General features: G+C 40.9%; 22 protein-coding genes, 4 long non-coding RNA genes, 1 other non-coding gene and 1 pseudogene across 47 annotated transcripts; 12 read left to right on the forward strand and 16 right to left on the reverse strand.

Moving 5' to 3' along the window:
- Positions 1-4,664: 4,664 nt before the first annotated feature.
- LOC115681272 (early nodulin-like protein 18) lies at positions 4,665-6,411 on the forward strand. 2 transcript variants are annotated; one of them, XM_056317291.1, is made up of 3 exons: positions 4,665-5,049; positions 5,150-5,443; positions 5,588-6,411. In XM_056317291.1, exons 1-3 carry the CDS (start codon positions 4,680-4,682, stop codon positions 6,199-6,201), a joined length of 1,278 nt encoding a protein of 425 aa, XP_056173266.1. In that variant the 5' UTR covers positions 4,665-4,679; the 3' UTR covers positions 6,202-6,411. The 2 variants fall into 2 exon arrangements, with proteins under 2 accessions (XP_056173266.1, XP_030461022.1); XM_030605162.2 differs by having other exon boundaries at positions 5,150-6,411.
- Positions 6,412-11,202: 4,791 nt separating this feature from the next.
- LOC115681303 (uncharacterized) lies at positions 11,203-16,546 on the reverse strand. Its single transcript, XM_030605216.2, has 12 exons — positions 16,188-16,546; positions 15,471-15,535; positions 14,905-15,003; positions 13,855-13,987; positions 13,431-13,490; positions 13,280-13,339; positions 13,032-13,154; positions 12,831-12,902; positions 12,146-12,283; positions 11,767-11,922; positions 11,426-11,530; positions 11,203-11,337 (listed from the first exon to the last, which is right to left on the reverse strand). Exons 1-12 carry the CDS (start codon positions 16,410-16,412, stop codon positions 11,302-11,304), a joined length of 1,272 nt encoding a protein of 423 aa, XP_030461076.1. The 5' UTR covers positions 16,413-16,546; the 3' UTR covers positions 11,203-11,301.
- An 844-nt stretch (positions 16,547-17,390) lies between these two features.
- Positions 17,391-25,133, reverse strand: LOC115681275 (uncharacterized). Of its 2 annotated transcripts, none has more exons than XM_030605170.2 (9): positions 23,506-25,133; positions 21,847-22,590; positions 20,689-21,183; positions 19,778-19,869; positions 19,578-19,665; positions 19,353-19,467; positions 19,142-19,268; positions 18,856-19,030; positions 17,391-18,384 (listed from the first exon to the last, which is right to left on the reverse strand). In XM_030605170.2, the coding sequence occupies exons 1-9, from the start codon at positions 25,018-25,020 to the stop codon at positions 17,668-17,670; spliced, it is 4,068 nt and encodes a 1,355-aa protein (XP_030461030.1). In that variant the 5' UTR covers positions 25,021-25,133; the 3' UTR covers positions 17,391-17,667. The 2 variants fall into 2 exon arrangements, with proteins under 2 accessions (XP_030461030.1, XP_056173501.1); XM_056317526.1 differs by having other exon boundaries at positions 19,778-19,866; positions 20,686-21,183.
- Positions 25,134-28,669: 3,536 nt separating this feature from the next.
- On the forward strand, positions 28,670-35,000 carry LOC115681197 (probable bifunctional methylthioribulose-1-phosphate dehydratase/enolase-phosphatase E1). 4 transcript variants are annotated; one of them, XM_030605056.2, is made up of 9 exons: positions 28,670-29,114; positions 29,588-29,724; positions 30,355-30,534; positions 30,769-30,924; positions 32,424-32,573; positions 32,656-32,757; positions 33,528-33,637; positions 33,730-33,848; positions 34,804-35,000. In XM_030605056.2, exons 1-9 carry the CDS (start codon positions 28,886-28,888, stop codon positions 34,893-34,895), a joined length of 1,275 nt encoding a protein of 424 aa, XP_030460916.1. In that variant the 5' UTR covers positions 28,670-28,885; the 3' UTR covers positions 34,896-35,000. The 4 variants fall into 4 exon arrangements, with proteins under 4 accessions (XP_030460916.1, XP_056173349.1, XP_030460919.1 ...); XM_056317374.1 differs by having other exon boundaries at positions 30,361-30,534; XM_030605059.2 differs by having other exon boundaries at positions 30,442-30,534.
- LOC130139747 (uncharacterized) lies at positions 33,741-34,810 on the reverse strand. The gene is made up of 2 exons (XR_008817844.1): positions 34,573-34,810; positions 33,741-33,972 (listed from the first exon to the last, which is right to left on the reverse strand). It is a non-coding gene; the product is annotated as an uncharacterized LOC130139747 (long non-coding RNA).
- Positions 35,001-35,288: 288 nt separating the features above from the next.
- On the reverse strand, positions 35,289-37,654 carry LOC115681198 (VQ motif-containing protein 4). The gene has a single exon (XM_030605064.2). The coding sequence runs from the start codon at positions 37,586-37,588 to the stop codon at positions 36,854-36,856; it is 735 nt and encodes a 244-aa protein (XP_030460924.1). The 5' UTR covers positions 37,589-37,654; the 3' UTR covers positions 35,289-36,853.
- Positions 37,655-49,851: 12,197 nt separating this feature from the next.
- LOC130139683 (protein GRIM REAPER) lies at positions 49,852-50,313 on the forward strand. The gene has a single exon (XM_056317209.1). It carries the CDS (start codon positions 49,852-49,854, stop codon positions 50,311-50,313), a length of 462 nt encoding a protein of 153 aa, XP_056173184.1.
- A 3,001-nt stretch (positions 50,314-53,314) lies between these two features.
- LOC115681313 (U2 spliceosomal RNA) lies at positions 53,315-53,512 on the reverse strand. Its single transcript, XR_004005779.1, has one exon. It is a non-coding gene; the product is annotated as a U2 spliceosomal RNA (small nuclear RNA).
- Positions 53,513-54,494: 982 nt separating this feature from the next.
- Positions 54,495-59,336, reverse strand: LOC115681304 (uncharacterized). Its single transcript, XM_030605217.2, has 10 exons — positions 59,119-59,336; positions 57,573-57,682; positions 57,300-57,431; positions 57,076-57,149; positions 56,881-56,986; positions 56,435-56,503; positions 55,925-55,989; positions 55,720-55,818; positions 54,924-55,023; positions 54,495-54,833 (listed from the first exon to the last, which is right to left on the reverse strand). The coding sequence occupies exons 1-10, from the start codon at positions 59,312-59,314 to the stop codon at positions 54,771-54,773; spliced, it is 1,014 nt and encodes a 337-aa protein (XP_030461077.1). The 5' UTR covers positions 59,315-59,336; the 3' UTR covers positions 54,495-54,770.
- Positions 59,337-60,993: 1,657 nt separating this feature from the next.
- Positions 60,994-66,861, reverse strand: LOC115681151 (proton pump-interactor 1-like). Its single transcript, XM_030604997.2, has 8 exons — positions 66,639-66,861; positions 65,470-65,870; positions 63,953-64,141; positions 63,658-63,837; positions 63,352-63,546; positions 62,417-62,515; positions 61,800-62,333; positions 60,994-61,556 (listed from the first exon to the last, which is right to left on the reverse strand). Exons 2-8 carry the CDS (start codon positions 65,842-65,844, stop codon positions 61,257-61,259), a joined length of 1,872 nt encoding a protein of 623 aa, XP_030460857.1. The 5' UTR covers positions 65,845-65,870; positions 66,639-66,861; the 3' UTR covers positions 60,994-61,256.
- Positions 66,862-77,844: 10,983 nt separating this feature from the next.
- LOC115681300 (beta-glucuronosyltransferase GlcAT14A) lies at positions 77,845-81,481 on the forward strand. Its single transcript, XM_030605213.2, is given in 7 exon segments — positions 77,845-78,027; positions 78,763-78,827; positions 78,903-79,076; positions 79,078-79,543; positions 79,646-79,721; positions 79,841-79,956; positions 80,623-81,481. Coding segments are annotated over 5 exon segments (1,239 nt in total). The 5' UTR covers positions 77,845-78,027; positions 78,763-78,827; positions 78,903-78,995; the 3' UTR covers positions 81,123-81,481.
- A 520-nt stretch (positions 81,482-82,001) lies between these two features.
- On the reverse strand, positions 82,002-88,527 carry LOC115681299 (probable serine/threonine-protein kinase At1g54610). Its single transcript, XM_030605208.2, has 9 exons — positions 88,128-88,527; positions 87,070-87,989; positions 86,611-86,895; positions 86,094-86,411; positions 85,499-85,726; positions 85,110-85,210; positions 84,126-84,240; positions 82,715-83,191; positions 82,002-82,458 (listed from the first exon to the last, which is right to left on the reverse strand). The coding sequence occupies exons 2-9, from the start codon at positions 87,481-87,483 to the stop codon at positions 82,252-82,254; spliced, it is 2,145 nt and encodes a 714-aa protein (XP_030461068.1). The 5' UTR covers positions 87,484-87,989; positions 88,128-88,527; the 3' UTR covers positions 82,002-82,251.
- Positions 88,528-95,829: 7,302 nt separating this feature from the next.
- On the forward strand, positions 95,830-102,315 carry LOC115681257 (probable hexosyltransferase MUCI70). 2 transcript variants are annotated; one of them, XM_030605136.2, is made up of 9 exons: positions 95,830-96,327; positions 96,790-97,137; positions 97,319-97,532; positions 97,670-97,779; positions 97,865-98,064; positions 98,449-98,552; positions 100,743-100,930; positions 101,045-101,244; positions 101,915-102,315. In XM_030605136.2, exons 1-9 carry the CDS (start codon positions 96,072-96,074, stop codon positions 102,122-102,124), a joined length of 1,830 nt encoding a protein of 609 aa, XP_030460996.1. In that variant the 5' UTR covers positions 95,830-96,071; the 3' UTR covers positions 102,125-102,315. The 2 variants fall into 2 exon arrangements, with proteins under 2 accessions (XP_030460996.1, XP_030460997.1); XM_030605137.2 differs by lacking the exon at positions 96,790-97,137.
- A 327-nt stretch (positions 102,316-102,642) lies between these two features.
- LOC115681235 (uncharacterized) lies at positions 102,643-104,809 on the forward strand. Of its 4 annotated transcripts, XM_056316873.1 has the most exons (3): positions 102,643-102,837; positions 103,012-103,225; positions 103,541-104,809. In XM_056316873.1, the coding sequence occupies exon 3, from the start codon at positions 103,748-103,750 to the stop codon at positions 104,156-104,158; it is 411 nt and encodes a 136-aa protein (XP_056172848.1). In that variant the 5' UTR covers positions 102,643-102,837; positions 103,012-103,225; positions 103,541-103,747; the 3' UTR covers positions 104,159-104,809. The 4 variants fall into 4 exon arrangements, with proteins under 4 accessions (XP_056172848.1, XP_030460965.1, XP_030460964.1 ...); XM_030605105.2 differs by lacking the exon at positions 102,643-102,837 and having other exon boundaries at positions 102,862-103,225; XM_030605104.2 differs by lacking the exons at positions 102,643-102,837; positions 103,012-103,225 and adding an exon at positions 103,232-103,392.
- A 2,422-nt stretch (positions 104,810-107,231) lies between these two features.
- Positions 107,232-108,589, reverse strand: LOC115681236 (uncharacterized). The gene is made up of 3 exons (XR_004005771.2): positions 108,431-108,589; positions 108,102-108,149; positions 107,232-107,526 (listed from the first exon to the last, which is right to left on the reverse strand). It is a non-coding gene; the product is annotated as an uncharacterized LOC115681236 (long non-coding RNA).
- Positions 108,590-114,482: 5,893 nt separating this feature from the next.
- Positions 114,483-121,305, forward strand: LOC115664295 (uncharacterized). Its single transcript, XM_030586243.2, has 8 exons — positions 114,483-114,686; positions 114,861-114,960; positions 116,440-116,577; positions 117,171-118,271; positions 118,357-118,420; positions 118,801-118,940; positions 119,023-119,337; positions 120,752-121,305. Exons 1-8 carry the CDS (start codon positions 114,643-114,645, stop codon positions 121,058-121,060), a joined length of 2,211 nt encoding a protein of 736 aa, XP_030442103.1. The 5' UTR covers positions 114,483-114,642; the 3' UTR covers positions 121,061-121,305.
- Positions 121,306-123,034: 1,729 nt separating this feature from the next.
- On the forward strand, positions 123,035-125,896 carry LOC115664296 (uncharacterized). The gene has a single exon (XM_030586244.2). It carries the CDS (start codon positions 123,035-123,037, stop codon positions 125,894-125,896), a length of 2,862 nt encoding a protein of 953 aa, XP_030442104.1.
- Positions 125,897-126,690: 794 nt separating this feature from the next.
- On the forward strand, positions 126,691-134,680 carry LOC115664972 (uncharacterized). 2 transcript variants are annotated; one of them, XM_056317260.1, is made up of 13 exons: positions 126,692-127,219; positions 127,651-127,763; positions 127,937-127,993; positions 128,188-128,283; positions 128,390-128,460; positions 129,504-129,546; positions 129,913-129,993; positions 130,086-130,145; positions 131,220-131,270; positions 131,441-131,538; positions 131,648-131,696; positions 132,790-132,834; positions 133,623-134,680. In XM_056317260.1, the coding sequence occupies exons 1-13, from the start codon at positions 126,820-126,822 to the stop codon at positions 134,169-134,171; spliced, it is 1,713 nt and encodes a 570-aa protein (XP_056173235.1). In that variant the 5' UTR covers positions 126,692-126,819; the 3' UTR covers positions 134,172-134,680. The 2 variants fall into 2 exon arrangements, with proteins under 2 accessions (XP_056173236.1, XP_056173235.1); XM_056317261.1 differs by lacking the exon at positions 131,220-131,270 and having other exon boundaries at positions 126,691-127,219.
- An 11,714-nt stretch (positions 134,681-146,394) lies between these two features.
- Positions 146,395-177,117, forward strand: LOC115687676 (uncharacterized; annotated as a pseudogene).
- On the forward strand, positions 151,480-158,892 carry LOC130139633 (protein FAR1-RELATED SEQUENCE 5-like). 3 transcript variants are annotated; one of them, XM_056317024.1, is made up of 9 exons: positions 151,480-152,799; positions 153,596-153,658; positions 154,773-154,844; positions 154,937-157,040; positions 157,135-157,265; positions 157,335-157,394; positions 157,487-157,543; positions 157,635-157,679; positions 157,779-158,892. In XM_056317024.1, the coding sequence occupies exons 3-9, from the start codon at positions 154,830-154,832 to the stop codon at positions 157,866-157,868; spliced, it is 2,502 nt and encodes an 833-aa protein (XP_056172999.1). In that variant the 5' UTR covers positions 151,480-152,799; positions 153,596-153,658; positions 154,773-154,829; the 3' UTR covers positions 157,869-158,892. The 3 variants fall into 3 exon arrangements, 2 of the variants coding, with proteins under 2 accessions (XP_056172999.1, XP_056172998.1); XM_056317023.1 differs by having other exon boundaries at positions 157,135-157,394; XR_008817730.1 differs by lacking the exons at positions 154,773-154,844; positions 154,937-157,040; positions 157,135-157,265; ... (2 more) ...; positions 157,635-157,679; positions 157,779-158,892 and adding an exon at positions 153,803-154,000.
- Positions 161,561-162,505, reverse strand: LOC130139634 (uncharacterized). Its single transcript, XR_008817734.1, has 2 exons — positions 161,970-162,505; positions 161,561-161,897 (listed from the first exon to the last, which is right to left on the reverse strand). It is a non-coding gene; the product is annotated as an uncharacterized LOC130139634 (long non-coding RNA).
- Positions 162,682-164,726, reverse strand: LOC115687628 (uncharacterized). 2 transcript variants are annotated; one of them, XR_008817733.1, is made up of 5 exons: positions 164,187-164,726; positions 163,344-163,409; positions 163,118-163,213; positions 162,938-163,021; positions 162,682-162,854 (listed from the first exon to the last, which is right to left on the reverse strand). It is a non-coding gene; the product is annotated as an uncharacterized LOC115687628 (long non-coding RNA). The 2 variants fall into 2 exon arrangements; XR_008817732.1 differs by lacking the exon at positions 164,187-164,726 and adding an exon at positions 163,520-163,711.
- LOC115687627 (disease resistance protein RFL1-like) lies at positions 169,846-171,928 on the forward strand. Its single transcript, XM_056317025.1, has one exon. The coding sequence runs from the start codon at positions 170,669-170,671 to the stop codon at positions 171,587-171,589; it is 921 nt and encodes a 306-aa protein (XP_056173000.1). The 5' UTR covers positions 169,846-170,668; the 3' UTR covers positions 171,590-171,928.
- Positions 177,118-177,282: 165 nt separating the features above from the next.
- On the reverse strand, positions 177,283-181,641 carry LOC115687713 (3-deoxy-manno-octulosonate cytidylyltransferase, mitochondrial). Its single transcript, XM_030613352.2, has 8 exons — positions 181,266-181,641; positions 179,845-179,890; positions 179,018-179,104; positions 178,816-178,940; positions 178,465-178,604; positions 178,280-178,331; positions 178,082-178,192; positions 177,283-177,646 (listed from the first exon to the last, which is right to left on the reverse strand). Exons 1-8 carry the CDS (start codon positions 181,524-181,526, stop codon positions 177,554-177,556), a joined length of 915 nt encoding a protein of 304 aa, XP_030469212.1. The 5' UTR covers positions 181,527-181,641; the 3' UTR covers positions 177,283-177,553.
- An 862-nt stretch (positions 181,642-182,503) lies between these two features.
- On the reverse strand, positions 182,504-186,956 carry LOC115687675 (disease resistance protein RFL1-like). The gene is made up of 2 exons (XM_030613308.2): positions 185,829-186,956; positions 182,504-183,465 (listed from the first exon to the last, which is right to left on the reverse strand). The coding sequence occupies exon 2, from the start codon at positions 183,456-183,458 to the stop codon at positions 182,553-182,555; it is 906 nt and encodes a 301-aa protein (XP_030469168.1). The 5' UTR covers positions 183,459-183,465; positions 185,829-186,956; the 3' UTR covers positions 182,504-182,552.
- Positions 186,957-197,327: 10,371 nt separating this feature from the next.
- Positions 197,328-200,293, reverse strand: LOC115687646 (uncharacterized). Of its 3 annotated transcripts, none has more exons than XM_056316981.1 (3): positions 200,171-200,293; positions 198,973-199,067; positions 197,328-198,264 (listed from the first exon to the last, which is right to left on the reverse strand). In XM_056316981.1, the coding sequence occupies exons 2-3, from the start codon at positions 199,059-199,061 to the stop codon at positions 197,382-197,384; spliced, it is 972 nt and encodes a 323-aa protein (XP_056172956.1). In that variant the 5' UTR covers positions 199,062-199,067; positions 200,171-200,293; the 3' UTR covers positions 197,328-197,381. The 3 variants fall into 3 exon arrangements, with proteins under 3 accessions (XP_056172956.1, XP_030469135.1, XP_056172957.1); XM_030613275.2 differs by having other exon boundaries at positions 198,952-199,067; XM_056316982.1 differs by lacking the exon at positions 198,973-199,067 and having other exon boundaries at positions 200,171-200,261.
- Positions 200,294-204,287: 3,994 nt separating this feature from the next.
- On the reverse strand, positions 204,288-211,914 carry LOC115687648 (uncharacterized). 6 transcript variants are annotated; one of them, XR_008817880.1, is made up of 4 exons: positions 211,677-211,914; positions 209,386-209,502; positions 208,306-208,467; positions 206,768-207,502 (listed from the first exon to the last, which is right to left on the reverse strand). XR_008817880.1 is itself a non-coding variant. In XM_030613279.2 (2 exons), exons 1-2 carry the CDS (start codon positions 211,703-211,705, stop codon positions 204,586-204,588), a joined length of 636 nt encoding a protein of 211 aa, XP_030469139.1. In that variant the 5' UTR covers positions 211,706-211,755; the 3' UTR covers positions 204,288-204,585. The 6 variants fall into 6 exon arrangements, 4 of the variants coding, with proteins under 4 accessions (XP_030469139.1, XP_030469138.1, XP_056173487.1 ...); XR_008817881.1 differs by lacking the exons at positions 206,768-207,502; positions 208,306-208,467 and adding an exon at positions 208,806-209,283 and having other exon boundaries at positions 211,677-211,829; XM_030613279.2 differs by lacking the exons at positions 206,768-207,502; positions 208,306-208,467; positions 209,386-209,502 and adding an exon at positions 204,288-205,192 and having other exon boundaries at positions 211,677-211,755.
- A 4,569-nt stretch (positions 211,915-216,483) lies between these two features.
- Positions 216,484-217,794, reverse strand: LOC115687647 (disease resistance protein RFL1-like). The gene has a single exon (XM_030613276.2). It carries the CDS (start codon positions 217,792-217,794, stop codon positions 216,829-216,831), a length of 966 nt encoding a protein of 321 aa, XP_030469136.2. The 3' UTR covers positions 216,484-216,828.
- Positions 217,795-230,347: the final 12,553 nt, after the last annotated feature.

Here is a 230,347-nt window from a genome sequence, read left to right on the forward strand (position 1 = left end):
AATTTAGTCATAAACTTTTCAATTTTGCCAATTTAATCATAAACTTTTGCGCAGAATTTCACTATAATCCTTCCAATCAATATTTACCAAAAAGCAGTTTAGGCATCGCCTGCCATCCTAGATGGCACACCACCATGTCAACGATTTCCAGCAAAAACTAGCCGGAAGAATTACAATGGAATCTCACGTAAAGTTTTAAAATTAAATTGGCAAAATTGAAAAGTTTAAAAATGATTATATAATTTCCCCTTAAGCAATCTCACGTAAACTTTTTAGAATTAAATTGGTAATATTGAAAAGTTTAAAAGTGGTTAGATAATTTCCCCTTATGCCATACCAATGATGCCATGTTCTTGGTAATTTACCCCAAATTTACCCCAAATTCCACATTATGGTGGTCTTAGTGATGTCTGAAATGATGTCAAATGGACCATACCTCCCACCAACTCCTCTCATTTTGGTTGTCCATTTACTGGGAAAAAGATAGGTCCAATTCCCAGTCCCTGTCTGCCACGAGAGACTTTTAGTCCGCCACGCATTGACAAACATTCTTATTCATCCACAGACCGTGCTGTCTCTCGGTTATAATAAGTTATTCCAAATTTAGGTTGGTTGTAGGTAATTTATAGATCCAAAAGATAATTCATGACCGGTGAGATGATTTTTATTTATAGATAGTTACGAACTTAAAGGTAATTTACAAAGCCGAAACTTACTTTACGGACATAGAATATAATTAACGAGCATCGTTTTGCACCTACGATGCGATAAGGTATGTTATTGCGATTTAGATTTTAGTAGCAATGGGCTATGAGTGAGTATAATCCGAGAATTAACAATCTTTCGGATTACTGATTACAAGGAAAATTACTAGTTTAAACGTGGATTACTTCGTCTTAAGAGATGTTACAACTTCGAACGTACATCATTCAATTTGAGGAACGTTGCTAGAAGCAATTTACCAGCCTAAGAAAGATTCTAATTCGTTAAGTTCTCCTATTGTTAAAATTAACACAAATATAAGCCAAATTAGATGGTTTGAAATTTCTTAACCTCGCAAGTGAATCCTTTTGCATTTCATAAACTTGAGAATGTCCTCACTGGTACTTATCCTGTAATATTGTAATTTACTATTTTGTGTGCGTGTTGATTTGATTCCGAAAGGGTCTGAATCACATGGACATTGTCATACGTATAGTGTGTGTGTTAGTAGATGCATGGTTAAAATAATATTTAGGGTTCGTTCTTTTCGCGGAAAACATTTTTTGGTGTTCGATTCGCTTAGGAAGATGAGTCAACGGAAAATATTTTCCTGGTCAACTGGAAAATCTATGCTTAAATTCAGAAAAATGATTTTCTCTTTGAACAAGTCGGAAAACATTTTTCGAACTATGACTAAATATTGGCGCTTGGACCCGTTTGAACATGGGAACCACAACACTAGTTCCCGAGTCTCCAACGCCCGGGCCGGGTCCATCTAGGCTAGGCCTAGGTCCCTCGAGGTCGGGACCATGTCTCTGACGCCCAGGCACCGGTCCATCAAGGCCGAACTTGGTTCATTGAGGCTGGGCTCGGGACCTTGATGCTCAGGCCCGGGCCCCCAGCGCCCATGCTCGGGTCCATCGAGGTTGGGCCCGAACCTCTGGTGCCCGTGCCCTATGCCCTAACACCCAAGCTTGTGTCCATAAAGGCCGAGCTCAGATCCCCAATGCTCGAGCTCTAGTCTCCAGCACTCAGGCCCGAGTCCACAAAAGCCATGCGCAAGTCCTCAATGCTCGGGCTCGGGTCCTTGATTAATGAAATGTTTGTTCTTATGGAAATATTTTTTAAAATTTTAAAATTTAAATTATTTTTATTTTTTTAAAAATCGAATTTTAGTTCTTTTTTTCTTTTTTCTTTTCTTTGTTTTTCTTTTTGCTTCTTCCTTGGCAGGTCACCAGCTACAGCGACGGCTAGCGATCGGCCATAGATGAGTCTCAAGCTTGCCGGATCTGGCGAGGTAGAGCTCTCTCGAGGCTGGCGAGCTCGAGATTCGTCAGAATTGGGCGAGTCGAGCTCGCCGGCCTTGGGCGTGCTCAACCTCACCAGATCTGGCGAGGTAGATTGCATGTGGCCAGTCGCCCGTGAAGTCCGGCGACCGGCCACATGCGATCTACCTCGCCAACCGTCGCGGGCGACCGGTAGAGATAGAAAGAAAAAGAAAAAAATAAAAATAAAAATAAAAATAAAAAAATAATTAAAAAATTGGAATGTTTTGATAATTTTTTTCTCCAAAAAATCAAATTAGATTTTCCATGCCAAACAGCGGAAAATATTTTCTAGCTCATTTTCAAGTTTCGACCAAACAATGAAAAATATTGTATGTCATATTGTTCGCGAAACGAATGAAGCCTTAGGGTGTGTTTGTTTCACGGAAAATGTAACGTTTTTAGAAAATGTTTTTCGGAAAATCATTTTCCAGGAAAATAGTTAGTTTTCCTTTGTTTGGTGATATGTGATCGAAAATATTTTCTGGTGTTTGGATCTTATTTGGAAAATGATTTCAATCCTATGATTTTATTTCAGGTAAAAAAAATTTCGAATTTTTAAATATTTTATTTTTAAAAATAAAAAAGAAGAAAAGAAAGAAAAGAATAAAATATTAAAAAAGTAAAGGGAAGCAATTCCGGAAAGTGTTTTCACCTTCTTAGATTGGGGAATTCACTTTCCAAATTTTACACATGAATGTTTTCCTTGACTGGAAAGTATTTTCGGTTGACTAATCATTTTTTGTGAACCAAACGGGTGAAAGTCTAAAAAACGGATTCTCGAAAAATACTTTCCCTGCAACAAACGTACCCTTAGAAGGTAAGGTACTTTTGCGAATCAACTTAGAAAGGTGTGTGTTTTAGTAAAAATGGGAATGGGAAGCCCCCCACCCGTCGAAGATTCGCTAAAAGTCAATGGCCAACGATAAAGTTCACCCATTTTTGACAAGCGACACAATAATTTTGCGATGGAAACGATCTAAAACTCTGTTTGTTTCGCCAAAAATCAATAATTTAAAAAATATTTTTCTAATTTTAATCGTCGTTATCACTTATAAAAATGACTCAATGAAGAATACTACTATTATTATTAACGACTCATTCCTCAAAATTTTTGTTGATAATGAGAATATTTTCCATTACCTCTTTTCTTAAGAGATATTAATGATTGAAAATAGGAAAAGATTTTCCTAACCATCGATTTTTCATGGGAATAAACGGAGTATAAATTTGGTTTCGTTAGATTCAACTGTCCGTACCATTATCCTTGTAAGTTGCAAGGTCTCATAATCATTGATGAAGCCCGGCCCATCATCTCTCGACCATAAAAAGGAAGCCCATTCCATGTCCGTACACATGCGGGCTGGGCTTGGGTTCGCCTATGCTTGACCCGTTCGTGGACATTGTTCAAATGAACGCTTCATTTCCATCTTTTACTAGCCTTTTCGGGCCACATTTACATGGTACCAAAGTAAAAGAAAATCGACACTTGCCTTTTCACACACTACCTACCGGATTGCATGGATATCACACAAGATCTTGTAGATTCTAAAGAGAATACTGTGAGTGACTGTACGGGATGGTGACCAATTGACCATTTGAGAATAGGGCTTCCGAGCCCTCATCTGTTTTGGTTTATATGTTCTATTGATGCACCCCATATTCGATAGTCTGCATGACGCATTACCTTGTCTGAACACTCTCATCTCAGCGGTCGCTGCACGTCCTCATCATATTGGGTAATGGGTATCCTCCATCCGAGGACCACACGACCATTGGAGGGGTTCCTATCGCGACACCAATCTATATAAGTGCTCAATCCATCCCAAGTAGGTTAAGCCCCGAAAGGAGAGCTCTGAACGGCCACATAAGGCGGCGATCATTAAGGAGCTGCTCACTTAATAGAGCATTCCGATCCGATACGAGATTTCAGAACACGATACTTCGCCGATAAATGAAGTCACGAGCTAGCCTCTCGTTCGATGCAGAGGCTTGCGGTGAGCTTGTGTATCGTGGCATGAACTCTCTACATGCTTTTCACATGAAGATGGTCGATCCAAGCATATCATATCGTGTCGAAGAAACAGGGGCAAAAAAAAAATGAAATTATTGGAAAAACTACTGGATTTTATTTTTTTTTCTCGGGCATGTATATTTCACTGAATTCAGAGAGGCACGCGCTCGTAATTGCATGCAAGGGGGGACCCCAAGTTTTCTCCGGGGACGTGCGGTGCCCTTGTCTCCCGTGTCGGACTCGAGCGTTCCTTTTTTCTGTTTTTTCCCACTTCGACGACACGATGACAACACGTCTTTAGTTTTCTGCCGACCGGCCCAAGGATGGATATGGGGCCTCAACATGATTTCTCACTCCTCACATTTATGATTTATTCGACCGTTTCAACGATTACTTCCTCCCAAGATCAACTTCAACAAATTCTAGCTAATTATAGCCTGAAAAATGAAGGCTCGACTTTTCCACCGAAATAGACGAGTAAAATTCTCTATAATGTCATTCTTTTCTTTTGTCTCCCTCGAGCTTCGTTCTCGGGTGAAAGTGAAAACTTCGGATGAACAGAGCTGAGGAGGACGTAACTTTCCGCCACGTGGGTACTGTCATCTGAGGCAGGGGACATTAAACGAACGACGGCGTTAATGGCTGTACGAAGGCAAGCATCCACCTCGACCCCACGAAATTTGCTTCTCGGGCACCGCAACGGTAATATCTCTCCGAGCATTTATATGAAGTCATCCTCGCACGGTTCTCATCTACTTTTCGAGCTCGGATTTGCACCGTCCCTCTTCTTCTCCTTCTCCACCACCGTCTCAATGAATCTCCTTCCCGAATCTCTCGCCTCTTTCTCTGTCGCCTGCATCCTCATCATCGTCTGCTCCCTGTCGTCTCTGGTTCAAGTCCAAGCTCGCCAGTTCCGCGTCGGAGGCAGAGATGGCTGGGTGGTTCATCCCGCGGAGGATTACAACCAGTGGGCTGGTCGGCACCGGTTCTTGACCAACGACACCCTCCGTAAGTCTTCGGCTCGATCAGTCTCGACGAATGAAGGTGAATCGCGTCTTATGTTTATGTTCTTTGCCTTGTGTTTTTTTTTTTTTTTGGTATGTCTCAGTTTTCAAGTACAAGAAAGGAGGGGACTCGGTGCTGCTAGTGAGCAAAGACGGCTACGACAAGTGCGACACCCACAACCCCATCAAGAAATGGGACGACGGCGACACCGTCTTCCAGTTCGACCGGTCCGGTCCTTTCTACTTCATCAGCGGCCAAGACGGCAACTGTCAGAACGGCCAGAAGCTGGTCGTCGTCGTCCTCGCCTTCAAGCCTCGCCCTCTTCCTGTTCCCCCGCCTAAAGCTCTCCCTCCTCAGAGCTCTTCGCCGACTCCGTCGACGGCTCCCGGGGCGGCAGCTCCGGGTTCGAAACCGCCAGGGTCGAGTGCTCCGGCGACGTCTCCGGCATCGTCAACTTCGCCAGCTACAACTCCAACACATGCGCCGGCGATGGGACCGTCGTCTCTGTCGCCGTCTACGACCGCCGCTCCAGGTTCGGAACCGCCAGGGTCGAGTGCTCCGGCGACATCTCCGGCATCTTCAACATCGCCAGCTACAACTCCAACACATGCGCCAGCAATGGGACCGTCGTCTCTGTCGCCGTCTCCGACCGCCGCTCCAGGTTCGGAACCGCCAGGGTCGAGTGCTCCAGCGACATCTCCGGCATCTTCAACATCGCCAGCTACAACTCCATCACATGCTCCGGCAATGGGACCGTCGTCTCTGTCGCCGTCTCCGACAGCCGCTCCAGGTTCGGAACCGCCAGGGTCGAGTACTCCGGCGACATCTCCGTCCCCGTCCACATCGCCAGCTACAACTCCAGCACATGCGCCGGCCATGGGACCGTCATCTATGTCGCCGTCATCTGCGCCAACGGCAACAGCTCCAGCATCAGGACCAACCGCGCCCGGGGCGCCGGGAGCGTCGCCGCCGGCGCCGACCACCACTTCGCCAACTCCAGGAGGGTCAGCTCAGCCGTCTCCACCACCAGGGACGCCAACCGGTGCCCCAGCGAACGTGACCTCGCCTCCGCCGGGCCCGTCAGCTGCACATGTGGTGAATCCTCTCAGCATGTGGTCATTGGCATTCTTGATGACGGTTCTAGGGCAAATTTGACGGAGACTAAGGCACGAAGTACAGTGCAGTATTTAGATATAAATATATAACTTTAGACATTAAAAAGAAAGAAACCTGGGACGGAATTTGATCGTGTTTACGTTGGTTTTTGTTTTGAGCAGATGTTGGATTCATTTGTTCGAGGGTATCTTTATTAAAATTTTTCATAGGTTTGTTAATAGGAAATAAAGGAGCTGTTGTCATTGATCATATGCGGGACCATGCATTTCCTTTCTTATCGTTTTACTCGTTCTTTCTAATTTTATATATTTTTAAAGATAAAGATTGATAGAAATGTTCTCCATAAGCGGTCTTATAACAAAATACGTCAATTATGCATGAGACTGCGTATAGTAATTTATCATTGGTAAATTGCAGGAGGTTTACTTCGGCCAAAAAAGAGAAATAAAACGTTTTATCAAATTTTATGCTAATTTTTTATTTAAAAGTTTATTCTGCTATTGAATTGACAAAAGCACAACTTTCATTAACTTTGAATATTCTCATATATATTATGTCTATATATATATATAAATCACTTCTATTTAGGAGTTAGCTAAGTTGATTGTCGGCCTATAGATAGTGGGACGACAAATCTACCATGTGTTTTCTTTCGTGTCTAGTTGTTTTCCCTTTGCTTAGTTCAACAACAATTCATTAATGCCTCCAAGGAGGTTGGCTGCGTTGGTAAGGGTGCAGGACTTGGGATCACAGGTCTCAAGTTTGTGGCCCCTCTGTCGCGTAGTCTTATCATATTCTTGACTTATATGGAGGCTAGTTTGTGGGGTCAGATTAGCTCTTCTCCGATTGGTGCCTGGCCGGTCGGACCCTTGTAGTGCGGCCAGTGCTCCGCATTATCAAAAAAAAAAAAAATGACTGCAAGCGCATTGTGTAGGGGCCGCCTTTTAAAAGTTGCTTTAAAGAAACACCAACCCGTCCTAAAAAAAAAGAAGAAGTAAAAAACAGAAATGCCTTAATCATGGAAAAAGTGCTGCTTAAATTCATAGCTTCGTAAAATAAATAGGTAAAAAATTCATAGCTTATGTCCCAACTATCAGTAAAATAAAACCTAACAGAGCATGCAGGGAAGGACCGAAGAGGCTGGTGCGGGTTAGGATTAACTCAGGTATTTTTCCATTCACGGTATATAATTAAACTATTGAATCTTCATTTCAATTAGACCTAGTGCATTGCAATTTTCACAGGCAAATTCTTGGATGAACTTTTGATGGGATGGGCATGCCACGAAATCTCTACTCAACACGTCTTTACCACGGGAGTCCCCCCTGTCAATGTTCTGCCTGAAAATTGACGGAGTTTCAAAGAGTGCATCAATTACAAGACAAATCGAAAATTTTATACATCTGATGATTAAAATCAAAGTTCAGAAATCTAATTGCATAATCTATTAAACTTCAATGGTTGTGGATGAAATTTATCCGTTAAACTTATTTTTTTGTTTGATTTTTGTTTATTGTAGTTTGCAAGTCTCATTCTTTGGAACTTTCATGTAAAATCAACATATCCTTCACTAAATTAAGATTTTTCGGCAAACCCCTTCGACTCGTTCTCTTCAACTAAAAAATCCACGTTCCTCACTAAAAGCATATAATTGTAAGCTTTACAGTCTCTCTTTCTCTCTCTCTAATATATTATATATATATATATATATATGTGTGCGCGCGCGCGCGCTCGAGACAAGCGATTTGTGCCAAAAATCAAACGAAATGAGTGTACTGTTACACGTTTTTTGAGTAAACTTGGTTTGTGGTCTGTTTGACCGGGTCTCCAAAATATACCAAAAAATATATATAAAAAAAAGGGGAGTAGTAAACTTTCTTTGGAAATTTGGCCCTTTGAAAGTGTCAAGTCTAGCCATTCACATCCACAATCAGATCACAAGAATGAAGTCTGTCGGTGAGCCTAATTGGCCCTTCCAGGATGTCCTGATGACTGGGACCATGTCCTAATCAATGTCCAATTGCACCAATTTGACAATTCTCATCTTGTGCTCCTGATCCTTGTCCTTGAATGGCCACATGCAATGAAGGGTCCTAAATTTGAGTTCACACATCAAATTGAAGACAACATGAAAAGGAGTTGACGCATGGCAAAAGAGGGTAAGAAGAAAAGACTCGAGATGGTTTTTGCTAAACCTAGAAAAGATGGGGCTTGGAAGGAGATAGCCTCTACCCCAACGTATCGGTCTTTCATTTGAAATTTCTCTTTTTGCTCAGCTACATTGCACCATTGATTGACGATATCGTTGTCTTCCTTCAAAACATCATCATTATTTCTGTGAGCGAGAATTATGCGATATATCCAAACTAATTTCACGGATATACGGCAATCGCCGACCTATGTATATTTTAATTTAATATATATGATATATATAGTATCATTTCTCGGATCCTATGATATGTACTAAGGATTTCCGTTCGATATGTCAGAATCAATAAAAGCCTACCATCATGATTCATTCCATGTGGCATAATCATAGTCATCGCTTGTTGCCCTGTGCAAATCAAGAACGCTTTGTGTTGCTTTGGCGTCATTATCGACATGGTCAATCATCTGCTTTTTTTTTTTTTTGAGCTAAAGGTCTATCATCTGCTTGACTAGTCCAATTCGAGAAGTGATTGAAGTTAGGGTTTCCATTCACATGAGAGCCACGTGTGTGGACATTATACACCCATCAGATCAGATAAGACATTGACATGATTGCTTCGCTACGACTTGCCAGTTGCACCACCTCTCGTGTAGTAGGGGAAAAGGAGTCACTTTGACAACGATAAGTAATTGACGATTTCTATGGGAATCTGTAATGGGTGTTTTTTGCCTTGATGTTCACGTCGTTTCTTATGGCCGAGTGATTTTCAAATTCCAATTTATTGTGGAGAAATTTTGTTGTGGGTTCCCACTTAATTTCATTAATTTATTTTTTTCTAGATAGTTTTGGCTCAGGATTAATACCGCGAAAAATATTAATTTTTTAATCATCAAAAACCTCACACTGATACACCTATGACAAATTTACTTCAAATTAATTTTTTGACCAACAAAAACACCAAACTAGTACATCTGTGAAAAATTTACCATCCGTTAGTTTTCGTTAAATTTTACCGTCAAATTACAGAATTGGATGACATGTGGCAGTTACCGGATGTACCAATTTGGGATTTTACTATCCGTTTATCACAGATGTACCAGTTTTTAGTTTTTCGTAGTATTAATCCAATTTAACGGAAACTAATGAAGAGTAAAGTTATCATAAATGTACCAGTTTCGAGTTTTTGGTGGTCAAAAAATTAGTTTGGGATAATTTCGTCACAGATGTACTAATTTAGGATTTTTGGTGATAAAAAAATTAATTCGAAAGAAATTTATCATGAATATATTAATTTTGGATTTTTCATGGCATCCCTTTGGCTTACTATGTTCTGTGGATTTTGTTGGCTCCATCAATTGGGTCCGTAAATTCTGCTGAATTTCCTTATCCTCCTTTGCTTTCATGTGAACAGCGGACGGGGTCGGTCGAGGCGGGATGGGGCACCCAAATTCAATGCTACCTGTCGGCAAGGAGATATGAGGTTGATGCGTTTTGTGTCTTTTCTTTCTTTAAAGTTGAGGATACTGTTAATTATTATCATCATTCTTCAATAGTAAAATATATAAAATATATCTTCACGTTGATCAGAAACATGTCATCAGTCGACATATGTCCAAAGCTGATAGATGTTCAAGCGGGCCAGAATGTGTGGGACGATTATTTTGTTCAATTTTTTTTTTCTTTCTTTTGCCTGGAAAAACCAAGTCAGAGTCTCTGGAGGAACATGTGTTAGCTTATTGTCACGGTTCGGAAGTTTCCGATGCAGGAAGGACATGGATGATCCAAGGAGAAAAGGGACCCTCAAATCTTCTAAGTATTTTTGGATTGTTTTTATATATACTAAAAAATTCCCTTATGTACATAAATTGTGGAATATCCATAGTTAGATCGAAGGGGCAATCTACAACAGTAGCGAATAGGGTATCATCCCCTCATTTTTATCATCTCACCGGTTATATGATATCCAAAGCTTTTTCTCTAGGGCTTCTCTCTACGATTTTTGTGAGTATGAGTGAATAAGGCTAACTTGAGAAGAAATTCTGAAGGGAAACGCTAGATTAACCATCCTGTGACATTTTTCTGTTTTGTTATAACTCGTGTTGATTTTTTTGAAGTATAACAATTAATCAATCCACCTAAAAGTTGGTGTTAAAAATTTGAGGGCTCCAGTCATCTTAAACAGCTAAAAATGTTAAGAAGCCATGTAATAATTGCTTTGGGATCAACCGAAATTTAGGTATTACCACGTGGAAGTCAACCATGAAAACAAAACGCTCGGGCGATTCAGTTCGATAACCCCGTTCTTAAGCTCACTTTTGAACAACACAATTAGAAACCATCCGATGGCTCTTTGGTCATGGAGGCGGAGTCCACGGCATATAGTATATCCGTAGATGGAGAAGGAATGATGAATTCGGAGGCGAGCCGTAGAGCACTGGCCCAAGCTTGAGCAAGAGGTTCACCGACTAATGGCACCATCACCTTGATTTCAAGAGAAGATGGTAGTTCATGTGATCCAAGTCCTGAAGGCACATTATGGTGCAACTCTTCGGTGAGAGAAATATGCGACATTCTCGCTGACTTTCGCCCTTAAGAGAAGAATAATCCGGAGTTCGGATAAAATGGGACGTATGAAAACTGTCGATCTCTTTTTCATCTCTCTTAGTGACATGCACCGAACCCATCCTAAAAGAGAATCGAACACTAATCAGAATTCAGACTAGTGTTTGATTAGCAAGTTCCAAGGCTGCGACTTAGAATGCCATTACATTGAGCATATTCAACTGTCATCCATTCTAACTTGTGACTCTGCACGCGATTAGCAAACAGAAAAAAAAAAGAGAGAGAAGGAAAGAATGAGCGAAGCTGCAAGAAAACCATGCAGAAGTTGCAAAAAGGAAAATTGCTTTTGTAGAAGACCATCAGTCCAACCAAAGCTGCCCATCAAGAATTAAATATCCAGAATTGTTAAATAGCTGAAACAGTGTCCTTCAAAAGAACCACCATCTCCGTTGTCGTGGCTTTCTCTGCAACAAATATTCGAACGCAAGTCAAGTAAGACAGTGCACACTCTAAACATGTTGAGAGAGAGAGAGAGAGGGAGGGAGAGAGAACCTTCTGATCCTGCGCTTTTGATTGTAATATGATAGGACGAGATAGGACACCATTATCAATGTCTTGAATGTAAGGGCGCACCTTCTCCTCCAACATCTCATTCAGCTGCATATCAAAATACATCATTCTGTGTGGATCCAATGGATGGCGTGGTGGTAAGAGTACAGCATGTAAATTTTTTATCAAATGAGGATAAAGCATTCACTAAAGGTGTAACTCCGGAATCGATGAGCTTGTGGCAAATCCAATTTGAGAAATTAATAACATCTTCCCGTCAGCTTAAACTCATGAAGTCACTAAATAGTCAAAAGACCCAGAAATAATTGTCAGAGTCAACAAACCTTTTCCTGTCGCCATTTATTTTGCCATTGTGCATCCAAGATTCTATCAGCAATCTCTCTTTGGGCATTAAGAAGTACGGTCATCTCATAAAGTTTATCGGGATTTTTCAGATCCTCTTCATTCCAAGAAGATGAATTGAGTGGAAGTTCTAGCTCCTGCCATTATCTGAAATTAGTTCTACCATCAAAGCAAACAAATTTACACCACACAGAAGTTAATTAATAGAAGGGATATTAGATCAGTTAATTTATACTAACAAGAAGAGGGATGCAATCCAACAAAGAGCAATACACAAGATGGAAGAAGTACGCAATTTAACAAATACGGAAATTTCTGCAAATTCATGACAATATCCACTATAAAATATAAGATACTCACACCCCAATTTTGAGGCCTTGGAGGAGGATCGAGTTTCATCACTTCTGCTTCCAAAGCCTTCTTGGCTTTGTAGTAAGGAATATTTTTCACGACAACAGGATCATCCCGTGCACGAACTGGATCTATAGAAATTAAAGCCTGCAATAACACAGAACATCTTGATTTCAGTAAAATACATCCTACAATGTCAGTCCTCCAAACTTTTACAAGTTTATGTTAATCATCACCATTTACCAAGATGGTACTCATAAATGAGAGATAGAAGAACTACAAGATGTATAAAATATTGATTATGATTCTCACCAAGTGGTTTTGGGGTTTTGCATATATTGACTTCTCCAACAAATTATTTACAAATCACTTTCTCTTGGAACAAACAAAGGAATGTTCTACAATTAAAGGGAACCCCATATTCTTCTTGGTATACTCTATCGTCAGACAAAAGGTTTTGGTGCTCTATAACACACCTTTTGACAATCGCAAGTCACAGTTTGACACTAAAGCCAAATACAGCAGCAGCTAAAGCAAACAACTAGCCAACAACCACATTGTTAGAATCCGACTAAATCCAACCAGGTGATCATTAGCATCATGAAGAAAAGTACAATTATGAACTATCAAGTGTAATCAGTTTTGAGCTGAAGAAAAGTTTGTCATATGTAATGTGGTCCTCATTTCATCTTACCTCCTGCATATGCTCCCAGCCAGGTTTACGATTAGCAATCGCATCTCGAATTTGATCATATCTCATGGACTCCTAAACCAAAAGAACAAGCAGTTCGTTAATGGTTATATTAATTCATAGTCCTCAAATAGCCTCAGATGGCAATAGGTTATTAGATTTTAGAACAAGGAATAACTTAAGCAAATCAAACAGAATAAGAACCTTGTATTGCCACCATATTTTCTGTTTGACTTCATCATCATATTCAAATCCACCAACAATTTGAGGGAAGGTAATCAACCAGAATGCAGCAATGCTCGGGTCTTTCATACTGTGGACTATGTGCTGCAGAGAAGGAGGTAAGATTGAGAAAGGGAACTCACAACAGAAAATCTTGTGCCATGAGATGGATATCACTAAATGAGAGTGAAGAATCTGAAAGGGGAAAAAGACAGTAAGTATATACTAGCCTCATAGGGATAGTCCATTTTTCTCATGACATTATAGGCTATCCATGGAGGCTCCATAATCTACAAAAACAAAAGATTGTGAATGTAAGCACTACATAACAAATTCCTCTGAAGATTTGCGACAGAATAACAGATTTATAATGCAACTCACATCATCTGCAGAAATTCTGACTTGTAGTTTGTGCTTGCATTCTGGACAGCCCATGACTCCCTGCAACATGTGGAAACAAAGAAATGATGCTTTGACAGACTGGTTTCAGTTAATATGTTTGCAAGGCTGACATATAAAGCATACTCCACCCTTTCCTTACTAGCACTCTATCTGAAAGGAAAATTTGAGGCATGGTGCAGATTCCTTCAAATTTAAGACCTATATAGCTCACGAAACTTGGTTCTTTTATTGAGAATGATGTCCTTTTGATTGTAGAATATCATACCCAGAGGTAAGTACATCTAGATATAGGAGACAGTTAACCTCATATCGACATAAAAATCTCATATCTAAATAAAAATGACTGCTCGTGAAAAATCAAGAGTTCTTTGCTTTAACCATAAGTAGTAGGTAAATGACCCACCGTTCCATCGCAAGTTGGGCAATCTTTAGATGGCAAAGGTGAATGAAGATCAACAGATGAAGGAAGGTGAACGAGTTCAGCACGATTATCAACAATGGCGTCAGCTATGCATTCAGCTGTTGCTTTCTCTCCACTGCATGAAAGTTCATGTTTATGGTTATAAGGGGAAGGAAGAAAGATATTGAACATCCAAAGTGCCAGATCAATAATTATGACCACCCAATGTTCAAAAAAGGAATTTTGATTATACTAGGACCAACATGCTCATTCAGTTGGCACACAGAGAAATGAAAAAAGATACGCTCGCAAAAGTACTTTTTTAACAGGAAAATTGAAATCATATACCTTTGTGCCAGCAATAACCAGACAAGCAAAACTAAGACCATGCAAGTTGAACAAGAAAACATCTAATCACATAATAGAGACATCATCAGCACACAAATATTCTTGATATTTAAGGAACAGTGAAATAATTTTTTTATTTTCTTCATGGTATGTGATCCCTACCAAACTTCATTATATTGAAGAGTGGCACTACCATCTTCTAAGCACAAATTTGCAAGTTCTAAGCCTGACCAATAGATCCCAGGGCAGTTAGATGCAGCATATTTTCTGGAGATAACTAAATACTCTCTCCATATATTTCCGGTCTCAGAAGATAGGTAAATTTTAGAAATGGTCCTCAGTTGAAGCAAAAAAACATAAATATTAAGTGCACACTCTAACATGATACAAGAACTTGTTGTCATGATGCCCACATCAGGCAGGCAAAATATCATACAAAATGCCACTACGAGACTTTCAGTAATAAACTTTAATGCAAAAGAAAAATGGGCAGGAATGCAACCAAATTCCTCAAAAAATTATTGCAGATCAAACAAAAAAAAGTGTAACGCATGGTCATGAGAGGTTGGTATTTTCCACTCAATTTGACAACCTTTTAACCATCAATAACGGCATCATCATTTCACTGTAATGAAAGGGAATGCAGTCAATTGTAAAGAGACATAATGGTAACCACTTATAGAGTGACATTAAGCCCACATGTACCTCTTCAAGCTGTAGTTATTCACTTGATAGTGCACTTTTCCTGATCCTTTGCACATGGTACACCTCAGTGCCTGCCATCCATTACAGGTTTTGCAATTCCTGCATGTATCAGAAATCCAGTCCAGGAGCAGCAATTGCAGTTAGCTACCAAAGAAGACAACACTGTAGGAAGTATCCAAAATAATAATTTAAGATATGAGTAGAAGAAGCCACTTCATATAGCAGATTAGTCGATTGGCACTTGCATGGAAAGTACCAAGAGAGGTAGAAAAAATTCGTCCATGTTTACAACTCATAAGAGATATATCACGTGCTTTCCATGCCAAACATCTCTTCATCCTCAAACAATGTTTAATTCCTAAACCGAGCAAAGGTGGAGCTCAGTCTGCTTTTTGAAAACCTGGATCAGAATATCTTAGGGGCAAGCCACCACCGGGAAAAATTTTGATTTAATTTCAACTAATATTAACTCAGGGAGTAAACGAGAGTCTCCAGAACACAGTATGATATGAAAATAAGAGAGAATGTAAAATCAAGAAAGGCAGCCACAAGAAATAAGAAAGCACCTCTGACATATCACCTTCTTTCCAAGCTCCAACGCGATATCATACGTCCCAAGAGTGGCGACAGCCTGCTCGTGTATAAACAGCAGCATCGACATGTAAGGTTCAAATGGTGCACGTTAAAGTCTCATGCAGGCAAGCAAGCGATTGATCACATTGCTGACTAGTTCAATTACTAAGAAAGCATTGCGTCCAACACATATGATCCTGCCGTACAGCATGGAAACCGAAAAAGCAGACATAATTGTGCATAGCCCCATTTCCAACACACACAATGCAAAAATAATAACCAGCCTCCACGCAAGACCAAGGTGAGAATCATTACGTAGCATGAAGCATAAAGAGCTCTGATGGACAAACATTAGAACAACCCATTAAGCAAAAGACAATTCAGGCAGCAAACTCAAATACCCCTCCTGTTCTATCGGTAAATGCCGACGCACATTGCCAACCTACTTCACAAGTGTTCAACCTTTACAGGAATCCAATACGAGTTCAGCAGGAGGAGAAAACAACAAGAAAAACAAGCGAAATTCCCGAAATTTGTTTTGTCTATACTGTCATTTAATCACCTACGACGTAACTAACGCTCCAGACCTCAGAAGAACTTAAAAGCCGGCCTCTCGAGACAATTAATCAAACTATATAGAGAGAACTCAAACCAGACAACATCATCTATCAAGTTCGATTACCGAAGGTGGGGGGGGAGGAGAAACTCACGAAGATGGAGGCGTAGGAGAGCTTGGAGATGAACTCGGGGACGCCGAAGCCGCGGGGAGCGGAGCCGGCGATGTCGAAGGCGAGGGTGAAAGGGGAGAGGACGACCTTGATGGGGAGCTCGGCGATGTCGATCAGCTGCTGGCCGTAGCGGGCGGCGAAGGCCTTGTACTGACCGTCCGCGAACTGCTTCACGCTCTTGATCAGCCGGTCCGTTCCTCTCGACATTGGAGGAGAAGAAGAAGAGATAACACAAGGAATTGAGAGTGAGAGGTCTGAACTGGTGATACCGGTGGCGAGTCGTGCGAGGAGAAGAAGGAAGAAGATAAACAAGTGTTATCCTCGATCCTCAATTGCTTGTAAACCTCCGGTCTTGCAACCAAAAACCCCGAACGGATATCATCAGTAGTCTCCCGAAAAAACAAGACAAAAAAATTTATGATAAATTTAACCCAAATTATTTTTTGGGTCACTAAAATTTTAACTCCAAATTAATTTTGGAGTCATGATATATTTGCGATAAATTTACCTAAAATTAATATGAATTTTCGCGTGCACTTACCATGTAGTACCGACGTATTGTGGTGGCTAAGTTAATAATTAGAGTTTATATTTCGTGGATCAGCATTGTATTATCGGACGTGAAAAATAGTTATAGAAAAAAAGATTTTGAAAAGAGAAATGGCAAAGTTATAGATAAATGCACAATCCGGCATAACTTAAGGTGCAAATATGTGATTTTAAAGTGTATCACTAAGAAGTAGCATTATTAGGCTTATAAGTCAGGTAGGCCTCGCCCTTCCAAGTCAATACTATGTGCCAATCGTTTATTGAATTCAACGTTTTTATAAAGTGATATGGGGGAAATGGGGGATTGGTGATACTTTATGACAAATAGGTCACACCGATGTCGTCGATCTAGTTGCTAAATAGTTTTAGTGTTGTGGATTTGGTTGTCAATTGAATCCGCAATGGTTGAACCAAGTAAAGGAGAGAGAAGGGAGAGCCATTCGAGCCAAAATTTGATGTATTCTCCGCGTGCGACTTCTTTGCCGATGTAACACTAATCGACCATTAGGCACTCAACCTGACAGCAAGAGAGGGGGTCGGAACGAGACTTGAGTTCGAGTTTTGGTCTATCAAATATAGACCTACGAAGTTGAATTACCAAACCAACTCGAATGCTTACAAAAGCACGGCATCGAACGCCATAAAATAATCGACTTGACCCAAATAAAGTGTAAGACAAACTGTACATTGAAGTCAAAGTTCACGGCCGATTCTATAAACATTCCCAAAATGTGTAAAGTGGTGCTGTAAAATTGAAAGTATGCATAGTACACCCTATGCTTAATCCAATACGACACCACGAATGTATTGACGCATTACAAACTTGCTCATGGTACAGACTGCACATCTAGACAATTTACAATGGCTTTCATTTTCAGGTAAAGCAGAACAGCACATGATTCATTCGCGGGCTCTAACCTTCGTCATCAGAACCAAAGGGTTGCCTTCTCAAAGATTCCAGTACTTCTCGGGGACGATTGCTTGGAGCGCCCCTACTGCGTGTCGCTCCATTGCAAGACCTGACCTTGGGCACTTTGAGAGAACTCAGAGGTGGCGTGGAAGTCCCTCTGTTTACTTCCCTGAGCACAGACCGCGCTGTGGCCTCGGCTGCGGCGTCTGCCAGAGCCGAAGCCACTCTAGAATTGCTCTGCAACTCGTTAGAGGACTTGTTCTGGCGTGACATTCCCCTGGGAGCGTTGGAAGCCTGAGGCGTATGATTATTCCCTGATTTTTCCATTACAGCAACGGCCTCTGCAGCTTCTGATCTGGCCGTTGCAGATTCATGTTTCTGCATGTCATACAAGAGCTCTCTTTGGAGCTGCTTATCGGCAACCAATATGTCGTCTATCTCATTCTTGTAGTCCTTGAGGAGGAGACGGAGGCAATCCATGAGGGAACCCGTGAGGGGGCTGTTCTTGCTCTCTAGTAGTCTCTTCAGCTCTATGAAAATGGGAATGGTGTTTTGTATGAGGCTCTTTCTTACTGCTTGACTTATCACCCGTCCCTTAGCAGCCGCAGCCGATGTTCCACCAGAACCATTGCTTTCTTCATCCATTTCGGGAGACTCTAATGTGGAATTCCGGCTTGTCGGGAGGCGGATCTCCTTGCAAGCAAGAATCTGAAAAGCATCCTGTTCCCTCAGTTGAGGGCGCATAAATCCACGTAAAGATGATGAGTTTATGCAGGTCATAAGAAGCATTATGATATTCATTGAGGATAAGCTTACGGGGCCAAATACTACTGTTCTATTAAACCAAAAGAACAGTGATTGGTGAAGATATCTTCGACAACTGCTAAGTGCCAGTTCAATCACAATGCTTTGAATCACACAGTACATGAAGTTCAGCAAGCATTTCACAGAGAGACCACATTTTCCCTTCCATGGTAAAGCAAAGGGACAGTTTCTGTGTTATTTTGGGCTTATGGAGATAACATTTGCAATGTTTAATTCCAAACAGGGAACATATATTCGTTTTTTTTTTTCCTGCATCTATCTACTAAGATAAGGAGAAATACTTCCGTGTGTATTACAGTCCATATCACTTTTCTACAGCTATCCATGCAAAACTGTTGACCAATATTAATGTGCATTGCTTAGTACCTGTAGAACTGACTGTCCAGTAGCATCTTCGATATTGAGCATACCATCAGATGCCGCTGCAAGTATCTCTGCACAAATCTTGGCAAATGTGGCCAACAAGTGCTCGGGGGCCATTTGTTTCAGCAAACAAGTGTAAATGCGCATTCTCTTGGACCTTGAAATTTCATCGATGCCCCTGGAAATTTTAAGCCTCATGAACAATCTCTTTTGGTACCACGTTATATTTTCTCTTTGAATGAGATCTCAATTCCAGTAAACATTCTTAATTGAGATATGTAATCCATACCTTATGGAAAATAGCCGGCTCTCAGACTGCGAACTCTGTGAACTACAATGTCCACCGTGTGCACGGCAATCATTCAGAACAAAAATTGCTTCCACAAAACTGTTATAAGCTAAAAGTGGTGCTTTGACTGCAAAGAGAGAAGAACATATATTTAAAAGGACAGGATTGATAAGCAGCTCTTTGAAGATCAACCTTTATAACTGTAAACTACCTCTTAGAATATTTCCAAAGAGAAAATCAGCAAGTTCTCTGATCTTTTCAGATTCATCCACCAGAGACAAAAGAAATCGAAGAAAGAGCACTCCCCTCCATTTCACATAGTCCCTCTGAAGTAATTTATGCCAACCAATCAATGGAAGAGTATATCTTCATCTACAAGCAAAGCTTTTGTCTAAAAATGACATCATAAACAGTGATACCAGAAGCAAAACTAGACCTGGAGCAATCTTGACAGAAGTATGAAAGTCTGCCTCCTGACAAGTTCGCACGGATCACCCAGACACCTTGTGATCTTTGCTATGTGACTGTATAGAGATAAAGCTTTAGTAATGTGAACAGTTTTCCAAGTTTCAAGTGAATCCTTATCACTTCCGCATATGTGGGACAAATATCACAACTAGTACAATTAGCACTCACCAATCAATTAAAGCAGTGTAACGAACGCAAAAATCCGCCATCATCACAACAAGATTGTTCCTAAGAGCGGCAGAATCACTTTTCTCAAGCTCCTGCAGCATTAGGAAATGGTTAACACAATAAACAAGAAAAAAAAATCGGTAAAGCCAACTCGCAAATAAGATCTTTTAGGGACAAACTTGAACACCACAAAACATGATCAGGAACACAATATGTCAACTAAAAAGCAGATCTCCGGGTTCAAGGGGAAAGCCGGGAAGCATATCAAGCAAAGGTTTCACATATTCATTTAAAATTTCAAGAAAAAATTCAATCTTTTTGATCGTTTATTTAATCTCTAATCCTCAAATCATCTAAAGCCAAGTCTTAACATGCATCAAATTGGTATTTCCCTAACCAGTAGCTTCTATAAATTTCAATATCTTGCGATAAATGTCTTGCAGACATGAACTAACTTTCAGCTGGGAGATTTGGTCCAGTTCAAACAATACTAGTAGAAAATATATAACGCCAAAACTTTCCTCAAACTTTTTTATATTGTCAGAAACCCATTTAATTAAAAGACAATAACAAAAGCAGCAGCACAAAAAAAAATTCGCAGTTTGGCCTTTCAATCTCTAAAGGAAAGTAATCTAAATGGGTATATTCAAGGCAATCTAAACAAAATCTCCACATATAAGCACTTTTTTATCTTGAAGTGACGCTTAAATGGGCATCATAGCAAAGTGCAACCATACCAAACTGCACCTTTTAGAATAAAAGCTACTTCATGACATTAGGAAACTAATGTACTAAAAGGAGCAAAAATTTCGGAGTAAAATGCATCCAACTTGTTCCTTTCTAAACCAGAACATGATATCCCAAAAGTCCAATAAAATGTAAGCCGATTTTTAGTAAGGAACACATACTACCTGCACAAACAGGGGTATATAACGCTTTGCAATTTTCCCATCTACAAGGCAAATCTTTCCCATTGTTAACCACCCCTGTATATACAATGATCCAGCTATCTGCTTCAGAGAAACTTGAGGAGCCAGTAACAACTTTGATTTTGGATGGCGATCTCCAGAAGTAATGATCTTGTGCAATAATGGGATCACTTGGCTCAAGTCTGCTGAAGGACAAACAATAACTAAAGAACCAACTGTATAAGCTGCAATTGTTGCTTGTGACAGTAATTCGGATGTCGTCATAGATCTTCTACCTCTTCTATTCCCACTTCTCGGAGGTGTGAAGAAGCTGCCTTCTTCATTTGCTTGTGTGTTCTCAGAAAGGAACTTTTCTATAACTTGGGTGGCTTTAGAGAGAAGTTGTCTTACCCATCTTAGAATAAGTGCGTCAGCCTCTCCTACACTTAAAGCCTTCTGCTTGCACACCGTTCTAAGAACATTTACATGAGCATTGACCTGCAACCAGACAGTCCCATTAATATCATATGTGCATTCGTTAGTGAATATGAGTAATATTTCAGATAAATGTGCCTTCCCATTCATGAATTCATTAGGCAAGCTCCACGCTTGGTTTTGAAAGATTTTCATTGCAAAACATGACTCATGCCACGTTAATGATGGCTGTTGGAAAATGTGGTCTCAAGAGGAGACATTCTTTTTAATCCCATGTGCCATTGGAAACAATGATTAGAGAACAATTGGAAGTTACTTAAGGTAAATGGATTAGTATCGAGGCGGAAGACCTTGAAATTGATGTCTTGTGTAAGATGAAAAACATCGGTAACTAAAGACAGCCATCAAATCAAGAGAAACCTGTTCAATTTATCTTATTTTAAATGCAAAACGAGCCTCACGGATGAGACCACATTAGTTCCGTTACTTGAAGTTCCACAACATATGATTGACTCGTTAAGTGCATCGCTGAGATGTACGAGTTCTTCATAACAGATTTACCGCATTTCCACATCGCTGAGATTTACGAGTTCTTCATTCACTGGTCATATGAAACAGATTTACCCACAGTCCCCTTTCTTAGGCCACATGGTAGAGAAAACAACCAGCATGCAGAAAATCAAAGAGTGATTGACCTGAAATGATTGATGATGAAAGATTATTTACCTCTGTTGGGTGCATATTAAATCCTTCAATTCGTTTCAGTAAATTATGAGCCAAGTCTGCAGCAGGGTCCGAAGGCAGCTCAAGAGAAATATTAGACATTGTTTGCAAGAGGAAAACACGATCACCAGCCCAAGTGACAGAGTAGGGTTCCACGTCATCATTGTCTTCATGCCAATCTCCTTGGGTAAGTGGAGTCTTTATCTCACATCCCAATCTAGTTTTGTCGAGGAGTTGCCAGTGATGATGGAGGAATTCCCAGTCAACAGCATTCGGAAGGAATGCTGACACCTCTGATAGAAGAAACCACGCACCTTGTGGAGCTGTCCACTTTTCAATTGGCAGCGACTGACTTAACCATAGAGACTCTGACGCTCTAATCATATTCTGAAGAGCTGTAGCTACTACAGGCCTAAGCCGATTTTTCTTGCCAAGACTTTTGCAGATCTTCTTTATCCAAGGCACTACTTCACCGTTGCAAATCTCTCGCAAAAGAGCCAATGCTCCATCTGGAAATAGTAAGTCAATCTGCCTTTCAAAATCCCTTTCCTTGTCGTGCAACTTATATGGAGCAGAGTAATTATGAGAAGAACCAGCTGATCCTGCTCTTGATATCTTTTCTAAAACCAGTTCTAGGAACAAGTTCTCACATTCCTCCTGGATGCTTGATTCATTGTCACTTATTAAGCGAGGGACAGAATGCAACCACTCAGTTGCTACAATTCCATCTGGAAATTTCCTGAAGGCCTAGAGAGCAACGGAAGAGATTCACGTAAGATCATGTGCTGCAACAGAAACTCGGGAGCCGATGATGTGTTTAAAATCAAAATGCTAAGAGACAAATAACATTTTAAGCTTGTTAATTGCGAAAGCATGAGGTCCTATGAAAAATGCTATACTAAATTTACAGTTTAATTGTCATATAACAGAAATATGCATATTTGATTCTCCATTCTTATATAATGTCCTTCATCGAATTATTCACAGCAACTCAATCTAATAAAGATCCATAATTGGGGAACTAAGAGTAGTCGTGGAGGACTTTAGAGATTATTGCATGAGGCAGACATGCAATCATACTAATCATGTGTCAGCTACTTGATCTTGCACTGAAAGATATAACGTTAGAAATTATTAGATTCTGACAAAGTATTACACCCGCATCGATAGAGATAGACAAAAGAATGTAAAAGCATTGACCACCAAAAAGACACAGTAAGACGGAAAGTACAATCAAATGACCAGACCAACTAGCCACAATACAAAAATGTTAACGTTAATGGTCCATTTCATCCTTCTCCCCTGCAAACAAAAAAGTAACTCGTTGCTTCATTGATCTCTTGCAGGAATACTTCAAGTAAATGGTCTCATGCTCACCAGCTAGGAATGTAAAAGGAAATTTGTCAAACCAGCTTAAGGCTTTTCATCAGACTAATGGTGATATCTCACATTCAAGAAGTTTTGTGTATGTCAATAGTGAGCTTATGCATCAGAAATTGACCGGGATTCCTAAAGACCATGGTAAATTGGGAGAAATGGAAATCAAGAATATCAAACCGCCTAAACCACGTGTATTCACCAGTCAATATAATAAGCCCAAAATAAATTGCTCAAAAATGAATTTATGACAAAAAATCACAAGGTAAGGCCACACAATCTGACCTCAGAGAGGGCTGATACTGCTGCTTTCCTTATACTGACAAGCGGATCAGAACAAGCCATACCCATTGTCTTTACCAAAACTCCATCAATAGAACCACTGAAAAAAGATGTCAACTTGGTGAGCAGATGAAGTGCAGCCTTCCTGACTGCTGCCTTCTCATCCAGACACCGAATCTTCAAAAGATTATTTATAGTGGCCTCTGTTTTCTGACCAACTCCTTCTCCAATCCCCAGTACTTCCTTCAGAATCTTGCAACTCCTATCATCATGTGCAAAAGACCCTACCAATTGAACTAGATTTGATAAAGCGCGTGCTCTAATAGCAGCGTTCGAATCGGAACAGCGCTTAATCAAGGCTTGCAAACATCTCAACCCCCACGAATCATTCACTTCATTCGCTCGAACACCAAGTGTATCCTTCAATAACATCACAATTGGGAGAATAAGATCAACAGCCAAGAGCCTGAAACTACTTTTACCTTCTGTCATCTTCACCACATATTCCACAAAGCTGACCTGATCACCATGTTCCAGAGCTCTAAATATCTCCATTATTGAGTCCACTGCCGAGGCACGAAACTCGGACTTCTCTGGGGCCTTCTGGACCAGATATTTCGGCAAATTTACCACAGCTTTCCTTAGGCCTTCCCACTCTTTCCCCGCTTCTACCATACAATTAGTCACAAAACTCAAAGCAAACGTCCTCACTTCTGATTTAGCTAACAAGATCAATGGAGACAAAGATTTCAAAATCTCTGCAGCAGAATTAGCCTGTTCTCCATGCTCAGGCCTCAACGCTGCCCTTAAGAGCTGCGAACACAAGTTAGTCAGCTTGCAATATACACTCGAGTTGCAGAAAGAGTCAGGCACCATTGTTGGAAGTTCAGCTACTGTGTGTACTAAAGACTTCAAACTATCTGGAAATCTATCCAAATGAATCAAATCCATCACCAAAACCAGCTTCTCCAACACATCGAAGAAAAGCCTCACGTCAATCTCAGTCTCCTCAACATCATCATTACCAGCGTGGCTCAAATTCCTAGATGCCGGGCCACGCCTCCCTCCTTTCCTCTTCGGCTTAGCCGGAGCTCTCGCGCCACTCCCAGAATCTTTCTCGGGAATCCCCTGCCGAGACTTGACGGACTTCCGAACGGATTGCAGAAGAGAGACAAATGCCATCGGAGCGAAGAGGCTCAAGACGGGAGCATTCGGCGACAGAAGCAGAGACAGATAAACGTCCGACGCTAGGAGAGAGAGGCGAGGGGTGCTACCTGAGCCCATGGTCGAACCGATGCGCCGCGCGAGGGAAGACAGAGGGAGGTTCCTCGAGGCGAGGTCCTCGAAGAACCGGTCGAGGAGCTCCGGATCGTCCGCGCCGACGAGGCGGTGCAGGTCCGAGAGCGTCGATTCGGACAGCGGCGGTGGCTGCTGGAGGAGGAGGGAGGAGGAGGTGGTGGTCGGAGGTACGTGGGGCTCTTCCAGGTCGGTGATGATTCGCGATAGGGTTTCTTCCATGGCGGTGGTCGGAGCTCAGAGGATCGCCGCTCGCGACGTTGGGGTCGTCTTCGAAACTTCCAACTTTCCCGCTCTCGGCGAGTCTGTGACGGTGTTCTCTCTCAGTGGGAGCTCGCGGCGACTGCTTGATTTCAAAAGTCGATTTTTTTTTCTTGAATTCTTTAAAATCTTGGGATAACGACACAAATAGTCCCTGAACTTTGACTTAACGTGCAATTTAATCTCTGAACTTTTAATTTGTTCAATATAGTCCATAAACTTTAACATAATGTTCAATTTGGTCCTTGAACTTTTAATTTGTTCAATGTGGTCCCTGAACTTTTAATATGTGTTCAATTTAGTCCCTGAACTATATGAAAATATTCAATATAGTCCCTGCACTTGAATTAATGGAAGGACTATATTGAACACTTTCAAATAGTTCAAGGACTAAATTGAACACATATTAAAAGTTCATGGACCACATTGAACAAATCAAAAGTTTAGGGACCAAATTGAATATTAGGTTAAAGTTCAGGGACTACATTGAACAAATTAAAAGTTCAGGGATCAAATTGCACATTGGGTCAAAGTTTAGGGACTATTTGTATCATTTTCCCTAAAATCTTTACCTCCGGACCGGTTTAAAAACCGGCGTGGATTTCATTTCGTGAGTCAACCGGTTCGCCAGTTGAACTGCCGGGTTGGAAATTTACGGAAAAATTTTATGATGTAGGCTTCGATTTGTGTCCCGAAAACAAATGTTTTTGCAAACATTTTGCTTAAAATGATCGTTTGTCTTGCATACAAAAATGAACAAAAAAATAATAATGTTATCATCCACGAAAATATCGAAATATAAATTGTTATCAATAATGAAAAAAAATTTCATTGATTAATTATTTCGACCAATACAAGTGATTTTAGGTAAGTGTTTTTTGAATCATCCATTTTCTACAAAAAAGAAGGAACATAATTGTTGAGTAGCACGTTTACGTTAAAAGGAATGCTTAATGCAACCGATGTAGAAGAGGTTAGGGGGTAATTTAAATGGATGAGAGACCTCGGACTATGGTCTCATCCGAGTCCAAGAACCGGCTAGTCCGGTTCGACTTTAAGTTGAGTCCATTATCCACTAGTATATAGTGCTAATTGACGAATGTTTCTATAATAGTTGTTAAAAATTCTCCCATAAGATAGTAGAAATTAATAACTATTGGGTTTGAATTAGATTTCAAATCCATCTAAACTGGGCCATTTTTTGTTCCATTCCAAATCACGTGGAGTTGTGTTGGAAAAAATCTCACATCAACGAATTAACGTGGTGTAAAGTTGTTAATATATCATAATTAATTCATAAGTTATTGATTTAAGCTTTTAAGTGAGAATGAATTCAACTAGATATGTCGAGAGGTTTGAATTTGGGTTTTCTCTTGGCAATATTTGCAAGTGAAGGGATCGGACTTGTGCTGAATATAATGACAGGCTCGGACTTTGGCTCTTTTTTGGCTTCCCTAGATAAAGGCACTGGGTTCTGCCGTGCGCTCCCAACACCTCTAACCATCTCTTTCTCTCCCCCTTCCCATGGCCGTCGCGACCTTAAACTAAGGTAGTGATGCCATCGACGACTCAATTCATGGTCATCATGGCCGATGGCAACTTCGACAAGGTCATCCGTAGCATCCATCCACGACCTTAATTTGAGGTTGCAATGCCATGAAGGTTGAGGTGTGCACAGATGTGGTTCCTCACTAGCTATTGATCCTTCCTTAATGGCAGGGGCAAGTGGCTTGAGGGCCACTACAATAGGTGGCGGTGCGGAAATATTATGGTGGCTAAGTTAAGAATTAGAGTTAAAATTTCGTGGATTAGCATTGTATAGATGCACAATCCGGCAGAACTTAAGGTGTAAATATGTGATTTTAAAGTGATAAAGTTGTGAAAATTGAGAAACGCTCCCAATATTTTCCATGAATTTATTACATGAAATGAATACTATATTTCAATGAATGCTTTGAAATACACCATTAATACACCTCCAATGCACACCATTCAATGGATGCTTTGCCCCAATGGTCGACCGTTGTGGACAACATTGTTTGACCAAATATATTAATCGACTCACACCAACAATAGATCTCTATTTCATGATTCATAGGCTGTGTTAGATTTGCCTAAGGAACCATTCAATCTAATCAATCCTTCTTCACTCCTACCTCCATAAAGCCCATACGCTGTCGTTTATCACCTTCCCTCCCATCCCTTTTCATCGCTCCCATTTTGGTCGCATGTTCGTATTGGGGACCATCACAATCCCCATCCATTGCATTCGTGGCAGAACAAAACCCATATATAATTCTTTTGGTCCTCAATTATTACAAAGGGTGATGTCATATAATTCATTCGATTCAACCACAAAAACATGGATGGACGACATATACAATTGAAAATGATCGTTTGTATCGCTTAAAAAAATTAGTCAATGAAAAAAAATTTCATTAAATTTTGTGTTTTCCAAATTATTCTTTTTTTGTGAAAAAAACAAGGCCTAAGTGAAGTATTTGTGTCACTAAGGCTCCGTTTGTTTGTGGAAAATATTTTGCTCATTTTTCGACATTTGGTTTGCTAAGGAAAACGAGTCAACGGAAAATCTATATTTAAATTCAGGAAAATGATTTTCTCTTATAAAAATTCGGAAGTCATTTTCCAAAATATGACTAAATATCAACGCTTCACCTAAAATCTCTACGCTTGGGCATGAAAATCCTAATGCTGGTTCTCGGCCCTCGGGACTAGGTCTCTGGCGCTCAAGCCCAGGTCCGTCGATGTAGGGCCATGACCCTAGTGTCAGTGCCCAGATCCTAGCGCCCGTGCCTAGCTCCACTGAGGCCAAGCTCGGGATATAGGTGCCCGTACCCCGGATCGCCTACGCCCGCACCGGGTTCATCGAGGCTGAGCCTAAAGCCTTGATGCCCATGCTCGATGCCCCAACACCCGGCCCCAGGACCATAAAGGCCAAGAGTGAGATCTTGGTACTTGAGCTCGAATCCCCAACACTCGAGCTCGAGTTCACAAAAGCCATGCCTAGGTCCACAAAGGCCATGCTTGGATCCATCAAGGCTTGGCCCGAGACTCGGGCATCCGTGCCCCGATCCCCAACGCCCTAGTCAGGGTCCATCGAGGCCAAACCAAAGACTCTAATGCTCGTACCCGATTCCTTAGCTGCCTATACGCAAATTACTAAGTTTCGAACGGTCTGTCTCTAGAAATATTATATTTTCCACAAAATTAACAAAATAAGAAGCAACATTATTAGGCTTATGGGTCAAGTAGTCCTCGTCCTTCCAAGTCAATATTACGTGTCAATCAATTACAAAATTCAACGTTTATTATAAAATTATCTTTATCATTACAATTTTACAATTTACATTGCTGTCAATGATTGTTATTGGTGTTCGTGCCTTTATAATTTCTTGTCATTTACTTTGTTCTCCAAAATCAACGTAGACCCATATCCATCCGTCCCTACTTTTTAAAGGTATTTCGTCGGCTTTTCAATGAAATTATTATATGTTTTGCCTTTTTCCCACGGAAATCTCCATTTTTCCGAGTGGATAAATGAACCGGTTTTCGATAAAAAAAAATAAAAAATGAACCGGTCCACTTGGCCCAACCAAACCGGGCACGTTGGCTCGGCTTCATCTTCCTCGCCGCTCTTCCTCCGCCCCGACTTCGAGCTTCAGTCGCAACACAAGCGTACGGCAATGGCGTACTGCAACTATCGATGAAAGCACCACCGAACGAGCGAAGCATCCTCGGTTTCATCCTAACACTCGCTCTCCTCCTCCTCTCTCTCTCTCTCTCTCTCTCTCTCTAGAGAACGGCAATGGCGAGTTCACCGGTGGTGGCGCTGAACGGAGCGATGGCCGGACGAGCGTCTCGGGGGTACCTGGAGAGTAAAGCACCGACGAAGACCAGGATTCTGACGTCGGAGCTCTGCCGCCGATTCTGCACCCTTGGATGGGCGTCGAGCAGCGGCGGAAGCATCGCCGTTGAGGTTCGCCGCGACTCCATTCCGAGGTCGAACCGCCTCATTGCCATGGGACGTCGTTCTGGTATTTTTCCCTAATCTGCTCGTTCAGATTACTTCCCCCCTAGTATTTTGCTCCATACCCGCTTGTAGTTGTCTCACTTTCGGAGCTGATTACGTTTGGCGACTGATGATTGTCGTTGAAGTGGAGAGCGTAGTCGTTTGTAGTGCGAATTTTATTTTGTATACCCAAATGTGACAGGAGGATTGACGTCGATGGAAGCTTGAAGCAAGTGAATAGAATGCGTCTAAGTGAAGGAACGGTTACAATCCTGGACGTATAAAGAAGGAATACCGACGAAGGATGTATCGAAATCAAGTCCTTTGGTTTGGATACATGTTATTCGTTGTTAATATTTGGAGTGCTTGCTGTAACTATGGAAGCTTAATTTGGTCTCTATGCGTGTTTTGATTCTGCTTGTATGCTTACAATGAGTGAGATATGGTTTTATGCATTCTTAATTTTACTGTTTGTTTTGCGTGTCTGTATTTCCTTAGGTGTTCGGAAGGAGAGAATAATGCCGGAGTACATGTATGGATTGCCTGCTAATGGATCGATCCCGCCTTTGCCGTCTCCTAAGCCGTACTCTAGTAAACCTCCCAGGTGTATGAGTTGCCTTCCTTTTTCCACGAAGGTAGTTATCGCGTAAAATTTCTGAGACCAAGACATGGACATTACGGCCATTCTTATCATTATTTGGAGCTGAGAATTTGTTCTTTCACATCTCAAGGTCATTATCCTCACTTATGAGAAACTAGGAATGCTTCGGGACTTTTGTCAAATCAGCGCTCAACCATCATCTCACAGATGTTTACCGGCATATGAAACATCTTAGTTTCCTCTTGAAATGTTAATCCACCTCTAAGCATTGACGAGAGCGAAGAACTTTCTCAATTTCTTGTTTTGATGTGTAATGAAAGAAGGCCTTTTGTTATTTTCTCTTAGCGTTTAGCCGGGATCCAATGATCAATTCTAACGCTTCCATGCTATACAATCACTGTACTGTCTGCAGGAATAGAATACTTGTCTGCTTTTCCTATCCTGCCTGCTAAATTAGTTCTGCTACCTCTCTTTTCTGTTGTTTGTTTGTACATATCTTTGCAGTGATGTCACACATGAAATGAATGCAAAATATTGATTTATTGGTGAGCATGGGAGAAGATTTTATGTATACCTCCGGTTGTCGTGTTCTCTCATCCATTAACTTGCCCATAAAGCTTGTGAAACTTTTTGTTACTTCAATTCCGTAGCTAATATCTTTCAGGCCCAGGGGTACCTTTTCCTCTTTAATGATGCTCTTGAACTTCAACATCTGGGCCCAAATAATTTGACTCCAAACCCTGGTCTACAGCAGACTGGCAAAGGAGTCGCAAATTATGCAAATATAAGCACATACGTGAAGGCTGGGGCTCTTTATTCAGATAACCCCACTGATCCATTGCCAGTATGTCTTCCTTCTCTTTTATTAATTTGTTGGATTTTGCATCAAGTTGTAACTTCTTTCAGTGAAGATAATAATCATTTCTTTCTCTGATTTGGAAAATTGCATCGCTCGCCATATATCCTCGTACACCTATTATTCCTTGATTGGCATGACTTTGTATGAATTTTTGTTTCTGCAAATATTCCTTGATTGGGAAAATTGTAGAAATATTTTTAACAGCTCTTTTGCTTGCAGCGCTGCGTTGTTCTAGACATTGAGGGGACCACCACGCCAATATCGTTTGTCACTGATGTTCTCTTCCCATATGCTCGGGATAATGTTGGGAGACATTTGTCTGCGACATTTGAAACTCCAGAGACTCGCGATGACATTAAGTTACTTCGTTCCCAGGTAAGATGCTCATTTCACAATTTTTGGTTTGCTTACATTACTTGTCTGCAAGATGGTTTCAACTTTTAGTTGCTGCTTTACCTTTTCTGCTGCTGAGGGGAATTTTCTCTCACATTTTGAAATGATGAATCCTGTGGATCATTCAGCAGTGGATAGTTTCTCATACCATTCTCAGTGGTCTAGATGATGGGGGACAACTTTAAACAACGGTTGGTAAAAGCACTAGAGCAATGTAGATTGGCATGAATGGTTTAGATATTGAATATTGTTTGAGTTGCTTTGGCAATTGGGCTTTTCTCCCAGTTTCTACGACAATCTTTTAGGATATTCTTCTCTTGGATTATATGTGCTTCTGTAAACCTTGTTTATATCTTGCTTCTATCCCCCATTAGGATGGGTAATGCAATTTGCCTCTGGCTATCTTACTGTGGCCTCAGTGCCCGTGGAAGCACCTTGATCCTTGTCTCAAATTGCGCAGAGGAGAATAAACATTCATCAACTGACAGTAAAGAGCAGAGAGAAAAGAAAGGAAAGAAAAGGAAATACTCTCTGTGCTGAAAAGTGGACATTTAGGAACTGTTTATAAACTCGAGTGTGCAACTGTTTGTTCTAAAAGTTAAACTGTTATAGAATGGCTCGGCACATATTTTATTGTTTAACCCCTCATGCGAAGATCGGTAGGATAACAAATAGTTGAAGCATTCAAAGTCGATACGTGTGGGTTCATAAAATATTGAAATCCAAGCATGCAAAGAAGGACAATTCCTGAATGGGTGAAAGGAAGGTGTGAGAGTCGAACTCAAGTCTCTGGCTTTGACTCGTGTTAAAGTTGATTGTGCAACTTTTGTTATACAAGTCTGAAACAGTTAGAGACTGGCGTGATATACACTTTACATCTGAATAGGTACAATGAACAATAGCGTGAAGGTTGCTTCTTCTCAATGGTCAGAGGCATCTGTGTTTAGATGTCATGGAGATCAGAAGCCTGTGCTCCTCTCATCTTAGATAATGAATGACTATGCCTACAATGAGTTAATTATGGTACTTTCACAGAGGGTATCCTTTCACGTCGTATAAAGATAAACAGAAAAAGGCCACTTGAAGTTTTGAATACATAACAATTGATGATGTTACTATGCAAATGTCAATTAACCACTCTAACAGCAATTTGGCAAGCATGTCTGTTTCGACTTTTGCTTCATGCAAAGTCAGACTTAAGTGGAGCTCAAATAATTACCATATTATTTGGCTGGTAAAATCATAGGGGTTGACAAGCTTGTGGTAGAAGTACAGAAGTGGAACCTGAGAGTGCAAGTAGAAGATTACTCACCATTGTGAAATGATCTTATGCCATGGGCCTTCCTCTGGAATAACCAATTAATAATTGTAATCCAAAGTATTTTTAAAATCAAGAGAGGAACTCTGTTTTGCTGTTGAATAGTCCATTGGAGCCTCAATATTTCTCTCTTTATTCCCAGATTCTTTTGTTTACCTTGTAGGTTGAAGATGATTTAAAACAAGGTGTTCAAGGTGCTGTGCCCATCCCAGCTGATGAGGCAGGGAACGAACAGGTCATGGCAGCTTTAGTTGCTAATGTGGAAGCTATGATAAAAGCTGATCGCAAGATCACTGCCTTAAAGCAATTGCAAGTAGGAATGACAAACTTCTAGACGTGTGCTAAAGTGGAGGCAAGCCTAACTGGCCCTACATAGCTAACACTTTTCCATGCAGGGTCATATTTGGCAGACAGGCTTTGAGAACAATGAATTGGAGGGAGTGGTTTTCGAGGACGTACCAAAGGCTCTCATGAATTGGCACAGTTTGGGCATAAAGGTTTCTTTTTGGTTAACAAGTCAAATCTCTGTTTCCGTCTCTTTCTCGCAAAGCCCTTCTAAGAAAGAAAGTCAGGGCTATTCCGTAGAAAATGCTCATGTGTTTTATTCGTCTTACTTTCATGGACACGCTTAGTTTACAGGATGGCATTTAAAATACAATAAGCGAAGAAAATAGAACATGTTAATTTTTAGTGTGGCTATGTTTCTTAAGTCAAATGGATAAAGTTACTTCAGATCTGTAGATTGTATCAATGTCGTCATTAATGTTAGGAAGGGCTTTTGCTTTATGTTCCCATGACATCACTTTGTTGGAGGACTCTACCATATAGTTTCATCTGCAAGCAGTTAAATATGAACTTATTTTCTGATTTATATGTTTAACTGTGAGGCGAGGGTGTCGAAGAAGTAATTCTGTTATAGATGCTATAGCCCGTCTATAGCCAGTGAGGTCCCGGGTACGACCTGTTGCATACATAAAACAGAAGCAAATTGGTAGTACTTTTTGAAATTTCAGATGACTTAAGCAATGTCATACAAAGTAATTAGCAGTTCTAATTTGATGTTTGAAAAATTATCAAGCTTCTCTCTCTCTCCCTGACACACACACACACACACGAACCACAACACCCCCCAACACACACACACACACACACACACACACACACACACACACACACACACACACACACACACACACACACACACACACACACACACAGAGTTGTCAGCTTGTGAGCTTTATTAGGTATGTTATTTATTGTGCAACAGGTTTATATATATTCCAGTGGTAGCAGGTTGGCACAAAGGCTTATATTTGGCAAAACAAATTATGGTGATTTAAGAAAGTACTTGTGTGGATTTTTTGACACCAATGTTGGGTAATCTTGTAGCTTGACCATTACTCTCTTTAACAGCTTTCAAGTATACTATATATAAATCGGACTCTCTCTCTCTCTCTCTCTCTGTGCAGGAATAAGAAGGAAACACAAAGTTACATTGAGATCTCAGAGTCATTGGGAGTTAATAAGCCTTCGGATGTATTATTTCTTACGGATGTCTATCAAGAAGCTGTTGCTGCCAAGGATGCAGGTAATTAGCTGCATTTAGTGTCACCCTTTCTTGCAATTTCTGACAACACCATTTGCATTTGCCTCCGATTGTCATCTTTTCTCTTTAGTGCTTGGAATCAATCCTTGATCTTTTCATGAAGGCTCTGTTTGGAAAAAGGAGGAAAATGAGAGGACTGAAAGTGGGTGTGTAAAATTGGAGAAATTTTGAAATTATTATGAGAAGAATACTGGGGGAAATTTTCTCTCCCTCCTTGATTTCCAAACATTGCATAAGAGTTTCTAAGATGTCCGAAAGGTGAACATAGTCAAGGAAATTAAATTAATCCTTCATCTTCTGCTTTTTAATCACTAGAACAGACTTGAGCAATCAACTGGGTAGTATGATTAGTCTTTTGAAACCTTGTGATGGCATGCGATTTCCGAATTAAAGTACGAGTCCCAGTTGAACACACCTGAAGAAACTGTTGCTTACCTTTAGGAGGAACAAGAAAGAACGTCTCCTTCAAAGTGACTTTTGCTCCTTACAACCTTTTTTTGTGGAAGATCTAGCTTTGAACTTTTAGGTTGTGAAAAAGATCTTACTCTCTATTCTTGTTTACAATCACTCAAGTACATGTTACCTTCTCCTTTTGAGGCTTCAATTGGTTTTCACCGTCAAATGTCATATAATTTTGAAAAACTGAGGTATACACAGTTGCACTTCTAAAACCTATCAACCTGTTTGTGGAGATTTAGAGCATAACCTGGCAAACCTTTTACATTCTCACGGCATTCTGGTCCATGATTAGCTGTACGTGCAGTCTGGTTTCCTTTACGCACTCACTTTATTGTCCGCCCAAAAATGCTCTGGCACTTTGCTTTGATATCTTTGCATTGGTTATGGGTTTATTTAATCGCTATGACGAAATCTTTCCTGTTGCTGTTGGCATGTTCTTTCTCAATTGGTACTCCATCGACTGTAAATGCTGCTATAGGTTTGGAGGTGCTGATCTCAGTCCGACCAGGAAATGGACCTCTTCCAGAAAATCATGGTTTCAAGACCGTAAGTTCATTCTTGGAAATCTGATAGCACAAGAGGAGTTGTAACTATATCACATGTTTCAAGAATTACTGGCGATTGTCAGTGCAAATATCCAAATAGATGATTAATTATTTTTCTTTGCTGGTGTCATTTTGTTTATCAGCATGTATAGGAGGCCGTTTTTTCAACAGAGAAAAAAAAAAAAAATATATATATATATATATATATATATATATATATATATATATATATATATATGTGTGTGTGTGTGTGTGTGTGTGTGTGTGTGTGTGTGTATAGACACGCACACGCGGCACACACTATTAGTGCTGTGGAAGATTTGCTCTAATTATGTAGTTGTTCACAAACATGGACAGGTCCCTTGAGAAGATGCTCATAACCTCCAAAATTACGCAAAATGAAGCAAACATGGACAAATAGCAAAAGAAGAATTTTAGCTATGTGGAAATACAAAACGAAACTAATCAATGGAAACCTAACAGAGACTGATTAAAAGTGATTAACTTGAAGAACTGGTCCCTACTTGCATTAGCCACATCTCTTGGAAAGAAAACAACGTCAGGTCCAAACTCCTTCCATTATATACAGTCTCAGAATTCATTTCAGCAGTACAGATGTGGAAGGTCACATACATACATACACATGTCATCATCGGTTTACTGGGAAAACAGGAGCGACGCCTCTCGCGAACAATAGATTCATGTCCTAGAGAATGGGGCAGCGAGGACGCTTGGTGCTCGCCAAACACAATCCATTTGCCTTTTGATCTATGCCCCGTGATGAGATCCCAGCATCTCTGTCTATGCAAGACTTGCTGTCCCGTGAAGAGTGTTGACGCCTTCCTCGCATTAATTCGGCCTGTCTGTTGCTGAATTTGCAACGGATTTTTCCTTCTGCACAGTGGCTCTTGACTGCTCCTATGAAATGCCCCATGTGTTGACACTTAGAAAGTGGGCCAAGTCCTGTCCACGAACCTTCCCAGCGAAGCCTTCACTGTACTGAACTGGGAAGCTGACCCGACCCATCATCGATCAGCCTCTGGACCACCGAATCCGATGCATACATACTCACTCCTTCACTCACGGTTCCAGAGATGACATTATCACCTTATCATGATTCATCATGTTTGAATTGAATTTTCAAACATGTCTCCAGACAAAAACCACTTTATCCGGTTGACTTTCTCTCTGACACGCAGTAAAAGCTGGAAAAGAGAGAGCACGGCCAATTTCTTTTCTTTTCCGTGCTTTTTACTTGGAATCTGCTGATCAGAGAGAGAGAGGGAGAGAGTAAATACTAAATGGGGAGTCTCTGTAGATCTCACCGGTCACCCCCCAACGATGCTTTTTTGGTTCATCAAAGTACCGTGTTCGCCTGACAACTCACACATTCTTCCAAACATTTTTAACGTCAACTTGACATATGCTTGGTGCCATTCAAGCACCAGTCACATTCTTTCTATCAAAGACTCCACTGACTTCCGTGTTCTGTGAAAAAAGACTCTGCAAAGAGAGAATTTCTTACCTCAGAGAGAGAGAGAGAGAGAGAGAGAGAGAGAGATGGCTGGATGTTGTATTTGTTGTAGGTGTTATTTGTGCTACTCTGAAAGAAGTGGATCTAGCAGATAAAACTCAAGTGTGCAAATTAAGCAAAAAGATGAAGAAGTAGGGGAACATCAGACAACAGAAATTTGAGGGTGTCTATGAATAGTGAAAGAGAGACTTCCTTTTTTGCCATTTTTTGCTGGGGAACTTGACTTGGTTTTGGAGTCAGGGCTAATGAAGTTGAAGCGAAAGATATTAACTCTCAGTAAATAAAGATCCTCTCTCTCTCTCTCTTTTTTTCCTGAATAGCTTATAGAAGAGTGATCATCAAATTGGACCTACAATTGGAGCATGACCTCCTCAACTCAACCGCATGCGACTGAAAATCACGTTAGGACGTATAATACACAAAGAGACCCCTCCCTCTCCCTCCCCTCTTCACGAGGAGGCGCCGGAGACGCGCGGCGAGGTCACCGGGAACAGCGGCAAGAGCTGCGGCTCGGCGTCCCTCGGCGTGTTCATCGGCGACGGATGCAAGTAGAAGCCCTTCTCGGCTATGGCCCTCTCCTCCTCGGAAGAATTCCCTAGAGAAGGCGAGGACTTGTTGAAAGGGTCTTCATTGAGTGGAGTCACCGGGCTGAGCGCGAGCCGAGGGAAGTCGAGCATGCTCGGCGACAAGATCTCTGGCTTCCTCGGAGAGAACCCGGAATTCGGAGCAAAGCCCGGGATCAGGGTGTTGATCATGAGGCTGTTCTTGAGGCTGTTCCTCCTCTCATAGAGCTTGAACCCTTGTCTCTTGGGAGGAATTGCACTCTTGGAATTACAAGGCGGGAGTGATGGCGGGTCTTGAGGAGAAGTGCTTGCGCTCGGCTGCTTTGAGGCTTGCTTGTTCACGGTCTCGGATGAGCCGGTGAGCATTTGGACCACTTGCTTGAAGTTGGTGGTGTCCGCTTGGACAAAGGTGGTTGGGTAAGGGTTGGTCTCAGATCTGGTGATGGTCTTCGGGGTGAGCGGATGGGGCGTCGTGGGAACCTCCGCCGCAGCGCCTCCATTGCTGCTCATTTGGTGATCACTGCTGGCGCAGTTCTTGTTGCCATTGATGATGCAGCTCGAGGAGGAGCTCATAGGCGGGTGTGGGCTTTCTCTCTCCTGTTGCTTAATGGCAGCCTCCATTGATGATGGGGGGTAGACACAGAGAGAGAGAGAGAGAGAGGGAGGGAGGGAGGGACTGGAGTGGAAGAGAGAATTTAAGTTTGGGTGGAGAAGAAGAGGTGGGATGTTGAAAAACAAGGGCTTTCTTTTGTTTTTGTTGAATGATGATGAGGTGAGGAGAGAGAGAGCGAGAGAGAGAGAGAGAGAGAGAGAGAGAGAGAGAGAGAGTTGCTTATTTGCATTGTTTTGTTCTGTCCTGCCACTTTCCATCCCAAGACTTTTTTTTCTCTTAAATTATGCAAGAATACCAAAACAAATTCATCAGTTAAATAATGTTAACCGACAGATTCCTATCGAACGCTTAAAAAAAGTCCTAATAGCATCACATCGCTCGGTAAATCAATTTAGGTTACGAACCTTAATAATATCTTTCGGCATTCGATAATTTTTTCACTCTCGCGTCTCTCTCTCTCTCTTGAATTTCTTGTGGGTGTGGGGTAGGGATTGATGGGGAAGTGTGATAATGAAGGATGGTGTTTTGGGGATTGAAAAGATGAGAGAGCATTGGTTGTGTTAGGAATTTAGGCTCAAGAGCATATGCGCCCTCCATTATAGAAAAACAAAGGCCTCTTTTCCCTCCTCCTCCTCCTCCTCCTCCGGCTTTGGCCATTTGAATAAAAGACGATACACATATATTTATTATTATTATTATTATATTATTATTATTATTATTCAGTGGGAAAAGCAATCATTAAAAAAAGAGGAACTTATTCTAATGTTGGGTTTGATTGGGGAGCCATTGACCCGATTACCCAAGATCCTAATGGACTCCTGTGCGTACGATGGGATTGGTGATGGGATGATGATGATGATGGCAACGTTTGATCAGAGCTGCACCGTCGATCCTGTCTCCCCTTGGGCGCGTGTGCCCCAGGTCCTCAATCATTTGGCAGCATCGCCCGTTGTTCTTAAGGGCGACTTCTTTGACAAGATTTTCCATCAAAAAACGAACTAGGATTCAACCCAAAAATAAAAAAAGTAAAATTGGTCACTGTAGTTCTTATAAAAGAAAGGTAAGTGGGTTGCAAAAATATTGGCCAATGGGCTAGGTAAAAAGTGTTGCCGCTTTTCATTGGCATGAATCGATCTGTGCACTTATGAAAGGAGAAATCATCAAGTAGATGACAGTTTGGTAGCTCATGAATTAGTCAAGGTATGCTTGATCAAAGCTGACTTAAGGAAGGGTTTTGACTCCTCAAATTGGGATTTCCTCTTGAAAAGTCTCCGATCTATTGGGTTCCTGCTTGTTTCATCAAATTGGGTCAAGCTTTGCATCACTATGCCTAGCTTTCCTGGTCAATATTAATGGATCCTTGGAGGTTTTATTCCCTTGGTGCTTGGGAGTGTGTGGCAATAGGTGATCCTTTGTCTCCCTATCCTCTTGTGATCGCAATGGATGTGTTGTCCGGGATGTTGAATACAGCTGCTCAGGCCGGAATAATTAAGGGTTGTCCTTACTGTTCTAAGATTCAACTCAATCATCTATACATACAAGACTGAAATTTTGAGAGGGGTTATCTACCTGTTAGGTATTCAGGTGTTTCCCTCATCTCCGGGAGGTTAATAGACAAAGATTTTCGTTTTTTTTTTGGTCGAATAACAGACAAATATTACAAGCCACTAGACGATCGAATTACTGCTTGATTTAATTGTTGGACAGTTCAAACGCTCACTTATGCCAGTAGATTGCACTTAATCCGGTTTGTTGATTATATATGGCCTTGATAATTTATGGTGTCATGTCTTCATTCTTCCAAACAATATCATTAAAGTGGTAGAGATAAAAATGCATATCTTTCTTTTGGAAAGACAATATAGATGCCGCAAATGGACTTGTGGAACATTGCTTGCATCTTGAAGTGTGTTTCGAATCTCTAATTTACTCGCGATTACGCGACAACCAAAACTTTAGGAGTCTCTAATTGCTTATCATTGCAATTCATTGATGCCCGGTTGAGAGGTGCAAATAGTTTGCAACCCAAGTAGCCTATATTCTATGCAAAACCTAAGACCATCCATCCTTTCCTTAATCTCCAGCACTAAAGAGACTACTTTGTCCGTGTAGAGTTAATAACAATAACAAGAATCTTAAAAGCGATGTGTTCACATTAATTAAACCCCCATCCAGCCAAACAACAATATGATGCTAAAGAACTTGTCCAAGAATAAAGAATAAAGCTTACGATTATTGTACCCCCATCACCGAATATTATAATTTCAACGGTGTCATTTCATCGTCTTTTAATTTGAGAGAATTTTTTTATGAAAAATCATGTCGCCATACGCATAGAGGTTGAACTAGCGGCGGTAGCATCGACATTTTAGCAACTTTCATGTTGAATATATGCTTTTTTCAGAGCGTTATTCTATATCCACGATCGGGTCGTCAATTCCAATTATATCGTAATTTTTTTTCTGCAAACGGGAGAAAAAAGAGAAGAAAAGGGAAAAAAATAGAATAAAGTTCTCTTCCAAAATAAAATAAATAAATAAAGGAAGGAAGGAGATAGAGGAAAAGAGAGAATAAAATGAGGAAATATGCGGGGGACCAAGTACCCATCGAACGCCATTGCTGCTCCAAAAGCTTCATAAGCGCAATGATTGATGTTCTCTGCATTTCGGAAGTGCTGCAAACTCGCCTGCAAAACACTCATACGAATCACCAAATCGAATTACGCGATTGCAGAGACCAAACTGATGTGAAGCAAAAGGGGATAGACATAATGCGAGGGAGAAAAATTAAGTCGTTGATGACATTTGATTATGGGGGGATCATCCGGAGTGAAAGGGACACGAGAGAATGAAGAGGAAGGAAAAAATGAGAGAGAGATTTGATTATATGGGGGGGTCTTGTCGGGTCTAAATAGCCATCAATGACCACATGACACACATTGTAGCATTGCCCTCCTTCCCATGTTAGATGTTACTGCATGAAAACGATGAGTTGGTCCTTCATCACTCGCCCTTTAGACTTTAATGCCTTCTTGGTCCAAAGGCTCATCGATGTCTCTCTTCTGTCTTCCTTTTCCCTTTTTCTTTTTTGACTTTTTCCTTTCTTCGTTCCTTTCCTTTTTTCCCTTCAAACCCCATTTTTGATGCACTGAGTTTTCTTCGCTCGCCACATCCCTCCTCTTACCCGCTTTCTGGATAATATATGCCATGCACAACGATAGACCTAGCCAATCTTTTTATGTGTCGAAGGGACGGGAAGGCGAAACCCGACGAGCCATTAGGTCCGGTGATGGTGAATGTTTATGCATTTACGAATGAGAAAGTTGGTTTACATTGAACGTTTTGTCCTTCATCCTCTTGCCTAGGGAAAAATCTTTGGAAATAATCGGAAGCTCCGATTTATATTCTTTCATTGGCAGCTGTAATTTTTAATAAAAGAATGCAGTTCATAAATCTTTGTATAGAACACAAGATGACATCGTTGATCTCTTGCCATTATTGACTAGACAGCTGCGGACGCCCCAAAGTTCTATTTCCCTTCATCATCAAAACGGTCAAAGCTAAATCAACTAGCTAATTTGTCGTTCGCATTATGCTTATGCAGGGTAGTGCTAAAGAAGTGCAGTCGCCTAACTTTGAATTTAGACGACAAAATACGTTGCATAGGTAGTAGACGACTATCTTGCCATGATTGATTAGTATGCACACCTCGAGTTTAACCCTAATTTATGAACGGCGACTTGTGTGGCAATTGAGTCACGACAAGACAGGAGATAATGATAAGATATTCAACTTTGTTAGACTTTGAGATTGAGAAGGTGGAGAGAAATTTCCTTCTTCGTCATGAATGTTGAAACATAAGGAAAAATGGAAAAGCAAATAAAGAAAAGAAAACTCGTGGTCGTCACAAGCATTGTGTCTTTGGCCGGCTTGACCGAGCATGTGAATTTAGGTTAATTCTTGTTGCGTGAATGGTTGGCCACCGATGTGTTTCGAGGATGATTCCTTACTTCGCAACTTATGCATTGCTAACTCGGTACTTTGTAGGGTCCGCGTTCCAATCTCGAATTATTTAAACGCAATAACCGCGTCAAGTACTAGTTTTACCCATGACTTCGCTACTCGGATCATTTAATTGAAATTCGTCAATCCAGAAAAAAAAAAATATTACCCAATCTCCAATTCCAACGGTTAATGATGCGCAAAAGTACGATGATATTGGGCTGCACGACTCTTTTGTGCGGATCATTATTACCCATACCTCTCTTGGACATTGTATTGCGAAAATGTCATAGGGATTTATAGTTTATGAGGCGCCGAGAGCATTGCCAAGTACATGCATGCATCTGTCTCTCGAGGGTATAAATCCTCTTAATTTAAAAAGGTGATTAATGGTATGAACATTATTAACTTAAGCTAGTTTTCCTCACAGTTTAATTGAGTTGCTTGTTTTACATACGTGGTGGATGCAAGTAACTCAAGTAGGCTAATTATTATTAAGGACATATACTTCTTGATTGGAAGATAAGTACAGAAAGGATAGAGGAGTCTTTCTAAATTAGAGTTATATCAAATCATCTCTGCTGTGAAAACGACGTGGTTTATCTAGAGAAAAGATCACACCAACTACATCATAATAATAAATATTATCATTATTTGACCAAAAAAAATTATTATCATTATTAGTAATTTGTGTGTGGAAATCAAAGCATTTTCATGTTGGTGGGTTTGAAGAGACGTCCATCAGCAGGTGATTTTTTTTCTAGATGAGTGAATGCTTTGGTTGGACTTTGAGAACTAATCCGGTTGGGGAGTGAGAACAAGAAGGACCTTGACTAAACTTGCGTAAACCTATCATCCACCCTCATTTAATTTACGATGCATGCAGTGAAGGATTTATAGCAGTCAAAGCTGCATGGCCCTACCCTAGAGACTTTCTTGAACTCAGATAAGATGATATGTACATGAGAGTCAAATGGTCCGGAATAAACAACATGAATTTGTTGAATTTAGTGTCGCCTGGAATTGTTGAATTTGGAGCTTTTTTTTCGTGATATGCGTACGCAACATATTGAAAATCTCGATAATTTTGATTGAATATGCTCAACAAATGTCCATTGTTAAGAAAGCCTGCCCCGAAAATAGCCTGAAGGTCCAGAAATATAAGAAACATAACCATTGATTAATGGGTACGGCAGTACCTCCCTCAATATGGCTTTGTCACATGTCGTTTTTGAGTATCGATCCTCCCGTTTGCCAGGTATGTTAGTTTATATTTGCCTCATCATTTTTTTGATCGATCCTCCCGTTTGCCAGGCATGTTAGTTTATATTTGCCTCATCATTTTTTTGACGTGGAACCCATCATTTGCTTTTGTTTATCTCCTAATAACTAGCTACAGAACCCTAACCCTATTGCCCAATGACCAGCAGCATGTAGACATTAAAGTAAAGTTGGTAGTGAGTAGAGGGCAGGTATCAAGTAAAATTTATTAATAACATAGACTAAAAATTTGTTTTGTTTGACCGACTGCTGGTAGGAGGCTGTTACTTTCAGAAAATGACAACAGTTTTACGTACCTAATTCGAGCTACTTCATCTGCAGATTTATCTGTACAGACAGGGATATAGCAGCAAATTCTTAGTCAATGGATACTACACCTAAAGGCGCACTTCAAGGTAGTGATATGTCGTCAGCTTGTATGTTTTACGTCAAGAGAAACTATAACTAAATTCGTGTGGAGATTGGAATAAAAAAAAGAAGTTCAGTGGTTACAAACATGTATCGACATAGATATTCAAGCGAGCCGTAGATCAATTACGCTTGTTTATGAGAGTTCCAGATGCCCGGTTAAGATAGAGTAGAGAAGTATTTACTTATGAACCAGGACATAAAAACTTTAGGTCAAGCTTTTTTATTAGTATATCCAGATGAGCACGCTAGAGCTACGACCATAATCAAAGGGGAAATGAACCGGCACTGGGAGTTCCCACCTACTCATGGCGCAGCAAAAGTTGAAAAAATATCTTTGAATGCTTCAAGAAGATGTGCCAATTCATTTTCTTTAAAAAAAGAACCCAATTAAGTTGACTAGAGGTCCCTGGGATTGAGGGACATTGACCTCGAGTACGAAGAGCTGATAATAAGATAACATGAACGGGACCACTCGCAAGCTACAACCATGTTCCAAGGTTCATGTATAGTGTGTCCAGATATATTGCTGACATACTACAGCTGTCCTGCTTTATATCTTATTGTCTTCCTTTTTGTTTTTTGCATATAATAAAGTCCATAAGGTCATATGATAGTATTTTCCTGAGTAACATCTAAGGGAATATCATGTGATTCTGATTAGGGTTTCTCTTTTCTTTCTTTTTTTACTCTAGTGGTTAATTAGAACCTCTTCACCTTTTTACATACCATTTCTCCCACTTTCCAGACATGAATATCTCGAGTTAATGACCCTTTTTCTTTGTTTACTGTTTCTCTTTCTTTGAAAAGGAAGATTGGGAAACAAGTCAAGACGATTTGACGGTGTTTATTGAGTTCCTTGAATCAGAAGAAAAGAGAAATTCTCTCTCAAGCAAAGAAAGCCATGCAAATAATGCGGGCGACTAGAGATGAGTGCAGTCGTGGGAAAGAAATTCATCTCCTTTGTAAAAGCGTTGTGTTCAAACGAAGTTCATGATTTCAACGTGATTTGGTCGTGTTGAAAATGAAGGTACTCATATGACACGAGTCTATAATTGACATGAACATCGTGCTCATTTGGACTGAAGAAAATAATTTGATTTGAATTTGCCGCATCTCGTTTAGTTGGTAAGCGTTTTTTTCTTTCTCTCTTCTGTAGAGAGACAGTCATCTCCGAGACATTTCCAATGAAGGGGAGAGGTCAAACATTTGAAGTACCTCGGGTTTCACGATCGAGGGGGGGAAAAGTGACCTCCATGAGAGGGAGAAGAATTATAGATGTGGCTCATTATCTCTACCGATGTCTCAACAAATCTCAATTGTTGATATGCCATTAAAAACTTTTGCAATTACCTCGATTCATATGGGTAAATATATCATTGAAAATTTTCAAAATTATCCTTATTCGTATGGATTAATGGTGGGGCTGAATGGGGCATCGAAAGGAGACACAAACGGGCACTGAACCTTTGTCTTACTTAGGAGGGGAGAGTTATCTATTTCATCCCCAAATATCAAGAAGAATAAAGAGAGAAATGGCTTCTCGGAGTAAAAGGGGCTAAGCCCAACTCGGCCCAATATCACATTTGTGTAAACAAGAAGAGGCTAGAAATGGGCCAGGCCTCCCAATTCTCAAGGGCCATCTTGGTTACTTGTAATTGTAGCGACTCGACTCGAAATTATATCCAGTTTATGGTTGAAATACTCGGGTCTTGTAAATTGACTTTAATAAACGTAATTTTAAATTTGCCTATAGCATAATCAATTGTGTTTTGAGGGGGTCCAATTTCTTCTAATTCACTAGAATGACCAATTAAAAGGACCCCGACTAGGAGGATCAATGCAATCTCTGAAGTCCCATGTCAAGCTCACACGGATGGGTTAAGTGACTTGTAATCGTGATTCCGCGATTCATGAGGTGGGTGTTCTCGAAACTGGCGTGCTGGACTCTTTCAGCTCTCGGCTATTTTCCATGCTCGAGCTGCCTCACTTACTACAGCCTCGTGAAAATTACCGGTCGTTTTCGTTTTAAGGTATGTAATTTCACCTCGTGGATTCCTAGAATTTCCGACACGATGCGAAATTTTCCCCGAAGGATAATAGCTCCAAGTCATTTTCTCAAACTTCTATTTATTTTCAGTTGGAAAAATGACACAAATGGTTCTTAAAATTTGGCCCAATGTGCAATGTGGTTCCCGAACTTTAGCTCAATGTGCAATATCGTCTATGAACTTTTAATTTGTTCAATGTGGTCCTTGAACTTTTGGTACATGTTCAAACTAGTCACTGAATTATATGAAATGTTTGATGTTGTCCATGAACTTATATTAATGGAAGGATAACGTTGGATATTTTCATATAGTTGTCCACGAACTTAGATTAATGGAAGGATAACGTTGGATATTTTTATATAGTTAACGAATTAGTTTGAACATTTACCAAAAGTTCAGTAGCCACATTGAACAAATTAAATATCCAAGGATAATATTGCATATTGGGTTAAAGTTCATGGACCGCGTTACATATTGAGCCAAAATTCATGGACCATTCGTGTTACTATCTTTTTTATTTAGTTTTATCACCTTTACTAAGATTAGGCAGCGTTAAACTGCCGGACTCAATCGAGCTGAACAACACTTCATCACAACCCTCTTCACTCAATGAGCATTGGATCTTGCATCGCTTCATTAACTTCCCCGGAGCTCTTGGACAAGTGATGTATTTCATCAAGGCTCGACTCCTAATGCACGTCTTTGTCTGGCGAGTGTCCCTCGCCTCTCTCCTCGCATCCCCCAAAGCAATTTCACGTGTAACCCAAGCAACCTTCGCTTTGTCCTTTTATTGCATGGCTGCCCTGAAGTTAAGCGAGCGCTCTTTTGACGACCTGACCGCAGAGAAACATCGTCGGTGTTCCTAGGAAAATTGGCCATCACTCTAGGGCGATTCCAGGACATGCGGAACACTAGGAATTACGCCTAAGTTTACAAGTCATGCAGCAAAAAGCCTGGTTTTCCTCGGACCCAATTTATATTACACCTAAGTTTGCAAGTCATGCACGTTGCTCGACTGATTTTAATTATCTTTGGTTTTTTATCCGCTAATGTCCCGTCCTTTTCTTGCAACACACAAAATGTCCGAACACTAAGCAAGATCGTGCAAGTCGATCGGTCGCTAAGACATGCAGATATTGATCCATTGTGCACATCTCTTAGATAAAGTTGAAGACTAGTATATATGTTCATGTGGGAAAATTACCAAAAAAGTCAAGAAACGTATTGCATTTGTGCTAATTCAGTATTAATATTTCAAATGTGCCAGTTTAGTCTCACAACTTTTGACGATTTGCCAATTTTGGCCGAAAGTCACTGACATTGCAGTTAAGTCAATGTCGGCCGTCTTACACAACACGGTCAATGCCGATGTGGAATTTTTTTCAAAAAAAATATTTATGAATTTTTTATATTATTTTTTCTGTTCTTTTCTTTTCTTTTCTTTTCCTAACCCTAGGCTGGTGAGCTCGCTGTTGATCCTCACCAACCACAGGCGAGGGCGTCGACCCTAGCCCAAATCCAGGCGAGGGCTACGATGCCCTTGCCGGCCAACGGGCGAGGGCTGCGGCCCTTGCCTAGATCCAAGCTAGGGCTGCAACGCCCTCCCCCAGACTAGGCGAGAGTCGTTGGCCCTCGCTAGCCCAGGGTTAGAAAAAAAAAAGGAAAGAAAAAAGAAAAAGAAACAATACATAAATTTTTTTTAAAAATCGTCTACGTCAGAATTTTCCAACCAAAATTGGTCGGAATGACCAAATTGGCAAATCATTAAAATGTCTAGGACTAAATTGACAAATTGTCAAAAATTTTACGACTAAATTGGCATAATTGAAAGGTTTAAGACTAAATCGGCAAATCATCAAAATGTTTACGACTAAATTAGTCAAATTAAAATGTTTAGAATTGAATTAACACAAATACGATAGGTTTAGAATTTTTTTGGTAATTTTTCCATGTTCACGTCTGTATGCATAATCTCTTAGAAGAAAAGGTGATTGTTTTGTTCGAGAGTACAGTGTTGGCTTTTAACTTGAGAAATTCAAAACTTAATGTTATTAATTACTTCCTCTAAAATCTAAATGCTTATTTAAATTTTTAATCAACTGATATGTGAGTCTAAATACTTATATGTGAGTCTACTTGTGAACATTCACATGCATCTAGATTCCAAAAATGTAAAAATCACTCCAAACAAATTAAAAAAAAGACAATGCAAAGCTACTTTCCCAATATGGTAATACATCGTGAATTAGTAGTTAGCGTCAATGGTAACTGTTCTGGGGGCCGCATGCGCCAAATGAGCTGGACAGAACCTGGAGAGACCCCCCTTATATGAAATCCATATAAATCCTGTAGTCAAACGCCGTGGGATACTTAAACAGTAAACTAAGCATTCATGACCAGTTAATTCCTTACACTTTCTTTTGCATTTTTTAAGACTCGGGTTCTAGAATATCAAGAAACTTCAATTTGCTCTTGAAATTCGCAAGCTTTAATTCTATTTCTGACTTTATTGTCTCAATCATGTGGTATCAAAGCATGCACATGAAGAGTACACGCATGCAAAATGTTAGGACCTGGCAGAAATTAATGACTTCCTCAAAGACCTAAGCACTTGTTTCTCCTCTTTCTTTCTTATATTTTTATACCATACTAATTCCATTTCTCATAAATCTGAACTAAACCCTTTCTTCGTCACAATAAAACCAAACTAAACATAAGTTGTAAAGACCAAAAAATAAAAAATAAAAGAATGTGATTTGGAACCACAATGTTCGACATTTTTAGCAGAAAAACTTCGTCTTCCAGATTTTGTACAGTACCTTGATAAACCAAGGCTAGAAATTTTCAAAAACAAAGAACAAATCGGATGGATCCAAAGCCAGTTGGGTCTTTTGACTTTGCTCTTTTTGTGTGAACCGACAAAATTAGGGCATTCATGGCACATGTAGTGAATGAATGATACAGCATTGCTTACACGAAACCAAGAAGCAAGGATAGAATATTTACATATATAATATAGTTATTGAGCCAACACGGTTAACGCAGGATGGGAAAACTAATGAAATTAAGACCTCGGATCTGAGTCAACTCGCTTAATTCTATCAAGATCTGCGCGGTCCAAAAGTTGTTAATCCATTTTTTCAAAACCTTGGATCCACCGTAGCGGCTCGGACCCATGTGGATTCAGTCGATGCTTCTTGGGGTTATTTGATCCTATGCATCATATAATATATACGTATATGTCGAATTATGCCCAAGAAAAATGTACAATGGAAAAGAAAAGGGCAGTTGGCGAGTTCAACACATTTGCCGCCGGGAAAGGAGATCCCCCACACGTGTCGCTGGCTACCGCCGCTTCGAGGTCTGAGCAAGAAAACTAGTGCTAACCTAGTGGGGTGTAATTAAAGTATAAGCTCTTGATTTGGTCTTATTCATTCTTCCCCTGCGCACGTAAATCAAAGTGAAAACACACAGCAATCGTACGAAAGAGTAAAGAATCACTGGAAAATTCTTGATTTGGAATAAAGATCTGTCTGACTCTTTTGGCCCTCCCTTGTATGTTTGTGGTGAATTGTGAAAGTGTGTCATGTCTAACATCAATAGGTAGGTGAGATTCAAATATAGGAATAGGAAAAAGTAGATCAGAAAGTGTGATAGATTTTTCATGTCGACCTAAATGGAATTCTGTAGTCTGGTCAAAAGCATGTTTTCCAACACCGTTGTAGAAGTAGGGAATACGTGAAGAATTACTTTTTTCTGCAAAAGGCATTTCGTTTTGTTTGCGCGCCTGATCCTAACACCACTCGTATATTTGAACAGATGCACTTATTTTCTTTTGGACCTTTTGTGAACGGTATCCGTTCTTTGGTGTGATGAAAGGCCAATTCATGTTTGCTGTATTGGCTTACTTTCAACCCATATTAAAGGTCTAAAGAAAGTGTTTTTTGACATGTTCATATTGAAGTTTTTTCCAACCCATATGGGGGAGAGGAGGCATTGGGAATTCATGCATAGTTCATCTCATACATTTTGCAGAATTCTGTAAGGGACTAATGTTTGCTACATGTCCGCGTAAATATTACTTGATGTGAAGTGTTATCAAATGTAAATACGATAGATTCTGCACAGCACTTGTCATTGACATTCCAGCAATAAACTCACCAGCAAAAGTTCACGAATAGTTGTTTCCTTTGACAGAAGGCGAGACAATCTTTACCTCTGGATTTTACTTGGCATCTACAGGTCGTGGGGGTGTTGATTTGGTACATTTAATTGCCGCATAATTCATGCAAATTGTCAGGCGTACATGAATATAATAAGTAATATGCCGAGAATCTAGAGCTCAAGCCAATAAATCTTCTCTAAACTTAGTTCAACTTAACTAGATCTCGATTAATTAATTGAAAAAGAAATGTTGATCTCATTCCCTGCTCATGCATCCCCTAATATTTTATGAGGGAAGCTCACAGTTTAAAGCATCCGTGAACTCCCTTAGCTCGCACTCTTGTAGGGCACAGAAGCGAGAGAGAAATGGCTTCAGTTCTCATCAACCTCGCCACCATACTCTCTCTAACTCTCCCTCTACTCCTCATCTTCTCCCAACCTCATGCCGCGCTCTGGACTGACGCCACTGAGGACGAGGACAGCTTCTACGTGCTCGACGAGCCGCTGCCCAACCTCCGCTCCAGAAGCCGGTTCTTGGCAAGCGTCATCAAGAAGGGCACGCATTGCGATCCCGTCAATGACAACGTCTGCAACGGGATCTCGGCGAACAACGGGACGAGCCTCCTGTATTGCTGCAAGACCCATTGCCGCAACGTTCTAGGGGACCGGAACAACTGTGGCGCCTGCGGCCAGAAGTGCAAGCTCGGAGAGCTGTGCTGCACCGGGACGTGCATTAACATCGCGTACAGCGCGGACAACTGCGGCAAGTGCGACAACAAGTGCTCGCCAGGGCTGAAATGCCAATATGGGACGTGCGGCTACGCTTAACCAGGCCCTAGCTTCGACCGACAGGGACGTGATGGAGGTCGAGGTTTCGGAGATACTTGAGCATGGAAAGTGTAGGCTTAGGTATGAATGAGAGGGTTGATTAAGTACTTAGTCTGCATTTGTAAGAAGGTTCAGAGTTTGAGGTGTTTCCATATACATTGTCAATTCCATTACTTTCACCACCAGAGAAAATCAAGAAGCTTTACATTGTAATAATAATGCTGAGATATGTTTCCTAAAGGTACGTACATCTTGTGTGCCAGTGTGGTGCTCAGATTTTCCAGTTTCATTCGTGCTCTCTCTCTCTCTCTCTCTCTCTCTCTCTCTCTCTCTCTCTCTCTCTCTCTCTCTCTCTCTCTCTCTCTCTCTCTCTCTCACACACACACACACACACACACACACATATCTTGACCAGTTACGATTGCAAGTGAGAGGTGTTAGTCGCTTACATGTTATATCAAGAGAATAGGAAATTGACATTTAGGAAGAACCCGACATTTAGGGAGAATCCGACATTTAATTTTTCTGTAATTTTATGTTGGAGGAATCACTCTACAAACATGATATGTTGCTTCAAGGATATGTTACGTAAATAACACATTGCGCGTGTAACATGCCTAGTACTTATCTTCCAGATATATATTACATACAAAATTAAGGATTTTATATGTTTCTTCTCTGCGTGTGCAAAACTGAATTTTTAGTACACATAAAAGGTTGCATAACAATACAACAATGGAGCAAGTAAGTCTGAGTAAAATCTAGCTCGGGGCTCGTCCAAAGTGTTGGGCCTTACCACCTTGAGATTTACCCAGTGGCGGGTGAGTTCCCATGTTTTCCAGCTCGAGAACAGATGTCATGGGTTCGAATCTTGTCCTGACGAATTCAAATTTTAGTGGAAGCTATGACGGTGGATTATTGTGCTAGTTTCCTTTCAAATAATTGGTTAATTATGATCATATCTTCATATCATTAGAAAAAAAAAAAAAAAAGGTACTAAGGCCCTGATAAGGTTTCGAGACCCTTGAATGTTTAGGCCGCGAATGACAACTTTTCTATTTCAGAAATCAATTTCTTGCTAGAAATAGATTTTTCTATTTATGTTCCTGGACGAGTTTCTGAGAAAAAAACACGTTTGATAATGACACAAAATTTCTGTTTCTGAAACAAAAATTTGTTTGATAACGGTACAAAATTTTTCTCTCCCGAGTGACCGGCGAGCAGACGGATGGCGGCTGCAGACGGCGGGCGGTGGATGGTGGCAGCGAACAGCGGGGGGAGGCGACGGCGGACGGCAACGCGGCCAGTGCAGAGGACGGTGTCGGGCAGCGACAGGAGGCGGGCAATTGCCGACAGTGGGAGGGGTGCGGCGGCGGGAGGAGGGCGGACGTTGGCAACGAATGGCGGGCTGCGGACGATGGGGGGAGGCAGCGGCGGACGGCAATGCGGCCAGTGCGGAGGACGGTGGTTGGAGGCGGCCGGTGTCAAGCAATAGCAGGAAGCGGGGGACGACCGGCTGCGGGATGGGGGCGACAGAAGGCGGCCGGCCGAGGGCAGGAGATGGTGGCCGACGGACGGCGGGCGGCGGCGGGAGGATGGCAGAGGCGGGAGGCAAGCGCCGGCAGGAGGAGTGCAATGGCTAGAGGAGGGGGGCTAGCGGCGGGAGACGGTGGCCGAGGGACGACGGACGGTGGCCCACAGTGGGAGGCGGCGGGAGGAGGGCGGCTGGCGGTGAGAGACGGTGGCCGACGGACGGCGAGCGGCGGCCCACAGTGGGTGGCAGCGGGAGGAGGGCGGGCGGTCGATGGCAGGAGACAGCTGCCATCAAATGGCTACCCACGGCGGCCAGCGGCGGGAGACGGCGAACGGCGGGAGGTAGCGGCAGCAAGTGGGCGGCGATGGGCGGTGGGCGGGTGGCCGGATTGTAGTGAGGGCGAGCGATGAAAAGAATTTCTCATTTATGTTTCAAACCTATTTTTAAAATCAAAATTTATTCCAGAAATTAAAAAATGAAATTGCGTTACCAAACGGATTGATGTTCTAAACTTACTTCTGGAACAGAAAAATAAAAACAAAATGGTTAAAGGGCTTAGCTTGCCAAAACAGGGGCTCCACTTACTAAGGGTGGCGCGAAGTTAAAAGTTGTGGATTTTCATATGAACAACCAAATAGCTGAGTCCTTAAATGAATTACAGTAATCAGATCGAATTTCCACGTCATATTTTGGGACGCAAAATGTTTCATTGAAGTACTATTTTGAGTATCGTTCTTGCCACGACACCATGCAAGGGAGAGACATACTGATCGGAAAAAAATTGCAGATCCTAGGAAATGTTAAACGACTGCAACACCAATCGATGCAAAGGAGTAAAATTGATACGATAAACTTTTTTAATGATTATGTTGTTGCTGCTGAAATTACATACTGCGTTTCAGACTAAAAAAAAAAAGTACATACTGCCTTTGTGCTACGAGCTCCTTAACAACACGTTCAAAACCCAATTTGTGTGGCCGGTGGGTTTTACTAGGCTCTCTCAGAAAAGATGCACCCCTAAAACCGCAGGACAAATCCTTGCTCATTTGAAACGCGAAGAATGCTCTTACACAAAAAGACGAAATCACAAGAGAATCGGTCCAGCAGAAAGGTGGCGAAATCTGAACCGAACCGAACCGCGCCTGCGCTGGCCGTGATCTCACAGCTTTGTGCTCGCCGCGGCCACACGCTCGCGGCACTAGTAGAGAGCTCCAACACATCTCGCTTGCGACCGTACGGATACGATGATGGTGGAGGTCAAACATGGTGCTGGACGGAAAGGTGGCGCATTTCAGTTCCGGACGTCCAAATTCCGCTAACAAAAAGGCCTTACATAATTCTGGAATCCAATCGGAAGAGACCAATATCGGTACCGGGCCTCCTTCACCCTGCAGCCTCAAGTTGGGTCCAAATTGGATCCGGGCCTTTCCCCACTCACTAGCAATAAAACCTTTTGGACTTAAATTGGTGGGGTGCGCCGGGCCGAGGCAGTAGTGCAACGCCAAGGCGACGCGCGAGAGGCCCCAGCAGTAAGCTGCTGTAGCGGGCCAATCCCCCAAGAAAAATTAATTTAATATCGTGTGGACCTATTGCCCACGTATCAGATATTAAACTGATAAGAACAGATACTACACTTGATCTTAGCCAAAAGGCCGAGAAAGGTATGCTTCGTTCCGGCTTCATCCCTCGCACCTTAAAGTGACGTCCTGCTCGTCTCCCTGTTCTCGCTGCCAATGTGGGACTCATCAGAACTCTCTACTGCCCATTCACTCTCCCTGTCTCTCGTACCTCTTCACCTGCAAGTGAGGGATTCATGGGCGTTTTTTATTGTTTGTGCAGCGTTCCTTCTCACTATAGTTCAGGAGCAGAACAAAAATTTGAGAAGAAAACTTCAGACGCGGGAAAGAAATGAAGGAGATGATGCTAGTTACGTGAATCCCGCTCTGGGATTTGCATTAATCAAGCAGAGTGTGTTGCTCCTCCTGATTTATGTTCCTTTGCATCAACCCCAATTGTCTTAACTGAGAGTGAGAGCCTTGTACTTTTAAGTAGCGTTCTATATTTGCATTTTCTCACGCATTTTCAACAGTTAGAACTCTTGATAAGCAATGAAAAAACCATTGGGTTAACTAAGTATATACACTGGGAATCCACTTAAACTATTGAAGCCTCTGAGTCGGTCCCCCAACATGCGCTAGATACATGCAATCGTGACTCGAAAAATTGCTAACGCGGAATGTACATCATGCGTACACATTCGCAATCTTATTGCTGGTTTGGGGGCCTAATTCTCAGCAACCTTCACATTTTCACAGCTCGTGTGTGCTAGGCATACCCCTGGCCAGACGAACTGAGTATCGAACCTATTTTTCGACCAGTTTCAGCTGATTCAACCCTGTACTGACTTAGAAATCCGGTTCGATTGTCCATATGGCTTTGAAAATATTGCTTGGGACATGGTAACTACTAGGCTTGTTAGCCTAGTGACTCTCAAAAACCTGACATGTACGTGAAACTGATAAGCCCTAGAGATTATGTCGGCACATATCAAAAGATACTATCAGACAAAATGATGGAAAGGAAATTTAGGTATGCCATAAGCTCCTACCGAAGAGCAACAATTGCCTCTGAATATACGAAAAGCATCTGAATTGAATTGGAAAAGTTCTCCATCGAAAATAGTCATCGCCACCAATGAAACTTTTCCAAATGTCTAACATATACCATCAACCAATGTTACTCCATCAACACTCAACAGATACCCGAAACTCGAAATCTCAGGTGTACTCGATGGATGATTTTTTTAATCCTCTGCGAGAACAGTTTCAACTCCCAAGCAAGGATGATGTAAAGATATGAGAAAAAGGATCCACTTTTCTGAAAGACAACTTGCCGACAATGATAACGTCGATGTTGTTGAAGTTTACAGGTATCGAATGAGCTCCACTGCAAATTTACCTTTTCTTGTTGTGATGATTTCCCCTATCTGCACAAGAAAAATTTAGAAGACCAAAATGTCTCGTGAAGGACTATAATAGGATTCGCTGAACTAGCATATGTCGTTTACTTTACATACCTTTAATCTCCCTTGACCACTAACAGAGACAATATCCCCACTCTTGAGTGTAGTTCCGTTTTTTGTTACGGTTGTCCAATTAACACGCACATCACCATTACTGCATAGAACAAAAGCGTTACTGCATCCTACCGCTGGCCAATTAGATAAAAGCAATCCTCATCTCTATCAGACAGTATAAAAACTAGCCATCTCTTGGCTGCAAACGTCACGTAGGCAACTAGATAACCAAAACAAAGCTAAGTTTGTGACTGGTTACACTGTATCTTTAAACCAGCCATGTAACTTCCTACGTACTGATGAAATCAAATGATTTAATCCACATAGCTTTTAACATTCTACAGTTCATCTTCAAACCAATTTCAAATAGGTGAAGCAACAGAGTTAGCTGAACCTAATGCAATATCAGCTGCAATGTGAAGGCAAGAAATTTCCCCCAAATTTGTTCCTTCGAGGGGTGCATGAGCATGTGCTTGCATGTCTGCACGCGTGTGCGTGAGAGAGAGACAGAGACAGAGAGAGAGAAGGGGGGTCTTTAAAAGCCAGAGAAAATAAACAGAATGCAAGACGCATTGGCCACTTAGAAACGCTCAATTCTGTGGTATGACTCTTGCGAGGAAAAAATAAAGCAGAAAGGTTAAATTGCAATTTCAGTCTCTGAATAATGATGAAAGAATTGGCAGTCCGCCTAATAGCAATGTAAACATCAGGCTCCTATCTGTGCTCAGTAGCACAGCATCATGTCCAGTGCAGGCCTGGACAGTGCAGTATGAGAGAATGGATCTGAAAGTTATACCTGATTAAAGTAGCTAGCTTTGACCGAGACATCTTAAATCCTGCACTAGCCAGAGCATCAACCCTTAACGATGCTTCCACAGATCTGAATGACTTGGTCCTGCAAACAAACATTCAGGCTATGAGCAGCTCTGCAAGTACGACATCCACAAGCATGCAAAACAGCAAGCAGTGTGTGCACAGACACACAGACAGAGAGAATCAACCTTGGGGATTCATATTCAAGGGCGAGCAGTGGTATCCTTGTGCAAGAGACTGGAACATTACCAACCTGCAAGAAGTTAGTATGAGTAATGTCTCTATCCACTGGATCGGTTGGAATGTTCATGGTGTATATAACATATTTATGCAATTCATATATCTCAAGAATCTCAACTCCACAGTGCTGCCCATTGGATGAAATCATCTTTCAGTTACTTTTGATATGGTGTAAATTAATCCTGATTACAGTTATTTTAAAGCAATTTGCCTTGGAACAACCAGAAAAGGAAATAAGAGTCGATGGATGTCTATTTTCAGTAACTCATCAGAGGAATCTCGCAAAAGAGCAGGATGATACCCGGTTGTATCAGCCAAAGTAAAAGGCACGAAAATTATCAAGTTGATACTCATCATAATTCAGATATAGCATGAATGTCAAGATGTTGAAGTTATGCCAGAGGAGAAAAGGTAAAATGGCAATGGAAACTGCTTTGTGTGTAAAAAGTCTTTGCTACCTTATCCAGAGTTGCCATGATAAAGTCCACAAGTTCAGGAACAATGAGGATTTGAGCCCCTCTTTCTCCCTTCAATCACCAATTTTAGCAAAGGATGAATACATTGCATGAAAAGAAGATGCAAATTTAATAAGATCTTCTTCCAGTAGAGAGGCTACAAGATAATCCACATCTGAGACACCTTGGATACAATAATAAATCATCTATCTTCAAGACAGCAAATGAAGAACCAATGGTGATGACAATGGTATATTCATAGGAAGTCGTTGGCAGCAATGGGAAAACTACTAACCAAACTTCCACACATATAAGAAAGCACAGTGTAGAGGTAGAGACAGCCTGATGTATTTAAACAGGTTCCATGTACTTCCGCGATGGAAACACCAATATGTTCAAATAGTATATACCAGAATTAATGGTTTCCTTGTTTATAAAGCCTCATTTACCCGCAAGAGAATATCTCCAAGTTTTTCCCTCGCAATTCCTGTCCCAAGAATTGCACCAAGGACGTCTCCATGAGAACACGAGTCAAATGAAAAATTCCCTGTGATACTGGAGAAGTATTCATCCAGAAATGACAAACACTTTAAAATCAGATAAAGGTGAAAATAGGGAGCAATATACTTGCATGCACTTCCTACCTTACTGCTGCAACTATATCGGGTTCACTGGACAAAGTCTCAATATGCCCGATGGAAATCCTGCATCGCTCAGCCTGGGTGCCTTGTAAAGTATACAAAGTTATTGGGTCACAGAGTCCATGAAGGAAAGATGCAGAATCGAGCTCACAGACGGAGAGTAAATCAATTTTTAGATATAGACCTTTAAGAAAAACACAAGCTATACACATATTAAAGTGATTAACCTGTGGATATCCTCCTTGAGATACGGCTTTGATGTCAGCAAGCTTTTCCAAGAGAAGCATAGACTCATTCTGCACTGGAGGGGTGAGAAAATCGGTGTGCAAAACTATATTTCTTGATGATGCCCTTTTTGCCTACATGAAGGACATTTCAGAACCTTTTTTGCAATGAAGTTCGTTCTTGACAATAAAAATCAAAGATCTTAACATTACTAAAGTAGGGAGGAAGATGAAGAGAAGGAACGCATATTAAATTGAATCATTTCTGAGAAGTACCATTTCAAGAATGTGCTTCACTTCTTCGATGACATTCTTGTCCCTCAGTCCTTTAAGTAAATCATCCTCGTTTCTCTTTACAGCTTGTGCCAGGTGACACATTTGTGAAGCTTTAATGCAATAATATAAAGCTTGGTCAAATAGTATAGAAAGCAGTAGATTGCCATCAGGGCATTGCAAAAGCAAAATATTAAGGGCACGCATGGAATGACTTCTATTTTTTTGTTTTTTGCTTAATCTAAATTCTTTTGGTTGTACCGAAATTAAAAAAAAATATCTTGCAGCTTACGCACTTTGACTTTTCTTTAAATCCGAAATTTCTAAAAAATTTCACAATACTCGAATGCTGGCACGTAAATTTACATATAATTTTTTTTATAATATTCTGAAATTTGAATAATATTTAAAAATTTAGCGGGAAGGCAAAAACGAACGGTATTTCTTGCTTTTGCTTAACTGCAAACAAACGTGCCCAAAAAAAAAATAATGACAATGAGAAATAAGAGTCGCAATTGATGCACTAAAACTTTATTGTTGTCATTATTGCCAAAAGGATAGCATCCATGACTGATCAAATGCCTACATACTCAAAAGGGACATCTGTTGGCTTTTGTCCCGAATTGCCATTGCAAGAAAGAAAACCCAAATACCTTTTCCCTAGTTATGGTGATGGTTTGTCAGTAAAATTCCTCTAAGGGGATCGGATAAAAAGCTCAAATTGCTGCAGGTAGGTGCAGCCACCCAATAGCAGTACCATCAAGGAAACCTCAAAGAAAAAGTTTTCTAAACATGAAGTGGCAAACGCAAATCTTTATATCTACACTGTAATTAGCAAACGAAAACCATTTAATCCAACCAGCAGCAAAGGATAGTAACATCAAGCTATATCCTTTTAACTTCTTTCTTCTGTAGATGCCTCTACACTCTAAAGTACCCGTTGCTAGATTGTTTCTTTTTCAACATGTTAATGGTATTCAAGAAACTTCCTCGAAAGCAATGGCAAGCCAATATTAACCAACCAAGCAAGTGAGCTTCAATTTCAGGCGGTGTCAAAGGAGCCCAAGCATCAAGAGTAGAGACCATATTCAGTATCCCACACACAACCTTCGCCATTCATTCTTTCATTGCAAACAAAAAAACAACGCAAACATGTCGCACAACTACTCCGACCGCTCATTTAACTTCTTTCACTAGGGTGGGCATACACATTTAACACAACTTCAAGTGTTCTTCTCATCAAACAATTCCCCTGCACCATTTAGATTAACCAGAATCATCAACCAAAATCAAGAAACCAACAGAGCCCTCCCTGCGGCAAAATCCCACGTTTCTTTGGATAATTAACAACACCCTCTACCGTTGCCACCAGTAAATTCACTCCCGCAGCTTCGGTCAAAGTTTTAATTCACAACTATCATCTCGACACCCACAAAGCACTCGGGTAATTTCGTTGCCCGTTTCCTCAAAAAATCGCATCTTTCACAGACATTCGCTCGCAAGATAGGCCAAAAAACGTGTGGAGAAGCAGAGCCAGAGCCAGAGGTACCTGAATGGCCATGAGGCGAAAGGAGAGGTGAGAAGCGGCGACGGGTCGGAGGGTAAGAGAGGCGACGGAAACAGGTTGCGCGAGGTTGAGGACGAGGGTGAGAATGCGACAAGGCTTGGATTGCTCTTCGCGCAATCCACTGCGCTTTGCCGCTGGTGAGAGCCATGACTTCCAACGAGTTTGAAGAATCCGACATTTTGTTCTGCTCCTGCTTTTTAGCCTTTCCATACCGGAAAAAACACAAATAAAGGAAAATAAAAAAAAATATTTGCTTAGCCTGTTGGCCTTATCTCAAGTATTTCATCTTAATACAAGAAGATTATTACATGATTCGGGTCGAATATCTTTTATAGGGAAAATAACGTAAATGGCCCTTGAACTTATACCCGATATATACAATGTGGTTCATCAACTTTTAATTTGTTAGTGTCGTTCATGAACTATAGCCCAATGTGCAACGTGATTCTTGAACTTTTAAATTGTTCAATGTGATCTGTGAACTTTTAATTTGTTCAATGTGATCCATGAACTATAGCCCAATGTGAAATGTGATCTCTGAGCTTTTAAATTGTTCAATGTGATCCCTGAACTTTTTATACATATTCAATTAGTACTATATGAAAATATTCGGTATTGGCTCTAAACTTGAACATGAACATCTTCATATATTTTAGAAACTAAATTGAACACGTAACAAAAGTTTAAAGGCCACATTGAACAAATTAAAAGTTCAAGGATAATATTACACGGTGAAGTAAAGTTCAAGAATCACGTTAAATAAATTGTGTATCTTAATGCATCCACATGCTATATGAGATTAGTTTCTCTTTTCCCGAAATACTAATCTCATGTGACGAGTAAATAAAGATTAAAATATTAATTAAAAGAGAATATAAAGAAATGTGTGGAGGAAGGACACGTCATTTATATTTATTTTCTTCGGACAGAAGGAGACATCAATGACTAAGATTTCTGTTTTTCGGTTCATGATTCTTACTATTCACTATCATTCGCAAATTTCCAGAAATATTTGCTCGGTAAGAACGGCATTGATGTAAATATTGCATATTTAAGGGGGGGGAAATCACAATCACAATGGCAATATTGTATACGATTAGGGGTAAAATCTCCTCTTCTTGTTGATGGGAAATATATGCGCCAGCTTAACAAAATGTGACGTCGGGCACTGATGTATCGATCACCTTCTTGACACTCGGTTTCGAGTTGTCCATAGCTTTCTCAGGTCTTCGACCTGTCAATCCGGATTAAAAATGGCCGCGCCACATCATTGTGCATGCATAGCATGACCGGACGAGTGTTCGTGGAGGACGATCCGTGCATGCGGTATGTGCTTCGCGCTTGGGAGGTACTCCTAGCAAGCGGCTAGGTGCAAATTGCACAGGCAAGCGACGATTCGACTTGAATGAACCGAGACGTCATGCAAAACTAAAGTGCTTCTGAGCCTAGATAGGATGATAGAAGGAGCATGATACATTGCACAAGCAATACTGGGAAAAAAACGTGTTTGGTGCGTTATATCAACCAGAAATGTGAAACTCCAGACAACTTCTCAAGTTTAGATGCTGATGGTAAATCTGAGGCTGAGAGTCCGACATAAGAGTTTTAGGCCAAAATGATCCAGTTCCGATCCAGAACGAGGTATACTGTCGTGGAAACATCCATTATCCGTTTAAGCATTTCGACCGTGCTTAGCCGGACGAGCGCTAGTTGACATACATCACCCAATGATTAGTAGTACTGTAGAAGGATGAGTAGTACTGCATACTTACCTATTTCACCTTTCAGGGATGAGCAATCAAAGTATCAATCGCCAAGCCCCCACACACACATCCCGCAGAAAGAGAACTCATAAAATTTGAGAGCAAGAGTACTGTATTAAGAGAAAAATTCCAGAATATCCGAACAGTCAAAATTCGAACAACTATAACCCGCAAATCTACTCTGCCCGCTATCTAGAGGTCCTATCCCAAACTGAGTTTCTAAAAGCATTATGAGTTTCAAGTCCCATTCCTTGTTGGGACTGAAAGAACTAAGTTACCTGAAAGTTAAAGCTTCTATAGGCAAAACTACCCGTTTGCTAGGCCTCATCGTCCAGCGGTTCTACCTCCTCTTCTTCCTCAGGGAAGAGAGTAATATGCATAAGCTAGGGCCACCAGAGCTCCCAAAACAGCAGCAGGAACAGCCCACATCCAGTAGGCCTGTGTCCTCCTACGCCTGAGGATGGCCTTTGGAACTGATTCGACTCCTTTCGTTCGAGTTTTCACCCTGTAGGTACTTTTCTTTTGAACCTTCTCCTTTGCAGGGGCCGGAGCCTCAGGAGCTTTCCCAACCTTCTCCACTTCGGCAGCCTCCTCAGTCAGTTCCTCCTCATCAGGATTCCATGCCATCACTTTCTTCTTTTCCTTCTTTTCACGATCCTGAAGAAATAATTTTTCACAATAAAAAAAGAGCTCGTCAGTTTCGAAGCTAGTACGAAAGTCTGTAAAGAACTGGGAAATTTATTAGGCATCCAAAGATAACATGTTAAGCTTCAACATTCTGCTGCGAAATGGGAAAAGGTAGTTTTCTCGTGTCAAACTTTCCCGTAATGTGTAAAAACTATATTAAGGGATTTAATGAAAGTGGCCATTTCTAGTAAAAAGGAAATATCAGATGATTACCTTGAGCTTCTTCTCAGCCTCCTTTTGAGCTTTAATTGCCGCTTTCACTGCATTTTTCTCTGCCAGCTTTTTCTTCCTTTCTAGAGCCTGCTTCTGCTTTTCGATTTGATCCTGCCTCTTCATCTCCTTCAGCTTCTCTTTGTCGACTTCAGTAACTTTCGGAGCCTCCTGCTCCGGTTTTACCAAAACAAAGTCCTCAGTGTCCTCTTTGAACTTTGAGACCTTAAGTTCCAGTGTGGCAGCTGAATCACCCGCTATCTTAACAGCTTCTTTCTGGTTATTCTTGGCGGCAGCGACATTGTCTTGCGGAGGTGGTTTGGAATCTTCTTTTGGATGTTTCACTTCAGTTTTCATAATTTTCTCTTTTTTGGATACCTTTGTTGATTCCTCGGCGACTGCTAGTGGCTTCTCATTGGGATTCCTAATTCTTCCGTCTCTGCCCAACTGTCGGGCATCCAATGATGGCAATACTCTTTTGAGGTAATCGTCTCTGAAACTCTTGCTGTCGTTCCAGAGGGAGAAAAACTTCTCAACCTGATAAGGAAGCGAAGGGTTAAAGCTAAGAATGACCGCATGACATGCAATCTATATTCATTTAAGAATTAAGGATCACAAACCTCATTCAACGACAGCTCCTCCAGAGCACTAATATCCTTCTTTGCAGCAAGGTCTCTTGCAATGTTCAAAATCGCACGATTTTGGTAAAAGGGGGCATTCTGAAACAGAATGGAAAGTAAAATGTTACGACCGTCGTCTACAGGAGAAAGTGTCGTATCTCTCAACTTAATGCTCCTTTAATGAAACATATGTCGCAGTCCATTTCCTTTAAGCAGCAGGAAAAATTACCAGGTCAGTTTCTCAAACTACCATGAAAGATCAAAATTACACTCAATCTATAAAAACTCGGGAGCTTATCGAGTTTGTGGTTGGAAACATGTAAGTAGCAATTTACTATCGACCCAACTAGTTAACTTTCACTTGTTCATGTATCCTGGCTGATGCGGGACACAAAAAAGTGAGCTGGAATTAGATACGTAGTTTTGAAGGAAAGTTGTTTTTTGGAGTTGTGGCTATATTAAGGAACAGCAAAAATCATGTTAGAATTTCAGAAATGAATGGGTTCATAGAAGAGGTCTCGATGAATGAATTTATGATTTGGTTAAAAAATCGTCAAAGAAAGAGTGTATATTTGTTCAGGCATCAAATATGAAGTAGCTAGGCATTAATTCTAAGCGCAAAATGACAGTGCAGCATCCAAAAGCTTGAATTTTAAATGCTAGAAAGTTATTTAGTATCATCTAAAGAATATAGTTGATACCACCATACACAGAATTTTCTAGCAAACTATTTCTAAGTATGCTGATCGAAGACCACGAAACCTGCTAAATAAAATAAAAAAAAAACCTAGTAAATAACATTCTTCCGCCCAAGACTGACCACACATTAGCTTTATTCACAGACAGATGACTCGAAAACTAAGCTCCAAAGTTGGCAATCCATGTAGAAGCAATCAAAGAAAGGCCTGTGCTATGTGCGTATCTAAAAAACATACCGCCTCATCACGCCGTTTCCTCAGCTCCTGCAGGTTTTCATATGCTTTGTCCCTCTTCTGAATGGTAAGTGACAAATCATCTTGCAAAGACCTTATATCATTCTCTATACCCTCCAATTCTTCCCTGAGATTCTTAATTTTTCCCTTAACTGCCTGCTGATCCTTCCTCACTCCATCCAAGCCAACTCCCATAAGCTACAATAAAATAATGTTACTATGATTATATAATTTCATTATTACCTTCGTGTATCAAATTATAAAGAACAAGGGTGTGTCAAGCTGGTTTTGAAAGTGCACACTTCTTACTTTAACCTGGTCCTGAATCTCTTCTCGCTGACCATATTTACCCTGCACATCAGCCCTCAGAGCAGCATTTGCAATAACCTTCTCCCGTGTGCCCTCAAGCTGTTTTATGTCCCGTAGAAGTTGCTTCTCTTCTGCCAATGGGATGCTCTCGTGCTGTATGCGGTAGTTCAAGTTCCGGATCTGCAAGAACCAGTAGCAACCAATAAATTGTAAATTAAAATGAAAGGCTAATATGGTATTTAAATAAATAAGGACGATATAGAAGGTGGTCTATATGCTTAAACTACCAACTTACGAGCTCATTAAGTTCTTCTTCTGATGAGCACATGCCACTTCCACAACCAGCATGGTTCCCATTGCGTAGCTTGCCTAGAGCATCGTGCAATGGTTCCATTTCCTTCCTCTTTTCTTCAGCAATCATGTTAAACTGCTTGTTCTCACCGCCCAAAGCTTTCAGCTGAGTGATTATGTCTGCTCGCTCCGACTGCATATGAAGAAAACATTGACAATCGAAAAATGCTACCAAATTGATTGCACTAAGTGTGATGGTGGAGAGGAGTGGGGCGGGTTGGGGGACCAAGGGGGTGACAGAACTTCGCATTTTCTGCGTATTTTGATGTTTGGCATCAAAAGCCCAGTCAAAAATCAATTAACCATAAGGAGAAACCGCTCCCCTGAAATTTATGAGCTTGTGCAATTTCTGGGTGAAAATAGATCTGAACGATGCCAATATATTGATGAATTTGTGAAATACAGGTGTACAACTTATTATGATTCACTCTTACCATTCTGTTTTAGTAAAAGTCAAGCTTAAGAGTTTTGCACGAAAATTTGTAAGAATCATCCCCTGAAACCAAGAAGGGGTACGCTAAAGCCTGAACCATCTAAACAAGCTTTTAATGCCTTATCGAGCTAAATCGACCAAATGGCCCTTTCATGGTGGTCAAAGCAACAGTCACCATATAAAAGATTAATCTATTTTTCCCTAAGCAGACTAATCTAGCCGGAAGGTATGCTTAACCAAACTAAAGTTTTGAAGCAACCAGTAAAGTTGACGTGCACTACATTTGGCATAAGACTGATTTCAACTGCAAGGCATCTTTGATTCAAGAACTCTCCTACATAAGGCATTAAAGCAACGATTTTGCTTCGTAACATGAATGTCACCCACCGCCAGAGCAAGCCTTTTCGAGCAAGCGGTACAATACACAATTGGTTAGTAATTATGTGCTAGCAATGCTTATTTAAATTACTCAACATTCATGGTCAAAGTTTATTATGAATAAGCAGCTTTTGCAGCGTGACATAACCTTTTTTCTCAAATGACAAACAATGAAAAATGTTTACATCCGAATTTAACCCGCACGTACCCTTCGGCAGGTCACATTCTAATATGCTTAATGTTAAGGCAACAATAAATGCATGAAGTCTGTTCAGTTCTCAACTAACGTACTCAACCCTAGCAAAGTAAACCATCAATGACTGTCGTTTTCTTAGAAGTGTAATTCGGGCGTGTTTTGTCCTCGAAACTCTGGTGGCCTCAAAAGCGATCGAAATTCTCTTCTAATCGTAATGGATTGGATCTCCTACATTCATGCTAACCAACAGGAACGACCCCTACCAATAGATTGTCATTGGCCTTTCATATCCAGGCCCTAGATAAGAAGAACAACAAGCCGTCAAGGCCTCAACCCAGAGGTTTGACTATCTTGCTACCATAATCGCAACGACATGAAGTATCCTAAACAAGGAAAGGAAACCATTCTAGTTCAAATGACTGGTACTTAAAAAGCCGTAAGCTTTTAAACTTACCCTCTTTGCTCTCAGTTTGTCGGTGATCTGGAACCTGGCTTGATTCATCCGTTGAATCTCCCTATCAGCCAGGTCAATTTTGACTTTCATCTGGGGATCACCGTGCGACCTGCACTTAGCAATATAAAAGCAGTGAATCTTATTCGGTGCCGGCCATTCATCAGCAGCATCCTTGGGGAAGGTGGCATCGGAAACTTTATTTGCTTCGCTGTTTGCCGATCCATCTCCATGAGAACCGAACTTAATGTCCACCTTAGGGATCAATCCATGTTCCAGCTTCCCATTCTCGTTCTTACACGGCAAAGACCTCTCCGCCTCAGCTAAAGCCTCCGCAGGTGGCGGTACCATCTCAAATCCATTGACTTCGATAGCCATGTTTGCTACTGCAGCAATTAAAAATCCTGTGTGCAGAGCAAAAGACAGAAATCAAATAAACAGTCATCAAGCCACTTCCAACCACATAATTCTGTTACCATTCTTTCTCTTTTCATTTCGGGGTTAGCCATCTCAAGTCCACAAGAATGTCAGATATGAAAATTCATTTCGGCAGCCATTATTCTTAAGATTAAAAACCTAAGTAAAAAAAAAACGAATAGTAGACCCAGATCTTTTGATCAAAAACACCCAAGAAATGAATCTCCTAAGCAATTCCCAACAGCGCTGGATCGGGTACCGGCTCCGAGGATCATTCGCAAGAACAACGCCTAAAGATACCAAAATTTAAGCACGATCAAGGGAAGAAACAAAGCGCAAAACGAGCTCCATTAAAATGTATGCGATATATCTCTGCATGTCGATATCCGAACCCAAAGAGAAAAAGAACAAAGAATCTGGGCCAGCTTCATCTTCTATCAAGACAAGCGCTCGCAAAACCATGATCGAGAAAAAGCAAGAAATGAAACAGGCGCATCACGTCGTTCTGAATTACCAAATCAAACATGCATGCAAGATCAAACGACAGATCAGACACTAGAACGACGGAAAAACCATGACAGAAGCATGACAAAAAAGAAAACAAGATCAAAAGGCGATCACCTCCGCTTTGGCAGATTCAAGATTGACGCCACTGAACACCCCAGGAAAAAAAAAGAAAAAAAGGCAGCACCGGACAAACGGCAAACACGATCGTAGCAACGCTATCTGAAACGGGTCGAAGCAAAGACGATTACCAGGGGACGCAGAAGAATCCTCAGGGACACCGGAGCAGCGACCAAAAAACTGGCGTTTCGTCGACAGAGAATTCTAGAGAACTGCAAAGGGTCAGATCTCGGTCATCTTCTCGCTATCTAGCAACGGGCCTCCGAATCAATGAGCCTGCCGTTGCCTCCTAAATTCAGGAGAGAGAGAGAGAGAAGGGGAGAGATGGTTTCGGTTCTCTTAAATTTTTCTGGGTGCAGTACGAAAGAACACTTTGGGACTTGGGAGGACTACCGTCTTTATAGGCAGTGGCGGATCAGGGGCATTTTCGGAAACTGAAATTGACCCGTTTTTTTTTGCATGCAAGGACATGGATTCTTCGTTCTTCTTCTCTCCACCCCCACCGTTGAAACCAATTTTACTTTTTTCCGAACCCCCCACGTCGGAAGCATTCCAAATGACGTCACGTACCCTTTGGAACTCTTTGTAAGAAAAATCCTTGATCATATTACAAGTCAATCAAGCACTTCAAAAGAAGAAAGTAAAAGGAAGAGACATCAGAGCCATTGATCCAGCAGTATGAGCTCATACTGTCGCCTTCGTAGCTGAACCGATGAAATTCTACAAAAAGATGTTTCTGTTTTTACGGACGCTCGTACGAAATACAGGGCCACCTGACTTTCTAAGCAAAGAAAATGATCGGTGATATTTTAGTTAGTTTCCGTCACTAGCTTCATTGTTGTACGGAATCATCCACTCAGCACGGAATAATCATTAAAGTCGCGTGATTTTTGCTGTCGGTATTGATTATGAATCCTTTTTTGTCCTCGGACTAGGATCCAATCTGTCTAGTGACGTCACCAATCAATCGCACCGCCATTTATTGAATCAATATCGATGAATTCATTGATTATCTTGGTAACGTAGAATGAATGCAACAAAGTCACGTCTAATTTGACCCTCACATAAATTCAAATAAAAAGCCCGTGGAATCAACGAGTCTTGAATCTCCCCATTGATATGACCGAATTCTAAGACTCTTCGAAAAAGTTCACTCCATTCATTCCGGCGAACAATTCGAAAGTGCTTTTGTGGTGCTCGAAATGACCAACATGACATTCTTTGGGTCACAATCTTTCAATATTGGCCCCGGACTTGATTGCATATTTCAAACATATTTAGGATTCAATTGCATAAGCCAAAACAGTGTAGGATTTAACTGCAATTTGTGTATAGATTTAAGGCTTATGATGTACTTTCCCCCAATAAAGTTTGACCGGATTACATAGAATCATAAATAGCCTAAGTTACCAAATTAACGGGATACGAGAATCCAGTATAAACAGCATGTAATAAAAATGAATACTTATGATTAATGACTCGATCCGAACCATTTGCAATGCGAATTTATTACAAATCGCCCAAAAGTTAAAAAAACAATAAATTACTTTAATAAAAAGGTCTCGCGTGGTGTGAATTTGCATTCGACAGTTTTCAAGTAAGAAATCTCGCGTCATTAACTACATGGAAAAATGGTCAAAAACGGATAATGCAAGTTTTAGAGAGAAGAGACGGGCGTGGGGCCCACGCTCTGAGGATTTGCAAATTTCTTTTTTTAATATTTTTTTTTGTTAGGTCAAATGTTTCTGGGTTTTGTCCTCTTTTGACTTTCGATGCGGAGTTTCGGGCGTAATCTGGTCGGACGTGGAAGGTGAATCTTGTGTCCGTGGGTGAATCTACGGGTCGCCCTTGGTCTAATTACCATAATGCCCTCGGAGATCGTGCTAATTTCCCTAGAAGACCCCATGCTTTGGCTTCTTTCCTTTTTTGAACCCCGGGGAGGGGGGCGAAAATGGAAATAAAAATCTGGGCAATGTCCCAATCAACTTCCTTTTCAAGCAAAACTTGCCCCTTCTGTACGCAAATGGTAATATGCATTTGCATTTTTACCATTTGGCAACCTCTTCGACTCGACTCGACAAGCGAATTCTTGGAAAGTTTTCTATTAAGGGACGAGGCAAAGATTGCGAGTAATTCATAAATCGAAAGCATTTATTTTTCAAAAATGGTACATACTCTTGGGGAAGAAAACTCGGGTACAGATTAGTTAGCAAATTAGATGCTTTAATCATTTGATGTAAATGATATCCTGGCACTGAAAAGGTTGCCGGACGTTTGCTTTCCTTTGTTGATGGGTGGTTGGATAGGATCAAACCTTTATTAGGAGTAATGGTGTAACTCTAGGGCTTTGCCCTTATTTCTTACCAAAAATAATAATAATAGCTATTCATTCGATTCCGAATATTAGAAATTATAGTAAGTACAAGATTCGTCTAAAGTTTCTCACGAAATACGCGAATAAATACACTCTTTTTATATCCATGCTATTATATAAAGTAAGGGGCACCTATTACTTTGAAGGAGTATAATTATTTTTTCTTCTCCTAAATATCCTCGATTGCTCGTTCACAAAATATTATATACTTGGACAGATGTGTCAATTAATAATTTCATCCATCTCCCCATAAATTTCAATGTTTATATTTTTAATTTATTCTATCGTAAAATAACTTTCTCACAAAAATTTACTTTTCAAAAATTAATATAAAACTCTCTCGCTTTATAATTATTTAAATTTATTCCCTAAACTAATTCGATTTTTTTTAAAAACTTTCTCTCTCTCCACCCAAATGTATGCTCTCTTTTTTCCTCACACGAACACAAGTCTGGTCTCTTTCTAATGTAATAGATAATAAGGGTGTGTTTGTTTCAGGGAAAGTGTTTTCCAGGAATCCGTTTCCTGGACTTTCACTTGTTTGGTTCGCCAAACATGATTAGTCAATCGAAAACACTTTCCGGTCAGGGAAAATATTCATATATAAAATTAGAAAAGTTAATTCCCTAATCTAAAAAGGTGAAAACACTTTCCGAAATTGCTTCCCTTTACTTTTTTAATATTTTATTCTTTTCTTTCTTTTCTTTTCTTTTCTTTTCTTTTTTATTTTTTATTTTAAAAAAATATTTAAAAATTCGATTTTTTTTCCTAAGATAAAATCATGGGATTGAAATCATTTTCCAAATGAGATCCAAACACCAGAAAATGTTCTCGATCACATATCATCAAACAAAGGAAAATTAACAATTTTCCAGAAAACATTTTCCAAAAACGTTACATTTTCCGTGAAACAAACGCACACTAAGTATTTCAATTGCGTAGTTATCGTAAATTCTAGTTATAAATATGAATTACATGATTATTATATTAGTTGAATCGTGCTGACAAATGTTGGCGGGAAGGGACCCCGGCCACCTAATTTTTTGAAATTATGCTTAGGCCCCGATTTTGCAAAAAAAAATGCAAATTCATCCCTTTCGACATGCATTGTTAGGAACTTTTTTCACAAAAACTTCCCATTTAAGAGCAATATCTTCCGATATTGGTGCCTCGATTGCAAAATACGAGGAATGATGAGTAATTAAATTCCAACAGAAGAAATAATTTGATTCCGATATAAACGGGATGATTGAATACAACTGTTAGATTTGTTCCTATTTCGACAATATCATACGTACGCTATATTGACTTATTATAAGAGATTCTTGGTCTGATGTGCTAGTGGTCTTGAAAAGCCACAAGCTATAGTAATATAGGGCAAAAACGAAAAACAAAGGGATTGTATTGTTTAAAAGATTATTATAGACATCAAAGTTAGGAAGAGTACCATCGAATAATGTCGGGGATCTGGAGGACTGTTCGATTCATCGAAACATTCAAGATTTCCACATGAAATGGTAAATCGGGTCGATCCATCTCGTTGCCAAATCGACAATTCGTATCGCAGAAAAGGTGCAAGTATGAAAAGCTAATGTTGGACCCAAGAACGTAGCCAGATGGACCATGTTGTTCCTGAGCTTAAGAGGTCTTCCTCAAAAGGCCCAAAATCTCATGCCTCGCTCCACATTCGATCCACACAAAATCAGAATACCACTGGCAAAAAGGTAATGTCCATTCTCAAAGTTGTCTGATCCAGACCATAAACAGCACTTCATCGTGGTCCAATCTTGTGACCAGATGAGAGCAAATCTCAGGCCAAGTTCCTTCCTCGTACACCCAACCTTATCGAGCTCTCGCATCTGCGCATGAACGCACTCGACTTAACAGGACCCTGAGAATTTTCACTATCCATAACTAAAGCTGAAAATCAACTGCAATCCGATTAGGTACTGGATCTCTTTTGATTAGCTGAAAAGCTCACGTACAAAAACCCAATTAGGTACTAAATCTCCTCTCGTCATTCAATTAAGCCTTCTTAACTAGATGCGAAAGCTCAATCGTGTTTTTTCGCCATACACTTGACTCATCAAACTCTCAACACGTTTACATAATCGACTTTACGCACTCGACTTGTTGAACCCAACAATTCTTAACTTTCTATGTATAGCTAAGGGTCCCGTTGTTTGAAAGAAAACAGTTTCTAGGAAATTGTTTGGACGAGGGAAACTAATAATCGATCTATGGAAAACGTTTTCAATGGACTGAGAACAACAACCTTAAATTGGGGAAAATAACTTTCCTTTCTAGTAAGAAGGAAATCACTTTCCATAAACTACCAAACAAATGAAAATTAATTATTTTCTTTAGATACGATTTTAATGAAAAATATTTTTCCTTATCATGAAGTTTTCTGTAAAATAAAGTTGAAAATCAACTGTAACAATAACAATCTTCTTTTCTCAAAATAGGGAACTTGCTTATTCATACGAAGTCCATTGATGATCCATATACTAGTCTCCCGAAATTAGAAGTCCGGCATATCAACCTTCAAACCACAAACGCTACATTCAATCGCATGATCGACGAATCGATCCAAATGGCAACCGATCCATTGAGGAAAAGAGGTAAAATCTTGAAATTAAGTGGTTGAGAAACAGTGCACATAAGATGAGACTGGACAACCGCATCATAATGGGAGGAATAATTAGGAGGTGAAGATTGCACCAAACCTCTGAATCATTAATGCATCGGCGATGGACGTTGGAAGATGGGTGCAGGTAGATTTATGTGAGACCCCTTAAATCCACAGGACCCACGGGACACGTTCGTCTTGATTGAAAAAGGAAAGAAAGAGACAGGCTTACATTCGCATGACCGCAATAGCATCGAAAGGAGAAGCTGCTAACACATAGAATTGCCGCAAAAAGGGTTAAGGGATTGCAGTCCATGCCCATTCTTTGTGCTATCTGTCTTGAATTAAAAAAAAAGTGGTGCGCCATCTCCTTTGGCGAGCTGAAGTTCCAAGCAAATGAGATGATAAACCTTGAGCTCTATCTCCACATAATCTAGGCCACGAGGCATGTTGTGAATAGGTGGAGATTGAATTTTAATCTAAATTTCCACAAAACGGGCAAGAAGGGTATACGATGTGAAGCAATCTACCCAGGTTAACCCGATAAGGCAGATTATTGGCCTCTGTCCTCCATAACGTCATCTTGTGTTGCTCATGAATTTTAACTTTCCAAATTTTGTTCCAAATCTCATAATTGTTACCATCTTTCGTATGCGACTTGATGAGCTTGTAGGTGGATTTAACTATTAATATGCCATCGTTAGCTAGTTGCCAAATTGGTCTACCAACCCAAATGGAGATTGGAACATGATTTCAAAGAATGAGTTGGATTGATATTGGGCAAAACATCTTATTTAGACTATTTATATGCTAAGTTTTTGTCCCCGGGATAAAGAAGCTCTCTTTGATTAACGAGTACTTTTAAAGCACATGTTAAATATATTCAATATCGAATAAATGCCGATTCTCAAAGTATAGATTACACAAAATGGAAATAACAGTATATGGAAAATTGCACACTTGCTTTATACGGTTCCTTAATAAGTGCCCAAAAGTAAATATTTTTTTTGAAGTATACTTTAGTCGTTTATTTATGAAGTGAGTGGTTTTAGGAATAAATCGGGTGAATATAGCAGCCGCCTATATTAATTTTTTTTTTCGTTAGTCGTCCTGTCAAATCTAGTTGGACGAAAAGGATGACATGAAAGTCACGTTCAAACCCACGACCAATGTATTCCCTGAGCTCATTGATGACGTGCAATAGTGATATAAAAACCAAAAATTTAAAGAAAAACAAATGTTGGAGAGAAAATATTGGGGAGGCTAGACGGTGGAGGCCACCTTTCGTCAACCCGCACGCGGTGGCAAGGGGTTGACTTTTGATAAATTCTGAGGTGTCGCGGCCTTCCCTCAATTTGCAACCGAGCTGCATACCATACCTAGGTTTGGCGAGGGTCGCTTCTTTCCATTTTTGTGAATGGCTAGGGTTAACGATTCTTATCGACAACTCTTTTGTTTAAGTTTTTCAAGATTCTATGTGCTGAATCGACTTGACATTTGATTATTATACCAGTATTTTTTGGTTAGAATGACCGATTTGCACCAACTAGTATAGAGAACGTAACTTAGTGATTGACACTGAGGGTGAAAGCACCTAAAATCGAGTTGGGAGCTACACTAACTAGGAGGAGGAGGGAAGGATAATAGTCCTAGTGGGATCCCTATATGATAGGAGCCGTCTCGCATTTTGAGGCGATTAGGATAATATGTAAGGAAAAAATAAAGACATCATAATTGTTTCGGTTCGAGATGGGTCGGGTAATCCATCTGAATCGAAACACATCAAACCATACACTCTCGCATTTGAATCCCTCCAAGAACGTCTTCTTCCCCGTTGTCATGTGCACCTCGATCACCAAGAACACGGCTCTCAACTCCGTCCCCATTGTCTGCACCTTGATCATAATCTCACTCTTATTCTTTGTCTCGTCGCTGCTCCTCTAGCCCCGCACGACGTCGTTGCCCCATTGTGACTTCCATCACTCGTCCCCATCTGCAGCGTCCTTGAATGCGTCTCTTTGTCTACTCGCACCCGCCAGGCGCAGCACAACCAGAGCCTTCCCTTGTCGACATCGAGAAGGATACGAGGTGACAAAAACAAGCTGCAATTTGAGGCCTGCCTCTGGTGGAGCTTGACCGAGCCCTAGATCTAGATCTAGGGCTCGACTCGTCCTCGAATCTGGGTCGATCCTATGTCAAAAGCTCGGATCGGCCCTAATTCGAGGACAAAAGGGAAAGGGGAGAGATATAGAAGCACGACCGAGTGGTTTTAGGCAGCTTGTTTCTTGCCATCGAGCGGCTGACACTATTGAGCGTGAGGGACATAAGCATGCAACAATCATGCTCGGATCGGATTGGATTTCAATGGATACTCGACCAGACCCGAACTGTTAACACTCCTAGTAATAGGGCTATGAGTTACACTAAGGGGAGTACCGACGTGGGACAAGGATCCCACCTCCAGAGCGAATAATACATAATTCGATGATTTGATTGCATAAAGAAAAAATCCATAAACGATATCAGACAAGTTTCAGGACTTGCAATGTCTTTTATCTTTTATTTTTCGCCAAATCACATTGTTCGAGTTCCCCCCTGGCAACTGTCATAATTTGCCAAAGAATTGAAACATTGACTCGCAATAAGTTACTCCTCTAGAATCAAATCGATAAGTTCTCTACTTATCTTGATCATGTTAGTCCAGCTTATAATCGGTCATTTTAGACTTTTCTATTCGTTGTGGTCCTCCTCCCACATTGATACGGCGGCGCATATTAGCTTTTAATGCTAGGAATTGACTATCAAATAAACGCACACATTCACACATACATACACACACACACACACACACAAAATATATATATATATATATATATATATATATATATATATATGATATATGGTCAAGTCATGCTATGGGATATTGTCAAGACTATTGTCATGGGTACCTCATCGGTGACGTCTGCATTTCTGAATTATTGATTATACATTGATTAGAAGAAGTAGATAGATTTGAAAATTACGGAGTTTTACAGATTCGATTGCTACGTCGGGTCGACGTTTGTTTAAAGAAATTCATATAAATTAAAAGCTGTTCCCTAAAATTAAATTGAATTGAATTATGGAGTTTACGGATTCGATTGCTACGTCGGGTTGCCTTTTTGAAATGGCGATTTCCGGGGTCCTCGAAGAACGCGGCGGCGGAGGCAAAGAAAGGGGACGGCATTTTCCACGTGGAATTTAATTAGCGGGGGCTTCGGCCGACAAAAATTTCCGGGTGGCGGGCTGCTCAAATTCCTTTTCGTTCCTACTCGTCAAATTTCAACGCATTCAATAATTGACGAAGCCATCGACCAAAAAACAAAATTTAATTCATGAAGCCTCAGACCTATTATTATAATTCACGAAGCCCCATTATTATTATTATTATTATTATTCACGAAGCCCCATTTTTCTACAGAAAATTGGAGGGCCATTCGTCAAACCCTCCTATTGTTTTGTTAGTTCATAGAATGACAGGTGAGAACATGCGCGGGGCCCGCCATTATAATAAATCTATTATTCTTATTAAAAGAAGGAGTCCTATTTAATCGTAGGGAAAGAAATCACAAAAAACAAACTCCAGATTATGTCTAGTGTGGTAAGTTTATTTTAAATTTTTTTTGTAATATTAAAAAATCTCAAAGTATGCCCACTGTGACATATTTACCCTAAAAACCCCAAACTTGTACCTATACGACACATTTACCCTACATCAAGGTTCTGTTAAATAATTTTCGGCCAAAACAAACATCATTTTTATTTCACTTAAGTAAGACGGGCGTCATGTTAACACTGTATGCTTTTTCTAGCGTTCGTGTAGGTAAATTTTTAACGGTTATCATTGACATAATTTTGACGGAGGATACATGTGTCACACGGGTACAAGTTTGAGATTTTTTATGTCACGGACAAAAGTTTCAAGGTAAATATATCATAATGAGCATAACTTAAGGTTTTTGCCCTAAATTATATGTGTTCTAATTCAGGTCTTCAGTGGAAGGTTGATTAGCCGCCGGACATATAGATATATTAGCCCCTCGTTGCCCTAACAAGGCCATTGTCTAATTTAGGTTCGAGTATGTTCAATCTAGTCCTGATCGCAACATTATATCACGTGCATACCATTAGCTTTTACGTGAGATCCATTATTTTAACGATATGGATGGGGCTCGGCGTTGTGCGTGTCCGATCAATCTACTAAATTTTTGTTGTTCCAGGTGCTTTTAAAACCCTCCAAAAAATTGGCCTTTTCTTTTGTTCCATAGGGAAAAATTATATTAGCTTTTTAAAGACCATGGTGAATATCCAAAGGTCTTTGATTACATGCTTATATTTATATGCTCTTAATTACTCAAAAAGGCACTACATGTAAAATAAAAATGACATCAAAAGCTAACGGTCCCAAGCAAGGCTAAATACCACGCTTACAAATCTTATTCACACATTATTATCACGGCGAGTGAGACTCTTTTGAGTAAGTTGACTTTAAATCGCGATGTATCTTCATTAAGCCTATACGTCATTTTAGCCATGGGCTAAATCTTGATAGGTGGCTCAAACATGAACATATAATTAATGTCGTCAATAGTCAAACCATATGATAACCTGATCAATCTTCGATTTGGATCCCGACTTGTGACTTTTATTCGTAAAAGATCCGGCACATCTCGAATTGTTTTTTTCATTAAGGGATCAAAACTCGAGGTGACAACAAGATCCTCACAAAGGAAAAAAGAAAAAATGGGCGCGTGGAGTTGGGAGCCGTTATGGTCACTCGACGGGCTTATTCGCCATATTTTCTAATCGTTTCTTGTTTCTATTTTCATCACCATCGATATACCGGCACGAAACTAACATTCCATTCCCGCCAACACCGAAGCCTAAGGCGTGGCCCTGTGCTCCCATACTTCGGTCAAATTTGGAAAAATCTTAAATTCCAACTCGAAGCTCGGACTTGACTTCCCTCTCGTCCGGACCCCCGGCAACTCGTGCACTAATTCATGCCAAAAGTCGAGTCCGGTTCTTCTCTTCTTTACTTTTCTGGGCCAGAACTAGTCTGGTGTTACCCACCCATTGGTAGCTCAGTTGGTTAGGGCGTCTTGGGATTGTGTGGTTAGAGCGCAGTGAGTCAGGAGTTCGATTCTCCAACGGTGAGCCACTTGTGATTTAAGTGGGGGTCAGTGGCGGTGGGTTGATGTGCTAGTCTCCCCCGAAGAATAGTCGAGGTGCGCGCAAGCTGGCCCGAACACCTCGGTTACTAAAAAAAAAAAAAAAATCTAGTCTGGTGTTTGCAACGTGTTTCCGTCATGATCATGAAGCTGACCGCAAGATACGAAGATTTTGCACCGAATTGAATAACAATAATAGTAACCGTCCGACCGACCCGTAGAATCCGGAACAGGAATATAAAGTGGGAGCACCACTTCAATTCAATTACCTACCAAATCGTAAGACCACTTGCTGCTTTTGTGGTTTTTTTTTTTTTTGGTCGAAACTTGCTGCTTTGTTTCTCCGCCTACTTTTTGTTGTCCCCTTATTATTATTATTATTATAAAAAGAAAAATCCCACAATCGAGGGATTCTTCACAACTGACCAACAAGCAACACGTCCCTCGTTTTTAATTTCCCGTCGTCTGCCATTCTATTTCTTTTCTGGATTGATACTGTAGAAAACCCGAAACCGGTATAAATTTGCTCAAAACTAATTTCTTGATCTCCGAAAATCCCAGATTGGTACATTTGAAATAAATTTACTCTTCGTTAATTTCGGTTTTAATTGGATTACTATCACGAAGAGCTACAAACTGATACACCCGTGAGAAACGGAGAGTAAAACTCCAAGCCGGTATACCCGTCAACTGTTACGTGTCGTCCAACTTAGCAATTTTAAACGATAGTAAATTTGTCAAATGTGTACCGATTTTGAGTTTTGTGGTAAATTTATTATAGACGTACAAATTTAAAATTTTTCGCGGTATTAACCTAATATTAATTGGGTGGAGAGATCAGTGAATCTACAAATGAGAGATTCGAAGGAAGAGATTTTGACTAAGATACGTGTTTAACTCGCTTTCGATTGGTCGGTTACACCGAATTTCTTGCTATTCATTTACAAAATACATTCTTTCTCCTTTTTCCTGACCAAAAAACTTTAAAAAAAAAAACATTCTCTCTCCTTTCCTCTATTACTCTTCCCACCTCTCTCTCTCTCTCTGTCTTTCTCTCTGAATCTTGTTTTTGCATATTTTATTTTCTCTCTCTAACTTCCTCTCTCTCTCTCTCTCTCTCTATCTCCCACCATGGACGTGCACCCACGGCCCTCTGCGTAAAACAGGGTACCTTGTTGTCACATCCCAAAGCTCTGTTTCTTTAATCCCCATTTTCATTTGATCTCGTTTTTCATTTTGTTTTTCTTGGAACTGATCTGCACTGCAGGCTCGCGTTCACTTGTGGTCACTTGCGTCTGCAAACCGTAAGCTCCGTTCATCTCCTTCGCATCTCTGTCCCTTCTTTCCCCCCTCGCCGACGCGGTCTTGAGCTCTAGCTGAGCTAATGTTCATCGATGGCTCTCGCTCCTTGCCCCCTGCTCTTCACTGAATGGGGGGGGTGGTGGGGCGGGGGGGGGGCTCTCTGTTCAGTTTTTCGATTCGGGTGATGTAAAAGATTCATATTTGGGATCTGGGTCTTGGTTTCTTTTTCTCTTTCTCGTGGATCTGCTGTTGTTTGATCGTTTTGCGGACGCGGGTTCTTGTTTATACCGGACGATGACTTCATTTTCGTCATCTCCAGATGTGGGTATTATTAAATGAAGGATTTTTGAGGGAGCCAGATTGACGAAATTGCGTTGTTCCCTTTTCAAGATTTATTAAACACCCGGCATTGGGTTGGCATTAATTTTGTCACTTTCAATGGAGCTTGCTCGAACGTCGAAAATTGATTAAATAACCGATGGCAAAGATTCAATTAATCTTGTTCTGTTTCTTTTTCTTTATTTAATATATATGCTTCGATTCCTTGTGCAGGCGAGTCGTCGATTTTTTTGATGCATAGTTTGTCCTTCATGATAATATTAATTGACGTGCCCCACTTATATAATGTTGCTGAACATCGTGATGGGCAATTTTAAGTTATTCCGATGCTTACGTTAGTTTTCTCATGAAACCTTCGCTCTCGACAAGATTTAGCTGTGGAATGTTATTTTTGACAGGTCCTGTGCTGATTGGGGATAAATTTAACCCCAGAGTCTGGAATCCGGAGTTCTTTCTGAGGAAGGTTTGTGCCTTGAATTTGCTGGTTTAGCTCTTTCTCAGTAGCTGTTTGCCCTTTGATCCGACTTCCACCGATTAGATGTGTTGTCTGACAGAGTTTGGGATGTGACGAACACGAATGTGAATCAATGAAAATTTCGCCCTTGATGGGTTCGTTAAATATGGAGAAGAAATGGGTCTTCCCGCTTGTCATAAGCTCTGTACTATGCATCTTTCTTCTTGCCACTTCCCTAAACATGGGTCTTGTTTCTTCCCTCCATACAATCAATTCAATCTTCTCGATTTTCCCGTCCCGTCTATCCACAAACCAAACGAACCCCGTATTTGCCGAGAGCAAGGTTTCACAATCGCCGCCGCCCCCTTCTGCTCCTGGAGTTCCCCGTTTTGCATATCTGATTTCTGGTTCGAGAGGCGATTTGGATAAGCTCTGGAGAACTCTTCATGCGCTTTATCATCCGTTGAACCAGTATGTGGTCCATTTGGACCTCGAGTCGCCGTCAGAGGAGAGATTGGAGCTTGCTTCGAGGGTAGAAAAGGATCCACTATTTTCCAAAGTTGGGAATGTTCACATGACGACCAAAGCAAACATGGTTACCTACAGAGGACCGACCATGGTTGCTAATACCCTTCATGCCTGTGCCATTCTTCTGAAGAGGAGTAAGGACTGGGATTGGTTCATCAACCTCAGTGCTTCAGATTATCCTCTTGTGACTCAAGATGGTTAGTCTTTGTCACGCACCTACTGCTTGTTTGAGGTCATTGTGGATAATGTGATATGATGTCTTAGAACAGCTAATTGATTGATTCATTTGTGATTTGCAGATATGCTGTCTGCATTTTCCAATTTGAACCGAAACCTGAATTTCATTGAGCACACGAGCCAGCTAGGTTGGAAGGAGTGAGCTCTCTCTCTCTCTCTTTCTCTCTTTATCCCTGTGCGTGTGTGCATGGCACACACTTGTGGATGCAATTACTTGTAATTAATGGTCTGATATTATATTTGGTTGACTCAACCAGGGATAAACGAGCCATGCCTTTGATGATAGACCCTGGTTTATACAAGTCGACAAAATCAGACATATTTTGGGTCACACCTAGAAGAACTTTGCCAACAGCATTTAAACTGTTTACTGGTTAGTGACAACATGATCAGCTTGTTCTCTCTCTCTCTCTCTCTCTCTCTCTCGTTTTCCTTTGCTGTTAAGGGTGGGGGATCAAAACTCATCCTTGTTTCTGTGGAAGTTAGCCTATATCTCGTCTGATCTTTTCTCTCCTATCCTTTTCGGAAGGTTGTTGAAAGTGAGGATTTCATAGTTGCCAACCAAAATGGAGTGCCCTGATAGAACATTGTCGAATTTGTAACATTCCTTATGGTCTTCAATGGCAAATATGGCATCTTATCCTCCTCCTGAGTTGCATGATGTCCCCAAGTTTAACTAAGATGTGGTCTCCTGAACCTGCTTTGGTATAGTCTGCAGTTCACTCGTGCAATAATGATTTGGTTATCGTATGAGCCAAACAAGTAGGTTCTACTTCGTCATATCCTGTGATAGCTGATGTATTTAGTTGCATCTTGTGCTGATCAGCGAGTGTGCTAAACTTTCTTAAGATGGCAAATGGATTGACTAGTTTCCTTTTTTTCAAAACTATGTGAGTGAAGATTTAAAAGTGTTTTGGCATTTTGAAACGTCAAATTCAGGTCTAGCATTGGTTTCAGATTTGTGGTACCATTTCGTTACAAGCTCATATTACCAAGCTCATATTTGTGGTACCATTTCACCCTCCAAGTTCGATTGCAGGTTCGGCATGGATGGTCCTCTCGCGATCATTCGTGGAGTACTGCATCTGGGGTTGGGATAATCTGCCAAGGACCCTGCTCATGTACTACACGAATTTCGTCTCTTCTCCTGAAGGGTACTTCCAGACCGTCATTTGCAACGTTCCCGAGTTTGTTCAGACTGCTGTCAACCATGATCTGCATTACATTTCCTGGGACAATCCGCCGAAGCAGCATCCACACACACTCACTATTAATGATACGAGCAAAATGATTTCAAGCGGGGCTGCCTTTGCTCGGAAGTTTAAGCAAGATGACACCGTCTTGGATAGGATCGATAAGGAATTACTTGGCCGGAAGAAGGGTGGCTTCACCCCTGGTGGTTGGTGCTCTGGCAAACCAAAGTGTTCAGAGGTTGGGAATCCCACAAAGCTTAAACCCGGTCCTGGAGCTCAAAGGCTCCGTCTTCTGATTGCCAAGCTAACCATGGCAGCTAAGCTTGGTCAAGATCAGTGTAAATAGATATCAGAGACAAATTCTTGGTTTCCTATGGGGGCCATGATAAGAGAGGAGTGAAAAATGCGAAGCTGAGTTCTTGGAATGACTTTGTTGGAGGGGAAGTGTTTTGGAACTTTGGCTAGATCTGAAGTCTCTACTGGTGGCATCCTATCTTAACTAGGCTCGTAGCTACCGCTACTATAACACATTTGCCTCTAAACACCTGTTTTTGTAGGTTACATGTCGATAGAGCTATACAGATTCTATGATATTTATGTGTAATAATTTCTACAAGGTTCTAGGGATAATGCAGCCTTATCCTGCACAGGATTTTGAAACTGTATCATTTTTCTGCTAGTGAATGATATTGAAATTGACGGTCCTGGAACGGAAGACAAATTTTTCCCATCTCATTTTGGCAGCGAACATAGTATTGCTGAAGCATTATTCATGAAAAGCATAAATTTTTATTTCAAGACTTGCATTGAGCGAATGGTATGACGGTATCTGAAAGAAATTAGTGATCTCAATGTCCTCCTGTACAAAAAAGTTAAGCAGCATCATTTATGGTAACTTGAGCTCGTGTGGACTTGCTGTGCAATGGTAAGGACGATCATATTGGGCATAGGGCACAGCTAAATGTCTGTTGCTAAATGCAGGGTTTTGATTGCTCACTCGTTGCTTGAAGTGAAGATTGTTCTAACCCTAACAGTCACTCATTGCTTGAGTTATTTATTGCCAAAGAACATCATTACATTAGTCAAGAGTCAGCGTAGTCTTAAGCATCAGGTTCTAAACAGAAGTAGAGATAATTATCCGCCTGATTTCTTCTTTTAGCTCGTGGTAGCACTTGAAACATTCTGTGCCTAGACAGCATATGAGGGACCAGTTCTGCGAACCATATAAATACAAAGCTACGCAACTTATGGCTACCAATCATCTCTACAAGAATGAATTATCTGGAGGATATTACAATCACGGAGTAGAATGAGATTACACGTGTTAAACAGCAATACAGATTTCTCGGCTACTATTCGAACCAAAAATAGCCCGAGAACGTATTTGCACGAACGCATTTACAAAAGCTCCTAATCTGATACTTCAGCAACCTAAGATAATGCTTCTCGTTATTGACTGCTAAGACCTGTCCAATTTAACGACCAGAAACAAATAACGAACTGGTCAATATCTGATTCCCATCGACTTGAATCTTTCTGGCCTTTGCCTTGTCTATACGTGCTCTTCTGGAAGCCTCTTGGATGTGGCGATCATGATCTTTCAGCATCTGGTCCATATTGCCTGACGGTACTAGCAATGGCCCAGAGTAGTGAATTTTGTGGCCCTTGGACCCATAGCCGAGCTATCATCAATATGGAAGAAAAAAAGTTAAGACCTAATTACCAATGTTAAACATCAAGCAATCTAATGATTTCACCTTAAGAGGCAGCGAAAACATTTTTAGACATTAAAATAGATAGATAACAAAAGTCAGGGTTCAAAACATTTGGATTTTCTCGACTATGAAGCTATGAAGCCCAAGATTTATCATAGACCAGAAATTTTGTGAAACCAGAATGATGGTAAAGAGAAAATATGACAGGAGTTCAACTACTCACAAGAATGGGGTCTTTGTCACTGGTTCTCCCATCTTCTTTATGGCGTGAACCAGATAGACCCTGGATGTGATTCTTCTGATCCTGCTGGATCAAGCACTCCGATGCCTCCTTGAAGGATCCAGGAAACCTCCCAATCAGTTTGGGAACTTCAGAATGTGAAGGGCCGGACCTTTCTCTTCGATCATCCGATAGCAAACTCCTCCTTGCAGTTGATATACCTGAGCCGACTTGGTGGTCAGCACCAGCAAAACTTTTTGAAGCATCATCATGTCTTTTTCCCTCCTTTGCCCATGCAGCCCTCTGAGACAATGGCCCGGAATGAGAGGCCCTCTTGTGAAGATGTCCTTGAGAATCGATGCCACTTTCTGCTGCTTGTGATGGTCTTGGTGGATCGATAGGGAAGCCAGAAGCAACGTCTTCAGGATGGGGGTTGAACTTCTCACTTCGGCTCTTAGAATTGGATTGGACTTGCCTCTTCTGCTAATGAAACCATCTCATATGATGTGAATATTATTGTAGAAAGCATAAGATGGTGTGGAAGACATTAAATTAACTGGATATATAGTCATAGGATGAAAGCAGTCCATTTAATAGTCACCCCTAGCCCCCCCACCCCCCTCTCTCCCCCCCCCCCCCCAAAAAAAAAAAGTTACTTTGAATTAGCAGCGTCATTAATAGGTAAACGAACTAGATCCTTTTATTGTTCACAGACTATGCCATCCATACTGTAGTAGTTGACGCTGTGATGATGTGATAAAAATGACATACATCAAGATTATCAAGCAACTATGATGAGAAATCTCATATCATGGTTGGTTTAAAGGGGAAAAACAAGGAGATTTGGGTGTTGATCAAGGTTCATTGATCAGCATATAGTTCTTCCTTCAGTGAACAATTGTCCGTGGAAGGACCATATAAATCATATGACTGAAAAGGATCATATAAATCAATGTTACACATGATGGTTCACATAACTTTTACTCTCACAGATTCAGATGCAAGGCTGTTATATTTAAAGCTTGGATGTTTGTTCTTGTCTATTACTCTGATGTATTAAACTTTCTCCCAAAATGGAAAAGAAAGGTATATGCCAAATTAACAAAAACTGCTCACATTATGACCAAATTCACCCGCCTACAGGCACACTATTGGGTCCTCCTTACATATTAAAATTCTAGAAAACCTATTTTTCAATTTATCATAAGTCGAAACATCGTGAACATCCCCTGTTTTGGTATTTTCAATTACTATATCATCTTTTAAAAGTCATAGTTAAGATCTAGCTTTGTCCCTAAAATTTCAGAACCTTATGCCCAGTTTTGACCCTTCAGTTTGCAGATACATTAGAAGGAATCATCTTCATTACGTATCAACTATATATGGAAGTGCTAACAAATTTCAGAGGAGTGACCTGCATCGATGCCACTAACTCAGCATTGGCATCAGGTGCTGGGACAGCTCGTGACTCCCTTCCTCCCCTTCTTTCGTGATCAAGCCTTTGGCCCTTATTTCCTGCTGCTCCTTGTCTAGCAATACAAAGGGAAGCCGGATAATCAGCAACAATCATCTGTTGCTTATAAAAGGTGCAGTAAGAGCATAAGCAATGATGAGAACCAAAAAATTGTGGTGCTAACTCAATAGAAGATTATTGCCCATAAGAAAAAGGAGATCTCAAAGCCACTGGTCAAGATATTTCAATCCGAAATCCAAATATCAAACATTATGGGCATCGAACTCCATCCAGTCAATTATTGGGATGATAAGAGCATAAAAGTTGTTCCGTGCAGAGTAGCTCAACCGTAAAACACATAAGATAGTTAGAAGCATAAACAAGAACAACTAACCGTCATCCCACAAACTGTCATAAGCATATGAATCCAAATTCAGCAAGCCCAGATTGTTATGGATAAGATGAGAAATCTTATTACAGAGAAAAGAGATCTCTAAGGAGCCTCCATGACCAATGCTAACACAAATTAAAGAAAGCTACAAACTCATCACTGGAGACCTTTCTAGCCTTAACACACGTCAGACCAAAATTACTACTTGGAAAGGTCCTAATTATAAGACCAAAAAGAAGCTTTAGAGACAAATGTTCTGCCTATATTAACTGTCCTCAATTTACTCCAGCCATATACACTTAAGTACCATCAAAGTAGAAGAACCGGTAATTGATTAGCTTCTTCATCCTAATCCTTCAGAGAAAATTAACTAGCCAATCACAACACAGTTCAATAATTCCCAACAACAGACCTTCATCGGAGGATTAATTCGGAAGAAACCATAACGATAGCATCTCAGATGGGTTAATAGACAACAACTATCCATCAGTAACACAAAGCAGAGCACACTACAATGACCATACAAACTGCAACAGTACAAAAAAAAGGGTCACCTTCTTGCTTCCTCATCCCGAATTTTCGCATCAAATTCTTTGCTGGGAGGATACTTCGGCAAACTAGAAGGATCGCAAGGAAGTGGTTTCGTAGTGAAGAACTGGGAAAAAGAAAGAATGAGTACATAGAAAAGATACTATATGCGGGAAAAGCAGTTAGTATTGGAGTTCCATGGAGCCAAGTATTTGTTCTTGACTTAAAATAATTCTGGAAAGCATTAACCTCAACTAACTGGAAAGGGCTATATACAAAAAAAGAAAAAGAAAAGAAAATATGGAGCAGCCAACAATAGCTCAAAACCACCTAACAAACCATCACGACCCGTTAATCATGACATGGTGAAAGATTATGTTAATCCATCTGATAGGAACCATTAAAACTCTATTACCTGACTCTTGAGTGAAGAAGCTGCACTTCCACGGTCAGCAGGATCAATTGAAAGTAGCTTCTCCACAAGGTCGAGAGCTGATTCAGGAAAGTCCTTAAATGTTTCTGCCACACAGCGTCTATAAGGTTGCTGAGGCTTAAAAATAGTCGCATGAGGCAACTTAGATTTTCTCCAATACTCCTCAGAAGGTGAGCCACACAATTTGAAAATTTTATGCAGCTGCTCCACCTATGAGCAAAACAATTAAAAATAAATGTGCAGCACACAAGCATTGAAAGGTTAAAACATAAAGGCATGATGAAGCAATCTCTTCCCAAACAAAAGTCAATTGGAAAAATTCTAAGTTATCAAGACAAGAAAGTATGTTCTAAGATAGGCATCCTCTTGATTTTTACCAGTACATATTCCAGTATAGATGCGACCAAAACCCTACAAATAGCATGATGCTCACGTAGACTTTCAACAAGCAGGAGGGACTACAATGCTTAACGACCAAGGATAGATGGCCTATAGTAACTCTTGTCAATATCATAAATTAGATAACGGAAAAAGGAGACAAGTTCAACCATCCTCGGAAAAAAATAGAAGCAAGTACCTCTGTTCTTCCAGGCATGATAGGCTTGCCAGCATATAATTCAGCAAGTATGCAGCCAGTGCTCCAAAGATCAACAGCAGTCCCATAGTAGGTGGCTCCAAGTAAAAGCTCAGGCGGCCGATACCAAAGTGTCACCACACGGCTCGTCAGAGGCTGATTCCGATGAGGATCGTAAAAACTAGCTAGGCCAAAGTCCGCAATCTTCAAAATCCCATTGTTATCGATAAGAAGGTTCGACCCTTTAATGTCTCGGTGTAAGACTCCACGATTATGACAATGATCAAGTCCTTGTAACAGTTGCTGCATGTAACATTTGACCTGTGCACAAGTAATTGAAAGAAAAATGTCAATCAGAAAGAAAAATCAACGTGTCACAGTCTAGGACAGCATTTTCATAAACACCAGTAAAAGAACATCAACATTTTGGAGTAAAAGAACATCAACATTTTGGTGCACATGGAGAGAAACCGAACTGTGAATATATTAAGTTCACAGAGTAAATTGCTAGCAGGTGTACCTGTGCTTCTGTAAATTTCAGACCAGGATGGGCAGCCAAACCTGCCAAATCATGCTCCATGTACTCAAAGACAAGGTATAAGCTACAGGACATCCTTGACGTAACTAAACCTTCCAGTTTGATCACATTCGGATGATCAAGCCTGCGGAGAATGTGGATTTCTCTTGCCATAAAGCGCACACTTTCTGGCTCCAGATTATCAAATCTTACTTTCTTCAGTGCCACAACTTTCCTCTGATCAAGATCACGAGCCCGGTAAACGTTACTGTACGTTCCTTGTCCAATCTACAATAACATGTGTCAGGATAAGGGAGCTAACTCAACCAATAGGCGTTCTCACTTTACAAAGAAAGAGAAAGCACTACAAAGAATAATGATTAAACTAACTAAAATATGCCTTTGCAAACATAGAACACGAAGCAAACATAGCTTCGCCAGCATATAGAGATAGAAGCATACTTTATCCAGCTTCTCAAAAGAATCAGCCCTTCGTGGCACCCACCCCCTGATAGCCTCTCCAGCTACTGCGGAGAGCCAAGGGGGCCACCCTGCCGCAACTTGCTCTCCTTCCATAGCCTTTGGAATGCTGCCCGTAGAAGGATGTTGAACAATGATGTGCTCCATCTTCTCCTTGCTTCTCTCAAGATTATCGGCCTGCAGCCTCAAAGACCCATTTATTTGCTTGTCGATTGATATTGCTCTCCCATCATCGCCACTACCGTATCTGTCCTTTACTCGATGGTAACCTTCCTCCCTCCTTGGCAAAACTGTCCTCGACACCCGCAAGTCCGAGGACGTTTTGCTGGACAACCGTTCCCGAGGGCTCTCTTTACTATCTTCAATGGCAGATGGCTTGCAGCAAACGCAACCCATTATGCACCAAAACCACCCCCAACAACACCCTTCGTCCCAATCAATAGTTAGCCCCGAAGTGGCAATTTAAATCATCTTCTGTCACGACCACAATCACACACAAGTAAAATTGTACAAGAGCTGGCGAAGTAAATACATCGGCTATAACCAATTATCCACCTCGTCACATTTCAGGACCATCCGTCGCCAAACTAACATGATAGCACAACCCTCGCGCAGAAACTCAAGACCTCCAAAATCGAAGTATCGGAACCCGAACCCTCAAATCCGGGCTACCATCTTAAGGAATTCGCCTGAATCGCAGGAGAGCCCCGCGGAATGGACCAATGCCTATCCAGCAAAACGAACCACGCTCTGCTGCAGGACTCGCAATTCCACCCGAATCAAGAAAAAGCACGGGAAAAACCACGAAGCCCCCCGACCCTAAATCCGAAAACAACCACCCGCGGACGACAGAACGGAACGCCTCAGCTGGAAACCGACATTCCGGAGCAGCAGAACCGCGACTGCTCCAATCCATCCAAACCGCAAAGGGACGAAAGAAAACAGAAAATTCTCAGAACCCCCAGAAGCGTCAAAAAACAAAAAACAAAACAAAACAAACATTCCGGCCGGAAAGAAATGAGCACAAGAACAAACCGTACCTCGACAGCGGCTCCTCGCGTCCCGGCGCGGCAGTCCCTCCGACCCATCAGCCCGCCGAGCACGGAGAGCGCGGGAGCGACGGAAAGACCGGATTTTGAGCCGAGCCCAGGAGAGGCAGCGCTCTAGGGTTTCGAGGATCGGGAGGAGAAGGCGCGGATCTAGGCGTGCGCAGAGAGAGAGAGAGAGAGAGAGGGAGGAGAGAGACAGACAGACAGAGGGGGGGGGGGGGCACGTTCTTGAAGAGGAGTAACTGACGAGTCGAGTGTGCGAATTTTTGGGCAATGGGGAATCGAAAAAAACAAAATCTTGGAAAATCCGGGAAGGAGGGAGGGAGGGAGGTAAGGGGAGAGATTTTCCGTTTCCTTATATGTTTGATGTCGGACGCCCTCGATGCAAAAATGTAATTATGAGAAGAACCAAAACATTAACGATGATAATGTCGCGCGGCGATTAATAATAATAGTAAGAGCGAGTCGAGGAGAGGGACTGAAAAACTGCAGCTTTTTTCTCAGACGCAGGACACACGGAGAGAAGAGAGAGAGAAAGAAGAGAGAGAGAGAGAGAGTGTGTGTGTTAGTGTAAAGTGGGAAGTGCCCAATGTCCCCCTCCTAAGACATTCCTCCTCCCCCTCCGCTCCCCCACCGCCACGCGCGGGGGACGGCGGGTGGCCATCACTCGCCCTTCTTTGTTGCTGTTGGGATTTTGGACATCTTTTGGCGTGCCTCGGACCTGAGCAGGTCCTTAAAGGCCTTCGTCTGGACGTCGAGATGTTGAAATAAGGGGGTATTCTAGGTCTTTCCCCGGAGAAAAAAACAAGGGAAGGAACCGGGAGTGAGTGGGTAGATTAGCTATCGGATCATAAAACAAGTCGTTGCAGCCCCACTCAGGTGGAGGTGAGTGTTTTGGACATATTTCACGTACCCAAATATTTACTTACAATTTACCGCATCGCTCAACGCATCCATATGAACCGATGTCGGCATCCGCACACAAGGCCTATATATGATTAAATGATGCTACGTTTCGCCCGTGGAAATTGGCCTGACTGGCTAAGAGTCTGGGCAGGCTTGAGCAAAACCGAGGTGATCGGGCCGAGTCTGATGCATGAATCGTTTGCCCCGAGCTCGCTCGCTCGCTTTGCCATCAGGCAGCCGGACTTAGCGGGCCCATCTCGGTGCTTGCCCAAATTTATCATTTCCAGCATAGAGCGCATCCAGTAACTTTCTCACGAGAGCATGAATGGATCAGTAGGTTAAATAGTCGCGTGGCTCCATAAATACGAAACTTTTCCCAATCGAAGCAGATCCAACTACGTGTGGATCCATATCATGATCAATTTCGTATTTACATTATTAGAGTTTTTATCTATAATGATGTACTATTTCTTCGCACGTCGCCACAACGGGTTGGGATTCGTTACGCAAAAAATATCATGTGTCTCGAGATAGGGGCACGCTTTCCATGGCCGCCAAGGATTTTGCCCCCAACCACACGAGCTTCCAAGGCGCGTGAGCCGTCGCTACTTTGCGGGTGGGGGGGGGGGGGGCCTCCCCCCAAGCTTCTAACTTCAGGAAAAAAAAAAAGGAACGACGAAGGTCGTTGGCTTTTCGTCTTCTGCTGAACTTTTCTTTCACCCTTTTTTTTTTTTCTCACTTTTGCCCCCCGCGCAATTTTTCATGTTTTTTTTTTTTTGCAGTTCGGTCCGCTCCATAAATGGAGTTAGGTGAGTGGGGAAATTACCCGATCCGAACCGAATCAAAAATTATCCAATCCCCCTTGCTCGGGCGGCGAGGATGGTGGGCCCCCACCCCACACCCCACGCCCCCACCCACCCGACCATTAACTTCCCCGCGCTTCCTCAGGGGCGCGGCGGGCCCGCGGCGGGCCCACGGCGGATCGCGAAACGGAGGCGGTATCGAGTGCGGGGGGGTTTACATTAGCGAAAGCTCATCAGCATCGTCCGTATCGAATGGCGATTTCCAAAGGCGGATGCGCTGAAACTAGAGGCCCCCCACCACCCAAAAAAACAAAGGTGATCATCATCATCATCATCGCCCCCCGCCTCCCCCTCCTCCGTGAATTAACTTTGATTTTTTTTTTTCTCTTTCGTTGGTCGTTATGAATGAACTTAAATTAATGGGGGCGGATTTATTGTTGTTCTGCGATTCGGCCTGAAAAAGGAAAAAAAAATCAACGTCACGGAATATCTCAGAACGGTACGTCTGTGATAAATCTATTCCGAACTGATTTTTTGACCGCCAAAAATCCCGAACCGGTACACTTATAACAATTTTACCTTAATGATTTTTTTACCACAAAAAACCCCCAAATTTATACGTTCGTGATAAATTTATCCTCCGTTAGTTTCCGTTAAATTATATTAGTACCATGAAAGATTACAAACTAGTATACATGTAACAAATAGAGGGTACACTAGTCAACTGTCGCATTTCATTCAACTCAGCAATTTGACGGTAAAATTTAACAGAAATTGATGGAGGGTAAATTTGTGATAGGTGTACCAATTTAGGATTTTTTGTGATCAACAAATTAATTTTGAGTAAATTCATCATATATATACAAGTTTAGAGTTTTTCGTGATATTAACCCCTCGAAAACACGATTTTTTGAGGGATTACGAAAGCACCGGTGTCCACAATGTCATGGGCGACGCTCTCAGTTGGAGCCACCTTCGAGGCTCCTGTTGATTTACATGACGGAAACGCCGCATGCGGCGACCATCACTGGCCACAACGATTTCAAGAATTTTTTTTTTAAATGCAAAAATTATCCACGCCAACGCCGGCCATACCACGTATGACGGCCTCACCTCAACCATTTCCAGTCGGAAGGACTACATCGGCAAATTGTCAAAATATTTACGATTGAATTGACCGAATTAAAAGATTTAGGGTCGAATTAGCATCCGTAAAACATGTCTAAGATTTTTTTTTTTCGGGGGGGAATTTTTCCCTCCATGCTCTTGGGAGAAAAGTCTTGATCCCGTCAAATATTCCGAAAATGGAAGGTTGTCGCTATTGGATGAAGACAATGTTTCCTCGAATGCTTTTGATTCTTTGGATTCTCGAAGCAGTTCCTCCCACGGATTTGGAAACTAAAACGTCAACTCTCATTATACAAAGAAGGGGGAATAAAGCGAAGGGGCGGTTTGGTTTACCGACGGGTCTAAACTGAAGTGACATCGGGCGACCTAGTCATCGTCCTAGGATGTTGTGATCTCCTTTGCATTGACAGATGATGGGCACGTATCTTTGCTTTTCTGATGTCGTTGCAAAATGACACTTTCGAGTCAACTTTTGTGTGAAAGATAACGAGCTCAAGTGCTTTCGTTTTCGAAATGCGTCGTCGATGATGGGCGAGCGAGTCGGATTTGAGCGCCTTTCTTTTTTTTTTACTCTGCGTAGACTGCCCGAGGAAAGCCATCTCCGTGTACTTGTTTCTCGGAAAGCCGCACGATAAAGAAAAATATTTTTCGTGAAATTTAATTTGAAGGTAACGATTAGTTTTCATTTGTTTATGTTAAGGTTGTTCCGTATCGGCTGTAGAAGAGGCTGGTGATCGATTTTATAAGTATGAGGGAAAGCTTTACTTTTTGAATTAGTTTTTTGAGACGAGAGAGGCCCGAAACCATCCAATATTGATATCAAAGCTCAAGTTTGCCAACAAGTCTAGTCACACGGGAGAGATACGGGTTGTTGCGGTTCCGACCCAGGACCTGATGTGTGAGGGGAAGATTGTTAGAGTTAGCTTTTGAGGTGAGATAGACCTAAGACCACCTAACGGTTTTGTGGTATGCCGAAAATGATTTCCCTACTTAGAATTGGGAATTGTTTTCATAATTGTAAGCATGGATGTTTCCGTTGTTCGTTGACTACTCATTTTCAATTTACCAAACGCGTGAAAGTTCGGAATACCATCTCGCGGAAAACTCTTTCAACGAAACAAACATACCCTAAGATGAGATAGGATAACTTTGACGATTTGTAGGTGATTATTATACGTGTATATTTTTTTTCGCTAAATATATTACACATCATGCGTTAGGTCTAAAGGATTAGGTAATCAACGGGCGCACGAGATAGAATGAAAAGGAGGGTGTGATAAACAAACCTTAATTCATGGACTTATCATGAACGAACGTTAATTAAAATGTCTTTAAAAGAATCGGCTCTGGGCACCAATTCCGTGCAAATTATAGATCGCCTTACATCCTCCTGGAAATTAGTTTATCTTATACGTAATTAGAGAACGCTTTATCAAATAAAGACGAATGTAATTGAGTGGGTGACTATTTTCCATCGAGAATTAACTCTTTCTAAGAGACGCAATTCACCCATCGATCGGATTGACGACGGGCGATCATAAAGGATACAAATGCAATCGATAGCCATTCAAATATATCGATGCGTCATGAAAGTTCTCGACATCCGTAACGTGCCTCAAACATTGCCGACGCAATTGTTCAAGCGACGATACCCATTCTCGAGCACGTAAATAATTCAAAAGCCGGGGTAGCGAGCGATGGGACGGGGCGTCCCTTTCATCTTTTAGAAAAAGGCCCGGTCTTGAGAACTCGAGACAAAACCGATATCACATCGGCACGGCAGGGCGATGTTTTAGGCGGACATGGGACAAGATCCATCGTGTCCGTAGGATCCAATATCGACCTACGACCAATCAGAAGCTGTCCCGAATCAATTGAAATCGGGGAACAGTTCTCCCACATGACGATCCGTGCACGAAGTCCGTGGGGGTGTCTTCACTCCACGAGACAAGGGAAGCAAGTCATTGGGGCCCCGACGAGGCCCAATGCTTCGAAACGCCAATGTTCAGATGAGATTTCCTTTTGCTGATTTTGATGGCCACATCGCCAATGTGGGGGGTTTGCATGTTGGGCGCTTCCCCCAGATTTTCGAATGGATGCGCGATTTTTTTTTTCAGTTTCGTATCGCGGTACGCTTCCGAGACACGTGATATCGATGTAGGCGCGAAACGACAAAGGCTGATTGGATGTGCCCGGGGTGGATCGATCTTCTCATTGATCGAGTTTGTACGTATATTGTCGTACTGAGGTCGATCTCTGAAGTAAATGGAGAAATCGATTATAAGTGAAAGATACCGATTTAGAGAAAGTAAGATTATAATTACTCCCATTAAAATTATTAAGTAAATATATGCGCACGGTGAATCTTATGTGGATTTATTTGATAAAATTATATTGGGTTAGAGGACGAGCAAGGAATCTTGCAATGTAGAAAATGTGAGTAATTTATAGTGTCTTGTGAGGTAAATTGTTGTTTTCTGTCTACTCACCGGCAAAATTAGTGATTGTTTATTCTGTTTGGTGTGGTCGTGGGGACGGATTGCTCAGTTTGGTCTCTCTGTGTCTTGTGGTCCCTGAGCCATAATTATAATCGAGGATAAATGCATCGGAAGTTCTAAATTTTTTGCTAAAGTACAATTAAATTGTAAGACTTTCAAAATTGACAATCAAATCCTAAAACTTATCAAATTGGTGTAATCAAGTCCATCTGTTAACTCTGTTCAATTTGATCAAAGGAAAATGCTGTCGCCCCCCTTTTTTTTTTATTTTTTTATATTCCCTTCTCAAGGCATGTCATGTTAAATCGTTGATGTGGCATTTTTGGTTATTTTTTGATAAGAGAGACATTGATATGACATATTCTTTTTAATTAGTCTAGTATTTTCTTCTTCGGCCTAATTCAAAAAAAAAAGCATCAACTTTAGGTCGATGGACAATTCTGATCCGAACTTTTTTTTGTTTCATAAAAAATCACCAATTTTCACCATGATCCCAAATTTGGCCCATCGTTGACTTTTACCATTGTTTGAGAAAGAAGGTTATGGTGGTGAGTTTGGCGAATCTTGTCCATGGCGTCTGTCAACATGCGCTGGTCAACTTCAGATTACGTCTGGCTAGAGAGATTCAATCTGGAGATATTTTTGACTTGCCGGTAAAGTGAAGGGGACGAACTGTTTCACCGTTATTCTTCAAATTGTGACTCAGAGAATAAGACAGTGAATATTGCTTTAAATGCAGTCAGCAAGCCACGTGGATTTATTGCTAAAGTGGAATAGTCAAGGTAGATAATCAATGGTTCTAAGTCAATGGGGGTCAGATTTGGGATTTAAATGAAAGTTGGTGATTTTTTACGAGACAAGAAAAAGTTGGGGCCATAATTGCCACTTGACCTAAAGTTGGTGTTTTTTTACGGGACAAAAAAAGTTCGGGCTAGAATTGTCCATCGATCTAAAGTTGGTGCTTTTTAACGAGGCAAAAAAAAGTTCGGATTAGAATTATTTCTCGATCTAAAGTTGATGTATTTTTTTTAAATTCACCCCTTCTTCTTCCTTCGAGCTTGAGCTTGAGCATGAGCTCTTCAATGATTGCGAGCATTAAAGCCAAATTTGACCATCAACCATAAAACTTTGAGCTCCAATGGCAACAGCCGTGGCTGCAAAATTTGAGTTGGAGTGGCTAAGGGCTATAGTCGCGAGCTTTGATGCTAGATCTGGCTAGGGGTGTGCAAAAAAACCGGGACCCACTCGGACCGCCCGGAACCGCCTGGAACCGGACCGGGAGCAGAGTCCGGTTCCGGCCTCCAATTTTTGGAACCGGTCTTGTTTGGGCCGGTTCCGGTGTGAAACCGCCCACCCGGACCGGACCGGTAATATAATAATAATATATTTTATTTTTTTAATTTTTAATTAAAAAAATCTGACCAAAAAAAATTTAAAAAAAAGAAGAAAATTTGTTATCATGTCTGAAGCTCTTGTGTAGTTGGGATACTTGGTCATTTTTCCCAATAATTAATGGGTATCCACTTGATTTATGGATGATGTGGTTAATATAATCGATCATAGTGTAGGAATTGTATGAAAAGTTATGTTCTTTTCCTTTTGTTCTGTTGATCCGATGTTGGTCCACAGATTTTTTTTTTATTTGTCTAGGAAAACTTGTTGAGACCGGTTCCATGGACCCACCCGAGAATCGGACCGGACCGACGGTCCGGTTCTCGGGCGGGTCCATGGAACCGACCGGCGATTCTCGATTCCAATTTTTGGAACCGGTCCTGTAGCGGGCGGTCCACGATTCCGGGGTGGGAACCGCCCACCCGGACCATGCACACCCCTAGATCTGGCCATATCGATCGTGAGCTTCAAGATGAAACGGCCATGACAGCGAACTTCGACCTCAAGTTTGAGCAGCCACGGCAGCCACGAGCCTCAAAATCAGATTTGGCCATGGTGGCCATGAACTCAAAGCCATAAAATATAAATTTTATGCTTCAGTTATTTTATGCTTCTAATCTCTCCATTGACATTATGATTCTTGTTTAAAAAGTTGTTAATTTACACATTTGTCTTCAAATTAATGTACTCGAAAGTATATCGTTGACAGTACACTGAAAAGTAAAAACTAAATCTTAATAATTCCAGCTTTACATGCAATAAACATGTAAATCACAAGCCAAAAGTCATATAATAAGTTTTGGCTGCTTTGTTGATTAATACAAGGTAGTTACTGTAAAGTTAAACAAAATATTTCTGGATCTCACATTAATAAATGAAATCCGAATTAAGCAAATTTACTAATCCTCAGAAAACAAAAAAAAGAAATCAGCTTTTAAAATAAAACAAGCAATTTTGCGTCAAAAAAAGAAAAGAAAAAGAGCCCGGAAGCGCGAGCGTCTTCTTCCTTTTCTGCTTCCAGCCTAGGGTTTCGATTCGAATCTCGTTGCTCCGCCTCCGTCGGCCGAAGACCGCCGCCGCCGCCACCGCCGCCGCTTCCGGCGATCCGGAAACGCGCGTTCCGGGTAGCAGAATCGCAGGGCTAGCGAGCGATTCCGGGCATAAGCGAAGAGGGAGATGAATCGCCGATACGCGGATCCAGCGGTACAATGACTGGTGTGTCGTTCGGCCTTCGCACCGGGAGTTATGGATCGCTGCAGCAGTTGTCCAATGGCGCGCCGCAGAACCAGGCCGCGCCGGTCCTCCTGCGGAAGCCGTCGAAGCTGGGCGTGCCGGGTTACCGGGAGAAGGAGAAGTTCCTCCCTTTCGTCTGCCGGTACTTGGGCCGGAAGAGGGTCGCGATGATGCTCCTGGTCGCCCTCGCCCTCCTCGTTTTCGTCTTCGGCTCCTTTACGGTCAATAAAGGTTCGCCCCTCCGCCTCCCTTTTTCCGAAGAGATCACGGCTTGCATCTTCAATTTGAGCATGAATTTTGAATTCAATTCCGGCGTGTGGTTACTCTTGATGTTCCGTGATGAGGGTTCGGTGGGTTGGCTCTTGTTCTTACCTCTTGCTCTGGGATTGTTGTTTGAGAACGATGGTTGTCTTCCTTTTGCTACATTGCGGGGTGGCTGCTTATGGGTCTGCTTGAGACTCGACGTGCTTGATAATTTATTTGGCCAGTTCTCGTGGTGCATCCCAATTCTTCCCAACCAGGGACTTCGTTCTTTATGGCTCCTTCAACATGAGCCATGATCCTGCTTATTCTCTTGGCCTTTTGCCTTCTCTTTGCTGTTTCCATCACTCAACTCCTCTTCACTCGTGATGCGTTCACAGCTTTAACGAACATTTGTTTTACACGGTTCGCTGTTTACCTTGTGAAGCGCAGAAGGCAGCGGTCCTATAATAGTTCCATACACGGAGAGCACGGTACCTTTCGTTGAGAAGGCATCGGGCCATACTGTTGTAATGCATTTCCCTGGGTTAGTAGATAGACAAAAGGACAGAGGTTCCCTTGGACGGAAGACTGTGTCCCGAAGCGGTCGAAGTAGAGCTCAACCTCCTCCAGTACCTGCTCTTTTACATCGTCGAAGTCCTCGACCTCATCCTCTTTCTCATTCTGATTTGACTTCACCTAATTCTGGCTTCACGGGTGCTGTCCCTATGGGCCATCAGTGCAAAAACTTTGCTTTTCCTCCGCCACCTCCTGCTTATGGGAAACGGATTGGACCCCGGCGTAAGTCCTAATTCTTTTCTTGTTCCTTTTTATTGATATTCCTTTATGAATTGGAGTGGACCCTCTTAGAACATTCCCACTACTGTATCTGTATTCTGTTTCTTAATTGAAGCAATAGAGACTCACCCTTTAGTACATGTTTTGATTATACAAATTCTGTTGTCTTGCTCAATAATGTCAGCATGTCCAGTATGTTACGTCCCTGTGGAGCAGGCAATAGCTAGCATGCCGAGTTCCCCAGCAATATCTCCAGTACTTCGTAATCTCACGTACGTTCATGATGAAATTCCAGTCAAATCTGAACAGCATGGAGGTTCAGATTTTGGGGGATATCCATCTCTAACCGAAAGGGATGATTCCTTCGATATAAAGGAGTCTATGCGAGTGCATTGTGGGTAGGTTGTCCTACTGCTCCTCAGTTTTACTGCACTGAATATCTGTAAAAGTTTGATATGACTTCAACTATTACTATCCTTTAAATATCATCATCATGGTGTCATTTTGTTGCTAAAGCGACCTCACTGATGCCCAGATTTGTCAAAGGTCATAAGCCTGGTCTTCAAACCGGATTTGATATTGATGAAGCTGACTTGGAGGAGATGGAGCAATATCATGATGTCATTGTTGCATCAGCTATATTTGGTATTGTCCCACGCACTAGTCATTGAAACTTCTGTACTTTATACATCTACCATCTCATATTCTTGTCTCTTTTACCTTGTCCTAGGAAATTATGACATAATCCAACAACCTCGAAATATTAGTGAAGCTGCAAAGAAAAACATTCCTTTCTTTATGTTCATTGATGAAGAGACGGAGGCATACATGCAAAATTCTAGTGTGCTCAACAGTAGCAGGAGGGTTGGATTGTGGAAAATCATAGTGGTTCACAACATCCCTTATGCTGATGCGAGGCGTAATGGAAAGGTCAGAGTGCTATTCTATCAGCTTGACTATTTGCTTTAGTGTGTTACGAAGTCTCTCTCTTTCTAAGTTAGTCCTTTTCTCAATCTTGAAAGCATCATTGTTCATTCAAATGTCCCCACATTTACAATAAATAATATAAAGAAAAAGCTCACGTGATTGCATAAGACAGTTATCCTTTTGTTTACGTCAGTTCGAGGCAATGGTTAATATCGTGGATGAAGCTGGATTCCATTTGGTGCTTGTCATGTTATCTAGTATGAATATGGTCTTTTAATTGGAAACTAGTCATCTGCTTGAGAGAAGTAATTTTGGGATGCTCTTGCTGTTTACACTGAAAATGCTAAGATTCAGATGCTAAATTTGACCTGGCATGTAAGTTGGCAGGTCCCAAAGCTTCTTTTGCACCGGATCTTTCCTAACGTTCGGTATTCCATTTGGGTTGATGGAAAGCTCCAGCTTGTTGTGGATCCCTATCAAATCCTTGAGAGGTAATTCCAGCTTATCTTTCCATGAATTTTTTGTATGGAGGTCCTCAGGGGTATAGATGGTGCTAATTTTAATGCCCGTTATATATTTACTAATTTCCATCTGGATGGTGCGAATAGAGATCTTAGGGCAGCTCCATCTCCTAATCTATAACTTATACCGACTGAACTTCTTTGGACTCCACATGCTATGAACCTTATGTCTAGTTTAAACAAATGGAATGGGGTGAAAACAGAATGGAGGAAGAAATTACAGTGGACTGGAATGGAATTGATATACCTCTTCCTATGTTTGGCTGCGATATAGATATGACCTGGAACACGAAAGTCATTAGAGACAAATGTCAGAGGTTCAAGAGAAATATAACGCGAGAGTTTGGCTATACATTGTATGTGTGCTTTTAACTTGAGAATAGAATTGGCATTCCCATTGGACTGCCCATTTCTAGTGAAAGTTTTTGCGAACTATAGAGGGGGATGGGAGCTGGAATTCTGATTCTATTCTGCCCAGTTCCATTACCAATACAGCTTTGTTTTTACCGGCGCTATGTATATTGCTTGATGGATATTTTTGACATTTAAAGCAGTATAGAACATTTCAGGTCGATGGCATTATTTTTCAATTTTCTAGTTTAATCAGTAAATTTTTATAAACATCCTATTTTTTCGGGAAATAAGGCACTTTGTACCGGTGTGGAGTTAATGAAACTTTTTTTTGGAACAATAAATAAGATTTCATTAAGAAGGTACCAAGGGGTAACTGCCCCTATACAAAACGTTACTGAAATTTTTATAGCAAATGTAATTGCTAGTTTAAGTAAGTTAAAGCCTTAGAGGCTCATATAAGATATAACTGTAGGTTTGATGTTAGAATTTCTTAGAATGTATTAGTTTGTATCTTCCGTAGAAATATAAGCTTGGAAAGTTTTCAGCCTCAACACGTTGGAGAACTCTATTTTTCTTCTTTTCCTTCTCTACCTTTCCTCCAATTACCAACAATAGTTGCTGATTTATAGCTGAGTGTAATAGGAAGCCATTTTATTCGATTATAGTAGTTTCACGAGAAGTTTTTAGGTGATAGGAACACAGGGAATTATCTTTTCTTGCTTTCTACATCTTTTCTGCTAATAACAGTAGAATAAGGGAAGATAAAATTGTGTTGTTGCAGCTGAGAAAACACTTCGATATTTCATCTCCATTAGTTAGTCGAGCTAAAGTGCTATATATTGTTCTTACGTGTTCCTTTTAAAAAAATATCCGGAAATGGTGGTCCTGCTGGAGATTGCCTCTTCGTGCAGCTAGTAAGGCAAGAATCAATTGATGTATACCTAAGGGATGCAAGTCCAAAACCCAAAGTGATGAAGTTGTGAAATACTGGATGTCACAATGGAATCTTGAGGCTGTTTCCATATGCTTTTGGTCCCTTAATCCCTCCTTATCCTTTTAAGTACTTTCCTTGGCAAGTGACCGTAGTTATTTTACGGTTATTGAATTAGTACTGCAACATCTTGCTCTCATCGAAATTCATTACTTATCAAAAATAAAAAAGTGGATAATTGCCTATTCGGCGAGACATTTGAGTCATGGGATCTTGTAGCCTGTGCAGGTCAATTCGGTCATGAGCAGGCAATAAGTCCGTAACAAGTGCCTCTAGTTCATTTGAAGGCATTTGCAGTACTATTCCATTAGCTCATCTTGAGTCCTAGAAGAGACGATAATGCAACTATCTTTTCCTTTTTTTTACTTTGTTTTTTTTTTGGGGGGTGGGGGTGGAAGAATTTACCTTAAAAACTGCTGAATACAGTTCTGTCTGTCTTTGGCACTGCGATTCCTCAATTAAAACCTTTTCTTAAATTAAAAACTACCCTCTTTCTGTTGCGAAACAGAAGTCGACAATTGTTTTTTAAATTGCGTTGAAGTGAGAGCAAAGCTGTTTCATTCTTTCAAGATGATTGCTTCATCTTGGTTGAAATATACTTGTCATTAACCTATGAATCTTTTTGCCAAATACCATGTTCCATTTTTACTGAAAGTAATTGAGGGAATGGCGTAAACTCTCACCTAGGGTGCATGTAGGTGTGTGACATAAAGGAGTCAATTAATTTCGTGTATGACTTTGTTAGCTTTTCTGACGTCGAAGTTATTCAGGTTGCTTAATTCTTATTTTAATCTGCAGAAGTTTATCCTTTTCAGGTTCCTATGGCGTGAAAATGCTAGTTTTGCAATTTCTAGACATTATAGGCGCTTTGATGTCTTCGAAGAGGCTGAGGCTAATAAAGCTGCGGGAAAGTATGACAATGCCTCTATTGATTCTCAGATTGAATTTTATAAAAGAGAGGGCTTAACTCCATATTCTTTAGCCAAGCTCCCTATAACTAGTGGTATGTGTTGTTGCATTTTATTATTGGGATGGATGCCTAGATTTTTTTTTCCAAGGTTTTGGTAAGATTTTGTATAAGCATATTTATGAATTGATGGATGGTTGGGTGGTGCAGATGTTCCTGAGGGGTGTGTGATCATGAGGGAACATATTCCTATTACGAACCTGTTCGCCTGTCTATGGTTCAATGAAGTCGATCGATTTACTGCCAGGGATCAATTAAGTTTTTCCACAGTGAGGGACAAGATAATGGCAAAAGCTAATTGGTCCATCAATATGTTTATGGATTGTGAAAGGCGTAACTTTGTGATTCAGGTACCACCATATACGCTGTCAATGTTCATGTAGTTAGGATAAGCAAACATCATAGCTCGGTTCATCTTTGATGGTTCAGGGCTTTCTAGAGGCTAATCCAAATTATTTTGGTATGGCAGTTTTCATTGATGAGCAATGATGGGGTATATACAGTAAAATATTATTCGCACCACATTTTTTAAATGAACTCAGTAGCTTCACTGGAATAGTGTTTCTTGCCCTTCTCCCTTCTGCTCTATGTATTTTACTGGTGAGGGCTTACCTCTGTTTGGGGAATTTGCACTAATAGGAATCCAAGGGTTGGTCTAAGTCGAGAGAGCTTCCTCACAAACCATGTTTCACAGTTCTTCACTCCCACCCTATGTAACTAAAAAATATACGGAAGAGAAGAAAAAAGGGAAATGTCCTCCAATGAGCACCTTCAAACAGTGGTACTCCTATTGTCTTTGATGAGTTTTGAAGCTCTTATAACTGCGTTTATGGTTCATTGGATGTTCTAGTCAATAAGTGGGCTAACAATGACTGCTTAGATGATAAAGACAGATAGTCATGCTATTCCTGGTTGTTGGATCTGCTCATTTGGAATCTTATGTTCTTTGTAGTAACTTAAGTATGTAGGACATTACCTTCACCCGTCCCGACATCTTAACATGGTAACTTTCTTTCGCAGGCATACCACAGAGATCTGCTGGAGCACATGCCGCCTCCAGCAAGTCCCGCAATACGAGCTCGACCGGCTTCGACCACCATCAGTACACCTGGAAGAAGAGCTCCCGTGAAAAAGGCTATCAGCAGCAAGCGCTCAAGGAGCGATAGAAAGCCAGGCTCAAGGCGGCACCGGAAAGTCACTGCAGGCACTAGGGACAGAAGTTCCTCTTGAACTTCGTGTATATTCTGATTCATTCGTTCATTTATATATTCTGGGAGAGGAGGATTTGTTTGAAGAGGCATAGGCTGATTGCGGAGCTCAGGAAAAGCTCAAAATTTTTGAAAGTGTTGATATCTATTCACATTTTTTTTTGTACATACACTTGATTCCAAATAATTATACCACCTTCTGCCCGTCAGATACTGAGTGCTTTTCTCATTCTCATATCAGGATTGCCACTGTAAAGAAATGGTTCCGCTCAATTGGTATCGACACTACCAATGGTACTGACAAATTTGACTGGTAAATTCATTGTTTTGTAGGCAATTTACCAAGTTATTGCCGAAACAATCCGCGCGTGGCTCTAGACCTGCGTAATTTGTCTTTTATCAGAAAATTCAAAGTGCGTGCAACACTGGCATCCTCCAGCTGAGGGTTAAGAATCTAATAATCTAATGGCCAATGAAACGCCCTGCGCTGAGCTGTCGAAGTCACCGACGGACTTTGTATTTTGTTATCGTCGATTTAAACAAATCACCAAATTGCAGATTCATGATTGCTCTTTAGAATATTCACCTACAAAGTTGAGAAAACTGAGGATGACCGGTGGCCTGCATGATCCCGATGCTTCAATTCTCCTGTAATGAACACTGTTTTATCCTACTGAACAGATCAGAGAAATCTGAGCCCCACCCATCAACTTCATGCCTCTCGTAAATATGAAAGTTCAATTTTTTTTTTTTAGGCTTTGGTTGTTGATAATTTGTCTTCAATTGGCAAATTCTTTAAATTTCTTAGCGACTGCCCTCGTTTTATGCCATCGCAACTTTATTTATTAAGCCAAAGGTTGTCTAGTGCTTATTATATTGGTCTGAAGCAGCCCTGAACTTCCTTGGCAGGACAAGCAAGGAAATGACCGGGAAAAGAAAGGCATTTTTTTGCGTGTGGGAGGCATCAAGAAGGAAAAAAGCAATCTCCTTTTCATCGAGAGGGCATTTATATTTCTCTTAAAAATTAAATCTTAGTAGCTCATCTGCGGGAAAAGATGATTCGGGTTCCGGTTAGGAAGGCAATACGTTAGGATACAACGTTGTTGTTCGAGCAGTCACCTGGGTAATATCTCTCTCTCTCTGTAATAATCATCACGAGACTCGAACGACTTGCCAATAGGAGTCTGAATTTCGATAGAAAGTTTGATCATTTGTTGCTCTCTCTCCTTAAAGATACGATCTTGCGGGGATGATCATGGTCCGTACCTAAAGGTCGTTGTTTCAGCTCTGGTATATGGAGTCGTCCATCTGTATTTTTTTATGAAATTCATGGGATTTTTTTCGCCTGTATGTCACTGTAAGGCTCTTGAATGATGCTCGTAAGCCGGATGTTCGTATGGTGTTTGTTTGTCGTTTGAGCTTCTGATTCTTGTTACAGGAACGTTGGCCGTGTGGAGACCGAGGCGATGAACGGCTGGTGCTTAAATTCTGGGCTGAAAGTTGGGATCTTTATGGCCTTTCTTGTTTTGGATGAATAGGGTTTATGTGGTTTGTTGGTATCTCCTGCCACTTTCATCAGTTTGTGTTGGCGTCTGAGGAGATACAGAATTGTTCGTGACTCGTGACTTGTGAGTGTTTACCAGTGATGGGTTCTTCTGGGTTTTTCTTGATCTGTGCACTCCATTCTCTGGTAGCCATAGCTTGTGGAGGTCTTATGATGTTCTACTCCTCCGAGGTTTCACCAATGAAGCTTCAAGGATCTACGCCGCATGATCAACTCTTGATCAGAACCTCAGATTCCTTTTCCGGTTTGCTGCTTGTGGCTGTCGGCTTCCTGCTAATCATGGTGGGATTTGTTAAGGACAGGGAGTTCCAGAGCTTCTTTGCAAAAGGGTGTGTGCTCCTCCATGTCGTGACCGCCATTTGGAGGGTTTACTTTGAGAGGAAGGTGGATGAACTTGCCAATGAGTGGCCGAGGAAGGTTGTTGGCGATATTGCATTAGCAGTTTCCTGGATCCTCTTTTTGGTGTACTCATGGAGGGAAAAGTATGATTAGCTTGGAAAACTGGATTGTCTATGCTGTGATGATAGGGACTCCGAAAATTCCCTGGTAGGCATGGACTGCGATTGCAAAATGCTTATACAATCGCCCGGTTACGCTTCTTTTGGCATGAAACAATACATTGGAACTGGAAAAGAACGAAAAGTAGGATATTATGCGCTTTTTAATTCCTGGATAGTTTGGTCATGTGATTTTCATCAGGCAGTTGTTTCTACTAAAATTCCGCACAAACTGGAGGATGCCCGTGTTTTCATCTTGTGCGCAGGCGTTTCAAAAATCTCGGGAATCAATTAATTTTCGTTATCTTGAAGATGGGTCAGAGGTCGGAGTTTGGAGTGCTGCCATCATTTGCTTAACGTTGAGAAACTGTTTTGTAGATTTTATTTACAGATAATAGCAACGAGTGAATAGTGTCCTAACTCACCATCAGTTGGTGAATTCATGTTTTAGCGGATACTGCTTAAATCTTACAAGTAGAGATAAGGGTAATCTGTGCAGTTCTGCCCGTTTGCTTTTAAGTCATCCAAGAGGATCAAGCTTGTTTCCTCAATTGAAGTTCTTGTACATTCAGATTGACTTCTTTGTCAAAACATTCTCTGTCATGCCTTTGTCCACCTCAATACAAAATTAGCCAATTACTTGCAATGCTTGTGTTTTTAAAGTGTTTTAATGCTGTTATATGCTCGTTCTTTTACTTAACATGGTGGATGAAGGGTTTGGGAACTAGGGATTTAGCTTCTTCACTCAGCAAGGTGAAGCTCATGAATCCACTAACACAGTTCCAACATACTATTTCCAATTGCAGACAAACACTTCAAACATTGCTTTGGACATGTTGGGAACATGTTATTGTAGTTGCAATATTTGCATTAGCTTTCTGGCCTTTGTTTGCTACTTCTCAGTGTAGGGCTGTCAAAGTCGAACTAGCCCATTCTTGTCGGAGGGTAGTCTTGCAGATGTTAGGATGATTAGTTATGTTTAGACTTATTACTTGTGGAGTACAGACCAACGAACGTGTTGTCTCCATTTGAGCCCTTGATGGGGCCTCACGTTGTCTTCATCAGGTTATAAACATAACTCTCAGGTGAAGCGAGTCAGGTTCATCTTGGACGTTCTTCAGTTGATTTGATCCATAAGATCCAAAGAAGAAATAACAAGGAATTTGATAGTAGTTTAGATACCATTCACTGGGCGTCATAAGACTCTGCATCTCCCAGGCAACAATCTGAATCATCTAGCATCCTCATATTTAGTGAAGTGGGGAAGGGGGCTAAGAAGGAAAAACACTGATACATTGAATTTATCCATCCAACGAAGCAGTCATCCGCATTCTTCTTGCTATATCCAGACTAATACCAATTCAACCCAATTCTGTAATACAATTTCAGTTATTAACAAAGAAGTACTCATACAAGTGCAGGGCTCCTTTGAGAAGCAAATCACAAGAGAACTCAGTCCATCTGTGATGGCCAATGGGTCCTTGTAATTCGGTTATGTAGCCCATTCGCAGCTCAATGCAAAAGAGAGACAGAGAGAGATATTTTCCCCATAGCATGTATCAGTTCAATATCTATGGCTCAAGCCAGGAAAAGGACTAAGCCTGAATTCGTCTTGGATGATCATTAAGTTCCATTGACCTTGATTATGCAATCTTCCATCATCTGTTTTATTTGAAGTATGTTTTGAATGTTTTGAAGGTGTAGAAGAAGTTAATTCTGATGCTAATTGCTAACAGTTGCTTGGCAACAAAAGTTTTCCAAGTATCATGATCTCTTTCAAGGGGCAAATCATGTACTTCGAAAGGTTCGTTTAAATAATCCTACTCTCTTGAGGACAAGGGGACCCCTTTATCAAGTCAGTTGCTTCGATTTCTGATATATCCTGCTTTCTCAAGCCAGCACATATCTACTTTCTTTTTGTTGTTAATTTTGAAATCTGCATACAGTTTCTGTCATTGCCTTTTGGTTTCTCAAGTTCAATGATGGATGGAGTTTCCTTATGGAGTGCTTCTTCAGCCTGAGCTCGCAGGGTCAAAACATGAACAAGTTGCAGCAGCCAGCAGCATCTAGTGAAGAAAAAGATACTGTTCTGGTCCTGACACTGAAATGGCTAAGAGATGAATGCAATTTGCAGCACGGTGAAGGAGATGCATGCATAAAGTATTTGAGTCTCATCTCAATGCTTTCGAGTGTAGGGCTTTCATGTCTTAAAGCGGCTAAGCTGAAGACGTATGGAATGAGCTGATATTATTTACAACATATTGATGGAATGAAAATGCAATATATATGCGCGTTTACGCATGTTTTGGTTTGATATGGTTGATTGCCTGATCATGACCTTCGGACTATTCTCTCATGTATCTATTTATGTTCTGCTTTTTCTGTGAGGTGTGCTTATGAAGTAGTGCAAACTTGAACTATTGCGTTGCTTTTGATTTGTTATCATCTTCTCGTGTTGCGTTGTCAGTTTTGGTGGCCGACTTCTTCACATGTTCTCATGAGTTTTCTGGGTGGATTTACTTCTAATGAAACGGGAAATTCATACATGTTTTCACCTTCCGTCGCAATTGACATTTTTTTCATTGGCTAATAATGACAGTATGTCCTCTGTCTTTCATATTGACATGTCTGACCTGTAATGAGGGTATGCTGACAATTATCTCTTTTCTTTTCTTTCTTTTGTTTCTTCCTCGGTTTCCTTTCTCCGTCCTTCTCTTAATTGAATTCTAGCTTGTGCAGCCACAAATTGTTTAGTTGCTTTCCAGATTATTCAACTGACTTTTGTGTGGGCCAGGAAAAGCTTAAAAGGAAGCATCCAGAGTTTCTGAAATCATCATCTATTGCTCCTGATTTTCGCTCGTCAATCATTAAGGCTTTGGAAATAATATTTGATAGTATGATCTCGACGATTTTATCTTCTGTATGTGAAATACCTTTAAGCTTAAGGTTTGAATTTTAGCACCCTTCACATCACCGTAGATGCTCACTCATCACGCAGGCACAGATATTGTATTAACAAATCTGAGGGGTCATCACACTAACTAATTAATTAAAGGCAGAAGTCGAGCTTATACTAATATTGGTTCATTTATAATCGAGCCACACAGATGGTATTACACGACATTATTTGTGTAGCATCTGCCATGATGCAGATGCATCAGAAGAAGCACAAAGGACAGTACAGACGACATTAAGATCACATCACAACCACATAATTAGTAACTTCCACGGAACATGCATATAACATCGGGTTTCTGTGCTCAGAGACCACAGGTGCAATTAGTGCAGGCGCAGCTGCTGCCGCACTTGCACTTGCCATCATTCTCATCGGCCGGACCATCCATGAAAACAGTCTCGACGTAGCTGCATCAGTAAGGCAACCATCAGAAACTGAACACAAGTGATGATGACCTATCTTGACACTTAATAAGGTAAAAAGGAAAGTCATCATTTGCGGGGCACTTAAACCAGGTAATCGACTTTCAGGAGAAAAAAATTGAAAAAGTTCGAACCCTTACGTCCTCAGCAAGTCTGAAATCTCAGGTTTTCTTCTTTAGAGTCGTGTAGAAAGAGATCTTTCACATTAATGATTGTCTTGCTCGAATTAAGTTCTAATGTCATTCATATTGCTCCTTTATCGTTGTTGCTGTGTTTTGCAAGGGTGCGTTCTCATAATTACGGGTCTCCGCCCACAACAATACTAGAACCATCTTACTTATTCCTAGAAAAGAAAAAAAGGTAATTAATCATGTGAATTTGGGAATTAGAAATCAAGAATTTTATCCATTTACATATTGGATGACTCCTCATATCCTCCATAAGAGCTAGTTCTTACTAGCCAGGAATTTCGATGAGGACTTGTGTAACTTAGTCCAGGTGTTGGAGACTGTATATGAATTGACCCCTTTAAAACTCTAGTTCTCGAAGCAGAACAGTACCTCTTCTCGGTCTCCACGATATCAGCAGCGTAGCTGCTTCCCTTCTTCCTGTAACCAAGAAGCATAGTGTTTTTATTGCCAGTATAAATGCAAAACATATGTAAGAACCCCTAACACGCTTCTCACTTCCAGCTTAATAACCAAGTCTATTTTGATGAAACACAAAGGTAGTGCAGATATTTGGGAAGCAGAACCATGTGCATCACAGCTTCAGACGAAAACACATGTTTCATGGATTGTCAAAGCCGAGTGCACCACGTTTGGCTATATGATGAGTATGCCTACTGATTTCAGTTTTCCGATGGGGAAATGGTATAGCGAGTACTTACGTGCACTGGCTCGAGTCAGAGCAGTCGCAGTTGCTGCACTTGTCCGACATGGTGATCGAGTTTGAACACAGGAGATGAGCTTGGGAACTTGTATGTGAAGGTTTCTGCTTTAGCTATGTGACTTGCTATATCTCCAAGCTCTGCTATAGCTCAGTATTTATAGATGAGAGATCAGGAGGCTCCGGTGGAGGTTCCTGTCGATGTGGGGCCACGGGAATGGCCCGCGTGGGACCCAAACTAGGCATGGGAGTAGCACACGCCATTGAAGACCCGTCCAAAGGAATCTTAATAATGGAGGGGTGGCCTCGTTTCCTCCGCTCATGTCCACATCAGAATCCTTTTGGGGTTTGAGAGATCAGGTATGGACTTGCGCTCCTCTCTTATCTTCAGCGACTATCGCTTTTCCATTTTGGCCACCCACTTTGTCAAAACCCGGCAAGCAGCCGGCTTGATTTTTTCTTGGTTTGGATTTTTCCATGGAGGAAGATGACTCGTTCCCTGTCCACATACCGCAGAAACGACGTGAAGATGGATCGACTTGGGTCGATCTTGTATTCTAAGCTTCGATATAACAAGAACGTAGGTCGTTTTGTGTTGGGCACATCAGTCATAGAACAAGTTTATTGTGCCATGTCGATGAACTCCAAGTTCGTCGACCTTGGATAGTTTACAGTGCGATGAAATTATCATTGTCTTGGCACCTACGAGCCATTCAAACGTGGGGGACAAGTGTCGTTTTATGCCTTGGTCCTTTTGAACTCAAACCTAAATCGAACGCCACAGAGAACATGGATTCCAGATGCTGTGGTGTGTGCGTACGTAAAGCATAAATTCTAGTTGAGTTCTGTTCTATCCATCCAACTGTGGCTTCGATACTACTCCTTTTGCTCTCCTGCGACATTAAAATATGTCTGAGTAAATAACAAAGAAGGGAATCTGAGAAAGGCAGATGTTGTGTATGCACACGCGTATGTCTCAGTCCATTTCTTTCTAAGAAAAACTCTGTCGTCTGCCAAGAAAGCGTAAATATTCCCAGGCATTTGAGCATTTTCCACTCTCATCTTCGTGCCATCGTCTCCGAACTATACTATCTTTTCGTATCGTTGCGTTTCGAGGATACCCCAATTCGACATAGGCCCGAAAGTGCTCGACTGGTCCGTGACCTCCTCTACAAAATCATCGTAGCATTAGAGTTTAATCACCAAGAATTCCCTCTATCAGATAGCTTGAACAGATCAAAACGTATCCTTAAGATTTACTGGAAAAAGAAGGCGGTCTGAGGGATCACTTTCTTCCTCCATGAAAGCTCTGCCCTAGAATGGGAAAAGCTTTATTTTCGAGGGCGATTGATTTTTATAGCGATTGAAGGCCAAGTTTCTTTTTCTTTTTTGTATGATGTGATCCATTTGACAATAGAGACCATAGGCTGGAGACTAAAGCATGACGATCATGGACTGGTGGGATCAATGAGTGTATAGATAAGAGCTCCCATGTCCTGTGGTCTGTACAGTGTCTCCCTTTTCTCTGGTCTTTATCACGCTCGCTATATGCAACAGCACCAGCAAACGAGTAAAAAATATGAACATGCACAGTGGAACAGAGAAAGGTCGAGGGAGGTTCCCCTCTACTGTTCCTCATAATTTCATTACGTCACTCCGCACTCCGATTTTTATATATATTCGCTCCGATATTAGTTGTATTTTAAGAGAACATATCTTATGAAGTGAAAGTTACGAATATCATCCTCTCTCTCTCTGTCAAACATCCTCTTCACTTCTGTTTGGCTAAAACACTCCGCACAGTGTTCTGACAATATTACCATTCGTGGATCTCACTTTTTAGCATCCCTAAGCCAGTGATTTAAGAAAGTGTTCCCTTTTTTTTGTGGTGTCCCTTTCTTTTTATTTGTTTATTTTCTATTTCTTTTCTTTGTGGGTCCCATATCCTCTTAGCTTAATTTTCTTCCTTCTCTCTTCATTCTCTCTCAAGCGACAGAGAAATGGAGACTGAGAAAGGTCATGTACTTGTGCTCGCATATCCTGATCAGGGCCACATCAACCTGCCCACTAGGACGTCGACGAAGGCCTCCGCCTCCTTGACCACTATCGCCGCCGGGTCTACCGATCCGACTCGCTCAACCTTAGCAGAGTAATTCACGCTCTTTGCGATGCCAAAATGGTTCGAGGAGGCCCATCATCGGTTGTCTCTCCTTCGTTTCGTCTGTTATGTTGTCGCGACGAACATGATTGTTGCTAGATTACTCGATTCTTGCGAACCACATGGCATGTTGCGGGTCATTAGGTGTTTGGCTGATGTCTAGCTCGGAATATGTGCTCCTTGACTAATTTTAACTGCTTGATTGATTAGTGGTGCTATATTTCGAGACTAGGTTATGGGCATAGGGTGTTTCTAGATATGAGGAGCAGGGGCATCGGCCGAGCTACGTATCTTAGACTACTTTGATCAATGGGTAATGCTGTGGGCCAAATAAGGGTTGCATAGAAGCTGCTTGATGAAATGGTTGAAGACGGTATAAGGCTCAATTCTTTGGAATATATCACATCAGTCTAGGGATTTTTTCAACAGCTAGATGGGGAGAAGGCGGGGAAATTGATTCTCAAGCTCCAGGAGGTAATGAAATGCTAAGACGACTTGCTTGTGAGCAACGCTAATTTTGCAAATCTCACTGATTCCTTGTGTCAAAGAAGATAAAGTGTTTCGGATTGCGGAGAGTATATGCCCCAAAACCATCACCCTCAGCCTCTCCATCACCCTTCCCAACTCCTCCTCCCCATCGGTGCGAACGACTCAACCTTTGCCAGGCTCATTAGATGCAGAGTGCACAATCTTCTCATACCCCACCAATATGCGCCACTCTCCGTGAACACGACCCCCTTATTGCTGTAAGACATGTGACGCAGAGCCTTTACCCAAACGGCTCGAGAAGGTGCTGTCGTGGTTCTTGAGGACTAGCTCAGCCACCTCCACCTACACAAGCATGGAAGTCTTCATTTCTCTGCCTCTCTATTACTTTGAGTGGTACATGAGAGAGAACGAGAGAAGAAAGAAGATGAAGGAAAGTGAACGTGGAACCCATAAGAAAAGAAATGGAAAATTAATAAATAAAAAGGGCACCCGACAAGAAAAAATGGAACGGTTTCTTGGATCATTAGCCGAAAAGGGATGCTAAAAGGTAGGACCCACAAAGGGCAATATAGCCAGATTACTGTGTTGAGAAGTGTTTTAGCCAAATAGTGAGTGGAAAAATCGCGGCCCTTCACACTTACCTTCCTCGCTTTTTGTATTGGATTTCAAGTTGCATCTCACACGTACGCATAGGCTAACGACGTCCTCCATTCCAAATTACCATGTCCTCATCATCGGATTTTCACTTTATCAATATAGATTTCGGGTTTGTTCGAGTATGTTTTGAAATGTTAAAAGGGTGGTGCTTGATGATATAAGAAATAAATGCATTAGAGGTCCATGTAATGTTCCAAAATGTTCCGTCTACGTCTATACTTACAGATTTGTAAGTGCGTATGTGTATGCACAAGATCAATATACTGACCGATCTCATGGTACCCCATATAAGATATTCAAAAATGGCAAAAAATTTCTTATTTCAACTTTAGGCAGAGTCTCTAGCAAATCTGATGGTTGGGTTTGGGTTGTCCATACCATGTCCATGAACCTTGATCCCAGATTGGTCCATGGGCCAAAAAGTGGCCACTGGACCACGTTCACTAGACAGATTCCATGTTGGCCCAACCGCCCTTTTTGGGCCCAATATTGTCCTTTAGCTGGGCCAAATGGGCTTTAGAGCCACTCCAATGTCGTTGACCCAAAACGAAGGGTTTGCAAGAACCCTCCCCCAAGTGCCAAATACAAAAACGATGTGGGCTCTATCAAAAAACACACATCCAAGAAACCCCAGATCACATCATCGCATTCCCCCCCCCTTTCATATGCAAGAAAACACAGAGGGTCGAACCAAAATTTCATACCAATTCGTTCGAAACCGCACCGACCTTTCCTAACAGCGAAACGGTTTGACTTGATGCGGGTTTGGTCAACGAAGGAGATTTGAAGGGCAATTACGCGAGTGTTTTCTCTCCGGCTTCCGTTCTTCGGATCAAATTCCTCCTCCGGAAATTGAGAAAAGAAGGAAAGGAAAGGGAAGGAAACGTGGGGATGTTTTCGGAAAAAAAGGTTTGGTTTTTCCCCCGCGGGACCAAAAGCCGAAAAAAAAAAACAGGACTTTATCCGATTCATGGTATTCCGCGAAACCTCGGCGGGTCCCACCCATAAATCCTTCCCTTCCCGTGGAAAAAATTCGGTCCATCTTTGACCGTTTCCCGCAAATTTTCTTCTTCTTCTTCTTCTTTTTTCGCCTTTTTTTTTTTAATCTGGCGTTTCGATCGGTGGGCCCCACAACCCGGTGCGATCGCGTCCGTCGATGGGATTGGCGTGAGCGTGGGCTGCCGAGCGCATCCGACGGTCGGGAAACGCGAGATACGCATCGCCCCTTTATTTCCGGTAAAAGAGAAAAAAAAGGAAGGAAAAAAGAAATCGATATTCACACACGCATGTATATCTCTCGAGATCACACACCCAAGCTTGCATGCCAAGTCTGGGGCTGTAAAGGATCCGCTACATCCCTCCACAGCTAACCGCAGCTGCAACCCCCCCCTAATCATCGTTAATTAAGCAAGCTTGATTATATCGAAATCGCGATGATCAACCCAGTCCCAGAAAATCACGTGATATTATAAAAGCGAAAGAATGAACCTAAAAGCATGTCCTTAATACGCGACTTCATCTTGGTCCACGTCCAAATCTCGGAATTACCGGGGCGTAAAACTTCTTGTGGGTTATTGCCCATCGGGAGGAGAGGGACAAGATAAAGATTTCTCAGCAATCGAGAGATGTCGACACGTTAAAATAAGGAACGCATTCATAGAGCCCGCTGTCCTTATACCGAGAAGGTAATCTCGAGAATATGAGAATGTATCCTTCCAGGTAGACCCACGTCGTCATATGCATGGAAAGGAAAAAGGCAACGCGTATTAGGGGTGTGCAAAAGAACCGAGACCCACCCGGACCGCCCGGAACCGCTCGGAACCGGACCGGAACCGGTGGTTCCCAAGGGAATCGGTCCGGTTCCCGGTTCCAATTTTTTGGAACCGGTACTATTTGGGCCGGTTCCCGGTTCCCGGTGTGGAACCGCCCACCCGCCCACCCGGACCGGACCGGTAATATAATAATAATAATAATATATTTTATTTTTTAAATTTTTAATTAAAAAAATCTGACCAAAAAAATTTAAAAAAAGAAGAAAATTTGTTATTATGTCTGAAGCTCTTGTGTAGTTGGGATACCTTGGTCATTTTTCCCAATAATTAATGGGTACTCACTTGATTTATGGATGATGTGGTTCATATAATCGATTATAGTGTAGGAATTGTATGAAAAGTTATGTTCTTTTCCTTTTATTCGTTGATCCGATGTTGGTCCACGTTTTTTTTTTTTATTTGTCTAGGAAAACTTGTTGAGATAGGTTCCATGGACGCCAGAACCAGGACCGCCGGTGCGGATCCGGTTCTCAAGGGTCCATAACCGACGGGCAATGGTTCTCGGTGCCCGATTTTTGGGCCGGTCTCAGAATGGCGGCGGTCACGGTTCCGGGGTGGGAACCACCCACCCGGACCATGCACACCCCTAACGCGTATCACCCTCGTCTCGTCCCCCCACCCCACCCCCAAAAATCGAAGGAACGCGAGGGGGCCGGGCTCGCGTGGGCGAGGGCGCAGGAGATCGAGGCCCCCACCCCCCCAACCAAAACCCGAAACGGAGCGAAATACACAGAAGAGGGAGGAGGGGGTAGACGCAGTGGGTTTTCAGCAAAATTGGGGGAGCTCTCTCTTTCTCTCTCTATCTCTACTCGGAGTCTTTCTCTCTCTCTGATCTCTCTCTTCTTCTTCCTTCCTTGCTTCTTCTTCTTCTTCTCTCCGAAAACCCAGACACGCGCGAAGCCGAAAAGCCCTCTCCATCTCTCTCTCTCTCTCTCTCTAGAGAGAGACTGTGGAACGGAATCGTCGTCGTCGTCGTCGTCCGCCGGAATCGAATCTCCCCGGTGCCGGAAGGACGCCTCCTGGACGGCGCCGCCGCCACCCCTCCGCCCGCCCGGGCCGCCGATCGCCGCGCCGTTCATGCAGCCGCCGCCGCTTGATGCCCTCATTCCCCACAATTCCAAGTCTCTCTCTCTCCTCTCTTCTCTCTCCTCTCTCTCTCTCTCTCCGCTAAAATCCAACCCCCGCACGCAAGCGCACAAACACGCGCGCACACTCTCGCTCGCTTCAGTGTCCGATCAATTTCGTCTCACGCACTCTCTCTCTCTCTCTCTCTCTCTCTCTCTGTGTCCGTACAGGAAGCGAGCGTTCTCGAGGCCAGGTGCGTTCATGGACTCCGACGTCGTCGAAATCCAGCCTCCCGTCCCTCGCCCCTCCAAGGAGGCCAAGCAGAAAGAGGTTCGATCGAAATCGGAAGCGAAAGTCTTTTCCTTTTTCTTTTGCCCTTTTGTGCGTTTTGAGTGTGAATTCGCTTCGATCAGCGAGATTGTTCGCTCGATCGTCCTTCTTTTCGCTCGATTCTGGTCGCTCCGATCGCTCCTCGAGTGTTATACGTGTGACCTGTGTCGAGGGGTTTGGGGCTGCAATTATTGAGTGGAACCTCTCTCTCTTTTTTTTTCCCTGGCTGCTGGGCGAACTAGATGCTGTACGATGATGGAAATTCGCGTCAATCTTGCGTTTCTTTTGTGTCTGGTTGATTGAAATTTGGGTTAGCAACGTTGCAAGGTGGTATTTTTGGGGTTTTTTCTCGATATCACCTTAGGAGAGGAGATTCATGAATGCTGTTAAAAAGTTAAAGAAGCCAATTCACGCTTTCTTCTAATTCCGTAGAATGGATGTTAGGAGGAGATTTGTGAGACGATGTTGTTGTAGGGTCTAGACATTGGAACCCCACCCCCTTCTCAGTATTTGTCTTTGTTGTGGAACTGGATGGAATGCGAAAGGGCTAATTCTATGCTAGGCTTTGGTAATAGGAAAGTTCTCAGTGTGAATCACTTTGTGGTGACCGGATTATTGTTCCAGATAAGGACGTGGAACTGTCAAGCCTGTCAACAACTCTTCAAGAAAATTTCTGTTGAGCTTTTCCTGCTTCGGATTTTATTGGGAAATATCACTGGCCATTTTTACTTTGTCTGCTGAACTATTTGAAGTTCGTTTTCCTTTTATTGCATGATGTCCTTTGTACTTATGCCTATTCTTGAAATTGGATTGAGATGTTGAATATTTTTTGAGCACCAAGGTCTTACACTTTGCCTGGGAATGGGGAGGGTTAATCTAATTGTTGATTAAAATGTATAGGTCAATGTAAGCAGCATGTCGGTGAATGCATAGGCCTAAATGCTTGTCCTTTAAGTTCTAATCAGAAGGAATAGTTTATCCTTTTTAAACCTAAGTGAGGTTTCGTCTGACTTCTAGGCAAAGGGAACTTCTTTTGTTATGTATTCCAACGTAAAGCCAAATGCAGGAAGCGTCGTCTTTCCAACACGCGACGCTCCCATGGCACTATTTATATACACATGCGGGTAACAAAACTGTGAAGCTTGTCGCAAAGGATTTACAATCAAGATTTTGTCATTTGACAATGTGCATTAGGCTCTAGCTCCTGTAACACGGCTCCCTCATTTCATTGATGTTTTAAAGTGCTTCACCTTAAATCCTTTAGTGTCAATGAAGTTGCATCTCTCCGGTTATCTTGCTATATTAAAGCTGCTCAAAGAAACTCATTGGTGGTGCTTGGTTACTCTTTTTAAAACAGCATTAAGTTGCTTGTCTTTCTAGCAACATGGTATTTATGGCGGCATTTTCTTTGTACTGCTATTTTACGCTGCTCTTATCTTTAAGCATGGGCATATCACACTTCCATAAACCGCCGTGCAGGTTGTTTTCCATGAAGTAATTGATATTGACAACGATGATGATTGTGCTGATCTTGTGGTCATTGATAAAAAAGTTGATGCCACGAGGAAAGGCAAAGCGGTGATTGATGTTGATGATTACTGCAATGGTCAAGTAGGGGTACGTGATTCTGATTATTGTAATTTAATTCCAAATTTTTATCTATGATATCATATGACATCGTTTTCTATTCTGCCTCTGTCAAATTGCACTTTGGGTTGTTTAACTGTCCAGTTATCACTTGGATTGCTGAATTTTATTTTGATCCTATTAGTCCACGGACTTGATATTTCATTTCTATACCAAATGGCAAAAGGTGTGGACCAAATCTTCCCTAGATTTGGCTGTTAATCATACTTGGTCTCCTTTGACAGTACCCAAGGCCGAATCTATAGTTGGCATGTGGATTTGGGTGGCCGTCACTTTCTTTTGGTTCTCAGGGCTTAAGTTTGCCATGTCAACACATGTGCACCCTGTTCGTCCAATATTATGCCTGGTGACGGTCATTTGAAACTTAATAAAGCTGGATGCAATGATTTGATATGAAATAATGAACTTGAGTGATATTCTCAGAATATTTTGAAGCTTAGTGTCCGGGGGATCCTAAGTGATAATTTGATTTAGTCAATGTGAAATTGACCCTTCCAAAAGCTCGATGTCTGTAAAAATTCTTTCGCTCATGCCTCTGTTTTATTTAATATTGGATTCAACAGGATGCTGGCACCCCTCCTGTTCATGGTGTCAACGGTAGTGCTGATGGATCAATCAATGGGGGCATTCCGCTTGACGGTTTAGCGCAGGATTCACATGCCTTTGTAAATCTGGATGGCCAAATTTATGATCCATCTTCTTTTGATGATGATTACATGGACGTTTTTGAAGATGTCCTGGATGTTGATGAATACGATACCCTGCAAGCTCATTTTGATAATATGGATATACCTCCAGGTGTGGAAGCACCTATACCTTGGTTGTCGGATCTCCCCAAGTATAAAAACAAGTCTGGTGGTGGAAGTAGTTTGAATGGTTCAAGCTCTCTGACACATGCCAAGGCCTCATTGAGCCTCCAGGAGTTTGAACATATTGGCTTGACCGAGCCTGTGGAAACTCTGGTGAACCATACTTCAGTTAGTAGTCATGGTCTGCCAGGCCAAGTCAACTCAGCGAGTCATCCTACTTTGATGGATACATCAACCCCTTATTTATTCGCACAGAATGGCCAAAGTAAAAAGAATCGTGCTGCTTCACAACGCAGTGGCAATTCCAAGGGCTTGCCATTTGGATTGGAATCATTTAAAGCTCGGCGCCTTTTTGAGCCTTTTCGAAATAAGAAGACGCCAGATGCATCTGGCAGTTCTTCTAAATCCAGTGCTGTAAATAAATTCAATCTCATGAAGCCTCCATCTGGAGCTGAGCCTCCTCCATGGGGCGAAGTTATCAACAACAGCGGAAACAATCCTAGTGGTTCAAGCTATTCATTTGTCTCTGCATTCCCTTTTCAAACAGGCACGCATGCCCCTACTCCTGGATCAGAAGCATTTAATTCATGGATGATGGGCCATCCTAAGCATATCAAGGGTCAATCATATAAACTTCATTCTGCTTATTCTAGTTATGTGTCGCCTTTTCAATCCTCTGTACATACCCTTCCCATGGAAGAGGAAGACGGCAATTGTCCTGATCATTTGACAGAATTTCAAGGTAATGGCGTTGAAGAGGATGTTATGAGAAAGCTTGAGCTTTTTAAACAATTCGACACTGTTCAAGATCATTCTGATCATTATTATACAAGTGATAGTAGTGGAGCGAAGCAAGTGAGTACTCTAAAACATATTTTAAGTAACTCTTTTGATGAAAATTTGTAAGTTATACGGTTCTCTAACTTCTTCAGCCTCACAGCCTTCGAAGAACTGGGCCAAGAGAATACAGGAGGAGTGGAAGATTCTTGAGAAGGATTTGCCAGGTCTGGGGTTGTGTCTCTCACTGTTGTAATTACCTCTTTCTTGGGATCTTTGTGGTTAATTGCCCCTTTGAGGGGGAAGACTCTCTAAAATAAATTCTTCAATGTTCTGATGTTGCTATATTATTTGCATGATCGAGGATAATATCAATTAGCATCTTATATAATTTACTTTTGGCAAAGGCAAAGCCTATGGTAAAAATGAAGTTGGGGAACTGATGTACCTAAATAGTTGATTCAACAAGGTTCTCTGTATTACTTATCAAACAAAGAAAAAAAGAATGAAGCTGGGTTACTAGATGGGACTTATTGGCCTTTCGCTGCCTCAGCAGCAGTGGAGACCATGTTCTGACTCTTTTCCTTGCATGTTATTACCTTCACAGATACCATTTTTGTAAGGGTTTATGAAACACGAATGGATCTCTTGAGGGCTGTAATCATTGGAGCTGAAGGCACCCCTTACCATGACGGTCTTTTCTTCTTTGATGTTTCCTTCCCTTCCGGTTATCCTAATGTACCTCCAGTATGTGTCTGACAGAGGTGTTTTATATTTATTTCATCTTTTCGTGTGTACTGTACACTGATTCTAAGGATCTCAATTTCAGAAAGTTCACTATCATTCTGGTGGGCTTCGCATCAATCCAAATCTGTATAACTGTGGGAAGGTGTGCCTCAGCCTCCTTGGCACTTGGTCTGGTCTTCACAAGAATGAGAAGTGGATTCCTGGCGTTTCAACTGCGCTGCAAGTTCTGGTATCAATACAGGGGCTTATATTGAACTCAAAGCCCTATTTTAATGAGCCTGGATATGAGAGGTCAATGAACACGGAGCAGGGAGAATCAACAGCCATGCAATATAATGAAGATACATTCATCCTATCGCTGAGAACAATGACATATACAATGAAGAGGCCTCCTAAGGTAACACTTGTTTATGTGCATATTCCGCGGATATGATTATAACTACAGGGCCCAAATATGGTACTTGCTTACCTTAGACAATTACATAAGATTATTGTGATTGCCAAATGTGATGTTGAGACTTGCCAATGTTGCATATCAATATATCTGTGACATGGTGTTTGTTCACATTCCTTGACTTCTAGGTCTATGAAATTCCAAATTCTATATGGTGAGGAAGTCTGCTTGTGAGTCCTTGAGTTTATTTGGTACCATACTATTTTTGGTGTGCTTCTCGAATGATATGTTCTTATGTTGGACCTTTCACGTGGAGAGGCATATCTGCTCGACAATAGTAGTTATGTTGGCTGTTTTATTTTTTGTAACCATTAGAGACTGAAGGCGGCGATTTTGCTTAGTATTTTGTGGTGGCTAGCCTTTTATTTTTGCCACCAACTTAATAAAAATGATGACATGGTAAGATTCCTGCATGTGTCTCCTTCAGTTGAGTAAACATATAGATGGAAACAACTGGTTATAGTTGCATAGTTTTGTGGTTGTGGAGTGTTAGGAGTGATCGTTAACATCTATGGCTTGGAAATTAGATTTCTTGGCGAGTATTTGGAGTGTTTTTTTTGTTTATTTGAGAAGAACAGTAGTTTTAAATGTTTTTGGAGAATCCTTTGTACATCTTTGCGATTTATGAATACTACATCATATTTTCCTCTTAAAAAAGACTAATTGAAGTGCATTCAGCTATGTAACATTGGTTCTTTTTTCAATTATGGTTAGGTGCTTCACACTTTATTCAAGTTAGTTGGCATCTTTCATTATGCATGTCTGTTAAGGTTTGTAGACCAGTTTTTCCTGGCTTGGCTGCAACGGGCATCTTGCTGTGGAGTCTTGTTTTATTTTTTCATAAGAAGTTTAATATGAGATGCACCAGGTCTTGCTTTTTCTGAAATTTCTTTTACTCTGGTGTTGTATTTGTACTAATAAAAGGTCAAGTTGAAATTGACCGTGGACTGACCTTATGGATGTTTGCTGGTTCTTTTTGCAGTTCTACAGCGTTTGCAATAAAGGCCTTGCTTAATTCGGTTTATACCCCCACTAATTTGGTCACACACAATCCTGGGAGTCCCTCCCACAATTTCTTCTCTGAAGTCTACTAAATTTTGGAAGAAATTTGAGAGTTGGAGCGCCCTGAAATCTTTTGCATGTTTAAGTTTGTCTCATGTTATTGCGATGTTCTGCATTTATTCCCTGTTGCTTTTTCAATTCTTTTTTGGCGTTGAAATGCAATATCTTTAGCGATTTGTTTTAAGTGAGTCTTTGGATTTTGTATTAGGATTCTAGACATTCTTTTGGCTAACTATAGAGATGCATGTGTCCCTCTTAAATCTACCCGCAATTTGATTCTCATTTCTGGCTGCAGCATTTCGAGGACCTTGTTGTGGGTCATTTCTTCAAGTGCGCTCCAGACATTCTGATGGCTTGTAAAGCATACGTAGAAGGTGCTCAGGTTGGATGCCTTCTTAAAGGTGGTGTACAAGATGTTGATGCAGATCATAGGGGCAGCTCCCGCACCAGCTCCGGCGCCTTTAAGGATACTGTGTCTAAGTATATTCGCCTTCTGGTGAAAGAATTCAGGAGACTTGGGATCAAGGACTTGGAGAAATTTATTCCTCCAGCTCCGGCTCCGGCTCCAGCTCCAGCTCCTGTTCCGGCTCCGGCGACGGAGTGAATATCCAAATAACTTCTTGATTGAGACCAACTTTTTCCGGTAGCAACACAGATTAAGGTTCTTCTGGACTAGGGATCAGTAACTTGCTGGATGTTTTTGCGGATGATTTTGGACAATGTACATAGGTGTAGATATGGATGAGTTATAGAATTCACCTTTGATGATAACATATGTATAGAAGATGTTCTGTTCCGCTGATCGCTGATATGCTACTCATTAATCCTTCCAATCGTGCTTCTAAATTATTCTGCTGTCGTCATCTATTTCCCTGGACCGAGCTCGCCAAGCGTTCTTCCAGCATGTTTCCTATGTTTCTGTCATATTATTGGTAAACGAGTTTGGACCACGTGATTGATCCTAATAGAATGTAACAGTTTGGTGTCTCTTGATAATGGGTTTACTCTGATCACTGTGGCGTTTTGTTCAGCATGCCATCTGATTATTTTACCCCTCATTATTAAATTGATCCAGATGCTGTTCTGATATATTGAACTGTCTGCTCTCGTTTTTGTCAAAAATCTATGATGGGATTAGGAATGTTCATTTGCTTTCTCTGTATTTGTGTAGTTTATTGCCTCTGTAAATAATTTCATCACCAATACAGAATTGGGACTTTTGAAATTTCTATTCTTATTTTTCATATAGCAGGCGTTTAGGTTTCTTTGGGTACTCGACTAATCTAACCGTGTTCTCCATAGTCTCCTAGAGCTTTCGGAGGCATGGTCTGGCATTAGCGAATTGGATTAATCCGTCTCGGCGAAATTGGCGGTTTCTTAATATGTTAGTATATGGAAACAAAATTGGGGTTCTTCCGTTCCTATTGCCTGTCCTCGGTCTCTCCCACTCCAATAAGAGTAGATAGGAGAAGGGCTCCACTCCAAGGCAACTTTGGAAAAGTTCGCCTTGGAATTGTCGCATTCTTCCTTGTCGTCTCGTTTGGTTCGAATTGGAAAATTCCTCGTCTTCGCCGTTGACGTTGACTCGACGCTCGACTGCTGAAGTCTTCGCACGCATCGTCTTCCACGCATTAACTTCGTGGCTCCATTCCAACCGCGTGACAAAACCGACAACGACATTCTGTGTTTTTTTCCAAGAGGAAATGACATTTACATCGTCTATGATGCGTTGCACTGTTCAATCCGCTCCTCGGGCCTTGTCCATGCAAGCCCTATTCATTTGCTTAAGCGACGGGGCAAAAGGCTAGGAGATCTCTCAAATCGGTACTCAATTTTCTACTTGATGCGACGGGATTACTTAGTACGAATGAATAAAGGAACTGTCTCTAGTGATCATGATTTTTGGACGCGGTTATGATAATGAATACCGCTGCAAATTCAAAGTAAATGTTTAGACGATTGTTGGTTGAACGTGATATAAGTATCGTATGAATTACATTTTATTTAAAGATACGGGATATCATATGAAGGTAAATTTGTGACGAGTATACAAGACTTCGTTGCATCCGAGGTTTCATGGGTCTGGGCTAAGACTCCGCTGGCTAAGTTGAAAGATAAATGAGATATCGAGAAATAAAAAGATGATCTTAGATCAAACGTACAAAAGATCAAAGGGAGGCATGAGTGGATGCACTCTCGTGATCATTAACCATTTTGGTGAATGGAAATCCTTGTTCAACCGGAACGTCAACTTGAAGCCTCGACTTCTTTGTGCAGAAGAAGAGAAAAAAGCTTTAAGAGTTGATATCCCTATTGGTGGTGAATCTTATCTTTTGCACGCCATGTCTTGTATTGTAGCAGATGCACAGTCAACATACGGAAGTCTTTGCCAGCTTGGAAATCAAACCCATAATTCATCCACTAGGCCTCTAGCTTATATCTCTTCTCAGTCAGAAGACGAAGTTTTTGTAAATAAAGCCAAAAAATATGGTCCTTAGAGTCCTGTCATCAAGTTCCTCTCACCACATAAATATTCACCGATCACCTCGTCTTTCTCACAATTTCTCCTCCTCACCAAATGGCTACTAAAATTGGATCTCTCAGGCCAGCATGGGTTTTCGCTCTGCTATGCATCTCGCTCTCCATGAGCACGAACCCATCTTGGCATGCAGCTGCAAAACAAATCTCTTACTCCGACCACTGTGCTTCAATTGTCCCTGAAGCCGCTCCCAACATGTATTCACGAGCCACCATGCCACTCTCCGACTATCATCAAGCTGCTTACTACTATCATCAAGCTGCTTACTACACTGGTGGCGAAAACATTCTAGGACCCTCCTCTTCTAGGACGTCCAATTCCGTCTCATTTCGTGTTCGCAACGTCTACAAGACCGATTGCGCCGGGGTGCTCAAGGTCGAAGCAGACCTGAGAATCCAAATCTCGGGTTACGACTACTATGATGGAGGAGACTACTACGGGTATGGTCAGACATACTTAGGAGCCACTCCTGTAAGGGCGGCCAATGGTCGGCGCTGGACTAGGAGTTCCATCACTTTCCAGTTAGAAGGTCTCTGGTCGGAATCTTCGGGGAAGCTCTGTATGGTTGGGTCCTCTCTCTCGAGACGAGGTGACTCTCTGAATCTTGATGTTGTGCTTAAGCTCAATAATGTAAACAATTCTGCTAGTGTCACTAGCTTATTTACTGGCATTTTGGAGAGTTTGAGTCCTTCAGATGACAAGAATTATTTTGATGCCATATCGATGTTGATGTTTCCTCGGAAAAATTACAAGTACAGTTTGGTTTCTGGGAAACTCAATAATGGGAAGAGCAATCTTTCGCCGGGTTTAGCACCCCGGAGTGGAAGCTTCTGTTCGGCTTTCCAGAACCAAGGCAGAGAACTCTATCTTAAATATGCACCTGATTGTAGTCCTGTCAAACACTGCACACCCGTCTCGGGCCCTTCAGGATACTTGCCCCCTGTGATGTCCCTCGATGAAATCGATTGTTCCGAAGGTGAACGGAAGATGCGGGTGTTGCTGCAATATTCAAACAATAGCGACTTTGGGTACTATGGAAAGTTCAATCCGAACTCAACGTTGGTTGGAGAGGCGACGTGGGATGAGAATAAGAACCAACTGCAGATCAAAGCCTGTCAAATCAACGTGGCAGGATCTTTCTCGACTGCTCGTGTTGAGGATTGTTCGGTCCGCATTGAGTTGATGTTCCCAGGAGTGTGGTCAATCAGGGAAAGAGACGTCATTTCAGGTCGCATATGGAGCGAGAAGAGCCAGAAGGATTCAGGTTATTTCCCAGACATTATGCTCCGAGGCACTGAAAGCAGTCTTTGGGAGTTTCCAGACTGGAAGTATAAGTATACTAAAACCGAGAGCGTAAGGAAGCAGTGCCCAGGAAAGAATGATCGGAAAAGTGGAAGAGAAAGATATCCGAATTGGTACTCTCTGGATATGAGGTTCGGCATGTTGGTCAAGAATTCTGAAGGAAAAATAGGCAGCGGATATTCTTACCCTCTCTTTGTTGACGACCAAAAGTATGAGCAAAATGCTTATGACATGTCGGCTTCCAGATTAAATACAGCGACTTCTGTAATTGGGCATAAGACTTCCACTGTTGACAGTCACTCAACCTCAAGCAGCGAGGCCCGATTCAATATCTCGTACCACATTGGCTTCACGGGACTGCAACATGTGAAGGGCAAGAGCAAAAATGCTGTTTTTAATCAGTCTTGGAGTTCAAATGACCGAGTGGAGATTTCTGCAGAAGGGGTTTATGATGCTGAAACCGGTGACCTATGTATGGTGGGATGTAAAAGTGTTGTCTCAACCGTGGAGCAGCGAGCCGACATTTCTCTGGACTGTGATATTCTAATCAAAATGCAGTTTCCTCCCTTGAATTCGAAGAGAAAGCAAGTTTATATTGTGGGAACTATTGAGAGCACGAGGGACAGATCCGATCCGCTTCATTTCGAGAGGCTGAACGTGACTTCCGATGCTCCTTATATGGAGGATGCGAGGCGCTTTTTCTGGAGGTTGGACCTCGAGCTCTCTCTTGTCCTTGCTTCTAATACATTCTTGTGCATCTTCATCGGCCTACAGATCTTTCACGTGAAAAGGCACCCCGAGGTGCTTCCCTTCGTTTCTGTTGCCATGCTCGTGATTCTCACTTTAGGCCAAGCGATCCCTCTCGTGCTCAATATCGAAGCCTTGTTCCTGTACAATCGGAACAGGCAGAACATTTCTCTCGGAAGTGGTCAATGGCTCGAAGTGAACGAGGTGTTGGTGAGGGTAGCCACAATGATAGCTTTCTTGATGCAATTCCGTCTTCTCCAGCTGATTTGGGCCGCAAGAAAGGTGGACGGGGTCGGGGCGGGCTTGTGGTTCCAAGAAAAGAAGGCTTTGATCGTCTCTTTGCTGTTATATGCCGTCGGAGCACTGGCGGCTATTATCTTTAGCTGGAGCAGCTGGTCTGATAACACGGCTATTGATCCCGCTTTTGCAGGTTTTACAAGCAACAGCCAGGGCTTCTCCATCTGGGGAGGCTTGAAATGTTACGCAGGACTAATCTTGGATGGCTTTCTCCTGCCTCAGATTCTGCTCAACGTCTTCAGGAACTCATCTGAGAGGGCCCTTTCAGATTCTTTTTACCTCGGAACGACCTTGGTTCGGCTGCTACCGCACGGTTACGATCTCTTCAGGGCTCAAAGCTACTTGCCACAAGTCTACGGGTCGTACATCTATGGAACTCCGGGAGGAGACTTCTATTCGACTGCTTGGGATGTGATCATTCCTTTAGGAGGGCTCGTTTTCGCAGCGATCATCTTCTTGCAGCAGCGCTTCTGTGGCGCTTGTATCCTGCCCAAGAGGTTCCGAAACTATGTAGCTTATCAGAAGGTACCCGTCGTCGATGACGCGCAGATATGAGAATTTCCGAGCTCATAATAATTTCTAGGATGTAAGCCGGTAACCATGTTTATTAGTTCCCATGTGAGTGGAAGTGGTTGTATGCCCTTGGTCTTTGTTTCTTTCAGCATTTAGAATAAGATATACAACATAGTATCTGTATAAGTGAATCAGATGTTACTTGTGGATTTGCTTTTATATGTACTAGAAAATTTCAATATTTCTCGGCAATAGAGTCATGAAAATGAAAATTTCAAATTCGGATGGGAAAACGACATAAATGATCCCTGAACTTTGATCCAATGTGTAATGTCGTTCCCGAATTTTTAATTTGTAATGTGGTCCCTGAGCTTTAACCCAGTGTGCAATATCGTTGCCAAAATTTTAATTTGTTCAATCTGGTCTTCGGATTTTTGGTCCACGTTCAATCTAACCCCGGATTATATGAAAATGGTCAATATTATTCCCGAACTTTTTCATATAATTTAGAAATTAGTTTGAACATTTACCAAAATTTCAGGGATCAGATCGAACAAATTTAAAGTTTAGGGACAACATTACATATTGGGCCAAGTTTATGGATCATTTGTGTAATCATTCCAATTCGAATTAGTGGGATTACGGAATTTATGGAAATTTTTATTTTTGGTCGAATATGGAAAAATTTGGGGGCTGTATGTAAATTGCACAATCTTGGTGGGCCCAAATTTCTTCTGACAAAAAAAGCCCAAGACCAAGCCCAAGCCCAAGCCCAAGCCCATTTGCAGTTTCCTGTTAACACCGAAAAGCCCTAAAACACTTCTCCCTTCCCAAAAGAAAGGCGAAGACGAAGAGGCAAAACGTCGCAAGCGGTTGCAGAAGCGGCAACAGCTCGAAAACTTGCGCGAGCTATTCGCTGATCGCTCCTCCGCGCTTCGAGATCCTCTCGACTCCTCGCGCCGCCGATGGAGGAAGCCATCGCCACCACCCAGGGCTACCTCTACGAGACCCTGAGCCCGCTCTCTCCGCCCGCCGCCGCCGCCTCCGCCTCGGTCGCCGACCGCTCGTCCTCGCCCTCGCCGCCCGGTGACCGCGAGCCTTACTCGGTGTTCCGGAGCGAGGTCTCCCTCTGGCCGCTCCCCTCCGCTCCCTCCGATGCCGCCGCTGCGCCGGACTACTTCTCCCTCGATGTCGGCGCCGACGCGGAGGAGCCCGAGCCGGTCGAGGCTCCGGCTGCTCCGGTCCCCGCGGCGGCGGAAGTGGCCGAGCCGAAGACGCCGGCTAGGGAACCGGGGACGAGGCTCGAGAGCGGGTGGTTCCGGGGGAATAGCAGGTTCGAGAGCCCCATGCTGCAATTACACAAAGGTAGTTCTGCAGCTTGAGCTTGATTTGCAGTATATCTTCGTCTCCCTGGCTGCAAGTTCATGTAGGTGTAGAAGGAACTTATGAGGTTCGCTGACCTTGTGAAGCGAGCGCGGACGAATGGATGGCATCGGTGTCCAAGTTAATGGCGTGACTAAATTCTAACGCATGTTAACTCCTCTCTTGTGTAAATTTTAAGCCAGGCTGACGGTGCACATAGTACATTAATTAGGAAAAAGCTGTTTTTTCCACGTTTTCAGTTAAATTTTGATTTAGTTAGTACTTTGGTTTGGTGTGTTGCATTCATTCTTGGTTGAGGTTCTGTGTTAAATGCGCTTATGTTTTGGCTATAAAAAACTTTGCCATGCTAGAGTGCTTGTTGGCGAATGAATCTGAATTACTACCTGAACTGTGCTGTGGTGTTGGCACTGCAGAGATTGTGGATTTCTGTGACTTTCTATCACCAACTCCAGAAGAACAAGCCTCGAGGAATGAAGCTGTTAATTCTGTCTTTGGCGTCATTAAATACATATGGCCTAATTGCAACGTATGCATTCCTCCCCCCCCCGGTCTCTCTCTCTCTCTCAACACACATCCCCACACACCCACAGAAGCATGCAATCACACATGCGCGTGCGTGTGTGTACACACTTGCTCATGCTTCGTGCGTATTGATATTTATGTAACTATGTGTATTATGTTATCCTTCATGCTTATTAGGTAGAGGTTTTTGGGTCTTTCCAAACTGGACTTTATCTTCCAACCAGTGATATTGATGTAAGTAAGTGTTTTCTATGCACAATCTTTTCCCCTACTGGATTAATGTTGCTCTGGAAGCTGTACTTAAGTTGTTCTAGTCTGCTGATACTATCCATCGTTATGTGGGTTATTTTTATGATTTATTGTGTTCTTTTTCTAGAAGAGATTTTGTTATTAGGGACTGTTGGAAGCTAAAAGTGTTCTATTTTTAGGTTGTGATCCTAGATTCTGGTATCAGAACTCCACAATTAGGATTACATGCCCTATCCAGGGCATTGTCACAAAAGGGTATTGCAAAAAATATGCAGGTCAGGAACTCTTTGTGAAGTTTTGGTTCATGTCAAAGTCGTGTTCTACTATATGTATTTGGTGGTATTGGTCTTCTATTTGCTGAAGCGGTTGGAAATTTTGCAGGTGATAGCAAAGGCCCGTGTCCCAATTGTTAAATTTGTGGAGAAGAAAAGTGGTGTTGCATTCGATATAAGGTGAAGAAATTATTTTCTTCTTTGATCATTCGTTTGGAAGTTAATTTGCATCATTTGTACTTTTAAGACCTATTCGCGGCATGTAACATGCATGCCAAATATGATATGTTTACTTCCTAGACCTGGCTGTTTGGCAGTCTCTAGTGGTTCTATCTTCTTTTCGTTCAGTCACTTCCATCCCTTTTCTAGTTCAATTTAACGTCTTGTGCTTTTTTTACCGCAATCCGCGTTTTCAATTTTTCAAATGATGTCATGATTTGGAAGGTTTTTTTTTTTAATAACCTACCAATACCAATTGAAGACACGTGGTACAAACCTACTTGAAAAGAGGTATGGACATTGGAACCATGGACAGAGAAAGTCCTGTATGCCAAATATGAGAAGAGTCTGTTTAGTCGTCCAAATTTCCTAGTGAAAAACTCAAAACTTCAACCAAGGTAGAAAGGAACAAAAGGCATCTTCTTGTGCTCTATATGAATGAATGCATGATTAAGTTGATGTAAGATAGTTAGAACTAAAAGCTGTGGCATTGAGATAAATCTTTGTAGAGTTAAGCTTTTAGGACGCCTTTAGTTTATTTCTTTTTTCATTATTATGTCCAATCATTGTCTGGATTTTGTGGGCCCTAAGTATGTGACATGATTTTTTGTTGTCTTTTAGTTGATATTGTAATTCGTTTTCCAATTCTTTTTTTTGAAGAAGCGCTTTGGTAATGATTTGATTTAAGATTTTCAATTTGTGATTGCTAGTGATTCTCTAGAAGTACGGTGCATGCTTGAAACTTTGTATTTTTCTGATGTCACCATGTTGTATTGATTAGATGGAGGTTCCATCTATTTAATGTCCTATTATTAATACGTGCTAATGCTAATTTGACATGTAGATGTACGATTGGCAGGTCATGTACTTAGATTCTTTATTTCTACTTTGTAGGATCAGGCCTTTGTTTCTTTTGCAGTCTTTCTTCATAAAATTTTACATTAAAGCATTTTTTTTCCTTTGATCTCTTACTGTTGATGAATTTGTGAATTTATGCCTTGTAGTTTTGATGTTGACAACGGACCCAAAGCTGCAGAGTTCATCAAGGTTTGTCCCTTTTTTCTCTTCCACATTTTTCCATCGAGCCTTAGAGTGGCAAGCCTGTTTAAGATAAGCTTCTTTACCATGATGGAAGCATTGAGAATTATGCAATGCTGAATAAAAGACATGTTAAAACATGCCTCTAATAGTCAGATGCTCCTAAAAGTTTTCCATCATGGTACAATCTAGATCTGGATTTGCCACCCATGAATTTAGTGAAGGATCTGAATTCTTGAGTTGTTGATACGTGATTGTCATGTATCTAGTTCGTATAGACATTTTTACTGCCTATATTCATGATAGCATGAATTTATCTGTTCGATGACTTTAATGTTTCAGGATTTGAAATATTTAATTTGTGTTTTCTGTCAGGATGCTATATCTAAGTGGCCTCCGTTGCGACCTCTATGTTTGATCTTGAAAGTATTTTTGCAGCAGAGAGAACTGAATGAGGTGCCAGTTGACTATGTCTTGCTAAAGAAATGTTACAGTAACTCTCTTGCCTTTGATCACTGTTTAATCCATGTGTTGCTTGAAGTATGCAGGTTTATTCTGGGGGAATAGGATCTTATGCCCTTCTCACCATGCTGATGGCAATGTTGCGGGTAAGCAATTTTGAGTTCATGATTTGATCTTGACGAGAAGTTTAGATTCGTATCTGGTGCCTCCATATCTTCTCATGTTCAATATCAGTTGCTGAGTTAGAAATTTGTTTCTTAAATGATGTATTTTGCTTATAAAATACAGCAGAAAGTGGGAATTGTCCAAGATGAAAATCTCCAGTACAAAATTTGGTCATGGCTATTTGAATAATTATATTCAATATGATTTTTCTTTTTCAGTATCAGTAAACAATTTTATATTGTCTTCTGGGAACTTACTCTTGTGCGGTAATGTCAGGGACAACATTGAGTATCTGGAATTTCCAATAGACGGAGTGGATTGATGCTTTTCTGCTTGTCTTAACTTGCAAAACTGCCTGTCATTTACTATAAGGAAAACATTATTTAAATTTTCTTAGAAGCCCTAAAAGAGCATGTTACCATGTGAATTCTATTTTTATGCTACTAATGGTAGCTTGACCATTCTGTCATAGTGGCAATATAATTTGGGAACTGCTGTTTTAAATGTAAGCAATTGTATTGTCATCTTTTTGGGGGTCGACAAAAATGTAATTTACTAATGTCAAACCATTTGGAGAGGTCCGGCAGAGACATCAGGAAGTCAGTGAGATGAGTTCTACCATCAAGTCTGGAAAAATGTAGTCTAGAGAGTTCCTCTGTTATATTCAACTTCCATCTCCCCTGTGTCCATTCAGAGCTCAGTGGATTAAGGTGCTGTGTTAGGTAATGCTTAAATGTTGCTTGCTCAAACATGGGTTAGTCGCTTAAATAGCAATGATGTCCCCTGTTTTATATTTTTAATGCTTTCAACTGAATAACTAAGTCAATAGGCAGGACTGGAAGAATTGTACTTACTTAGACTGAGTTAAAACAATTGTATCCTGCTATTTAATACCCAGAAGCTCTATTGGTGTGGTGTATAATCAATCATTGTGCTTATGGATTCTTCTGTGTTCTATATACCTTCAGTACAAATGATTGGCTCAGTGTGATACCCTTTTGATATTACTTTTTCCTTATATTTAACCCTCTCTATTTATTTCATTTATGCTACAGAGTATTCATGAGTGTCAAGCGTTTCGTCAACATAATTTGGGAGTGCTATTGGTATGTACTTTCTAGCAAGTACAATAGACTTGTAAAATTTATTGAGCTTTCCGTCTCTAACCACCTGAACAAGACAATTGTCTTAGTCTAGGTTTTACTGCTCGGAATACATAACTTTCTATTTGATCTTAAGTGACTCTGAAACCTTGTTTCTGTCCATCCTAAACTAGGTGCAATTCTTTGATTTCTATGGACGGAAGCTAAATACGTTGGATGTTGGTGTATCTTGCAGAGGGGCAGGAACATTTTATATGAAGCGGGACAAAGGGTAACCAATTATGATTAATTACTTTTTCCTCGTCAGTGTTGTCTTGAAATTATTCTATATAATAATATACACTATTTTTTTTATACACTAATCTCGGCTTCCCCATCAGGTTTTTAAACAAAGGTCGGCCCTCCTTAATCTCCATTGAGGATCCACAGGTTGGTTCATAAGGATTGATATTTTTCAGTTTAAATATACATGGGACTGCTTGGAGATCCATATTAAGAATTATGCAGTAATTTGGAAATGTTCTCATTCTCAAGTGAGCCCTAGTGGCAGACATTATTCCCAAGCAGGACGAACATTGTTTGGTTTCTTCGCCTGCTTTTGCTTGATTACAGAAGTATAGATGAACAAGATCTTTCTGAGGGATGGCAAAATTTCCCCACTGGGGAGTCCTATGAGGACCCGTCCCAAATGTGGCGGTTGCTACCCATTCACTGTGGGGTATGGGTGTGTAGTGGTGACAGGGACAAATGACAAATCCTTGCTCCGTGGCAGGGACCTGCTCAACCTGCCCTGCATATATATATTTTTAATTTTCATTCTTTTTTTTTGCTAGTTCTAAACGAATTTTTTCTTTATTTTTTATGCTCTTGTGACTATAATCACCGCGTTAATTATTTGAGAAATGTTTTTTCATCTAAAATTCTATGTCCAATTGAGAAATATTTTACCAAGATAGTGATTTACTTGGATTCAATATTACATGTTCCTGATATTACTAAACCATTCATTTCCAGATATCCCTATCAAGATTTTTATAGTTTAGGATCTTCTGTCAGATTTAAGGTTGTTCTTTTAATATGGAAAATTTAGTTTGGGGCTGGGCACCCCACATAATCAAATACAAGGTTGGGATGAGGAGGTTAAAGTTCACCTCGCACGGGGCGTGGGTTGGTGATGGGGAGTGGGGTTAGTGGTGCTGGATGGGGTGGGGAACACTGATCCGCCCTGTCGTGCCTGGTACCTTTTCTATCTCTTCCTTTTTCTCCTTTGGTCGAATGAACCACATCCTTTTCTCTCCTTTTTGTGTCCAAAATTAACTCTAGGAGTTAAGAGAACCTTGAGTGTCGTCTTTGCGTGGGTGATGTACATGGCCAGGTTTGGTGCCTTCATTGGATAAAGAATCTGTTCTACAAATAATGAGTGGTGTCTCGCAAATAATGAATGGTGATCTTTGCTCCGCAAAAAAATTCTTTTTGATGGATTTGCCATGGTATTGACTGTGTGTTTTTTTGTGTGTTCCAGGCTCCTGATAATGACATTGGAAAGAACTCGTTCAATTATTTCCAGGTTTGTTTCTGAATCATCTGATTTCTGTGTGATTACTTCTTGGATTTACGTGTCACATAACCTATGTTCACTTAAATACGTGTACGACATTTATTGTGTGAGAAGGTTGACTTCTGTATCCATACGTGTACGACATTTATGGTAGCGGTTGTTTGTGTTGTTCTGTTTGTTGTTGGTATGAACTACCAACCCTCCCAATTTAAATTGTTATTATATTATGGCCGTAAGTTTGTGGGTATCAAATCAAAGTGTTTGCGTAGAGTTAATCACTTCTCAGTGTAATCTCTACCTATTCTCTTTATCTTTATAAGAAACCTCGAGTGTATTTTACAAATTGTTATAACTTCCAGATTCTAATGCCTCCATGTAGTTCAGTCTTCATATTCATCAAATAAGTGTAAATTTTTTTGAGTGAGTTTGTTGTCCACTTTTGCGTACGGACAAAACAGAAGGATCCTCACTGCTGCTCACACCAGTCATGGTAGGTTGTGTACCATCTAGCATGTGGGTGTATGAGATAACAACTCGTAGGTAAATGGTTTTATTGAATTTTAACTAATTTTAGACTATGGTCTCCGCTCCCCAGTCTCTTTATTTGTTGGGGCTTCATACTGATGCTTTTCTTGGCTTTTCAAACTCATGGTTGATTTCTTGGCCTGTCAAAACTTATACTTGTCGACTCTGGGGATAATCTTTTTTTTTTTGGTAAGGGTCTGGGGATAATCTTTTGGTTTTGTAGACTTGAAAGGAAGAGGGTTTATCTTTGCTGATGCATTTTGTAATTACAGATTAGATCTGCTTTTGCAATGGCCTTCACTACTTTGACGAATTCCAAAGTCATCATGGGCCTTGGGCCCAACAGGAGCATTCTTGGTCTGTTAATCAGACCGGACCCTGTACTGATTGAGCGCAAAGGCGGGTCTAGAGGAGATGTCACTTTTAGTAGCTTGCTCCCTGGGGCGGGGGAATCAGTACAACTGAACCTTGCAGATCCGCCAGAGATGTTTTGCAATTGGCAGTTAGATGATGAGGAAGAGCCACTGCCGCGGGGTAGTGGAGTGTCTGCATCTGTTAGCGAACCTTCGAAGAAGAGAAAATCTGTTTCCAAGGGGAAGTCCGGTAAGAAGAAGGTTAAAGAAGGCGGAGAAGTGGAGACACCGGGGCTTGAAGAGAATGGCACTAAGAAAGAAAAGAGTGCTAAGAAGAGATATCTAATGGGAGACGAGAATGACACTAAGAAAGAGAAGAGTGCTAAGAAGAAATATTTTAGGCATGGTCAGCATAAGACCAATGGTTACAGCCATCATCAAGGCAGTTGTTCTTATTGGAACAGATAATAAGATCTTAAGAGGTGATTCCTGTATGGATTTACTGAAGGTTTCGATGGAGTGAGAGGGAGTCGCACTGCGGAAGCAGGTTCTCTTTGTGGAAGTGTTATTATGCACACCCTCGAAGGCTTGAGGGCAAGTTTTTTGCGGTTGCCCGTACTGAGACCAAGCCTGTTGGAGCCAGAGATATTCAAGACAGTTACTGAGGACAGCCGATTTTCAGTCCTAGGAAATACACCAGTTGCAATAGCCGTCAATTGATAATTTTATGACCACAAGATGTTTAGCAAATCTTCTTTTTTTATGATTCGTCGTCTTAGCAGGTGTAATTTATTCTTTTACATGTCTTCCCAGAAAAGATGCATCTTTTTGAACTCCGGTTCCGTTTCTGACCTTGTTACACGGTTTGTTGTATGTCTTGACCTTGGACCCTCGAGGGGACAAGGTGACGGAACTACGAAGTTTCTGAGCTGCTCTCTGTGTGCAGCGTGCAAAACTATTCGAGAGTGATGTTAGAACTATCAATAAGTGCGACCGGTTTGGTCCTTCCCGTGGAGTGCAACCGCCAAGTTGCTATAGGGCTGAGCTTCTCGCCTGTCGCGCAAAAATGCCTTTTCCCTTGATAGTTGTCATTGTGTTTTCACGCCTATTTTTTCATCCTCGTGTCAGTGTATATGTATGCTAATTCCATCCACAAGAACACGGGACTCCATATAGAGCATTTGCACTCTTTGATGACATTATGGCTTCACATTAGTGATAGTTTCACAAATGGTCAATGAACTTTTGCCAAATGTAAAATGTGATTCATGAACTTTTAATTTATTTGATATGGTCCCTGAACTTTAACTCAACGTATAATATGATCTTTGAATTTTTAACTTGTTAAATGTGATCATTGGATTTTTTGTACATATTCAATTTAGTTCGTGGATTATATGAAAATGTTCAATGTTGTATCATATTGAACAAATCAAAAGTCCAGGGATTATATTGAGCTATAATTCAGCGATCATTCGTGTCATTTTCTCCACAAATACTACTCTATTTATATAAGCCAATTAGTCAAGCATATGGTTACCTTATCAAATTTATTCACACTGAAATTACCAATTTCTAACCTTAGTTGATGATCTATCTCTTTCGTTAGTTCATTCACCTTCATTTTCACTCATTCTCATTTTGATTTCGCAATGCAAAAAAAGAAGAAAAAAGAAGTCATTCCCATCACACCTAGATCGAAGCAACTTGCTCGAGCCCATGTCACAAGCGAGCGAAAAAACGAGAGAGAAACGAAAAAGATCAAAGAAAAAAGAGTTGTTTGAGGCTTCATTTGTTTCATGGAAAATGAATGATTTGAAAAATATTTCTTTTTAGAAATGGTTTTTTATATTACTTGAAATAATTAGCTAATAAAAAGTGTTTTCATTATCGATAATAATATATGTCCAGAAATTTTCTTGAATGATGAAATTTTTTTTTGTTCATTCATTTTTGTGAGTGATATAATAAATTATTTTCAGAAAAATATTTTTTAAATCATTTATTTTTCGCGAAATAAATAGAGCCTCAATTTGTTTTGTGGAGAATGTAACATTTCTAGAAAATCTTTTCCAAGAAGTCATTTTCCTGGAAAATAATAATATTTTCCGGTGTTTGGCTGAAATATGAAAATAAATTAGAAATTTTTTTTTGCCGTTTGGTATGGAAAATATGATTTGATTTTCCTTTGTGCACTTCTTTTAATAATTTTTTATTTTTATTTATTTTTTCTTTTCTTTTCTTTCTCCTTCTTCTTCGGCCGATCGCCGGCCACGACGACGGCCGACAATTGTCGGCCTGTGGTGAGGCTTGAGCTTGCTAGATTTCGGTTGACCTTGAGCTCACCCGTGGCCAGCTCATACTTATCGTCTTAAATCTTATTCAAGTTTATTAGCTAGCGTCTAGTAGGATGAGCGATGTGGACGTAGAATTTTGGTAGTTGAATTTTGGATATGAGTTGATATAATTGGATGCATGTCTGAGATGATATTTATTGGGTTTAGTTGAGTTGAAGATGTATATATATGTTTTGATGGATTATAAAAACTCTGATTCCGTAACCAATTCATTGTTTTATCATATATATAGATGAATATATATTTTAATAATAGGTTAGGTTGGTTTGCGTTCAAGGCTGCGTCCTTCAAAAAGATGGATGACCGTGTCATTCCCCATTCTTGTTGAATTCGGGATGTGACACTATCAAACTTAGAAGATTATTGCATAGATCGGGTGCATAATTACAGTATTCACCTTTTTCACTCTATCTAATATGTTATTTTTAACTCTAACTCTCTTTTGTTTCTCTCAGACTTTTACTCTATCTTTTTGCAAAGCGTAAGAGTCAAACCCCACGACTGAAACTAAACGTTCCCACTCCATCCAATTCCCATACCACTGAGCCATGTGCCCAATGCTCTAATCCTGTTTTTCATGTATTTGTTTTGTTGATGTCCTCCTTTATTGAACTATCTTGAACTGCCCTTATAATCGATTTATTAACTAGTGAGATGATGTTTATCAAAGAAAAAAGCAATCTATTTCAAATTAGCTTCATTGCCCCAAACTACGCCAAAAATTTTTCCATTCGATTTCCTTATATCGAAGAGCACCCTGTTTTCAGTCTATAAGTTAATCTTAAGGATAATTTTTTATTGTTTTCCTTTGAAAACTGATCTAAAAAAGATTACTTTCCTTCTTGTGGATTATGGCACAACAGAATGCATATTACCGCATGAAGAGCATTGCATGTCGAGTTCACCACCCAAGTTTCGATTTGCACCTTACAAAAGGGATGGCGGGGGTAGCTCATGGGCTAGGAATTTCTCAACAAAGGAAGAACCATGTCCTTTGGACGTTCCAACTCTTGACAGTTGCTTGTTTGCCTCAAATTAAACTAATCATGAGCCCGGAGAAGAAGTTAAGAAGAAAACAAAAAGAAAAGAAGCTAAAAATTGCATAAACTAACCTTCAGCATTGAAGTTGACAAAAATAAAAAAAAATTCATCATTGAAGACTTTTGACTTCTAAGGCATCTCATAACCATGAGCCCTAGGAGTGTGCAAAGAAATCGGGAACCGCCCGGAACCGGACCGGACCGTCTCGGAACCGGCGGTTCTCTTGAGGACCGGTCCGGTTCCCGATTCTAATTTACTAGAACCGGTAAGTAACGGTCCGGTTCCCGGTTCTAGGCGTGGAACCGTCCACCCGCCCACCTGGACTGGATCGGTAATATATATATATATATATATAATTTTTTAGAAAATTTTGACCAACAAAAAAAAGAAAACATGTTTAGAAAAATGAGAATCATAAAATCCATAATCTAAAGCTCGACTCTCAACTCCCATCAACTCACGGTCGTGCCTTTAGCCGTTCATCGCCTTCCTCTCTCACTCTCAGGCACCTCTGTTTGCGTGAAACTTGGTGGGACCGGTTCCATGGACCCATCCGGGAATCGGACCGGACTGGCGGTCTGGTTCCCGGGTGGATCCATGGAACCAACGGGCGGTTCCCGATTCTAATTTTTCGGAACCGGTCCTTAGTGGGCGATTTCCAGTTCCATGTCGGGAACCGCCCGTCCGGACCACGCTCACCCCTAATGAGCCCTGTGAAGTGCGTAACTGTGAAGTTTCCTCCGCTTCTTGTTCTTCTCACTTTACAATTTCCCTCAATTTCGCTTTTAGTCTCTGGATCGAACCAACACAAAATATGGCAAATTATACTAGGCACGATAACTTTCTTCTTCTCTTTCATTAGTGAAATCAAGTGTGCCTGTCTCCTTATTTCGGGGTAAATTGTCACTTGTAGTTTTGATGACATATGGTAATTGGGAATGTGCGATAGGTAGGCTTTTCGACGTAGCAAGGATTTCATTTTTCAAATGACGATTCGGTATTTCACTTGAAATCAATATTTGGAAAATACTTTCATAAAAAAAAATTATTTTTAGTTCTCTGAATTATTAGTTAGCAGAAAATATTTTAATTATAAACAACAATTTAAGTATAAACATGTTTGATTGATGATGAACATATTTTTCGTTGATTCATTTTATAAGTAATATCGATAATTATTTTTAAGATTTTTTTTTTCAAATTATTGATTTTTCACGAAATAAATGCAAAATTCACTTTATTACAAAATCGTCCTATCTTGCATAAACATTGGTTCATGCGATGTGACGTCACTAAAGAGGACTAGAAATAGTCTCGAATATCTTTTACAATCTACATGCCTGTCGGCCGGCCCAATTCCCTAAAAAATCCCAAACTTTAGCCTTTGTCCCAATTATATCCCAAACTTTTTTTTGTCTCGTAAAAAACCTCAAACTTTTACTTTTGTCCCAAATCTACCCAGTTAACTTTTCGTCTAATTTTTTAATATTTTTTTTTTTTTTTTTTCGAAATTTTTATTTTTTCTTTTCTTTTTCCTTTCCTTTTCTTTTTTTTTTTTGTTTCATCTTCTGGCCGGTCGCCGGTCCGGCGACCGCCAGCGAGGCGCCGAGGCCGACCTCACCAATGGCCTGGCGGGCCGAGCCTCGCCGTGGTGGGCGAGGCTGGGCCCCACCGGCCGGGCGAGGCTCGGCCTAGCCGTTCCGGGCGAGCCGACCTCGCCGGCGGCCGGCGGGCCGACCTTGCCAATAGCCAGGTGGGCCGAGCCTCGCCGACCACGGCGAGGCTCGGCCCGCCGGCTATTGGCGAGGTCGGCCTCGCCCGGCGGCAGCGTGGCCGAGTTCTCGCCAGATCCGGCGAGGCTCGGCCCCGCCAAGCACCGGGCGAGGTCGGCCTCGCCCAAAGAATCGGCCGAGGTCGGCCGAGGCCGAACCTCGCCATTGCTAGGCGAGGCCGACCTCGCCCATTTGGCGAGAACTCGGCCACGCCGGCGGCCGGCGAGGCTCGGCCTCGCCGGCGTTGGGTGAGGCCGACCTCGCCAATAGCCGGCGGGCCGAGCCTCGCCAGGTGGCCGGGCGAGGCTCGGCCGCACATGGCCGGCGAGGTCGGCTCGCAAAGAACGGGCGAGGCCGAGCCTCGCCGGCCGGCTTGGCGAGGTCGGCCTCGCCCAACGCGGCGGCCGAGCTCGCTACGGCGCACGGGCCGAGCCTCGCCGGCCCCGCCTCTGGCCGGTCGCCGGACCGGCGACCGGCCAGAAGGTGAAACAAAAAAAGAAAGAAAAGGAAAGGAAAAAGAAAAGAAAAAAATAAAAAAATTCGAAAAAATAAAAAATAATATTAAAAAATTGGACGAAAAGTTAACTTGGTAGATTTGGGATAAAAGTAAAAGTTTGGGGTTTTTTATGAGATAAAAAAAAGTTTGGGATATAATTGGGACAAAGGTTAAAGTTTGGGGTTTTTTAGAGAATTGACCCCCCAATGGACAAGGATCAACTAGGTTTCCTACGTTAAAGCGAACCAAAGACTTCTGGCTATTTCCAAGAAGGTGCCCCCCCTGAGGCATACATTGTTGGATCTGCCAGACCATGAAGTATTAAAATTTGCAAAAAGACGCTTAAATTTATACAGGATTTAGGTGCAACTTTGTTGGATCTGCCGGACCATGAAGTATTAAAATTTGCAAAAAGATGCTTAAATTTATACAAGATTTAGGTGCACGATAATTAAACTATACCTCTTATTCTTTAGCCCAACGGCCATGGTTGTTACTCTGGCTCCCTTCTCCAACAATCTGCTCAAATAACATCTGTAATCAATAATTCTTGAACAATTATAAATTTTAATACCTGTCAACATGTAATCCATTACGACCCTATTGCGTTGATTATCAAACTCAACGAAGTCGAATCTATATCAAGGTATTGTGGTGTCATCATTTCCAACTTCTTTCACGAGTATTGGCATTAAATTCAGCCATGAGTTTGTTGTCACTAACAACGCGATAAACATTCTATTTTTTAACAACTAAAAAATTCTTCAATAAATATATATTCCTTCTCGGGAACGATGTGGAATGTTGCCCTTGATTGTATCGAGGATGTGCTCGTTGTAAATAGGAGAAAAAAGCTAAATAAAAATTTCAATTGAAAAACCAAATGACTGAAATTAAAAAGAATGACAACTCACCTTCTCATATAGAAGAACTGGATCGATACTAGTTAGTTCAATATTTTTCATCTTCCTTGGCTAACCAATGTCTACATTGATCAAGAACAACATCCAATTCTAGTAAAAAAGCCACTACATTGATCGGAACGAGGATTCATGATTTGCAAAATAGGTGCTCGTGAGATGAATGATTTGATAATAGAAAAAAAACTACGTGTAAAGAATACAAGTTATAGAAGTAATTTGCAATCATATGAATTATAGATGGAATAATTATGTACATTATGTATAGATATTTCAAAGTAGAATATTCATAAACATAAATATTAGATGCTAAGAATTAGAAATTCGCTAAAATATGCGCAATAATCTATAGATAATTGTTAATATGGAATATAACACTTTAAACATTTAATTTTTCTTTTTAATTCTTCTTTTACTTATTTTAAATTAGATGTAGGAAATCCTTAATGTTTACAAAGATTCAAGTCTTAACTTTATGAAGATATTTCAAAATAGAATCTATACAGAAGTCATTATTTTCGAAAATTTATTACCAAAATGTGCGTAATCATGGAATATAACTTTTTTCATCTAATTATTCATAGATATTACAAATATATACCTATATATGTGTGTGATATATGTATTTCAAAATAGAAGCTATATACACCTAAATAGTATGCATAAGAATTAGAGGTGCAGAATTGGATATTCGATAAAACATGTACAATAATCTACATATAAAATTTTCACTAAAATATGCACAATATAACATTTTAAGCATTTAACTTATTTCGCTTAAATTTAATCTTTAATTTCTTTTCTTTGCATTTTATAACATAGTTGCGGGAAAGACTTATTTTTATTTTTATGTAGATAGTTCAAAATTGAATCCATATATACGTAAACAATTAGTTTAAAATTTTATTACCAAAATAGATGCAATCATATAATTTAACTTAAATCATGAAATATTACTTTTTTTTATCCGATTTTATACACATATTGCAAAACATAATAAAATAGAATGCATATATACATAAATAATAAAGGCATAAGAATTAGAGATTTCCTAAAGTATCCAGCAAATGCAAATCGCCGGGTAAAACTCGCACATGAGCGTGCCAAGTGGCTCAAACCTTGCGCGAGCTTTCACATACACACATACAAACATACATACACGATATATATATATATATATATATAAAATCTATGTTTTCCAAGAGGCACCTGGCTTCTCATCGTTGGATCGAAAAACAAAAAATCACAAGCGTGCTAGGCTGGTATTCGTTTTTGTCTTTTGGGTTGTTAGGCTGGTACTTGAACGTTTGAGATCTGTTGCGTCTCAATCCAATGGTGAAAGATAATAAGGAAAAAAGCAAAACCAAAATGTGAGTTGGGTCGTGTGAAAAAGAAAATGAGTTAAGTCGGCCTGAACACCGTACCACAGTACCAGAGGACTTAAATTTTCTGAGGACATAAGATTCTCTGAGACAGCACATTCATATGCCATGCAATTTCCTTGTCCGGAGCTCAAGCGGAAAGATGTCAGGAAACAAGCACAAAACAATATAAAAAGAAGTTAAAAATTGATTAAACTAATTAAACTAATCTTTCAGGAAAGGTGTCTGGTAGACCTCATCCTAGAAGACTTTGACTCTGGAGGCATCTCAGAACCATGAGCCCTCTGAAGTGAGAAGCTGTGAAGTTTCCTCTGCTTCTTGTTCATCTCACTTTACCATTTCCGTCAATTTTGCTTCTATCCGTGGCAGCAGCCAATCAACTCTAGTCTCTGGATCGAACCAACACAAAATATGGCCAATTATGCCAGGTACAGTAACTAATTCTCTCCTTCTCTTTCACTTGTGAAATCTCGTGTCTCTCTCCGTCTTGGTTCCGGGTACATTTGTCACATGTAGCTTTGCTCCATCAAATTCACATCCTTCATATCAGGGAAAACAGGTGAACATCTCTCATGACGTTCTGTGTCTTTGCTCCGTCTGCTCTTCTCTCTTTAATAGATTTGTGAACCTCTCATTTTCCAACTCCATTCTAGTTCTGTACCCAGAATATCAGAATCATCGTCTCGTTTTGTTATCAACCAGTCAGGTAATAAAAGCAATCATCAAGTTTACGAAGGTAATGGTGCACTCTTCATCTGCTTCTGATGCAAGCTCAAGAAGTTACCGAATTCGGCAACATTAGCATCGGTCTGGTCCAAAAGATCGGCGACCTCAAAGAAGTCAAACCAAAGATGAACTGATGAAGCACGCATTGGAGTATTTTCTAAATTCTTTTTATTCCTTTTGCGGCAGAGTATTTTCTAATTTTGAGTCATCGTAACTGGGTCAGATACTTCATCTTATTGAAACGGCAAAGATAAGTAGTCTGAAAACCACCTCCTTTTTTTTTTGTTGAAAAAGAAAAACTATCTCCTATAGACTAGATGTATGTCAGAGCAACTCGCTTGAGTCTCAATTAGTTCTCAAAACGAAACGAACACGGCCAACGTAAAGGTTCTGTCAGCAATTCCTTTTCCCCCGAAAACAGCATCCCATGCGAGTTGTGCAGAAACACTTCCAAGATATTTACGGCGCTAGCGATAACCGTTCTATTTTTGAAATAGATTTTTGATCAGAAATAAATTTTTCTACTCCTTATATGAGTTTCTGAATAGAGATAAACGTTTGATAATGGCACAAAATGTCTCCTCCCGAATTAGAAATTCGTTTGATTGATCTTCTTAAATATCTCCCTCTTATGCTCTTTTCCGATCATTAATGGGCGGCGGTAGCCGGAAGCGGGTGGCGGCGGCGGGAGACGAGGGCGAGCGATGAGAAGAGTTTTTATTTCTTCTTTTTGTTTTAGTAGAAAACTTTTACTTCTTATTTCTGTTTCAAATTTCTGGACTAAAAATTTGTTCCAGAAATAAAAATCTATTTTCGAAAACAAAAAAATAGATATGGTAAAAAATAGAATAATTATCATCTTCGTGCTATCTTCCGCAGATGCAAATCCAAGATTCTTAATAAGATTTATCGTTTTTCTATTTTTTTAATCTACCATGACAAGGGTATTATGTAATAATTAGGTTTTACGTCAAAGGAAAATTTCAATGGTGTGTTAGTCACCTCAAATCAATGATTTTAAAGATATTTTTATAAACATGATTGTCCGAATTGTTTATAATTATAAATTAACGGAAAATATTTTTATTATCAATAACAATTTATGGTTAACCATATTCGTTGTCAATGATAATATTTTTTGCCGATCCGTTTTTATAACCGACACGAGCGATCGTTTCTAGAAAAATCCTTTTGAAATTATTGATTTTTTGCGAAGTAAACGCAAAGTCCATTCGATCACAAAATTTTCCCATCTTCCAAAACGTTGGCTCATGCACCGTGATATGATAACGACCCAGAAAAGCTGAAGAGGACCAGAAAATAGTCCGAAATATCTTTTGCAAATTATATTGTATATCAGCAAAATGGGGATAATTACCAAATAGAAAAGTCCCGAATCTATGTATTTGTGTCAATTCAGTATTAAATCTTTTAATTTAGCCTGTTCAGTCCTAATTTGCCAATGTAAATACATAAAAGTTTATGATTAAATTGACAAGTATATAATAAATTTTATATTTTTTTCTTTATAATTTTCCCCGACAAAATTCACATGGCATCTACTGGTTTTTTTACATGACAGCGACTCTTTGGGGGAAAAGGAAATGCCTCCGATGTGACCCTAAAGTCCGGGGCCATTTCCTGGAAGCCGTCTGCAAGACTTTGTGACGATTATTTTATCGTTTGTCTGACTTCGGACAACGTGAATTCGTGACGATAAAGCAGACAAGGTCATTTAAAAAAAGAATGGGAGCCCACGCCATGCTCCTGCCACAACCCTTACTTCTAGTAAACTCAAATAGACAATTTCGCCCCCCCTGTGAATAGGGCAGCTGTTTTGCTTAATCTAAATCTCTAACTTTTGACGTTTCTCGAACGCCAAAATTCGAAACTTTCGCAGCGCTCGAATGAGATATACCGCGACCAAGAAGGAGCCCTCAAGAAAAGGAAGCAGATCGGAGGATTTAGGGCCCGTTTGGTAACGTGCCAAATAGTGAAAATTTCTGTTCTTTTGTTTCCAGAAATAATTTGGGAACAGAAATGCGTTTGGTAAACTTTTTGTTCCTCGGCACATTTTTGCAAAAATTTGTGCCGAGAAACAGTTTTGGAAGAGAAACAAGAAGTAAAAAAAGTTGCTTCTTGTTTAAGACAATTTTGAGAATCGCTTTTTTTCTTCTTTTTCTTTTTTTCTTTTCTTATTTTGTGGTGTTGTTCTTGGTCGACGGCCGCGCGCCAGCCATGGCGGCCACTCCGGCAGGCCAGCCCACCGCGCATGGCCGCCACCGGCGCGGCCACAGCCAGGGCCGCGAGGGCGTCACGGCCCTCGCCGGCCGCCGGCGCGAGGCGAGGGTCGCCCTCGCTGGCGAGGGCGAGGGCTGGACCCTCGCCGCCTGGGCAAGTCGGCCTCGCCCAGATCGGGCGAGGCCGAGCCTCGCCGTCGCGACCCACGGCGAGGTCGGCTTCGCCGTGGGTCGCGGACGGCGAGGCTCGGCCTCGCCAGATCGCGAGGCCGAGCCTCGCCGTCGCGACCCACGCGGCCGACCTCGCCGTGGGTCGCGACGGCGAGGCTCGGCCTCCCAGATCCGGGCGAGGCCGAGCCTCGCCGTCTCTAGGCGAGGCCGCCTCGCCCGCGGCGAGGGTCCCCGCCCTCGCTCGGCGAGGGCGACCTCGCCGCCGGCGGCGGCGAGGTCCGTGACGCCCTCGCGCCCTGTGCAGCCGATCGCCGGCGACGGCGACCGGCCATGGCCAAAGAAGAAAGTAAAAAAAAAAAAAAATTAAACAATTCAAAATATTATTAAAATATTATTTGGGAACGAAATTTTGTGTAGTTACTAAACGCATTTATGTTCTTTTCTACTCTAGGAATAGAAATTTTGGACATTTATCAAACGCCTTCAAATACTCGAAATTGTTTAGCACAGAATAAAAAAATCATTTCGTTCGAAATAGCCAAGCACAGAATGGTATTCATGCGCACCCTTAGTGGCGCATTCAGTGTAGCTCCTTAACTCAACTCTCCGTTGTACTATTCAGCCACATACAGATTATGGAAATCCATAGGGTACGCTGCCAAGAACTGAAAAAGGTGGAAAAAAGAAGGGATTAAAAAGAGGTTTTCTAGCTAATTTTAGCGGTACATTAACATGCGATCTACGGGTTTAATAATTTAGGTAACCTGTAGAATGAAAATAGTTTATCATTGCTATACTGCACAAACGCAATTGGTCCTTCGATCAAGGCTCTCCAGTGGATGAACAAGGCATATTACTCGGTTGTCTCCTCAACGAAGTTGACTCGGTCAATCACGATTTCATTTCTTTTGGAGAGCATTTGCCGAGGCTCCGTTTGTTCCACGGAAAATAAACGGTTTGGAAAATATATTCCTAAAGTTGTTCGCCTATATCGCTTGAAATAATTAATCAATGGTTAAATATTTTTATTATCGTCGATAATTTATGTTAAAACATCTTCGTGAATGGTGGAAATATTTTTCATTCATTCATTTTTATAAAGCGAGAAAATATATTCCAAATAATTCATTCTCCTCGAAGCAAACGGACCCTAAGCGAGAAGGAGAATAATGAGACACAAATTGGAAATGGATTACGAAACAGAGTATAGCTCGGTGAAAGGGGGAATAAGCAAAGGTCTTAAATCGTGATTTTATTAATTGTTCCGTTGTGACTTCTATCCGAGAAGAGAGGAGATTGTGACTACCAAGAAGAGTCAAATTATAGGAAGCTTTGGGATCCTGTTGAGAGCGTTTTGGTCATTGTAGTATTTTCATGTTTTAGTAGAATGTGGAAGAAGCAATTTGGGGAGTGTGGAAGAAGCAATTTGGGGTATACAAGCTGAGAGCTTCCAGGAAGGTGCGTGTGTCCCGCCGGAGGCATTTTTCCATTGACCCCACGAATGCCTCAAGACTTTCGCCTCGGGTGTTGATTTCGAAGGGCAGGACTTAATATAAATACAGGGTGGCTGCTTCTGATCACTTCGCACATTTTCATCGACTCTGGCTTCTCTCTCGCGGCCATTCCTTCCTCTACTCTCTTGCCTTTATCGTCTCTTAAGTCCCTTTTCTTGAATTAGTCTCTTGTTGCGGCATTTCATTTGGAGGATTATCAGCGAGTTTTTTTAGCAGGTGAGACTTCTTTAGATTAGTGCAAATTTGGAGCCCTTTTGTTTTCCTGTGCGCTCTCCATGTTAACTGGTACCGGGTAAAGCCTCATGCCTAGTCTTCCTTGATTCATTCCACACATCTTTCACACAAGGAACGAAGGAAAAGAAAATTTACATCCTGTGTTGTGTTGTTTGTCTGTTCTCTCTTTGGTAGATCTGCTCATTCTTGAGGTGTCATGTTTGTTTTTCTGTTGTTTTCTTTTTCTTGCCAAGAGAATTACCTCGTTCCCATAAACTTTTAAGAACAGAACAACCCTGTTAATGGGGGAAAAAAAACATTTGACATCATCGAGTAAAAGCGACTTCAAAGGAAATGGGGGTTCACCGATCCGACTCCGAGGAACCATCTTCCTACCAGCACATCATTGGACTTCCTAATGACATACTCTGCTGAAATAGATTCAAACTGCTCAAAGGATTTCTAATGTACGAAAACAAAAGGAACACAATCCCATCTGGTTGAAAGACCAGGAATACCTCGTGCCAACTTCGTATCTATGGAGCTTAATTTCGTCCACCATGGATCCGAGGTTGCAACTCTTGCCCTGTCAATTTTAATGCCCAATACACCGAACCCAACAAAAGATGCCCAATCACAGGTTAGTAGCATATGCTCGACAGTTTCTTTTTTGCCAAAAAGACTACAGCAAGCCTTCTGCTTTATTCTTGTTCTGCACTAGCAAGTGCATCATAAACGGCCCTTCGAAGAAAGTTGTTCTGTTTGGGAGGAGAGTCAATACTCCAAACGGCCTTCCCTGCCTTCTGATTCACGTTATGTGAGCTTGAATGCCCCTTCTTGCCTGGTATCTCCTGCACAATTTTGAAGAATTATAGGCAGATTTCGTGGTAAGTTGCCCACCTATAGTGACACTCAAGAGTAGCCAACTTCTTATCCCTGCTCATATATAGTTGTATGGATGAGAAGTCCCATGCATTTGTATCCTTGCAGATTAGGCGCTCCATTAACATGCTTCTATTGACACCTACCCGCCTGCTGATTTGAATTGACATCCCTCTAGGCTTGGTAGCCATCTTCATTCCACGAGCTGATATTTTTCCTATATAAACTTGCCACATTGCTCCTTGTCCGACTACCGTTCCTTCCAATAGACTGGCCCATCCCCCAAAAGTACTTGCCCCTTTGTGTAGCTTAATAAAAAGGGAGATATCAGGATAACAGATTCCTTTCGGCACTTTCACCCGTAAAGCATCAGATCCTTTAGTTGTCCTGGAGGCAAGTTTGAAGTATCGTTAGCAGGGCCCCGTAAAACACACACAGAATTTAGATCCTAATCCCCCCGCAGATTGGGTTGAGCAAGACACTGCCAACTCTTCAATGATGCAAAATCACAGTAATCACCTGTCAACTCTTTTTAGTATTTTGAAAGTTGGATATGATACAAAGAGTGAATCCCTCTAATTCACCAATAATCACTTGTCACGTCATTTGATAAACAAGATTTATTACGTTTTTCTTGGTTAATCTAGCATTTCTCATTCTTTCTAGTTCTGTTTTCCATTTCATTCTTCTCTTGCACCTCGAATAATGATTAACAATTAACAGTTCGGAAATGCCGAAGTACTCAATTATTGGATAGAAGTCAAAGTATAAATGCTGAAAGCTAAAAAGTTTTGTACCTGGAATACTAACTGACCACATTTTTCCCCTAATGCTCTCAGCAATCTTACAATGGATGCCAACACAATTCTCGGAATCGCCAAGCATGCCATCAGTTTTGTTCAAAAGGTCAGCATTCTCAGAACATATGAGAAAGCTGAACCTGGAGGTATTGGCTCGTCAGCTTGGCGCTCAGTTAGCTAATCTTCGAGTACGATCTACCTTGATTGGCAGAATCAAGTCTGAACATGACGAAGATCCTCAGTTGCAGAAAATCAGATAAGGTGTAAGAAGTTAGGGGACAAGCAGATTTCACTATCAATGTGGACGGGTCTTATTTGTGGTCGGCTATGTGTTCCTGGTAAAGGAGTTTGAAAAAGAAGCTCACAACACCATATTCTCAATAGACCCGGGAGCACTAAGATGCATAGGGATTTGAGAGAATACTTTTGGTGGATTATCGTGAAAAGTGAGCATCGATAATGAGCATCGGTAACCCAGTTGAGCATATCATCATGATTTATCATTGGTCTGCCAAGAAAGCCAAGTGGTAAGAATGCTACAAGGGTGAGTGACTAAGATGGTTCGTTTTTAAGTTTTATATGGTTGGAAATGCAAAACTCCTATTCGTTGGGATGATAGTGAAAAGAGATTAGCTGACTCGGAGTTTATTCAACAATTAGAAGAGAAAATCAAGTTGGCTTGAGAGCGTCTCAAAACAGCACAAAGTTGTGAGAAAAGTTACACAGATTTTAAAAGAGGCAAAGTGCAATTCAACATGGAGATCATGTGTTCCTGAAAATTTTTCCTATAAAAGGCGTTACGAAAGTTGGCATGCACGGCAAGTTAAATCCAAAATTCGTGGGACCATTATATATTTTACAGAAGAGTGGTGATGTTATTTATAAACTTGCTTTGCGACTAGCTCTATCAATGTACATAATTTGTTTCATGTATCTTTATTGTGGAAGTATGTGCCAAATCTTGAACATGTGTTACATTTTATACCTTCGAGGTTAAATGATAACTTAACTTATGAGGTGAAATCTATTCGTATTGTCGATAGAAAGGAGTGTTGTGACATCGAAGTACTCTCTATTTGAAGTCCAATGGCAAAACCACACTCAAAAAGACCAATTGGGAGCTCGAGGAAGAGGCAAGACACAAATTCCCTTATTTGTTTGAAAATTGAGGTAAGGCGTATAAAATATTTTTATTGCATTAACGAATTCTATTGGATACATTAAATGTTGATAAAAATTGTCTTGATCATTTTAGCAAATTCATTGGAATTTTTTTTTGTTTGCTTCAATGAGTCCAAACGTATAGCAATTTATCTGATATTTCTTAAAGAAACAACACCTGCGAAAAAAAAAATATGAAGACTTAGTTATCATTATGAAATGGAGCTAGGTTGATTAGATGTAAATCTAATATTAATTCATCTCATCTTTTTTAGTGAAGCAAAACCTAGGCTATATTATTCTTCTATGGATTCTGAAATTAATGGTATTATTTTTTTTGTTGATTTTCTATTCATTTTCATGATTTTAGGTTATTCATTTATTTGTCAGATCCACGCTAACCAAAATATTATTTACTGCAAGAATTTCTTCAAGACTTATCGAAATCAACTAGAGCGACAGGAATTATCTTTAATTGTTTATTTATCATATTTGATATATTTTGAAAAAAAATCATTTAAGCAGCCCCATTATTTTGCTTTACTTTTCAGTTGACATTTAGCTTCCAGACATAAATTTTTCAAAAATAATATCATTGGAGTTATCTATAGTACCTAGTCATATTTAATTAGTCATCGCAAACATATTTTTCCTTTTAGAAATAATACATGAAACTGTCATTTTTATAAGTGATACACGAAATAAGTAATATTCACTAATTTGTAAAAGCCAAGTCTAACTACTCCAATAATCCTCTAATATCATTTAAATTTCCAATATGGGCTATCAAACTATATAATATTCTTTTAATGGCCGTCCAACATCATTTCTAAGAAAGCATTTTTTGAATTGTATATTCTAAATGGAGCTACCGTGACTTTCCCCCATGTGAGTCGCGGAGAGACACGCCCAAGTCTTTTAGCTCTCCTTCTCGGAAGATAGCTGAAAGACTTCGGGAAGGTAGCCGAAAGACTTTGGGAGAGTCTCTGTGTATCCTGCATTCACCTACCACCTTCGCGGAAGGAGAGCTAAAAGACTTGGGTGTGTCTCTCCGCGACTCACATGGCGGAAAGTCATGCAAACAAGCAGGTTTCACATTAGCGGATAGATAGGGATCGGACAAGAACCGGCTCGTGACAGGTTTCTAGAATGGCGAAGGGACAGGAATGAACCGAATTGCACACTAAACAGGGGATAATGTGCTTGTGATGTGTGTGTGTGTGTGTGAAAATTGAAATTAACTCACAAAAGCACCTTTTGACGTAGCGGCAAGCTTTGCTTTCGAACTCCAAAGTTAAACATGCTTAGGCTAGAGTATCACCATAATGGGTAATCTCCTGGGAAAGTGCCTGTCCATACGCCAAATGACAAAACCGTGAGATTCGATATGAACCGGTCAAAGTGGACAATATCTCGAATGAATTAATATAGGGATGACATAATATGGTATTATAGCGAGACCCCCTCCAATAGGTGTATGGTTCGTGGACGAACCACGTGGAAGCTGATTGGCCTGTAACGATCTGATCGGACAAAGGCGGGGAGTGGCTGTCGGGACCAGAGGATTCAGACAAAGAGTGGCTCCCGCCAGGGTTTTGTACGCTAAAGTAAAAAACCGCAAGATTCGATATGAGACCGGCTAAAGTAGACAATACCTCGAGTGAGTCAATCTAGAGATATCACATATTCATTTATCTAAAGCGATATAAACAATCATTTCCGAGGAAGTTTTTCATGAAGTGCAGAATTCGCAATGCACCCGAGATTCATACAATGCGAAAATTACCGTATTTTCCGAAAACGTTGGTTCATGCGATGCGATACGACAATGAAGCAGAATAGCTACAGGGAACTGGCAATACTCTCCAATATCTTTTACAAACTGTGTTTGTCAGCACAATGCACGAGGCATCAACTGGGTTTTGACATGAAAGCTATTTTTCTTTTGGGGGAAAGCCTCCAATGTGGCCCCAAGACTTGGGAGAAAATATTGCGTGAGTGGAATACACCACGTCAGCAATACATAACACCATTGAGCGGAAGACACGTGGCAAGAAGGGCCCACAGATCAGATTTACTAAAGAATCAGCCGCTTTCCCTTCTCTCTCCCATTCTCCGTTAACTCTCCTCCGTTAGTGCTCAAATATTCACTTTTCACCTCCTGGTTTCTCTCTCCTTTACTCCTCCCGCTCAAAATTCCTCCCGCTCGCGACTTCCTCTTTCTTCCTCCCCGACTTCCTCTTCCTTCCTCCCCGACTTCGCATCCTTTGGTCGTGAACCCGCCGCGCCTACACCGGTTGCCTCCGCCGTCCCCTTCTAGAAAACCCATTTGCTCTCTCTCTCTTTCCTCCGCGAAGCGCGGCTCTTTTTGTGGACCGCGCCTCTGCCTCCGCCGGTTTCCTCCGTCGTCGCCTCCCGGAGCCCATCGGTGGCTCAGATCCTGACCACGCGGCCGCCTCCGCCTACGCCGTCGCCGTCTCCTCCGAAGCCCTCCATTGGCGATTCGTCCTCTGCCACTCTCTCTATCCCGAGAAATGGCTCCGCTCTGCTCTCTGTGACGAACCGCGCCTCTGCCGTCGCCTCCCGCAGCCCCTTTGGAGATCTCGGGCTCCGACTCGCCCTCTGCGTTACCTCCCGAAGCCCCATTCTCAGGTTAGGGTTTTGTATGACTTGAAATTCCCATCGTTTTTGCCCTAACGTGAAGATTGGTGGCTCAGATCTCGACCACGCGGCCGCCTCCGCCTACGCCGTCGCCTCCGAAGCCCCCCATTGGCGATTCGTCCTCTGCCCCTCTCTCTTTGTCCCGAGAAACGGCTTTGTTCGGCTCTCTATAACGAACCGCGCCACCAACAGGTTCCCTATTATTATGTTTTTTTGGCGTTCGGGCAGATTGTCGGATTGGTCGTGCTTAATTTGTCAAATAGTCAGCTTGAGGTTCGTTTGGTGAATGGGTGATAATGCTTGTGCTTGTTATGACTGTGTGGTAAATGAAAGATGTGGCCTGTGCTCATTCTTACGCTCTCTATTGATTTTGGTTGAAAGAACATCAGGCATTTTTCTTGAGTGCAATCTGTGGATAATGCCACAGACAACCATTTTTGTTCTTGTGCGGGAGAGAATAGATGCAAGCATCATAGGTTGTCTCTTCATTGGATTTCATCTGCAAAAATATAAAAGGGATCTTTTCAGTTGCATTGCTTTGAGATTATTGAGCTCTATTAGTTAAGTGCATCAATTAGTCTATTTTCTGCAAACTGATTATGTTCACGTCCGACATTTTTGTTAATTGTAGTCAATTCAAGTGTGGATCTAATTATGTTTAAATAACTGGCTTTTTTTATATTTTTTTATCTTGAGTTCCCCCTTGCAGTTTGGTTTCGTGATCAATGAGCGGCCGAGGATCAATAAGAACAAGCACAAGGTCATGTAAATTTATCTGTACTTTTTGTAACACTGAAAATCAGGGCCCTCCATGTTGTTTGCGCTTCAAGAATTATTGTCCTCCATCTGTAAACTGTCAAGGAAACTAGATCGGATAAAGCACTATCTAGTTAGAGCCACTATGCCTCTAACAGCTTATGTTCCTTTATCTTGCATCCACGGAAGTTGAAGTAGGCAATGATCCATTTGGATTTCTATTACTTGATGAGGAGGACATCGAGAAAGCCAAAACAGAGATTGCGTACATGGATGCTTTTATCTACTATCTGATATCTGAGTTAAGATGGAGGAACATCATCATGGAAAATCCATAGGAGGAAAAAATGGAACTCATGTGCTATTGGCCTTACCTTGCTCAAGGCAATTTAGGAGCTCTTTTAAGTTAAATTCTAGTTGATTCAAATATAAATGGCAATGGTCCTGGAAGATCAACTTAAGTAGATGATGATTTAGCTAGACATTTTAGTAACGCATTTCTTCAACTTTTTCAGATATTTGTTGAGGTAGCTGGTACTTACAGGGTGATTATGCCTTTTGCAATTAACAAGCAAAAATGAGAATCTTTGAGTTTTCACTCAATTTGATAAGACAAGTGTATCCATTGAATCAATGTAAATGTGGATAGGATACACTTGAACTATGCCTTTCGTTTTTCTTATATATGTAAATTTGGGTGTATAGCTTACATCACAAATTTCCTACATGTAAGTTTGCCCATCTACTTCCTTTGATTTTACTTTCATTGTCCCTGAAATGTTTCATACATGATAATCCAGGATCTCCTGCATGCATTGAAATATTGCTTGAAGTCTGATGATGCGATTCACTATGCACAATATGTGAGTACTTTTATCGTTTCTTTAATTAGCATTAAGATATCACCGGAAGTTTGTGGACAATAGCACAAACTCCAACATTTAGTACCACTAATATTTGCACTAAAAACTTAATAATTCCTTCGTGTGATATCTCTGTAACACTAGGTTTTGAGGTGGGAAGAAATGCTTGCTGTTGAACGTGCTCATTTGTCGCGGGAGAAACAGGCAATTTTTTAACTCTTCCTTTTATTGCCAAAGTTCAATATCCTGATCATTTCTCTTGTGAGAAATCCATAATATAGGATGTATTTGCAAGCAATGTACTGCAACCTATTTGGGCTACTATGTTTATTTGTTGGGCTTATTTGCAAACAATAGACAGTCTTGAGTGGATGTACCGATGTACCAGTAGAGTCGCATCTTAGTGAAACTCAAAGCTTAGAAATAGTAGCTAGAATGAATTTGTTAGATGTTAACTTGTAAATTATGTTGTCTGGGTGGCTGGCTTTACTGCTTTGTCTAATTGAAAATCATTGGATATCTAATCTAATGAATCAATAGTTGATTGTTTTTATTGGTTGTGGAGCACTTCTGCCGTGGTTAGTGTGGTTAAAGCCAATATGCAACGTGATATGTTAATGTTAGGGATTTTGGAATGACAACGGTGACTATAAAAGTAGAGCTGATCCTGAAAATTATGTATAGAATGTAGACATTCTATGGTACACATGGTGATCAATTTGCCAAATTTATTGGTTTTTTAATAGCTTGTCCGGATACTTCATTTAGACACAATGGATTAATGCATAAGATATGAACTTTCCTTGAATCTTTTTTTTCTAGACATAAAACTATCTAAGAAAAAGTAGGTGTGGCTCCAATGAGGGAAAGACATAAGTCCATGATACCCCATTGAGATGATTTTTCCTGTTTGGCAGTAAGTAAGAGATTAAACCCCAATATCGTTAATTTCGATTTTCCGTTCGTTATTGATGACGATGTGGAGTTTAGTAATTACATTGGGTCCCTAAATAAATCCCATGCTTGTATATTTTGCTGATTGTGTTTGATTGTGCTCTAAAAATGTTTGTGTGAGTGATTATGTTCTAAAAATGTTTGTTTTTTATTTCATTAGGAGGGAACTTCATAGTCTCTCATCACCTCAGTTATTTTGCACTTGTAAAGATATCAAATGGCTGACTTAGAGGTAATTCTTTACTCATAAAACATAATTTGCTTTCTTAAGTAAAGGATGAGATGCTATTTTTCTTGAATTATTTTTTGTTCATTTGATTGCAGCATGAAACTTCCCATCTTGCACATGTGATGCGTGATATGGACAAAGATTTTGAGTTTGTAGTAGGGATGGTTTTCTCAAATGAACTTGAAGCATATCATAAGTATGTGGCTTATGCAATCAGCAAAGGATTTGGAGTGAGAAAAGGTAATGCGGTTAAAAATAGAAAGGGTGAAATAACCCGGCGAACTTTTTTGTGTAATTGTGAGGGGCATTCGGTTGGGTCATCTGATCAAGAAAAGAAATATGAGAGATTTGAAGTTAGATGTGGGTGTCTTGCTCATATCAAATTTAAGGTTGATAAGGGTGTCTATGAAGTCATGGACTATGTTTCTGAGCATAATCATGCATTTGTACGGGAAGATCAAAAGCATTTGATTAGATGTGGAAGAATGATATCTGACACGTGCAAGGGTGTTTTGGTTGATATGATTAAAGCAGGCATTGGGGGGACTTCGGCATATAAATTTTTAGCAAACGAAGCTGGAGGAAGCAAAAACTTAGGTTTCATCCTGCGTGATTGTCAAAATTTTTTGCAAACGGAAAAATCCAAGGTTATAAGTGGCGGAGATTGTCAAAGTCTTTTGAACCATTTTCATTGCATGCAAATGCAAAACCCAATGTTTTTCTATGCTGTTCAAGTAGATCAAGATGGTAGATTGACCAATTTATTTTGGAGAGATAGCTTGTCCAAATTTGATTATGACTGTTTTGGTGATGTGCTAGTGTTTGATACCACATACCGTACCAACAAATATAACATGATATGTGCACCTTTTGTTGGGGTTAATCACCATTGGAAGAATACTCTGTTTGGTTGTGCATTTTTGCTGGACGAGACTGCAGAATCATTTATTTGGTTATTTGATGTGTTTTTGAAGTCTATGGGAAATAAGGCTCCGAAAACCATATTCACTGATCAAGACCAAGCCATGGCAAAAGCCATTAGAATGGTGTTTCCAAATACACAGCATCGTTTATGCACTTGGCACATCGGGAAAAATGCCAATCAAAACATTCCACATCTTTACCATAAGCCAGGTTTTAAGGATAAATATTTCTTAGTGCTTATGTATAGATGCAAATCAGAGGACGAATTTGAAGCTACATGGAGGGAAATGGAAGAGGTGTGGGGTACTAAAAATAACAATTGGCTTCGGAGATTATATGACCTTAGACATAAATGGAGTTCAGCTTTTGGTCGTGACTCTTTTACATGTGGTATAAGGTCAAGTCAAAGGAGTGAGAGCACCAATAATGTCTTCCAACATATGTCGACGAAGACATTGTCTCTTGTAGAATTTGTCCACCATTATGAAGAACAATTGAAACATATGAGAGAAGTTGAAAGTCAAGATGATTATAGTTCTCGTGGGACAGCCAAATCGCAGGTTAAAAATAATGGGATCTTGTCACATGCTGCTTCGGTATATACCCGTACCATTTTTCTAAAGTTTAATGAAGAATTTGTGCAAAGTCTCTCTGAACATATTTCAAGTACTACATCTGATGGATCGGTTTCTTTATATACTCTCAAGTGTATGGGGATTGGGATTCAAGGTGAATATGTTGTTAGATTTGACCCTGCAGACTTATCAGTTTCTTGTGAATGCAAATTATTTGAATCAAAAGGGTGGTTGTGTCGCCATGCCTTACGCGTGTTGAATGTGAACATGTCGATGGTTACGGTAATTCCTTCTTCCTATATTTTGAAAAGATGGACTAAGGATGCCAAAGAAGGGATTGTCAATGATGAATCCCATCAAATGTCACCGGGTCCATCTAAATTTAATCGATTTTCCACGTTAATGCATGAATCCATTGAACTGATGAGTTTGGGAGCTGAAGATGTACATACTATGAGAATATTGAGGAAGCACATGGTTAAAGCAAAGGCTGAAATTTCATCATACAAATCAAGTATGGTTGTGACTGATGATGCTGGTGATGATGAGTATAATGAGGCTTCTTTGTGCGATATTTCGGTAGCGGACCCCATTCGAAGGAAACGAAAGGGACTAAGTTACGGAAGGCTTAAAAGCTCCAGTGAGAAAAAGAAGAAAACATCTAAGAAAGGAACTCCCCCAACGCAAATAGAAAGTCAAGGTGAGTGACATATTATTCTAGTTATTATAATTAGTTAAATTTTTCGCTTATGTTACATGATACCAATTAATGTATCTATTACTTTGTAATGTAGAGTTGGTTGTCCAAGCGACGCATAATGAAACTCAGTTCCTAGATTATTCGAGTAATTCAAATCAGTTTCGAAGTGCCGTTTATCCTAGCAACATTGGTGGTCCTACTGTAAATCTAAATTTTCATAATCAGGTATATTGCTCTTTGTCCTCAATTTGTATTTATGTTTTACTAATTGGTCATTTTTTTATATGGATGCAGCAGCCACCATTCATCATGCCGTCCGGGATTATGAGTGGATTTTGCCCAGTCCCTAGTCGGGTATTTAATAGTTTGGTGATCAATTAGTTTGTTTGTATGTTCTTCAAGTTATGGTGCCTCTTTATGCTAATGAGGTAATTTATCTAATGTAGATGCAATCACCATACATCATGCCACCGAGGAGTGGATTTTCCCCATTCACTAGTCAGGTGCTTATTATGAAATCATTTTAGATTCTACTGTTATTTGAACTTTTTATTACTATTGTAATATTTGTTGTTAATGGTTTTTTCTGGATAGATGTTGGAGTACCATAATCAATCCCACGGAACCATTTTGAGCCAGGTACAACTTGCCTTTTGTTGATGTGGGATTACTTGAAACATATTGATCTAGGCATATTGTTTAGTAAAATGTAAATATATTTGTTATTCTCTTATACAGGGGTCATCAAACTCTTGTCAGCATCCTAGGATGAATGAATCCGAAGCCCCCTTTGAAAGCATAGACAATGCACGGTCGCAACACAAATAGTCGGGAGGAACCCTCGTAATAAGTCTCTTCACCAAATAAAATATTTTTTGCGTCCTTCTCTGATAAGGTAACTATTGTAGTATGAGTTCACTGTGACTTGGGATTTGCATCTGTGCCTTTTATATGAAAAGATTTTCCTTTGTATTTCCTTGGTTGTTACTTGGAAGAAATGTTTTTATATTTCCAATTTTGTTAGTTGGGCTATAAATCCAGTAGGAACCAAGTTCGATATTCATTTGACGTGATGTAGTGATTAACTAGGGCATAGTTTCAATAGACATTAGAAAAGGATTGTTAGAGTAGTAAAGATTTAGTTCTATGTAAGTTATGATCTTATCAAACTTGCTTAGAGCTTCACCCATATGCAGAGATTCATTCTTCTTCAGAGTATTCACTATGTTCTCTCATTTTCTGCAGTTATGGGTATTCCAAAGAAAGATTTGTTTGGGCTCTGATATCTGTTGTTGGCATTTTTTTGTCTTGGGTCTGGTGCTACAATTGTTAATGGAATTCGAAGCTTGTGGATTGCACACGTAATCTTCTTTTTTTGTCTTATCCTTTACCGTTCTTCTAAAGTTTTAGCCAGTTCATAAAATGGGCAAAGTTGTTCTTGATATATAAGGTCATTGTCTTCTTTAGCATTCGGAAAATATCCAATATGCAGCTTCAGTGATCGGAGGCTCATTCATGATCGAAGGTATTTCGACTTACCATTTGTTTTGGGCTGCTACTTATAATGAAATCATTGGTATTTTGACTTACCATTTAGTAATCGGAGGCTCATTCACCTATAATATTTGTTCAGTGATGTGCAGATCAAGAGTGATTTGAACCTGTCAACTGGTGTGAAGTGTTAGTGTGAAGTTTCAAGAATGATCTGAAGGAACAAGTTTGTATGGCGTCGTCTCACAATTTAGTATTTGGGTCCAGAATGCATGAACCCATGCATTTATTGAAGATGATTGGTTTTGATTCAAGCTAGCAAAATTACAAGCTCTACTATACTTGACTGAAAATGTATTTATGTATCATAGGTGGATTCTAAATTGATTCCCTTGTCTAAATTGAACAGGGGACCTAGTGAGAAGCCAGAAGAAGCACCACTACAGACTGCAACGGTGAGTTAGTATATGCAACAAAATGGGCAGATTTCTCTTTATCCATAGTTGGATTTATCTTATAGAATTTTATTGGGCTTTCAGGGTACCGAACAAGGCAAAGGAGTGAGAACCATGATGAAGAACACTGAAGAGTACACAAATTTTGGTGTTCCTTGTGTCTTTAGTAACTATGTTAGATTATTTTTGCCTACTTGTTTCTGTTTGTTTTGGAACTTACTGTTTCATTCGGTAGAAAGACGGAGTCTGATGATTTTCAAAGTTTTATTTAGATCCTTGTCTTTCCAATTATTACCGTGGATTTCATTCTTTTAGTGTTGCACTTGGGTGTGACTGTTTTTCTCTGATACATCCGTACTCACTTCGTTGGATCCATCTATGTGCATTATCAATTTGTATGAATGAAGATTCTCTTCTGAAAAAGAGAGTGGCAGCATTGGAAGCTGGTACACCCATATGTCGTAGAAGGGTGCATTACCTATAGCAGTTACATTTGTCGTGACCAGAGTTGAAAATGATCATAATTCGTGGTGTTCTATGACCATGTAGGGGTTTATCTTGCGTCAGAATAAGCAAAGCTGATATTGTTCGGCATACTTCAGATAAAAAGCGTTATGTTGCTTAAAACAGGCAAGCACCGTGTGTTGATCTTGTCTATCAAGAAAATTGACTCGAAAAACGATTATGTTTTGAATTAAGGTCTGCTTCTGGAGTGGAAGATGGGAATTTCTTCATTGGGACTTAACAAAATGACTAGCTGGATGAAAAATTTAGCATCCTGTTCAGGATAAGGTCTGTTTCCACAAGTTAGAGCATCATTTTCAGTAAATGAATTCCACATTTGAGGTCTGAATATTAGTTTCTTCTTTTTGTATATCTCTGCAATCTTAATTTCAATGTTCCTTGCACGGATTTGGAGCTTTTAGCAGTTCTTTCGTGCAATATTGCAAGTTTTTTTTGTGTCAATATGCCTTTCACATCTCCACATAAGTACATGGATATACATAAATTAAAGGAGGAAGAAAAGAAATGGGCACAAGACTAGCCAAACTGTCTGCAACGCGGAGCTTGAGCGCAAAATTTGGTTGCGCCATAACTTTCTCCACTAAACTCCATTCCAAGCGAGCTTATAGTTAAAAGAAAGCTCATTCAGAGCACTACAAGAACCCTAACTTGGCCGTCCCAAAATCGAGCCGAAAGCCGATGAAAATTGGCCTAAAAGCCGCTGGTCGCGCACTGTTCACTACGCGCGCTCAACTTCAAAAATTCATATCCGGCAAACCGTAAGTCCTAATCGGTTCCGTAAAATCTCAGTCCCGCAACATCCTAAACTACCAATTCTATATATATATACGCAGCTCAACGACTCAAAAATCGGATTTCACCGCTCGAATAACACATAAATGGGCACAAAGACTAGCCAAACTGTCCACAACGCGGAGCGTGAGCACGAAACTTGATTGCGCCATAACTTTCTCCACTAAACTCCGTTCCAATCAAGCTTATAGTTAAAAGAAAGCTCATTCGGAGCACTACAATAACCCTAATTTGGCCGTCCCAAAATCAAGCCGAAAGCCGACAAAAATCGGCCTAAAAGCCGCTGGTCGCGCACTGTTCACTGCAAGCGCTCAACTTCAAAAATTCATATCCGGCAAACCGTAAATCCTAATCGGGTTCCGTAAAATCCCACGGTCCCGCAACACCCTAAACTACCAATTCTACATATATACGCAGCTCAACGACTCAAAAATCGAACTTCGCCGCTCAAATAACATATAATTCCGAAATATGAGCCCTAACTCGGAAAAATATTCCAATTGAACAAACGCGGGGTGTGAATACTTACCGGACATTGCTAATCAAAGTCAAATCGGCTTGGCGAGACCCCCGCGGCACAAAACCCTCTTCTCTTTTTCTTCTTTCTCTTTCCTTTCCTCTCTTTTGTTCTCTTTTCTTTTGTTTCTCGACAACTCTCGGCCCCTTTAAAAATTAGAAGATGTCCACTGTAGTTTTTGTTGACTTGTTGGCTTGTTGAGACTTTTTTTCCAAATATTACAAGTTCTCTCGCTAAATCCTGAGTTTTGTTTTCCATTCTCTCCCAATCTTACTAACAAGTGAAGAGAGTTGTGAAATAACATAAAATGGCATCCATCTTGCAGACAATTACACTACTTAAAGAGCAATAAGTATATCTAATCTCCATGTTGCGACAATTCCATCCAATATTAACAAATTACATAATGACTTATGAAAAAGAGAATCTAGTTGGCCATTCTACTGTAATGCAGAAACAACCAAGCCAAATGAAAACAACAAAGTCAATCAGTTCACTCATATTGACAAGCTCACCACAAGGGACCTCACCCTAACCAGAGGGCAGAAACAGAGGACGTGCTATGTAGTTTATGGGAATTGCTAAAATAGAGGGCAGAGTGGATCGAGTAGGATCTTTCGCTTGAACAAATCAGACTATCTTTCCAAAAATAGTCATAACCAGACAATCTTTGCTGAAACAGTCAACCAAGAATTTGATTGAAGAACATGAAATCCCAAGTTATCATAATAAAGAAGCCGTAACTAGACTATCTTTCCCACGATCATTGCATAATGGAATAGTCAACATCTCATTCACTGAATCCATCAGCAACAAAAGAACAAAAACAACCACATCACTTCCCTGAACCCATCATCAACAAAAAAATACAGCCACATCACTTCCCTAAACCCAACCCTCACAAATGGCTATCATTCTTATAGGTCAGAGTTGCGTCCTTTCAATATTTTTTTTCTTTCTTGATGGCCTTGCTACTTTAACTGGAACTTCAACTTCAGCTTCTTGTGATGTTGATTCAACATGTGCTTGTGTATCAATTCTTTGTCTCTTGTCCTCTCTAGCACTTTTACTCTTAACCTAATATTATAAGATTTCATTAATTTAAAAATCGTTGTTAGTAAAAAAGTAAATCTAACAAAATGGAAGTACTTACCGGAAGTTTTTGCCTAGACAATGGTGTTTGTGATGCCGCTAACCCAGCCTTCTTAGTGGGGCATGTTAAACTATTGTGTCCCGTCTTCTTGCAACTTCGACATGTCATCTTCATTCCTACCCTCGACATCCTAATACCACTTGCGACCTCACCTTCCTCTCTTATTCTTTTATGTTTGCGTCTACCAGGCTTCGCCCTCGCTGGAAGTGATTCAGGGGCCTCCTTATTAGTCTTTTTCCAAAATTTCTCTCCTCGTATGGGTTGAATCATGTTCTGATATGCAGCTACGAACTTGGTCTTCTTATAACACTCATCCACTTAGTCATATGCATCCTCTTGCCTATGATTTAGAGCAGAAATGGCATGAGGACATGGGAAGATGAATAGTATCACCATACTAATACGCATACATTTATATGATAAGCAATAAACTTATCTATCACATAAGCTAGGAAGTTCTATCAACCAACATATCAATGAATATAGTGTGACATTGCGATAAGTGATACCTACATCTCAACCCAATATGAAATAGCACTTTATTCTACATCCTCTCTCAATTAGTTGTTTGAATAGACATCTCAGTTCATAAAAATAAAAATCATGCTTTCAAAGTCAAATGACAGGAAAAAAACATTTAGAATGCGTCATTTGCTTCTTCTTCATTAGAAGACGGTAAGGAAATTGTTGCTTAGGAGATTGAAGATCCATTAGGAGACTGTGAATGATTATTACCTGGGTTGGAAGGAAAAGACCAGTTGCCATTTAGTTTGGTTAAATGCAGATACATGTATGACGCGATCACTCCATTCTAAGTCCTTCCACTCATCAACAACACCATCATAGTGGAAAAGCATCACCACAAAATCATTTGACAGAAACTGCAAAGTGAAAATTGACACAGTTAGCCTGGAAAAAAGCTCGAGAAAAATAGGCTAAGCAACAGCCAGAAAAGTCTCCTCACCTTTGTAACCATTTTATTCACAAGATCCTTTTGCTTGATTCCAACAGCCACGGCAAACAAGTTAGACGAAGAACTAAGAGAGCCCTGTCCAAAGATCAAGCAAGTTAATGCATGTTCAGAACTATGATGTTATATCTTCTACATTGAAAAAACTATTGTCATTTCAGGCTGTTTTTTTACCTCTGCAGAATCCCATAACGGCCTCATTTCCAAATCAGAAGAATTGGCAACAATACCTTCTGGTAAGGCCTCACTTCCACGTGGTCCGCATCGATTCTGAAATGAAAACACAAATAAGCTATTAAGCAACAAGTGAGACATCTGGCATGGCACAATTAAATTGAAAGTGATGAAGTTCAAAACTGCCATTCTCTAATAACAAGCACTGGATGGAAGGATGACATACCGCACAAGTGCTGGTGTTAGAGCTCTGTCATATATCAATTATCCTCCAATCCCATCCTGAGAATTTCTGCAAAACATTTTCAATTTCATTCGCAACATCCAGCATATAAACTGCCGGGACCGAGTAACAGTGAAAAAACATGATGATCTGTAGAACTAAGAAGAGTAGGTATCCACCTCTCTGTAATCTGATGCCAACAGCGCACTCCCGATGAAGAGTCCTAGACAAAACAAAGATGCTGCAGGAAAGAAGTTACAGAATTGTATCTCTGTTCTTGTCATTCTATGCTTCCAGCAAGCATTTATCTAACCCTGAAAGCCATAATTGGACTGCAGTCCCATTGCTGTAATACATTTTACATATTCCTGCAAGTGATAGGATCTAGTCCTTAGTCAAGTTATCAATCTTATACTAAAATTATAAAATTAAACTAGTCAAAAACCAATTATTGACTTCAACACAAAATGGCAATTTTCAGTGAAGTAATCTCTTATAAAGTTCATCCAGTTTCAATGAACTCTAAGCAAAGGTGTATAGTCATAAGTGAAAAACTATTGCACCATGGTTATTCAGAGGTAGGTCCATTTAATCGTGAACACCAAAGTAAAATGCATCTCTGGAAATCCTAAGGATAGGAAAACTCGATGATAGTTTGACACTTGTTTATATGGCATTGTTGTGCATTTAAACCTAAACAACACTCGTAGACATAAACACTTACTAAACCTTAAAAAACCCTTAGGAAGTCTCTAAATAACACAAGAGTTACTAAGGCCATGTAGAGTTTGCTCCATTATGTTAATGCTAGACCAAAGAAACTTGAGATTTTTCAAGATTTCTTACTTGGTGGAGTACTGCCCTCCGGGTGCTAGATCCAACATATTCCTCAAGATATTCCTGCACATAATACATTACGCTTCCATAAGAGAAAGAAAAATAGACCAACGGCTTTACCCTATGGATTGCTCTCTCTCTCTCTCTCTCTCTCTCTCTCTCTCTCTCTCTCTCTCTCTCTCTCTCTCACACACACACACACACACTCACACAGATTATCTGAAACCTCTGTCCGTGGAAGCCTAACACATCGACGCACTTCCATGTCCCAAAAGAAAGACTCCAATCATAAGAACACAAATGAATTTACTTGGAGTCCTTTATTCATACAATCACAGAACAACTAATTGTTCTCCCGAAATCCTTATTTCTTTTGGGATGGAGAAAGATTAAGTATTTTTCCTTTGACAGAGATGAAAGGAGGATGCAGTGGATTTTACAATGATGGTTTAAGTACATAAGTACTGCCTACTTTTGAGTAGTGGGTATCCAAATCAACAGCAGCCCTTTGTTCTAGAGTCTTAGCCCTAAAAACGCGGACTGCAATTGAGATGGTTCGCCGGTCAATCTACGCAAATCAAAAGATCATCGTTAGACCACTCAAATAGTGGATCAAGTGTAATATCAGGACTGGATTCAATTTTTTTTGGTTTTAATTGACAATGTAATTGCATCATCAAAACTAATTTAATTCACATGGTAAATAGCACAAGTAGCTACTTAAAACAAGTATGGGAATTTCTTTGGGAAAGTAAAAATGAAACCAATTTCCTTGAGGAAAGTCAAAACAGCTTCCACTCCCCCAATAACAATGTTCCATCATATGGTGAGGTCAAGATACAGAATATGAATGGATTCAAGTAAACAATAAGCAGTTTCACCATTAAAAGGCAAACTGTGAGAGGACCCTTTTTTGCCTAGATGAAAACACGGAATCATCTCAGGAAGACTGCAACTGCGATGCAGAAAGGCTCTCGCTAGATATTGATCTTTCTTAGAATCTCTATTTCAATAAATCATTGTTCCTACACAATATCCAAGGTTAAGTCCTATGTCTCTGCATTGCTTCTCATTTTCACAAGGAAAAGGACTCCTGTAGCTAATCAACGAGAGATCTTTTGAAAAATAACCATCTCTATGATTTTGTGCAGTAGCTATAGCTGGGTTATTCAAGTGATGCAATGAGATCTTTTGAAGATTTTTCCATCTGAATGATTTTGTATGGCAGCTGTGACTGGGACATTCGAGAGATGCAAACTGTGAAAGCAACTTCTACTACGCGCAACATTAATAAGGAACATTCTTGACATGGATTAAAATCGGCAAGTAACCAACCAGTAAAAGTTCATAACGGCTCCTTTCTAAGCAATATATTAGTAAAAAAAATCCATTTCCTCTTGTTGATGTGGTTAAAGCAAAGGATAGGAGCATGGAACAGGCTCAGCATGCAATAAATGAACAACCTGTCTGTAAAGTACTGAATAGCGAACACCCACACAAACAAATAGTTCTTTTAATGATAAAAGAAACCGGTAAGAACATTCTTTCCCCTTTTAGTTTGCATGGAGAAAAATGTCAATCTCTATTCAAAGGAAGGATCATCGCATACTAAAATGAATGCAATACCTTTGGGAAACATTTATAACCTCCACCAGTCACATGTTGGCAATCCTAAAGGTAAAACTCTGTTGGGCACCATGGCAGCCAACTTGCAAGCGATCATAGCTCCTGTTTTGACAGCCAAAGAGGGCAGTTAGTCACCCTGAAACAAAAAGGACCCCGATCTGGACACATAGGCAGACATGTCATGGATGTGATTTTTAGTTCATTATTAAGTTTAAAAAATGGCCAGATAAATCCAGGCATCCAGAAATTGCAATCAGAATGGTTGTTTTAATTTCTCATATGAAGAACAGAGCCAAATAAGCATCCATGAAATTTGGGTCATTCAAAACTCATTCATTGAATGGCCAATGACATGGGCTCTTTCCCATCCCAGGTGATCGAGTACAGTAATCGCATCTTTCGCCATAATCTTTGTCCTGCTCCATAAATCACATCGAAAGTCAAAGTCAATTTTTGTTAAAATGTTTTTGGAACAGCACCAAATTATCATCAAACTAAAAGACTAAGAAAGCCATCCAATGTGCACGATTAGTCCAAGGAAAGTTGAAGCTGCATTTAAGCTTTGCACCAACTGGCAACCATTCTCCTGTGAATACGATCCCGATTCAAGAAACTCCACAAAGCAGCACACACTCAAACGAACTAGAAAGCTCACGGTATGCGTCGATTGGACTCACATGTACTCCAACTTGTCGGCGGGCATGAAAATGGGAGCTGATTGTTTTGATAATCCTTTTTCCACTTTTATCAGGAAACCAATTCCAAGTCCTCTCCAAGGACTAGGGAACGTGCTTCAGGTATTTATCCATAATAACTTTCAGTCAGCTGAAAATGGCAGAATTAGTCACTTTTCAATGTCAATGAGATCAGTTCAAGCACTCTAGATTTTGCTGTTCCTATCTTAACCATTATGTTACTTCCATGACAAATTAGAGTACCAACTTAAGCTGATAAGTACTTACTTCCATGACACTATTATATATTGCAATCTCCAATTAAAAGAAGAATTTGGAAATACAATTACTCGGTTTCAGGAATTTTTTTTGCGATAAATGGTTTCTAAATTCAATCTGCTCTACCATCCAACAAATGTGAAAGACCATGTAAGTTGAGAAAAAAACTCACCTCATGCTCTGGAATATAAACAACGACTGGCTGCTTGCATAATTTTGAAATTACCTGTAATGAATTTATGATTGGAACTGGTCAGAAGCTCAAGAAGAAATAAAGTGAGTGCTGCTAGCAAATGAAACTATCAAAATGTAGAGAATAAGAGGACACCACCAGCTCCAATTAGTGCTTGAGAAACCTAGAAGAATTTACAAAAACAAAAGACTACTACATTTGTCCCTAGATGATCCATCATACTGCTCGATTTGAAACCATAGTCAACTCTTAATTCTACCCGAGAGATAAGGAAGAAAAGAAGCCAACCCCTATTATTTCTGTCTTTGCCAAGGGCTTAATTTAACCACGACTGATCTAGTCCCAGAAAATCAAGAGAACTTCCATAAATTTACACTAGCAAAGGGAAGTGCATCACCAACCTGTATGCTGTTTATTAGTTCTTGAGGATGTTCAACCCTCAAACCTACCTGCAAGACACAATAGGAGGAAAAATGACAGTTAATAGTTTCATTTATATCACCAGTATCCATACATTTGGAATGATCTTACTATGCATACAGATCAAGTTGCCAAACAAGGCATTTCCAAAGATGCCAAACATTTTAGTGACAGGACTATATATTTGAGAGGATCAAGGGTCGCAAGTTGAAACAAGGTTGAAGTAGCGATCAAGATCACAATGCAAGAATATAACATTTCATAATTGTGGCTATAAAGAAGATGAGAAGATAATATTAGCACAACAGATGAGAAATTCATTGCCAAATTGCTTCTTTTGCACTGTCACGCAATCAATCAACTTCTCCTGTGAATACGCTCCCGATTCAAGAAACTCCACGAAGCAGCACACACTCAAACGAACTAGAAAGCTCACGGTATGCGTCGATCGGACTCACGTGTACTCCGACTTGTCGACGGGCATGGAGCTTCAGCCCACGCCGCGATTGTCGAACACGCACACCTCGACCCCACCATCACCACCACTAGCGCCAGCTTTGAGAGCTGAGCGGAGCCATTTCTCGGGACAGAGAGAGAGGGGCAGAGGACGAATCGCCAATGGGGGGCTTCGGAGGCGACGGCGTAGGCGGAGGCGGCCGCGTGGTCGGATCTGAGCCACCGATCTTCACGTTAGGGCAAAAACGATGAGAATAAGTTCAAGTCATATCAAATCTTAACCTGAGAATGGGGCTTCAGAGGCAACGTAGAGGGAGATCCGGAGCCCGAGATCGCCAAAGGGGCTTCGGGAGGCGACGGCGGAGGCGCGGTTCGTTACAGACAGCCGAGCGGTGCCCTTTCACGAGACAAAGAGAGAGGGGCAGAGGACGAATCGCCAATGGGAGCTTCGGAGGCGACGACGTAGGCGGAGGCGGCCGCGTGGTCGGGATCTGAGCCACCGACGGGCTCCGAGAGGCGACGGCGAAGGCAAGCGGTGGAGGCGGAGGCGCGGCTCACAAAAAGAGCCGTGCTTCGCGGAGGAAAGAGAGAGAGTAGATGGGTTTTCTGGAAGGGGACGGCTGAGGCAACCCGCGTAGGCGCGGCGGGTTCACGAGCAAAGGAGGCGAAGTCGCGGAGGAAGAAAGAGGAGGTCGGGAGCAGGAGAAATTTTGAGCGGGAGGAGTGAGGGAGAGAGAAACCAGATGAAAAGTGAATTTTTGAGCAGTCGCGGCGAGGCTAACGGAGGGTTAACGGAGAATGGGAGAGAGAAGGGAAAGCGGCTGATTCTTTAGTAAATCTGATCTGTGGGCCCTTCTTGCCACGTGTCTTCCGCTCAATGGTGTTATGTATTGCTGACGTGGTGTATTCCACTCACGCAATATCAAGACTTGTGGCTTTTTTTCCAAGAAATACTCTTTGATGGTAATTCTATTGTTTGTCTGCCTCGGAAAATTATGCAATGTGATGACGTGCCAATGTAAGTAGAAAAGGTGAATAGGGCAAAAAATTTTAAATCACCTAAAACCATCTTTCCAGGAAGGGGGTGCCCCTAGGACCCCATGCCTCAGAGACTTTTGCTCAGGCATTGTCTTAAAACTCTACTTCTATTCACCTCGCCATTTATCTCGACTGAAGCTCTCTCTCTCTCGCAGCCATTTCCTTTTACTTCCTTTTTCTCATTCCTTCTGCCTGTATTGTCTCTCGATTCCATTCTCGAACTAACTCTTGCTACGGCATTTCATTCGGCGGGTCATCAACAAGTTTTTATCAGGTGAGGCTGCTTTAGATTAGTGAAAATCTGGAGCTCTCTTTCGTTTCCGAAATTTTCCTGCAATCTCCTTGTAACCTCGTACCGATGGATTGTCATTTGATTTGGTAAACAAAATTTAGTACGTTCTTCTTAATACGTATAGCATTTCTCGCTCACTCTAGTCTCGTTCTCTACATGCTTTGTTTTGTTGGTGTCCTCCTGTATTAATGTCCTTGACACATTCGAACTATCTCAAATTGGCCTTTTTTAATCGAGCCAGTAGCCAGTGAAACGATGTTTATTAAAGAAAAAAAACAACCTTATTTCAAATGGCTTCGCCGTCCCCAAACTCCGCCTAGAGCTTTTCCACTTTCCTTTCGATTTTCTTATATCAAAGAGTACCTTGTTTTCAGTCTATAGGATAATTTTGAGAACAATTATTCCTTGATTTCCTTCGAAAACTGATCTATGACGCCATCCCTCCCAAAAATCTCCTCCCGTGTTTGCGTTTCTTTCAGTTGGGCTCATACGAACAATCTGATGACTGTCATTTCCATCTTCGTGTTCAGTCTTCTTCTTCAAATCTCGAATAATCCGAACTTAAGCCGCACTATCAATCCCTTCGATTCTCATTCTTCTCCCTCTACCACTAGTTGCCGAGGGTCGTGCGAGGAGCTCGACGCTCGCCTCTAGTCTCCAGATCTAGCCCGGTGAGAGTCGCGCAGGCTCACCGACGCTCGCCCGGTCGCCGCCGGTTGCCTGGTCGACACTCGCTGTGAAGCTCGCCTCCGGTCCCCTGGTCGACGCTTGCTGCGAAGCTCGCCTATTATCTCCTCTGGTGGCCTATGATCGCCTGGTCGACGCTCACCCAAGGCTAGCCGATGCTTGCCGGGTCGCTGCTGGTGGCCTGGTTGACACTCGCTGCGAAGCTCGCTGATAGTTGCTTAGTTGATGATGGCGCGAGGCTCGCGGGATCTCCAGTAGTCCTGCCCCCTCTCATTTTTCCTTTCTTTGAGCAAATACGCGTCTGAGAAAATGACTTCGCATTTTCCCAAAGCTCTCCCACCGCACCCAAAGATCATTTCATGTGGAGTTAGCCACCAAGTTTCAATTTGCACCTTACCAGGATCGGGGTTTTTCTGGGTAGGTCAACAACGAAGGAAGAACATATCCTTGGGACGTTCCAACTCTTGCCGATTGCTTCTTTGCCTCAAATTATAGCAGCGCCAAAAGCGAATTAAGTTGTCGTTTTGATTCCTCGCAGCTTCTCCCATAGCAAATTTCACCAAGACAACCCACATCATGGCCGTATGCTTCTTTTCTTTCTCTAGAGTCCTTCCATTTTCATTCTCGTCGTGCACCTCCAATCGTAATTAACAATCAACACTCGGAAATACTGAAGTGCTCAATTATAGGATCTAAAGTTAAAACATAAATGCTGAAAGCTAAGAACTTTTGTACCTTATGACCCAAAAAAAAAAAAAAAAAGAACTTTTGTACCTGGAATACTAATCGACAACATCTTTCCCCTAATGCTCGCAGCAGTCTGACAATGGATGCCAACAAAATTGTGGTATTCATCAACAATGTACTCAGTCTTGTTCAAAAGGTCAGCGGCCTCAGCAGAGTCGGAGTCGAAGCGCAGATGGATGCTCTGGAAATGAATATGGAAATGGTGTCAGCCATGAAGGCTGACATAAGTTTCCAACTAGAGCAGGAAGAGAGGAGACCGGGAAAGAAAAGGAAGAGAGAAGTTGACTTGTGGATGCGAAGAGCAGGAACGCTGGAGGATCAAGTCCACAACTTAGGACGACAAGTTAGACAGAGGCATTTCTTTTCTTGTCTCATGTTGGCGGATCAGGTGCGTGGCCTTGCGACTGAAGTGGACAAATTGCACGAGAAGGGCAGATTTGATAACGGTCTCACGCTGGATGTGAAACCGGCCCGAGGCTATGAACTACGACCAGGGGAATTAGTGGGACAAGCTTCTCAAACAAAAAGGGATGAGATCTGCGGTTGCTTGATGAACGAAGAGATGCTCCGAGTGGGTGTTTGGGGACAGGCGGGAGTGGGCAAAACCTTTCTCACGAAGCATGTACATGATCAAATAGTGCGAGATTGTCCAAGGTTTGATGGTGCTTGTTTGGTCACTGTATCGCGAGAAGCCACTGTTGGTACGATACAAACTGACATTGCGAAGTATCTCAAACTAGATTTGACTGAGGTGAGCTGTGTTTACTGGGGAGCAAGACTGAAGGAGGCATTGCAGGGTAGGAAACTCCTCCTTATCTTGGATGATGTTCGGAAATATTACTCTTTGGAAGAAGTGGGTCTAGTCCTAGAAAGAAATGGATGCAAATTGATCGTGACGTCGCGATCGAGGGAGCTGTGCGAGCAAATGAATTGCCACAGGCTTGTCCATGTAGCAACTCTTGCCGAGGAGATACGTCAAGGGTTGGAAGAAGAAGTGTAAAAACTAGAATTAGAGGGGTTGGGGAAGTTGGAAGAGGGAAGGTGGGGGTCTGACGGCGTTGATGAATTTGACTGGGATGTTCGGGGGCAAGATCATCTGTGATTCCATCGAGCAACTCGGGATTTGCAATGTCCCCAAGTTAGAGAGGATTTTAGAAGCACCTCTCTTCATCATTTCCATTTAACATAACCCATGATAGAAGAAATTTTGAGTTCTTTTCATTTCTGTATCATTGCAACATTTTGACAAGCTTGATGTTTGAACGTGGACCTCAGGACTAAAGGGTTTCTTTCTTCTTTTTTGCCTTTGTTTTCTTTGTGGGGGCTTGGGGGGATTTGACTTGATGTCATTTTCATCGACTGAGCTTAGCTTGGAAGTTATGTATAAACCGATTAACTTTTCTCTCTGCCTACTCATGTTCAGATTCGAGTGCTTCCTGTTTATGATGCAACTCTTGGTGAAACTCCTCACATGTTAAACATGTTCGGGTGCACTTGAAATTAAACCCTCTTCATGTTTTTGCAAACATCCCTGTTGTCCGACTCCGGGAATAATGACTAAACACAATAATGAAATGACTCGCTTTCAACTCTCGTTCTCTCACACCCTCTGCTCGCCTTATCCAACTCCATCTCTTAGAGAACTGAAAGCAGATTTTTGAGCAAGATAATTACGACTTCTTCATAACTAGTAACGGCAACGGTGAAGAAGATATGCGCGCTCCTCCTCCATATGTCTACTTATGATACCACTTTTCGAGAACTTAAGCCCCAAGAAAAAGGGTTTTTTTGCACATGATCTACAAGAATGATCAACCGAAGAAAACAAGCCAAAAGTCGTCTGAATACCACTCAATCGCATCCATGTAATTAACAACAACAATGGAGTGATTTTTAGAGTCTCATTGGGATGCATTATTCTATAATCGGAGAACCAATCATTTTCCAATGTACAATCACTTCCTTAAAAGGAGCCAAAGGTTTGGATATGGTTTCACCGGAATTGATCCGGCGACGAAATATCTTTTATCAAAAGTTGTTTTTCGATTTTTAATTAGATGAGACAAGGCCATGTGGCAACTCCGAATAGGAAATATCATAGCTAAATAAGGAGATCAACAACTTCACCAAAGATAGAACTATACAAACACAAATCGTGCCCGAATTCAATCGATGACAAGGCTCGAAAAATATAGCCACTTTACAAGAACAAAGCGAAAACAAACGATGCCGGAATTTAATCAATGACAAAACTTGGAACGCGACATGCGTTGAAATAGAAGCTTTCGTTAACTACATTCGACAGTAGGTGGGCTTAAGCTGCTTAGATCGGATGGTGGGTCTTGCCCTGCACCTTCTCTCTCAAAATATATGATTGAATAGATAGGAAGATCTTGATTCCCCATCCCTCGTAGTCCCTCTTTTGTCAATTCGCCCCTAAGAAACGAAGTAACTCGATTTTTTCGTTGAGAATTCCTCATTCTCGGCGGTGAATTCAAAACTTATGGAGCCCTATCTATTCCATCTCTCGAGCCCCAAAGAAAATCGCCTCTCCTTCGGGCTCTACATCTCTTTTGACTTTATGTATGTGGGCACCTGGTATCTGTGAGGGTTTACTCACCCAATGCTACATTGGAATTTAATCAACGATGCGGATCTAGAAATTACAGCTAAAAAACACACCGGAATTTAATTGACGGCTTGCTTTGTGTTCCATTCGTGACCTGTCTGAGATTCAATAAGGTTAGTAGACAGATTTCTTGTCGAATGCAAGAAGAGAAGTGATTGAAACTGTCGCAAGTATTTATCTCGAAGATGATTTCCCCAACATGGCATGAGATCTACTTACTCATTTTAAGCTCAATTTACCTCACGAAATCCGCAAAAATAGAGAAATTGCACCAAATACTCTTAACTAATAAGATGACTTTGAACATTGTTCGCTGATAATTTTTTATTTTGGCCGCAAGAAAAAACTGCCAATTTGTTACAGCATCGTCATAACTACCAAAAGTTTACTTTAATGCATTCTCCGAGCAGCTTGAGGATTTACTACTGCAGCTTTGAGAAATCAGAAATTTTAACATCCACTTGAAGTGACATTGGGAGAGCTAGAAGAGGACAACTTCAATTATGAACAAAGAATCAATTTCAGGTGGAAATAACCTTCCATAACACAGATTGCTTTTGACACGAAAGCGACCTTTTGGGGGGGGGGGGGGAAATTTGCCTCCAATGTGAACCCAAGGTTTTGGCTATCTGCCAAGAAGGATGCGTTCAAGACGGTTGATGATAACACTATCGTTTGTCTAACTCGGACAATAATGCAAGTTAGGTCGATGCAACTTGAATACCTGACAATAAAGCCAGAAAGATAAAGAGGGCATATACTAATTTTAAATTAACTAAAACCATCTTCCAAGAAGGTGTGTACTTTTGGTTCTATTCACTTCACCATATTCCTCGACTTTAGCTTCTCTGTCGCAGCCATTCCTTCGTTTACTCTCCCTATGTGGTCTCTTAATTCCGTCGTTGAATTAATCTCTAGTTGAGGTATTCTATTTGGAGGATTATCAGCAAGTTTTGCGTAGGTGAGACTGCTTTAGGTTAGTGAAAAGTTGGAGCTCTCCTTTTTTTTCCTAAATTTCCTGCCCTCTCCATGTAACTACTAGTACTGCTAAATTGTCATTTGATTTGGTAGACAAAATCCGGTACTAGTACATATAGCATTTCTCACTCTCCATAGTCCTGTTTTCCAAGCTTCTTTTTTTAAATTTTTTTTTATTGATGCCCCCTTTGTAAATGTCCTCGACACATTTGAACTATCTCGCGTTGCTCGTACAATTGATTCAGTAGCTAGTGAAACGATATTTGTTGAAAAAAAAGGAATCTATTTCGAATAGCTTCGTTGCCTCAAACTACGTCAAAAGCGTTATGAGATTTTCTTATGTCATATAGTACCTTCTTTTGAGTCTATACGTTAATTTTGAGAATAATTCTCCGGTTTTTCCTTTGAGAACTGATCTCAAAAAGATTACTTTTGAACTTGTGGATTATGGAAAAACGTAATTCATACCACCGCATGAAGACTATTGCATGTGGAGTCAGCCATCGAAGTTCCGATCTGCACCTTACCCGGGTCCTTTGATAGGGATAGCTCATGGGCTTGGAATTTCTCAATGAAGGAAGAACGTGTCCTTGGAGCAGGAAAATTACCAAAAAAATTGTTAATTCTATTGCACTTGTGCCAATTCAGTCCTAAATTTTTTAATTTAATTAATTTAATCCTAAATTTTTTAACGATTTGCCAATCAATCTTAAACCTTTCTATTGTGCCAAATAATTCTGAACCTTTTGACGATCTGTCAATATAGTCATTTTAGTCAATTTTGATCGAAAATTGCCGAAACTTTAAATTTTTAATTTTTTTCTTTTTTTCTTCAATTCTTTTCTTTTCTTTTCCTAATTCTAGGCCGGCGACGGTCGCGACTCCCTTGCCTCGACTAGGCAAGGCGGGTTAGGGATTAAGAAAAGAAAAGAAAAGAAAAGAAAAGAAAAGGAAAGAAGAAGAAAAATAATAAAAAAATTCAAAAATTATCTATGTTAGCATCAGCCGTCTCACATAGGGCAGCCCACACTAACTAGACTATCACGTCAGCGATTTATGGCCAAAATTGGCCGGAATGATTAAATTGGCAAATCGTCAAAGGGTTTATGATTAAATTGGCAAAATTGAAAAGTTTAAGATTAAATTGGCAAATCGTCATAAGGTTAAATTGATTGAATTAAAAAGTTTAAAATTGAAGTGGGACAAAAGCACTAAATGTAAGAATTTTTTTTGGTAATTTTCCCCATTGGGACGTGGGACTCTTGCCATTTGCTTCTTTGCCTCAAATTAAAGCAGCGAATCAAGTTGTCGTTTTGATTCCCCACAGGTTTTCTCATGGCAAACTCCACCCAGACAACCCACATCATGGATTCGACCCAAAAAAAAAAAAAAACCCACATCGTGGCTGTGTGCTTCTTTTATTTCTCTAAAGTCCTTCCGTTTTCATTCTTGCCTTGCATCTCGACTCCTAATCAACAAGTGACACTCGAAAATACTGAGGTACTCAAGCATCGGATCAAAGTCCAAATATAAATGCTGAAAGCTAAAAAGTTTTGCACCTGGAATACTAGTTGACCACATCTTTCCCCTTATGCTCTCAGCAGTCTTACAATGGATGTCGACAAAATTCTGGGAATCGCCAAAGATGCCGTCGGTCTTGTGCAAAAGGTCATCAACGTTGGTGGAGCCAAAGCGAAGATGGATGCAGTGGAAATGAATATGGGAATTGTCTCAAGTCTCAACCAGGAAGACTGACATAAGTTTTGAACTAGACCAGGAAGAGAGGAGACCGGGAAAGAAAAGGAAGAAAGAAATTGACTTGTGGATGCAAAGTAAAAGTGTAGGATCGCTAGAGGATCGAGTCCACGAGTTGAGACGAAGAGTCAAAGAGCGGCATTTCTTTTTCTCGTCTCATGTTGGAGGATCAGGTGCGTACCCTTGCGGCTAAAGTGGAAATATCGCGTGAGAAGGGCAGACTTGATAACGGTCTCACGCTTGGATGTGAAACTGGCCCGAGGCTATGAACTACAACCAGGGTAAGCGGGACAAGCTTGTCAAACAAAGAGGGATGAGATCTGGTATTGCTTGATGAACCAAGAGGCGCTCCATCTGGCTGTTTGGGGACAGGCCGGGGTGTGCAGAACCTTTTGCGTGATGCATATACATGATCAAATAGTGCAAGATTGTGCAAGGTTCGATGGTGCTTGTTTGATAACTATATCGCAAGAACGCACTGTTGGTACTATACAAACTGATATTGCGAAATATCTCGAACTAGATTTGATGGGGGTGAACGGTGTTTTACCGGGTCCAAGGCTGAAGGAGGCATATCAGGGTGGGAGACGACTCCTTATTTTGAATGATGTTTCGAAATATTACTCTTTGGAAGAAGTCGGTATATATAGTCATAGAAAGACATGGATGTAAATTGATCGTGATGTCACGATTGAGCTATAGCTGGAATGAACTGTCACGAGCTGGTCCATGTATAAACTCTTCCCGAGCAGATACCTCAAGTTGTATTTAAGTGTCAAATTGGAGATACGGTCATTTTTCTGGATGCTATTATTGACTTTGCTTTGCTTGAAAGTCTGTGAATCCACCGAATAACTTTTCTCTCTGCCTATTCATGTTCGAACTCGAGTGCTTTCAGTTTGTGTTACCACCCCAAATGCTCTCTTGAGATACTGTGAAACTCCTCAAAATGTAACATGTTTGGGTTCCCTTGAAATTAGCGCCTCTTCATTTCAAAATGACTCGCTTTCAACTCCCGTCCGCGCACACCCTTGCTCTCCTCCTACGTATGTGTACTAGATACAACTCTTCAAGAACTATTAATCTAACAACTCTAATGACTTATTCCGACATAAACTGAAAGAAAAAGGGGTTTTGCACATAATCTGCAAGAGTGAATATATACATCCTCCAAAGAAGACAAGCTGAAAGTGGTCCGAATGCCACTCAATGGCATCCATGTAATCAACAATAATGGGATGATTTTCAATTGTCTCATTTAGAAGCATTTCGGATTCTACACGTTCCACAATGTTCCCGCATACATTAGCACTTATATTGACTTTACCCGCTGCAGAGAACCAGAACCTACTATTAAAGGTATTACCATCCACCACAAGATGTCTGTAAACCCTGTATTTTGCAGGTCATCCGGATAAGAAAATAACTCAACATTACCCTACGAAGCAAAGCACCACACAAAAACAGTGCTCCGTGTCTCGCGAATTCTCTCACCCTCGAGCCGAACAAGGCTAACTAACTTTGAGCAAGATGAAGTCTGACATCTGTAACTTACAAGTACAAATTAACCAAAGAAAAAAGAACCAAGAAAATCGCACATACCTAGGACAAGTTCCTTTCATGCATAAATGATTCTATTTTCTCAACATCTTCTGGAGTATCAACACCGTGAGCCTCATGATCAACCTTTATCACCTGTTTAAGTAAAAAAGAAAAAAATCACCGTTCAATCAGAATGCCAGAAACACAAACAGCTAGCTTTGCGTTCTCCTAGCAGTGACCCGTCTGGAATTCAGAATACAGATTCATTTGTTAGACAAAGGCATCCTGATAGAGTCAAGATGAGAGGTGATTGAAATTTTAGCAAGTATTTATCTTGAAGATGAAGATTTTCTCCTCATTTTAGCCACAAATTACATGAGGAAATCCACAAAATGGAGAAATTGCAGCAAAAACCCTTAACTAATAAGATGACATTGAATATTGTTCACTGATAATTTATTATTTTGACAAAAAAAAACCACCAATTTGTTTCATCATCTTCATAACTACCAAAACTTTGCCTCTTTGTATTCTCCAAGCAGCTCGAGGATTTACTGATGAAAAGAGAAAGGAAAAAGTCCAGTATACCTTCATTTTATAACCATTCTCAAGAACTTTAAGCTGTTCTAGATCCTCCTCAAGCTGGAGCGGGGTAGGCTGAAGCTCTGGATATATCTTTAGAAACTTTGAATCATAGCTCTGTGAGAGATCAGTAACAGAGATTTATTAAAACCCACGTCTAACACTTGTCCTCACCAAACTTCAAGAACCAAACTGAAAATCTACCTGAATTCCAAGATGAAGCAAATAGGGAAACTGTGGATTGACCTTTCCAGATCTGTTTCATTCAGGAAGATGGGTGCTATCATGACAAACAATTACATATACCAATAATTCCGAGAAATAGCGAGATGAGTGCAGAATCTCTACACACAATCATAGTAGAGCATAAGGGTGAAACGGGAACTTACTTGTTATGTGGAATTAATCCCCTGGAGAAGTAAATAGCATAGCCACGATTATCCACAACACATTTAACACGATTTGGATCAAATGCATCTTCAGGTTTTAAAGAGGTAACCGCAGTGCTAAACACTGCATCTGGGGCAGCCTGCAAACACCATGAGGGTAAATGACTGCAGATACATAAAGAGACCCCAGAAGAAGTATTGCAGCTTCAAGCGATCAGAAATTTTAATATTTAATTGCAGTGACCTTGGAAAAGTTAGAAGAGAATTCTTCAGTTATGAACATCGAATCAATTTAAGCAGGTGGCAGTAACCTTACATAAGAAATAGTAGCAATAAGAGATGTCAATTTACCTGGAGAGCTTTAACAACCCCATCAATTATCTCGGGTTCGATAAGAGGCTCATCCCCCTGGATGTTGACAACTATGTCATACTTTTTGTCAAGCTTTTGTAGAGCTTCATTGCAGCGTTCAGTGCCTAGAGATAATTATAATAACATAACTGCTCTCCGAGTAGGTCAACATCAGAACAACAATAACCACCAAAAAGCTCACCATTCCGACATGATTCCGATGTCATTATCACATCTGCACCAAATCCTCGACAGCATTCTGCTATCTTTTCATCGTCCGTGGCCACAACTACATCCAAAGGAGCTACAAATGAGGAAAAAACAAGTGCATGCATGCACGACTAGCACGAAAGATAACAAATGAGAGATTATATATGAATACCACACAAAGATGCAGAATTCCAAACAAAATTGAGTCGCATGTTAAAACAAATCATAATTTCACCAATTCTATGAGTCGATAACTGCAGCAACTTTACCTATAATTATTTCAATGCAAGATCTCAATTTACTAGTTTCTCAAGGTCATAACATGGCGAAGAAAAATATAGTTGTTTAGCCAAAACAAAGATATGAAAAATGAGAGAGAGAGAGAGAGAGAGAGAGAGAGAGAGAGAGAGAGAGAGAGAGAGAGAGAGAGAGAGAGAGAGAGAGAGAGAGAGAGAGAGAGAGAGCATGTTAAAGTCATGTAAAATAACCAAATACCGTTATTTTACTTCAGAAGCCAATTAAATAAGTTTTGCCTCAATGCCACATTTAAAAGATAAAACTAGTCACTGGTAAAATGGAGAAATCCTAAGAAATTGGTTTACTAGTGCATTGGAGAGGATAATAAATGTTTAAGGGAAAATAGCTTGGTGTCCTAGGTGAAGCATAGAGATTTCAAGAAAAATGCTGTATCTGTTTGAAATAAAGGAGAAAAGCCATACAGAACACCAACTTGATGGTTTGTGAAACTTTATGCGCGACAAAATTGCATGAAAAAGAAAATCAAATTGGGTCAGACTAATGTACAGGGACCAGACATACCGACATGATCCAAAGAAGCAGCTAGTTTAGCTCTCTCCCACGTTCTCTGCCATGCAAACAAAAGGCAACTCAATGAGCCATATGGAAAAATGAGAAATCACTATCCAACTTTGTTCAATCAACAAATCCATTTCAGAGCCAAATTATCCAATCACAACAGACTCAGAGAATTGTCCTTTTCCTATTCAAATTGGAAGTCTTATGCAATTAACATGACTGCAAATTGGTCGTATGCATCTAAAGACACATCCATCTGCCTTTCCACCCCAATGTAGAGAATATTTCTACCTACTGATTTAGTTAGGAACATTTTTACCATGAGATTACTTACTTAGCAACAGATCCCACAACTATAAATAATGATGCAGGCCAATTAGTCAGTTCAGTCTTATGTCGATATAATTTAAGATAGCTCTTCTTGATTCATCCTTTGTTTCTTTCTTGAGTCTCCAAGGCTTTTGGAATCAAGTTGCCACCACTTATTTCTTCCTAGTGGTTTATTGCTTCCGCAAGCACCAAAAAACTTGGCTACTTTCAATCATATCCCAGCTAGTCTTTTATTCATCGATATAGAGGAAAAGTATTCTTCCACAAATACTTGAAACTGATAACTTACCAAAGGCGAGGAGCATGCTTGTATTCTTGCCTACTTTCCTAAATTTTAAACAGGAAACTGAAGAAATAATAACTCTATGCAATAGGATTTACTGTTTAATTCATTCTAAGTTCTTTTGGAAATTTACAAGTTTCTATGTTCTGACAATGTCTTGTAAATCTATTGATCATTATACCAGTCATTCCCTAACAAATTTAAACTCTATTCTTGCATGCAATTGATTATACTCGTAATACAAAAAGCTGGACATAGTGATCCATCAATTGAAGATCCCTGAAAGAGCAACATAAAAATTTGTACTTCAGCCAGCATCATCTAAAATTTTGTTTCCACTTTATTATAAACAAGGAAGAAAGGCAAACAGATACAGGGAAAGGAAGCAAAATGGGAAATGTGAGAAATCAAACAAGAGAACAGATAGGATCATGTAAAACTGGGTACACAGAGAATTATCCCAAAAGCATACGATTTTGGACAATTTGTGATATGCATACAGGCCAAGAATGCATTTTTCAACTGAAACAAATATGTACTTAATTCTACAAAGATCCTCAGCTTATCCATTGAAATTCTAAGCAGACTGAGATAAAGAAAACGTAACAGCTTTCTCTAACAAGTAACAACAATTCTAGACAGAGGCTTCATATTATCATCGTGCATCCAAGACTGTCCATTGAGATTGCAATTACATAGTATGACTCGACACAAAGAGTCGGGAACACCGGATCAAGATGCTAATCAGTTCAAAATATGGGCAAAGCTATGAGATAGAGTCGATCCACAATTCAAATGAACTACATAATACCTGGATCATGGGCTTGCCCAGAATGGGAACCAGAGGCTTGCCCTGAAACCGAGACGAAGCGAACCTGGCGGGTATGATGCCCACGACCCGGCTCCGGAACTTCTTGGATCCGCCGAGATAAGCCCGAGCGCCGATTGCCGCCGCGACTGCCGCTCCGACGACGATCCCGTGCACGATCCACGCTTTGGTGGTGGAATACGAAGAAGAGGAGGGCCCGGACGAGGAGGAGGAGGAGGAGGAACAGATCGACATTGGGTTCATGTCTTACCACGCGAGAGAGAGAGCCACGACACGACGCTCGTGCCAATGTTCTTGACCGGTGGGTTTGAGTTGCTGTCGACGTTGCTGTATATCCACATCCGTCGTCTTCGTTTGATTTGAGATTCAGGCTGTTTCCCGAAAAATAATTTTCCTCCTTCGCAAAAATAAACTAATCAAGAAAATATTTTCTTTAAATATGAAAAAAAAATAATTTCCCCCTTTTTGAAGAGAGAAAATCATTTTCCCTCCTCTTTCTTTTTACCCAGACCAAGCATGTTCTCCTCCCGTGAAATCATTTTAATTATTTTTAAAAAAATTTTGAATTTTGAATTACTTTTTTCTTTTTCCTTCTTCGTCGCCACAGCAATAGCCGATGAGGCTCGAGCTCGCTGGCCTTGGGCAAGCTCGTCCCTCGCCTGTGATTGGTTGCCAGCCGTCATCATGGCTAGTGACCGATCGAAGAAGAACGAAAAAGAAAGAAAAGAAAAATAAAAAAATTATTAAAAAGAGTTCAAGGAGGAAAATCAAATCAGATTTTTTATACCAAACGGCGGAAAATATTTTCTAATTCATTTTCAGGTTTCAGCCAAATATCGGAAAATATTATCATTTTCCTGGAAAAAAAATAACTTCATGTAAATTTTTTTTCAGAAATGTCATATTTTTCGCGAAACAAACGAAACCTAAAAATTTTTGGAAAATTATATAAGTACAAATATGAAGGAGGAGAGAAAAGGGTGCGCGAGAACGAGAGTTGAAAGCTAGTCATTTTGATTACTGTACTTCAGTTCTTACTCTGGAATTCGGATAAAAGGGAGGTTAGTTACAAAATGAAGCGGTGTCAATTTCAAGCGCACCCAAACATGATACATTTGAGGAGTTTCACGGCATCTTAAAAACAGCACTTTGGATTCGAACATGAATAGGCAGAGAGAAAAGTTATTCGGTGGATCCACAAACTTTCAAGCTAAGCTCAGTCAGTGAAAATGCCATCAAGACAAATGGCCGTATCTCAAGCTTGAAACTTCATCCAACCCATTGAGGTATCTCCTCCGGAAGAGTTGCAAGATAAACAAGCTCGCGACAGTTCATTTGCTCGCACACATCGCTCGATTGTGAAGTCACAATCAATTTACATCCATTTCTTTCTAGGACTAGACCCACTTCTTCCAAAGAGTAATATTCCCAAACATCATCCAAGATGAAGAGGAGTTTCCTACCCTGCAATGCCTCCTTCAGTCTTGCGCCCCGGTAAACACCGCTCGCCTCCGTCAAATCTAGTTGGAGATAGTTCGCGATATCAGTTTGTATCGTCCCAACAGTGCCTTCTCGCGATACATTGACCAAACAAGCACCGTCGAACCTCGAACAATCTTGCACTATTTGATCATGTATATGCATCGCGAGAAAGGTTTTGCCCACCCCCGCCTGTCCCCAAACACCCAGACGGAGCACCTCTTGGTTCATCAAGCAATCCCAGATGTGATCCCTTTTTGTTTGGGAAGCCTGTCCAACTAGTTCCCCTGGTTGTAGTTCATAGCCTCGGACCGGTCGCGCATCCAGCGTGAGACCATTATCAAATCTACCCTTGTCGTGCAATTTTTCCACTTGAGTCGCAAGGCCATTCACCTGATCCTCCAACATGAGGCGAGAAAAGAAATGCCCCTCTTCAACGTTTCGTCCTAACCGGTGGACTTGATCCTCCAGCGATCCTACACTCTGCATCCAAAAGTCAACTTCTTTCTTCCTTTTCTTTCCCGGCCTCCTCTCTTCCTGCTCTAGTTCCAAAACTATGTCAGCCTTCCTGGCGGACACCATTCCCATATTCATTTCCAGAGCATCCATCTTCGCTTTGACTCCATTGACCTTGCTGACCTGTTGAACAAGACTGATGGCATGTTTGGCGATTCCCAGAATTTTGTTGACATCCATTGTAAGTCTGCGGAGAGCATTAGGGGAAAAATGTCGTCAATTAGTGTTTCAGGTACAAAACTTTTTAGCTTTCAGCATTTACATTTTGACTTCCATCCGATAATTGAGTACCTCTGTATTTTCGAGTGTTAATTGTCAATTAGTATTCGAGGTGCGAGACAAGAATGAAATTGGAAGGACTCAAAAGAAATAAAAGAAGCCCTGATTTGCTAGGGGAAAACCTGCGGGGAATTAAAACAACAACATAATTCGCTTTAGACGCCTGCTATAAAATCCAAGCCCATGAGCCACCCCCCAACTAACTCGATTGAAAGGGCCCTGGTAAGGTGCAAATCGCAACTCGGGGGGCTGACTCCACATGGAATAGTCTTCATGTGGCGGTGTAACTTATGTCGTGCCATAATCCCCACGTACAGAAGTCTTTTTATCTTTTTTAGATCAGTTTTCAAAGGAAAACAAGCAAAAGTTATCCTCAAAATTGATTTGTTGACTGAAAACAAGGTACCGTTTGATATAAGAAAATTGAATGAAAAGTGAAAAAGCTCCTGGCTTAGTTTGAGGCAACCAAACCGCTCCAAGTAAATTACTTTTTTTCTTTAATAAGTATCATTTCGCTAGCTATTAAAGCTCTGTTTGGTAACATTTTTGTTTTTTTTTTGTCCGTTCTTTTGTTTCCTGAAATAAAGAATAGAAAAAAAAAGAAATCCATTTGGTATTGTTAGTTAATTTTTTCTATTTTCTAGAATAAGAAAGTGGTCAGAGAATAGATTTAGAATATAAATAAAAAGTAAAAGAAATATATTTTTCTGTTCTCGGAAACAAAAAGAGAAATAAGGTAAACGGAAGCAAGAAAATCTTCACTATCCATGCCACCTCCACCGCCACCACCACCCACGCCACCACCACCGTTGCCCGAGTCACTACCTCCTCCGACATCTCCACCACCCACGCTTCCTCCATCGCCACCTCCTCCAACACCATCACCACCCACGCCTCCACCCTCAACTCCAACGCCTCCTCCACCCATGCCACCTCCACCGCCATCTCCTCCAACACCTCCACCGCCCATGCCTCCTCCATCGCCACCTCCTCAAACACCACCACCACCACCACCCACGCCTCCACCATCCCCACCTCCAACGCCTCCACCACCCACCAAGATCTCCTCCACCATCATCACCGCCACCGCCATCACCCCAATCACCACCTCCTCCTACACCTCCACCACCCGCGCCACCTCCTCCAACATCATCGCCACCCCCGCCTTCTCTGCCACCGCCACCGCCACCACCACGGCCCGAGTCACCACCTCCTCCGGCACCTCCATCACCCACTCCTCCTCCACCGCCACCTTCTCCAACACCACCACCTCCAACGCCTCCTCCACCCATGCCACCTCCACCGCCACCTCCTCTGACACCATTGCCACCCACTTCCTCCGCCACTGCCACCACCAACGCCCAAGTCACCAGCTCCTTCGACACCTCCATCACCCACACCTCCTCCACCATCGTCCCCGCCACTGTCTCAGTCACCACCCCCTCTTCCACCTCCACCTCCCATGCCTCTATTGACATTTTTATAATTAAATGAAAAAAATTGAAAATAAATTTTTTTTCCAATTACCAAACGTGTTCTTTTGCTTATAAACTCATTCAGGACATTTAGGATTAACCCACTCAGGTTATTGTTCGCTTTGGGAAGCGTATAAATAGGCAATTTCCCAAGAGATCACCCATCTTGGTAATGCTCTTAACTAAGCAGCTTAACATTGGAGTTCCAATGCTAAACTTGCCGTTACATCATAAGCCACCTCTTATGAGTTAATTTAAATTTAACGTATATAATCTAGGAACATTTTCCCCCTGTTTGGTGTGCTATTCGGTTCATTCTTGCTATCTTCGCCAAGCCTATCGGGAGCTGCTCATCCGAGTGCTCTCACCCCGATGATCACTTCTCGTGTTAGTCGGACATGGTAGTTACAAGCTCACTAGCTTTTGCATGGTTTGTCCTCGAATGACACACCAACTGGAAGGGTTCCACTTTGATACCATATTATGAAATTCATGAATTAACTCACTCGAGGTGTTGTCAGTTTTGGTCTGTCTAACACTAAGCCTCACGGATTTGTCATTTGGCATATAGGTAGGCACTTTCCCAGGTTATCACCCATAATGGTAGTGCTCTTACCTGAACACGCTTAATATCGGAGCTCCAATGCTAAACTTGTTATTACGTCAAAAGCCACATCTTGTGAGTTAATTCCGATTTTACATATATAATCTAGGAATGTTCTCCTGATGTTCGATATTCATGTTACATTGGCCATCCTAGAAGCCTACTAGGATCCGCTCATCCAGACGCTCTCACCCCGATGATCACTACCCGTACTGACAAGAATGGCAGAACGGGTAGATGTAGATCCAGCAGCTTCTGCTTGGCTCTCGTCCTGATGATCACTCCTTGACCACTGCTGGAACAGGTAGTTACACATCCAGCAGCTTCTGCGTGGCTCTCGTCCCAATGATCACTCCTCGTCCGATGTAGGAACCATCCCAGCAGCTTCCACGTGGCTCTCGTCCCCGATGATCACTCCTCGTCCGATGTAGGAACCGTCCCACCAGCTTCCACGTGGCTCTTCCACCAACGATCACTCCTCGTTCTCGGAATGGGTAGTTACAAACCCACAAGCAGAGGAATTGAGAGAATATATAGGCAGAGTAAGGAGGGAATGGCAGGGAGAGAGAAGCCCAAGTCGAGGAAAATGGTGAAGTGAATAGAAGCAGAGGAAACTTCGCAGTCATTCAGCTCTTTCAAGTCAATGCCCGACGCAAAAGTCTTGAGGCACGGGGTCTACGGCGAACACCATCCTGGAAGACGGCTTTATGTTGATGTAAAATTTAAAGCCCTCTTTACTTTTTCTGCTTTATGATCGCTTTGTTCACATGCACCAACTTTAACTTTGCACAATTGTCCGAGCCAGACAAACGATAGAAGTATCATCATCATCAAGAGTCTTGGATACACCTTCTGGGAAATAGCCAAAGTCTTTGGGTCGCATTGGAGAAGTTTCTTATTACCTAAAACAGTCGCTTTCATGTAAAAACACTAGTTGATGCCTTGTGCATTGTGCTGATAAACATATAATTTGCGAAAGATATTTGAGACTATTTCTAGCCCCCTTTAGCTTTTCATCTTCGTTGTCATGTCACATCGCATGAACCAACGTTTCTCGGAGATTGGATAACTGTATAATCCAATGAATTTTGTATATATTTCAGAAAAAATCAATAATTCGAAATTTTTTTTTCTTAAAATGATTGTTTACATCACTCAAAAAAATGAATTAGCGAGGGAAAAATTGTCCAAAAAGTTATAAACCTATTGCACTTTTGCTAATTTAGTCCTAAATATTTTAAGTTTGCCACTTCAGTTCTAAACCTTTTCATTTTTTGCCAATTAAATCCATCCAGCCAATTTTGGCCGGTCGGCGCTGACGTGGCCACCGGCCGGCGTCGACTATCCAGCCAACGTTAACGTGTTTATTTTTTAATATTTTTTTTCTGCCTTCTTCACTCTCGCCGGTTCGGCAACCGGCGACTGGCCAGAGGTGCAGGCCGGCAAGGTTGACCTCGCCCGCTACTGCCAGGCTGATCTCGCCCGCTGTTGCCAGGCCGATCTCGCCTAGCTAAGACGAGGCCGACCTCTCCATCGCTGGATGAGGTGAAACCTATCGACGGCGAGGTCGAGTCTCGTCTAGCCATGGCGAGGTCGAGCCTCGCCTAGCCATGGCGAGGCCGACCTCGCCATCTCTGGGTGAGGTGAAACCTAGCCATGGCGAGGTCGAGCCTCGCCCAGCCATGGCGAGGCCGACCTACGACGACGCTGGCCGACCTCGCCGTCGCTGGGCGAGGTGAAACCCAGCGATGGCGAGGTCAGCCTCGCCATGGTTGGTCGAGGCTCCACCTTGCTAGATTTGGGTGAGGTCGGCCAGCGTCGTCGCAGGTCGGCCTCGCCTTGGCTGGGCGAGGTCGGCTTTGCAGTGGCGGGCGAGGCTCGCCCTAGCTAGTGGTTGGGGGGGGCGAGCTTTGCCAGAGGCCGGCGAGGTCGACCTTGCTGGCCCGCGCCTCTGGCCAGTCGCCGAACCGGCCAGAGGGAATAAGGGTAGAAAAAGAAAAGTAAAAAAAGAAAAAAAGTATTAAAAATTTCGGAAAAAATATTTAAAAATTGCCACATTAGTGTTGGCCGGCCAAAATTGGTCGGATGGACTCAATTGGCAAGAAGTGAAAAGGTTTAGGACTGAATTGATAAACTTAAAAGTTTGAGACTGAATTGGCAAAAGTGCAATAGGTTTAGTACTTTTTAGATGATTTTCCCAATTAGCGAGCAATATTGTCATCAATGACGACGAAAATTTCTACACGTAATAATGAATATATTGTTCCATTAATTATTAATTTCAAGCGTCACAGACAATCACTTTTAAGAAAATGTCTTTCAAATTATTGATTTAAGGTGAAACAATCAATTGCAAAACCACATGGGAAAAAGTACCAAAAAAGTTACAAACCTATTGCATTGGTACCAATTCAGTCCTAAACATTTCAATTGGATCAATTTAGTCCTAAACCTTTTCACATTAGTACCAATTCAATCCATCTGGCCAATTTAGGCCGAAAATTGTTAAGGTGGATGCTAGCGGTCCTACGTCGCACCGCCGGTGCTGACGTGGATAAATTTTACAAATTTTTTATAATCTTTTTAGATTTTTTTTAATGTTTTTTTTCTTTTTCCTTTTCCTAGAACTGGTTGGCCGGCGACCCTTGCCTGGTCTGAGCGAGGGCCCCTGTGCCCTCGCCGGCCACGGGTGAGGGCTGCCGTGCCCTCCTTAGCCACGGGCGAGGGTCGATGCTCTCACCCAAATCTAGGCCAGTGCCAAAACCCTTGCCCGCCACAGGTGAGGGCATGGCGGCCCTCGCCCAGACAAGCCTGTGGCCAGCGATGGTCGACTGGCAATCTCTCCGGCCAACCAGTTCTGGGAAAATAAAAAAAGAGAGAAAAAAATTAAAAAAATCTGAAAAAATTATTAAAAAATTATAAAATTTGTCTACATTAGCCCCGACAGTGTCACGTAGGACCGCCAGCGTCTACATCAGTGATTTCCGGCTTAAATTGACCGGATGGACTGAATTGATATCTATGTGAAAATATTTATGACTAAATTAGTCCAATTAAAAGGTTTATGATCGAATTGATATCAATATAATAGGTTTAAGATTTTTTTGATATTTTTCCCAATTACGTGTGACATTTTACCCCGAGGAGGAAAGAGACACATGGTTTCACTAATGAAAAACAAGAAGAGAGTAAGTTTCTGCGCCCGGCATAACGTGCCATATTTCTGTTGGTTCGATCCAAAGACTAGAGTGGATTGGCTGCTGGAACATACGGAAGCACAGGAAACTTCACAATTACTTCCCAGGGCTCATGGTGCTGAGATGCTCAAAAGTCAAAAGTCTTCAGGGATGAAGATTAGTTTAATTAGTTTAAGCAATTTTTAAGCTTCTTTTCTTTTCGTGTCGTTTGTCTTTTCTTCTAACTTCTTCACAGGGCTCACGACTAGTTTAATTTGAGGCAAAGACGCAATTGGCAATAGTTGGAACGCCCCATGGACATGGTTCTTCCTTTGTTGAGAAATTCCAAGCCCATGAGCTACCCCCGCTATCCCTTTTTTAAGGTGCAAATCGAAACTTGGGTGGCTGACTCAACATGCAATACTTTATGTGGTGGTATGAATATGTGCCTTAATCCACACGTACAAAAGTAATATTTCTGAGATCAGTTTTTAAAGAAAAACAAGGAAATATTATTCTCAAAATTAATTTATAGACTCAAAACAAGGTATTCTTCAATATAAGAAAATCCAATGAAAAGTGAAAAAGCTTTTGACGTAATTTGGGGCAGCGAGGTCATTCGAAATAGAATACCTTTTCCTTTAAATAACATCGTTTCACTAGTTACTAAATTTTAGACAAGCAACTCGAGATGGTTCGAATGTGTCAAAGACATCAACAAAACAAATACATAGAAAACCAGACTAGACAGAGTTACCAAATGATGTGGCATGTAATTATTGCTGAATTAAAGCCACTCACTCTTTGTATCAGATCCAACTTTCAGAATATTGAAAAAAGATGACAAAGGTGATTATTGTGATTTTACATCATTCAGTAATAATTCTATAGTAAGAACTCATTTACTCAAGCCCTATTGACCAATATTTCTGCATAGAGCCACCAGATTCAGCGGGACGAATGGATTGAAAGTCTGTGCATTTGATCTATGCAATAATTTTCGAGTTTGATAGCATCTAGTTTTAATTAAGTTACAACTGAGGATATGAGCCACGCACTACCAGAGGAAGAAGTGAAGCAAGCTATGTTCCAGTTGGGTGCCTCGAAAACTCCTGGAGTTGATTGATGGCTTTGCAGGAATCTTCTTTCAGACTTTTTGGGTTGTAGTTGGGCGAAATTACATATAGCAATGCAATCACCATGTGTAAAATTGCGACCGATATTGTATCTTTGAGCTTTGACTCGAGTGCATGAGTTTCTCCTCCTCATGATGGCCTTCCTGGGGTTTAGGTTCATGGTTTAACATAAATATCCTGCATTTGGTTGTTTGTTCTCCACTTCAAAATTGTCGGATAAATAAGAAGTAAGAAAGGAACACGCATTTCCAAGAGTCACGGTTCACAATAACTCTCTTATGATACAAGTTTTTGGTGAAGGGCATTGGCAATTCTCAACGCCAATATCTTCCATGTTAGCAAGGAGTCATATCAACATAGGCGTGAGCAGCTTCTTGATTTTCAGGCATTCCATGCATCGTAACTGTTCATCGTTCTATGTCTAGTTTAATGTTGGGTTAATACCACGAAAAAACCCAAACTGGTATGCCTATGACAATTTTACCTCGAACTAATTTTTTGACCACCAAAAATCCCAAACTAGTACATTTGTGACAAATTTATCCCGAATTATTTTTTTGACCACCAAAAATTCCACACTGGTACACTTATGACAATTTTACTCCGAACTAATTTTTTGACCATAAAAAATCCCAAACTGATAGACCTGTGATAATTTTACCCCAAACTAATTTTTTGACCATTAAAAACCCAAACTGATACATTTGTGACAAATTTACCCTCCGTTAGTGTCCGTTAAATTGGATTAATATCACGAAAAATCGCAAATTGATAAACTCGTGACAAACAGAGGGATAATACCCCAAGCTGGTACACCCGTCAACTACCATGCATTATCAAACTTAGCAATTTGATAGTAAAATTTAATGGAAACTAACATATGGTAATTTTGTCACAGGTGTACCAGTTTGGGGTTTTTGGTGGTCAAAAAATTAGTTCGGGGTAAAATTATCACGGGTATACCAGTGTGGGGTTTTTGGTGGTCAAAAAATTAGTTCGGGGTAAAATTATCACGGGTATACCAGTGTGGGGTTTTTGGTGGTCAAAAAAATAGTTCGGGGTAAAATTGTCACAAGTGTATCAGTTTGAGATTTTTTTTGGTCAAAAAAATAGTTTTGGGTAAATTTGTCACAGGTGTACGAGTTTAGGGTGTTTTGTGGTATTAATCCTTTAATGTTTTGTGAATTCCCAAAAATCTATTTCCTTGAAATGCTAGATAATGTTATGAGTCATTTAAGAGTAAGAGTCATGCAACAAACCTATATAAAGGCAAGTCTTGTGATCATTTTCGATAAGGTGAAAAAAAAAACCCATTTGTCTTCTTCTCTTCCTTAGGGTGTGTAAGTCGTGACGGTTTTCACCTTCAAATTATTCTATCAAATTGATATAAGAGCATACGGTTTGTAATCATGGGCTCAACAAACAATTAGCTTCCTCTTCAATACCCTCATCTTACCAAAGAAAATTAGGGTAATTAGACTGTTAGAATGAAAGCCCTACTTGGCACCTATGGTGCATGGGAACTTGTCAACACAGGCTATGATGAGCCAGACGAAAATGTCCAGTTTACCTTTATTTTATTTTGGGAAAAACAAAGAAATATAATAAATATCATTTCCTGCAACCATGATAATCTATATATAAAAAATCAAGATATCTTGTAATGGTCTTTACAACTATGTAAATCTATAAATAATGACCGGATTTTGGCAAACCGATATCATTTTAGTTTTTATATGAATAATACGTTTCTAAACTTTGCCACTTATCTTAAGTGTTTGAATATCTGGATCCGGATTAGCTTCACTGTCCAAATAAAAATAAGAGTATTGTTTAATATTTACACCAAGATGGCTATAAATGGGAACAGCTGTATTACTATAATACGAACAAAACTAATGTTAAAGAAGAACTCGTAGAAATCCTTGAGCTGCTTGGAGAGTACAAAAAAAGTACAGTTTTGGTAGTTATGAAGATGATGCAACAAATTGCCAGTTTTTTCTTCTTCTTTTTTTTTTTGGGCCAAACTTAAAAGTTAAGGTTAATACCACGGAAAACCCCAAATTTTTAAGTTATCAACGAACAATATTGAATGTCATCTTATTGGTTACGGGCATTTGGTGCGGTTTCTCTATTTTTGTGGATTTCCTCATGTAATTTGAGGCTAAAACGAGGAAGTAGATCTCATACCATTTCTGGAAATTCTTCATCTTATAGACAAATAATTCTCTTGCTAAAATTTCAATCGCCTCTTTTCTCCAGGATGCCTTTGTCCAACACTAGAATCAGTATACTAACATTACTGAATCCCAGATGGGTCACTGCTAGTAAAACACAGAACAAGTTGTTTCTTTTTTCTGGCATTCTGTCTGAACGGCTCTTTTTTCCTTCTTTTACTTGAACAGGTGATAAAGGTTGATCATGAGGCTCACGGCGTTGATACTCCAGAAGATGTTCAGAAAATAGAATCATATATGCATGAAAGGAACTTGTCCTTGGTAGGTGGGATTTTCTTCTCTTTTTTCATTTGGTTAGTATGTACTTGTAACTGCTAATGTATGTGGGAACATTGCGGAATGTAGTCGAACCTTTGGCTCCTTTTAAGGAGATGATTATAGATTGAAAAATGATTGGTTCTCCGATTGTCGAATCCGAAATGCTTCCAAATGAGACTATAATAAATTCACCCCATTGTTGTTGTTACTTACATGGATGCCACTGAATGGTGTTCGGACAGCTTTCGGCTTGTTTTCTTTGGAGGATGTAGGATCAGTATCGTAGATTATCATGTGCAAAACCCTTTTTCTTCCGGTTTATGTGGGGATAAGTCGTTAGAGCTTACACATACGAAGGAGGAGCATGCATATCTTCTCCACCTTTACCGTGGTTAATTATGAAGAAGTCGTAATTTTCTTGCTCGAAAATCTGCTTCACTTCTCCAAGAGTGCAGAGGGTGTGAGAACAAGGCAAGGGTGGCAAGCGACTCGTTTTAATTATTGCATTCAGTTCTTGCTTCAGAAGTCGGATAAAGGGAAGCTAGTATAATACAAAGATGATTTAATTTCAAGTGCATCCCAAGATGTTACCTCTAAAGAGTTTCACGGTAAAATTACCAAAAAAAAGTTATAAATCTATTGCATTTATGCCAATTCAGTCTTAAACTTCTCAATTTGTGTCAATTTAGTCTTAAATATTTTGATAATTTGCCATTTTAGTTATTCCGGCAAATTTTGACCAGAAATTGCTAACGTGGACGCTAGTCGTGCCCCCTAGGCATGGAGTTTAAGATTGAATTGACACAAATGCAATATGTTTAACACTTTTGCGGTCATTTCCCCGGAGCTCAACAATAGCTTAAAAGAGTGCTTGGGCCGGAACATGAACCAAAAGCACTTGAATTCGTACATGAATTGGCAAAGAGAAAAGTCATTCGGTGGATCCCCCAACTTTCAAGCTAATCAATGAAAACTAGTTTCAAGTTGACAGTCGAAGACCATATATTAGTCGACATACATGATTTGAGCCCATTTTACAAAACCTAATGGAAGTTTCATATTCCTCATCGAAGTCGCTATGTAGAAATGCTTTGTTGACGTCTGTCTGATGCAACTCCTAATTATGAGCCAATGTAAATGCAAGAAGACACTACATAGTGACTAGGTTAGCCACTGGTGCAAAGTTTCATGGAAGTAAATGCCTTCTATCTAGGTGAATCCCTTCGCGACAAGATGAGCATTATATCATTCAATATTGCTATTGGCTCGACGCTTGATCTTGTAAATTCACTTGCACCCTTTGGGTTTCTTGCCATCCGGCAAAGTTGCTAGAGTCCAAGTCCCATTATCTCTAAGTGTCTCCACAAAGGATTTTGAATAGCCTCAGTATAATTTCTAGGCTCAATATTTGAATCAACAGCAGCTAGAAAAACGATTTGAGGCTTAGCAAATCATTTGTAAGAAAGAAACTCAATTTAATAGGCAAAAACTTGAAGATATCGAAGGAGTGGGCTGAGGAGTTGGGGTTTCTATTTGGAACGTATGGCACATATAATCTTGGAGATGGACCGGCTGTCTTTTCTTTCATGCGAGATTAGTTGGTACTAAAATTGGTCATCGGGCTGCTTGCTTGGCAACTTCTTCACTTGGACTGGACCGTCACAATCTTGCATCACCGTTTGCCCATTTCTTCATGAACTTGGCTTGACACCTTTTCTTCCTCCCTTGAGATTGATTCCACCCACCATCAGAAGGCCCCAGCTCACGAACTGGTGTCAAAGGAGGAAGAGAGGTTTGATCCTCATGTGTAGGTTACTGAGCAAATGGAAAATTATTTTCATAGAAAACAATATCACGGGATACCAACAATTTTTCATTTTCCAAATAAAAAACTTTTGAACCTTTCTTGTCGTATGGATATCCCAAAAATACACGTTTTCTTGCCCTTTTTATTTATCTTTGCCCTTTGACTGTTTGTGAGTATAGCACAGTGCACCAAAAACTCGCAAATGACTATAACCGGGGTTTTGCAAACAAAAGCTCAAAAGGCGTTTTTCCAGATAATAACATAGTTGAAGTATAACTAATTAAATAAGTAGCCGTTAATATGCATTCTCCCCAAAATCGAATCGGTATATTCACTTGAAAACAAAGTGCTAATGCTACATTGAGAATGTCCTGGTTTTTCTTTCAACCTGCCCATTTTGCTGTGGCGTGTAGGTGCATGAGGTTTGATACGTGAGTCCACTTTTTGAAAAAGAATCCTTCATAAAATTAGAAAGAAATCCACGGCCATTATCACTACGAGCCATTTTAGCTACTCGACCAAATTGAGTTTGACTATATGATAAAAACTAAGGAAGACTTTGTACGTCTCTAATTTACCTTCGTCAAATAGGCCCAAATTGCTCGACTATTATCCTTGATGATAGTTAAAAATTATGTGCACCCGAGAGAGACCTTGTTTGATACAGCCCCCAAACATCACAATGTTAGAAATAAAAAATTCCACTAGCTTTATTATTACTTAAAAGAAATGAAGAATGGATCTATTTTGCACGACAACATACATCACACAAATTAGCCCCTTCTTTATTCATTTCAATACAAATGATCAAAATCAAAGCTTGCCTTGATGGGTGCCCCAATCGTTGATGCCATATGTCAATATTCTGTCCCTTAACCACTGGAAAAGCTGAATGAGTGCTCATACGTTTGAGATAATAACCCCCTTCTTGAAGATTACCTACTCTTATCAATCTCTTCGAGACTAGGTCCAATATGACACATTGAGAAGAGAAGAACGAGCATTTGCAAATTTGAACTCAATCTTCTAACATAAATAAGATTTTACTTAAAGTTTAGGACATATAGAACATCGTGCAAAATAAACTCTAGGATTAAATAAACATCGCCTTTTTTGGTGGTGGGAGTCACTTTTCATCAGGATTTTGTATATGATATGTACCCGTGATGGTCCTTGGTTGATTTAAAAGCAAAAGTTACCCCGTCATATGTTTGGAGGCCCCAATATCGATAATCCAGTTTGTGGAAAGATCATTGGGCCAATAGATCATACCTGAGAGTTGATCATTAGAAGTGGGCAGTTTCATCGCCGTGAGTAGACTGACCAAATGCTAATATTGATTATTGCTCATTATTGATGCTGTCTCGGTCCTTGCGGACCTCCTCAATTTCTATCATCAATAGTGCTAGAACCGCTGTTGCTAGTCTGTGTGGAATGTACAATTGCTGTGGGAGCATTCCCTTTGCATGCCTTTCCACCTCGCCATGGCTCCTAATTTGGAGGATATGCAATCAACTCCTAGCAATGACTCTTCTTGTGCTTGACCTTCTCACAGTGGTCACATTTAGGTTCCCCAAACGGTACTTTCCTAGAACCTGCTCTTCCAATCGAGAAAGGAGCACCCTCGATCTTCTCTTCCCTCCCTCGGATAATTGATCTTTGAAACTCTTCCTACAAGATCATAGAACAAACCTTACTGAGGCACGAGAGTGGCCTGACATTGAGAATTTGAGAACGAACATTGCTATAGGTCTCAGCATATGAGCCCATAAGAAACTGGTGGATCTTCTCCACCTCCTTATTCTTAGTGTACATTGTGGTTGCTACATAGATTCATTCTCATACATCATCATAATCATCGGGTTCATCCCCTAAGGCCTTCAATTTGGTGTAATATTCCACCATCAGAGTCCCCATTTCTATAATAGCCCAATCTCGATTTTGATCTCGTGCATCCGAGGTCCGTTACCATAGCAAATCTCTCCTTAAGCTTGTCCCACGTTACTTTTGTTTCCTTTGCGTATGCCACGCTTCCTTGTGTACTCTTGTCAAGGGAATTGAAAATTCATGAAACTACCATGGAATTACAAATGTCCCGAGCATTAAATTTGGATGCCGTTGGATCCGTCGATAAGCCCTAGTTTGTTTTTTGCGCACAATAGGGGTGAGCAACTTGGACCGCCCAAACCGGGACCGGACCGGACCGACGAGTTTGGTCCGATTCTTGGGACTATCGGTCCGGTTCCCGGTTCCTAAAAGCGGAACCGGTTTCCGGGCGGTCCGGTCCGGTTCCCCCGGTTCCCGGTTCCAAGGGGGAACCGGACCGGACCGGACCGACTATTTAATATATATATTTGTTATTTTTTTCTTTAAAAAAATTAATAAAATGTGAACTAAACTCTAAGTGAACTTCATTATCATAAATTCATTGATAAAAAATAGTAAAATGTGAATTAAACCCTAAGTGAACTTCATTGACATAAATTTATTAACAAAAATTAGTAAAATGTGAATCAAACCTTAAGTGTTTGACCAAAAAAAACCCTAAACTCTAAGTAACCGGTTCCAGGTCCTAGAACCAACCGGTCCGGTCCGTGGTTTCCAAAATTGGGAACCGGTTCTCTCGGTCCGGTTCCCGGTTCCATCTTGGAACCGGACCGGACCGGGAACCGCTCACCCCTAGCGCACAATGCGTGTCTCCTTGCTTTCGATCATGTTGCCTAATTATTCAAGGTCAGCGTGCATGAAATGATTACGCTTTCAGGATTGTCCGAGGTGTTGAAATATGGCGAGAAAGGGTCAATCATCCTATTTGCATATGCTTTTTCTGGTCGAATTGTCTGGCGTGTTTCAAACACTTTGCTCTGATACCATGAGAGAGAAATCCTAATTGTTTGTATTACTCATTATACAATACAAACATTCATACAATGTGTTGTTTAACAGAAGAGGAAAAAAAATCTGTCAAATATCTCTAGCTAATTATAAGAGATATATCAGATATTCTGTTACCTAAAAAACAAAAAGTAAATCCTAAATATTGATGAAAGATACACCAAATATTATCCAAAACAATAAAGAAAATCTGCAGCAAATCTTTCATATTAGTCCTCATTAGAACATCAAACCAGTCAAAATGCTGCAGTAATAGAGGGAAGAGTAGAAAGGGAACTACAAAAAGTCAGATCCAGTTCAGGCGGTTCTTCGAGACATCGCAGTCCTCTACAAGGAGTCAGATGCAGGTTCTCGAGCGATTGCAGTAGTTCGAGTTCCCAAAGAGGCAGAAGGTTGAGGTAGTCGGGAAGAGGGGTCGATTGATATGTTCGGGATTGCTCACCTAGTTGTGGTTCAGAGCCTCCAGATCGCAGTCCTTCGAGTTCCAAGAGAGGCAGATGGTCGAGGCAGTCGGGAAGAGGGGTCGATTCATTTGTCCGGGACTGCTCACCTAATTGTAGTTCAGAGCCACCGGATCGCAGTCCTCCGAGGAGTTTCAAAAGAGGCAGACGGTTGAGGCAGTCGTGAAGAGGGGTCGATTCACTTGTCGAGGATTGCTCAAGGCAGTCGGGAAGAAGAGGGGTCGATTCATTTGTCCCGGATTGCTCACCTAATTGGAGTTCAGAGCCACGGTCTGGTATCACATCCAGCGTGAGACCGTCGTCAAATCCACCCATGTCGCGCAAATCTTTCACTTGTGTTGCAAGGTCGCTCACTGGACCCTCCAACATGATCAGAGAAAAGAAATGCCCCTCTCGAACCTTTCGTCCTAACTTGCGCACTTGATCCTCCAGCAATCCTATACTTTGCATCCACAACTCGACTTCTTTCTTCCTTTTCTTTCCCGGTGTTCTCTCTTCCTGCTTTAGTTGGTCACCCACGTCGTCCTTCCTGGCTGACAAGATCCGCATATTCATTTCCAGAGCATCCATCTTCGCCCTGACTCCATTGACCTCGCTGACCTTTTGAAAAATGCTGATGCCACAGGCGGCTCCCAGAATCTTGCCAGCCACTGTAAGACTGCAGAGAGCATTAGGGTAAAGAAGTTATTGATTAGGGGAGAAGCTGCGGGGATGCAAAACAACAACTTAATGCGGTTTTGATGCTGCTGTAATTTGAGGCAAAGAAGCAATTGGCAAGTTGGAAACATCTCTTCGACCAAAAATAAAGAGTTGGAACTTCTCGAGGACATTTCTTTGCTTCCTGAGAAAACCCACTAATCCTACTAGTGCAAATGGAAACTCGGGTGGCTGACTCCACAGGCAATAATAGTCTTTAATAGATCCGTCAAACGAGCGAGTCAGGCTGGGTCGAAAATAATTCGACCCAAATTGATTCATCTTTATGCAATACAATTTTAGTGATCCACACCCATATTCGGCCCGACTTGAATATCGATTTAACCCATATCTAATCCGATTTATATTACTAAAACACATCCATATTTAAACAAACCTAAGAAGATACATACCCGCCCAAAATAAAAAATGTTAATAAATAAAAAAACCTAAAAATTAAAATACTTATAAAGAATTAGTAAAGTCTGCACGTATTGTAAGGATGCATATTTTATATGCATGCCTTAATATATGTTTTAGGCCTAAGTTAAGGAGAATGCCCTCGAAACATGGAATTGGTATTTTAAAAAGCGATAGAGGCAAAATTCTACTAAATGAGAAAAAAAATCAAATTAAGTAAAATGATTACGCTTTCCACAGCAGACCCCACATCAAGGAGATCGCTCTCGCCGACTCCCTCGTCGTCGTCGTCTCCCTCCTCGTCGTTGGCACTCTCGGTGTCGTCCTCAGCATCCTCATGGCCTCCTGTGGAGTGGGTGGCGACCAAACAAAAAAGCCATTCCTTTCAGCTAATCACAACATCATCCTTTGTGGAATGAAGATGGCTACCAAGCCCAGAGTGATGTCAATTCAAATCAGCAGGCTGAGTAGATTTCAATTGAAGCATGTTAATGGAGCGCCTAATTGACAAGGATACAATTGCATGGGACTTCTCACCCATCCAACTAAGTCTGAGCAGGGATAAGAAGTTGGCTATTCTAAGTGTTACTATTGGTGGGCAACTTACAGCGAAATCTGCCTAATGTTCCTTGGCACTGTGCAGGAGATACCATGCAAGAAGGCACATTCAAGCTCACATAACGTGAATCAGAAGACACGGAAGGCCATTTGGAATATCCTCTCAAACGGAACAACTTTCTTCGGAGGGCCGTTTCTGATGCACTTGATACCAGTGGTGCAGAACAAGAATAAACTGTTCAGCACATGCTACTGAACTGTGGACTGGGCATTTTTTGTTTGGTTTGGTGTATTGGACATTAAAATTGACAGGGAAAAGTTGCAACCTTGGATGCATAGTGGACAAAATTAAGCACCACAGATGCTAAGTTCGTACCACAAGGTACAGCTGGTCTTTCAACGAGACGGGATAGTGTTCCTTTGGTTTCGAACACTAGAAAGTATGTCATTCGGAATGTGGCAATTGGGTTCCATTGGCTGATACTGCTAGTAGGAAGATGTGTCCCTGGAATCGGACCTGTGAACGCCTATTTCATTTAACGTCAAACTCGATGATTTTAAGGCCTGTCCCCCATTGACAGGGTTGTTCTGTGCTGAAAAGTGTATTGGGATGAAGTAACTCTTTCGGCAAGAAAAGAAACAAAAAAACAAACATAACAACGTATGCTACCGTGGTAATTTGCTCATAGATCACCAAAACGAGAGAACAGACAATCCACACGACACAGGATGTAAGTTTTCTTCTCGTTCCTTGTGTAAAGGATGTGTGAAATAAATCAAGGAAACTAGGCATGACAATTTACCAGTACCAGTTCCATGGAGAGCGCAGGCAAATATAGGAAAAAAGAAAAAGAACCCTCCGAATTTGCACTAATCTAAAGCAGTCTCACCTGGTAAAAGCTTGCCGATAATCCTCCAAAGGAAATACCGCAACCAGAGATTGATTCAACAATGGAATTAAGAGACAATATAGGGAGAGTAGAGACAGGCCACAGCCGAGGAAAATGGTGAAGTCAATAGACGCACGAGTAAACTTCGCGGACGCTCTGCTCTTTTTAATAAACGCCCGGAGCAAAAATCTTGAGGCACGGTGTCTACGGGGGACAACTTCCTGGAAGATGTTCGAGGCAAACAGACGATGGAACCATCATCGAGAGTCTTGCATACACCTTCTTGGAATTAGCCAACGTCTTTGGTTCACGCGTTAGCGGCATCTTTGATCCCCCAAGATGGTCGGTTTCAGGTAAGAAACTAGTTGACGCCCTGTGCACCGTGCCGACAGAGATATCATTTGCAAAAGACAGTACCAGTGCTCTTTAGCTTTTCTGCTTCATCATCACATCAACGTCGCATGGACTGACGTTTTTGCTAGACAGGATAATCAAGTAATCAATAAATCTTCGTGATTCGTTTGTTTCACGGAAAATTAATTATTTAAAAATGATTTCCCTAAAATTGATTGTTTGTATTGCTTATAAAAATGGATCAGCGAAAAGTACGTCCATTGACAATAAAAATATTTAAAGATAAATTATTATTGATAACAAGATTATTTTTTGGTTAATTAATAATTCTATGGGCTACGGACAATCACTTTGATGAAAATGTCTGCGAAATTACTGATTTCCGAGGGAACAAACGGACTCAGTTAAAAAACAGGAAATCTCTTCTTTGTCGCTAAACTAGTTATTGCATAGAACCCTTGTTCATATGTTGCAAAACTACATGCGACAATTTACCTCGAACCGAGAAGGAAAGAGACGCGAGATACGACCAAGGAAAAAGAGGTCTGACCAGACCTTCCTTGAAGATCCGTTTAATTAGTATAACCAAGTTTTAACTTCTTTTCTTTTTTCTTTTGTTCTTGTTTCACGGCCTCTTTCTACTCAGAGGAAGCACCAAAACGCGGGAAAAGATGAGACCAGGATCGAGTTAAGTTGGCTTGAACACAGTATTAGATGTTTAAAGTAAAAGAAAAATTGTAGAGAAAAATTCAAATGTTTAAAGTGTTATATTCCATGATATGATTTATACAGATTATTGAGCATATTTTAGCGAATTTCTAGTTCTTATGCATGTACTTCTTATGCACGAAGATTTTATCTTGAAACATCTATTTATAATGTATATATTGATTCCATCTATTATGAATATAATTCCATTTACTTCTATCACTTATACTCTTTTAGGCTCTGTTTGTTTCACGGAAAACAACTTCCAGAAAAATATTTTACGGATTTTCCGGTGTTTGTTTCACGGAAAATAAACTAGTCATGCAAAATATTTTCCACCAATGGAAAAAAAAATACATTCAAAAGTGAGGAAAATGTTTTCCACTTCCATATCTTCTTTCACCTCATTTTCTTTCAAATAACAGATTTTCTTTTATTTTTTTCTTTTTTAAAAATCTATTTTTTAAATTTTCTTTTTTTTCCTTTTCTTTTTTTTTTCTTCTTCCTTGACTGGTCGCTAGCCATGGCGGCGGCGGCCGGCCACAGGCGAGGCTTGAGCTCGCCTGTGGCTGGTCGTCGGCCGTTACCGTGGCCGGCGACTGGCTAAGGAAGAAGAAGAAAAAAAGAAAATGAAAAAAAAGAAAAAGAAAATAAAAATAAAAAAAATTTAATAATTAAAAAAATTAAAAATTTCGAATTTTTTTGGTAATTTTCCCTAGAAAATCAATTGGATACCAAACGGCAGAAAATATTTTTCATGTCATTTTTAGGTTTCAGTTGAACACTAGAAAATATTATCATTTTTCTGGAAAATATTTTTCAAAAATATTACATTTTCTGCGAAACGAATGAAGCCTTATACATTGATTATTTGGATGATCAAAATAATTCATCTTAAGAGCACCTAGGATGCAGACTGCGCATCCTCATTAGACAAAGAGGTGGGTGTCCATTGTCAAATTGGTACCCTATAGCACAATTGTCCAAAAAGTCCTAAACCCATCGCACTTTTGCCAATTCAGTCTTAAACCTTTTAATTTTATCAATTGAATTTTAAACCGTTTCACGTTTTGCCAGTTGAGTCCATCCGACCAATTCTGGCCGGAAATTGATGACGTGGATGCCGACTGTTCTACGCGGTATTGTCGGCACTGATATGGACATTTTTAAAATAATATTTTAACATTTTTTTGATTTTTTGATTTTTGATTTCTTTTTCATTTCTTTTCCTTTGCTTGTCTTTTTTTACACCTTTGGTCGGCGAGGGCCAGGGATCTCACTTGGTTTGGTTATGGGCGAGGGTCGATGCCCATGTCGGCCATAGGTGAGGGCGAGGGCCGTGATGAGACCGACGCCCTCGCTAGATCCAGACGAGGGGCTCGTAGCCCTTGCTTGTGGCTGGCGACCTCGCCAGCTGGAGGTGTAAAAAAATAAATAAAAGAAAAGATAAGAAAAAAAGAAAAAATAAAAAAAAATAAAAAAAATAATTTAAAAAGGTTCATGTTACCGCCGGTTGTGTCACGTAGGATGGACGATGTCCATGTCATCACTTTCTGGACAAAATTGGCCGGATGAATTTAATTGGCAAAATTAAAAGGTTTATGACTGAATTAGCAAACGTGTAATAAGTTTAGAACTTTTTGGATAATTTTTCCAAATTTTGTTGGATTATTTGTATTGGCTTTTTTACTAGAATTATATACTTTTCATGATCCATGGAGACATTGCTTAGCCAAGAAACATGAAAAATATTCATTATTAAAGGACTTGAAGGTTGAAAAAGAAGATTCAAAGATGACCTCTACCCATCGTCGGCATGCTCATGTGGCACTTGCTTCCCATATGGAACTAATTAGCATCGATATCGTTATTATGGGAAAAGTGTTAGAAAAGTCATAAACCTATTGCGTTAGTGTCAATTTAGTGCTAAACCTTTTTTTTGTGCCAATTAAGTCATAAACCTTTTGATATAGTGTCAATTTAGTCCTTCCGGCTAATTTTGGCCGGATATTATTGACGTAGATGTCGGCCGGCCAACGTGCCATTGCCGGCGTTGACGTGAATAATTTTTAACAATATTTTAATATTTTTTGCGATTTTTTAATATTTTTTCTAATATTTTTTCTTTTCTTTTTTTCTTTCTTCCTCCTTTTACCGGTGCCCGACCACCAACCATAGGTGATGGCCGGGTGGGTTGGCCTCGCCTGGGTGAGGGTCGCCGTTGATTGGCCAGGTGAGGGCTCCCCTCGCCAGATCTGGCGAGGCCGACCCTCGCCTATGCCACACCAGATTTGGCGAGGGGAGCCCTCGCTAAGGCTCGCCCTCACCTAGGCGAGGGTCGGCCTTGCCCAGGCTAAATTTGGTGAGGTTGACCCTCGCCCAGGCTATGACAACCTCGCCAGGCATTGCCCGCACCAAGGCAATGCCTTAGCCTGGGCAAGGGTCGGCTTCGCTAGATCTGACCTAGATGAGGCTGACCCTTGCTTGGCCGGTGGCCAGTCACCGACAAAAGAAGAAAGAAAAAAATGGAAAAAAAACAGAAAAAATAATAAAAAAATATTTAAAAAAATTAAAATATTATTAAAAATTGTCCAAGTCAGCGTCGGTTGTGCCATGTAGGCTGGTCAACGTCCACATCAGCAATATGCGGCCAAAACTAACCGGAATGATTGAATTGACACTATGTCAAATATGTTTAGGACTTAATTGACACCAAAAAAAGGTTTATGACTAAATTGATACTAATGCAATAAGTTTATGACTTTTCTGACAGTTTCCCATCAAGACAAGTGCTAATTTATGTTGAGTAACGTAGTCGTACCTTTGGCTCCTTTCAACGAAATGATTGTAAGCTGGAAAATGATTGGTTCTCCAAGTCCGAAATGCTTCCAAATGAGACTACCACCCAAACTTTTTGTTAATTACATGGACGCCGTCGAGTGGTACTGGGACCACTTTCAGCTTGTTTTCTTCGGAGGATGGATGATCACTGTTGTAGATTATGTGCAAAAGCCTTTTTCTTTTGGTTTATGTCGGAATAAGTCGTTAAGAGCTGTTAGATTAAAAAGTTCTTGAAGAGTTGTATCAAGTACACATATGGAGGAGGAGCATATGCATTAATACACCGAAAGAAAAGAGAAAAGAGCGCAAGGTTGTCCCACTGTCCTTTGTCTTATGAAAGAAAAGAGCAAAATTTGATGTTGTCTTCCTGTGTTGCACAATCAAACTTGGGGGAAAATCTACTGACATTTCTATACCCAAAAAAGAGAGAAGTAAACATATGGAGGGTATCTGGACATGCGGAAGCGAAGAGAGAAGAGGAGGTTGTGCTTCTACCCTTTCAGAGGAATCCTCTAATTAACAGTTCCTTCTTGCTGTACAGTGACCAAACAAGCACCATCGAACCTCCTCCAATCTTGCACAATGTTCTTTCCGAGAGAGGTTGCGCCTGCTCCCCTCAGCCCCAAAATTTCCGCAAGGTCGTTTATCAAGTGATCCAAGATCTCGTACCTCGTTCGAGAAGCTTGTCCCTCTGGTTCACCTGGTTGTAGTTCATAGACCTGGGCCGGTTGCACGTCCAGCGTGAGACCGTTATCGAATCTACCCTTATCGTGCAATCTTTCCACTTGAGTCGCAAGGTCACTCACCTGATCTTCCAACTTGAAATGAGACAAGAAACGCCCCTCTTTCACTTTTCGTCCTAACTTGTGGACTTGACCCTCCAGGGATTCTACACAATGTATCCACACATCGACTTCCCTCTTCCTTTTCTTTGCCGGTCTCCTCTCTTCCTGCTCTAGTTGGTCACTTATGTCAGCCTTCTTGGCTGACACCATTCTCATGTTCATTTCCAGGGCATCCATCTTCGCTTTGACTCCGTTCACCTTGCTGACCTTTTGAACAACACCGTAGATGGCATCTTTGGCGAATTCCACAAGTTTGGTGACATCCATTGTGAGACTGCTGTGGGAATTAGGGTCAAAATGTTATCAATTAGTATTCCAGGCACAAAACTTCTTTCGAGTGTTGATTGTTTGTTGGTATTCGAGGTGCAAGACAAGAATGAAAAAGGAAGGACTCTAGAGAAAGAAAAGAAGCATACAACCATTCGAAATAGATTGCTTTTTTCTTTAATAATTATCGTTTCACTAGCTACTAAATCAATTAGACCAGTAATCCAAGATAGTTCCAATGAGTCGAGGACATTAACAAAGAAGGATATCAACAAAAAACATAAAAAAAGTTAATACTATCAAAATTCCAATTTGGTAACCCTGACAGATTTTTTCCAAATTTCTCAAAAAGTCTCAAATTGGAACCCATGACACACTTATCATAAACTAATTTTCGTCTCAAGAAAACTCAAATCCATCCTTCCGTTAAAAAGCATATGTTACATGTGGAAGAAAACTGCAAGACGAATTTGATGTGGAGAATGCTAGATTCGACCGTGGAAAATTCACATGTGTTGACACATATGCATCTTAATGTGATAATGAAGGGTAAATTTGGGTCGGTGGTACTGCTTTGGGATTTTCCATGAGACGAAAATTAATTTGGGTTAAATATCTTATAGGGTACTAGCTTGGGAAATGTACTAAGAAGAACGTGCTAAATTTTGTTTGCCAAATCAAATGACAATCTACCGGTACCTAGTTACAGAGAGAGCGCGGGAAAATTAAGTATAAAAATGAGAGCTCCAAATTTGCCCTAATCTAAAGCAGTCTCACCTGGTAAAAACTTGTTGATAATCCTCCTAATGGAGTACCGCAACAAGAGATTAATTCAACAAGGGAATTGAGAGCAGAGTGATGGAAGCAATGGCTGCAAGACAGAAGCCAATGGTGAAGTGAGTAGAAGTAGTGTTTTTAAGTCAATGCCTGGAGCAAAGGTCTTACGGCACGGGTCCGACGGGGGAACTTCTCGGAAGAAACGCCGAAGTCTTGGGGACGCATGGGAGGCATTTTTCTCTCAAGGAAATGATAAAAAAAGTCATAACTTTATTGCACTTGTAACAATTAAGTTCTAAAATTTTCAATTGAATCTTAAACCTTTTAACATTTTACCAATTTAGCCCATCCGGTCAATTTTAATCGAAAATCGCTGATGTGGATGTCAGTAGTGTCACGTAGGACAGTTGACTTTAGCGTGGATAATTTTTTTATAATTTTTATAAAAAAATTAAATTTTTTATTTTTTTATTTCATTTTATCTGTTCCTTTTTTTTTTTCTATCAAGTTCGGTGAGGGTTGGCCAGCAACCCTTGCCGGTCACAGGCGAGGGCCGGCGACCGTCCTCGGCCACAGGACAATGGTCACAGTCCTCGCCCAAAATTGACGAGGGCCTAGTGGCCGGCGAGGGTTGGCTAGCAACCTTTGTCGGGCTTGGAAGAAAAAAAAAGAAAGAAAAAATAAATAAAAACTTAGAATTTTAGAAAAAATTATAAAAATTATCCACGTCAGCGCCGGTCGTGCCACGTAAGACGGCCGGCGTTCACATCAGCGATTTCCGGCTAAAATTGGTCGGATGGACTGAATTGACAAAAAGTGAAAATATTTAAAACTCAATTGAAAGATTTATAACTAAATTGATACAAGTATAATAGGTCCGAGACTTTTTTGGTAATTTCGCCCCTCCCCCCAAAATGGTCGCTTTCTTGTCAAAAGCTAGTTGATGCCTAGTGCATTATGCTGGTAAACATATAATCTGTAAAAGATATTTGAGACTATTTCCAACCTTCTTTAGCTATTCCGTTTCATATAATCTTTTGCATTCAAATTAATTTCGGGTGCATTAGAAAAGCTATAATTTGCGAAATTTTTTCTTAGAAACATCGTTCACATGGCTTACAAAAATGAATTGGCGAATAATTTTTTCATCGACAACGAAAATGCCTACACGTAAATTATTATTGATGATGAAAATATTTTTCGTTAACCAGTAATTCTAAGTAATGCAATTAATCATTTTCAAGTCATTGATTTCGGGTGAAAAAACTCACCACTAGTAGAATAACGAAATTTCTCTTTTGTTTTAAAACCTACTAATTGCACAATACCCTCTTCATGGTAGATTAAAACTTTGTAGAAAAACCGTGGAACTTACCACGAATCCTGGATTCACCTTCGCGGAAGATGGCTAAACGACTTGGGAGTGTCTCTGCACGACTCACATGGGAGGCTTTTCAATATCCTAATTTAAAAATATACGTCAAGAGTCTCCGACATGCCGTTTGTTTCACGTTAACATATACTATTTTCCGAGAAATCTCTCCAAAAACGCGTTTGCTTTCCCGTTAAGAACTAGTTGAGGCTCCGACATATATCTAGTCTATAGGAGATGGTTTTAGACTATTGATCCTTTCTGTTTCGAAACTCAAATGAAAATTTATTGAAACTCCATTCAGAAAATACAATTCAAAAAAAATTTATTCATAAATAAATGATGTTAGACTACCATTAACAAAATCATATATGATAGGATAGCCCATATTGGAAAAATAAACAGCATTAGAGGATTATTAGAATGGTTACACATCGTTTTTACGAATTAGTGAATATTAAAAAATCACATAAAGCCCTTACCAACAAAAAAAATCACATAAAAAATTAGAAAATATAAAAAGGATAATTTTATTTATAAAAACTTGCATACGGTTTCCCATATTTCATAAGTAGATATGACTAATGCATAATTACAGATGATTCTAATGATACTATTTTTAGATATCAAAATCATTTGTAAATTAAATGTCAACAAAAAGTAAAATAGAATTAAGGGCCTGTTAATATTGCCTAGGTGTTGCTTCACAAAAAGAGATGAGATAGATAAATATTAAATTGACATCTAATCAACATTAGCTACATTTGGTAATGATAACTAAAACTTCATGTTTTTTTTTGTTTTTAGTACAAGTGTTGCTTCTTTAAGAACTATAAGATAATTTGATATATGTTTGGACTCATTGAAGCAAAAAATAAGATAATTCCTATTAATTAGAAAGATAATGTTGATCAACATTTAATGTATCTAATGGAATATGTTAACGCACTACAAATATTTTTGCATATTACCTCAACTTTCATATAAACGAGAGTATTGACGCATTGCCTCATCTTTCAGCTCCCAAGTGGCCTTTCTTAGTATGGTTTTGCCATTTGATCTTCACATAGGGAATAGTTTGGCGTCTCAACCTTTGACATGTCAATAGGTTGTTCCTCATAAGTTAAGTCGTCCTGTAATCTCAAAAGTATAAAATTTAACATGTGTTCAAGATTTGTCACATATTTCTGCAATAAAGATATACGAAACACATTATCTATGCTGCATAAAGCTAGTGACAAAGCAAGTTTATAGACATCATTACCAAGCTTCTCTAAGATCAAGAATGATCCGACATATCTAGGACTTAACTTGCCGGCCATACCAAATCTCAAAGTGCCATTTATAGGAGAAACTTTCAAGAACATCTTCCATACTAAATTCCACTCTATGCCAACTAAGGTATGTGTAACTTTTCTCACAATTCTATGTCATTATGAGACACTCTCCGACCAACCTCACTTTTTCTTCCGATTGTTAAATAAACTCTGGCCCGTTAGTCTTTTTTCACCAACATCATCCCAACAAATAGGATTTTTGCCTTTTCGACCATACACTTCAATAATGCAGGATATCAACATGTCCTTTAAGGTCTGAATTGTTCTCTGTAACGGTCTATATCTGTCTACGGGTGAAAAGCTGTACCATATGAGTGTAGTATTCTTATCACTTGACGTTCCAGGTAGACCAATGATAAAATCCATGGTGATATGCTGCACTTGGGTTTAGATGTTCGCTTTTCACTTGTTGACATCATTCTTCACCTTAATTAACCATAAGTATTCTCTCATATCCTTTTACATTTTAGTGCCCCGGATGAACTGAGAATCTGGTACTGTGAGCTTCTTGTTTTTTCCACTAAGAATCATCAGGAACGCATAATTGATCATAAATCCCATCACGTGGATAGCGAATGTTTGTCCCCCAACTTCTTACACTTTCTCTGATTTCTGCAATTGAGGATCTTTGTCCTGTTCAGACTTGATTCTACCAATCAAGGTAGGTTGTACTAAAAAATTAGCTAATCGAGCACCAAGCAGATGAATCAATACCTCCAGGTCAAGCTTTCTCATGTTCTCAAGATTATATTTCCGACGCTGCTGACCTTTTGAACAAGACTGATGGCATGTTTGGCGACTCCGAGAATTTTGTTGACATCCATTGTAAGACTGCAGAGAGCATTAGCGGAAAAATCTTGTCAGTTAGCATTCCAGGTACAAAACTTTTCAGCTTTCAGCATTTATATTTTGACTTCTAACCAATAATTGAGTACTTCAGCATTTCCGGACTGTTAATTGTTAATTAGCATTCGGGTTGCAAGACAAGAATGAAAATTGTTAATTATTGCACCTGATCTATGCAATAATTTTCGAGCTTGATAGCATCTAGATTTTAATAAAAGTTATAAATGAGGATAAGAACCATGCACTAACAGAGGTGTGACAGAGGAAGAAGTGAAGCAAGCTATGTTCCAGTTGGTGCCTCGAAAACTCCTGGGCTTGATGGCTTTGCAGGAATCTTCTTTCAGACTTTTTGGGATGTGCTGTAGTTGGGCCTTTAACAGCTAAAGAAGTCATCGGATTTCCATGCGGGTCAGCATCCTTCTCTAATCAACTTGACATATATAATGTCGATTCTGGAAAATCGACTACCTAGGGAGCTTCATCGCTTTAGTCCAACTACTGGTGGGGATAGATGTTACAAGAAGGTAAATTCCTTGAAGAGTTGGCAGTGTCTTGCTCAACCCGATCTGTGGGAGGATTAGGATTTTAATTCTCTCTGCGTTTTATGGGACCCTTGCTAAAACTTCAAACTTGCCTCGAGAACAACTAAAGAGTCTGATGCTTTATGGGTGAAAGTGGTAAAAGGAATCTGTCATCCTAATTGCTCCCTTTTTGTTAAGCTAAACAAAGGGGCAAGAACTTCTGGGAGATGGGCCAGGCTATTAGAAGGTCTGGAGATAGTTGGACAAGGAGCAATGTGGCAAGTTTATCTTGGAAAAATACCAGCGCTTGGAATGAAGATGGCTACCAAGCCTAGAGGGATGTCAATTAAAATCAGCAGGCACAGAATCTACAAGGATACAAATGCATGGGACTTCTCATCCATCCAACTAAATCTGAGCATGGAAAGGAAGTTGGCTAATATAAGTGTTAAGTGCGTTCCTATAGGTGGGCGACTTACAGCGAAATATGCCTATTATTCTTTGAAATTGTGCAGGAGATACCATGCAAGAAGGGACATTCAAGCTCACTTAACGTGAATCAGAAGGCTTGGAAGGCCACTTGGAGTACTGACTCTCCTTCCAAACATAATTACTTTCTTGGGGGTCGTTTCTAATGCACTTGCTACCAATGGTGCAGAACAAAAATAAAGCAGAAGGATGGCTGCTGTCCTTTTGGCAAGGAAGAAACTGTTGAGCATGTACTGCTAACCTATGATTGGACATCTTCTATTCGGTTCAGTGTATTGGGGATTTAAATGGACAGGGCAGAAATTGGATCCTCGGATGCATGGTGGACGGAAATTACGGTACATACATGCAAAGTTGGTACAAAAGGTGTGACAGCCCAAGCCAAGTGGCGGAGCGCGGGGAGGAGGGATGGCAGTGCATCCGCGCCACTACCCCGGACGTGCGTAGGGAAGTGTGGTACCTCTCTTATCCCACATCGTCTAGGAGGAAGTTCCGAGCTAGCTTATAAGGCTTGAGGTTCTATATTTGTGTAACGTGTTTTAAAGCCGTGAGGGTCAGTAAGCCCAAAGCGGACAATATTACACAGTGTAGACCTGGGGTGTTACACAAGGTACATCTGGTCTTTCAACCAGAAGGGGTTGTGTTCCTTTGTTTACGAACATTAGAAATCTTTTGAGCAGTTTGAATCTATCTCAGTGGAGAATGTCATTAGGAAGTCCAATGAGCGTGCCAATTGGGTTTCATTGGCTGCTACTGCTAGTGGGAAAGATGTGTCCTCGGAATCACATACGTGAACCCATATTTTCTTTAATGTCTCTTTTACTGGATAATGTCAAGGCATTTCCTCCATTAGCAGATTTGTTCTGTACTCGAAAGTATTCTGAAATGAATTCTTTCGGCAAGAAGAAGAAACATAAAACAAACATAACAATGTATGGTATCGTGGAAATTTGCTCAAGATTTGACAGAACTACAAAAGAGAGAACAGACAAACGACTCAACACAGGATGTAAATTTTCTTTTCGTTCCTTGTGTAAAGGATGTACGAAATAAATTTAAGGAAAGATAGGCATGACAATTCACCAGTACCAGTCACACGAAGAGCGCAGGAAACTTTAGGGCCAGAGTAAAAAAGCTCCACGTTCTAACCTGGGAAAAACTTGCTGATAATCCTCCATGTGAAATACCGCAACAAGAGATTAGTTCAACAACAATATAGGCAGAGTGAAGGGAGGACTGGCTGCGACAGAGAAGCCAAAATCGAGGGAAATGGTAATGTGAACAGGAGTAGACTTTATATAATGTGAACACAAGCAGTCTAATGTGAACACAAGCAGGGTAGACTTCAAACAATGCTGTCCAATGTGAACACAAGCAGAGTAGAATTTCGTAGTGTGAACACAAGCAAAGTAGAATTTCATAGTGTGAACACAAGCAGAGTAGACTTTATGGTCGCCTATTCTACGGGGAACGCCACCATGGGACACCTTCCTGGAAGAGGGTGCTCGTTGATCGATCAGCTTTTGGATCACGTATTCACATTTGCCGAGTCAGACAAAGGGTAGGATTCTTGCATACACCTTCCTGGAAATATGGCGCAAGTTTAGGGTTCATATTGGAGTCATTCTTTTCCCCCCAAAAAAGAGTCGCTTTCATGTCAAAGACTAGTGCCTTGTGCAATGTGCTGACAGACATTCAGCCCGTAAAAAATAATTTGAGACTATGTCTACTCTTCTTTATCTATTCTGCTTCCAAGATCGTGCGTCTGTTTCTTGGAAAATTAGTAATTTGGAAAAAATTGTACAAAAAAAATGATCGTTATTATCGTTTAAGAAAATGAATTAGCAAAAATAAAAGTTTAGATATAAATTGACGTCGATGATGGACATATTTTCCGTTAATTAATAATTCTATATGATACAGACAATCATTTTTTACAAAACGAAATCTCTCTTTTTCCATAGGATCCACTTTTTGCATGATACGCCTTGTCTTGGTAAAATTAAAAACTATGGAAAAATGATAGAACTTATCACGAATCTTGGGTTTCGCCTTCTGGGAAGATAGCTGAAAGTCTTGGGAGTGCTTCTGCACAACTCACAGAATTGCTTCCACTACCTTAATCTGGCGGCATTTGTTTCATGTTAAGAACTAGTCGAGACCCAGCGCGCTGCTCTGACACGCGTCTGGTCTATAGAAGATGGTTTTAGACTGCTTTTCTGTTTCCCAACTCAAAGAAAAATTTATTGAAACAGACAAAGTTAAGTCTTTGACCCAGTTACGATGACTACATTAGAAGATACATCGGGCACAGAGAATGCGTCATGAGAGTTCTATGTGTGTTCATAAATGAAAATAGTCACTGAAGCTACTATCAACTCAGTGAACCAAGATCTCAAAAGCTTTATGATAAGATCTGGTACCTAATATAGATCCTTCAGATGTTGATAAGGGGTGTAAATTCATTAATTTAATTGTAGGAGCCAAGGCTTCCTAATGCATGGATAATGAGACAAGTCGCACTTCGCACGGTTAAGGAAATAGAATCGAGTGAACGGTCGATTAATAAGTATTAATAGGCATAAATCCTAAGCATACTGATCGGTTCCGTTGCCTTCGAATGGTAAAACAGAAAAGAATCATAAGGACTGATTGAGTCTGGACTAGAAAAAAAAATTTACCGAAATTCGGATTGAAGCGATCTGTATCAGCAGAGAGCAAAAACCTGATTCGAGGCCAAGATGACCCTTACTCAAACTCTGGACCTGTAGTAAACAGAACTGAAACAACCTGATCCAAAATCAATTTGATCAGCCTAGTTGCAGCAACAAGGCGTTAAGTTGAAGCTTCTTCCTGAGGAAGAACTGCTATCTGAACTAGTTCATTACATTTCATTTCATCACGCACATCACGCGATCGAAAAGTCAATATTAGTTTACATCCATTTCTTTCATGGCCTATTCCCAAGGTGACTAAAGAGAGATACTTCTGAACATCATCCAAGATAAGAACTTATTCCCTACCCTCCAATGATCCCCGATAATCATCATTGACATTCACCAGATCCAGTCCTAGATAATTAGCAATGTCACTCCGCACTTTGTCAACTGTGCCTTCCTGCGGAACCGTGACCAACAGCCCTGAAGTACTTGAATATGTATGTGCTTCGCGAGATTGGTTTTGCCGGCTCCTCCTTCACTAAATAATCCCAGAGCTCATCCAATTTAACTTGAGAAGCTTGTCCCATTAGTTCTCCCACCGGCAGTTCGTAACCTCCAGGAGGTCTCCACATCCACATGGAGGCCTTCATTGAATCTACCTTTCTCATGGAATTGTTCCACTTCGCTCATAAGATCAATGACCCGATTCTCCAATGTTAGACGAGACCAAGGCGCCCATCTTTAACCCTCCGTCTTAACTTTTTGACTCGATCCTTGAGCGGCTGTACATTCTGCGACCAGATGTCAACCTCTCCCTTCCCTTTCTTTCCAGGCCTCCTCTCAGCCCGTTCCAATCCTGAACGTATGAGAATTGGACACCATTTCCATTTTACTTTTGGGAGTATTCATCTTTGATTTGATTCTTTTACGTCACTGATCTTTTGGACCAGACTGATGCAAGCGTTGCCGAATTTGGTGACTTCTTTAGTTTGCATCAGAAGCAGATCAAGACTGCACTATTACCTTCGTTGACTGGATGATTGCTTTTGTTACCTGACTGGTTGATAACTAAACCAGAAAATGATTCTGATAATTCTGGGTACAAAACTAAGTTTGGAATTGAAAAAGATAGGTTCACATAGCTACAAAAGAGAGAACAGACAATAGTAAGGACTAAGGACACGGGTGAAATTGACTGAGCAAAACTACACGTGACAATGTATCCCGAACCGATAACGAGAGAAGACGGGAGCGAAACTAAGGGAAATGGTAAAGGGAGAAGAACAAGAAGCAGAGGAAACTTCACAGTTACGCACTTCACGAGCTCATGGTTCCGAGATGCCTTAAATGTCAACAAGTCTTCTGGGATGAGGTCTACGTCCGGACACCTTCCTGGAAAACTAGTTTAACAGTTTACCTTTTTATTTTGTTATTGTTTCGCAAGAAAATTGCATTGGATATACGGTTCTGTTTATTTCACGGTAGATAGATGATTTGAAAATTATTTTCCTATTAATGATCGCTTATATCACTAAAACGATAAGTCAATAAAAAATGTTTTCATTATCAACAACAATTTATATCTAAACATTCTCATGGATGATAAAAATATTTTTTATTCATGCATTTTTGTAAGTAATACAAACAATTTTAGAAAACTGTTTTTTAAATCATTCATTTTTCGTGTAACAAACACATCTTAAATGTACCGTCTTAGAGTATCTTATGTCTTCAGAAAATTGAAGTCCTCTGATACTAGATTTTGGCCAACTTAACTCATATAATGGCTTCATCTTTTCCCTTATAATTTTTCAACATTAGATTGAGATGCAACGGATCTCAGCTGTTCGACGTATATTAGCCTGGATGGTTATGATTTTTTGTTTTTCGATCCAATGATGAGAAGCCCAAGAGGCATGGTGCCTCCTGGAAACCATAGATTATATTGCAAGGTTTGAGCAACGTGGCACGCTCACACGCGAACCTTTTGATCAGATGAGGGTTAAGAACGGGGGACTGAAAGAGTGGCATGAAGGGTGTGTGGAATAATTCAAGGAACACTAGGCATGACAATTTAGCAGAACTAGTTACATGGAGAGCGCCAGAAAATTTATGTAAAAAAAAGCTCCAAGTTTTCACTAATCTAGAGCAGTCTCGCCTGATAAAAACTTGCTGATACTCCTCCAAATGAAATACCGCAACGAGGGATTAATCGACAATGGAATTAAGGGATAGTACAGCCAGAGTAAAGGAAGGGATGGCTGCGAGAGCGGAGAAAAGGTCGAGGAAAATGGTGAAGCCAATAGAAGCAGAACTTCAAGTCAAAGCCTGAAGCATAAGTCTTGAGGCATGGGGTCTACGGGGGACACTTTCCTGGAAGATGGTTGAGGCAGACAGACGACGAAATTATCATCAAGAGTCTTGCATACAGCTTCTTGGAATTACCCAAAGTCTTTGGGTCATATTGGAGACGTTTCCTGGTCGCTTTCATGCGACTGGTTGATGCCTTGTGCATTGTGCTGCTAAACATATACATGGTATTAGATATTTGGGACTATATCTTAGTCCCCTTTAGCTTTTATGCTTCATCATCATATCACACTGTATGTTGTTGAGAGGACGCAATAGAAGCTCAATATCTCTACCCGGAGAGATCGCAAAAAGGGATCCTAAGTTCGAGTTCATCAACATATCTAGTTGGATCCACATTCACTCAAAAGCATAAGTCAATGAGTTATATGCCAATTAGGATATATTAATTGTTTGGGAAAATTGTCCAAAAGGTCATAAACCTAGCAAATTCAATCATAAACTTTTCAATTTTGCCAATTCAGTCTTAAATATTTTCACGTTTTGGATCCGTCAGGCTTGTTTTCTTCGGAGGATGTATGGGCACTCTTGTAGATGATGTGCAAAGTTTATGTAGGAATATGTCGTTAGAGCTGTTAGATTAGAAGTTCTTGGAGAGTAGTTGTATCAAGTTCACGTACAAAGGAGGAGCATCCAGGATCTTCTCCACCGCCACCGTTGATAATTTTGAAGAAGTAATCTTCTCGCTCGAAAATCTGCTTCAATTTTGCAAGAGATGGGGTTGGACAAGGAGAGCAGAGGTGTGCGAGAACGAGAGTTGAAAGCGAGTCATTTGATTATTGCATATAGTTCTTACAAATGAAGATGTGTTGATTGCAAGTGATCCCAAAATTGTCACAATGGGAGAAGTTTCACAATAGCTTAAAAGAACACTTGGGCTGGAACATAAACAAAAAGCACTTGAACTAAGGCCATGAATAGGCAGAGAGAAAAGTTAATCGGTGGATACGCAACTGTCAAGCTAAGCTCAGTCAATGAAAGTGCCATCAAGATAACCCCCTACCCTAAAAAGGCAATACAGATTGAAAGAAACCCTTCAGTCCTGATGTCCTTTTTAAAAGATCAAGCTTGTCAAAATGCTGCAATGATACAAAAAGGAAAAGAAAGAAAATCAAAATTTCTGCTATCATAGGTTATGTTAAATGGATATGATGAAGAGAGGTGCTTCTAAAATCTTCTCTAACTTGGGGACATCTACAAATCCCGAGTTGCTCCATGGAATAACAGATGATCGTGCCCCTCTAACATCCCAGTCAAGTTCATCAACGCGCTCAGACCCGCACATTCCCTCTTGCAACTTCTCCAACCCCTCTAATTCTAGTTTTTACACTTTCTTCCAACCCTTGACGTCTCTCCTCGGCAAGAGTTGGCACATGGACAAGCTCGTGGCAATTCATTTGCTCGCACACATCCCTCGATCGTGATGTCACGATCAATTTGCATCCATTTCTTTCTAGGGCTATACCCACTTCTTTCAAACAGTAATATATCCCAACATCATCCAAGATAAAGAGAAGTCTCCTACCCTGCAATGCCTCCTTCAGTCTTGCGCCCCAGTAAACACCACTCACCTCCGTCAAATCTAGTTTGAGATAGTTTGCAATGTCAGTTTGTATCGTACCAACAGTGCCTTCTTGCGATACAGCGACCAAACAAGCACCATCGAACCTTGGACAATCTCGCACTATTTGATCATGTATATGCTTTGCGAGAAAGGTTTTGCCTGCTTCCGCCTGTCCCCAGACACCCACACGGAGCACCTCTTCGTTCATCAAGCAATCCCAGATCTCATCCCTTTTTGTTTGAGAAGCTTGTCCCACTAGTTCACCTGGTTGTAGTTCATAGCCTCGGGCCGGTTTCACATCCAGCGTGAGACCGTTATCAAATCTTCCCTTCTCGTGCAATTTGTCCACTTCAGTCGCAAGGCCACGCACCTGATGGGCCCACATGAGACGAGAAAGGAAATTCACCTCTTTAACTTTTCGTCCTAACTCGTGGACTTGACCCTCCCGCAATCCTACATTTTGTATCCACAAGTGAACTTCTTTCTTCCTTCTCTTTCCTGGTCTCCTCTCTTCCTGCTCCAGTTCCAAACTTATGTCAGCCTTCCTGGCTGACAGCAGTCCCACATTCATTTCCAGAGAATCCATCTTCGGTTCGACTCCGCTGAGGTCGCTGACCTTTTGAACGAGACTGAGGGCATGTTTGGCGATTCCCAGAATTGTGTTGACATCCATTGTAAGACTGCTGAGAGCATTAGGGGAAAAATGTCGTCAATAAGTGTTTGAGGTACAAAACGTACAAAAATCTCATCATTTTTAGATCAGTTTTCGAAGGAAAACAACCAAAAGTTATCCTCAAAATTGACTTGTGGACTGAAAACAAGGTACTGTTTGATATAAGAAAGTCGAATGAAAAGTGGAATTCCAACTAGATTGCTTTTTTTTTTTTAATATGCATCATTTCACTGGCTACTGAATCAATCATACGAGCAATTTGAGATAGTTTAAATGTGTCAACGACAATAACAAAGGGGGACATCAACCAAAAAAAAAGAAAAGGAAGAAAACGGGACTAGAGAGAGTGAGAAATGCTATAAGTACTAAGAAAAAAGTACTAAATATTGTTTACCAAATGATCTGGTATGAGATTACTGGTCAATTAAAGGATTCACTCTTTCTATATGATCTAGCTTTTAAATTATTGAAAGAAGATGACATAGAGGTGATTATTGCGATTTTACGCCATTTAGTAAAGAGTCTATTGGGACATCTTGGATTAACTCACTCAAATTTTTGTTTGCATTGACCCATCCTATACCATATCTTAGGGAGGCATATAAATAAGCACTTTCCTAAGAGAGACCTATCCTGCTAATGCTCTCACCTGAGCAACTTCAACATTGGAGTTCCAATGCTAAACTTGCCATTAAATCATAAGGCACTTCTTATGAGTTAATTTAAGATTCACATATATAATCTTAAAACGTCCTCCCCACATTCAGTGTGTAATTTAGTTCATTCCCGCCACCTTTGCCTTCCTAGATGCCTACCAGGAGCTGCTCGTCAAGGCACTCTCGCCCCAACGATCACTCCCGACCCTCATTGGACCGGGTAACTACAGGATCACCAGTTTCCGTGTAATTTGTCCTCAAATCACACACCTATTGGAAGGTCCCGCTTTGATACAATATTGTGAAATCCATAGATTAACTCACTTGATGTGTTGTCACTTTTGGCCCATCCCACATGGAGCCTCACGGATTAGTCCTTTGGCGTATAAGTAGACACTTTTCCAGGAGGTTACCCTTCCTAGTAGTGCTATTACCTGAATACGCTTAACATTGGAGTTCCAATGATAAACTTGTCGTTACTCAGAAGCCACATCTTGTGAGTTAATTGGAACTTCACATATATAATACAAGAACGTTTTCCCCATGTTCGGTGTGCAATTAGGTTCATTCCTATCACATTCGCCATCCTAGGAGCCTATCGGAATCCGGTGGGCCTGGAACTACCCGTTCCGATGAGAACGAGGTATGGATCTGGTCCTAATGATCACCCCCCTCCCCCAAGGTGATCACTCCTTGTTCTTATCGGAACGGGTAGTTATAGGCCCACCCGCTTTATTGTGACTCGCGCTCTGATGATCACTCCCCATTGTCTTCGGAATGGGTAGTTACAAGCCCACGAGCTTCCACCTCCAAGGTGGGCCTGTAACTACCCATTCCGATGAGAACGAGGTATGGATCCGGTCCCGATGATCACCCCCCTCCCCTGAGGTGATCACTCCCCGTTCTCGTCAAAACGGGTAGTTATAGGCCCACCCGCTTCTGTGTGACTCTCGCCCCGACGATCACTCCCCGTTCTTTTCAGAATAGATAGTTACAAGCCCACCCGCTTCCGCGTGACTCTCACCCCAATGATCACTCCCCGTTGTCGTCGGAATGGGTAGTTACAAGCCACTAACTTCCACCTCCACGACGGGCCTGTAACTATTTGTTCCAACGAGAACGAGGTATGGATTTGGTCCCAATGATCACCCTCCCCTCCCCCGGGATTATCACTCCCGTTCTCATTGGAACGAGTAGTTACAGGCCCAGTCGCTTCCGCATGGCTCTCGCCCCAATGATCACTCCCTTTCTCGTTGGAACAGCTAGGTACGCGCCCACCGGCTTGCACGTGCCTTTGTCCTCGAATCAGCAGAGGAGTTAAGAGAATTAAGAGACTTGTTGATAAATTCAGCGGTGCATAGGATTCAGAGTCCGTGCACCTGGCAGAAACTTGCGGATAATCCTCCAATGAAGTACTGCAACAAGAGCATAATTTCAACAAGCGGACGAATTGAGAGAATATATAGGCAGAGTAAAGGAAGGAATGGCCACGAGAGAGAAGCCAAAGGAGACGAAAAGGGTGGAGTGAATAGAAGCAGAGGAAACTTCGCAGTCGTTCTGCTCTTTTAAGTCAATGCCCGAAGCAAAAGTCTTAAGGCAGAGTAAAGGAAGGAATTGCCACGAGAGAGAAGCCAAAGGAGACGAAAGGGGTGGAGTGAATAGAAGCAGAGGAAACTTCGCAGTCGTTCTGCTCTTTTAAGTCAATGCCCGAAGCAAAAGTCTTAAGGCATGGGGTCTACGGGAAACACCTTCCTCGAAGATGGCTTTATGTTGATTTAACATTTAAAGCCCTCTTTACCTTTTCTGCTTTATGATCGCTTGTTCGCAATGGCACCGCCAATTTACCTTTGCATAATTGTCCGAGCCAGAAACGATAGAATTATCATCATCAAGAGTCTTGCATACACCTTCTTGGAAATAGCCAAAGTCTTCGGGTCACATTGGAGGCGTTCTTTATTTGCTAAAACAGTCGCTTTCATGTAAAAAACTAGTTGATGACTTGTTGTGCATTGTGCTGATAAATATATATCGATAATTCGAGAAAGATTTTGCTTAGAATGATTGCTTATATCACTTACAAAAATACATCAGCGAGCAATATTTTCATCGAACGACGAAAGTTTTTACACATAATAATGAAAACATTTTTCCATTAACTATTAACTTTAAACGCTACTGACTATCACTTTTAAAGAAAATGTCTTTCAAATTACTGATTTCAGGTGAAATAACCCTTTATCAGTTGCAAAACAAAACTCCTTTGTCATAAAACCTACTTATTGCATAAAACTCTTTTCATATGTCGCAAAACTACATGTGACCATTTACCCCGAGGAGGAAAGAGACATGATTTCACTAATCAAAGACAGGAAGAGAGTAAGTTTCTGCGCCTGGCATAACTTGCCAAATATATGTTAGTTCGATCCAGAGACTAGAGTAGATTGGCTGCTGCAACAGACAGAAGCATGGTGCTGAGATGCCTCAAAAGTCATAGTCTTCAGGGATGAAGATTAGTTTAATTAGTTTAAGCAATTTTTAGGTTCTTTCTTTTGCAAGAGTTGGAACGTCCCATGGACATCGTTCTTCCTTTGTTGAGAAATTCCAAGCATGAGCTACCCCCCGCTATCCCTTTTAAGGTGCAAATCGAAACTTGGGTGGCTAACTGAACATGCAATTCTTCACGTGGTGGTATGAATATGTGCCATAATCCACAAGTACAAAAGTATTATTCTGAGATCAGTTTAGAAAAAAACAAGGAAATATTATTCTCAAAATCAATTTAAAGACTCAAAACATGGTATTCTTTGATATAAGAAAATCCAATGCAAAGTGGAAAAGCTTTTGATGTAATTTGGGGGCAACGAGGTCATTTGAAATAGAATGCTTTTTCCATTAAATAACATCGTTTCACTAACTACTAAATTGATTAGACAAGCAACTCAAGATAGTTAGAATGTGTCAAGGACATCAACAAAACAAACTGAATGCAATCACCATCTGTAAAATTACGACCAATATTTTATCTTTGAGCTTTGACTCGAGTGCATGAGTTTCTCCTCCTCATGATGATGGCCTTCCTGGGGTTTAGGTTCATGTTTTAACATAGATATCATGCATTTGGTTGTTTGTTCTCCACTTCAAAATTGACGGATAAATAAGAAGTAAGGAACGCGCATTTCCAAGAGTCACGGTGTATAATATCTCTCTTATGATACAAGTTTTTGGTGAAGGGCATTGGCAAAACTTCAAGACATCCTATTGAGTCAGCACTGCATATCGACATCGCCTTGTCCACTTTACGTTGTCCAATGCTCGACAGTCGATATGCAGAAAATCTGAAGAGAAGGGGGAGCAGGAGGTTCTTGACTTCGAGGAAGGTGCAGCCTCATTGGCATCCTCTCTAACTTGCAATAGTTACATTTTATTCCACTCCAGATAAAATTGCAGACGCTTGGTTCATGGTATGCACTTCAGTTCAAGTAAATTCTTCAATGTGGGTTTCGTCAATCTCGGGAGACGAAGAGTGGGAGACAACAATCACAGGAACCCGGTTAACGTCATGCTGCTAATTCTTTATTTGACCATCACCTCTCCGCTTCTGTTCACTTCATCTTCTAACGCTAATTTAGCTGCTATTATCTCCTCCATTCAGTCGCAATTCTCGACGCCAATATCTTCCATGTTAGCAAGGAGTCATATCAACAGAGGCGTGATTAGCTTCTTGATTTTCAGGCATTCTCTGATCTTAAGAAATCTAAGGTTGGAAAAGATGTCATTGCCAGGAGTTGGCACATGTGAAGGTGGAATGGCGGCTTCTTCTCCTGAGAATTCAATGAGGGCTCTCAATTCTCTTAGTCCTCTAAGAGTTAAAACTGTTAGTAATTAAACCAAATCATAAATGTCCTACATGCATGTTTAGTAACTGTTCGTCTTTCTATGTTTAGTTTAATGTTTTGTAAATTCTCAAAAATCTATTTCCTTGAAATGCTAGATAATTTCATGAGTCATTTAAGAGTAACAGTCATGCAACAAGCCTATATAATGACAAATCTTGTGATCATTTTCGATAAGGTGAAGTAAAAAGAAAAAAGAAAAAGCCCATTTGTTTCCTTCTCTTCCTTGAGGTGTGTAAGTTGTGAGTATTTTCACCTTCAAATTTTTCTATCAAATCGGTATCAGAGCATACAGTTTGTAATCATGGCCTCAACAAATAATTAGCTTCCTCTTCAATACCCCCGTCTTACCAAAGAAGATTGTGATAATTGGACTGCTCGAATGAAAGCCCTACTTGGCGCCTATGGTGCATGAGGACTTGTCAACACGGGCTATGATGAGCCAGAGGAAAAAGTGCAATATGCCTTTATTTTATTTTGGGAAAAACAAAGAAAAATAAATTAAATATTATTTCCCACAACCACGATAATCTATATATAAAACATCAAGATGTCTTGTAGTGCTCTTTAATAACAACGTAAGTCTATAAATAATAACCGGATCTTTGCAATCGGATATCGTTTTAGAATTATTTATATTAATAATTCATTTCTAAACTTTGCCACTTATCTTTTAAGTGTTTGAATATCTGGATCCGCATTAGCTTCGCTGTCCAAATAAAAATAAGAGTATTGTTTAATATTTACATCTAGATGGCTACAAATGGGAACAAAAGTATTACTATAATATGAACAAAACTAGTGTTAAAGAAGAACTCGCAGAAATCCTTGAGCTGCTTGGAGAATACAAAGAAGTAAAGTTTTGGTAGTTATGAAGATGATGTGACAAATTGCCAGTTTTTTCTTCTCCTTGTTTTTTTTTTTGGGGCCAAACTTAAAAGTTATCAGCGAACAATGTTGAATGTCATCTTATTAGTTAAGGGCATTTGGTGCAATTTCTCTATTTTTGTGGATTTCCTCATGTAATTTGAGGCTAAAATGAGGAAGTAGATCTCATACATTTCTGGGAATTCTTCATCTTAAAGATAAATAATTCTCTCGCTAAAATTTCAATCACCTCTCTTCTTGACTCTAACAGGATGCCTTTGTCCAACACTAGAATCTGTATACTAACATTACTGAATCTCAGACGGGTCACCGCTAGTAAAACACAGAACAAGTTGTTTCTTTTTTCTGGCATTCTGATTGAGTGGCTCTCTTTTCCTTCTTCTACTTGAACAGGTGATGAAGGTTGATCATGAGGCTCACGGCGTTGATACTCCAGAAGATGTTCAGAGAATAGAATCATATATGCATGAAAGGAACTTGTCCTAGGTAGGTGGGATTTTCTTCCTTTTTTCATTTGGTTAGCATGTACTTGTGACTGCGAATGTATGTAGGAACATTGCGGAATGGAGTCGAACCTTTGGCTCCTTTAAAGGAGACGATTATAGATTGGAAAATGAATGGTTGTCCGGTTATCAAATACGAAATGCTTCCAAATGAGACTATAATAAAATCACCCCATTGTTGTTGTTACTTACATGGATGCCACTGAATGGTATTCGGACCGCTTTCGGCTTGTTTTCTTCGGAGGATGTAGGATCAATATCGTAGCTTATGTGCAAAACCTTCTTTCTTCCGGTTTATGTGGGGATTAGTCATTAGAGCTTACACATACGTAGGAGGAGGGAAAAGTGTTAAAAAAGTCTAAAACATTTTGCATTGATGCCAATTTAGTCGTAAACCTTTTTTAGTGTAAATCCAGTCCTAAACCTTTTGTTTTTGTGCCGATTCAGTCATTCCGACTAATTTTGACTGGATTTTGCTAATGTGGACGGCAGCCGGCTTACGTGGCACCGCCGGCAATGACATGGACAACTTTTAATAATATTTTAATATTTTTTGAATTTTTTGAATTTTTTAAATATTTTTTTCTTTTTGTTTTTTTTCTTTTCCTTTCTTCTTCCTCTAGCAGGGCTCGACCCTTGCCAGATCTGCCCGGCGAGGTCGGGCCTCACCCAGCCGCTAGCAGAGGTCGCGAGGTCAAAGATCGCGACCTCGCGGCCACTGGCGAGGGCACGCCTCGCCAGTGGTCGGTGGGGCTTGCCGGCCCTGGCCTCTAGTCGGTTGTCACACCGGCGACCGGCTGGAGGAAGAAGAAAGGAAAAGAAAAAAAAGAAAAAAAATTAAAAAATTCGAAAAATATTAAAATAGAATTAAAAGTTATCCACGTCATCGCCGGCGGTGCCACGTAAGTCGTCTAGTGTCCACGTTAGCAAATTTCGGTTAAAATTTGCCAGAAGGACTTAATTGGCACAAAAACAAAAGATTTAGGACTAAATTTGCACACAAAAAAAGTTTAGAACTAAATTAGCATCAATGTAATAGGTTTAGGATTTTTCTGACACTTTTCCTCGTAGGAGGAGCATGCATACCTTCTCCATCGTTACCGTGGTGAATAATGAAGAAGTCATTTTCTTGCTCGAAAATATGCTTCACTTCTCCGAGAGAGCAAACGGTGCGAGAACAAGAGTGGCAAGCGACTCATTTATTATTGCATTCAGTTCGTACCTGAGAAGTCGGATAAAAGGGAAGCTGGTGAATAAACGAAGGTGTTTTAATTTCAACTGCATCCCAAGATGTTACATCTGAGAAGTTTCATGGTAAAATTACCAAAAAAAAAGTCATAAATTTATTGTATTTGTGCCAATTCAATCTTAAACCTTTCAATTTGTGTCAATTTAGTCCTAAATATTTTAAAAGATTAAATTGCCACAAAGCAATAGGTTTAACATTTTTGTGGTAATTTCCCCAGAGTTTCTGTCACGCCCCGTACCCCACGAAGCGCGAGCATCCCATCTCCGGTCGTTTGTGATGCAACGCTCCCAGGATGCATCGCCGACCCAATGCCCAATCAGAGATAAGTCACATGCGGAAACAACATATATAAATATATATATATACACCCGTACAAAACAACACACGTGAGACCAAGGTAGAACAGCCATCAAACAAGAATATACACTTGTACTGTTATAGTAAAACCTTTTTACACTATCCATTTGTACAACTCCAAAAACCTCAACATCAGTATTTAAAAGCCACTATATTAAAAAGGGTAAGTGGCACAGGTGGTTAGGCTAACTAGGATATGAATGCTATTCAAAAAGAGACGGTCTTCGCTTCCCAGGGTACCGGCCTGCTCTAGGGCTCCTAGTCAGGGTCGAACGACTCGGTAGAATCATCTGGCAACTCCTCGGAGGCATCTTTACGGCTGGGGGTCTGAAAAGTTTCGGTTTACACAACCGTGAGACGAATCTCAGTGAGTTCAACCCCTAAACCTAGGCTAGGCTAGCATGCAATCTCCTGACCGGAAATAAATATTTGAAACCATAATGCAACAACAATCAAATAATTCTCTGACCCTGCAGGTTAGGCAGTTCAATATATAATAATCACGGCACGTACGTGGCACACATTATCACACGTACGCCAATCACATGCTCATGCACCGAGTCTCACACACTCGCATGCCAGTCCATGCATGTTCATGCATGCAAATGTCGTCGACATGTCACGTATATTTCCCGGCCCACTGGCCCACACTGGCACACTGGCAATCGCCCAATTTATTATTTATTACGACTCGAGTCAACAACATTCACGGCCCGGTGCATCTAGCTTGCTTCAAAGTGCATGAGGCGCAGCAACCGATCTGGCCCAGTGTCTCTAGCCTGCTTCAAAGTGCATGAGGCGCAACACTGATCTCCTTACGAACCAGAGCCTGCTTCAAAGTGCATGAGGATGGTCGTCTTCCGGACGTACCGGGCATCGTCCTGCTTCAAAATGTATGAGGATGGTATCGACCCGAAGGTCATGACCCAAAGGTCCTTAGGTGATCACACAACCAATTATTATCTGAACCCAGCGTAAAACGCTTCAGGGTATTTTAGGTGATCACGTGCTTATGGCGGGCACGCATTCTCGCACAATTTCATCACATGTCTCACTCTTGGCATACACAATGTGTGTCCATGTTATGCAATGCAATGCATCACGAGCGCCAATATAATTCAAACACTCAATATCACAACACGTGCTCAATTGACTCAATTAATACCGTGTGGCCTAACGTGCGAATCACAAATCAACAATTAATTTCAAACCAATCATTGGCCAATCGCACTCCACATAATTCAACCACACGACATGTGACATGGCAGTACGAAGTCAATCACAATTAAGCACAAATTACGTACAACCAGTCAACCCGGACATACCCAGTAATTTTCCAATGGGCTCCTAAATTGGTCATTTAATCCAATTAATCTCCCCAAATAATTCTCATTAATCCACTAAATTTTCCCAATAATAATTTCTACCAATCAGTCCTCATCCCAGTCTGAAATATACACTGATATTACCTAAGCCAGTCCAAAAATGCACCGATAATACCTAAACCAGTCCAGAAAAATGTACTATCAGTCCTAATCCGGGTTTAGGAATTTTAGTCACTTAATTTCTGGACCACGGCGACGGGGAACGGCGGCCGATCACTGATGAATAGTGAAACTAGCGACGGAATTCCCGGGGCACGTACTGTTCACGCGGTACTGTTCACGGCGCTACGGACGAACTGTTCACGGACGGTACGGACCTGTACGGACGGCGAAAACAGGTGGCCGGTGAGACGGCGGTGACGGCCACGGCCGGCCGTACAGATGGCGGTGTACGGACTGCTACAGTGCCGACCGTACGGACACTGTACGGCCGCCGATGAACAGCGACGTACGAGCGGGCTGGACGGCTGGGTGGCGATGGAACGGCAATCGGAGCTCCGGCGGCCCTTTTTGCCGGACGGGAAAGAGAGAAAAAGAGGAAGAAAGAGAGAGAAAGGAGCCGGACAAGGGTGAGGCTGAGGCTAGGGGTTGAGGTGGTCAGCGGCGAGGCACGGCGGCCGGCGGCGGTGCTCCGATGACCGGCGGCGAGCTCCGGCAAGCCAAGCCGAGAGAGAAAAATGAGAGAAAAAGAGGGAGAAGCTGCTGGTGGGGGCTGATCTGTGGTGCTTCTGCCGAATGAGGGGGAGAGGAGAGAGAAAGAGTGGTCTGATGGTCAAATAAGTCAGCCCACAAGTGCCACGTGTCGCCAATCCAACGGTTCGGACCAAAATGCCCCTAATCTAACGGTTCTAAACAAATCCTATCCAATAATTGAGGGGCAAAATGGTCTTTTGGTCCAATAATGCAGCTGATAAGCACTCTTAAATATCCCAAATAATTTCCCAAAAATTCAGACCCGAACATAGCCCAAGGGCAAAATGGTCATTTTTCCGGTCCCGGGGCGAAATTCCAATTTTCGCCCGTACCAACCCTCCACGTGCGTGGCCAACATAATATGGCGTCGGAATCGCGAAATTCACTTTCTAAGCCCTCGAAAATCGACTGCGAAGTTCCGGGAATAAAATAATATTATTTTTCCAATTATTGTCGAAATTCCAATTTTTGGCCATAACGACTCCTGGTATGCGTGGCCACCCAAAAATGGCGTCGGCCTCGAAAAATAACCTCATTTGGCCTCGAAAAGCAACGCTGGTGTCCCGAGGGGCAAAATCGTAATTTTTCACCCTGACCAAAATTCCAATTTTCAATTGTATTAACTCAAAATATACGTGGCCAGCATAATATGACGTCAGATTTCTAAGAATAGTCTTTTAAGCCATCGAAATTCGACATCGAAATCCGAGCCCAATTTCGTGATCAAAACTCGCTCGATTTCCAATTTCAGGGTCTCTCACTAACGGTCGGCTGTCTAGAGGTTACGCGTATCGACCTAGGGTTATCCGATTCATGACGGTCCTCATCATTGAGAGAATGAGAAATTATCACTAGTTCCAGAGGTCACGATCGTTCGATTTAAGTTCAGGACTGGTTGACCACGTGTACTCTCGGTCGTGCAGAATCACCTGCGATCCGATTGTACATTGTTGGCCTTGGCCAAACCAAGTCCGTTACCTTTCCTAAGATCGATCCACATTGGTTCATAATATTCTCTCATCATTTCTCGTGAACGGTGTCCGCTTCGCGATCGGGTCCTTGGTCCACGTACCGCTTTCTAATTAGTCATACCCTATTGGTTAGTATCCCGAGAGTGATCAGCTCTGGGCGAGACTTACTAAAATGAAATGCGAAATATTGTCAATTTTATTGATCCCGAAATTACATCGAAATTCAGGCTGTTACAGTTTCACAATAGCTAAAAGAGCGCTTGGCCGGAACATAAACCAAAAGCACGTGAATTCGTACATGAATAGGCAAAGAGAAAAGTCATTCGGTGGATCCCCCAACTTTCTAGCAAACCAATGCAAATTAGGGATGAGCGGTTCCAGGTTCATCACAGATTTCACCTGGAACCTGGAACCTACCCTCGGATACAGATTTCTCATTTTTTGGAATCTGGAACCTACCCGTCAGAATGTAGAACCTAGAACCTACCCTGTCACAAGTTTTAAGGTCGGTTCCAGGTTCCAACATGTTCTTTTTTTTTTTTTTTTCATTTTTAGTTAAACCAAAACGAAAATGAACAAGCTTGTCATTCATCAAAGAGAATACAAAAAACTAGTTATTGAAAAGTCACAGTTTTCTTAATAGAAAGGGGATAGAACGCAACATCAAAGAGACTGGCACACATAATGAAAATCGCAACTATGCACTAAAACTAAGATAGGAAGTTGAAGGAAAAAAAGGGCAACGCTGATGAACCTAATTCGCCCAATTTAATCTTAATCTTCAACCCACTTGGAACAGCCGAAAGGGGTAACAGCTCAACCAGAACAGAAATCTACAATAAAAGATGTCAGATAAACATGAGAGACAGATAGAGAGAGAAGGGGGGAGGGAGCTCTACCTTGGGGTTTTTTAGATCTAAAATTGAATCTAATATAGCATCCTTAACTGCTGCAACTACGACTTCCAAGCATTTGTGGCGGTCTAACAAAGGTAGTAAATCATAACCATCATATTTATCTTTTGAATTCTTCAGCTCTGTCTCTTTAAGTCCTCTTCTATATATCCAACTGCAAACTAGAGGCCAATGGAAGAGTCATTCAATTTGTGAGCAGACACATTCAAAAAATGGACCAATTTATAAGGATACATAATGAGATTGTAACAGCTCTGATTCGATTGAAGGGAGAGGAGAAGACTTCGTGTGACAGGGTAAGAAGCAACAGTTGAACCAGATTAGGAAATGAAATTCCCAAAGTGTCATATTTAAAAAGAACACTTCAAGTTGCTGTACCTAATTCAAAATCCAAACTTGGGCGAAAGATTACATAATGGCTTTTTTACTAGAATAAGCTAGCACCATTAAATTTATGTTGGTATCTCTTAATTGCGTGATTAATTGGCTGCCTTGCTGAGTTGGGATGTAGGGCACCCAGAATCACAATATTGACCTCAACAGATCCTTTGAGTATGCCGCATATGCAATGACAATCTTCAGCAAGTGCAGGCAAAAAGAAAGTACCTTTCATTGCAGTTAAGTCGAGCACCAAAGTAGAAGGCACAGAGAGCAACCAACAGTCACTATGCACAGCCACCAAAGACAGCCAGTCCTTGCGTTTCATTCCATCTCTAGTGAAGTTAATGCCCAAGGCTGGTTCAGGAAGCTCTGGAGGAACTTCCTCGGCGGGTAGAGCCACCTCCCACGATTCATTTGGGTGATCATACAGACACAAATTCTCCATTTCTTGAATGTAAAATATCCATCCACAGATACAACAGTTTAATCATTCGTATCAAACAGAGAAAACATTAAATCCCCCCCTCCCTTCCCCCCAAAAGAAAAAAAGGTGCTTTAACATTTGGAGTACGTAATCACAACTGAAATACCCATTAAGATTTCAAAGCAAAAGATAAAGAATTTCCTTTCAGATCATGAATGAAAAGAACCAACAATAACTTA

The sequence above is a fragment of the Syzygium oleosum genome, unplaced genomic scaffold (genome assembly GCF_021117445.2).
Source record: "Syzygium oleosum isolate NSW1041296 unplaced genomic scaffold, Sole_v2.1 Sole_v2.13, whole genome shotgun sequence".
Taxonomy (NCBI): Eukaryota; Viridiplantae; Streptophyta; class Magnoliopsida; order Myrtales; family Myrtaceae; genus Syzygium; species Syzygium oleosum.

Bases quoted from the DNA above. Each gene is read 5' to 3' on its own strand.
- LOC115664296 (XM_030586244.2), top strand. From the start codon at position 123,035: ATGGCTACTAAAATTGGATCTCTCAGGCCAGCATGGGTTTTCGCTCTG.
- LOC115681303 (XM_030605216.2), bottom strand. From the start codon at position 16,412: ATGTCGAGAGGAACGGACCGGCTGATCAAGAGCGTGAAGCAGTTCGCG. The intron at 15,536-16,187 runs GTGAGTTTCTCC...ATACACGAGCAG, and splicing joins TCTCCTACGCCTCCATCTTC to GCTGTCGCCACTCTTGGGAC. The intron at 12,903-13,031 runs GTTCTTATTCTG...CTTTTGGTTTAG, and splicing joins AAATATGGTGGCAATACAAG to GAGTCCATGAGATATGATCA.
- LOC115681272 (XM_030605162.2), top strand. From the start codon at position 4,680: ATGGCTGTACGAAGGCAAGCATCCACCTCGACCCCACGAAATTTGCTT. The intron at 5,050-5,149 runs GTAAGTCTTCGG...GGTATGTCTCAG, and splicing joins CTTGACCAACGACACCCTCC to TTTTCAAGTACAAGAAAGGA.
- LOC130139633 (XM_056317023.1), top strand. The intron at 157,544-157,634 runs GTGCTTATTATG...TTTTCTGGATAG, and splicing joins TTTCCCCATTCACTAGTCAG to ATGTTGGAGTACCATAATCA. The intron at 157,680-157,778 runs GTACAACTTGCC...TCTCTTATACAG, and splicing joins ACGGAACCATTTTGAGCCAG to GGGTCATCAAACTCTTGTCA.
- LOC115687646 (XM_030613275.2), bottom strand. From the start codon at position 199,061: ATGAGGATGCTGAGGACGACACCGAGAGTGCCAACGACGAGGAGGGAG. The intron at 198,265-198,951 runs GTAATCATTTTA...TGCTCTCTGCAG, and splicing joins TGGGGTCTGCTGTGGAAAGC to TCTTACAGTGGCTGGCAAGA.
- LOC115687647 (XM_030613276.2), bottom strand. From the start codon at position 217,794: ATGGATGTCAACACAATTCTGGGAATCGCCAAACATGCCCTCAGTCTC.
- LOC115687627 (XM_056317025.1), top strand. From the start codon at position 170,669: ATGGATGCCAACAAAATTGTGGTATTCATCAACAATGTACTCAGTCTT.
- LOC115681235 (XM_056316873.1), top strand. From the start codon at position 103,748: ATGGGTTCTTCTGGGTTTTTCTTGATCTGTGCACTCCATTCTCTGGTA.
- LOC115664295 (XM_030586243.2), top strand. From the start codon at position 114,643: ATGCAGCCGCCGCCGCTTGATGCCCTCATTCCCCACAATTCCAA. The intron at 114,961-116,439 runs GTTCGATCGAAA...ACCGCCGTGCAG, and splicing joins AGGAGGCCAAGCAGAAAGAG to GTTGTTTTCCATGAAGTAAT. The intron at 116,578-117,170 runs GTACGTGATTCT...TGGATTCAACAG, and splicing joins ACTGCAATGGTCAAGTAGGG to GATGCTGGCACCCCTCCTGT.
- LOC115681275 (XM_030605170.2), bottom strand. From the start codon at position 25,020: ATGGAAGAAACCCTATCGCGAATCATCACCGACCTGGAAGAGCCCCAC. The intron at 19,666-19,777 runs GTGAGTGCTAAT...ATCTCTATACAG, and splicing joins TACACTGCTTTAATTGATTG to TCACATAGCAAAGATCACAA. The intron at 19,269-19,352 runs GTAGTTTACAGT...CTCTCTTTGCAG, and splicing joins CTTTGGAAATATTCTAAGAG to TCAAAGCACCACTTTTAGCT.
- LOC115687713 (XM_030613352.2), bottom strand. From the start codon at position 181,526: ATGAACCCAATGTCGATCTGTTCCTCCTCCTCCTCCTCCTCGTCCGGG. The intron at 179,891-181,265 runs GTATTATGTAGT...TTTGCATGGCAG, and splicing joins TGGGCAAGCCCATGATCCAG to AGAACGTGGGAGAGAGCTAA. The intron at 178,941-179,017 runs GTGAGCTTTTTG...AATTATCTCTAG, and splicing joins ATCGGAATCATGTCGGAATG to GCACTGAACGCTGCAATGAA.
- LOC115664972 (XM_056317260.1), top strand. From the start codon at position 126,820: ATGGAGGAAGCCATCGCCACCACCCAGGGCTACCTCTACGAGACCCTG. The intron at 127,994-128,187 runs GTAAGTAAGTGT...TTCTATTTTTAG, and splicing joins TTCCAACCAGTGATATTGAT to GTTGTGATCCTAGATTCTGG. The intron at 131,697-132,789 runs GTTGGTTCATAA...TGTGTGTTCCAG, and splicing joins TCTCCATTGAGGATCCACAG to GCTCCTGATAATGACATTGG.
- LOC115681257 (XM_030605136.2), top strand. From the start codon at position 96,072: ATGACTGGTGTGTCGTTCGGCCTTCGCACCGGGAGTTATGGATCGCTG. The intron at 97,138-97,318 runs GTAAGTCCTAAT...CAATAATGTCAG, and splicing joins GAAACGGATTGGACCCCGGC to CATGTCCAGTATGTTACGTC. The intron at 98,553-100,742 runs GTAATTCCAGCT...TATCCTTTTCAG, and splicing joins CCCTATCAAATCCTTGAGAG to GTTCCTATGGCGTGAAAATG.
- LOC115681151 (XM_030604997.2), bottom strand. From the start codon at position 65,844: ATGGCTATCGAAGTCAATGGATTTGAGATGGTACCGCCACCTGCGGAG. The intron at 63,838-63,952 runs GTAAGTTGGTAG...TGGTTCTTGCAG, and splicing joins AAGAAGAACTTAATGAGCTC to ATCCGGAACTTGAACTACCG. The intron at 63,547-63,657 runs GTAAGAAGTGTG...ATTTTATTGTAG, and splicing joins AGATTCAGGACCAGGTTAAA to CTTATGGGAGTTGGCTTGGA.
- LOC130139683 (XM_056317209.1), top strand. From the start codon at position 49,852: ATGGCTTCAGTTCTCATCAACCTCGCCACCATACTCTCTCTAACTCTC.
- LOC115687648 (XM_030613278.2), bottom strand. From the start codon at position 211,705: ATGGAGGATTATCAGCAAGTTTTTCCCAG. The intron at 205,196-211,676 runs GTTAGAACGTGG...TAATTCCCACAG, and splicing joins TATCAGCAAGTTTTTCCCAG to CAGTCTCACAATGGATGTCA.
- LOC115681304 (XM_030605217.2), bottom strand. From the start codon at position 59,314: ATGTCGGATTCTTCAAACTCGTTGGAAGTCATGGCTCTCACCAGCGGC. The intron at 57,432-57,572 runs GTACTTCTCAGA...TCCTTCATGTAG, and splicing joins TGAAGCACATTCTTGAAATG to GCAAAAAGGGCATCATCAAG. The intron at 55,024-55,719 runs GTATAACTTTCA...TGTTCTATGCAG, and splicing joins AAGCTAGCTACTTTAATCAG to TAATGGTGATGTGCGTGTTA.
- LOC115681197 (XM_030605056.2), top strand. From the start codon at position 28,886: ATGGCGAGTTCACCGGTGGTGGCGCTGAACGGAGCGATGGCCGGACGA. The intron at 29,725-30,354 runs GTAGTTATCGCG...AATATCTTTCAG, and splicing joins GCCTTCCTTTTTCCACGAAG to GCCCAGGGGTACCTTTTCCT. The intron at 32,574-32,655 runs GTAGGAATGACA...TTTTCCATGCAG, and splicing joins CTGCCTTAAAGCAATTGCAA to GGTCATATTTGGCAGACAGG.
- LOC115681198 (XM_030605064.2), bottom strand. From the start codon at position 37,588: ATGGAGGCTGCCATTAAGCAACAGGAGAGAGAAAGCCCACACCCGCCT.
- LOC115681299 (XM_030605208.2), bottom strand. From the start codon at position 87,483: ATGGGTTGCGTTTGCTGCAAGCCATCTGCCATTGAAGATAGTAAAGAG. The intron at 83,192-84,125 runs GTCACTCCTCTG...TTTCATTAGCAG, and splicing joins AGTTAGTGGCATCGATGCAG to AAGAGGCAAGTCCAATCCAA. The intron at 82,459-82,714 runs GTGAGTAGTTGA...TATTGATGATAG, and splicing joins GTGACAAAGACCCCATTCTT to CTCGGCTATGGGTCCAAGGG.
- LOC115687675 (XM_030613308.2), bottom strand. From the start codon at position 183,458: ATGGATGTCAACAAAATTCTGGGAATCGCCAAACATGCCATCAGTCTT.